The 282,252-nt window shown below is 51.4% G+C and overlaps 2 protein-coding genes across 4 annotated transcripts; both read left to right on the plus strand.

Moving 5' to 3' along the window:
- The first annotated feature begins 66,920 nt into the window (after positions 1 to 66,920).
- COL5A1 (collagen type V alpha 1 chain) lies at positions 66,921 to 198,034 on the plus strand. Of its 2 annotated transcripts, none has more exons than XM_062641076.1 (66): positions 66,921 to 67,232; positions 94,107 to 94,274; positions 100,252 to 100,465; positions 101,073 to 101,235; positions 124,070 to 124,201; positions 126,105 to 126,251; positions 126,370 to 126,618; positions 130,309 to 130,461; positions 130,753 to 130,809; positions 134,689 to 134,730; positions 134,918 to 134,980; positions 140,650 to 140,724; positions 142,225 to 142,317; positions 144,108 to 144,164; positions 144,304 to 144,357; positions 144,962 to 145,015; positions 145,814 to 145,867; positions 146,710 to 146,763; positions 147,662 to 147,715; positions 149,119 to 149,163; positions 151,422 to 151,475; positions 152,670 to 152,714; positions 153,322 to 153,375; positions 153,961 to 154,005; positions 154,793 to 154,846; positions 155,612 to 155,656; positions 157,187 to 157,240; positions 159,170 to 159,214; positions 160,297 to 160,350; positions 160,450 to 160,557; positions 161,157 to 161,210; positions 162,760 to 162,813; positions 166,967 to 167,011; positions 167,306 to 167,359; positions 168,243 to 168,287; positions 168,873 to 168,926; positions 169,493 to 169,546; positions 172,862 to 172,915; positions 174,379 to 174,486; positions 174,668 to 174,757; positions 174,849 to 174,902; positions 175,532 to 175,639; positions 177,167 to 177,274; positions 177,768 to 177,821; positions 178,432 to 178,485; positions 178,684 to 178,791; positions 178,881 to 178,934; positions 179,025 to 179,132; positions 179,217 to 179,270; positions 179,653 to 179,760; positions 181,088 to 181,141; positions 181,508 to 181,561; positions 181,992 to 182,045; positions 182,474 to 182,527; positions 183,190 to 183,297; positions 183,727 to 183,780; positions 183,879 to 183,932; positions 184,129 to 184,236; positions 184,708 to 184,761; positions 185,389 to 185,424; positions 186,188 to 186,241; positions 186,606 to 186,864; positions 187,281 to 187,393; positions 189,412 to 189,480; positions 192,751 to 192,984; positions 195,078 to 198,034. In XM_062641076.1, the coding sequence occupies exons 1-66, from the start codon at positions 67,133 to 67,135 to the stop codon at positions 195,222 to 195,224; spliced, it is 5,514 nt and encodes a 1,837-aa protein (XP_062497060.1). In that variant the 5' UTR covers positions 66,921 to 67,132; the 3' UTR covers positions 195,225 to 198,034. The 2 variants fall into 2 exon arrangements, with proteins under 2 accessions (XP_062497060.1, XP_062497061.1); XM_062641077.1 differs by lacking the exon at positions 189,412 to 189,480 and adding an exon at positions 189,535 to 189,603.
- Positions 198,035 to 243,520: 45,486 nt separating this feature from the next.
- OLFM1 (olfactomedin 1) lies at positions 243,521 to 273,269 on the plus strand. Of its 2 annotated transcripts, none has more exons than XM_062641469.1 (6): positions 243,521 to 244,058; positions 255,134 to 255,283; positions 260,472 to 260,627; positions 263,054 to 263,273; positions 268,348 to 268,454; positions 271,518 to 273,269. In XM_062641469.1, the coding sequence occupies exons 1-6, from the start codon at positions 243,993 to 243,995 to the stop codon at positions 272,190 to 272,192; spliced, it is 1,374 nt and encodes a 457-aa protein (XP_062497453.1). In that variant the 5' UTR covers positions 243,521 to 243,992; the 3' UTR covers positions 272,193 to 273,269. The 2 variants fall into 2 exon arrangements, with proteins under 2 accessions (XP_062497453.1, XP_062497452.1); XM_062641468.1 differs by lacking the exon at positions 243,521 to 244,058 and adding an exon at positions 252,952 to 253,385.
- The last annotated feature ends 8,983 nt before the right edge of the window (positions 273,270 to 282,252 follow it).

A 282,252-nucleotide genomic window follows, 5' to 3' on the forward strand; every position in this document is an offset into this window, starting at 1 on the left:
CCGTCACTGTAGATTCAAACCATGTTGGATGATGTCAGTGGGAAAATATGAAGGGCCTACTGGCTGCTTGGAAATAGGAGAGGGAAAGATCAGTCTCTGGTGTTTTATTTAACATCGGAGTCAGAAGAAGGCACCGTCCAGATGGGCTTTTTCTTTGTGGCTTTCCTGGGGTTGGTTGGGCCTGGCCGCTCCCTTGGGAGGGGGGAAATTCCTCCTGTGTCTACCCAAAGGATGTGCTGCCCTGTGCTGCAGTCTGCTCCTACCACGAGCCCTGAAAACGCTGGGGCAGTGCTGGGGCTGGATTCCCCCAGTGAAGGGGACAAGCAGGAGCTGTCGATCCCGCTTTAGCAACCACGGGGACTCCTGTTTGCAGGCAGCTTCCAGCCAACCTGCCCATTGCCACCGGCTCCTTGTGGGAGGTTTGGATGTGGAGTCTCCGCGCAGAGCCTCTTGAAAAGATCAAGGCGTTGCTGTCAGATTTCATGAAGCTTCCGTTTGGAAAAGCAGGATGCTGCCGGAGAGCTGGGCCTTGAGCTGACAGGGGTCAAACTGCCGGAAAACAGGCTTGGGAGTAATGAAAAAATCCCTCCCTCCCGTTCCCGTGGGAAGAAATCAGGTGTGCAGATGGGGAGGGGAGATCCCGTGCCAAGAGATGCTCAGAGCACCACTGCTGATGCAGGGGGAGCTGGAGGCTGAGCAGGGGCGTCAGATAAATGTGTGAGGGGTTTCTTCACTGGGGGTAAAGCAGCAATGTGAGTTCCTCACGTGGTTCTTTTCCTGTTTGAGGAACAGCTCCGGATCCCAGCGTGTCTGACCCAGGAGCTGACGCGAGGACGTGTCGGAGCCTCACCCTCACCGACATGAGCTGGATCCGGATTTCCTGGAGCTGTGGCTTTGAGGGACCCAGCTCTGGGCTCACAGGGCTCCTCTTGGTCTTTTGAGCGGCACCTCAATGGGGGGGATTGCCCAGGCTGCTCCCAGGGATGTGCCTTGCTCTGTGCTCTCAGGGTGAGCACCCAGTTAGATGTGATCCATGAACACCCAGTTAGATGTGATCCATGAGCACCCAGTTAGATGTGATCCATGAACACCCAGTTAGATGTGATCCATGAACACCCAGTTAGATGTGATCCAGGAACACCCAGTTAGATGTGATCTATGAACACCCAGTTAGATGTGATCCATGAACACCCAGTTAGATGTGATCCATGAACACCCAGTTAGATGTGATCCATGAACACCCAGTTAGATGTGATCCATGAGCACCCAGTTAGATGTGATCCATGAGCACCCAGTTAGATGCGATCCATGAGCACCCAGTTAGATGTGATCCACGAGCACCCAGTTAGATGTGAGCACCCAGTTAGATGTGATCCACGAGCACCCAGTTAGATGTGATCCATGAGCACCCAGTTAGATGTGATCCATGAACACCCAGTTAGATGTGATCCATGAGCACCCAGTTAGATGTGATCCAGGAACACTCAGATGTGATCCATGAACACCCAGTTAGATGTGATCTATGAACACCCTGTTAGATGTGATCCATGAGCACCCAGTTAGATGTGATCCATGAACACCCAGTTAGATGTGATCCATGAGCACCCAGTTAGATGTGATCCAGGAACACTCAGATGTGATCCATGAACACCCAGTTAGATGTGATCTATGAACACCCAGTTAGATGTGATCCATGAGCACCCAGTTAGATGTGATCCATGAACACCCAGTTAGATGTGATCCATGAGCACCCAGTTAGATGTGATCCACGAGCACCCAGTTAGATGTGATCCATGAACACCCAGTTAGATGTGATCCATGAGCACCCAGTTAGATGTGATCCATGAACACCCAGTTAGATGTGATCCATGAGCACCCAGTTAGATGTGATCCATGAGCACCCAGTTAGATGTGATCCACGAGCACCCAGTTAGATGTGATCCAGGAACACTCAGTTACATGCAACCCACGCAGGCAGCGCACACCTCAGCTGTCCTGTGCACATCTGATTTCATCAGCCTGACCTTTTCAGGCTGTTAACAATGTCCATGGCATTGAGCCCTTTACAAGAGTTTTCAGCAGTGACATTAAAGAGCATCTCCTGATGATCTGGAGATGCAGGTTAGACCTTTTGCTAACACACCACAAACACCCTGCACACGGTGTCCTCAGCATCCTGAAAGGCTTTGGAATCCTGAAATCCTTCAGGGGCGGCAGGGGTGCAGATGTGAATTGCAAGGGTTTCTCCTGTTCAAATGTCCTTTGTGTCACAGAGACACAGCCCTGGAAAGATATGTAGGGACCTGGGCTGCAGCAGTTTCCATCAGCTGGGTGTTCAACAGGAGGTACCCAGCCCCCTCTAACCTTCTTCAACACCCGCCTTTGCTTTCCTATTCACCACATGAAGAAAATATTATTCCTTCACTGCTACTCTTTACGCAGGCTGCTGCCCTGTGCTCACGTTACAGCTCCAGCCTCACTGTCTGAAGCCAAGACTAATCCTAAATCATGAATGGGTATGAAGCAGGCAGTGTGATGGCGAGGGCACCGCTCCACACGGCTCACCCCCCTGAGGACACCGAGGAGCCGGGGCAGGGCTGGGAGCTGGAGCTGCTGCTCCCCATCAGCCACATCCCCACCGCTGCCTCCGTGCTGCTACTGCCTCTTCCTCTTCCTCCTCCTCCGTCCACTCCCAGCAGCATCTCCTCCTGGACAGGAGCCCCAGCAGAGCACCCATGGGTGCCTTGCAGCTGAGGGCATTTGGCTCAGAAAGTGTTTAAAGCATCAAATTCCTCTTTTTAACCCAATTAAAATGTTCATTGGAGGACTTCAGCGCTGAGATTACAGCAATTAATCCACTGCCGTCCCCAGGCACATCTTGCTCAACTTGCTCAGGAGAAGTATTCCAGTTTCTATCTAACCCCACAACTTCAGCTGTCCATTTGGTGGCTGGGAACTGAGCCTAGACATGAAATAATGAACTAAAACCCTTCGATGCATTGACCAAAGAAAACAAGCTGTCAACTAGAAATATTCCCTTGCTTCTTTCTGAGGCTCACCAAATCTCCATCCCATCTGTAGGTATCATTATGTCAGGAAGGCAGCCTAAGTAACTCAGCGTGCGATTGTCAGCGGCAGCATGTGAGACTGTTTGTAGAGCATAAATCAGTCTAGGAAATGAAAAGTGCTGTCTCCTTTGCCCCAGGTTTGCTCAGCATTTCGTACCTCTGTGGGGAGGTTTTGGCAGTTTAAACCCAAGTCCCACATTTGTTGTTAGGGCTTTAATTATGTTCAGTCATCTCTTTGCCATCCGCATTAGGCCCTAACATCCCCCTCTCCTGAGCTCCAGCCACCCCAGCAGAGGCAGTGACTCCACTTTAGCATGAAAACACTGATGGAAAGGTGGAGACTCCCCAGGTTTGCCTGCCCTCAGCTCTTGGCTCAGCCTGGAGAACGGAAGGAGCCGCAGTGGTTCCAGTGCTCCTTTCACCATGGCCGTGCTGAGGTTCCTGCCTCCACAGCGGCAGTGGATGTGCTGGAGGATGATAGAGCAACCTGGGCACTGACTTCTGAAGGTTGGTTTTGAAAGGGCAGCTTTGTGCAGAGCAGCCCCCAAACTCAGGGTCTCTGGAGGGGCCTGGGCTCTGCTCCCAAGGAACAAGGGATGGGACAAGAGGGAACGGCCTCAGGCTGCACCAGGGCAGGTTTAGATGGAGCTGAGGAACAATTCCTGCCCCAGAGGGTGCTCAGGCATTGGAACAGGCTGCCCAGGGCAGGGCTGCAGGCACCGTCCCTGCAAGGGTTCACACAGCGTGGAGCCAAGGCCTCAGGGCCATGGGGCAGTGGTGGCCTTGGCAGTGCTGCGAATGGTGGAACTTGATGTTCTTAAAGGTCTTTTCCAACCTGGCTGATTCTGTGATCCTATGACCTGAAGCCCTCAGGAGCTCAGTCATGTTGTCCTCCGGCACTTCCAGCTGGTGCCATCAATGCCCAGTCTCAAACAGAGAGGAATTTTGTAATTAGCCTTTAATCCTGTTTAAGGATGATCTGAAACACCCAGCCCCGTACTGAGCCCTGCTCTAAGTGAAAGGACAAGAGCCTGTCTCCATTCTCCTTCTGGGGAGGAAATGTGTGAGGTTGTCCAATATCTGACACGGAATCTCCATCCACATGGATCTTGCAGTGGAGTTTGCCAGAGGAAGAGGGGCCATTTCATTCAGGCCAGTTCCTTCTTTTCTTTGCAAACAGCCTCTCCTCACTGTTTGGCACCAGGCACAGCGTGCAGTATCCAAATCCATGGAGGGCTGCAGGGAGCCCATGGGCATTCTATGAACAAAACTCCACTCTAGGGTGGAAAGCAGGGGTAAAGCATCACATCCAAAAAGACCCATGAGCCCATTCTCTGCATCACCCATTCCCTGCATCACCCATTCCCTGCATCGCTCATTCCAACCTCGGGAGCCGCATAAAGGAGCCTCAGGGGGATCCCAAGGAGCTGAGCTGGAGGGGCAGGGGAATGAATAGAGCTTCTGTTCCGTGCAGAGCGTTGGGTTTCGGCTCGGGAGGGGTCTGGTCTGCAGCAGCAGGAGAGGCCCTGGTTTACAAAACAAATAAACCACTGTGGCTTTCAGCACGAGGAATCTGTTATTGTGAAGGGTCCGGGGTAACACCACCTGATGGCACACTGCATTTTGAAAGGGCGGTTAACGAACGGGAGCTGAGGCGGAGAGGGGGAAATCCAGTTCTCCTAAAGCTGCTTTGATTTGAACTTCCTTAACCCAAGCTAAGGCTCAGCGTGTTTCCCTGTCTCTGGGGACAGGGGTGAAGGTGGCCACAGCTTGTGTCCAAAACCAGGCAGCCCCTCTGCAAGGGTGCTGCCATCCCAGCACTGCTCATCCTGTCCCATGGGATGGGCATCACCCCAAAGCCTCCAGTCACCTTTCTGCTGGCCTCAGAGGCAGGAGCCTGGTGTGAGGACACGGGGGTGCACCCAAGGGTGTTCCTCTGCATCTGCTTTGGGGTCAGACCCTCAGAGGGAGAAAGAACCCGATTGTTTTCTCTGGCGGCTCCTTCGGAGGGCTGACAGAGCCGTGCCCGCCCCTTCCCTGTTTACACGACATCGTTCCAGCCCTGCCGGCGGTGCTCGGAGCAGGCCCTTTTGTTCGCACTGATTTAATCTTCCCATCCTCAAACCCCTGTAAACACTTTTAAGCCCGAGGCTGAGCTGGATGCCTCAGCTCCCCCACGCGTGGCACTTGCCCGGTGGTGCTGTGTGCAAATCCCAGCTGGACCATTCTGTATCCAGAGGCAATTCGTGTCTGAGATCCCTGGGAACAAAGTATAAGGGAAAGCAGGATGTGATGCTCACAGTGACAAGTTCCTAAGGCGTTGGAGTGACTGAGGAGCGGGGATTTCCCTTCAAGCAGCCTTTCCTAGGAGCTTTCCTGCGGTGTTTGCAGTAGAAACATCAGGTCAGCCCTTAACCAGGAGCAGCAGCAAGCTTTGGTTTTCTAACCTCCAATGCCCAGACCCACCAAGCTTCGTGCATCAGCTCCGATTTTTGCCATTTCCCAGCTCATCCCAGCAGCACTTCGCATTAGGGTGATGTCTCCATATATGCTCGGTGGAGCCCTTGCGAGGCTCTCACCGGGGCTGCCTGGGATGGGTGGCAGCCTTGTCTGTGGCCCGGGATGTCCCTCTGAGGGGTCCCATCACAAGCATCACATCAGGGTTCTCGTCTCATTGCTGGCTTTTGGGATGCAGACAGCAGATGGCAATGGAGAGCTGGGAGGCACAGAGGGGGTAACCAGCAGTGAGGGTCAGGCTCCTGTTGCTGATAAAGAGGATCCGTGCTGTGGGAAAAAAAAAAAGTAGTTTTGGAAAGAGGGAGGGAGAACTGAAGAGCAAAACCTCCCTCCAGCCTTGAAACGCCCTTAGTGTCCCTGCTGACCCCTGCCTGCCCGCGTCCTGCAAACAACAGGGCAAAGCTGGGCTTATCTCCAGCCCAGTTTGTCAACCCCGTCCCAGTGTGCTGCAGGATGCTGAGGAAAGCAGGATGCTGTGGGAGCCATCTGCCCCATCCAGACCTGGGTGTGAGACATCCCAGGCAGAACTCCAGCAACTGCAACTGTGTGGGGCACACAGTCCTGGATAGAGAGTGACTGGGAGGAGGCGGATGCAGGCAGCATCCCAGCATGAGTGGGAAAGGCACCAGGCATCCGCGGTAGCAACCAGGGGGACCACTGCCTGTGGGCACCGACACCAGCGGGTTTACAGACTGTAGCCAAGGTTGTGGTATCTGCTTTTGGTGATGGGAGCCAGGCAGCACCCTCCTGCCCTGCTGCCCTCAGGGGTCCCTGGAGGTGCTGCTGCATCTCCTGCCTCACAACAGAACCCACCCCTGGTCCCCTCCCTGCTGCAGGCTCCGGCAGCCAGAGCCGGGAGGAAGACACTAGGTGGCAGGTTGAGGCCATGTCTGAGCCCCTGGCTGCCAGCCCAGCCCCAGAGCAGGGCGGTGTGGGATCGCTGATGGCTCGTAGGGCTGTGCTGGCCTCGGGGGCTCTGCGGGACGGGGCGGGTGCAGGATCCAGCTGCACATTTGCATGAAGCTGCTTTAGAACTCTTGCCCGCGGGGCCTTGGGCATCAGCCAGGTTTGGCAGAAGCTGGCAGGGAGGTTTGAGAGGAGGGATGACGGGGATGTAGGAGAGGCACGGCCTGAGCGCTGCGTCTGCAGCAAGCCAGGCTGGAAAGGAGAAACAGAGATTATCTCTGTGTGACCCCCGTGCCCTGCACACAGGCACTGCCTCTGCTCACCACTGCAACCCCGGTCACTTCTGAGCTGCTTAACAGAAGCTGGAAAGAGCCACACATGGGGGTTGAGGCAGGATCCGTGCTCCCAGAGCAGAGGGTGATGCACGTGAAATCCAGCCCTGTCAGTCACCATCCATCCATCCTCATGAACCAAGTTTGCTGTGCAGAGCATCCTGAGCCCTGCACAAACCAGGACAAAATGGGATTTGTGTCCCAGAAACAGCTGCTATTAAAGGGTGACTTTTCAGGAACAGCTTTGTCTTTCTCCTTCTATTAAATCTGTGCAAGCTGGAACGCCAGATTTAGTACTGCCTAGGGATCCAGCAGGGACCCACATGAGAGGCAGATAGAGGCATGCCAGGACTGCTTAAGGACAGGGACAAGAGGTAAGGCCACCCTCCAGAATGACACTCACACTTCCCAGGGTCTTGTGTGCTTGCAATGAGGTTTGTAGCTGTTTGATGCCTCCGAGGGCTGCCAGGAGCTGCAGAAAATCAGGGAGCAGAGCAGGGGCTGAGCTTTGGGTCCACGTTTGCCAGTGAATGCACGGAGCTGCCGGTGAGCTGTGCATAGCTCTTTGCTTCCTGGAGCAAAACCCTGTTAGAACAGAGAGGCGGGAGCTGTGGGATGCTGGTTCTCAGAGCCGAGCTCAGGGTAACCCTGCCCGCAGAGGGGCTGGTCAGCTCCGAGCTCTTTTTCCGCTCCTGGGATTTTGCCTCTAAAGAGCAGCCAGTGGCCGGGACACGGTTTTCTCCGGGCCAGTTTCGCACATTGGAGACGTTTCACATCAGCCGAGGCTGAACTCCTGAGCTCCCACACCCTTCCCAGGGCTGCAGCCCGGCCCCGGGGCTGGCCCTGCCTGCGGGAAAGCCAGTTCCCCTGGGATACCGGGACGTGTGTCCCCAGGGCAGCTTTTGTCACCCATGGAGCCTCGTCACTCCCGGCACTTGCGGGTTCCAAGAACCAGGTGAAGCAGCATCCAAACCATCCGGGAAAACGGCACAAGCCCGAGTGAGGGCTGCGCACACGAAGTGCGGCCGGTTCACAGGGAGCTGGGCTGTCCAGAGAGGAATATTCGTGGGGATCCGCTGGGATTTGCTCTGAAAAGGGACATCTGCTCCTGCTGCAACTGTTTTATGGGGCTACTGTGATGAGAGCTGCAGCCAAGGTGAGGAGCGGGGCTGCTCCAGTGCTGGCGCCCTGCCCCCTTGTCCCCATGTCCCCAGCACCTCCCAGCACCCTCCTTGGGTCCCCCCGATGCTCTTCATCCACAGATCCATGAGTGTTGCGGGTGCTCAGGTTCCAACTGGGGCTCGCTCCTCCTGCAGATCCGGTGCCGGTGCTGGGTGCTGGGACCGGTGCTGGTGCCGGTGCTGGTTCTGGTGCAGGCTGTCGGGAGCCCCAGCAGCCGGGGCCGTGCCTCAGCAGAAAGGAATGTTCTCCAGGGCTCATCAAGGCAGCCTGAGACGCTCGGTCCAGCTCTCATGAGTCACCTACGGCCGCACATGTGGGCTCCGAGGCAGCCAACAGCAACACGGCGTAGCCTAGCAATGGGGAGCAACCCGACAATAATAAAGCAGGGTTTAGCATAATCCCCTACAGCAAACCCGTGTAAACTAATTGTTTGAGGAGGATTTTCCAGCAGTGTCTGTGATTGTGAGGGGGGAAAGTGGAGGCAAAGCACTTGCCTGATGCAGCTTGAGGTCAGGGCTCCGCGTCTGCTGCTCTCACACCTCCTCCATCTCCTTTTCCCTCCCCATTCTCCCGCATTCATCCATCTCTATTAAAGCTTTTCTCCCTGACTCCCTTTCGGGGCTGTTCCTTGCCTCCAGTGCAGGATGCATCCCTCCACCATGGCCGAGGCAAGGGGCAGCTCCTCTGACCTGGGGAAAACGTTTCATTCTGAAATAGGGATGCTGACACAGCTATGGTCATTTATGGTGTCCTTCTGGTTAAGAAATGGGCATAATTTCTAAAGATTTAGAGTCCCCACCTGCCTTTAATGGGACTATTCTCACAGCTGTTGCCAAAGGTAGAGACTTAGAGTCAAACAATAATTACTCCCAGGAAAGAAGCACTGTTTTCTTGTCATGTTCCATTAAAGAGTTCACAGCATGAGCTAAGGAATTAATGGCCTTATTATATGGCCTTCAAACCAGATCATATTAAAGAGGAGAAGGCAGCTCTGAAGAATACAGGAGATGCTGGGGATGCCACTGCCTTGGATGATGCAGCTGCATCGGGGTGTTTAATATTTTAGCTCAGTGTTGGCTCTGTCACCAGGGATGGAGGGTGGCAAAGGGCCCTGGACCAGGAGCGGAGGCTGGGCAGGCTGGAGATGTGCCCTTCTTCCCATTGGGAATTGCTTCCCGCAGAGATGAGGTTTATTTCCCATCCTCGGTGTGTGTGGTGGCTCCATCCCGCCCTGGTTGTGGTAGGTGTTGGTGCTGCCGGGCGATGGCTGGCATCTACCCCTCTACCATGGTGGCAGATGGCAGCTGGGGAAGCAGACGCACCGCAGCCATGTGCTGGCAGCAGGAGCCTGGAACGTGTCTCATTAATGCTCGTTGTTGCTTCCCCTTGAGCAGGAGAACCTGGCAGCCTCCGTGGCTTGGAAGTACACCAACCCCCCCAGGAAAGAGAGGTTCCAGCCCTCCCAATGACTTCAGGGCTCCCTGTGGAGAGGACTCAGCATGGTTCATCCCCCAGACACCTGCAGATGCACTCCGGCACATGCATGTAGGTGCTGATTCCCGGTGGCCCAAGGGTTGCATGTTCCAACTCGCTCCCTGGCTCTGGGGGTTGAGAGACCTGCTCTGTTTTGATGAATTTGGGCAGGATGGCTCCGGTTCTCCACAGCTGCTCACAGTGCAGCTTGGCCATGCGTGACAGCAGGGAATGCCCTGCCCACAGACCCCATTTCCCTGTGCGCCCCTGTACAGACGTCCCGGTAGAGAGGTCCCACCAGCAGCAGGGCTGTGCTTACAGCAGTTCACATGGCTCAAGGAGAACAGCACAAGGCAAATGCCAGTCCAGGTCTGCCTTCGAGCCCTCAGGGTTCCACACTTCCCTAGGGCATGCTTTGTGCAGCACATCCCAGGATGTGAACTGCCAGCCTGCTGTCACACATTGATGTCAATGGGACATGTCCCATTTTGGATGGGGGACACAGACCATTACCTTTCACTTCTGAATGGACAAAGAGGCTGTAACGTTTTTAATAGCACTTCCTCTTTGGAACACCATCTAGGAGGCTCATTTTCACATGCTTTGGTCTATATTTGTTCCTTCACCTATTTCTATTTCAACACTGCTGTTACTGGAAAACTTACACAGCTTTGGAGACCAAGGGGCACTCTGCTGCTGATCCGTGTCCTGCTCCAGCCTGATGGCAATCATCTGGTTTGCATGATTTCCTAATTAAGGGGCTTGGCCTGATGGCACTTCATGGTTGCAAAACATCTCTGCACGCTTGCAGGGTACTTAGAGCATATGGCCCTCATCCAGCAAATGGAACAGTGCTCGAGGCAGTGAACTCAGCTGAGGACAGTGGGATGCCTTGGAGTGACACCAGATGTGATGGGGTAGGAAATATGTCCTTCAAAAACCAGACTGAGATGGAAGTGCTGAGCCGGCCCTTCTCACCAAGGGAATGGCACGAGGTGTAATCACTGTGGTGCTTTGCCACATTTCCAAGTGTGGCTTTTAATCCCTGCTCTGTTTCTCCAGGCACCGGTGGTGTCTTGGATTGGGTTTGATGGGGCTTTGTAGTTTTCAAAATGTCCTTTTTTTCCCTCACAGAGGGAACAGTCTCTGTCTTCCTGTTACTCCACGGAGCAGAATATTCCAATACAAAGCCAAACTGCAAGAACAAAACCAGGACTCACCATCAGCAGCCAACCTGTCTTCTTACAGCTGTAGGAGTCACCAGCTAATATTCCAACAGTTCTACTTGGGCACGGGGAAATGGAACGTTATCCAGAAACTATCTTGGATTTCTCTGGGTAGGGAAAAATACAAAGCTAATGCCCTCTTGTGGCTCCTGACGGCAGAGTGCTCGGCTGCAGGGTGGTGGCAGAGATATCCCACCTGGTTGTTGCAGGGTAGGGAGGATAAAGGGCTGTGACTCCCCTCTCCAGCATGGGAGGTTCCTGGAGTGCATTCCTTCTGCGGCGATTAGAGACCGGGATGAGGCTCGGTGAGAGCAGGGGCACACACTGCTGCAGCGGGCTCTGGCTGCTCTAAGATGTGCTGGGGGGCTTCGGGCCTCATTTAACCTGGAGTTTCCCTAAGCGAGGTTTGACCACGTCCCTTCGAGCTGCCCAAAGGACATCAGCACGCTCCTAGGTTGCATCTGACGCTCTCTGCACCTCACTTTTGCTGTCCCCTCTGTGAGAGGTGAGGGCTTTGTCCCTGTGAACACGAGCGGAGCCCCATGGACATCCACTGCCGGGGTCCCCTTCAGGGCAGTGCTCGGTGGGAAGAGCCGAGCCCTCACAAGCCGAAGGCACTGCAGCGAGCAGGAAGAGCCTTGCTGAGCTTCCCAGCAGCTCCACTCCATCCCCATCTTGTTAAGGAATTCACAGCATGTTCCCAGGCTGGGCTGACAACCAGACTCCCCTGCGTCCAGGGCCCCTCTGGCCCCTTCCTAGGTGAGTTAAGCAAGCACAAATGTCCTCCCTAAACAACAACAGAGAGGAGGCAGCTGGATGCGAACGCGCGGTTCCTGTGCGGGCTCCCTTTCAAATGAGTCATACAAGTTCCTTGGCAGGCGCCCCCGTGTATCTGACTGGGATCAGGTTAGGGGCAATGTGGATAGCTGAGGATGGAAAATATGTGTCCAATTTACTCTTCTGTCCCACTGCTGATCCCAAGGCTTGGGAACGCTCCTGTTACACACCAGCTCTGTGCACTCTGCTTTGGGCTGTTCGGGGCTTGTTCTCCTTCCCATTCCCTGCTGGAGGCTCTTCTTCCATCCTTTCCCATCTGTCCCTCTGTATTCCCCACTAGAACCCAAGGCAGAAGCATTGCCTTGCCATGCTGGTGGGTACAGAGGCAGCCACAGGGCTGGGGCAGTCCCAGAGCATCCTCCTGCCTGCTCACTGCTCAGCAGAGACCCAGCAGAGCTCTCACTTGTGCAGTGTCATGATTCCATCTCTCTGGTGCAAACCCATCGCAGCGGCTGCACTTAGAGCAGGCTGACACCAGCCGATGTGTCCTGCTCTCTAGGTCTTGCTTTAGCTTGGAAAGAGCAGCAGGGCCTGGAGGAAGCACTGTGTTCCATAGAGCAGGAGGAGCAGCTCACACATGGTGCCCAGCAGCTCTGCACACCACTTCCCTGCAGACCTCCAGCGAAGGGGGGAAGGACCAGCATAAACCTCTTGGAAAGAAATTCCCAGGGAATGGAGATGCTAAGTATTCCCTGAAATCCTGAGGGAAATGGAGCTCTTGGCAGAGAGCAGAGCCATGCTTTTTAGTCGATCTATAGGTTGAGAGAAAGAAAAGCCCCTTTAAGGAGCCTCTGCTTTCAAGGCAAGAAAACAGCACCCTGGTTTCCACAGAGCCTGGAAGCAAGGAGGGAAATCCTACCAGAAACATCCCAAGAGGCCACGAATTCCCTTCCATACCCCCTCCTCCTCCCCTTGTCCCAGCACCTCAGCTGTCAGTCCCACCCCCAGCCATCAATGACAACTGCCCATCTCTTGCATCCCACTCCCACAGCCTGCCCAGGAAGGAACTTGCACAAAGCAGGGTGGTGAAGAGCCCATTCCTCCCCTGGGCAGCCAGGACCACAGAGGGATGCCTGGGAGGCAAGGAGCGGCTCGGGCAGAGGGGAAAGGGCAGGAAAGGCTCATTGCAGCTGGCAGGACCATGCAGATGCTCACTCCGGGGGATGTTTGCAGAGCCAAGAGCTGGATGGTGGCTGCTCCTGGCTCCCAGCCCAGCGGCGTGCCCCTGCCCCACGCAGTTTGGTGGAGATGGCTCAGCCCTGCTGCTGCTGTTTGTGTAAGCACCCTGCCGGTGCTGTGTGCTGGGCTCACAGAAGGACCTTTGCCCTCTCTCAGCTCACACTTTTCCTAAGAAAATAAGTTTGGGTCTTTGCCAAAGAGACAGAAATGAAAAAACCCTTCCCTTTGAAAGTTAAAATCATCCCTTTCTGGTGCTCAAAGCTTTCCAGAGGAAAAACCTCAGATAGAAAACATCTCTACAGAAACTCAAGTAGGATTTTGACAGAAAACTCGGTGCTGCTGAAACTTCTCATGAATTAAAAAAAATGAAATAAAGCTGAAGAAGCACCTCAGCAGTGATGCTGAGCCTGTGCACGTGGCACGCTCAGCCACCACATACTCGCAGGGCTTGACTGGATGCTCAGCATCTATTTAGGGAGGGAGCCTGTCCACTTACAAGAACTGAAACAAATGCGAGGAGGAGCTGTGGCTCTGCCTGCTTTAGGACACAAGCATCTAAAGGCTGGGAAGTTCTCACAGGCAATGGGAGGTCACTGCTGGGGTAGGATGTTGGGCGATGGGGACCATCGGTTTGATCTCTGATCTGCTCAGCAATTGCGCTCATCCTAAATTCCTCACATTTCATGGTAGAAATAGTTTCAGGTTAATATTCATGTGGGGAGTGACTGGCTCCAGATTCTGTGATCTGTGGGATCAGGAGCACAGCCTCATCCCACCGGCACAGCGGAGCCAGCGCCAGGCTCTCCGCTGCACTTTGTGAGCTCTTTGGAAATCATGGAAGTCAATAAATCTTTGAAGTTATTTTGGGCTGGAACCCAGTGATGTTTAATCAGAAGCAGATGCTCGTGGAGGTCTGTCCTGGAAGGCTGGTGTGGGGACAGGCACGTGGGCTCTAGAATATAGAGAATTCTCATCACTGTCATTGTACGTTAATGTCTGTGCTTTAAAGAATATTTGATGTACTTGGATGTGTCATTGGGTGCCTGGCACCAGTGAGACAAGGGGGGCACAAAATCAACAGCACCAGCAACAGTTCTGCATTCAAAACCAGATGAGAACTGGGCTTTGATGAACCCCTCACATCCTTCCATTTACCTGGGTTAAACGTTCTCGCAGAGCCTGCTGGACTGGATGGACTCTCGGTGGCCAGCAGTGGCCTCCTCCATCCCTGGTGTCCTCAGGCTGTTTTGCCTGGGGAGCAAACACCCGGGATTTTGGGCTGCCTTTAAAGCTGCAAAACTGCCCAGAGCCCCTCTCCAGCTTTCCTGCAGCCCCTTCAGGCACTGGAGCTGCTCTCAGGTCTCCCCTTCAGGAGCCTTCTCTTCTCCAGGCTGCCCCAGCCCAGCTCCCTCAGCCTGGCTCCAGAGCAGAGCTGCTCCAGCCCTCACAGCATCTCCATGGCCTCCTCTGGCCTCGCTCCAGCAGCTCCACGTCCCTCTCGTGCTGCTGCCCCAGAGCTGCATCAGGACTGCAGGGGGTCTCCCCATCGCCTGGGCACTGTCCGCAGGAGATGGAGGAAGCGCTGGATGTGAGCAGGGTCCGGAGGGTCTGCGCCACCCAGGGTGGGATTTCCTATTTCACTGGGATGGAATTCCCTCTTTCCCAGTCGCTGACGCTCCCTTCTTCCTTCCCTACGGCTGGAATGCCCCGCGCAGCTCACACCGCCGGCCTCCTGCTCCCAGCCCTGCTGCGGGGGGGTTTGGGGCCTGTGGGCTCGGGGTCCCCCCATCCCCGTAGCCAGCTCCGAGAACCGCAGCGGCATCACTAGATGGAGCTACCGGCTGCGTTATCCCCGGCGCCGAGGGTACCGGAGCCGCTCCCGGGCACGGGGGATGCTGGGGTGGTCCCGGTGGGCCTGGGCACTGCGGCCACTCCTGTCCCCAGAGTCCTCCACCTCCCGTGGGCTCACTGAGTCACTGCAGCCATCCCTGCACCACATCCTCTGAGACCAACCCACGCAGCAGCGAGCGGGGCTTGGGGCGCTCTGTGCAGAAATTGCTTTCTCATGACTAAACATCAGCGCACAGAAAACCCAAACCACGGCCACAGAATCCCTTTAAGGTCACTGGTGACTCCCCAGCCCAGAGGAGTTTGGTCTCAGTGTCCCAGTGGGAAATGGACGCAGGGAGAGGGGTTGCTTGTCTTGGTAAGGGCTGCCACGAAACATCAGTCAGAGAGCTTCCTCCAGCGAGCTCGTGACCTGGGTGGTGGAAGAAGGCTGGGCTGGCCCCCAGCAGGACAGCTTCTGGGCTTTATGGTTATAAATCATGATTTGTTCATGGGCAGCGCCTGGTGGCAGCCAGAGGGTGAGCCACGGGGCTCACACTGACACAGGCTGATGGGGAAGCTTCAGATCAGCTCCGGTTTGTGCGAGTCCTTTCCTGGGCAGGCTGGGGCACAGGAACCTTCCTGCAGCTCATTAAAAACCCACTCATTGAAACTCCTGTCACTGGGGATGCTTGGTTTTGCTTCATCCTCCTCCTCCTCTAGGCTTTGAGAAGTGCCAGCAACATGAAGGTGGGGTTACTGCAGGCATGCCTGGGCTCCAGCCACCCTTGTAATGTTAATAGACTGATAGAGGAGCAAATGAAGCTGGTGTAGGTAATATTAGCACTGCACACAACTGTCATGGTCAGAAATATTTCAGGCTACAACAGTAAGAAATTCTCTTCTGCAGGATCCGATTTGCCCTCGGTTACGTGAGGGCTGGGTTGGTGCTGGAGGTGGCTGCAGTTCTTTGCTAAACTCTGAGTTATCTTTTACATGAACAGGCATTAACAGACAGTTTAATTCAGCTTTTGATGACCCCATGTAAAGGAGCAAGTGTGTGGCTGGGGGGTTTGGTCTCAGCTGTCCTGTGGTGTTCACACTGGCTGGGATCACCTTTTCCACCTCTCCCTGTTTCTCAGGCAGTGTGGGGCAGGCGATGCCAGGACAGGGATGGAAAGAGCTGCATGTTGGTGGGAGGAATTGCCCCTTGCACACTGTGGCTTGCTCCATCCTGGGGCATCACCAACGGGCAGTACCAGTTGTAAATGAAACCCCTCTCTTTGACCTTTCCAGGTGTGAAAGATGCAAAGATCCCTCAACTTCCCTTTCCTTTGGTTCTTTTACAGAACACTTCAGCATTGGATGTTGAAAGATAAAAACTGTCCTTTATGGCCATCTAGCCCCTTTTTTTCCTCCTCCTGCCCTTGATAACGAGGACCAGCGTGATGGAGCACACCAGATACAGCCATTTCCTCACTGGTGCTAGTTGGGAAGGAGCAATTCCTGGAGAAATGGCAGAAATAAAGCCCAGTGTTGTCTGGGCAGAGCAGCTGCTGTGCTCCAGAGCAGAGTGAAGGAGCGGGAAGCGCAGGGAGCGCTGACCATGGGGTCACGTTGGCTCCGGACGAGCTGGGAGGGGGAAGGACGTGGGTCCAGGAGAAATTCGAGGGAAGAAGCAAGAGCCAGCAGGGATTAAATCTGTGGCTCAGCCAGGATGAGCTCAGCACCCGGCTCCCGTGCTCCCACCAGCACCAGGGATGCTCTGGACATGCTGCAGAGGGATTCTGGATGGCTTGGGGGGTTCGGTGCCCATGGGACAAGAGGTCTTGAGGTGGGGGCCATGCCCTGGTGCAGGGCCCTGGATCCGCTGACCCCCTGCTCTGTGCCCATGGACACGGGGAGTGAGTGAGAAGCTGGAGCAGCGCGAGAGAACCCAAATGTGTTTCCACTTAGCTGCTCCTCCGAGGCCAAATGATGTAACTCCACGAAGCCCTGCAGTATGTTGGCAGGAGGAGCCCGGTGACAACTCCAACTGTAAGTTCCTGAGCTAATGAGCAGGAAAGTTGAATAAAAAAAGAGAAAGAAAAAGAAAAAAAAGGCTTTTTCTTTGGCTCCACATCAGGATCCTCCCCAAGAACGTTTTCTGAGCAGGGAACCGCACACCGAAGGGAAAAATCCAGCCCCAAAGCTCCTCTCCTCTGTTCTAATGGGGCAAAGCCAGGAGGGCAGCACCAATTGGGCCAAGCATTTCAAGCCAGTGGAGCTGGGTTTGCCAGGGATGCTGGGCAAACATCCTGCTCCAGAAGCAGCTCGCTGCCACCGCATCCTCCAGCCTTTATGGAGTTAACCACAATTACTATTACTAAGGGTGGTTTTTCCTCTCTGTGTGTGTTACCAGCAAAGAATGTTTTACTACAGCTCTCCACACAGCCACCAGCCTCCAAATGGACCATGTTACACTGGAGCTAACTGTTGTGTCAGGGACCATGTGTTTCTTGTAAGATGGGCTTGAGCCACAACTGTGTAGGAAATTGTTTATCCCTCCCCCCTCTCCTTCTGCCTTCATCCTCCCACGGGCCGCATGGACAGGCTGGGACCTTGCCTGGGGATGCTGGAGGGGGTTTTACAGCCCAGGCCTGTAGCGAGGAGCGAGCTCTGAGTGAGATCAGGGTGACTTCCCCTGTCACTGGCTGGGTGATATGTGCCAGTCCTGTGGTCCCCAGGGGCACAAGCAGCTCCCTCTGGGGCTTGGGTGCCATAAAAAGTGCCCCAGCACAGGGCAGGGGCCAGCATCACTGCTGCAGGCTGGCTCAGCACCGCCGATGCCTGGGAAACGTCTGCGGGAGGGCTGGGATGGAGCACACGAAGGCAGGATGCTGATGTGCGTGTGTGCGCTTCAGAACAAAGTCTGGGCAGAGAGGATGCACCAACCCCAGGGTCACGGTGGAGGCACCACGGGCATGGACTCCCCTTTGGCCTCCACTGAGGGGGAGTCTCAGCAGATCTGGGGCTTGCTTCTCCCCTGCCTGTGCTGCAAGAGGGATGCCAGGGAAACCCGAGCCCCTGGTGCCTCCCTGTCCTTATCCATCCATCCAAAGCCATCCCCCTTCACAGAAAGACACTTTTCCTTTTTACTGCCTCTGCTCTCCTGGCCCCTGATCTGCACAACAGCATAATTGGATATAAACATCTGATTTTTTACTTTGCCTCAGTAATAGCTTGTAGCAGCCTTTTCCAACATCTATTAATACTGTGCTGTGTATTAGATCCAGACTGCAGATCCCCAAACGTGACTATCTGCAGAAGAAAATGGGGAAAGGCTGAACACAGATCAAACGCTTGCCCTCTGGTCAGTTTTAAATATGGCATAAACTGTTTCTCTGACTTTAGTGAGGGCTCTTGCTTCTAAACACCTTGGACTTCACTCCCTGCAAGATATCATAGAAGAGGCCCACCTGGCTCAGACTAATCATCTCTAAGCATCAGTATCTTGTTCCAACAAAGGCCAGCGGGACCTGGCAGAGCAATACTCCTTCTGCTGCCTTTATACAGAGCAGAGCCATAGGAGGTTGAGATCTCTGCTTTATATGGGAAAAACATGAGCACAAAGAGAGGAACTGACTCACCCAAACCCACCTGTAGCCAGGTGGGAGGTAGAAACCACTGGGTCATGGTGGTGGCTCCCTCCAGCAGTCCCAGGGTGGGATTCTGGTGGGGATGATGCTGAGGTGCTGTTTCATTGCTTTACATTCGTTCCTCGTGACACACAGAGACTTGCAGAGGTGCAGTCACTTCCTCAGACAGAAGTTGCTTTACTCTTTGGAACAGGAGGGGTTTACTCAAAGAAATGAAGATTTTTCTTCCAGATGGGCATTTTTTTTCCTGAATTGCTTTGATTTAAGCAGATCTGGGAGCTCTTCATTGCCCGTGGCCCCCCCATCTCCGACCGGCTCCCTCCAGAGGCAAAAACAAAAAGCAGCAAAAATACAGCAAAAAATAAGAGCCACATCTAATTCCTGATCCCCCCTGACACAAAGTGGGAGCAGTTCTCTAACCCCCAGCTCGTGCTCTGGCAGAGCTGCAAGGCCTGGCTGTGCTGGGGTGCAGACCACAGCAGGAACAGCACCGGGCTTGACCAGTGCCAGAGCTGGGGAAAGGGGCAGCACTTCCCATTGGGAAATGATCCTTTTCTGCCCCAGAAGAAAAACCCACCCCGCTTATAACAAAGGGACGTGTTAGCCCTGATTGTATCTCTGGGAATGGGAAAAACAGCCCGGGTTAAATCCTCCAGCTGGTTACAAGCCCTGGGAGGCGTCCCCTGCCCTTCCTTGCTAGGACACCAGCAGGGTACAGCTCCAAGCCTTCAATAGATGATGTTTCTTGCAAAAACAAACCACAAACCTGCACCCTCAGCTATATTTCTCTTCCACCACTGTCAGCGTCTGTCTGTGCTGGGGCTCTATCAGATGGTAGCAACTGCTTTTCGCATCACGCTGCTGGGGCAGAGCGATCCAACAGAGGATACCTGATGAGAAAAGGGCACTGAAGAATCTGGCTTGGAGGGGAAAACAGGGTGTGAAGCTCTGCTGGGGTTTGCTGGTCGGGTGTCAGGCTTCCTAGGGCTGCTTGAGGAGAGCAGATCCCTTTTCCTCCTCACCAGGAATGGCAAAACAGGGCCTCCCCTGGCTCTGCTTTGTTTCTTGCTGCTGGCCACTGCTCTGAATTGGGCTGGGGGAAGGAAAGAGGCTGTGCATCTCCTGATGGCTGGGATCATTGAAAAGCCTGAAGTGTACCATGGACTAGACCAGCCCTTTAGATGACAACCTGCTTTACCACCAGCCTGGGCCCCAAATTTATTGGGCTGCAGCTGGGAGTCTTTCGCTTTGATCCATCTCTGCTATTAAACAGCTTCAGATAAAGCTATAAAGCTCATTTCTAGGAAAGGAAGTCAACCAACCTAAATCTTGGATCTGAGCAGCAGTGGGGAGCTGATCTGTAAACTATCTCCTCTGCAGCTTCAAAAGCAAAGCAGCTCATTTTAACACACTGCACGGCACTTCAGCAGTGATTAAAGTACCTTAAACATGCTCCTTTTTCATCATAGACCCGTGTGCTGACAGGTTGCCAAGTACAACAAACCCAGTCAAAAGCATCCCCATGATGGATCTCATTGTCATTGCCTTGTTTCCTGGACAAGAGCATCTGTTACAAAAATAGAGCCTGAAGGAACATGCGCATCCTCATATAGAAACAAACCCTAAAAGCAAGCTGAGGAGCCATAGAGGAGACAGCCTCTGAGCTACAGACACAAAGTACCGAGGGAAGGAGACAACTGCCTGGTGAACGCTGGGAAATAATACCCTAAAATCCTCCTGAGCCCATCCATCACCCTGCCTTTGGTGATCATCTCAGCAGTAAATTCCCTTATCATCCTATTGGAATTTGACATTAATGACCTGCCTGTTATTTCAGAGGGAGATGGCCTGGAACCAGCGGGTAATTGGTAGGAAAGATTGCCGGTTATAGCAAAGACCCGATACCATCAGAGCAGTTACACTATGGGAGAGGGAGATTAGGCAGCTCTGTTTACCACAAGGGGCTTATTCATCCTGAATAAATGCTTTAGCTGCCCAGGGCCTTCCTCTCACACTCTCATTCCCCTCCAGCGGCATCTTAACATCCGCACTAACAGTGTTTTCCCCGTGGCTCTGGTAGGAAGAGCAGCACAGACGCTGCGCACCAGCAGCAGAGATGGTTGTAAAAATGACTAACAGGTTCCCCCTGAACTCCCTTTAGTTTAGGCACTTATTTCTGAGTTGTCCCAGGAAAGACCACTGTAATGTCTTAATCACTCCCACTACCCAGAAGGCTTCTGCAAACACCTCTGTCCATGAAGACAACATCCACAGAAAGCCTAGCTGGAGTCCTTCTCCACTCTTCTTTTAAACAGTGGCTTGAGATCAGTTCTGGTGTCCTCAACATAAAAAGGACATGGAACTGTTGGAACAAGCCCAGAGGAGGCCATGAGGATGATCAGGGGCTGGAGCACCTCCTGTATGAAGACAGGCTGAGGAAGTTGGGGCTGTTCAGCCTGGAGAAGAGAATCTGCGTGGAGACCTCAGAGCAGCTTCCAGTACCTGAAGGGGGCTATAGGGATGCTGGGGAGGGACTCTTCATTAGGGACTGCAGTGACAGGACAAGGGGTAACGGGTTCAAACTTAAACAGGGGAAGTTTAGATTGGATATAAGGAGGAAATTCTTTCCTGTGAGGGTGGTGAGGCACTGGAATGGGTTGCCCAGGGAGGTTGTGAATGCTCCAACCCTGGCAGTGCTCAAGGCCAGGTTGGACGAGGCCTTGGGTGAGATGGTTTAGTGTGAGGTGTCCCTGCCTGTGGCAGGGGGTTGGAACTGGGTGATCTCAAGGTCCTTTCCAACCCTAACTATTCTATGATTCTGTGAGATGGGGCTCAGAGCAGAGGTGGAGCTTGGCATTGGTAACACCTGTGATAAGAGACTGCAACAGCCCTGGAGCTGCTGGGTGCTGCCCCATCCCCTCCCTATGGCTTTAACAGGCATTGGGAATCAATTCCCATGTCTCTGGTGCTGGCACGATGAGAAGGCACAAGCAGTGAGCTATGGCCATGCCTCTCCTGGGGACAACTGAAGTGGAGACCTGGAGGTTGGATTTCTTGCCTACAGCCGCATATCAAGCTGTCAACCACCACCATGGCAGGAATCGAGCCTGTGAGCCCCATGCGTTGTGCTGCTGTGCATGGGAGGCTCTGCATGCACAGAAGCATCAGCAGAATGAATGAAATGCTGCTGTAGTGGCCACATTCCCACGTGCTCCTTGTGCTCTTCCACTTGACTCACCAATGAGGAAGCCAAGGTATTTTGTTGAGGCTGTTTTGTAAACACTGATCAATGTAATTCATAGCCAGAGCCGTGCCAGCCCACTTGCTGGATACTCCCCCGGGAATGGGTTTACTCCCTGCTTGCCCTGAGTGGATGGAGACGATGTCCTCCAGCCCCTTCCCTCTTGGCTGTGACACTGGGGCTGGGGAATGGGTGCTCACTGCTGGTCTTTGGGGTCATGCACAAGAATCAAATGTTGGTGACAGCCTGAAACAAGCTTCAATTGCTTCTTGCCTCGCATGTTGTTCCCTGCAGACAAATTGGAGATGAGCGAGTTCATAAACTGAATAATTACCATGTTCCTACAAGAAACATTTTCTTATCTTGATTTTTCCCCTTTCCCCCTCTCTCCCACCCCATCTTGGACTAATCACTTCCAGACCAGGAACCTTCAAACAGATTTGTTTGGAGGCTTGGCGTGAGCTCGTGGTAGCCGAAGCCTTCTGGCTTTCCCTACGAAAACCAGAGCCCATTTGGAGGGGAAGGAGAGCTCCAGTGCTAGTCAGACCCTAGGCATCAAGGGGGCAAGCAAGATGAGAACTAGAAAGCTGCCCAAAACACCTCTGGCCCCTTCCTGCACATCGGCAGCAGAACTGCTTTCCGTTTGGCTGGTGGTGGCTGAGCTGTAAACGCTGCCAGGAGGAACCCAGCAGCCTCCTGTGGTTTGCTCTGTGCAGGTTTGTGAGAGGCTTCCAAAACGGGCCTGGAGGCTGTCGCTCTGGTCCCAGACAGCCGTGGGCAATGGTGTGTCAGCGGTGTCCCCCCATGCGGGACAGCCTGGGGATCATCTGCACCAAGCCAGCGGTGCTCCCCCGGCGCCCCATCATGCCCGCGGTGATGGAAATGGGTGTCATGGGATGAGCTCCTTGGGAACTACAGCAGAAATGGGCTGAGGGGCTCATGAAAGCTGGAGAGAGATTCCCCAAGGAATGCTGTGGTCTGGAGTACCCAGGAGACCCACAACCCATGCACATCAGGATGTGTACATGTAGATGTCCTTCTGAATCTTGCTCTTCCTCACTTTCTTGTCCCAGAGAACACCCAAGCTGCGAGCACTCTGAGGGCGATGATGCAGCGCAAGTAATTGCTGTAGCAAGAAACAGAGAAATGAGATTTGTGCATGTTTTTTTTTTGGGAAAAATACCAAGTTTTCCTTGTCAGAAAATGAATGTGTTGGAAACCGGCTTGTAAAACTCCAGTCCTGACCCAAGCACTGGTTTGCCATGGGGCTGTCACCTCCGCTCGCTGTTCTCAGCATTCCTCAAACCCCTGTCTCCAAAACAAAAGATTCCTGTTGATATTTTATAGATGGATTTGTGGAAGAGCAAATCCTGGTCAGGTCAGCAGCTTTCCCTGGATCCAGCAGCGGGTGAGGAAGGTTTATGGAATACAGAATTATTCTCCGCTTGCTGCAGAGCTGTTCCCAAGGAGATGGGGAGCGCAGTGATAAATGGATTTCAGGAAGCCTGGGGGTTCAGCTTGGCTAAGGGAAAATTGCTGGTGTCTATCCCAACACTGCAAACCTGATTTTCTGCTTACATGCCTGATCATAAATCAGCAGTAAATGTACTTATGGTGACATGCCAAGTTTTCCCTTGGATGCTGTTCTATAGGCAAATGCTCCTTCAGCCACAGGTGATTAGAGCTGATGAAGAACCCACGGATAGAGGTGATTTGGTGGGGATCAGCAGGAGATGCTGTTTGATCGGAGCAGCCTTTTGCCCTGAGCTGCTCTGGCCACGCTGCGGAGGCAGCAGAGAGATGCCAGCAGAGACATTGACCCGGTGAGCCCGAGCAGTGGGAATCCTCTGTCTGCAAAGCTCCTCCAGTCTGTAAAAACCTCTGAAGAGGTTTTTGATTAATGTAAATTGTTTCCGCCTTTTTTTGCAGCAAATTAAAGCTTCAGTCTCTATTCACATCCCCTCGAGGCTCACGCAGCCTGAGGTTCCCTTGCTAAGAAGGACGCACGGCTCTTTCTGCTCCCTTTTAAGTAGGCCAGAAAGCATCCCAGCTTTCCCATCTGTGCTTCTGGAGGAGCAGGCGCCTGCACCCCAGTCACCAGCACACAACTGCAGCCATGGGAAGAGGCAGGCCGGGGCTCCAGGCAGGCTGCGGCGCTCCGCGGGGAGGGACTCGCTTGGAAACTGGGGCGAAAGTTGAAAGAGGATTGAATGTTGTCTGGATCGGTTCATGTGTCCCCGATTAGCAGCAGCTTCCCAGCGCATGACGTAAGGGGGGTTTAATGAGCTACTCTCGCTAAGATAAAGCACAGCCGTTCCCAGATCGCGCCCTCGATGCTGCGATAGAGACTGGTGCAGTCAAAGATGAGAACGAGATCCCACGTCACACATGGCGAGCACTAAAATCCCTTAGAGTATGGCTCTGTTTTCCTACCAATTTACTGTGGCAACCCCAGGAACTTCTGCACATCCCTGGTTTAATACCTGTATTAACTGCTACTGAGAGGGGACCCTTAAGCTCCCCAAACAGCACAATAAACGATGTCGCACAGTGGGGTAATGCACAAAAAGTGTCTATGATTGCTCTGAAAGTCCCCAGCCCAGCTGGCAAAGCCCAGTCCTGTTTAACGGCACTTTAGCACAATAAATGAAATTGAAAATCCATATTTCCCAGGTTTTCATGACAACAGTGTGAAACTGGGCCGCGGGCTGATCTCGCTCACCTCGTAATGCACAGTCCTCCCCTCTTCCACATCATTCCTTTGCTCCTAGTCATACCTCCTTGTACCATCCCACATATTTCATCTTAGTCCTCTGTGCTCACACTCTTGAAATCCTTCCAGGCTGCTATCATGTCCACTTCTCTAACTCACCTCTGCGAGCCAAGCTATACATCCAGGCTCCAACTCTTCCCCATAAACCAATCCCTCCAGGACCCTGACCATTTTGTGATATTTCCATGGGGGTTTGCTTCTCCTCTTCTAACACCAGTACATCTTACACCAGAGAAAGATAGGAATCAGGTTTCGGGGTTTTTTATAACCAGAGCCAAGGGCAAAGCTTGGGGATGCTGTACACAGTCCTCACTGAGCGGTGAAGAACCAGGGCAGGACACGTTGAGCAGATGGTGATTCTGGACTGCAGATGAGGACTAAATTACTGTGTTCAGAGCACATCTTTGATACACTTCCAGCTTTTCTCAGATGGTTCCACTCAATGTTTGGCACAGCTGATGCGAGGGGAAGGCCAGGAGAGCAATCACCCAGCATGCGCAGCCCCGCGCCGAAGGGCCCCAGCCCCGGCGGGCTCTGGTTGACATGGTCCTTCCCGATGCATCCAGTAGGACTTCTCTGACTTCTCCCACTCCTCCAGTACCAGCAGAGCTTTAATATTTACCCATAGGTGCAAAGGTGCAGCTCATGCTCTGCCCAGCCTCTGCTCCCTCCTGCCACATCACATTGCAAGCAGCTTACCTGGGTGATGTGATCCTAAGTTCAAATACTGGAGAAGATTGCTATCATGTGAGCAATTCCTCGGAGTTAAAAGACTCTCCTCCATGGGTTTTGGCTTTGGATGACCCGCACTCCTAATGCACTCTTCACTTAATTCACTCCTGCCAGTGCAAATGCTCTTATTTATGGAGTCAGTAATCACTTCCTATCAACACGCTCTGGAAATCTGCTCCTTCCACAAAACATTCCTTCAAGCAAATCCTTCCCCATGAATATTCCCAGTGCAAGCCGAGTCCGGGGCCTGCTCAGGGCATAGGAGAGGACTTTCAAAGGACTCCCACTGAGCTCCGTTGGCTCGGACCCCGAGTGAACACACATCCACACCCACAAAGCTCTGTTAGAGATGGCCTCATAGAAGCTCACAGGAACCTTTCCCGAAGTCCTTAGGAGGGTCCGTGGTTATTTCCCCATCCTTTCACTGCACTTGGAGCACAGGGTTTTACCTCTGTGGAGGAGTCTCGGGCAGCACCACAAAGCACACACCTAAGGGCTCTGCTGGTTTAAAACCCTTCCAGGGCACGGAGCTCAGTGTCTTTTTTCTCCCTTAACTTAAAAGCCAGAAAAAATATCTAGAAACGTCTGAGCAGGAGAATCAATCACGTACGAAGGAACCTTCCGGGTCCCACGAACCAGCCCGTGTTTTCAGCCTTGGCAGTTTATTCTTCCTCTTTCTGGGAGGCAGCACAGAGATGTTTTCCATTCGAGATATCCCAGGGGTCTTGCAGCTCACGCTGAGCCCTCAGAAGTAAATGAGCCACTTTTCCCAGCAGCAATCTCAGCTACAATTAAGAAATGTGATGTTGTTCCTGGTGTACCCAGCCTGGCTTTTGGTTGAAGCCATAGGAAAGCAGAGGCACGGAGTCCACACCAGAGCAGCGCCAACAAATATATAACACACACACATCTTTAGCTCGGTTTTCTGCTCCACATCTCAGCTGTTTCACAGGCCAAGTAGAGCTCTTTATCGGTGTCATTTACTCAGCTGTCAAGTGGGGTTTTTATCCTCGAGCTCCGCAGTGAGGAAATAGGAACCTACAATGAACTTGCCTCGAATTGAAACAGATATTTAACTAGAATAAACCAGCGGCTGCACTGAATAAACACTGCAGGCACTTTAGAAAGAATGCTCAGTTGACATAAGATCTGTTGGGTGAGTTCAAGAAATGTTAGATTTTATGCTGAAGTCATTAATCTTCTGGGTTAAAAAGGGATAGTGCTGAGCTCTGCACCCGGGGGCCTGGCTTGGACAGACCAGCGCAGGTTTGCTGTCTGGGGGCTGCAGAGCTGTTGGCATGGACAGGGAGACTCCTTTCCCATCACAGAGGCTGAGGAGTGGGGACTCGATCTCCACTGCTGCCTTCTGCAGCTGCTGCAGCTCACCAAAGCCTCTGGCAGAGGGTCCTGTCCACTGGCCATGTGCACCAGGGCGTTTAGTGCAGGGCTGAGTCTTTGCTGCTCAGCCCTGATGCTATCACAGATGTCTTGAAGGAGACTGAAGCTCAGGGTCTCCGGGCCAACACTATTTGTTCCACTTGGGACAGCCCCAAGTGCTTTGAGGGCCAAGGCAGCAATGGAACCAAGTAGCCTCTGGTGGGGCTGTTGCAGTGTTTGGAAACCACAGTGCCCTCGTATGACCCTGACTCTGCTCTCCTTCCCCTCTGGAGCACAGGACGGATGGAAGGGTGGATGCGGGTCTTGGCTCCTCATCCTCCCAGCAGCCGTGTTGATCCGGGCAGGCTGGAGCACGTTTGCTCCAGGCTCGCAGGTGTTGGCAGCCGCCCGCGGGCTGATCTCTGCATGGGCACCCATCCTGCTCCCTGCTCCTCTCCGACACCAACAGCCCCGGGGAACGCCTGGCCCTGTGCTGAGCTCAGCAACACCTGCCACAGCGCTGGAATCCCATTTAATGCCGTGGGAAGGGGGCTTCTCGGAACTGCCCCTGTAACAGGGGGGTTGCTGGCCCTGCAGAGCCGCAGCTCCACAGGTCACAAGGGAAGGAGCTGCTGGTTTGGGGTTTATTAAGAGAAAACTGCACTTCCTAAAGACAGGAGACCATGGCTGATCTACCCGGGGTGGATCACCCAGGCTGGCAGGACCTGGGGCCTCTGCTCAGCCAGACCTCAGAGCCAAGCGCCTTGGGAAGGTTTGGATGTGACGGCAGCTCTGCTCCATCTGCAAGCCCCATGTCTTGAGAAAGCAGAGCACGTTTCCTGGGGAGTGGGCTGATCCCAGCCAGAGGAATGCCACGTCCTCCATGGTACCTGCAGGCTGGGCTGAGCAGTGGCCCACGGGGAAGAGCTCACCCGGTAAGTCAGCCCCTGCTAAAGACTCACAGATGTTTAATATTGCTGGTCCCTGCTCCGAGGAGAGGGGGAGCGGAGCTGCGCCGAGCACTGCCATGGGTTTTCAATACATTCCATATGTTTCCTCCATAAGTCAAGATTAACCAGCGGTGCTGGTTGGAATAGGAATCAGCCGCTGGCTGTTCCGCTGCCTTTGGAGGAAGAATGAGCCCTGAGCGCAGGCTCTGACCTGACTCACAATACATCTCCATGGGGCAGGTGGAATTGTCCACGCTGCCGCCGCTCTCATGGGTGCTGTTGCTTTGCCAGCAGGACCAAACCGCCCCAGCCCCATCTGCCTGGTGGAAAACCAGGTTTGTCCTCATGCTGCTCTGCCATTCCCAGGGAAAACGTGATGTCCTTCAGGTGCCCGAGCCCCACTGCAGCCAGTCTGCAGACACAGAGGGGACCCAAGGCCCCAGCTCATGCCTCGAGCCCTCGGTCACCACACTCCCACAGCCACACACAAGGGCTGCAATTTACTTTTTCGCTATGTTTTCCCCCCAATCTCCTCACTCCAGCAGCAGCATTTCAGGGGTGTTACCTTCACCTCTCCCTTGCTCAGCTCCAGACACTGCAAAAGCCATCACTGGCAGGTCTGCAGGGAAGAGGAAAACCCAGCAACCAGGAGGGGAAGGAATTTGCTCTCTCCTGAAGGGCACCCTCGCTGTAACGATGCCAGCCAAATATGCACAGAAGTCCTCCGTAGTTGCTCTGGTAATCATTTCACATGTGTGGGACTTTTTAGGCTAAAGTATAATTACAGCTAATTGCTGTTTGATTTTGTTCCTGTTTGTATTCCCCTTAAAGGAATTGTTGGAGTCTCTGCTAAAAGACTTTCTTGCCTTTTTTCCCCTTCTTTTTCTTAAATCATGCTGGAAAAAAAGGGATCGTGTTGCAACACTCGGAGCTCATGAATGGCCATTAGCTCTCCAATGATCTTACAACAAAGAGCCGTGTGAAGCCTGAAAGAGCCTGATGTTTTTTCCCAGCACCGGGAGCTGACAGTCCTTCAGTGTGCAGAACTAAGGAGAATTTGGGAAGATCTTGGCTGTTTGTTAATGAAACCCTCTGGGCAGGAGGCTGAGGCTGGATTCGTGTGGGGAGATGGGAGGATCTGAGCTGGTCGGTGCAAGTAAGATAAAGGTGGCAGAAATCAGCTGAATCCCTGCTGTGTGCCCCCATAGGAAACTGGACGAGGGGAGCAGGGACAGGAACCCCTCTGGTGCCTGGGTTTGGAAAGTCTATGTTCTTTCCTTGTCCTGCCTTGATTTTACACGGTGCCCATCAGCCAGAGCCAGCAAAGGGGCAACTGAAGCTGGTGGGGCTCAGCGCAGGTGCAGGGGTCACTGGGAGCATCTCCTGCCATGGCTGGTACCGGTATCCTCACTGAGTGCCTTTCCTCAGCCCTGGTTTTCAACACAGGTGTCCCAGGGTGTAACTTAGAGGGAATTAAACACCAGGTGTGCTCAGGCTTTGGGGAGTTACCATGTTCTGGTGGCCTGCGGTGAGGCCAGATAACTCCCTTATCAGTTCATCTGTATATATATATATATGTGTGCCTCTGTACCATCCCTCAGAATGACTTTTGCAGGTTTTATTTTTCTATCAGAAAATTGGCTTTATGTTGAGGTGCTGAAAAGATTTGGGGAAAAGGAACAGAAAGAGTCAGTTTTCCTGTCCTGGGAGAATCCCCCATCCCTCTCCTCATTTGGAATGAAAAACTGGAACCAGGAATGATGCTAAAAGGTGAAGTATTTTTTACTACGTTCACTGAAATGCTTCAGGTTCAGTCAGCACTTGTCAAATAAAAACCACAGAGAGCATGTGCACAAAGCCCCCTTTCTGACTGAGCTCCACTGTTTGAGCAGTCATTTTCCAGAAGCTTCTCTCTTCTTCTGTTTCTCCAGGGGCTGGAGCACTTGGCAGAAGCTCGTGGACATGAGGTAGGTGATGCTTGGTGGAAAAGCTGCTGAAGGAAGGGATGGAGGGAGGCTTTGGTGATGGCTCTAGACACAACCTGGAAGAGGTGCCAGGAGAGCATCTCCCCAGCACTCCTACCTCACCGAAACACAATGCTGCCCTGGAGCAGGGAGAGGCTGTGGGTCACAAGAGCTGTAATATTCTCATTCCTGAGCATTGTATCCTTCAGAGGGGACTGAGACCACATGAAAACAGTCTTGACTGTGGTGAGCCACAAGCCACTGTTCCAGTCCCTCCTCAGCCACATGCAGAATCCAGAGCAGGGAGTGATCACAGAAAATGCAGGGTTATGTTGCTAAGGGATGGGATGGAAAGAGCTGGTGCCATCCCAGCCCTGGAAAACAGGGAGCTTGTTTGCTTTCTCTTTCTTTTCCTTCTCCCCCCCCCCCTTTATATTTGGCTCCTGCCTCTGCCCAAGAAGCCAAATTAGCTCATGGTCTGAGGCTCCAGAACTGAACATGAGCAGAAGCAAGATGACATTGGCTTGAAATAGAAGCAGAAATAGAGCTGTTTACCATCCTGTTTGACACTTGGAGGGAGCAGGAAATATTTCAGGGCATGGGCACTCACACAGCAGCTACCAAAGCACATCTGTAAGAACAACTGCTTCCTGTGGAGCAGATGTTTTGTGGCTGCTGCTTATATCCACTCCAAAATGCTATGGGTGAGGACACCACTTGCTTCCATACGGATGTCCCACCACATTCAATGGGTACTAACGAGATGATTCCCAAGGGGCTACATTGCTTTCCCTGATGGGAAGATGGGAGCCCAAATCTCAACCGGGAATCTCTCATGGATGCATAATCCTGGGAATATGAAACAGATTGAAATGCACAGAATCCCAGCTGATTGCTTTTCCCTAATTAAGAGAATTATCAGCTCCCTTTGAGCTGGTGACTGCATCTGAGAGCTGCTGCCCCTCTCGGCACCGGAGCCGGCATGGATGTGTGGTGTATTTTTAACCAGGCTCTTCTGAGCAGGATAATGATATGGTGGTGCCTCCTCCCTGCAATTCTGTAGTCAATGTGTTTGGAAGATGATCTCAGCCATGGTGCTTACATGCTAAACAGCAGGCAGAAGAAGAATGAGCTCTTGATTAAAAGATGTCTAGACAGCCTTCTGCATTTTTAGGTCCTGATTTAGAGGACTTAGGTATGGAGGGATTTACATCACTCCCCAAATCTGATCCTCTGTTTCTGATGGCGGCAGGACAGTTCTCACGGCCAGCTCTCAGTTCTACCAGCAGTCTCAGGACATTTGGTTTTTTCCCAGAGGCCCCAGAGGCTGTGGAAGAATAGCTGCTTCCTTTTCCATACAAATAGGAAATGCTCATCCCCAGTGATCCCAGAGCAAATGAGGCCCATAATGGTTGAAGCTTGGAATGGGGAGGCAACAAGACTCCTAGTAAATGCATATTTTGAGCCATCTTATGATTTTGGAAAGCTTGGGGTTGCTCTTGCAGACCTTTAAGCTTTCAATATAGCTTGAAATTCCCAGTCCTGAGTCCAGGACTGCCAGCAGTCTGCAGAGTTTCTTTACCCAGCATCCAGCAAACCCTCTGAAGGGGAGTGCTGTCGTGCAGGAACAATGGCCTCAGGGGACTTGATGTGGCAACTGAGTCTTTCCATTTGGAGATCAGCTTGCTCCAATTCAAGCCGTGCTGGCGACATCCTGGAGGTTCCAGCAAGTTTGCTGCGGGGCCACGAGCAGGACGTGGTTCCCAACAGTGTGACCAGACTCAAACCAAGGGCAATGGGAACTCGGCATGCAGGAAAGCATCAGGATCCCTGTCAGCCATGCTCCAGGTAGCTGTGACAGCACAGACCCAGCCTGGTTGGTGCACATATCCTGCACTGTGATTATCACTGGCCCTTGGCATGATTTGGAAACCAGGTTCCCTAATAGGCCTATCAGTCATCCCCTTGAGCAGAGCAAAAGTTGAGTCTGCAGTTTCCATCCGCTGACAGCCAGCCTGAGTGTTCCTATGGCTCGCACCACTCAGCCCTGTTTGGTTACGAGGGCTCGAGGCAATAGGAACCCACTGTCAGACGCAGCTTTGTTGAAGAACTCTACAGTTATTGGCCTCTCAAATGCAGGTGCAGTCGATAGCCAGGGCTAATCCTGCTGGGAAAGAGGAGCTGAAGCTCTTCAGGCTCCACTAAGGACAAGCCCAGTTATATTTGGGTGTATTTTGCAGAGAAAAAGGGCTCTGGAGTGTTTGGGTACTAAATTACTTCTGCCAAAGCCCCCTTCTCCTGCAGCAGAACTGGTTTGTGCCAGGCACAGAGCTGGGGGGGGGGTGGGGGGGTAGACCAGCCTGCTCAGCACCCAAAAAGCAGGTTTCCAAATGACCGCTTTCTCACCTGGTGAACTGAACAAAGGCAAAGGGAGACACTAACTGAGACGTAATTCAGTTTAAATGAACTCCGGAAAGGCTTGAAGGAGAAAACCAGAGCAGCTTTCTGGTCCTTGTAGAGGAGCCACGTTGCAATTTCTCCCATGACCAGCAGCATTAAAAAGGTGCCGGGACAAGAAAAGTGAGAACTCATGTGCCTTTTAAAAGCCTCTGCTCTGCTGGGCTTAATGGCTCTTTCTGTTCAAGAAATGATTCATCCTATGACTGTGTAACCAGCATCACAAAGAGGATGGCATTGCACATCTGGAATAATGCTTCCTGACAGCTCTGTGGAGGTGGTGGGACTTGAAGAAGTTAATGAGAAACATAAGCTTGCAAAAAGTGGGTGGGAAAAAGGGTTAGAGATACAGCAAAGTGGTTTGCATCCAGATTGAGGAACATTTAATGACTCAGTGTGTGCTGATTTTCGAGCTAGAGATGTTGTCAACTCCTTAAGGATTTCTCCATCCATGGGCCCATTAAGAGGGGGTTAATGCAGTTAAGATGCGAGTCACTGTTCCAGACCTTACAAGGCAGAGAAACCCCCGGAAAAAGATGCAATGGGCCCTTGTTCTGCCTGTGGATGACTAACCCCAGGAGCTCTCTAACTGCCATCCCAAGGGTATCATTCAAAACCAGCGCAGGAGCCCTCCCAGTGCCACACCATGCTAGTGCCACAGGACAAGGCTTATTTTTGGATCAGGGTCCTACTTTCGAGGGCTGTGATCCCTGCTCCCGTCCCCTGTCAGCACCCTCAGCTTCTTCTAGCCTGGGACCATCCCATTCCTTGGATGACAGCTCATTTCAAAGGCAGACGAGGCTTCCCACAGCTATTGTCCTGTGGCTGTCTGCATATTTCAGCCCTTCACTACCCTTGCTCCTAGCAAGCATCTGATCAGAAGCTCTGAGCTTCATCTGAAAGTCCACAAATGGGACTTTGAACTAAAGAAAGAGACAACCCCCCCCAGCCTTCACTGAAATACTCTTTATAAACAGATCCTTATACATCCTAAACTCAAAACCATCTGCGTTTCCAAGCCTCAGGAAATTGCAGCTCCCATCCTGGAAATAAAATTCATGTTTGTCCATAGATCACATTAATTAAACTCCATAATATGGAAAGAGGCTGGTAAAATGCTTTCCTGATGGCTGCCAGATTTGCATAGCAAATTATCGTATTACCCATTGCAATTATTATTATTACTACTATGAGTATTATTGTCATCATCTTTTCCTTCATGTCAGATGTGTTTAGAAAGATAGGGCACTTTGCTGATCAAGAGATAAATGTATTTGGTCTTATAGTGATCTGCTCATTATTTATGTGCCCCATCTCACACTGGGGAACCCCAAAGCCTTGTGCTGACTTACTGACTGTAGCATGCGATGTTAGCAAGGAGGAGATCTAAACCTGAATGATAACATCCGTCATTTATAAAAGCAAACTGACAGGCTGAGGAAGACAGCAGCTCTGTCCTCTGTGGAAGGGCTGGGTTTACATCCCCCACTTCTGCTAACCAGTGGATGGGGAAAGCCCTCGGCGATGGAGTCCACTCAGTGCCACCACTGCTGCTCCTGAGCCCTGCTCTGGCAGCTGCTGGCCGGATGGTAGGAAATGCCACATCAGAAACATTCCAGCTACTGGGGGAAACGATGTGGGGACGGGGAGAAGTGCAGACCTCAGCTGTTCTTCGTGGGGTTTGCATTCTTTCCCGCTGAGGAACGGGATGCACACGGAAAAGCATCGTGCTCTGTGTGGTCAGCGCTCCTACCAGAAACAGAGCGGTGGCACGCTGTTAAATCACCATTAACTGAGCTACCACGGGAGGGTCGGCTTGGCCTCCTCCGGCAGGACTAAAACAGCGTCCACCTGAGCCCTTGGCTGCTTGTGTGTTACTGTGGAGGGCTGGCACACCCGGAACGTGCCTCCGTGCACATCTGTCCTCCCAGACACACACCTTCCCCCAGTCCCAGGAGGCAGCCGTAGGACACGGCTTGCAAAGACATGGGTTGAACCTGTGGATTCTGAGCAGAGCCCAGGCTGTGTCAGACTTCCATACGTGCCTTCGTTCCCCCGGTGTGTCAGCCCCTCCTGAGCTGGGGAAGGCACAGCCAAAGGAAATCTGGACCCAAACGTTGGCTTCCAAACTCTGAAGCTGTCAATATTTGTGTCAAGAAACACGACAAAATTAGGACACATTTTTCACAGCCAGTTTTCTCTGCCTGGATACAGTCCGTGCCATCCAGGTATGCCAACATCGATAGCAGTTTTGTGGAGCATCTTTATGGCATTTTGTTGTGTGAATGCCAGGGGAGAAGGGCATTGCTTTATCCAGAACAGTCTGCAGGAAGACCACACAGCAAATCCTGCCTCTCATCCTCATCCAAGCTGCATCCATCAAAACGAAGCTCGGAGCAGAAGCAGCCGTGAACCTGGAGTGACCATCCTGCTGCTGGGGGAGGAGGGTTTCAGCCTCCCAGGCCCTGCTGCGGGGAAGCTGCCAGGAAACGTGGCAGTCTGGAGCCGAAACCTCCCGGCCATGAGGAGCAGCGTGTCCGGGCACTGCGATGGGGATGTGTCCTGCACGCCAGCACCACCGCGCTGACCTCCCCACACCTCCTCAGCCTGTGCAGGGACTTCAGGGCTCCCTTCAGCCCCGGCAGGCTGCACTGGCTGCCATTAACAGCCACCTCATTGTCAGCCAAGTAACCGTACACTCCATGCGCAGAATGCAGGAGATCGTGTGACAGCTTCTTCGTCTCACAAAGCAGGGGATGCTGAGGAGGCAAACGTCCCATTCCCTGGTTAAAACAGACATCACAGGCTGTGATCAGCCCTCAGGTACATGCACACAGGCAGCGGGAGAAGATCGGGCATCAAAGGGAAAACCCCATCCCTGCGAGGATATTGACATCAACAGGAGCTTTGTGAGGAGATGAGATGTAAAACCGAGCCGCAGCCGGGCTGATGGAAGTTAAAGACGCCGTTAACCCTTGAGCAGACCCGCTGCTGACACGCAGGGCAGGAGAGATGTCAGGGCTCAGGCTGCTGGTCCTTACCCAGGGCTGGGCTTTTCTCAGCCACTCAAATTCCTTGGAAAGTTGGACACGAAAGGCCACAGGCTGCTTGGAAATTGCCACTTCTCCTCAATCACTGCTACAGATGCAACATGTCAGTTTTTCTCTCACCATAATTTTTCCATTGCTTCTTAATGGAAGGAATTCTCTGTTCCAGTGATGAGGCAAGAAAAGGATGACACAGGAGAAAGAGAGCGAAGCTGCAGGAGAAGGTTTTCTGCCAGGGCTTTCAGTTTGGGATGAGATAAAAAAAGAACTAAAGGAAGCTCCCGATGGAGAATTCCTGACAGTTCGAGTGTCACAATCTCTGAGCTTTGGCCACTTCAGCCAAAAATCTCCTGGGGACACCCTGATGCATTCCCAGCACTGTGGTCTGGATGCTGGGTCTTGATTAATCCACCCTTGCAGAAACAAAGCTCAAGCTGGGAAACCAGACCCCGAATCCAGCCCCAGGAAGTCAGGAATCCAACCCCAATCCCACCGGCTCAGACACCCCAACTACAGCCCCTACCCAAAGACTGTGCCCTACTGGGACATGGACCCTCGCTGCAGCCTGAAATGCACCGTGGTCATATGTCCCCTTAGAGATGTATTTATGGACGTCATTTCCCTTGTTTACCATAAGGAATAACCAGGCGCAGGGTTTGTGTCAGGCCTGGGTTTTCTTGCATGTTTTTATCTGACAGAACAAAGGGATTTATTTCTGCAGTAAAACAACTTGCAAAGGTGCCCTGTAATTCCACCCATTGGAAGTTGTTTCGAGCTCTGCCGCAGCCCCGGAGAGCTGAAGAGGTTGCAAGTTCAGAAGGGATTTTTATCTCGCTGCCTGGAAAAGCTTCACTTTGACTTTATCCGTGGATCTCAACATGAGGTTGTTTGAATAACAGCAATCCAGAGCGGTCACCCCGCTCTGAGTTCACCCCAGGGATTGGGATGGAAGCCTGAGGACCCCTCTGCCCAGAAGAGATCCATCCCCTGGGCTCTTGCACCATGGATGAAGGTGGGAGAGGCTCACCAGACCTGTTGTCTGGCTGGGTCTGGGCATCCCCACGGCTTCGGGGGACCTGTGAAGTGAAGCCTTGATGGAACAAGCAGGATAAGACCCTGCTGAGGTCTCCCAGGCCATGGCAGGGGGACCAGGTCCCATCCCTGGCACAGACACATCCCACCAGGGCTTGGGTTTGACTCTCAATTGCTCCTTCTGTTCTGACCGTGCCAGTTGTTAACCAGCACCAGGGGGACCAGGTCCCATCCCTGTCACAGACACATCCCACCAGGGCTTGGGTTTGACTCTCAATTGCTCCTTCTGTTCTGACCCTGCCAGTTGTTAACCAGCACCAGGGGGACCAGGTCCCATCCCTGTCACAGACACATCCCACAAGGGCTTGGGTTTGACTCTCAATTGCTCCTTCTGTTCTGACCCTGCCAGTTGTTAACCAGCACCACTTGCTCAGCCTGAGCTGACCCCGCGCTACCTGGAAGCGATGAAGCAAAGAGGCCATGAAGGCAGAGGGGCTGTTATTCAGTGTGTTTAACCACTGAGCAACGCACCCATCAGCAGGGCCCTGGTGCCGTGCGGTTGGGAGGGGAAAGGCAACTGGCACCATCACTGGGAGCAGCTCAGTGCCAGCAGCTCCCGGTGCTGTGACCACAGGAGCCAAACCGCTGGTCCCCTGTCCTGCATGCACAGGTGCCTTCAGGACAGCCATAACTACCCCCTATGGCAGCAGCACTGGGACAAGGCTGATCAGCTGCAGGTTCTCCTGCAAGTTAGGTCAGAATGATCCCCATCCCCACAGTGCTGCAGACCTGGCCCTTACCAAGCACAGCAGATGGGTTCAAATTTGAATTGTGCTAAAGACAGGCCTCTGGGGACAAAATGTGTGTGTCCCTGCCAGGAGGAGCAGGCAGGATCCTGTGGATGCTCAGCTCCCAGCGGGATGGAGCAACGGGTGCATCTCCAGTCCTGCTCTGCCTTTTGGACCTGGGATCCCGGTCAGGGGGTGTATCACAAAGGTGATGACACAGGACATATGGAGCTGTGTGTTTCAACATACATTTCCATAAAGATATTTAATACATTCCCTCACACCAAGTAATGCTTTGGAAAGGATCCAGGCCTGCGAATGTTTCTATAAACACGTCATCTCTTGCTGCTCTTCTCCCTCTTTTGCTGTGAGCTGAAGGATTTGGTGTTTCCCTCCCTTGCTGTGGAAACCTTGGATGTCACTTAAGATCTTGCTGCTCCATTAAAGCAGGATCCTTCATTCGTACTCAGCTTTCAAGTCAGTGCAGTCCACGTCAGAAGAGCTGCGGACTGTAGCGTTTCATATAGTCTGTGCCTTGAGGAGATGATTTCCTAGAAATAGCCAGCTATGAAAACACTCCCGGTACATCCTGTATGTGGAGATGATTATATGCAGCCCGCACGCCCATTGGGTTGTTTTTCCTAGCTTTTTATTTGGTCCTAGAGATAGGTGACATTTTCTCACAAAGCTTTTTCAACCAGGAAATGCAGGTTCAAGGACACGACGGCGCTTTGGAAATGGGCATTGAACCTCCCTACTTCATCCTCCATAGACACCCAAAGTTACCCTGAAATAGCAAGCTGTTAGAAACAAGCGACAGGCCTGCATTCCTATCGAACCAACCAACAAATAGGTGTGATACACTGCAAATACCAGCTCTGGTAGGCTGGGATTTTTTACTTTTAAGGAGTTAACATTTTAAAGCTTGGCCTCAAACCTGGACGCTTCCTCAAAGCCAGGCAGATGTGTTCCAGTTGGGAAGGAGATGCTCCAAGCAAAGCTGGGTTGTTTTGCCACAATTTCTGGATTGCCAAAAAGGCAAATCAGCATTGGTTGTCGCAGCCTGACAGCCAAATCCACCCTTAGCTGGGGCTGAAGCTGCCACAGAAAAGAAGAAGAACTTGGAGATGGTGTGGAAAAGCTTTCCTGGAATGATGGGCAGGACCCAGCCTCTGTCCCCAGCAGCTCGGAGTTGGATCAAGATATCTCCACTTTGATTCTCAATACTAATTGGAGCTTGAGAGCTCTTTGCTTGAAGTAACAAGGATAAAACTGTGTGCCATTCCACCCCATTTCCAGGCAGCACCAGGCATGAGAACTGGGATCTGTTTAATTTATATTGTGAGAATCCCTCACTGCATAACGCCTCTGTTTGCAGATATTATTAACAGAGCTGGAGGGTCCTTCCATGTGTTCTGCTGGAAAGTAGCTGTAAATCAAACATGGTTCGGGAAGGGGATTGCGAAACCTCCATGAAATTTGACTCACAGTCTAAAAATGTGCTTGTGGAATGGAGGTTGCATCATGGAGGTGCTGCAAAGCAAACAAAGCAAACCTCATCTTCTGCAGCACATTTCCTTCCCAAGGGGTAACAGGACACTGAAAGCACATCTCCAGGAACTAGTGATGCTCCATCTCTGCTTCCACCACTGCTTCTCTTAGCAGCAAAAGAGCCATTGGAGCTGAGATCAGAGGGGTTTGATTTCAGCTCCTGAGCTCCATTTCTGCAGTGGAGGGGAATAAAAGGGAAGGGAAGGGAGAGGAGAAGCACATCTGGAGGCTGGTGCATGGCAGCTTGGCCTTCACTTCCAGCGAGCAGCGTTAGGAGAGGAAATTGCCTTGTGGATAGCTGATAGGGGTGTTTGCTCAGGGGGCAGCAGTGGGCCTGGGCAGGAGAGGAAATTCCTGAATGCCAAGCCAAATACAGGGAAAAGAATGTGGATTCCGCAAGGAAAACCATCCACTGGAGAGAGGCAGCCAGCTGCTGGGGATGGCGATGGGCACCACGGTGGTGATCGGAGGTCCTGGCTTGGGGCATGTCCTGGCATCCCATTGCAGCCCTCGTTCCCATGTGTAGCCCAGCACTGTGCTTGGAGCCGTGGGCATGGCTGGTTTGTGGGGCCAGATGCAGTGCCTTCTGGTTTGTCCCTTTTTAAAGCCATCCCGCACTATCTCCCAGCTTCTTTATGATGTGGAACCAGCAGTGAGGGGAACAAATGAAAGTAAAACACTGAAGTGTTTTACACTGTTTTCCGTGACCCTGCTCTGGCTTCTGCTTACAAAAACCCCTGGCATCCACAGTGGTCAGGTCTGTGATTGAATGACATTTTAATTTGGGGTATATTAAAGCAGCATGTTTTCCATGGAAAACCTCAGCACAGAGAGGGAAGATGAGGCTTACGAGAACCTCTTCAGCTTCAGAATTACAACGTGTGCCCCAGATGCCATCACAACATCTTTGATAGGCAGGCCGGTCGATTTAAAGAGGGCAGGAGGGTTCAGCTAATTGAAACCATTGTGTTATGATAACCAAATGTCATCTTTTGCATCTCCCATAGATGACAATGCATACAGAAAAAAGAGAAATAATAATGCTACGTCCGTTTTCAGGGAGAGATCAAAGGATCTCCTGGAAAGAAGAGCCCAGTTGTCCCTTGAAAGCATCTGGGCTGCAGACAGCCTCTGGAAAAGCCAGTTCCATTCACTCACGAGGCAGAGGAATGCTGTCTGGATGCTTTGAAAAGTGCATGGGCTGGTTGAGGGAAAGCACAGGGAGCTGTGGCCAGCTGTGGTCATCTGAGTGTCTCCTACCCTCCTCTCGCAATGGGGGCCTCTGGCTGAGCTGTGCTTTTCAGCAAGACGTTCAGCTGATGCTGTGAGCACCACTCATGCACTTGCTTTCGGCTCTTCACAAGGGTGATGTCTCCTTTCTGTACAAGTTACCACTGCTTCTGCAGCAAGGGAAGTGGCGGCGCCCGAGAACCACATGGTCTGAAGGACCCTTCCTGTGCCCCTGGAGGGATGGACCCAATTTCTCCCTCCTGAAGCTGCCAAGGTCGCTGACACAGAGCTCAGACACCCTGAGTCTCTTTCCCTGCTGTAACCACGGCACCAGCCCTTTTCCTCATCGCAGGAGAAATTACAAATAACGTGCCCATCATTAGTGTAAATTAGAGCCAGGAGATGGAGGGGAAAGGAGAGATGTGTTCCTCTTGTGCCATTTGGTCTGGCTCTGAGCTCTCCAAGGGTGCCTCTGCCCCTCGCTCATGAAGACATTTCTGAGGGGAGGGGGTGGCTTTTGCTGATTTTGAAAAGCATCTGATTGCAGCAGATGGTAAATGCATGGGCTCTGTTCTGCTGGGAGCATGCCCTGTGAATCACCTACCAGCGCTCACTGCTTCCTCCTGCATCCCCTGGCAAACCTGGGATGCAAACACTCAGGTTTGTTCGCATTTATGATGGACACATCTGCTGACAGCTCAGCTCACCAACCGGCCAGAAAGGCCGCTCTCATGCAGGGGTATTTTAAACAGCAATTAGGGTTACAGACCATGTCCTCCTCATACTCCCACAAGCAGAACTCCAGAAGAACTGGAAGCAGAGCCTGCTCAGACGTTGTTCTGAATACAGAACACACCAACAGCAACAAGACTTTATTAAACGCATAACACCGAGTGGGTAGTTTTGCTAAACATTTGTGAGATACTGGAAAATTCAGCTCCAGCCCTCATGTTTCATCAGCTGCAGTTCAATGCTTCAGTACAGATGGACAGAGCCCAGATGGCAACCTCGTCTGTGGAATGCGTCTGCTCTGGCCCATATGCTGCTCAGAAGTGAAGAGGATGCAGGGCTCGCTTTGAAGCCAGGTCTTGGGGCTCTGCGGGCGGACGGGTGCCACATGGAGCCTCAGACCTTCTCATCTGCCTGTGACCGACCTGCAGCTGGCTCTGGTGACATGGCAGGGTGCTGGCAGCCCCATCAGTGTGTGCTCATGGGGTCACATCCTATTGGGGAGCGAGGGCTGTCGCAGGGACCCGTGGACATTCAGCAAGGGACTTTGTGCTGCCGTTACTGGGACAGTGAATAAGGCAGAGGGGAGGTCATCAGGGAAAGGCATCCTTTCAGGATGGAGTTAGCAGAGTTGAAAAGCTTTGGTAGTTTGGGATGAGCACTTACTGAAGAGCAGGGAGCTTTTCTTTCTGGAGGCCATGGGAGCTGAGCAAGCGTCTTCAGCAACAGTCTCCATCAGTCTGCAGCTGAATTTTGTCTCCTCCCTGCAATGCTGCTGCTCTGCATGTAGAAATCAGCCTCCTTTGTGCTTCCACATTCCCATGACATCTCCTGGTGAAGGTGCCAGGCTTTGGATGAGTAACATTCCCCCACTGTGCATCGGTTTTATCAGCACCTGGTGAGCTAGCCAGCAGAATCAGTGTGAGAGGAGGACAGGGCTCCTCGCCACAGACCCGATTGCTAAGGCTTAGTTTTCATCCCTGAGACTGCTGTGCCTGGCTTGGCACTCCATGGCAAACTGGGGATGAGGCTCCTCTGCTTCAGCAGAGTCCCTGGATCAGAGAAAGGATGTGGGGATAACAGGATGCAAGTGAATGCCTGACAGAGACACAAATGGCTGTTGGAGAAACCATAGGAGGGGGAATAAACAGCTGTAACCGAGCTGTGTTTGCTCAGCAAGGTGTGCCATGACCTCACCTCCATTTAGCTTTGCTCCTGGGCATGGGGTGAGACTCATTTCTAACCCATGAGACCTTCTCCATCAGCACTACCTCCACTGCACCACTGCCCTTGCGGAGGGGTGAGCAGCACAGCTCGGGGGGCTCCAGCAGCCCTGTGCTGTGACTCCCAAGGACCAGACAAGACCTTCAGGAGTCCTGTGTGATGCTCGTGTTTCACAGACACATTTCTAAAGGCAGCAGATGTCAGAGAACAGCATTTGCAACTCTCTTTGGTTTAACCACTGCTCTGGGACCTTTTTGCTTATTTATTGCCTTTGAGAGCAGGAGCGTGGCATCAGCCTTCATGGAGATGCAGTTTACTGACCCCCGTTTGCATCCTTCCCATGCACTACACAACTTTTACCCCTTCCTGACCCTCTGCCATCCCCGTGGGCACTTGGATCTGGGCAGTAAGGGTAGAACTGGAACCTTCCCCCTGTTTTCACCCCCCTGCTCCCACTCCCTCCATCTCACATGGGGGCAGGCCTCTAACACAGAAGTTGAGGCATTTTTATTGCACACGCAGCTCTGTGTATCCTTTCCCTAACATTTGTTTTTCCTAGATAGACCCATGTTTATCCACAGCCATTTCTATGGTCAGAGATGTTAATTTGGCATCATACTTGGAAAGTTTTAGACATCTGATCAGGATCAGTACTGGAGCTGCTTGCCAGCTGAAGGAGAAAGAAAGGGCCAATATTAAAAGAAGCCTTAATAAACATCAGCACTGCAAATCTAAACACTTCAAAATGCTATTAAGTGTATTTAGAAAGTTCTGGTGAATCAATAAAGTGCAGAGGCGAAAGAGTCAAGCAGAGGCAGTGAAATGCGAACTCGGTGCGCCGAGGGCATTCTTAGAGCACCCTGATTGAGCCAGGCTTTCCAAAGCCACCTCTGATTTCCTACATGTAACTCACCATGTTTGCTGTGGGACCAGCCCAAAGGCCCTTAAAGTCACTGGGGTGGGCTGGAGCTTCCCCACCGGCGTTCACTGCTGCAGACACTGCAGGAGCTGCAGAGGATGCCTGCGGGAGAGCTCCAGCACAGAGCATCCCCAAGAGGTGCCACCGGCAGAGGGGTTGGCAGCTCCGGTGCAGCAGCTCCTGCCACACCAGAGGCCACGGGAAAGGAGCTGAAAGCCTCAGAGCTGGCTCTGGGGCTGCTGCAGAGCAGGCACCTGAGAAGCGGGGCTGGAAAGGGAGTCCCAGGTCTGAGCCCTCCACCCCGGCTCTCAGCGTGCCTTAGGGCAGTGGAGGCCCATGTTCACTGTGCTGCTAGAGCTTCAGGACCTGTGAGCTCCTTCTTCTCCTCTCTGCGTTTGCTTCCTGAGGCCCTGGGGGTTTGGCTGTGTTGAGCTGCAGGTGCAAAGCTCAGCGGAAGCCTGGCTGCTGAAAGCCGTGCTCTTTTCAGTGTCAGACCCAGGCTCACAGCAGCTCAACGTGCCAAAAGCACCGTGTTCTGCAGACCCCTGCGAGCGCTCCAGGGACGGGCAGAGCCCAGTGCACCCACTGGGATGGCAGAGCAGAGCCTGTGCCCCTGCGCCGAGCCCTCCCTCCAGGGCACGCATCAAAAACCTGCCCTCATCTTCCTGACGTGCTTTTCCTGCTCCCAGGGCTGAATTAGCACTAAATGAGACCAGATTCCTCTGTAATTAAGGGTCTCTGTTCCACATCGCTCTGTTACTGAAGATCCTCCTTACGTCTTGCTTCTCCTTCTCCTCCTCCAACCCCAATGCCCCCAGCTGCCTCCTTCTCTTTACATCTCCTGGTCCTACTCGCCTGGGATCCAGCTTCATGCTCTCCCTTCCTCTGTCAACAAGAGACGTGAGCACAGAGAGCTGATGCTTTTCCCCCATTGCTTCCCCTGTTCTTTGAGCTGAGGACAGAGCACATGTGTTTGATGAATGAGAAAGCAGTTTGAAACCATGTAAATAAAAATAGCAACAACCACCAAACCTAACAAAACAACATGGAAAAAGATGCTTGGGAATGGTCACAAGTACTTGCTTTCTCTTTTCCCATGAAAGTTTCATTTCTTTCCAGCCTTTCCATCCTCCACGTCTGCCAGCTACCACAGCTTGAGAAATCTCAAGAAGGGGCTGGCCCATGTGGCCCAAAGAGAAGTGAAAATCCCCTCCAGAAAGCTCATTTGCACGAGTGTGCTCCCATAGCCCTCACAGCCTGCGGCAGGGCCCAGGACTGTCTCCTCTGCTTCAGCTCCTGCATACGTGTTCCTGGCTCCCGTGGCGGCACCGCTGGGCAGCCCGTGCCAAGCTGCACGCCAGGACCTTGACCCTCCCCTGACGTTCAGGGCTGTCTCCTAGCCTGCGCCCAGCTCTTGCAGGCAGGACTGTCTGGCCAGTGGATTCTGGCCCTTCTGCATGGAAAATGCACTGTGTGGGGTGCCTCGCCAGCCGCGTCCTGGACTGCGCTTCCCAGCCTCCCCCTGCTCCTCCCTCCCTTTTCCAATGAGCTGCCTTTGCTCACATTCGCTTCACACAAGGGTCTGCAATGGGGGACCTGTGAGGTCACCCTGGTGTCCCTGGGCCAGCTGGATGACCCCCAGTTTCCCACTGCAGCACCCAGCACCCTGCTCGCACAGCAGAACTTAACGTGTGACTTTTCTCTCTCCTTCTCCTTCCTCCTTTCAACCATTTGGTTACATCTTTCCCCATGTCCCCAGTTTCAGTGCAGGGTATGGGGTGATCCTCACCCCTCACAGCAGCTGGTTCTTGCTTCCCTGCCTAAGGTCCTATTTGTGCTGGAGCTCAACACAGCAACAAAGCAGTGCTGCCTGACTCTGACTCAAATCAGTGTTACCGATCCCAAGCCTAAAGGCAGTTTATGCTGATATTAACAATGAGGCAGAAGTTCCACACCAAGGATCTGCATCAAGCTCACCGCTCAGGGCTGCAATTGAACTTCACAGCAACCTCAGCTTCACCCATTGTCACCATTTGCAGGGCTTGTGCCACCCCTTCCTCCCTCGGTACCTCTAGGATCACAGACAACATCAGTACTCCCACAGTGCTTCCCTGCACTTACTGATCAAAGGGAGATCTCTGTTTAGATGCTTCTTCCAGTTGCCCTATTAATGAGCCTTTTAATTGCTATCCTTTTGTGGTAAGTAATTGCTACAGATCCGCCTGGGAGATGCAGATGACCTGGCAGCAGGATGCTCTAGGGTACCAGAGCAGCTGAAGGCTGCTGTTAATGGCTTCTGACAGGCTGCATTAGGAGGAGCAGTAACAGCTCTGGACAGGCTGGGACCTGCCGGGACTGTGGCTTCCCCTTGGCACCATGCACCTGCCTGGTGCTAAATTCACTGACCTGGAAAGACGTTGCACATGAGTGGAGTGGTGTGAGTTGTAAAAGAGTATGTGTTCTACCTTCGTGAATGACTGCTTTAGGCAGAGGCCAGGTTACGCCACAGAAATGAGGGATATCTGCAAAGGGGATGGATGCTTTTCTCAGCAAAATTAGTTTGAAATTTTTCACTTACACAGCTCTCAGGCTCCACTTCTCCTCTCCCTTACATCAGGACATGTGAATATGGATATTACAGATGTCACTGGTCCCCCCTGCATGTTTGTGGGGGAAAATCTAGGCAAGCAATGAGCAAGCATGGCCACAGCAGCTGGCTAAATCCCCATCCTCAACAGGATCTCATCCCTTTTACTGACACAACCTCCTGCTCTACAGGTCTAACAGTCCCAGTCCTATAACAGCCACACTGCTCATGTGCTGCACTGCCTCTTGCCCTTGAAACAAGCGACTTCTGCTCACTATGAGCTGCTCAGCACCACTGGCTTAGGGTGTAATCTGTCCAAAGCAAGATTGTCCCCAGTGTGGCTGTTGTCCTGCCAAACCACGAAAGCAACAGCCTGTCCCTTCTGGGAAACAGCTGAACACAACACAGCCAAAGCTGCTTTTTGTTTGGAAAAGGAGGATGCGCCCAGAGAGGCTGCTCTGGGGAAGGACAGCCCTTGTGCTGAACAGGAGGGAGATGCTGGACTTCAGGCAGCAGATACTGGGTAAAGCTGCTCAATCATGTAAGTGGGATGAGGCTGCTGTCAAATGAGCATCAGGCTCCCAGCACTCAATACTGGCCCCTGGCAAGGCTCAGTACGGATTTTGCCCAATGGCCACATCCTTCAGTGTCCACAAAACGCACCTCCACTGAGAAGGACAGCAAGAGGAGCCTGATGGGCCCAGCTCTGTCCAGGCTGGCTCCCTTCCCAGCTCCGTGTGGGCATTCACATGCACCACTGCAGCTCCACTGGGGAAAGCTGCAGCTTAGCTGAATTCTGCACAACAAATGGGGACCTTTGTAGCCTCGCTGCTCAAAGCTCCCAGCTTTAGGGGCACACTTGCCCCAGCACCACAACCAATGTTTCCTTTGTCAATACAGTGGGTTCCACATGAATCCACATCTCACCCCTTACCCAGATGTGGCCATCAGTTCTGTTGCTGTCGCTGCCTTTTATCCTCTGCATCCCTGAGCAGAGCTCACAAGTGATGCTCTATACCAGATTTAGAAGGAAAAAAAATGTGTGCTGCAACACACAAAGGAAAAAACCTCATCTCACCCCTTGTGTTTTTCCTGGAAGCATCACTGCCCTTAGTGCATCAAAGAATCACTTCTCCCCTTTGTTTGCCTTGGCCCCTGCAGCTCGCATCGAACAGGCCAACATAAACCTGCATGCACTGAAGGAATTTTGGGCACAGCTTATTCTGTAGCGCTGGACTCAGGGTGGGAATGACTCCCAAAGGTCATTGCCTGGCTCTGTGGGTGCAAGCAGCTATGGGTGCAGCGGGTCAGTGCCCTGCAGAGGAGCAGGGAGCCAGGGGCCAGCGTCCCCCTGCATCCCAAGACTCGGCTGCACATGGAAACCTCACTCCCAGGGGCCTGCCCCACAGAAACCTCTCGGTCCTGGCAACTGAAAAACTACTGTGCTGCTGCAGAGCTGTACTGGTGTGGGTCTGCGGAACTGCAGGATTGTGGATGCGCTTGTGCAGAGGTGCCAATGCTGCCTATTTTCCAGTGGGAAATCATATACAGGGAAATGATTGTCCAAACCCTTGGTGGGAAAAGCCACGTGGTTTTCGAAGGATTTTTGTCTGAGAAGGCAATGGCTGAGGTCAGTCCTGCCCTCAGACCTGAACAGAGCTCTTCAATATTACTCTGGGAGCTATTTTCATATAAGAGGAAGGAAACTGGCCCTGCTGTGTACACTTTCCTAATGAGCTCCACAGCACTTTGTGCATCTCCGCCTTTCCTCCTCTCTGCACCCCCCTCAAACATATACAGAAAATGAAAGCTGAAAATAGGCCATTCCTTTCTGACAGTGAGTATAACTAAGCCTCAGAACAGATTCCCCGGGGATATAATGCATCCCAATTACTTGGAGGCTTTCAATCCAGGCTGGGGTGGAGATGCTGGCTTGCTCAGAGCAGGCTGCACACTACAGGTGAGTCCCCTGGGACCTGTTTGGTTTGGGGTCTCCGGACCAGCTCTCGCTGGGCTTTTGGCAGCTCTTTGGGCACCACCAGCCCGATGTAAGTGTGTGCATTTCAGATCCCCACCTTATAACAGGGAAACACCCGACCATCATCCCTGCTTCCAGTTCCGAGGACACCAGCCCTCGGACCTGCGGGCTGCCCATGGATGCCACACAGCTCCACAGGTTTCAGTGTTGCTGTCACCAGCTGTGACTCCACATCAGTTTTGCTCTCTTATTTGGTTTCTAAGCTGGTGCTTGAGCTTTTTGGCTCACAGACAGGTTTTCCCTTCCAAGATCTCTGTGTTGGAGGACTGTTTCCCTAATCCCCAATAGTTTAAGATTATCTCTAGCCAACTATTAATCAACATCAGGATCTAGCACTGTTTGCTTGTGCTCTTGCACTTGAGCACATGAAAAATCCTCTTTTTTCCCTGACGAAACACAGTTGTTAGTTTATCAATTTGCCTCTGGTTTCTTTAGCACCAGCTCCTCAGACACAGAACAGCTCCATTCCTCATTCAATACCAGGATGCCACATGGCAAAGGGATGCTTTAAGAACACCAGTAAAACAAGCAAACACCAGCACAGGAAAGGCTTAAAATAAGCTAGAAAACAACAGTAAAGCTTTTATTTTCTCCTTTCACAGTGTGGTCCTTCGAGTGCAGAAAAATGAATTGCCTTATAAACCCCTGGCACATTTGATAGGCAATCAGCTCGTGCGGTGACAGGGGTTATAGAGCAGAAGATGGATTTTTACAGCACTCTCCGTACGCCACATCTCCAAAAGCCTTTGCAGGGAAGTGAATCAGATGCCACTGACTTTCTAGGGTTGGTAGCTGGAATGGTTCCTTCCGCTCCTGTGACAGGGGACTTTGTCCCAGTCACAGAGGCTTCTGATGGGGCTTACCTCTGCTTAAGCTGCTTCTGTTGCAGCATCCCTCTGGGCTGAAATCACACTTCCCACAGCAACACACACCAGGGAAACTGATGCTGCTTTGTCGTATCTCATTTCAGGCAGCTCGTTTCCTGAAGCTGGTTGTGAACAAGGGAGGATAATGTAACACATAACTCGCCTCGAGAATGACTCTCCCATGCTGAGCCCTGCTCTGCCGCTCTCTGAGGCGCTTTGCTCAATGGGTCACAGCACGATGCCAGCCCCGGCTGGCAGCCTGCACAGAGCTGCAGCCACCGACCTGGCTGGGATTGCTCTGAGAGCTGTCACAGGGGATGGATGCTGCTCGCGAGCTGGCACCCGATGTCTGCTGAGGAGTCCCACATTATCGCTGCTGTCATCTTCCAAGCTGTGTGTTATACAGGGCAGGAAAGCTGCCAGCTTGCTCTGCAAGCCAGTAGGCATTCTTGGAGACAAAAACCTGAGCCTGGTCCCAAAGCCTTTGTTTGGGCTTTGCTTGGGTTTTATTTCCTTGAGAATTGGACGCTCCTCTCGCTCTGTCAGCTCATGAAACTGCAGCCTGGATCAGGCTGCGCCCGTTTCAAACCCAGGACCTGATCCAGAGCTCAGCAAAGCCAGGGGACCAGCTCCATTGTCACCAGATTTCCTGGATCAGGCCTGGCTGTGCTTAAACCTTCTGCTGGGGAAGCTCAACCAAGGCTGTACAAGAAACCCTGAAACCTCCCACAGCTGTCATGTAAAGCCATGAGGGGCTCCCTTTCTAAATGCACTGTTTGCTGATATAGCTCTGCCTCGTCCGTTTGCAGCCAGCATTTACCCTCACCTGAGCTACTTATTGGGCTGCTCCCCAGCTAAAATGGACAGGAATGGCATTTGCTCGCTGAAGGATGAAACAGGAATCACCGGTCGAGGACCAGCTCCGGCTGCATCCTCTGCTTCTGAACAGCAGCGTGACCTGGGCATGGTTTGCAGGGAGTGTGGCTTTCTTCTGGTGGCACCAGAGACACAAACCCCTGCTCACAAACAGAGGTTTCCTACAGCTGAGGAGCAACTGTGAGTGGCAAAGGAGCCTGGAAAGCTCCTGCCATCCTGCTGCATTGTGCAGACCTGGCTATTTACACAGGGATTGGGGGGGGGCACAGACAGGGTCACTCCACGTCTGTATTAACTGTGTGTGCTCCCTGCTCTACATCAGACCGGACACTTGGCACAACCAGGGTAGGAACAGCACCTGTTTTGTAATGGGGAAGCCTTCAGAAAGATGGGTACATGGTAGTTTTTCACACAGTGCTTTGTTCACCAGAACCTGCTGCTATTTGGGAAGTGGAGAAGCAGCAGTTCAATAGGAGAATGGCTGGAGAAAGACAAATGTTATCACTAAAGCTCTGATTAAAACCAAGGGTACCACAAGGCCCAACTATTTTCCTAACTCTTCAGCTGCACTGAAACCTTTTTGGAAGCATGGATCTTCTCCCTTCCTCTGTATGAGGGTTGCTTCTTACACTTTTAGTCACCAGTGATCAGATTCTAGCACTGTGTCTGCAAGGTAGCTTCAGGTTTTGATTTACACCATTGTAATTATTGCTGGATCAACATACATTCTCTCTTATCTCATTTATAGCCCTGGAGGGAGCAGCTGAAATGCGATTGTGGTGGCAGGAAATGACAGATGCAGGCACTAACCAGCAGGTCAGGGCTTTGATCCGGCTCTGATTGTGGCACCTGACCACTACAAATGGGATGGAGATGAAGAGAATGAACATATGGAGCTTGGCCCATAAAGTGGAGCCAGCCCAGGAGTGGAATGCTTGCAGCCTGTTTTCCCACATGCACTGGGTCCTGCTTCCCATGTGGAGGGATGGGGAGCACCTGCCCCAAACAAACCTGTGCTTAGGTACTGGGTTGCGTGTAAGGCAGGGAGAAGGCAAAGGAAGGTTGAGTGAGCAGACTCTGTGCCAAGGCTCACACTTCCCATACTTCCATGGCCCTCTATGATGGTTTCCTAACAGCAACCTAGAAAAACCAGCTGGGACTCAAGGCAAATGAAGGAAAAACCTTTGTCTGGCATCAATAACCCCGGCCTCAGTGGGCAGCTTTGTGCCAGGGGCTGCTCTGCAGCAGAGTGGGGTGGGTTTGGGATGGTTCTCACTGTGTTGGTGAGCTACACACATGGACACACAGTGAACAGGGGTGGGCCACGAACACCACAGGTCCATGCCGATGCTATCATCCTACATGTGGGCAAATGTCCATTAGGGCTGGACATAAATCATCCTGCTCCAACCATATCTCTGGTTTCTGTTGTGATCTGAGCTCTGACACCAAGGGACGTTACAGTTGTAAATAGAAGCAGAAAACTGCCCACTCAGCATCTGCTGGCTCATTACAGTGCACACATTGTTTTGTCCATTAACCTGGGCCCTGTCTGTAATCGCAGCACACATCTCCAGCTGGATGCTGATTTACGGGGCGGCCTTTCCCTGGCCCCTCGGTGCTTTTCAAGAGCTCCAAGCTGACTGCACAAAGGGGTTTTCTGGCACTGGGATGTGCAGGGAAACGGCTGAACACTGGAACACGGCACTTGGGAAGGGAAGAGAAAGGCAAAGGAACAGAAACTTCCTGAACCCGTGAAGCGGTGACACGGCAGCAGCTGCGGAGCTGCTAAGCCCCGAAACGTCTCTGTGGGATGAACTATACGTGTGATGGCAGAGAGGAAAAGGTGCCACCACTTGGAAAGCATCCCCAACCCTGCGCTCATTCACACTGTGTGGGAATGCGGGTCTGCAGGGGGAGCATCCGTGATGTGGAAATGAGGCCGGGAAGTGGCGGCTGACACCTCAGAGCACCGGTGGGAGCAGCCCTTCCCATTCCCACCAGGAGAGCTGCAGCAGCGGCTCTGCTGGCCTGCACGGGGATAACCCCATGGCACGTTCTGTCCCGCTGCCAGAGGTCAGGGCTCTGCGTGGGGTGGGCTCGAACCCCCTCCGCTTGGGGAGAACATGGGGCGGGAAGGGAAGGGAACACCTTGGAAGAGCCAAGCAGGCAAAAGCAGCAGGAGGCTGCAGCTCCCATCAGCAGGGCGCTGCCAGGTGAGCCCAATCTCAGCGGCCGAGCGCAGCAGGAGCGGTCTCTATGAAAAGCCCCCAGGAAGTCCCTCCCTGTTCGCTCTCGGAGGGGCTGCTGGGGCAGGAGCTCCAGGAAGCATCTTCCCCTGGGTCCTGCGGGGCTGCTGAGGGTCATCAGAGCGCTCTCCTCCGGGCTCCTTGGGACGCTGCTTCGAGATGCTGATCCCCAGCGGGTGCTGAAGGTGGGCGATGCTCCCCGGGAGCCCCTGGGTAAAGTGGTCCCCTCTGCTGGGGTCTGGGCAGTCCCTTGTAGGCAGAAGGCTGCAGGCAGCCCGCGTCGGGAGGGATCCCCCCGGGGTGTTGGCAAGAGGAGCGTTTTCTTCTGGTGGTTTTACATAGTCCTTGTGTGTTGACCTAAACCAAGCCGGGATGCTTTTGGTGTGCGGGCCAGGTTGGGTCCTGACGTTTCTGAGTGGTCCTTGAATATTACAGCTTGAATCAGAGCAAATCTGCTACTGGGTGATCTTGGAATGAGCAGCGTGCCCATGTACAGCTATAGAGGGAGGGATGTTAATGGGGGGGTGCTATTTGTGTATTCTCAGTATGAAAAGAGGCATTAATTTCACACACACTAAGGTGGAAGCAATGGATTTGTGTTCCAGCACCCCCCAGCAGTAGGCTGGCACGTTATTTTGCACAGAATGTAAAACATGAAGCTACAGGTTGCTCCCTGTGATATTGTGACCTGAGGGGCTGAGGATGCTCCTCGGGCTGTGCTGGCTGTTGAAGAGGTGCATTCCTGCTGGGTTTGCTTAGAGGGCACAGGCTGCTGTTAGCTGCAAAGCTTCAGCTCCTGCTCAAGTGGGATCTAATTAGGGACAAGAACTGTTCCTGTGAATGAAGAGTGGCTTTACAAATGTAGTAGTGAACTCTCCAGTGACTGCGTTGTTTTCTGCTTTGCTTAATACCAATAGGAAAGAAGCTGAAATACCTTGGTTTGTGATGTTTATTGCTCGCAGTTTATTTGGCTCACTTGAACCTGCGTTTCAAAGCCACACTGAAGTCAAGGGGTGTGAATCCACTTAAATAGAAACCAAATGACAGCTGGCTGGGATCCTTGGGAGGGGAAACCATGGAGCTGTGCTTGCTTCCCACTGTAGCTGATGGGAAAATGATTATACCTTCATCAATGGGAAAGCTCCCCTTGGCTGCTGGTGGCAGAATCTGGTTTCTCATCAGCATGTGGATACAGTGATTGTGCTCCTGAACTGGTGTGTGTGGATGTGAGTTAATGAGAACTCATCTGTAGGCTCTGCCTGAAGGCTGGTGCTTAGGTCCAGCTGCACGCTTGAGGAGGAGGCTGGGGTGCCCACAGCACTGGGGTGTTGTGCTGCAGCTGTGTGGGTGCACTTGGAGCACTGGTTTGCTGCCTTCTCCAGTGTCTCATGGTCCCAATCAGTGGGGGATTAGTTCCTGTTGTTAGCAATGACTGCCAGCTCCTCCTCCTCGGTGGTGGTGTGCTGCAGAGCTCGTGGGTGCAGGTTTCTCTCCAGTTCCTCATTAGGTGCAGGTGAGGAACACTTGTGAGCTCAAGCCGCTTGTAAATGCACATCGGGGTGCACCAGTGCCTGTCTCGGTCATAGGAGAAGCTGCTGCTCTTTAACCAGCTCAAAGCCAAAGCTCATCTCTTCTTTGCAGTCTGTAAGTCAAAGTGGCAGCAGGGAGAGGGAAGTGTGAAGACAGGCCCTGGGGTGTGTGTCCTCCCCCCAGCAAGGGATACAACAGCAGCCACTCTTCAGCCCCTGCCAGCTGAATGGAAGAACTAATCAATCTGTCTTGTTCTGCTTGTTGAATGTTCCTCCTCTGCAGGGAAGTGAGACAGTTACTTACACTTTCCAATACGCTGGGACAGTCTTTTGGCCTCAAAATGCTCCAGAATAATGAAAAAGTCTATTTACAGTAGCAAAAGCTCAGCCTGTTGCCTCCTGGGATTTACTACACTGGGGTTTCTGAGAACACTGGTTTCTGTCTCCAAAGTAAGTGCCTTGGCAGCTCTTCACTGGTGCCAGGTATTGAGTCCTTTTGATGGGACCTGGTGATTTATTGCTTCAAGATCTGGGGGAGCTTTTTTGAGGGGAGGAAGGGAAAACCCCTCGGTTCTGTTGTGATGCCGGAGTGGCAGAGCTGCTGTTGGGCTGCAGGTGTGCCTGGGGGAGCTGAGAGCTTGGCACTGGTGTCACCAGCCTAAAGGTGAAGGTCTCGACCCATTTGCAGAGGGGAAATGCAGCCTGGCTGCATGGCTGGCCAGCCTCTCTGGAGCCAGGTTTGTCCCAGCACCTCCTGGGCTGCTCTCCTTGGTTTGAATCCCCATTTTTCCCTTTCCAGCTTTGGAAGTTGTTTGATTTCCAGCCAGCCCCTCGGAGCTGGGAATGGGATGTTTTGCAGGACTGGTTGCTCCTGCAGATTACTGTTTGCAGCCCTGCACATCTGGATGTGCAAAGGTGCCGGTGCCAGGAGCAGCAGGACCCTGTGAGGTGCGTTTGTGCCATAGGGTGTGTGGGAAGCAGCCAGGAGGTGGCTGATACCTGTGCAGTACAGATGTATTAGGGATAGGTTTTGCCCAGTGTTGCCCTGTGTTTTGGGAGACGGGGGGAAATGACAGCACTGTGAGCACCACACACATCCTGTTACCTGGGACTGGCTCAATCCATCCCTTTGGAAGCTGCTGCGTTTATTACAGTTATTGTTTTGCTTTGCTGTTGTTTTGCTCTGGAGGAGTAGCAGGGGAGGTTCTGGCACTCGGTGCATACACATGCTCAGTGTAGGGCTGACCTGTGGTCTCTGCTGCCCTGCTCTGTGGGATGTCTTTATTTCCCCTGCAAACTGATGTCTGGAGCAGTGCTCTAGGGGAGGGCTGCTCTGTGGGCAGTGCTGAGGGAGCATCCCCTGCTCACCCCACACTGCCATGGCCCTGGGGGCTGTGGTACCCCCAAGCGTGGCAGCTTTCCCTGCTGTAGGTGCAGTTTTCCTGCTGCCCTGGCGTTCTGGGGGCTGCTGCTGCAGCTTTGATTCACAGAGCCCCAGGCTCCTGTTGCTGGAGGCAGTTGAGAAAACAAAAGCCCAGAAGAAATGGCAAAGGCAGCTGCGGTGGAGGGGCAGTGCTGGGAGCTGCTGTTCCAGCTCACAGCTGGGAGCTCATTTCTGTACCGTGATCCCACCTGTGGGACATCAGTCCCTGGGCTACCCAAAGGAGTTTCTCCCTTGCAGCCTATAGATCCTAGAGGAAGAGAGCTGATTTTCCACTCCTGAGAAGCCCTCTGGGCCCCAGGGGTCCCTGAACTCAGTTATTCCTGAGCTGACCAGCTCATAAATTTCACATCTCATTGCACTGGTTGCTGTTGTTTAAAACAACATCCCAGCTGCTCCCTGTGTCCATCTCTGGTCTAACAGGGGGAAAAAGGAAGGTCTGTAGGTTTTTCCATAGGCCACCTCCTCATGCATCGAGGGGCTGGTAGACTCATTAGGATGTGTTCTAGCTGCACGATGTGCTTGGCAGGAAGAAATCCCTTTCTCCTCTTGCGTCAAGAGCAAGCCATGCAATGTATGAGAAATGCAAATAGCTTGGCTAATTCTGGGAGCCAGCACTAAGGTTGTGGCCTGGATCCCACAGTGGGGCTGAGCCTTGGCGTGGGTCCCTCACGCTGTGTTGTCAGCTGGAGCTGCACTGTCAAAGCCCTGCGCAGAGCACGTAAAGCCATAGTAAGGTCATAGTAAATCCAGCTCTTAGGAGTAGGCTGATGCTGCACGGCTCTTGTTCTTGCAGGAGGTTTTCAGTTCACCCTACTGAATACCCTGAACATGTTCCTGTTTAACTCTTCCCTGGATGGAAAAGAAACGCTTCCATTGCACGCACGGGGGCACATTCAGTGGTGCTGCCTGTTCACTGGAAGCAGCGTAGCTTGAATTTCCACATGTGCATGCAGGATTCGAGCAGGCTCAGGAGAAAACTGCTCATGATGGTTTTGTCCTCTCCCTGCCCCTCTCCCTGAAGCGCAGCAATTGTCTTCCCTGCCCTCCTAATACAAAGATTTCCAGTACTAGTTCCAATTTGTGCAGGGAAATACTGAGCTGGAAAGAGAAGATTGCAGTGTAATGAGGCAAAACCATGGCAAAGGGGCAAGAGCTTCATTTATTTAAAGACCTGTGGCTCTTCAGCACTCTCTTCGTGCCAGTGCACTCATTGCCTGCCACTGTTTGAGCTGCTGGGCTAATTCTGCAGATAGCCTGCCCCTGGGGTTTTGTGCACGTGGCTCACACTTCACCCCAAGCTCTTCATTCTTTCAGTGCTGATGTGGAAGATGCTGATTGTGCCTTGCTGTCTGCAGAATCCTGGCAAAGCTCAGTTTGTGCATGAGTTGCCATCTTTGTCTGGCTTCGGGGGGATCTTCAAGTGCATTAGCTTCAGTTACACTGAACTGATGTTTTCAACACAAATGCTGATCTCGGTCCTATTCAGTGGTTCCTGTGCTGCCACATGCCAACCATCTGTAGTGAGCAGAGATGCTCAGGGTCTCTGGAGGCTGAACTGTGTATTGAAAGATGTCGGCCCTTCTGTGTTCATGGGGCTTTAGTAGGTGAGTGCCAGTGCAGGATGATAAGGAGGACACATGTACAGCTCATCAGGCTTCGTGTGTTAGATCTGTGGCACTCAAAAGTTGCAGTTGGCAGTAAATAAAGCAGCCACCAGCCAGGTTTTTGTCATGTCCCGTGGGAATAATGTGTGTGATAGAATGAGCCACGGGAAGCAACTCCAGCAAAGCGAGTCACTGCTGGGATCAGGGGCTTGCTCTTGGCCTTTCAAATGGTACCTCTGGGAGGCTGGCATCTCCTGCAAGGAGAGCGCAGAGCAGCGGCGGGGCTTGCCTGGCTTGATTTACGCAGTGAGAGGTTTTGTGTGGGGTAACGATGATACATGGACTCCAGACTGATGCTTCCAGAAATGTGTTTCCAACCTGTGTGAGGAATTTACTCCAACCATGCTGGAAGTGCAGACTCGAGGAATACAGACATTCAGAGGTATTTAGTTGTTCATTTGGGGATGCAGAAATGCTGAAGAGGCAGTGTATAGCTTCGCTGGGAAGTGATGGAACCAGCCCGTCTGTGATGCTCCTGGCATGAGGATACAGCTCAGGCACTACACAGTATGCCAGAACCCCTGAGCTTTATATGATGTGACTGAGCAGTTTTCAGTGTGAAACTGTATGTGCACCCTTCACCAGCACCCCTGTACTCCAGAATTAGCGCCAAGCTGAACCACAGCCCTTTGTACCTGAAAAGCATCACTCCTAATTCTCATTTTCACCCTGCTTTGGAGCAGACCTATGAGAAGTCGCAGGTGACAGATTTACAGGATGCTTTTCTGAGCTGCCTGTGGATGATTTTGATGCTTGCTTCCTCTGCAGCTGGCAAGTTCTGCTTCTCTGGGACTAAACCTTGTGGAAACTATATCGTTTGGCTTCCACGCTGGGAAGGAGGGGGCCAGGTTTAAATCTGTGCTCCACATCAGGTGCAGTTCCATGTCTCAAAGTATCCCACATTCGGTGCTTTTCTCACAGTTCAGCAGCCAGTGCAGGCACTGATTGTGAACCTCTGATTCACCAGAGTCAGTGGAGGAGCTGGGAAACACTTCAGGTCTCTTCCCCATGGCAGTGACTCAGTCAAAAGGCTTTTTCCTTTGGCTCTCATGGAGAGCTACCAACCCAGGCTGCTGGAAGTCCTCAGCCCGGTCCCTGCTGATGTCTCCTGGTATCTGAGCGGCTAGACTGCTTCCTGCTGCGTTGGGCGAGTCAGCAGAGGACGTGGGGAGATGCTGGTTGCAGCGCCTGCCTCTGCACAGGCCTTTCATTAGGAACTTGCAGCTTGCTGCAGAGGGGTTCACCACACAGCTACTCTGCTGCATGAAAACATCAGCTTAGAGCAGCAGCAAATGTCGTGGGTGCTTCACCAAACAGCGACCATTCTGCAAGCCACTGCTTATCAGAGGCAGGCAAGACTGCTGTGATGAGAAGTGAGGTTACTTGGGAGTTGGAGTGCCCTTGCAAATGAATGCAAGATGGAAAACGCTTTATTTTAATGATGTTCTTTGGGACTTGAGCACCTCTGCTAATTATGAAAAGCCTGTTTGCATGTAACAGATACTTGGAATAAAAGCAAGGCTGCCCCAAAACCGGTGGGACACAGCATCGTCCTAGGACAGGTTAGCATTCCTACTGAGGGCTTCATAGCCTTGTAGACTCTAAACTAATATTGGTTTCCAGCCAGTGTCTTTAAGTGCCAAGGGAAATAACCTTCTGCTGAGGCTCTGTTCCCTTCTGAGGGAAAATACAGTCCGAGAGGTGCAAGAACGTCAAAAGGGATGAGCGCTTCCATGACATGATGTCAGGGCTGCGACCTGCCAGTGCAGACTTGGCTGGCACCGTGCTGCCAGGAGCTGTCTGCTGGGTAAGCAAATGGTGTCACCCTCTCCCCAGCTCCCAAACAGCCTCCTCAGTGTGTAGGCAGCAGCCACGGGTCCTCATGGAGCAGACGTGTCCCCTTCCAACCTGAGACACAACACAAGGCTCTTTGATTCCTCCTAATTGCATTTCAGTGTTTGCAGCCCGAGCGCAGGGATTCTGCAGGAGTTCAGCACTTTTGGTTGCTGGCTTCCTCTCCTTGCTGACCTACAAATACCACTTCTCAGGGAGAGGTTTATGGGCAGCATGAAATTACCGTCTTGTAAAAGCACAAATCACGGCTATAAATAGGGGCCTGGAATATGCACAGAAACCCCAAGGGAATAGTGCCTCTGGCTTTGTCCATGCGGACAGCCCTGCCAACCCAGGTTGAGGATGACTCCGGTCCTTTGACTCCTGCAAGCTGGCCTAGTGCCAGCCAACCTTCCCCTAATCCATATCCTCGCAGGGATGGAAATAACATCTGGTCAGGCTGACAGCGGTGGGGCTTTAGAGTAACTGAGAGCGCTGAAAACTGAACCTTCTCAAGCCTTGCATGCATTTATCTTCCTTTCCAGAACATTAGCAGGCAGAGTTTGTTTTCAGTGAGTTATTTAGCAGGAAGAGGGATTAGACCTTGGGCTAGCACTGATTAACCCCTGCATGTTGAGTTGTTTAACAGCGTAATGGATTAGTCATGTTGGCTGGTGACCTTTGTCAATGGGATCCTTCATCTGAAGACTCTTCTGTCTTTTTAAATACACAGATCCTTAAAAGTTGAATCTAAATCGTCCCTCAAGTAAATACGTGGCTCAGCAGAGCACGGGATTGGGGCAATAGTCCCACAGTTTCTGATCTTAGGTTTGATATTGCATAAATCAAATCTTGGGAGCCCCATGTATGCAGCTGGCTCCTTGGCACTGCCATACACTTGATCAGTAAGGGTTTGAGGTGCTCCAGGAGAGCTGTGCATGAGCTGGAAAAGAATTGTTATGTGAATGGAAAAGAGTTCCTGGAAAAGGTCTGAATTTGCTGTGGGTCTTGGGGAAGGTGTGAAATGGGAGTCCAGCAGCAGTAAGGTTTAATGCCCCTCTACTCTGCTCTTGTGGGACCTCACCTGGAGCACTGTGTGCAGTTTTGGTGTCCTCAACATAAAAAGGACATAGAACTGTTGGCACAAGTCCAGAGGAGGCCACGAGGATGATCAGGGGCTGGAGCACCTCCTGTATGAAGACAGGCTGAGGAAGTTGGGGCTGTTCAGCCTGGAGAAGAGAAGGCTGCGTGGAGACCTCAGAGCAGCTTCCAGTACCTGAAGGGGGCTATAGGGATGCTGGGGAGGGACTCTTCATTAGGGACTGTAGTGACAGGACAAGGGGTAACGGGTTAAAGCTTAAACAGAGGAAGTTTAGACTGGATCTAAGGAAGAAATTCTTTACTGTTAGGGTGGTGAGGCACTGGAATGGGTTGCCCAGGGAGGTTGTGAATGCTCCATCCCTGGCAGTGCTCAAGGCCAGGTTGGACAAAGCCTTGGGTGAGATGGTTTAGTGTGAGGTGTCCCTGCCCATGGCAGGGGGGATGGAACTGGATGATCTTAAGGTCCTTTCCAACCCTAACTATTCTGTGATTCTATGATTCACCCTGGAAATTACATCACAGCCATGTCTGGGGACTCAATAGTTGCCTTTTTTATTTAAAGGTAGGCGTGGGGGCAGAGCTGCTGTGAGTATAAATGTGTGAATTCTCATTGCCTTTGAAGCTGTGTCCATTTAAATCAGCTGAGCGGATCTGGATAACTTACACATATTCCTGCTGGTGAAGCCAGTGACCAAGAGGGAGGAAAAACTGCTCAGTGGCACCCAACATGGTACCAAGAAAAGCATCTTAAACTGCAGGAAGGCACTGATGGGAGTTTAAGGACTGCCAGGAGCGTATAAAGGTCCCTTACATAAGGCAGCCTTGGACCCAGGAGAATGAGAGGAGGGTGTCTCCTCAGACCTTCCATCCTCAGCGGTGCCATGAGGAAGCTGTTACACTTGACTTTTCAAGTGGAATACCTTCCCGCTGCAGCCAGGAGCTCTTTCTGGGCTCACTGTGCTGCAGTACGAGTCAGGTCAGGAAGTTTGGTTGGTTTGCTAAAAAAGATACCCTAGTTCAAACAAGACTTAATTCATTGAAGCCCCATGGCCTCTGTGAAACATGAACCCCTCGGGCCCCGTGATTTATGAATACAAAGCCATGGGGAAGCCTTGCCAGAGGAAAGCAAGCTGCATGGTGGGTAAGTAAAATAAACTGGGGCAGGAAAGGGTTAAAGACACCCGAAATGTGGAAGCTGGGATGAGCTGTCAGTGCTCTGCCTTCCCAAAGGGGCTCTGCTTCTGTGGCCGGGGAGCTTGCTTAGATTTGTCTCTATGAATCTGGCTAGTTTTGAGAGGATAAATCTAAAGCAGAGGCTGTTCTGTGATGTTGTGGGAGGGCCTGACCCAGGTGAGCAGCCACCAGGGCTGGGCCCTTGGGAAGGGGCAGGACCCAGCTGAGTCTCCCAACCCTCCTGCCAGATGTGCTGCCAAATCCCTATTGTGATCACCAGCAGTAAACCAGCCCAAACACATCTGGTCCTAATGAGGACCACATGAATCCCTGGGCCAGCTTAATCTGTGCCAAATGTTAATTATGCAGATACTTATTAATGTTTGGTTGTTGTCTACATGAATTGGGTGTCTGGGGGCTTCTCTATACATCTGCAGAGCCCTAACAGGTACAGTGCTGCTTCCCAGGGTTAAACCTCGAGGCCTGACAAAGCTTTGGCTGTGATCGCACCCTGAAGTTGTCTGGTGATGCAGCAAAGCCTTTTAACCTGACAAGATCCTTAGAACCTACAGGGCAAGTGGAGGTGCTCCAAGGGATCCACCTATGGGGAGGGCGCTGCAGGCAGAAAACCTGTCTCTAGACCCACCTAGGTAGCCTGTGCTTTCTGGAAGGTACCTTCAGTTGTACTTCAAAGATAGGAAGCAGAGCAGACCATAGTCTGTCTGCCACCCACTCCCTGACATGGTTTCTTTTGAATGCCTTGGAAAAGAACACTTAGGGATGTCCTTTCTGGATGTGATCCTCAAAGGGATGTGGAATGCTGGTGGAGCGTTCCACGCTGCTGATCTTGAAGATCTAATGTGTGGCTGAAACTGCTCAGACTTCCTCAAAGGTGTCTGAAAAATGTAAAAATGAGTTCTAGAAGTGCCTAAAAGACATAAACAGGAGCTTTATGAGGGCTTAGGGTGCTGCTGGGTCTGAACTGAGCTGGGAACAAAGCCAGGCCTGGACTTCAGATATAATGAAGCAGGATGCCCTGCGAGAGGTGCTCTGCAGTCTCAGATAGCTGTAAAACCTGGTAACCGTTCCAGAAGACTGTAGGTGCTGCACGAAGGCACCGGTGCTAAAGGAATCCTCCCTCAAGCAGTGGTTGAGCATCTATTGTAGAAATAAGGTGTATGTGTGGGTGCTGCATCCTGGGACCCCCACTGAAGACTGGGAGCGGGGCTAGCAGGTGGTGGGGTGACATGGGGTAGTACATCAGTGCTTGATCTGGAGGTACAAGTACTGGGTCTCTGGTTAAGCATGTTAGTGATCTGACACCTTGCTCTGGCCCATGTCTGCGCCTTCTGCCCTGCTGTCTGGCTCTCCCCAGAGCTTCCCAACCTGGAAAACTCATCAGTGGGGGGAGAGAAGGGAGCAAGTTCCTGTGGGGACTTGTGGAAAGGTGCCGATGCGTCTGAGAAGGTGACTGACTGGAAACGCTGAACAGACAAGTCAAAATTAGTCATGTTAGCGACCACTCGGAGGCTGGATTGGATTCCTCGAGTGATTCACCCGCAGAAAGGGCTGCTTTGCCTGACATTTTCTTTCCCCTCTCTATTTAGAAAGGAGCTCAGGCTGGCTGAGCCTGAATTGCCTTTTGATAGCTGGGTGGTGCGCATAGCGTCCCTGTGTTCTCATCACTTCGAAACCACTACTTCAGCAAGGGGAAAAAGACAACAAAATGAAGGGTTTGTCACTGCAGAAGCCCTCGGTGGAATGAACCTGTAATCTTGTGAAATCAAGGGGAATCTACGGAATGTGCCATTTTTGGTACAGTTAATGCAACAAAATTATAAATGGCAATAGCTGCCTGGAAATGGTGTACGTGGTTAATAGAACTATTGAAGAAGGGAAAATGTGCTTGGTAAAATAACCTCCGGAGGCTTTAGGTTGCTCTATTCTTGTTTTTGAGGAAGGATTAGAGGATGAAAGGGCCAGAGGATGAAAGGACCATCAGCTGAGGCAATCAGAATCTGGGGCGCTTTAATCAGCTGTTAGACCTGAGTAGAATAATTCATAAATGATGCTCATTTGGGGTGTGCTGGGGCATACACAGAACATGCACGTTTTCGGGTTGTTACTGCTTACGGGGATGAAAACCCACCTGTGGTTTTATTGGCAACTTGTGTGCGTAAGACTGAGTAAAGGATGCTCCTTGGCCTGAAAAGGAGCATCCTGCATCTTGATCAGCAGGCAGGAGGTCTGCTGGGATGTCTTGTACAGGCCAGCGAAGGCAGGAAAAGGCTGTAACCTCCTTGCTCAGTGGTGGGAGCAGGAGCCCTGAGGCTTATCTGTGCTGTGACCACAATTCCTTGTGGAATTCATTCACCCAAATGTTTTCAGGATTAGTGAAAGGCACCAGTGGAAAAGATCTGTGGTCACTCAACCCACAGTCACACCAGGGCAGGATTGCTCCCAGCAGTCTATAGGTTTGTCCAGATTGATTTGGTATGACTCAAGCAATAAGATTTTCACTAGTTCCTTTGAGAGCACAAACGGATCTTCCATGGCTGAGGAGATCTCAGTGTAAGGATTATTTTTCCTGACATCCCAGTTGGAACTTTGTGTTATTTAACTTCCATCCAGTAATACCACACGTGCCCTGAACCCTGCCTGTTTGATGTTGTACCCTCACGTATGCAGAGGCAGCACCATCGCCATTAACAAAGTGGAGGTGTGCGAGAAGCAAATTGTCATCTGTTCATTTGGTTCCTGCCTATCCTCATTCATCCCTGGGGAAAACGGAAAAGCCTTCCTTGGGGATAGACTTGGAAATGAGCCCCACAGTGGTCCAGATGAAAGTGTTCCTAATGGGCATCCAAGCTCAACCCCTGAAGCCAGATGTCACTGGGTGGGTTTGGACCTGTGCATAAGCTTTGTGGCTTGGGCTCACCTTTAATCTTCAGGCATGATTATGATGAACTGGAGCTACAAAATGAGCTCTGTGGTCTGTATTCAACCAAACCTCCATTGGGGTCAGTGAGAGTTTAGTCCAAGTCACTTAGGAACTTCTTCATTCTTGACCCTGTGAAGATCACAGGGCAAGTCACAGCTCCTTGCTAATGTGCAGCCCCGTGGTTTAACACAAAGCTTTCTGCAGCACCATGGATTATCTCCCTGAAGTCTAGACAGATTATATAGGGTTTAGCCTGGGCCATTGACCGCAGATCACAGGGCGTGAGGAAATAAAAACACAGGGATGTGAAGAGGGAATGGCAGCTCCTACCAGTCTTCCAGGCTGGCACTGGGCATGGAGAGGAACCAAATGAGCAGAAGGTGATCTGAGTTCATCCTTCTCAATAGGCACCATGGTGCAATTTGTCCTTTTGCATTTAATAGATCATACGGCTCAAACACAAGGCTTGGAGTCATTAACATGAAGTGAAGAGAAGGCAACAACACTGGAAAAAGAGGAGGAGTGGAAAGTCCATTCTCTTTATGATGCTATTTCCTTTACCAAACAAACCTCTTTGACTACGAAACATTCAAACATACAAAAAACAAGCCCCACCTTGTGCTGGCTGCTCTTCCCACCATGGGCTTGTCCTGGTGCCACCTCATGGCAAAACTCAGATCCGAGTTTCCAGCAGAGCAGCTGGGATGGGGCTGTTGTGTAGAGCCTGGTCTGTGAGGCCAAAGCAGGTGCTGAAGCACAGGAGGGGTATTTCTGCTTCTGTGTGTTGTGATTTGTGTCTCTGGGAGAAAGAACGTGAACTCTTTGTGGTGTGCGTGTTCCATGTGTGGGACAAACCTGTTGAATCTCTTCACGGGTCCCTGCAGCCTAACTAGAATGTAAGAGTCTGCTCTGTGTGATGGCTTGCAGCATTGCAGCACCGGTGTTGATGTGCTGCCCGTCACCATGTTCTATAACTGCAGATTTGTGATGGCCTCTGCTCAAAACAGTGCCTTCAGAAAGGTTTTAGGGCACTGGCGAAGCTGCTGCCATGCTGCAGCTCTTCAGCAGGTGGGAATAGGTCTGAATGGTCCTGGGTGATGCAATAAATAGCACTCTGCTCAGGCTAAAAACCACACAGAGTATGGAGCTCTGTGCTTCCTCAGTGGGAAGTAGAGATTTCTCTTTCAGGTCTCTCAATCCAAGATGTCTCGACTCTAAATTCTCTTTTTTCCTTAAGCTGAATTGGAAAGTGACCGTTTCCATGGCAACGGGTGTGAGGTCACTGGGCAGGATTGTGACCTCAGCGTGAGACCGTTCACACAGCTCGAGTTCTGGGTAGGGATGTAACTGGGTTTATATGTTTGCTAGGAGTGAAGGCAGATGATGAGGTCGCAGAGGAGAATTGTCTGTTTGGATGTGTGTGCTCTTCATAAACAGCATTTGAAACAATTCCTGAGAACAGTTTTGTCTTTCCTGGTTATTTATACAACAGGTAATTCTAACGCTGAGTCTGTCCCATCAGCTGGCCATAGGGTGTAATCCTTTATCGGCAACTCCTTGGGCTGTTCTTTGATTATCCCCATGCTTACTGTTAAACTGCAGAATAACTACAGAGTAACCCCCTTTGGGGGGCTTAGGCTCAATGCTCGTGTCTGGTTTCATAGCATATGATTAAACCCCCCCAAACCCTACCGATGTATCGTAAGCTCCTTTGAAAGCTCACAAATGTCTCCTCCATCCCATAAACAGCCAGCTGGGCTCAAGATGCATGTAGTCATGAAACTACTTCTATAAACTGCTGTTCCTTAAAGATATTTGGCCATCTGCCTCCGCTGCAATGTATTCCTTTGGCTATTCACGTTACCCTGCCTGGCTGCTGGAAGGGCTTGGAGTTGGCGTCAACCAGGAGCTCGTGTAAACCCACTTGGAGCTCACACCAGCAGATGATCTAGGCCACTCTAACCCGAGGGCTGGCTCCGTGAACCTGGCGTGTGGATGCTGGAATTTTCCAGCTTACCATTACAGGCCTGTTTCCGTATTTCTCTGCTATTGTTAAGGAGGGGCCAACAGGTCTGTGCAAGCTTCTAAATCACCTGGAGAGCATCTGGGAACTCAGACCTAGAGCTCAGGAGAAGCTCCCTGAGCTGGGTTCTCAGCTGGTGCAAAGCAAAAGGTGCTGCATCTGATGGGGGTCCAGGTCTGGGTGCTCTGGCTTGATCATGGGCTTAAGAGCCCTTGAAAAATGAGTGGTGTGCGAGTGAGCTGCTCTGAGCTGCTTTTATTTCCTTGTCTGCAGTGTGTTTGATGCTTTAGGTATCCCCCTTCCCCTAGCTGTGTTCCTCTGGAAGGGTGGGGAATGTCAACCCCTTGGTGACAGCATTCAGGTGTTAGTGGGATTTTCACTTGGAGCTGGAGAAGACAAACCAGGGTTTCATTCCAAAACAATGAGCTGCTTGTATGCTCCGAGATGCCAGGCTGGGGTGAGACGATCGAGGATCCTGGTGGTTGTGTAACCGGGGCTGAAATCAGAGCCCACCTCTGTCAGTGCCCCTCAAGGGTGATTGGGCATCCACATAAGTACTGTGGATCAAGTTATCACTTTGTCATCATAATATCAAGGGTTACTGGGAAGAGGAGGGTTATTTGCAGTCCTCAGTCTGTGGTGCTTTTACCCGTCCTAGTTTCATATCCATATGCTTCATGATGATCCATATCCAGATGCTTCATGAGCCATACAAATGGGGGGGGGGAATCCCTGCCATGCAGTGTGTCTCAGCTATGGAACAGGTTCTCTGTTCCATTCCAGAGGCAGCTGTGAACCTGTGGAAGGGGCTTTTGCTGTGTATAGTGGGATATTCCCAAGCAGGAGGGAGGTGTGATGGTGATGGATATTGTCACTGCTGGGCTGTATCCCGTGGAGCTCTGCAATGGTGTTTGCAGGCTTGCACGGCTATTAGTTGCACTGGAAGAGCTTGCCCCAGGCTCCTGGATATGGAGTGTTGCTTAATTTCTCTCACCAGCCTCTAGTCATGGAATCCCAGACTAGTTTGGGTTGGGATGGGAACTTAAAGCTCATCCGGTTCCATCCCCCTGCCATGGGCAAGGACACCTTCCACTAGAGCAGGTTGCTCCGAGCCCCATCCAACCTGTCCCGTCACAGGTTGCTCATCAAAGGCAGGACCTGGGGGGCTTTCACTGAGGGCTGTGCCCAGGGTGCCACTGGCACGGTCCCCACTGCACACGTGGCAGCAGCCAGCACACGCTGCCTCCGGGCTCAGGGGCTTGCAGCCAACCTGCCTCTAACCTCCCTGGTGAAAGGCTCTTTCAGCAGAGACTCTCCTCCTGCGTGTGGCTCATCCCCTACTGCTTCCTGTTTCACCGGGCTGCTGGTGGTGGGGAAAGCATCTCCATGGGTTCGGAGGCAGAGGGGGAGATTTCCTACAGCTCCTCTCCATTAGGTAACTTCTTTGCTAGGCTACAAACTGAGTGGACTGGGAGCACTCCTTTCCCCTTGATCTGGTAGAATTTGGCCTCCTGTGCTTGTAGGTTTTGATGAGTTTGACATCAATTATACATCTAAGTAACTCTCATTCCAGAAGGTCAGGCTTATCCTGAGTGAACAGCTAAAGCTCGGAAGTCCCTTTTTGTGTGGAGTTCGTCAGACAGGGATAGGAGAAGTGACTCTGAACTCATGCCTTGCCCTCCTTGTATGTAATAAACGGGATGACCAGTGACTGCCCAGGTTCTCACAGTGACTGAAGGCGTAGACAAGCAAAGTGGAGCCCAGGGTAGGCAGACTGTGGAGTTTGGGTGATGGCAATGCTTGCTTTTCATTGGGATGATGGAAGCCTTTGAGGATCCTGCTGTGCAAGGCCTGAGGAGGGCTGGGATGCTCTCCTGTGGCCCAGGGTATTGGCATATAGGTGAAATCACTGCTCCGTGACAAATCTTTGCAACCATTGAAGTCACAGGAGGTGTGACTGTCACCTGGATGTGTGCTGGCAATGATGTTCAGGCCTTTAATGGCGCTGGTATAGCAAGTACCGATACCAGGAAGAGCCTTCAAAGTGCTTACGGGAGAGGGTTGTGTTTGGTGTTTCCACCTCTGGTCTCCAGATGACCTGAGCTTGGTTTTGAGGGTCCCCAGTGTTGTGCGACCTAGTCCTACAGCGAGGTCTGGGCTCTCTTCCGCACTTCTGCAGCCGCAGCCTCGTTCTTTGCCCACATCCTCGCCTTTTCCACGCTCCACAAGCCCTGGCGGTTGGGGGGAGCAGATTCCCGATGGAATTCCTGGGGTGGGGGGGGCCGCGCCGTTCAAACTTACCGGGGGCGGGCTGGGGGCGGCTCCTGGCCCGCTGCGCCCGCTCCCGGTTGGCTGCGCTGCTCCGGGATTGACGGGCTCCGGCCTTGGGCTTAAAAGAAGGAGAAGAAGGGAAAAAAAAAGGGGTGGGGGGGAGAGGAAGGAAAGTTTTCCTCGGCGGGAGCCGGAGCGGACGTGCGGAGCCCCCGCTGCCCTCGGCCCGCCCATGGCTCTATAAAGCGGCTGCTCTCGGGGGGGGGGCTTGTAAATAGCTGTATATTATTATTTTTATTGGTTTTCCCCCTCGAGCGGGTGCCCGGTTTCTCTGGACCATGGATACGCACACGCGGTGGAAACGGCGCAGTTGGATACGGAGGTGGTGGGTGCCCGCTGCCCTGGTGCTGCTGGGTGCCCTGTCCCTCGGCCGGGCAGGTAAGGACCATCCAAGAGCCCCCGCATCCCCGGGACAGCGGCGTTGCGGGGTCGGGGAGGGGGGGGGGCTTTGTGCGGGATAAAACGTTTGTCTGGACCCGCTGCATTCCAGAGGAAAAAAAAGAATGGAAAAAGGGAAAGAAACCCCCGAGCCTCCTTCAGCCGCCCGAGTCTCCGAATGCCATTTGTCAGGGGCCCGGAAAAGGGGGAGAAAACTTAAAGCAAAACTTTCTGCGCCTTCTGGAGCCGGGCCGCCTGTTGCCGGGCTCGGTTTTGTGGGGCAGAAGTCGGGATGTGCTCCTGGAGCCGTAGCTCTCGCTCTGTCGGCGGCTGTATCGGTATTGAGGCAGCTGGAGACCTCTCGCCTCGCCCTGTGCCTTCTCCCTGGGGAGAAGAAACTTTTAGCGCAGGAGCGAGCGGCAGCTCCAGTTCCCTGCGCGCATCGCGGGCGCAGGAGCCTGAGTCGGGCACCCCCCGGTCCTCCCCAGCCCCTGTTTGTAGGGTTTCTCTCTAAAATCGTGGCTGTTGAGCGTGGCGAGAGGAAGCTGCAGAGTGCCAGACGTGCAGCAGCCCTGCACGCGCAGCCAGGAAAAACCCTGGAATGTCTTTTTTAACCCCGCGGGAGTGGGACATCCACTTCGTTTCGTTCCACCGATGCTTTGGGTTCTGAGTACGTGGAGCTCTGCTTTCCAAATGTCTGCCTTCCCTGGTGGGCTGGAACTGCCAGGGCAGGGCAGGGCAGGGGGAGAGCCGTGGCTCTGCTGGAAAAGTTCTGAGTTTGGAGCAGCCAGCCCGCGGTGCTCCGGGGTCTCTTCAGTTTGTGCTTCAAGGGCGCAGGCTCTGAAGCACTTTGTTGGCAAAAGAGGATTTTGAAACCAGAAAAGTTTAAGCCAGTGGAGCTCTGCGGGGTAATGAGAAACAGCGAAGGGCTGAGAGTGGAGCTCTGGGATCCATCCAGCTTCTGAGCCTGAGTTCTGTGGGCTCGGGGTGGTTTTCCCCGGGAAGCCCAGTGTTTGCAGGGTGGTTTGTGTGTTACCAGGACGAATGCGTGTGGGATTCTGTGTATAGCAGCGGGATTATGAACTATTGTAATTTCTAGGTTCTTAAAATGACCTTAAGGAAGAAAAGGTGGGCGTGCGAGGAATGCTTTCATGAATGGTTTGCTCAGAGTCTCGGCACGATGGAAAATAAGCTGCTGGTTGAGGAACAAACCATTTCTAAACCATCAGAAGTTGGTGAAGTTAACGGCGGTTGGGGCTGCAGTGAGAGTTTGTTGTACAGCAGAAGTATGGGGCTGCCGGAGCAGTTTGTGATTAGGATACTGGAGCAATACTTGCCCCTCTGGAGCGCCCTTCTCGTGCAGCCACCTCATCAGGCTGCTTTGTATTAGTTGAAAACTGCGTTATCACCTCTCTCAACCATTCCAAAGGATATTTTTCCCCTTTCCTCCTGTCCATGCTGTTATTGGAATGGCTTCGGAACATCCTCACACATTCTGTCCATTGGTATAAATCCGTCAGGCAGCTTCAGCCCTGCTCCTTTTAGAAGTTACCTGGCTGCTTTGCTGAAACCTGTGGCTCCAGCTGTGAGCTGCAGGGAGCTGGTGGGAGCTGATGTTTCTGTGCAGGGCTGAAGAGCTATTGTGGGGCCGATGGGCAGCTCCAAGTAGTGACTTTTGCAGTGAAAGGCTTTGAGGTTTCCTAATGAGCCTCCTAATAGGACATCAGATAATTTGGATGAGGGAGGAGTCAGACTGGGGCTGCTGATGGCATTGACTAAGGCTCTTTATAGCTTTTTTCCCCATCTTTCCAAGTGATCTTTGATTTCAGCTCAGATTGTTTCTGTTTCAGTTTCAGTTTAGTTGGCTTCTCTGTATGGAGAAAGGTGGACCCCCTCTGTCATCTGTCATAGATCCATCAGTTGGCTACAAAGAAAGGGGAAAGACACCTTGCAGGGAGGGTTTCTAGAGGAATAACTGTCCAAGGCGACGAGCTGAGCGCCTCGGAACACTGCCCTTCCAGCTCACATTTTCCCATATTTTAGCAGATGATGTCACCCAAATCTAACCCGCAGACAAAGCTGGAATCTGCCTCTGCTTCCACAAATCCCCATAAAATTGAATCAGGTTTCTGGGTGAAAATTTTTGGAAGCAGCAGTTTCCTTTAGCGGCGAAGGAAAGTGGAATCGGGATACATGGAATGCCCTTTAAGAGAAATAAAAATGCTGGAAACTATCAAGTGTCCTGTTACCATCTGCTGCTTCTCCCCTTGGCTCTTCCCCACTCCTCCAGTGAGGTAAAGAACAGTCTGTATCTGGGCAGTCAGAAGTGTTGAATATTTTGCCAATCAGAAATGTTGGTATTGTTTTACATAAGCAATCGGATTGTGTGAGTCTGGAAGTGAGGCAGATCTGATTCCCAGTGTAAAACCCGGGTTATGCTGTCAGTGCAGTGCCAGGTTGGAACTGGATGCTGTGACTTCCAAGCCCTTGCTACCGACTGTGCGCTGTCACGGCTGGAGTTGCTGCCTCTGCTCTGCAATGCTGGAGGGTACCCCAGTAAACAAGACTGTGTTGGTGTTACTCCTACTGCTTGCAGACAAAGGGGATGCGCATCCTTACTTTAAAGGTGCTGTCCTTGCCCCTTAGATGCTGTTTTTGTTGGAGATTGACTTTTCAGGCTCATTCCTTTCAAAGGCTGAGCGCCGTGTCTGTGATGTTCAGACTAAGCTTTAATTCTCAAGTAGCTTCTCTTTTTCACGGACCTCCACATGAGAATCTTTGCCACGCTCCCAGAGCCCCAGACTCTTAATGGCCCGTGGATGTCCTGTTGCCTTCGGGAGCATGTACCTGGCTTTTTCCTCTAACACTGAAGATGTGATCTGGTCCTGGTGCTCTCTGTCTCTGGTGACTCAAAGTGGCCCTGTCTGTCCTGCAGCCTGGGTTCAGGGCACAGGCTCACAGTGTGTGTGCTCACAACTGCTCTGAGTTACAGATAGAATCCTTAAGATGAGCCCAAGTGTGGCAGCAGATGCTGAGAAGCAGAAGGTGCTGTTGTGGCATATGCCCCTCATGCAGAGGCATTTGTGTGAAGCACAAGTAAATAGAAGAGGTTTAGTTAATCTTCTGGACTTAGAAATCAATCTGTGGGAGTGCTTTAATGCTTTCCAGGAACTGCTCTTCAGCCTGAGGGGTTTCCCTCTATAGAGTAAACTGGTAATTCTTTTAACAGCTACTTTTTGTTATGCCCTGGTTCTTTGCCCTGCTCCTTGTGTTTTCCCTCTCCCCATGCTATCAGGATGCTGGGGCTGAGCCATGGTGCTGCCCTTCCTGAAGCAGGTAGAGGATGAATGTCAACCACACCATGCAAACAGGAAAGTCTACGCTTGGAAACCCTGCATGGAGCAATACTGCTGCGTGAGCAGAACCTGTAAGGGTGACGAAGGGAAGAGGGGACAGGCCAGCTGGCCACAGGGGATAGTGTGTGTGTAAAAGTGCCCAAGTGAGGTGTCACGATAATGATTCATGGGTTTATTATTCATGTGTTGGTGTGGTTGCCTGTGGATACATCTGGAGAGCAGTGGGACCTGGGAAGAGCAGGGAGCTGAGCACCAGGGGCTGTTGGCTGGCAGCAAACTGCAGCTGCAGAGCTGGACCAGGATCTTGGTCGAGCAGATGATGCAGGCAGGGGATGCTAGGCATCCAGGGGCTTCCAGAGGGTCCCATTTGGAGCCTCTTTGACCTGATGGTTGATACTTGGCTGTAGAAAAGCAAGGACCAGTCTGTGTATGCCATGGTGGAGGTGCTCCCTGTGAATTGGCTTTGAAGTGCAGCAGCCCCTAAGACAGGGGAAATCCCTGCTGCGCTGCAAGTATGAATTTGGCACTTCATCACATACGTACACACGCCCACGTGTGCTCTTGCTTCGGTTGTTCAGGAGAAGCCTGATCCTCAGGGTGCAGCTTTTGTTCTGTACACAAGTGTTTTGCAAAGAGGTTTCAAGTGTTTGGGTTCTGGGGAAAACACGGTTAAAACTCCTCAATAAAAAACCTCAGTACCCAGGTTTTGGTAACTGGAGGCTGCTGCTTGAATGAGGATTGTTTGGGCAATAAACAAGGAATTCACCACAAAACACACCTCGGACTTCCCTCAGTGGAGGAAGGCTTCCACGTCCATGCTTATACCCGGTGCAGACCTCTGCTCGTGGGTTTAAGAAAGCCCTGGCTGCTGCAGCTCGGTAACTGCTCCTGTTGAGGGTATCGTGGGAATGCTGAGGCCTTAAACAGGCTCCTGCTGGAACTGGGGCAAATTTAAGACCTGCAGGAGTTGTCCCACTGTCAGTCAGTGTCAGGGGCACGTGCACGCGGGGGTATGCTGCTTGTGGAGCTCACATTGAGCTCTCCGCTGGGTTCCCTGCACTACCTGCGTAGCTGATAGAATCCCATTGGAAGGGACCTTCAAGCTCCTCCAGCTCCAACCCCTGCCATGGGCAGGGACCCCTTCCACTGGAGCAGCTTGCTCCAAGCCCTGGAGTCCAGCCTGGCCTTGAGCACTGCCAGGGATGGGACATTGTCATTCAGCTCTCTTACTGAACCCTAACCCCAGTGCTGGGGGATGCTGGTGCCATTCTGGAGGGGTTTTAGGAGACCCCGGGCGGACACTGCCTTGTGTCGAAGGCTTTACTGTTACCAGCTGATGTGATGGGCACTGGGCTTGCAAGCAGCTCCTCTTAACAAAATAAACCTTTGTGAAACAAAGAAAAAGCCAGTGAAGAAGGAGCAAACCCAGGAGAAGCGAGACATGAAAGAATGGAAAAACTTGGTTGAAACCTAATGTTGTATGGAAAAACCTTCAGTTGGGAACATGGTATAATTAGCCACTGGGTTACTGTTGGCAAGTTGTGAGGCTCTTGAAATGGAGCTGAGCCCCGAGTGAAGTGTCCAAGTGATGTTGTGGTTTCTCTGTGGATGTGTCTGGAAAATCTTGAGAACTAAAATAAATAAATGAAGGAGCTGCACAAAAGGCATTTTTGAGGTTGGTCGCTCACAGTCCGGGCTCTTTTTGCCTCCAGAAGCCAAGAGGATTCTCAGCATCGTCTGGAAGCTGTCACAATGGTGAGATGGAACTTCTCTAAGCTGGGACAATGGCATTCATGTATCTGCAGTGGTGGAGTTATCCTGCCAGATTGTGTAATAAACTGCAGAGAAAAAGGGTGGCTTGGGGAGTGAATGGGTGGGATGAGCTGCATCAGTGCTGGTTCCTAAACTCTGCTGTGGACTTTCTCCCAGTCCTTTAGGCAAGTCTCTGTTTCCCATGCCCTGGGCCTGATCCTGTCTTCCTGTATGGAACCTGCCATTGTGGTGCTGCTTTAACACAAAGTTAGTGCTGACAATACACCACCAAGACGTGCTTTCAGGCAGTGAAGTTCCAGGAGTCTCTTTCCATCCCTGTGCCCCAGGTTATGTTCGTGGTTGTGGTCTTAGTTTTCTGCTTCTAAAATACTTTTCCTCCCTGGGATGGTGTTTTCCTTCGAGCAACACCAGTGCCTCACCCTGCAAATCCAGAAGGTTGTTTGGATTTGGGCTTGGAACTCGGACGGGTTTCTTCCAGGTGACATGATGGTGTGCAGTACAGACCGCCGTGATGGCTGTGGGGTGCTGATGTTCAGCCGTTTTGCTGATGTGGAAGCCATTCCGGTGTATTTTGTTCTGAGTGCTCTGCCCCAGGCTCTTTTCACCCCGCTGGGTTTGCTTTCGTGAAGTCTCCCATGGTTGATTCTGTGCTCCTTGTGGGGCTCAGCCCTGCTGCTCTAGATGCACTGGAGAAGGATGCGGAGGCAAAGCCTTAGTCTTGCTGTGCTCAGGGGACAGCTCGCCCTTGCTCTGGATGTCACCCAAAGGGACTCCCTGTTTTCTGCTTAGGGATGAGGGTGCAGGGTTGGGGAACCTCTTTTTCCCCTTAGGGAGCTGCAGCTTGCTGAAGACCTGGATGATCTGCCAAGCTTAAATGCAGCTAAATCTTGGCTAGCTCGGGCTGACCCTGTGCACCATCCCTGCAGGACCAAGCTGTGCCTGCAGCCAGGGAGATGCCCTTTTTGTCAGGGCATGTAAAGTAGCAAGCATCCTGGCTTGGCTTTTAAACGAACTCATTGAAGCCCTGTTCCTTCCCTGCCTTTCTGCACTCCCCTGCTGTAGCTCGCAGAGGCCGGGGGAGCCTGCAGCTGTGCAGGCAATGCTGCAAGGAGTGGCTGGGGGGAACCCGAGGAGGGCAGGGAGGTCACGGAGGGCTCTGGACCCCTGTCAGGTGCAGTCTGAGTGCCCAGATTTAGCATCTCACTTGCGTGTCAGCTGGAGTGTCTGCTTTCTGAGGGTGGGTATAGAGGAGAGAGCCGAGCCTCTTTTGCCCTGCTCTTCCTCCCTCCACCCCCTTTTTTGTTTCCAAGACAATACTTCAGTAAGAATTCCTTGCAGCTGAATTCCTGGAGGTGACACTGCCGGTTTCCCAGCATCTCTGGTATTCCTGCAGCGTTTTACGTGGTGATTCTTGGTGCTGCTCCTCCAGCTGCACCCCTCAGATATGAATTTTGTGTGGCCTTCGAGGGGGCTCGTCCTGGACGTGCTGGAATGAGACGTCTGCTCTGTGTGCTCTTGTCTGCTGCAGGGGAGAGATCTGGTCTGAGGGCTGCAGTTCACCAGCTGAATAATGAATGCATTGTTTGTATGCCCTTATTTCCAGCTTGCAGTATTAGGAGTGAATAGAAAGGTCAAGGAGATGAGTCACTGTGAATACAAGTGTCATTCTGCTCAGAAGAAATGGAAAAAAAGGTGCTTCCAAGCGAGGTGTTTCAGCTGGTGCCAAGCAGCTCCATTCCACTGTGCTTGGGGTGTCACGGGGGGAATCTCGGCTGGGATCTGCTCAAGTGCTCAAGCACCAAGGGGCTGGGGCTCCAAGGCATCCACAGCTACTGGTGGAGGCTGGGCACAGGCAGGGTGATGCTCTGAAGTGCTGGGCTCACCGCTGCTCTTTTGCAAAGCGAGGAGTTGGAGCTTGGGGGGGTGGCAAACTCCTGTTCTCAACTGCTTTGTAGGGCCAGTGGTACCCAGAAGCAGAGGCCTCCTCCAAACCAATGTGGAGACTCCCAGTGCTCAGTCAGGCTGCTCTCCTCCAACACCTAGAGCAAGGGTTGGTAGTGCTGTGAAGGTGCTGTCATGGGACAGTGTTAGTCTTGAAATGCTGGTGAGAAAGCGTGTGCACCTCGAGCAATGGGTGTCAGTGGGGTCCCAGCCCTGTTCCTGCCCCATCCTTGGGGCAGGGTGGTGGTGTGGTGTGGTGTGTGTGTGTGTGTGTGTGTGAGCCTGCCCATCCCTGCCCTGCCCACAGTCAATGCTCGGCTGTAAATTCAGCATTTTAATTTCCTGCCCCAAAGCTTCATCCAGTGCCCCCTGCCGCTGCTCCAGCCACGCTGGCAGAGCACTGCAGCGGGGATGTGCCTCGTGGGTTGCACGTGTGGAAGGGCAGTGGTGAGCTCCGGGGGGTAGTGCCAAAGGGCTGGGATGGGGACGTGGCCAGTTTTCCTTTAATAGGTACTGCTGGGGCGGTTACAGTAAAGCAGGGGTGGTGGCTGAGAGACCAGGACGCACAATCCAGTTCAGAAGTTGCTAACGCTGCTTTTAATGGGGCAGAGTTTAAGTCATGGGCTCCTGTACCTGTGGGTTTCCTTTTTCACATGGCTAAAACACCTTTCTTGGGGGTTGCCAGCATTTTGGCCAGCTGCCTTTCACTGAAGGGAAATGCCCATGATGTGTTTGAGGAGGTGATGTGCTGGGGCAGACGGCCCTGCATGCTGTGTGCCCCCTGCTTTGGTGTTTGGCAGAACTTGAGTCCTGAGAGGCAGTACCCAGAAATACTTAAATTCTTATTTCTAGCCACGGGATTCTTCTGTTCTGAAGCCACTCCTCTGGTGTAAACCAGATTCCTCCAAAAGCCAGCTAAAGCTTCCGAATCTTGCCTTAATCTCTGCCCTCAAAATACACCTTCAGTAGAAAATCAAGCCAGCTGTTTTCCTTGCCCATCTAATGAAAGATTACTTCCATAAACAGCTTCCAAGTGAATTTGCCAGTGTAGCTTTGATCCCAAAATTCAACAAATTCCACGTGATATCAAATGACTGGGAACTGGGACTCACTTGCTAATGATGCAATAGCAGGATGCTGACCAAGCGCTGCAGCTCGTGGGCATGGGAGGTCTGTGCCTGGCTTGTGTGGCAAAGGCACTGGGTCAGTGACTTTAGTGTTGGTATTAATGGGAGTTAAAGCCTTCTGCAGGCAGTTGAGGTGGTGGTGGATGTGCTGCAGGCAGGCAGGACACAGCTTCTGCAGCATGGGATGCGTGGGAGCAGCAGAGCTGCTCTGTGTTCACTGGTGCGGGACTGGGTGGGAGAAGCCGCTGCAGGCAGGAGGTGTGAGGGATGTACCCCTGGGGTTCCCCAAGCACAGCGTCTGTTCCTGACCCTGGGCTGCTCGGTGTCTGCTGTTGGAAAGCTGTGGGTTCCTTGAAGGATAAGGACTGTTTGCCTGGAGCCCCGCGGCTGCAGATGCTGTTCCCGATGAGGCTGGTGTTGTTTCACCCTCGATCCTGTTGGACGTTCTGCTTTCTGTAACAGGGAGGGCAGATCACGGAGAATCCCCTCGCTGTTCCTGTGCTCCAGAAGCAGCGTGAGTGTGGGAGGAGGAAGCGGCTTTCATCCGTGTCACTGCCTTTGGCACTCGCTGGCGAGTGCTCGCATAGGAAAACTGCTCGGAATGTTCTCTTGCCGGGGTTTGCAGGGATGGGGAGAGGCGAGGGCTCACGTCTTGTGCACGTCGGGAGAAAGTCCCTCCCTGCCGCTCTCAAACGCTTAAATTGAAACAGTCTGTCCTGCTGCAAGCGCTGGATGCTTTCCCTGCTGACCTCAGGAGCTGGGGCTGGAGGAGGAGCGAGCGGCCCCGGCGCTTGGAACAGGCTCCGGCTTGTCTTGGAGCTTCAGTCCCCGTTCCCTGCAGGATGCAAACCAGCAAAACAATAAGGGCCATATCTGCTCTGGAAACATCCATTTTCCCAGTCCTCTCTAATTAAAGAGCTATATCAGGAAGCAGCAGAGCCTTTATGCACTGGAGGCTATTGTCTTACAAGACTATGTATAGGAGAGGCAGCAGGCGCACTTATCCCTCAGTGCTGGCACTGGCAGAAGGGTTAAGTCCTCTGCAGCATTCCACCATCCCTTGCTTTTCCAGCCATAGACATTCCCACAGTAGGGTCTGACTGGAGCAGAGCTATGGCTGAGCAGGATCAACTTTTCCTTTCTCAAGGAGAAGGCAGAGCCAAGAAGCCCTGCAGGCAGCATTACCTGAGGATGCTGGATGTGGTGCTTGGTACCCAGGCTCTGAGTGGTCCCTGCTTGGGGGATTTCTGGGCACCCAAGGGAAAGCCAGGGCAGGATTGTTGGTCTGATTCTGGTGCTTACACTGAGTTTTTAATTGGCCTAGGGCCCTGGGGCAAGGCTGTCTCTGTGGATCCTACACTGCTGCAGGGCTGTGTCCACGTGGAGCTCTGGATGCAGGGCTGGGACCCGACTTCTGTGGACCTTGGGACTTTGGGCAGTGAAGTAGCACAGAATCATCGGGCCTAAATCACAGAACAGCCATTCATCTCTTCTGCCACTGCTTTGACTCGCTGCCTTCATTGCCCATAGGTCTACATTTTCTTGCAGTTTACAGAGCATTTTACAGACTAATTGGGATTCAGCCTAGGAAAATCCATTGTGATTTCTTGTGGCTGTGGGGAACAGGCTTGGATAACACTGTGCTGGTTAAGATTTTCCCCATGGAATATGAACCAGAACAAAAACTGGAGCTTGTTTTGGGTGTGGAAATATCCATGAAGAGCTTTGGGCTCCTCATTTGAAGGTACTTAAACTTTCACCCCAAGCACTTAGAGATGCTCTGAAAGGTTCAGAGTCAGAACAGCAGTTCCCAATACACTGCACATTGAGTGACCCTGCGGCTCCCTGCTCCAAAGCCTTGGCCAGACAAGCCGGGGCCCTCCCTGCCCTGGGGACGCTCATCCCAAATAGCAAGCAGCAGTGCTGCTAAAAGGAGCAGGATTCCTGCAGCCTGGAAATAGCTGAGTCTCTGCTGCCTGAGCTGGGCTGCCCAGTCTGGGGCCTGGCGCTGAGCTTTTCATGGATGAAGCTGAAACATCTGCTTTTGGGGGGGTGAAATCTGCTGCATCTTTGCTTTAGCTCATGTGGCCTCTAAGGAGCCTGGGTGGGATGTGGGACTCCATTTACCTGCCCCTGTTGTGACATCTGGGCTCGAGTTGATTGTTTTCCTTCTGATGGTGGCAAAGTGCCCAGCTTCCAGGCATCTTATAGGAAATTTTAGTCAATGAAAATAGACCTGGGAAAAGAGGGGGAGCTTCTGTGCACCTGAAGTGGGTTCTCTTATGCCACAGAGGTGCTCTAAGAAATGTATCTGGGGATCAGATCTGTTTCAACACTTTTCATTTGGGTGAGCAATGAATGACAGCGGAGAGTGTGACTGCAGGCAGGATGTCGTGCCTGTGCAATGTCAGTCAGTGCAGGATGAAGCAAGGCATGTGGAAAATTCTTCTTCTAGGAGGTAAAGCCTAGGGAGAAATCATCATGGGAGAGCTCAGGGGGTGAAATAGCCTGCTCCAGACAGGCCATGGTCCTCACTGTGCCCCTGCGAGCTCTGCTGGTGATGGATGGGCAGCCTGGGAGGAAGGGACATGTGGGGCTGACCGGCCTGAGAGCATCCTCTGTGCTGCCACACTCAGAAACGTTCTGTCATGCACGAAGCCTCCCAGAGCAAGCAGAGGGAGGGATGGATTGATGGATATGGGGCAGAGGATGCTCCATGAGGCAGATGGTAGGGCAGAGGCAGTTGTCACTGGAGAGACTGGTGCTCGACCAAGGGCTGGGTGTGAAAAGCAGAAACCTTTTTCCTTTGTACTGAGGGCTGCAGTGTGATGAGTCTGGATGTCTGCAGGAGCAGGGGTTGAGCCCAATGGCAAGAGGGAAGGGCTGGGACAGGGAGGACTCATTCTGGGTACTGCAGCTCCAGCCTTAGTGGAGCTTCTTCCTGTGGGCTGGTTGGTCCTGGTTAAACTCCTCTTTGATGCCACCAACCTTAGCAGCACTTGAACTGGGTTCACAGCTGCTTTGAATTGGTGCAGTGGTGAATTTGACTTGTGATGTTTTGTGTGAAATAATTGTTTCATTATCCACACATGTAGCAATGGACTTACAACTGGCACTTCTCTGCATGCACATCCTGATGGATTTTGACAGGAATGGGCTGGAGGAGCCAGGGTGGCACCAGAAAAGGGCAGAGTCCTTCCCAAACTCTCATGGGTTTGAGACTTGTATGCAGTCTTTTCTGGGATGTCTGCCTTGATGTCAAAGGGAATGTCTCCTCCCCTCTTGCACTGGTAAGATCTCAGCATGTTAACGAAGGGAAGAGGAACATACTGTGACCTTTGCACTTTTGTAAGGACAAAATCTGTTCTCCTGTAGTAGAAGTCTCTCATCCCTTGGAGTAATAAATGAGGGCATGTAAAATACACCCAGGTTACTTTTGAGCTATTGTGTGTACCCTCTTACAAAGTACTTCATGTCTTGCTTTAGTGATGAATATCAAGCGTGCTCTGTGTGTAAATCAATCTTCTCAAAATATCCGATAACTCCTCTTGGCATTTGCCTTGTCTCCAGACTCCCAGATATTTTCTTACTTGGCTGCTGCCACTACTCAACGCGCCTCGTGCTCATCTATATGGAGTGGTGCTGGGCTGCTGGACTTGTCTGCATGGATTGATGCCTTGATGTGTCATTTACCTTCTCTCCATATGTAAAAATACCAAGCATTACTTACACTCACGAGTGGCTGCACAGATGATTGGAAGCGTCAGCGTGCACTTTTCCAGATGGTGGGAGCATGTTCCTTCATTTATTTCAAATGTCAGACTCAGTGAAATGGATTACTCCCAGACCGAGGTGATGGAGTGAGTCTTGTCTCTGTTTCACCAGCAGTGGGGAGAAGCTGCAGGCTCTGTGGCAGCAGCAGCCCTCAGGAGCTGAAACACCACCACTAAACCATGGCTCCAAGCGCTGTAAAGATCTGGGTTTGCAGCTGGCTGGGGGAGGCTGGGTTGGGTCCTGGGAAGGAAGGAGGGATGTCTCCTGGGGGAAGAATGGCTTGAAATGGTGCGTGAAAGACTGACTGTGTCTTGGGTTTCTTCTCTGTGCATGGCACAAGTGCAGCAGACCCTGGGTAGGGTCTTGGTGTTGCCCTGCTTGTGTTTGCAGTGCAGGTATCTAGGGGCTTGTTCTGGCATCTCCCATTGCGCTCCAGTGAGCTTTATACCTACCCTTAATCTTCTGCCTTCCTACTCCATCTGCAGCAGGATGCTGTGGGGTTTTGTTTGTGCAGTGTCTTCAGTTCTCAGGCTCTTTGGGGTAGCAGTGGTGGAAGGTGGGCAGGGTTGGAGAGCAGTTGCTTTGCTCAGATGTTAGCAAAGCTCCAGGGGCGGACACGGGATTTGGGTGCCTGAGTCAGGGCAATGAAGGACTGAATTTCAGCTTAGCAGCTTCTGGGAATGGGGTTGGTGAGTCTCAGGACAGGCCTGCTGGTGGAAGCAGTAACAGAAAGTGCAGATCTCGGTTAATGTTTCGCTCCAGGGTCTGGGCATCGCGGCTCTGGGAACTCTGGAGCTCTAGGGAATCACTTGGTATTTCATGCAGAGCTGAGGCTTCACAGGAACAATAACTGTGCCTGGGGTTTAAAGTGTGTTAAAGTCCCACCCTGCATCTTGCTTCATGTAAAAAGCACGTTCTTGTAAGGGCTTTTCTAGGTAATTCCTTCTAATAGTGCTCTGCGTTTCTCGAGCACCCTTGTTCCTCTTGGCAGAGGACACCTCGCAGCAGTTATTTAAGCAGGTGGCCAGATTGCCATTTACCTGGCAAGTAGCTGTTACCAGAGAGTTTCTAACCATGCCCAGCTTGGGAATCCCTATTTTAACCCCATGGTCTCTGCTGTGAGCCCTCCCTCCCTTGTCTAGCAGACCCAGAAAAGAACCAGCCCCATCTCCTCTTGCCCTCTGTTGTTTCTCCCCTTTGTACTAAGTACAGTAACGCCCCTGAGCAACCCAGGAATCCTGTTCCCATGATCCCCATCCCTGCACAAAGGATCTCTCCCCTCCCTGCCTTCGGGGTGTTTGAGAACATGTGCCAGTGACCCTTTGCTCTGTATGAAAATAGCTCCTGCCTTTCTGTAGCTGCCTCTTATTTTTTGGTCCTTTAGTTGGACTTTATCCTGTTTGTAGCTGCTCTCTTCCCCTTGACCCTTTGCTTTACCACAGGGGGTATGTTTAGGGGAAGTTTTCCAGCTCCCTTTTCTACCTGAGCATGCCCAGCTGGGCTGGCTCACACGAGTCTTCTCTCCTTGGGTTAAGTTGGAAGGAACTTTAATTGCAAGACTCCAAACTTCCCCGCGTGTTTCCTACTTGTGTGTTGGGAGGTTCCCCTGGGATGAGGCTGCACGCTTGGAGCTGAGATTATCTTTCCATCTGCTTTTGCCCGAAGCTGGCAGCTCTTTGTGACTCCCTCCAACACTCGCTTCCGTGGGTATTTTAATACTGCTCTCATAATTGAATTCGAAATATTCTTAGTGGCATCCTCATTCATCCTGGCTCGCTGCTTTTCAGGGCTCACATCTGAGCAAAGGACCTGGTAACTCCTCATGTGCCGGGAATGGTTTCTCCTTGTGTAGAAGAATCTGTCCCTGCAGTGAGCGATCCCCTCCTGTCAGGGTCCCAGCACAGTGATGCTGACTTGCACCACAGGCGGATGTGCTCTGGTACCCTGGCGATGTACAGCGGAGCTGTTTCCCCACCTCATCAGTATCTCATTAATCAAAATCTCTTTGCTGCTGCTGATCAAAACCCCAGTCTGCACAGGCACAGACTTACCTGGGAGAACACTTCCTGCTGTTTTCAGTGGCCACCCTGGCACAGCATCCTGCAGCCCCAGTTTCTTCTGTGGTCCCCACAGAGAACAGCCCTGCAGATCCACATTCATTCCCTGCCACGGTTACTGTCTCTTCCTCCCTCTGCCTGCAGCTCCTCAGCTGGCTGTGCTGGTACCACCATGGGGGCTGCCATGTGGTGTGGATGTGGTGCAGACTGGCAACGCTTCTGAATGTGTCTTGGAGGCAGCTGCACTTCAAGAGCATCCTTGTTCACCCCTTCACATTGTAAAGGGCTCTTTCTGGTGCCTTTGCCTGTATGATCCTTTTATTTTGTACAATCCCCGACTGGTTTGGGTTAAGGGACCTTAAAGCTCCTCCAGCTCCAACCCCTGCCATGGGCAGTGACACCTTCCACTGGAGCAGCTTGCTCCAAGCCCCTGTGTCCAACCTGGCCTTGAGCACTGCCAGGGATGGGGCAGCCACCCTGGATGTATTGTTCGGGTGCAAAGATGTGCTTGGCAGAGCTGGGTTTTGTGTGCCCTTTAACCGTGGTGCTTTCTAAAGTAACAAAACCCCTTTGAGATGCCTCCAGGAAAACAGGATGACTGATGCATTATCATGGAGGGTCTGCTGAGTGCCTTGGTAGTTGGGGCAGGTTCGTGTACATGTGTCTGGAGGGGAAGTTATGATGCATTTGGGACTGAATGGCAGCAGCAGAGGATCTTCATTTCAGGCTTATAAAGCAAGTTTAATTAACATTTAATGCCAGTGCAGGTGATTCAGGGGAAGTGTATTGGCTGGTCAAGTCAGTACAGCTCAGTGTTCAGAGCTGCAGGTGCACTTCATCTCTCACTGATGCCTCTGACCTTGCTCAAGGCCCTTTATTATGCTGCTTATGATAACAGAACATAAATTTAACAGGAAATGTTGTGAGCCTTTAAAACAAAAAAAAAAGAGGGGATAATGTCAAGGTAAATGTCTGATGGTACAGACAGAAGCGATTAGAAGTGCTTAATATGTCAGGGTATTGATTTCTGTGCTCCTCTGCTCTTTTACCTGCTGCAATTTGTACCCTTTGGAACCGTGAGAACGATGTGGGCTCTGCTTGTGCTATAGTCAAAACCAGTCTATGGATAGTTCAGTGATGCTGAATGGACCATTGAAACCCAGATGGCTTCCAGGGGCTGCCCATCTTAGCGCAGGAGCTGGGTCTCACCCCTGGAGCTTGGGGCTCTGGCACTGAGGCTGGTGTTAGATCTCACTTGGGTGTCTGTGCTGTGATTGCATTGCTCAACATCATGTAAATGACTGCTGCTTGTGCTGTGTTCTTATACAAGTTTGTTTTGATTACCCACCTCTTAGGGACAGATACTGCCAGCCTTCTCACCTTACCGTGAGTAAATTGCCACTTAAGGCATTGGGGTTGTTTGACAGCAAAGTAATGTACTATTCCTCAGTGAGAACAGGGCCTGGAAGTTATCTGGGGAGAGTATGGCTGTGCCAGGCTGTGTGGAGAACCTCAGCTCTGCTCAGCAGTTTTCTTTACAAAGCTGGAGTTTGTTTCCCTGTAGAGAATTCAGTTTTGATGGAAACCTGGTTCTTTGGTGTTAGCAAAAAGCCCAGCTTTTAGCAGCCAGTGTGTCAGTGTTGCTGTTCTGCACTTCGCTGGCTTTAAATGGAGCATCTCTGTAGAGCTGTCCGGTTTCTGCCCTGGAAAATCAGAACAGTTTGGATGAACCATCACTTTACACTCTGGGTCCCCATGCGTCCTCCTTTATACTGCTGATTCCCCCGATCCATGCGCTTGGGTTTAAGGCACTGTGTGAACTAGGATCTGAAGCTTGCTGGCAACCTGGAAGGTGGAAGCCCGCACTGAAGGGGGCCAGTGTCTTGCTGAGCTTCCCTCTCCGTGACTGGAAAGGCAGAGGATATAAAGCAGTGGGAACTGCTGCTCAATGAGCAAAGGGTGAGAGCTGAGCTGCTCTGCACTGGTGTGAGGGACAGGCGTTAATCCCACGGGCTCCCTTTGCCAAGAGCATGCACGTGCCCCCCTTTAGGTCGCCCTGTTTGTTTGGTGTTTTATTCACTTTTCCAGCCTGGAAGTGAAGACTGGCCCTGTTGGAAGCAGGGAGCGGTGCTTTGAGGGGCTCAGCACCCCACTGCTGCCAGGGTCAGCCCATCCATTGCCTGCCATAGTGCTCACCCCATGGCAGTGCCAAGCAGCTCATGTGGTTGCCAAGCTCCTCTTTCAGTGTCACCTCGGTTGCTTGCAGTTAAGATGCACAAGCACAGTTTCCTGAAAGCGCTCGCAGTTTGTATGTGTTAGGGTATAAAAAGCATCATTCCAGCAGCCTGCAAATATTGCAGGCCTGACTGAGCAAAGCTGGGATTGAGCTTTTTAAACCTCCAAGCAGGTTTAGAGGTTGTGCCATGAACCAATTCCAGGCAAGTGGTAATAAGCTTGAGCTGGAATTACCCTTTCCCAGATGAGAGGATTTTGTGCTTCCAGCCTGAGAAAAGATGTCCTGGAGACAGAGCTACTGAAATACACAGCTCTTTTCTTCCCAATAGAGAAATGCAGCCCTGGTGACCACCTTAGCTGAATATTGCAGAAGGAAATCTTCAGTTGCTTCCATGCCTTAGCCGGAACTGGTAGAAAAAAAGTATTTTCATATATTTTTTTGGTGCTTTATGGGAGGTTACCTGGTATTTATTGTCTGCCTTTGCACTAGGAGGGAGCACTAATTGCTTTCTTGCTTGAGTTAAACGGGCTCGCAGCAATTGAGGCTCTCCCTGCACTGCACAGGGTCACCTTTCCATCAGGCTCCACAGGAGCATCCTGCGCAGAGGCTTGTTTGACCAAGCACCAGTGATGAGCCCAGAGGCGGCTCTGAAAAAACCTCTTGGTTGTTTCCTGCTGCCAGAAGGGTTTTCTTACTCTTCCCCTTCATCAGTATACTTGAAGCCTCACCCTAGAACTGGATTGTGCATGTATGTATTCTCAGTACAGGCCACCATAAATACCTCGGTGTGTGTTCATCTTGAAGTGGATTACACTTAGCCACATTATGTTGTGTGCTACTGTAGGACTTCATAATTGGTTTGCTTTGCTGAGCAGCCTGCATGCATTCAGGGAAAGGCTTAGTCCCAAGAGCTCATTATAAAGCAGAGAGGTGCAAGAAATGACTTGTCCAATGCCATAGGACAGTGCTGGTGTTGGAGGTGACAGAGAGCCAGGCGTGGTTCCTAGACGTAGGGAACCTCTTCCCTGTGAGGGTGCTGAGGCGCTGGCACAGGGTGCCCAGAGAAGCTGTGGCTGCCCCATCCCTGGCAGTGCTCAAGGCCAGGTTGGACACAGGGGCTTGGAGCAAGCTGCTCCAGTGGAAGGGGTCCCTGCCCGTGGCAGGGGTTGGGGCTGGATGAGCCTTAAGGTGCCTTCAACACAAACCAGGCTGGGAGCTGCTGTTACTGCCAGCAGCCCCCTAACCCTTTGCCCATCAGTGTTCCCTTTTCCCAGCACACAGCCAGGGGCAGGAGCCATCCCTCCTCCATCCCCCCGGGACCCTTTTCTGAAGGTTCCCTCTCCTGATTGCCCCAGGCGGCAGCGACAGCTCCGGTGCTGCCCATCACTCAAGTACTTCTCCTTGTCAGTACTGCGGGGAGAGCTCGCGGTGATTTTTATAACTGTCATTGGCTTCTAATTAGATGGTTGATGCCAAAGTAATAATAATAAAAGGCTCTTTATTTAAAACAAACCCATGTGAATAATTATGTAAATATTTGTCTGGGCCAGTGTTCGTTCGAGTCCTGGGAAAGCTTTTTGGATGGATACCTTGGATATTTCTTGTTAGCTTTTATAGTAGCGGATTTCAATGAGATGTTATCTTTGGGTTTGAATTCTCCACGTCAAATGGAAGGCCTGAAATGACATCTCGGATATTGGGTGCAGCTGATATTTCCAAGAACAGTGAATGGAGAAATCACATTGTAAACCGTTTAATAGGAAATATGTGAAGGAGGGGACGTAGGCGTGACCCACAGTTTGTAAAGCCAGTTCTTGTCCCTGCGTGACTTGGTCACTGCTGCAAAACACCAGTTGTGGCTGCTGTGGGTTTTGAGCAGATGAAGGCATCGCCTTACAGGAATATTGGTACGTGATGAGCAAAACCCATCATCTCCTTCACATCAGTTCCTGAAGCAGGAGGCTCCTGAGGGAGGATTTGTCTCCCATCCAGGTGGGGCGGTGCAGGGAGGAGGGGCTGGGTAATTTGCACCTCTTCGGCTCCTGATAGCTGCGTGTAATGGAGCTGCTGCTCCGGGGTAATGAGCTGGGTTTCTCCGCTAATGACCGGCGGTCAGAGATCACATGGGGCTGTCAAGGCTGAGCTGCAGGCTCTGGATGTTACCCTAATGCCACTTGATGTGCTCCGTTAACGGCACTAAACCCACTGCCACCGTTTGGTGCTGCTTGGACCGGGGGATGGGGGTGGAATCGTGTGTTTTAATGCAGAACCCCCCAGTGTGCCGTTTCTTAACGTGGGTATTAGGGAAATACACCATGTACACGTGTTTTATTTCTAATGGGACTGGAAATCGGACGGGAATGGGAGCTGGAGTGTTGTGTTTGGATGAGCTGCCTCTTGTGCATGGTTGGACTCAGCAGATTATATATCATTATAGCTGGTACGTAAAAAAAAAAACCCTCAGCTGTTCTGAAGTGAAATAATGTTAATTTCTGGGTGATGCCAACAAAGAAATCCATTTAAACACCTCACCGGGCCAGAGATCTGCTGAATAAATATGGATTAGAACTGAGAAAATCATTAGGAGCCAGTAACCCGGGGGGTGAGTTTCTCCGTGCTTGAGGCAACAGGCTCCTGGGCTGCTCTGTGGTTTCGCTGAGAACTGATGGAACTCACGGCTGTGGGTGGTTAATTCTGCATCTTCGTCCTCCTGCTCTTGCTGTGGAAGCAGGACCCGTGTTGGTGCAGACGTGGGCTGTAAACCTTGCAAAGGGAGGGGGAAAAAACAGGAAAACGAGCTTCAGAAACGGTTCCCATGAAGTCAAGCAGATCCTAACTTGAAATTCACCTTCTGGCTACGTATTTGAGGAAAACAGGATATAGATAAAGAGTAAATGGAAGAGTTCATTGATGAAAGCATTTAAGAGATTTAGTTTTGCATTTCTTTCCCTCTGTCAAAGTATGTGGCAGTGCTGGAAATGGTGTTGGGCTCTATTAGTAACCAATGAAATATTCCGAATGACTTATGCCCGGTCCCATTAACTTTACAGACCCCTAAACCCCACAGCGCCTGAAAATGGGTGTTCAGCTCCGCAGTGAGCGCCCTGGGGCATCCCGGGTGCCGCAAACCTCAGGTTCCGCTCCCTTTGCGGTGAGGAGCCAGCGCAGCGCTGCTGATTCAGCGGCCCGGCTGGCGCTGCGGGGATGCCCCGGTGGGAATGACTGTAATTATGCAGGTGCTTGTGTTAATGTGCTTAATGAGGCTCCTGGATGGGAGATCCGCTTCCAGCACGACAGCAGCGGAAGGGCTGGGCATGGCTATGGGAGGGCTGGAGGGAGGCTGTTTCTATGTATGTTCTTTCCAGACTACCTTGGTTTAGATGGCAGAAGATGCTGAGAGGGAACGTGATCTTCTGCACTGCCCTGCCTTGAGCCGTGTCTCCCTGGTTTCATCGAACGGTGATGCCCTTGTTCCCGGTTCAGTGTGAAATAGCTTTGGGTGCGAAAGGAGGGAGAAAGGTGCTGTCTGTTGTGTTGCAGAGCCCATGAGCAGTGGCTTGCAGGTGGCTGCAGCTGCAGGAGGATGCTCACACTGGCTGCAAGAGGCTTTTCTGTCGGGTCTTCATGTGTGGTTTCCCCCTGTCTGGGAGATGATCGTGTCAGCTTCTCCCTTCCTTGGGAGAGTTGTATCTTCTGCCCCGTTAAAACTGGTTACAAACCTTTAATGTGCTGCAAGATCGGGCCCTAATTAGATCTTGTTGAGCTTTAAGCGGTTCATCATTACAAAGCTCTCTGAAAATGCAAATGCTGTCCCAGTGCCACAACGTCTGGAAACAAGTGCACTCCTTAGAGCAAAGGCAAAAGGTTGAACTTTCCTTTTCCACCTTCAGATACACCTGCAGGAGCCCTGTGTTGCTGGCTTAGGTGCCAGTCCCACACTGGGAACTGAGGAAGGCAGTGTCCTGCAAGGCCCAGGCAGAAAATAATGATCACTTGTAGGAGCAGTGAATGCTGCTCTGATAAAGCTGCTGTTAGCCTGGAGTGAAGCCTGTGTCTCATTGTGTGGCTCTGACTGTGCAGCAGGGTCACAGTAGAGTGTGACAGGACCCAAAGTGATGCTGTTCAGACTGATTCCTTGGGTGCTGTTTCCAACCCTTGCTCATCCATCTCTGTGCTCCCACAAGGCTGAGGCAGTCGGGGCTCTCGCAAGGATTTTAAAGGATGCTTTTCTGAGTAAAGGGTGCAGAGACCTGGGCTGGGAGGCAGGAGGGGAGGGTGCCTGTTCATTTGCTCATAACTTGCATCTCCTTGTGGCTGGCTTCCAGAAACTGCTCCTAAACCCGAGCTCTCTGTAAGACCTCTCAGTTCATCATTCCAAAGATGGAGTCATGCTCCGTCACAGTTTCCTTCTGCAGATCTGCTGAGTGTGTGAGTTTGTAGCTTTAACAGGTTTCAGGCTCCGCTCAGCCTCAGTTGTTTAAAGGGCAAGGCACCAATGAAACTTGTGCTGGAAACCCTTCCAGAAATGTCACAGTGACCCAGAAATACTCGATCCTGATGGGTGGGGGATTGGAAAGCTCCCCTGGGCCCTGGCTGGCTGGGATGGGAGGAGTGGGCAGGGTGGCATGTGAGGCATCCCTGGCCCTGTGAGCAGGGGCAAGGACACGGCTGAAGCTGGTGATTCACCTCATTCTCCTGACCCTGCTGTCAGGAAGGGGCCCATAAAACCTCCTTGGACACTGAACGGTCGCAGTGAGCGCTGACATGGGCTGGGAGCTTGGCTTGGGCTCTGTCTTAAAAAGCTTTGTGCTCTTGAGTGGATGGGGTGGTTTGCTGCAGCGGGGAGGGGGGTGGGAGGAAGGATTTGTGCTGTGGCCCCTTCCTGGGAAGAGCTGGTGATACCCAATGCAAACCCCATCCATCCCTGTAGGGCTGCCCGTGGGCAGGGAAAGGGACCCTGCGCCTGCTTTGCACCCTCAGACCTGCCCTTCTGGGCCCCCTCTGCTGCCCTTTCCCTGCTCTGGATCTTGTTCGTTGCTTTTGACCAGGATTCGTGGGAATGGGGTCAGCAGCTCCTTGGAAAGTGCAGGACCCACCCGTGGGTGCTCTGTTCTGTGCGCTCCTGGCACCCAGCAGCGGCTGCCCCCAGCTTTCGGGTGACGATCTGAAACCCTCGATTCCTTACAGTGAATGGGCTCTTTGCTGCTGTTGCATGGGGCCGGGGCTCCCCCATCCCGAACGCTGCCTGTTCTCTGTGCTTTGTGCCTTTAACTTTCACGTGGCATTTCCAGCAGGGATTTTTTTGCGTGGTTTGATGCCGTTCTGTGGAGAGAGGACGGCTCTGTGCTGGCTCTTGGCTGCTGCCACCACGGCTTTGTTAGAGACCCAAATGATTGATTGATTTAAGAGAAAAAGATTTATGCTCCCAGGAACAAAGATGATTTGATTCTTTGAGTTTAATGTAGTCTTGCAGAGCTGCTCCAGTGTCAGTTTGGGGTTTTTCTTTCCCTTCTGGGATTATGCATACGATCTTTCGAATCCACTCTGCATAATGGTTTCCTTTGTTCACAGTTGGGACTATTTGGGCCTTTAAAACAACCCTATAAGGGGATGACATGAGTCACTGGTGAAATATTCAGCTATCTAGAGCAGTGTGAGTTGCCGCAGCTCTGTTGCAGCTATTGGAAGGAGCTGATGTGCACCAGATGAGCGTCTGACCTCTTTTGTAGCTGGCCTTTTTTGCTGTATTATGCTCCTTCCTAGGGAGCAAACTTTTATATCTTCAGTCCCGCACTTCAGATTCATCAATTCTCCTCCTTAAAATGCCTTTCCTCTTTGTCCAAATATATATTTTCATTTTATTAGGCTGCTGGGATGCTGAAGAATTTAAGGGGCTCTATTAAGTCCCTCCAAAGGATGCTTGAACAATAGCAACTGGAGCTTTACATGCTTATTTCTTAGACTGTATTTTGTCTTAGCCTCTGCCACCTTGTTTTCATCAGTTATCCAAGGGCTGCAGCTAGGTGGTGAAAATTGTTCAGAGAAGAGTAGAAATCATTGAAATTCCACAGGCAGGACCTGGAGACTCCAGGCTCTGTATAAATCCATCGCTAAGTGAAGCACCTTCCAGTTCTCATCTGTGCTTGGCTGTCTCCTATGGGTCTCAGCACAGGAGCCGTTAGCGCTTGGTATTTAATTCCTAGGATAAGCCATGATATCTGTGTCAACCTCTGGGGAGTGAGCAGCCCTGAGCACAGTGGAAGGGCATCCTTTCCTCTGCGCGCTGAACCCTGCTCACCGCAGGTCTGAGTGCGGTCCTCCCAAGGACACAGTTAGTGTTTATTCAGTGCTAAGAATAAACTTCTCTTCCCAGGAATGTGGTTTTGCTGTGCATTCAGGCGGCTCTGTAGCATCCTCCTTTCCTGCTGGAGAAGGTAATGCAGTGAGACAGGGTGGTGCGGTGCCTAATGTTGTTTGCACAGGATATATTGATATTAATGGGGGGAAACATGGCAGTAACTTCATCCTTGTCATCTGGGTGTAGGCAGAGTGCTGCCTTATGCCTCTCGCAATCTCCTCACAATGCAGATGCTGGTGATTTTCTGGTTTAAAGACAAAACAAGGAGAAAGAAGGGGATTTAAGCAGTTGGTTTATTGTGGGCAGATCAGCTGCAGTGGATTGCTTTGCTTTGGCTGGGAAAATGTTTCTTTTTCCCCCACCTTTCTGTGGGATTTAAGGTACTTTTCAAGGAGATGCTGCTCTTGAAATAATCCTTATTCACTTTATCTACTGTAATGACTTGCTGCAGGATAAGATGGAGAGTTTGTTTTATATTGTGTGTTCATATAGGGAGGCTTTGCTCCCAGGAAACCTGCATCCCTTGGATATAAATGCCAGACTGGTGGGTTCTGTATTAAATGATGAGAAAGCTGCAGAAGGCACCTGGGATGAGCTGGGAACATAAATGCTTATTCATTCCTCACCTTGTGACCTCAATTATTTAGCAATAATTGCACATAAACCATAGTATGACCAAGTGCTGTGTCATTAAGTCCTGAAGGTCTTTGGATGCCCTTTAGCTGTTATGAAACCAAATGTAGAAGAACGGTTCTCCACTGCTAAGTTTGGTGACCTATTCTTTAGACACCCACATGTCTTGGTGGTTGTATTACTACAAGGACAGGTCAGCTGTGCACCATGAATGTGTCTCGGGATGCTGGTGAGATTTTTGCTTCCATTTTGAAGGGTATTATAAGGCAAAAAGTTGAAGAAAGGGGGTATTTCTAGGGATGTGTTCAGTGAAGATGCTGAAAGCTTGTGAGTGGGACGTGTGTAATTTCAGTTTATTAAACTGCTTTGCTAAAACCTTTTCAGCTTCTGGTCCATTGAGATCTTTGGGGGCCTCCTGCCCATTTACAAAAGGCAGTTGGAAAAGCAAACCTGTTTTCAGCAGTGCACCAAGTGTGCAGCATCCTTTATGGCTCCCCTGGACAAGGGGTCTGTGGAGAGGAGGATGTAGGTGCTGCCTCACTTGAAGTATGCAAACCACTGCAGGTACAGCTCTTACCACAGCGAGGACACCAGCCTGGTTGGGAAACTGGTTTCTTGTTGACTGGTGGGTGCGTGGTCCAGGCCCATGGAGGAAGGAGCAGGTTGGACATGGTGTGGGAAAGCATCCCCTGCTTTTCTTCCTGCAAACCTTCTTGAAGGGTTGGCTTTGAGCTCTGGGGGTGTCCAGGCAAAGCTTTTCCTGAGCCGCCAAATGAATGTGGCGGAACCCTAAAGAGTTTGGGCAGGTTTCCAGATGTAAAATGGGAAGTAATGCTCAGACTTGTTCCAGGGCTCTCCACGCTGCTGGGTGCAGGCGTCTGGGGCAGCCTCTGGCCCCAGTTTGGCTATTTGGCTATTTAGGGTTTGCCTCTGTGTACTGGGTCCGTTGCCACCCTCCTCTGGCTCAGCAGGACCTGGTCCTTGGGAAGCCCTGTGCATCTCGTGAAAGAAGGATCCAGTGTAACGCTGCATAGTAATGTCATTCATGAAGAGCAAGGAAAGAAAAAAGCTTTCATAAAGCAACAGCTAATTCAGTCCTCGGATGAAGGCCAAGTTCAGTGCAAGCTTGCAAGGAATACCCTGTAGGACCTGGTTTTGGTCAGTCTGGTCTCTGTCCAGTGTGCACGGTGCTGTCGGAGCTCCTAACAGGAGCTTGCTGAGTTTAGATTTGGCTGAAAAGTCCAGGGAAATAAATAAACTGATGAGCTGGGCAGGAATCGGAGCTGCTCCTGTGGGGAGCTCATCCTTCTGGAAGGAGCTGGAGACTTTCATGCTGTTTAAGTCCTACTCCAACTGATTTCTTAGTGATGAAGAGTAACACGAGTGCTCTGTAGGGCTTCAGCTGCCTCCTCGCATCCTCTTTGGTTTCCAAGAGCAAGCAGAGATGAGGCATTCATGCACATCTGAGCAGAGGTTATTTCCTCTCCTGCTGGTTACCTGTGGGGTTTGTAGTTTGTTTGTGCAATACCCAGACTATTCTATTTCAATATCTTGCTTTGACCTAATCCATCATCCTTATGGAGGTATAGGGGATCTTCCTGTAAAATGAGGATGAATTAGTTACATGTTGTGTTTGGAGGCTCTCAGCTTGTGTTTGAATCACCCCTTACACAAGTGCTGCACCAAGGTTCTGATAATGAGGGTGGTGTTGCTCAAAGGGCTCTAAGCACAGCATGAAGTGCTGAGCCTGCTACCTGTTTGCAGCAGGTCCAGCTTCACTGAATGCCCATCACCATGCTCTGACCTCTGTGGGAGCTTTTGGCAAGCATTCTGTTCGTGTGTAGAGCTGCTGAAATCCTCTGTTTTCATGTCAACCTCCCTGTCAGTGCGCTGCACTTTAGCTATAAGATGATCACAGTGATGAGCAGCACTTAACTCATCCAGCACTGTACACTTCTCCCCTGTGAGACCCCATGACTGGCTGTGCTGACTGCCGGGGCTCCCTTGACACAGGAGATGATGCTCACGCAGGCTCTGTCCCAACAGCAGCCGCGCTTTTGGACGATGGGCTCCTCTGCAGAGGTTTCTGTTCCTGCCTTCCCGCTCTGCAGGATGGTTTATGTGCAGTGCTGTGAGCGAGGCGCAGACCCCTGCACCCTGCGTGGGGACCGGGCTGATGTCAGGACTCTGGAATTCGCATCCCCTCCCCCTTGCCTTTGCCTTTTCCCCCTCTCCTCCCTAAATCCACGTTGGAGGCAGCTTAGGAGCTGGCTCATTTGAACCTCTTGGAGCACAGGGAGGTAACTGGAAGCAGATCTGGAGCTTGGTTGTAATTTTAGTTGTTTAAATGCAGCTTGGGCTCTATGTGTGCAGATATTTCTGTGTGCAATGAAACATGATTGAAGGCGGTGGGAAGATCCAAGTGTCAAGGACAGCTTAGACAAATGTGTGTCATCCATATACTAACAGGAATGAGGGATGAGGAAGCAGCACAGCTGTGTGCTGCGCAGGCCAGGCCCTCAGCTGGTTTATCTGCAGCATTGGCTTGGATCTGCCATATGTTTGTAATCTCTCATTGAGAGCCCAGCTTCTCAGGATTGTGGAAACTTCTAAACACTGCCTAACAATGTACACGGATTTTCCATGCAAATATTAGGCTGATCTTCTTGGTAACCAAAACTTTTCATATTGTAAAAGATCTGTTCATGCTCTTTCTTTCCAGTGCCTGGGGTGTTTGTGTTCGGCGCTGATGGCCGAGCTGTAGCCCTTCCCCATGGATGGAGCCAGTCGCATGTGGCACATCCCTTGCAAATCCTCTCCGTCTTTCCTGCACTGGGAGATGTCCTTTTTGCAGCAGCAGGAATGCCACACACCTCTCTGAATGCAATTGGGCTATTTGTGATCATTCTATGAGCTGCATCCCTGCCTCGTGTTGCCTTGTCTCGCCCCGGGCAGGGTTAGATGCTGGGCTCAAATGCTGCGAGGCTCTGGGCAAGCCCATGGGCAGCAGGACCAGCCATCAGCATCAAAGCACCACGCTGGGATCCTGCTCTGCCATAACCCTCCGAGGCATGGCTCGTGGTTGACCTGTTACCCCATCAGTGTGAGCTGGTGTGTGGTTGTTTTGTGTGGTGTGTGTGACCCTCCAGGGAAGCTGGTTCAGGTGTTTGCTTCAGAACAGCTTTTTGGATCAACCAACTTAGGAAAAAGGAATGGGAATGTTTGCATCAGCATGAGGGCAACTTCTGATTTAAAGCCTTTCTCTGGGATCATGAATTTCCTGTCAATGCTTAATCTCCAGGAGGTACTTGAATAATGGAGATTGAGTGAAGACATCCAGCAAATCTAACTTCTGTAGCTGACAGTGTGCTCTCCCTTCTGCCCTAGTGCAGACAGCTGCTCCTCTCTGCACTGAATTAGCATTTCTGACCAGCAGCACAGCGTCCTGGCTTTGAAGCTGGTATTAGCAATGTATTTGCAGATGTATTGAAAACATATTTCATCTGGTTTTAGAACTGTGATGATTGATTTGTGTGATGCTGACTAATACCGATTTGGATCTGAACAAGCACCACTCCTGTTGCCTGCTAATTCTTGTTTTCTCCTTTTCTTTCTACAGCTGAACCTGCAGACCTCTTGAAGGTATTAGATTTTCATAATTTACCTGATGGTATAACAAAAACAACAGGGTTTTGCACAAGCAGAAGATCTTCAAAAGAAGCAGATGTTGCTTACAGAGTAACAAAAGATGCTCAGCTTAGTGCACCGACAAAGCAGCTGTATCCTGGTGAGTCCACGGTTTTATCTGTCATATGGAAATACCTGATGCTTTTCTCAGATTCTACAGGCACATGTAGGGCACTGCATGATTCCTTCTCTTTCCAAGTGTGCTTGGATAATCCCTTGGGAAGCAGGGAGTGATTCCACTGCAAACATTCAGCTGTCAAATAACATCCCAGTGAGCGGTTCTTTTATCATTGCACTTGCACATGGTGATGGGCTTCACGGCAGATGTGGCCAGTGCCTACATCTGTTCTTCCCATGCTAGGAAGCTTCTACTGTCTCATTATCACCGTGATGTCCAGCTGGGGAGAGAGACTTGGAAGATGCAAAAGAACGCAGACTGCATGGTGTTTGTGGCGTGCCAAGCACAGTGGGGTCTTACTCTGTGGCTGCGGTGTCTCTCGCAGCATAAATAATCACCGTGTAAAAACCAGACTGCCCCATGAGAACAGATGTCCCAAGGGAAGAAGTCTGAAGAAATGGGAGGCTCACTGGGGAAAGCCACTAAGATGCAGAAGTTCACAAAGCCATTGAAGCGTTTGGGCTGCTGCTGCTTCATTTGTCACTGAGGATGCACTGGGGTTTAATTTTTCAGCCCAATGGGCAATCAGTGCTGCAGAGTAAAATGTGCTTGTAAAAAGACCTGACACATTATAGACCCAAACTACTCACTGCCCAGAAGCTTCAGTCTTGAGCATATACTGTACAGGTACCATAAGGACCACTGCTGCATCCCTGTTTTACATGGGGGAGCGCAGGGATGCTGGCAGTAGGCATGGTTTGTGGACTTTGTAGGTCTGAGGAAAGTACCTTTGCTGAGGAAGGTTTAGCAATGAGGCAGAAAGATGCTGGGTGTAAGTGCTCTGTGAAGCAGTGATGACTTAAGCAAAGCAGACACACACACACATCTTCCTTTGGTGTGTGTGAGAGAACTAATGGTAAAAATGCATTAGCTAGATCCCTGGTAATGTGCTGTGCCACCACTTTTAATGAGCATGCTGTATCTATTAGAGCCAGCCTGTCAGTGGCCTGACCGAGGACACTGAGGCTGCACTGCTGCTGCGCTGGCATCCTCCAGCCCTGTATTTCTTTCATTGCATCTGTTATCATTAAGGTTGTTTCCAGACTTCATTATCATCCTGCTGTGACAATAAGCAGGTGAATTCTGTTTAACCTGTGGTGAGCAGGAGCATACCCTGTGTCTCGCATATGGGATGAGAGCATCTGTGCCTGTGCTGTGGGCTGGTAACCCTCCATGGCACAGTTAACCCTTAGCAAAGCAGCTGCGTGGCTTTGCCTGAAGCCCTGTTTCAGTGTCTGCAGAAGTGCAGAACAGACCCTGGATTTGTCCTTATTGCTGCCTGGGGCAGGGCACTCCCTTCTGACTATAGATGGTACCATCATGTGCTCAGCTGCACCCCTCAGCCAGGTTCTGCCCATGTTCCAGAGCATTGTGCCTGTAGATGTGTGGGATATTCATCCCAGGGATGAACATTCATTCAGGAGCCCTGCAGTGGCCCCTGCATTCATCCATCTGTCCCAAGGCAAGATCAACTCAACCTGACCAGTGCATGTCTGACCACTTTGATGTACTCTCTTTCTATGTACCTGAAAGGGCTTGAAGTTTTGGCCTAACTGGCATCTTCTGCTTCAGAAGTGCTTCAAGAAAGTGGTTCCAGTTTGGAATGTACAGCTGTAGTGGATTTGAGAGCTTTCCAGTAGTTGTCGTAGCCACTGTGAAATGTTGCCTGATCACCACTAGCAAACAGTGGTGATCCCAGGAAATAAAGACAAGGATGGAGTACTCTGATTAATGTAGTAAGGAGAGTGGATGGCACCAGCTATGACAGAGGTTAACAGAACAAGACAACGTGCGGAACTGAAGCACGGTGACAGGAGAGAACTCGGCATCGTAGGAGATTGGCTTACTGTTGTCCCACCTTACTTGCATGTCCTCATTGAGTTCTTGGTTCTGCACCTGCTGTCATCCTTGGGTGAGAACATCTGGATGGTGTTTCCTTGTGTCATCGAGCAACTTTTCAGTCATTTAATCATCTGGACAGCCATGGAGTGATGGAAGCAGCTTTGTCCCTCTCTGGAGGCTTGCAAAGGCATTGAGTCTTCTCTGCAGTTTGCTAAGGAAATGGGAAGAGTGAAGAACCCCCAGTGTTTTCCATCAGATGAACAGATGTTTGCTCAGTGCATCTCCATAGCTGGATGTGACTTCAGCTCACACCACCAAATGAATGAGAGAGGAGATAAAGATGATAAAGTAATTGCAGTGCAGCATACCAGGGGAATGTGGGTTTAGTGATTTCCTATTAACAGGCGGGTTATAGAGCACCCAAGGCAAATGCACACTGCATGAGATGGTTTGTGCTCATTAGAAGCTGGTGCTTTTCTAAGATGGCAATTTGATGGGCTTTGCATTCTGCTGCCACAGCCGGCAAAGCAAGATACATGTAAAAGTTTATCTGTTTCTACACGCTCACAAGTGTGAGGAGTCCTGCTGCGGTGCTCTTGGTCCTCGCTCCCTCAAGTTCTGCTTCCCAGCAAAAGCAGAGGCAAGAAAGGCAAAGTTGTCAGTGGCAAACAGCAAAATGTCATTTGCATTCTTCAAGCAAACTCATGCTCTCCACACTTCCTGTGGGTGTCTGCATATGCGCATGTTTAAGAGCTCAGACCTCTCTGTAACAGCTCAAGCAGCCCTCTCTGAGGAAAACAAGTCATTCTGAAGCTGAGTCTGCTCAGATGAAGGCCGGAAGTTGGTGGCACCGTTGAAGAGCTGTTTCCCCCTGAAGAGCGGCTCTGGGAATGACACCATCTCCACAACGGATCTGCTTTGTGTTTGTGTTGGGAGCTGGCTCGGCTCGTTGCTTTTGCTGACTTTTTGCTATTCAGCAGCTAAAGCTTTTCTTCCTTCGCAGCTCAGCAGCGGGGCTCGTTATTTCAGGCTGTGTCTGGCTACACCTGCAGGGTCTGGGTTAAGACGGTCCTATCTGTCCCTGTCCTGAAGAACATGAGCTGGTACAGAAGCCTTTAGTTCCTGGTCCTGGTGCTCGGGATAGCAGCAGCTCAGCCTGGCTCTGCTGGGTTGCATACTGGGGCATAGCAGGGGTGCAATGCGCTCAAGTGAAGCGCACAGCATTGATGTGCTGTGCAGGAGCTGTGTGGGGTGGAGGGGTCTGTACCCACCTTGGACCTCCTCAGCTCTTCCCAGGGCTCCACCTGCAGAACTGGGGTCTTAACCCTTCGCTGCCTTGCAGGAGGTTGCATGTGGTGAATGTGAAAGGACTTGGCCACGGGGTAGGAAAGTGATGCTGAGCTAAATCCACCATTGGAGCAGTGCTGTTCAGTGCTGTTGAGTGATGGGATGGATGTGCAGCATCTCTCAGCATGAGCTCGTTTGAAGAAATGAATTGAAGATAAGGGCTTAATCCCAGACCCAGTGTTGAGGGGTTGTCTCCATTGTCTGTATCAATTGACCCAAATCCGCTTGTATTTATTACTCTGTATTTATTAGTACTTATTAATGCTTCGTATATTTATTATGATGCATTTATTAGTATTGCTGCTGGTGTGGCTGTGTTTCCATACATCATTCAATAGCCTGGGCCACTTCTAGCTGTGACAGTGAAGCCATTGTTGTTTTGCCAGCACAGCAGAGCAGTACAGAGTAATGTCAGCTATAATTCATCCATTATGGTTATTTGGGTTGAAAAACTCGCATCGCCATGGAGACATCTTAATAGTGAAAAAAAAATTAAAAGCAGCTTTTTTAATGAGTTGGCAGCCTGTCCAGGCTGAAGGTACCATTGTGGCTTCCTAATGACATTTTGGACATGAGCTATTTTTCATAAAAGGCCCAAAACTGTAGCCTGTAATTGGAACCAGGAAGGCGTATGGTCTTGATTCAGCTCTACAGGAGGATTTGTGTACAGCAGGAGGGAGATAAAGCTCAGTGGTTCCTATGGGAGGCAGGATAATAGGATGCCTGCATTTGCCAAACATCTAGGTCTGTGTCCTAGGGGGAAATCAGGCTATAATCATGGCATTTAATTACTGGCCGTGAGTCTTCTATTCAGAGCACTGCCTTATGTTTCTTTCCAAAGGCTGCTCAACCAAGGTGAGGGATATTAACTTGGTGCAAACAGTGTGTGTCTCTGTAGGTATCCTCAGCTCTCCCCCTCTGTGTCCTCTGTTTGCACAAGCTGTTTGTAGCAGTGCTGGGTGTGATGCAGTAGAGCCTGCTCCTGCCTCCCGCTCCCTGTGCTAGGCAGGCAGATGCATTCAAACCACTGTTCATAGAAGCTAAAGCAAGTCCCAGGCAGAAGAGGAGAGGTTAAGCACTTGCTGGTTTGCTGTGGTCAACACTCCCATGGTCCTGGTCCCGTCCCTGGGTCAAAATCCCTTATGGAGCCCTGAGGTGCTACCTACAAAAAGCCTGCAGGGGTGCAGGAAGTGGATTTGAAGCTTATGGGCACGGAGCTCGACAGCTGTGGTGGTTCACATGGCTGCGTGTCTGCAGGTTGGAGCTGAGGGCTTGTGGGGTTCCCGTCCCTGCTTGCCGCTGGCTGCCACACGTCGCTGGTCCCAGCACAGCCTGTGGTGCCTGTGGCCCGGCTGCCCCACTTTACCCTGCCAGGGTTTAAGATTTCTCAAGCAGATACCCAGGGGTACAATGCAGCCCTTGTTTCTGAAAGCCTGGACCTCAAAGGCAAGATCCCCTGCAAGTCTCACGCTGTTGAAATGCAGCATCTGAGCAGGTTGTGCCCTGTGGGTCCCCTCTTCAGTCATCATTTGAGCAAGAAATCCCCTTTACTGCTCCTTCTGGTGTTTTTAAGTGTCCAGTTTGGGACGTGCACCCAGGATGTTCAGTTTGGGTTCATCTTCCCAGGCTGAATGGCAGAGAAGTCCCAAGTTAGGGGAGTTGTGTCCAGCCCTGGGTGTGATCTGTGACTCGAAAGCTGACCTGCATTTGTCTTGTGTTTCGGGGGACTGACCCTTCCTCCTGTGCAGAGCATCTGCTCTGTGCTGACAGTGCTTGCTCCATACTTGAAGCTTCCAAACCTTGCAGAAACACAGACAGGAATTGCCTGAGATCAGACAGGTTGGCTCTCCTGAGTGCAGAAAGAGCTAGGAAACACTGTCTGCTTTTTAACATGCACACAAATCCGTGTCTCCTGCTCACTGCCAGGTTTATTTCTGTTTGCAGATCTTTCTGTCTGCTCCGGTCCTGAAAGCCGAAGGCACAGACACCGTTCTCATCTGGAGCACACACAACCTGATGCAACTTCCCTGCTCCCTTAAATAAACCCCTTCAGTGTTGTGTGTGCTGAACTGGCACCGGGCTGCTTCATTTCCTCTGTCCCTCCGACATCTTGTTAATTTGGGGACCTCATGATATGTGAAACAAAGTCTTTGCCTTGTCTCCTAAAAAGCTCTAGAACACGCTAAGGGTCAAGTGCAAATAGCACAGATTTAAACCAGCAGGGTTTTTAGAGTCCCTGTTTCCTGGCGCTATGGTCTCATCCCAAAACAGCAGATCCCTTGCCATCCTTTGCTTGCAAGTTCAAAGATAGGGTGGCTTTTGGCTCTGTGAGAGATTGCAACAAGGGCTGGAAAATGGCTTTCTGCTCATAAATGAATGATGCTCAGAGATGCTCAATTCTGTGCTTGGCTTTTTAATGTGCCATTAGAGCAGGTAGCCCCTGGGGGACTCTGCTCTACACTGGTTTTGCTGGTGCAATCTACTTTGGGGTGCAGCCCATCCCAATCCTTTATCCCAACAGGCTTTGGGGGGGAAGCCTGATCTTCACCTGGCAACTAAGATGCTGCCCCATATTTTTCGGGCTGCTGATCTGCACACATCTGGAAAGATAAACCAGAGGTGTCCCCAGGGGTTATTAGGCAACAGCACTGCTTTGGTAGGGTTTAATCGTCAAAGAAACCTGACTAACCTCTTTGCTTTTCCACTCCAGCTTCCCCATTCCCAGAGGACTTCTCCATTCTAACCACTGTAAAAGCGAAGAAAGGAGGTCAGTCCTTCTTGATCTCAATTTACAATGAGCAAGGGATCCAGCAAATTGGTGTGGAGTTGGGTAGATCTCCTGTATTCCTGTATGAAGACCATACAGGAAAGCCAGGCCCAGAAGACTATCCTCTCTTTAGAGGCATTAACCTAGCAGATGGCAAGTAAGTGAAACTTTGTGCACGAAGGAAAAAGTACGTTGTCTATATGAATACCAGCATGTTGAACGTTGTGTACTCTAGGAGTCATGTATGTTTAAATGTATGTACGCACCTCTGACTACTGCCAAGTGTCCTAAGCTTGAGCTTTGAATCAACACTGCACCTGCAAGGTGACAGACACCACTCAGTGCAAATTGTCTGGCACTTATGGGGGCAGGAACAGTGACTTCTGTTGCAAAGAGCCTGAAGAAATCGGTTTGTCTTGGAAAACCCGACTGGGTCTTTTGCAGGACGTGAGGAGGGTGGAAAAGGGGAATAGCCAGGGAGTTATTGGTGGGGTTTTCCCCTCTGCTTCTTTCTGAAGCCAGAACTGGTGTGCTCCTACCAGTTCTGGAGGGATGAGAAGTGAATGGCATCGTCTGTCGATCAGCCTCTATTGCAAGTGTAATCTTTAGGGTCTCCCCGGGATGGTTTTCATGTGGTTGCAGATGGTGGCTGGCATGAAGATTTGCAGAACACCACTTCGTGAAAGCTTCGTTGTTATACCATTGTTAGCTTGTCCTTGAAAGCCCAGGGCTCTGTTTAACACATCTGGGGGCTGTTCTTCTAGGTGGCACAGAGTAGCTATCAGTGTGCAGAAGAAAAACGTCACCTTGATTTTGGACTGTAAAAAGAAGATAACTAAGTTCTTGGACAGAAGTGACCATCCCATCATTGACGTCAATGGCATCATTGTATTTGGAACAAGGATATTGGATGAGGAAGTCTTTGAGGTAAGTCATGCCAATGGACAGCTCTGGAGATGTTCCACAGAGGCGATGAGCTGGAGACTGGTTGATGGGTTATTTGCAGCTCAGTTTTGGAACTTGTATCGTGGTTTTGCATAATGGAACACTGTTGTATGTCATTTATATCTTTGTAAGCTTGTGTTTCAACTAGGGAAGTTCTTTCTGTAGCAATGATGCAAACAGTGGGCCAGATGTCCAGCTGGAGTGAGCGCCTCTGCTCTTCATGCTCTTGCTGGGGCTCAGACTAGCCCCTGCACTGGGATTTTGTGTCTCTGTAGCTCTTCAGCTCATTTAGCATGGGAAAGTTTTCCTTCATCCCTGTTAGGGTTTAGGTGGAGTTGCAGGGGTGGTAAATGGAGGCTGGGGAAAGCAGCTCCTTTGCAAGTCACAGTTCACTCCGGGGCTGTAGCAATTTGCTCTTTTCACATGCATTGTCCGTCGGTTCTTGGTTTCTTGCACCATGACGTAAGGGGTCTCTCCTCACCAGCTTGCCTGGCAGCCCTGTCACCTCCCACACAGCGACTGCCTTCAAGAATCAAACCAGCATCGTGATGGGCGGAATGCTAACCATGAGCTCCTCTCATTTAAGCAAAGAGATAGAGGATTATTTATAGCCAAGGTACATATGGCAGAAGTTCTTCCCATAGTTCAGCAACTAGTTTAATATATGCATTTCACCAGCAGTCTCGACTTCAGTGCTCTGCTGCACTTATGAGCCTTTCATGTGTATGAGAATCTTGTCTCTGATCTGTCTTGCAAGCTAGGATTTCTTCCCTGAAATCAGTGCCAGTGCATTGGAGTGTAAACCAAGACCTATTGATCTCTATCTCCTTAGTTTTATTGCATTTATGTGGAGGGAGAGCTGTATCTCCTGGGCCTCCCCAGCCCAGCAAAGGGACGGGGCGCATCTCCTAGCAGTGGATAATTGGAGCTGAAGCCAAGCCAGCTCTTGTCTGCATTTTGCTGTCACTCAGGAGGAAAGTTCCAGTCTGTTTAACAGTACCAACATCTGGGAGCTGGTCTGCTGTAAACACAGCAAGAACGCATGGACTGAAGGTTGCTGCCAAAATCCCAGTTACAGAGTTAGAGCTGAAGCTCTGAATTCTGTTAAATTAATAGATGTTCCCTGGGAAGGTTAACAATTCAAATGGGAAGTAAGAGCTGGGTTTAATGGGCAGTGGAGCGTCTGTTGCAAAGGTTGAACCTTTGGCCAAACCCATCAGTGGTTGCACGGGATGCTGTGTTTTAAGTGGAGTGCCCCTGAGGTCTGGGATGTTCCCAGGTGGGTTTTAGAGCTTACCTGGATTTTGGGCTGCTGATTCCTCTGCCAGGCCAGGGAATGCACAGTGATGGGTGTCAGTGCTCTTCCAGCGCCCATCAGCCCTTCCCGTGGGGCTGGCCACTGAGAAGTGGACAATTAGCAAGTATTTTCTCTGTCCTATAGCAAATGTTCTGATACCACACAGCATGTGTATAACCTCCCTCTCTAGTCCCGGGATCTGTCCTTTCTTCTTTTGTCACTCTTGCCAGACAAAAAGGGTTTTCAGTGCATCCACACACTAATCAAGACACCAGCAGCTTTAAACTGGGTGTAATGAATAGGTCCCATGAAGGCACTGGACTATAACCTAATTTCCTTCATAACTCAGCAACTTAATTTCCTTTGGTCCCTCCTTTCTTTCTGCAAGCCTAAGCAGAAACTGTGTAGGGAAAATCATGGCTCAGAACAATGGGAAATGGGTGTTCACTGTCCAGTGATGTATTCCTGGAAAGCTGATAATTTCTGGACTGAGTGCAGAATGATGAAATGAGGCTGCTGCTTGTGCTGGTGGCAACTGCTCTGCAAACCTCAGCTAACGTGATGCTCCCCAGGGCTTTCTGCACCCATGGATTTGGCTAGTTCTTCTGTTTGTCCCTTTTGCTGCAAATTAGCATAGCCCAGTTTGCTGGGAGCGGGGTGGAAGGCAGCACTGGGCCGGGCTGCATGGATCAGCAGGAGGTGTAAGTCGTGGGCATTCATCTCCTCGTGGCCAGGACTGAAATCCAGTAACACCCCAAAACACACGTTGGTTTGGAAGCTGCCACTCCGCAAGCTCCAGGTCCAGCTGGGGCTGCAGGAGGAGCAGCTCTGCTGTGTTTACCCCTTGAGCACCCAGATGGGGACTTCCTCACTCGTCCTCTGCTGCAGCAGGAGCCCACTGGGGAAGGTGAGAGGAGTTCCGGAGTGCTTCTCCAGCAGTGGGAGAAGGACTTCCTCCCATTACCGAGCACTTGGCTGGGGCTGTGCGGGTCTCTGTGTGGCTGCGGAGGTTTGAGAGGGGCCCAGCCTGGCGGCCAGGCTGCACAAGCGGGGTTTTGTGCTGAGCTCTTGTTCAGCGCAAGGGTACAAACGTCAGGACAGGCTCTCACACCGGGGTTGGGAAGTGGCGGTGGCTTCCAGCTGTGACTGAGGGGATGCTGTTGTGAGACTGCAAAGGGCTTTCTGCAGCCAGACTGAAAGAGGAAAGAAACAGCCCGTGGTGCAGCATAAACACTTTCCCTCTGCTTGCAGGCTGCAGCAAGCAGCACTCCTGCGGCTACAGCAGCACAGGAGGAAGTTGGATGTGAATGATCTTGGTTTTAGAGGCTTTAACCGTTTCTTTGGGCATGCTTGTTTTTTAAACCACGGCCTAGCATGGTCTCATGGTGTGGGAACAGAGGGGATGAAGTCTGGGAAAATCTCTTGCCCAGAAAGCAAAGCATCCTCTGCCTGAAACCCAGGGAGTTCTTCCAAGCCATCCTGGTGATGTGGCCCCACTCGGCAGTGATGCCCTGCAGGAGCTGCCCGCTCCAGGCCTGTGATATCCTGCAGGAATCCCTTTTCTGTGCAGGATCCCACCAGTTCTTGTGGCGATAACAAACTGAAGTGGGAGTCCTTCTCTGGCAGCAGCGTATTGATCCCGGGGCTGCCCCATCAGCCTCTGCTTGGACTGATGGGTCCCTGGGAGCCTGTGCTGCGGCAAGAGCTGAGTGAGCTGAGCCCCTGTCAGGTCAAAGCTTTGCCCTGTTCAGGGTTTACTTGGCTGTTAGGCGTACACCTCTGCTGCACATTGTACCATCAAACCTGGCTGCGGGCTATGTGGGTGCTTCGTGGGCTTTAATTTGAGAGCATCCTTGGAAGACGCTCATGCCGAGGCGCTTCTGCTCCACATGTAACTTGTTGCTGGCTTCAGGAGACAGCACTTACCTCCCTGAGCCTTCCTCCTTCTCTCAGAGCAAGCAACGTGGCTCCGATCCCATCTCTCTCCCACCCCTACCCGAAGCCTGGCGCAGTTTGTGTTTAGCCATAGCAGTGTGCAGCTTTACCCCTTTGAACACCGGCGCGGATGGTGCCTCCCCTGGGTCATGGGGCTGGTCCAGCCTGCCCCTTGCCGTGGTGGTCTGATGGAAAAGCAGCTCAGCTGGCTCTGCGCTGAGCCTGTTGTACTGGTTGAGCAGATGTGGGTTGAAGCGAAGTTCAGGCCCTGGCTCAGGAAGGTCGCTGGAGCTGCGCTTCAGCCCCAGCAGTGGCTGGTTTACAGCAGCAAACAGAGATCACGTCACACACAGCTGGAAGAGCTCTGTGCATGGGAAGTGCTGCCCAGCATCTGTGGGGTAAAAGTTCCTGTCCTGGGGCTGGATGAGGTGAACTTAACCCCTTTGCCATGGTGTTCTGAAGCATCTCGTGTAATCCCGTAGGAAGAAGTTGGGGTTCTGCAGCAGTGCGTGGCTCAGCTCTGCTCTGCTGCTCAGCATTGTTCTGCCAACCTGCGCTTCTGTGATATCCCAGTTTGTTTCCTGATCTGTTAGGAAGAGACTGTTGTGTGAGGCTGCTAAAAGCACTGCACAGCACCCGGCTGGCAGAGCTAGTGTTGGCATCATTAACGTGGGGTGTGGGCGCTGGCGTTGTCACACTGATGACAATACCCTGGCAACAAGTGGGTACATCTGATGTCAATGGTTTTTGGTGCATTTGGTAACGTTTTGCATGATTGTTCCACAAGGAGCCTGGTGTTTCGGCCCTCTGGAAGTAACACTGGTTTGCAGTAGTCTCTGGGGTAGATGAAGTTGGTTTTCCCATAAGTGGAGAAGCTCAGTGCGCGTGTATGTTGCTTTCTCAGGTTTATGTCTTTTACTGTTGGCTCCTCTGGTCTCCTTTGCCCACCTGGGTACCACAGGGGTGTCTCGTTGGTCCGGGTGGTACTGTAAAACCAGGAGCGTTCCTCTGATGCTGCCAGAGAAGGTGCAGAGCGAGAGGGGGGTGAGGACACCTGCATCCCGGCTCTGCCAGTGCAGTGGAAGGCGAGGGGCTGATGGAGGGTTTGCTGTCAGCTCGTGCCAGAGCCCATCCCGGGCTGAGATCCGCTGCGCTGCTGGATCCGGGCGGTGCTGAAAGGATGGTGCTTTTCATTTTCTCTCCTCCTTTGTGTGCCTGAAGACCACTGGTGAAATCAAGACATTGGGACTGAAGGGAAAGAGATTTGTGCTGAGGTGAGCCAGAAAGCCCAGGCAAGGCGCCAGAGGTGCTCTTAGGGCTGCTCAGTGTTTCAAGGCGCAACAAGACAAAGCAGAATAGATGCTACAGTGCTCTCAGCAGAGACATTGGGGCCGTTCAGGTGCTGTGTTGCTCTCGGGTTGAAATGCCAACTCTCTTTTCATCTTCTGCCTTGTTTACACTTAAAAACCAATTATCACTGGGGTTGATAGTCCCAGATTTCATTTCACCATCATCAGGGGTTTCTCCCTCCCTTCCCATGCTCTTGGCTGCAGCATTTCCAGCTCTGGAAAGTGCTCGTATTAAAGTTTCTCTGTGTTGTTTTGCTCTGAGGTTAAAAAATCAGATCTTTTTTGCCTTAGCAAAAGGTGTACCAATTAAAACAGGTTCCTATACGTATATGTGCATCTTAACAGTATTGTTTTAGTGTTTAAGGATGGAGACGTTTAGGAGCTTCCTTTTGCAGGTTTGCTGTTAAAATGTCAAACAGCCTCTGTCTACTGCAGTGATAGTGATGCTGCCAGCGCAGCAGGCTTTGGGGGAAAACAGATTGGTGGTAACTCAGCTCATGAGGGCAAATGAACTGCAAGAGCCTTGGGTCTGAATCCACGTCTCATTGCCATCCAGACCCTGGCTTGCCTTGGCACAGCTCTCTGCTGTTCCTGTTTATCAAGCTTTTGTTATCCTTCAAAAAGCACTTCTTTATGATTAAGGCTCTTTGCTAATGTGAATGTCTCCACCAAGATGCGCTGCAGATACATGCTCTGTGTTCTTCCTGCCTCGCAGCCTGCTGGAAGGAGCCAGTTCAGGGCTGGCTGCTGGCCCTCTTGGCCCTGCCAAATCTGATTTCACCTCTTGCGCTGTAGAGGCTTTAAGGGAGTGCAAAGAGTGGATGTTTTACACCAGCAGCATATACCATAGTGTGAGGTGATGGAAAATCAAATGTCCTGAGCCAGCATGAGGGCTCGTTACTGAAGATGTCTGCAGCTTTCCCCAGTCTCCCAATAATTCTCCATTTAGTTGCTGGTTTTCTCGTCATTTCTTCTGCTTTTGTTTTTTCAAAGGGATTCTCTTAAGCAAAATGGTGCATTGGAGACATATGGATTAAATCACAGAATGAGGCTCTTCCAGAAGAGCAATGCTGCCTAGAAAATGTCTCCAGTCACTGAAGATTATAACTCTGGATGGGTTTGCAATTAATTGTGAGGGTTTTGTGCCAGAGTCCAAGCAGTGCAGTCAGTCTAATCAAAACCCAAACGTGATATTGAGCTTCAGCTGGCAAAGCCTTGCACACGGCATCATCTTACACAGGTGCCCAGGGACATCGTCTGGTTTTAGCAGTGTCTGTACCGAGGGAGGGGCAGGACCACATCCAGAATGAGAACTGCAAACCAGCTTGTAAAGGTTCATGTGTGCTTCAGGTGCTGTCGTTTCCAGCCTGAACCGATGCTGTTTCATCTGACCTCGAGCTGTCAGGTGCCAGCAAGGCAAGTGGGAGGCTGGGTTCGGCCATCAGATGGATTGTTTGCATGCACTGCTCAAACTCTTGGTTTTCATTTAGGTTTGCTGGGTAATTGGCAGTTGAGCCATCTGGACTGCAGTCAAGCATTGTGGCTGGGTCAGGGTTGCCTGTAATGATGTAGCCTTATTAGTCATGATTACAAAATACACATATTCAATAGTCTCTATTTCGATTTTAGGGTTTTTTTTTTTGGTTCAGTGGTAAATTCCATTTCATAAACTGGAAAAGAAACTCTGCATTGGCATGTGTGGATAATCATTGCAGTTTGCTGCTAGCAAATGCCTTCAGACCTCTGATGGTGTACAGTGTGCAGGGAGATGTGCTTTCCTGTTCCAACAGACCAGAAAGAGCTTTTATTGATGTTTAAGTTAGGCAGTGCATCATTTATCTTCTAATATGGCCAAGTTAAACATCAGCCCTTTCAGTGTCATTACAAGGGCTTTTTAATCAGTGCTTCAGATGGGGAAAGGCATCCAACCCAGAGCAATTTCTTGTTGAGGGATCCCTCCTCCTGATTCTGTCAGCAAAGCAGGGTGAATGCTGAGGATATGGGGCACTGAGCAGCCCTCAAAATCCAGGATTAACCCTCTGAATGGCTGGTGAAGGACATGGTTGAGGACGTACTGGCTTTTCTCTGCCTGTGGTCACAAGAGCAGGGATGTGCCATGACTCAAAGAGGCAGTTTGGAGCCTGATGGTTGCTTTCCTTGGGAGACTCCTGCAGGATAATTGGTTTGAATGAGCTTTTGCCATTTAGAGGACACAGGCAAAGAGGCTGGGTGGGAGCTGCCAGGGGGGAGGGATGCTAAGTGATACCTTCAGGGCTTTCCATCACTGCTGTCCTGGGTTACAGCATGGAGAGGACAGGCGGGCTGTTGCACAACTTTCCCTGCTGTGGGATCCCTCCTGCAGAGTGGGGTAATCAGTTAAAACTGCTAACAAGGAAAACTGAGCGGTCTCTGGAAGGCAGAGCTTATCCCTCAAAACCATTTCCATCACCACAGGAATTATGGGGTTTGAGGGATAGAGTTCTGTCTGGTTGTTCCTGACACTCACCTGGCAGAGCTTTGCAGTTAAATGCTGGCAGGCAGCAACCCAGGCAGGCTCGTTACACATGATGGATGCTCTTAGCTCTGGTGGCATTACTCTCGCGGCTGATGGCTTCGTTGGTAGTTTGCTTCCCCCCTTGAACAGTGGGAGGAGGGGGCTTGGTTTCTTCCATGGAAACTCTGAGGTGCAGCAGGCTGAGTGCTGAGTCCAGACAGGCTGATGTAATGCTGGAAACCTGCTCCTCTCCCGTGACACAGTGCCAGGGTTTAAGGTGGCCTTGTGGACATGGATGTCTGCAGGCAGCAGGACAGGGCTTCGGGAGGGTAAGGGCAGTGCAAGGGGACCCTGAGCACGTTGGGAAGGCCCTGAAGAGCAGACCAAATGCTGCTCTCAAATGTTGGGGAAAGATGATTGTCCTCAGCTCGAGCATGGGGGAAAAGCCAAACACTCATGCTGCTGGGGAGCAGTTTCCAGCTGAACTTTACTGGCAGCATCGCTACGCAGTATGGGAAAGGGGTTATTGAGAGCAGTGAGCAGTAGTGTGCCACCGGCCCAAATCAGTGCGTTTCCTCTTCCCTGCTAATTCGGGAGTGTTGTTCCATGTGGGAGGTGACACACGGATCAGCCTTGTGTGCATTAGAGTGAATTTCTGGAACAGAAATCTGTGGCTAGAGGAAAAACCCTCTCTGTGCCCAAAACATTGATTGATTTGCATTGTTACAGCAAACTGCTGTAGGAAGTACAGGCTTGGCTGAGCCAAAGTCGTGGGAGAGGAAGAGGATGGTGAGCGCTGAGCTCTGCAGTGAGGGCGGCTCGTGTCCTTGCTTCCTCCGAGTTTAGGTCTTTGTTGCTTTTGTCCTGCTTTTACAGGACATGGCGTGAAGTCTGTCCTCTCTCTGAGCTAGGGTTTCATGCAGGCAGCCTCTTGTTGCAGCGAGGACAGAGTGAAGCCAGCATGGAAGAGACCATCCTAACGCAGAAGCCTCCCAGCTGACTTCGTGTTCAACCCATTCCCTCGTCACTGAGGCCCGAACAAATGAAACACATGTTCCGTGCGCATGGGGAGGCCTTGCCATTTTATTTCACTTCATTTTTGAGGCAGTCTGGGCTGCGTGCCAAAGCCCAGAGGAAAATCCTGGCCCGCTCCAGACATCCCCAGCGTGCAGGTGTACTCCTCACTGTGACAGAGCCGAGCGTGAGCGAATGGATATGTGCACATAAATACATCGCCCTGGGGATGGGGGCTGGAAGAGGGTATTCCTAATGAGTTGTGCAGGATGTTGGATGGGGTCTGTGTGTTGGGGTGTGTGTCTGTGTGTTTGCTATTCCCTCCAAGAACACGGAAAAAAGTCTCTAACCGTGGGCTCATTGTTCTCCACACGTAGCCACGTACTGGCTGTGGTTCAGGAGGTCAAGTCTGCTTGAACAAACAGTGCTTTGGCCACTGAAGCGAAATGTGTGGGGAGATGAGAGAATTCGTGGTGAATATTACTTTTGTGCAGTGTTCTCTGCTCTGGAATGTCTGCAGACACAGCGAGGGTTTCCTGAGGCTTTGATGCCCGGCGGAGGCAAATTTATCTGCAAATTGTATTTATCCTCTTCCTGCTTTGCTGCTCGGCATTCCAGAGCCTGAGCTGTGACGCTGAGCTACTGCCCATGGCGCTCCCACTGCGCCCGTTCCGGCTCCGCAATGAGTCCTGTTCAGGTAACCACATTTCTGGGCTGAACTTCAGCTCTGCTCCTCAGGCCATAGGATGTACAGACCCGGCTCCCTTCCTGGGGAGGAAAGAGCCCAGTTAGCTTAGCTCCGGGAGCTGCACAGGGGGCTGTGTTAAACATGAGGCTGAATGCGGAGTTTGAGGTGGGCGATGCTGCACAGAGGTTCTCTTGCAGGGATACAAGAGCCAGCTGTGCAGCTTTGAAATATAAGTGCACAAATACTTTGGAGCATGGAGTGAGAGGTGTGTGAGCATTGACAAAGGAGACGGTCCAGCTTCCTGCAGAAGGAGGGAGAATGTGTACGGACAAGAGGTGTTATGCCCAAATGTCAGCTCCTTCCTGAGCAGCGCTGGCCAGATGTGCAGCGCTGGTGGGAAACAGCCATAGGAACCTGCAGGAAAGCTCCCTGCTGGGGTGGTCCCAGCACGTGTCTCGCTCCACGCTTTGGTGATTGTCGCCGGCCAAAGGCAGGAGAATTCTTTCCCAACCAGAAATGGGTGTTAAGTTGAATGGTGAATGTGTCAGCAGAAATCCCCACGGCGAAGCGCGTAATCCCGCTTCTATCCTGAGATAGCTTTGGCAGCCAGGTCCGTTTTCCCCCCATTCCCTTTAATCCATAAAACCTGGATTCTGTATTTACCTCCTGGGGCAGGAAACGTTCCAAGTCATGATTAAAAGCCTCTGTGCACACAAACCCCTTGATCCTGAGCCACCTCGGTGTGATGGGCTGAGGACAAAACCTCGGGGTGGATCTTGGGGCTGTAGCAGTTGGGGGGGGAAGCCTGTCCATGGGGCTGAGGAAAGGGCAGCTCAGCTTGCAGCAGAATTCAGCTTTGAGGGGAGAAAACTGGAGTAAAAGCAAGGGGTTGGGGGCTTTTAGGTACCTGGGTGCTCAGAAGAGCTCCAGCTGTTGTGGGGTGGGAGCAGGAAGCCCTGAAGTGCTGCTGGAAGCAAAGAGCCACTCTTTAGTGATGGAAGTGAGCCCAGACTGGGGGAGGCTGAGGCTTTCCAAAAGGAGCCATGGGCTTTGGAGCTGTCTGAGGGCTCACCTGGGGTTTCACACTGGAGTTTGGGAAGTGTTTAGGGAGCGAGGAAGGGGAATCCACAGAGCAGCAATGTGGGGCCTCCCTGGCTGCTCCTGCCCTTGTAGCGGTGGTGTGAATTGTCTGATGGAGCTGTGAAATGCTGGCTGTTGTTTGGCCATCATAGATGGTTATGGCTGGATGTCTGATGCAGACCTTGCACTGGATTTCTTTCCCGCCCCCACCTCCTTTTCTGTACCAAGCCTCCTCAAGTCTCTCTTGAGACTTCACCTTCCCGAGGCCATCATTTTCCCTTCGCATCGCCCACCTCCATCATAGCCACGGTGGGAGCAAAGCCCCGATCTTCCTGACTCCTTGGGACCAGCACCTCCCAGGCAGACACTAGGACCCTGTTTACACAGGGCCGAGTAAAAACCGAGCAACTGCCTCCACTTTGGCTCAGCGCGGCTCCAACAGCGAGTTTGCAACTGTGCAACTTCAGCCAAGAGCTTCACTTCACTACATATTTTCCACTGTGAGAGTCCCCCTTACGGTACGCTGGCGTATCCCTCCTGGTGTGGGCGGCGCAGCCAGCAGAAGCTGATCTCCTTCCTAATTTTCCATAGATGAAAGGGAAATAAATCAACGTGAAACCGGAGCCAGGAACCGGCATCGCTCCGCGCCGAGGGGGAAGACACAAAAGAGCAGCGCTGCGCTGTGCTGTGCCGTGCCGTGCCACAGCTTGTAATGAGGGGGAATCTGTTTTTAAACTATCCCTTCTGGTTCACACGTATGTCATCGAGAAATAACTTCTATAGGGGAAAAGTCAGCCCTTTAGCTCGGTTATTAGTGGATTATTTGATTTGGAGGGAGAGAGGGAACTTGGAACGGTGCGATCAGCCCTTGGTAAAGCGGTGACATCAGGAGATGAAGCTGGATGGGGGAAATGCAGCACTAAATGAAATGGTAAAGAAAATAGGGACATTGAGTATGTGGTCAGGTCTGCATGACCACAAGAAGGAATGCAAAGGCTGGGCAGCTTTTGGCAGCCTTGCAGGCTCTAATTTGGGTTTACATGGAGATTGCACGCTCCTTCCAGGCTGTATCTCCTCTCCAAGGAAAACGCTGTGATTTCCTCATTTCATGTGAGGAATGGAGCTGGGATAACATGGCACTGCCCAGAGGAGAGCCTCAGATGTGAGCCAGGCTATGGGGCCAAGGGCACTGCGCCCTGATGCAATGGGGTGACAGCTAGGACCTGGAGAGTGGTGGCACTGGTGCAGGATAACTGGGCTGCCTGGTGCTCAAAGAACCATGGAGGTCAAGGGGAGCTGGGCTTATTCCAGGGATTCCTAATTAATGCAATGAGGAAAATGGAGAAAATCACTTTTTTGAGGCTGTTCTATGGAGCGCAGGACCCTGATGCTTCAGAAAAGCAGTGCTCTTCCGCATGCAGAAGCCGCTCATTGTTCCATCCTCTCCTCAGTCCCGCTCAGTTATTAACTGCTGGTTCAAGGCCTGGCAGATCATGATAGACAATGGCATCCATTCATCTTGTCCTATTCATTTCTCAGAGGCCTGGGCTGGGCTTTCATGTTTGTTGTTTTGTTTGCTTTTCTTCCTTTGAATTTCCATGTTGGACAGTGGAAGGTCAGGCTGACGCTCTCCTCCCACAACATGCAGGCTATGGAACTGCATGTGAGTTCTGTGGGATGCTGCCCGTGGGAGCTGTGCTGGTCCCCACACCCTGGCCTCAGGGCTCCACTTAGCACCCTGCTGGAGGGTGGTGGTGTGGGTGCAGGCTGCAGGAGCAGCACAGAGGGTGTGCGTGCAGAGGAGGGGAAAATGCTTCATTGCCTTTCACTGCAACCACTGATTTGAAGCCGAGCACTGCCTGGTTCTGGTACCTCCCCAGCCTGTCCGGCATCACTGGTTGGTGGGGGCTGAGCCCCGTTGGCATACTGGGCACTTGGGATGGTTGTCAGGGGCAGCACCACCTTGTCACACTGTTCCCTGACTTTATCCTTGCGAGAGAACTTCTTCCCCTGGCTATCACGAGGAGGTGACAGTTGCAAAGCCCGTTCCCAGGTGCCTCCTGAATTGTCCACATCCATGGAAGCTAACTTCCCTGAGTGAGTATCAAGAGATTTTCTTGGACAGTCTGATTTGCTGCTTGCAGGGGCTCAGCAGCGTAATCTGACTTGATGCTTCAATTAGGGAACGAAACCACACCGTGTGAATAGGCCTGAGCCAAATCAGCTCCTATTGGAAAGCGACTGGAAGGAGCTGCTTGAAAAACTTCTGCCGTGGGGCTCCACTCATTCCTTGGCAAACTCCTTGGAACAGACAACTGAAAGGAGAAAAGAAACCTGTGTTTAAGTTCTGGATCTATATCTGATAGCTTTGGGTTTGAATTCTGTTGCTGTGAGGTCACCCTCAGATGGTGGTATCAATATTGTGAACAGATGGTGGGTGCTTCTGTTACCTGGGAGCTCAGCAGTGCAATTCTGGGGCAGTTTTTAAGGCATTCCTTTCAATGCTGTCCTATGGATTTACACTGTTCCTGGGAGAAGCATTTGTGATTGGGAGGGGCAAAAAAGCCTAACAGTGACCATGCTATAAAAGTTGTATTTGGGTTAGATGGAAAAACGGTGACAGCAGAGTACGTGGTGATTGTGGGGGCTCTATTTTTAGGGATCAGCACTGTAATTTGTGTGCAGTGTGATGTAAATGCTGATTTCAAGTTACCAAATGAGGAGTTTGAAGCAGAAATCACAGAGTGACAAGCTGCTCTGTGGTCATAGAGGGGAAAAAATAACTCCAAGGGTTTGATCCCAGTGTGTTTGCTGGAGAGACAGTGGCAATTACAAGTCTGTTGGGCAGATGGATAAGCCACTGTCCTTAAGTAAAGGCTCATCTGAGGTTGCCTGGGTGGCAGGGACAGCCTGACCGTGGCCACCCCCTGATGACAGGTAGCACCCAAACCTCTGGGCTCTGCTGTGTCCATGATGTTCCTCAGGGAGCTGCCTAGCTGAGACCTGGGCACACTTGGGTTCCTCCTCCATTCTTCTTGGGTCTGGAAAGTTGAGGAGAAGAGGGTGTTTCCTGTGCATAGGCAGAAGAGCAACAAGAACCGCTTATTTTGTGGTGCTTCAGCTCATCTTTCTCCAGTTCCTGCGGGAATTGGGAATCTCGGAGATGCTTTGAGATTAGTCAAGTCTAGATTCCTTCTAATTTGTTTTGTGGTTGCTTTAACTTTTCTTATAGTAGGAACATTAAAGTGATGTGTTTTTATTGTGCATGCCTATAGCTCACCATATGTGAACTCATTCCGTAGCCTCCCTCAGACAATGAACTTGCACGATGCATTTCTCTTACTAAGCTGCCTGTTTCCATGACATTTATGGGAGTTTAATTATCTTGAGCCTTTTACCTCTGTCAGAAGTGATTGAAATCAGCCATATGAGGTTCAGGAGTTACTGGGATGGATGGACACACCTGTGGCTGCACAGGGATCACACATGGCTTGCTTTCGGGGGAAACCAGCCAGAAAAATGCACCGCTGTCCTACTGAATTGATTAGAGGAGAATGCTTCCTCATGTGTTAGCTTAAATCTTCAGATTTAATAACCCTCCATGTGGTTTCTGGTGCTCACGAGAGAGGTGAGTATTTAGCTGCTAGCAGTTGTAATGACAGAGGTGGCCAGAAGGCTGGGTTGGTTCTTTGGTGAAGGTGTTTCCCTCTCATGCACACAACAGCTCTCCTCCGAACGCTTCTCTCTAGGTAGGATCCTTGTTAGGGATAAACCCAGTTCAAGCTCCTTTTGCTGGCAAGGTGCAAGGACTGGTTCTGCCTGCGTGGATCCCACACCGGGAGCAGGCACAGATGAGGTCTGCAAAGGACCTACACATGGTCTGACCTTAACATCTCACAGGCTCCCCAGGAGATGGTGCAAGGGTGCCACGTCCTCCTGCCAAGCTGGCCCCGTGTGCTGAGTCTAAACCTGCTTTTCTCTCATTCCAGCTCTTCCCAGAACTGGTTTCCTATTTTTTCAGTCAAAACCGGAGAGGGGAAGCAGAGTCAGACTATTTACCATGTCCATGGGAGACTGGGAGCAGCCAAAGAAAACTGAGTCACTTTGGAAGGGTTCTCTGGAGTCAGGTTTTTTTATCTTTTTCCCTTCTTCCCCTGGAATAGAAGGCACACCTTTGCTCAGCCAGCCCTCCAAAAGAAGCCAGCAAAGGAGTTATTCCTTCCAGTCAAGCCTGCTTGGTTGCATGGTCTGGCTAGATCTCATTGCAAGGTTTCCATCCCACAGCTGTGAGAACCTCTGGTGACTCAGTCCCAGTGAGCCAAAGGGCTCCAGCTCCGGCCCCATTTGCTGTTCTTGGGAAGGTGTTACTGCAGGAGGTCTGGAAATGGTTTCTCAAGAGGAGGGTGTCAGTGGATGGTCCCCAGCCACAGCAGGCTGCTCCTTGTAGATGGACACAGTTCTTCATTCTCCAGCCCTGTGGTCCCTTTGGCACTCGTGTTCACTCACTGCAAGTGTGGGCTTCCTGCATGGCTGGGGCTGGAACTGGAGCCCTGGTGGCAGGTCCTGTGGCTTTGCATCTCCTGCAGGGAATGGAAATCCCAATAATCAAGGCTTGTGTCAGGCTTTGGCAGGGTGCGTGCCTTGTGCCAGGAGTGGAAACTAAGTCATAAAGAAGGGAGAGTCTTTCAGAAGTACCCAAATGTGGATGTTTTTCTCCATTGGAGGAGCTGGTTTGAGTTAGTGCTTAACAGCTGCACCTATAGATGCCATGCTTGAAAAGACACGTTTAAAGAGGCAGCATGGCTGTGCAAAACACAGATGCAAACACTGTGGCTTCAAAGGGGAGCTTGGAGAAGCGTGCAGATGGTGTGCAAGGGGCTGCATCCTTGTTGCTCTGCACCACGTGAGGTGAAGTGCTCTGGAAAAGCATCATGTTCCTGGGTAATAACTAAGGACTGTCTGTGTGCATGGGTGTACGGGTATGAGCCAGCTTTTGTGGGTGACCAAACATGCAGCTGCTGCTTCAGAGAGGCACTAGCTGCTCAAATGTGATGAAATCTGAGCGAGGGGTCGTGCAGCTCACCAAACCCATGCGGGTTCCATGCCTTGTTCCTCCCATGTGTTTCTGATCTGCTGGGGGGGGGCTCAGAGCATCTGCCCGGAGCACACTCAACAAAGCTTAAAACGGCTCATTTTGCAAACATCGAGAGTGACTTTACAATAGGAAAATGAAACTTGAGGGTAACGTTGTGTGTTCAGCGGCGTGGGGAGGAGGGGACTTCTTTTTTCCAGGGGGTTCTTTTCTTTCTTTCCTTTTGGCCTTTACAAACCCAAGCTCCGTGCTGTTATTTTTCCCCTCTTTGCAGAACAGCTGCAAAAACCTCTCATGTTCTTTTTGCCTCCATTACTGCAGTGCTTGGCCAGGCTGTAGAGGAGGATGAGGGACTGTAAAAGCAGCCTTTTGTCCTCCTGGTCCCTGCAGCCCCTCTCCCTATCCATCTATCCCGGCTGTGGCTGCAGAGCAGGGGACACTGCTCATCGCATCCTGCTTTCTGTGTCCAGAACTGATGGTTTCATGCCCAGAAATTCCTTGCAGATAGATTGTGGTTTGTTGAACAGACATAAATATATAAAAATAGCCGGTGGAGCTGAGTACCATGATGTTGGTTTAAGGATATCTGTGTCTCTGGGTGTTTTTAGCAGGTTTTTGTATTTGCTTTGTTTTTGAAGGTGTCTTGGCTGCCTTTTCCTTTCCTGCAACTGCTGCTGCTTGGCTGCTGCTTTGCCCTGGGCATCCCTTCCTAGCACAGAGAAAGGGTTCTGGTGTTTGTGATCCATCAAAAGAGGAATGCAGACAAATCAGCAGAGTGCTGGCCACAGGGAAGGCAAACGGTTTTAAAAGGGACCTGAGTTAGGGGAGTGGGAGCTTGAAGGGGAAGGGAAAATCAAAGCTCACAAATGCTCTGTTTTGGAGCGTGTGAGGGTGATGCCACCACGCTTGCGGCAGCTGATGGAAGGCTGCGGGTGCAGAGCTGTGGGGCGCGAGGATGAGCAGGAGCTGAGGAGTCCTTCCTCCTCGGGCCGGCTCCTGCTCCCCTGGGCACTGAACCGCAGCCGTTACTCAAAGCGCTCGTCGGCTCTGGAGCGCTCCCTGCGGAGCACGCCGGCGGTGCCTGGTGGTTTGCAGCGCCAGGCGTGGACTCAGGGGTTCGTTTGGGTTGGAAAGGACCTTTAAGATCGTGAGTCAAGGGAAAGCTGGACGCGTCCCCTGGTGCGTGCGTGGGCCGGACACTGCCTCCTGCTCTGCGCTGCCTGACCTGGGATGCTCCTGCGGGAGCCTCTCGGTGGTACTGTGGGGACAGGGGGGTTAACCCACAGCCCCATTCCTGCTCCAGTGGCAGCATTTACCTTCCTGTGAGGTAACGCACCCAACACACACAGATGTGTTTCCCCTGGTTTCTTTCGACCTTATATTTTCCCATTTGCTGGAGTAAATCCCCCTTGCTCACCAGCAGCTGTGCCTCTCGTCCTGCCCCATGAGTGCCATGGCCGGAGGAGGGATGCTGCCCTGTCCCCACAGCGGCTTTGCCAGCCCTGAAACAACCCCCCTGGAGAAGTGCATTGCTACAATAGCCTTGCTGTGATTGTTTTGTAGATTTGATGCTGTCTGTGCTCCTGCCGGCACCACCTGTTTTCTGAGCTGCCTTTTCCTTAAGGATTGTTTTTCTCTCTGCCTTGTGTCCTGTATGTTCCTGGACCTTAATTAAACACCAGGTTGCTAATTTGCCTTATCTGGGTTTTTCCACCATTTGGTAAATTTCCAGACAAAAACTGTCCTCCAAGGCCTAGGCATCAGCTTTCAGTGAGGGAAGACACATTGCTTCATGGAAGTAATGCTCATTTATGGCTTATGGTGGGAGCCACTCTGTAACATACTGTGTGATGCTAATGTTGTGCTGAGCCCTGCAGCCCCCTTCAGTGAGTCAGGGTCAAGGTTGAATCAGAAGTACAACTGCTTCAAAGCATAAAGCAGCCCTGGAGCTTTTGGGGATCTTTAAGCTGGTGGTTGGATGCCTCCTGAAAGGATGGAGGTTTCAATTGGCAAAGTGCCTGGGGATGAATCAGTGGTGGCAATGAAGGGAGCTGGTGCAGGGAGGACAGGACAGGACCGTGTGGTCCGCGTGGCAAGTCTGGAGCGAAGCTTGGGCTCTTGCCCGATCATTAAACATCCATCTGAGCTTGGTCAGGTTTTTTCATCTTGTTCCTTTTCTGTTCTCCTCCGGGCATTGCCAGTCCCTGTGTGAGAAGCTCTTGGGGCAGGACATGATGGTTGAATGGATCAGGGTGGCAGGGGGCTGAGGAATGGGTGGCTGGAGAGATGTTGTGTGGGAGCGGGGCTCTGGGCTGTCAGCAGTGATTAACGGCTTTGACAAACTCAGCCATTTGGAAAGGCAAGAAAATCTTCCCCCCGTTGGGGATTGGAAGCTGGAATGGTGGATGGGTCTGTCCATCGCCCACAGGGTGCTGCCAGGTAAATGGTCCATGCTGCTGGTGAGCACTGCGTGCTGTCCTTGGGAGTTAGCTCTGCATTGTCACTTAAACAAGGACTTTGGCGTAAGCTCCATCAAGGTGGAGGGTGCTCAGTGCTGTGCCAGTGCTGCCAGGGGAGCGTTTGCATGAGGGTGGGGTGTGATGGACACTGTGATCAGTGGGGCCAGGCGAGGGAGTAGCTGCCTGGAAATGAGCCTTGTGTTAGTGTCTCCTGCTCTGCTAATGACTTGAGTCCTTGACTGGTATTTGGGTATTGGCAGAGTGACAGCTTCTTCAGGAGAGCTTTCCAGAATTAGCAAAGCCATCTGGCTTTTGTTCTCCTCTTAGAGAATTGCTTGTCCTTTCCCTTCCAGTAACGAGTCCTTGCTAAACTGCTTGTAATTTGTATTACACTGACAGACCTACAGCGTGCTGTGGTCTCTGTGAGTGCAGAGAAAATACAGCCCCTTGCTCCAAACAACCTCTTTTCGAAGGAAGAGCCGTGGAGTGGCTGACCCGGGGATCCAGCAGTTCCAGATGGAGGAAGGATGACGTGGCATTGCCCAGCTGTGATTCCATCCCTTGGAGCAGGGCTGGGTGTTGAGAGCAGCTAGGAGTGGAGGGTGGGAGAGTTCAGGGAGGGAGAAAAGACATTAGAGGAGGGGAGTGCGCTTCCCTGCCCTGCTCCTTCAAATCCAGTGGCCAGGGCTAACAGTGAGCTGATGGATCCTTGTGTGCATCCTCCCTGGGATCATAACATAAAGGCTCAAAATTAGTGGGGAGGTTGTTTACCTTCAAGCCAAAGGGCTTATTTTCCCCTTGTTGCTGTGGTCAGGGCAAGAGCCATGTGGGTTCTCCAGATAATGCTGTAGTTTGTGTTCTGTAAGTCTAATACCAGAAATGTGAATGGCTGAGCTTTGCCTGGGGGTGCAGGAATAGACTGATGGGTGGGGAGAGCTGGGTTCCTGGGGGTACCTCCTCTCCCAGATAGATGCTGTGAGAAAGAGGAACTATTATCAGCCCTCGAGAGGTATTTCCTTGAGCTTATATTTGGTTCCAGTGAAACTTCTGTCCCTTTTGTACTTAATTAAAGCTGTTTTTTGTAAAGAGGGCTCAGAAGAGGCTCCCATCTGAGTGCTGAAAACCAGAAGGAGCCGTTTTTGTGGTAACTGGAGCCCGAGAGGGAGAGGAAATAGCAGCAGCCTCACGGCAAAGCTGCCCTGTCCGTTCCTGCAGCCCCTCTGCGCAGGATGGGGAAGCAAACATCCGGGTTGGGTTCACCCAAACCACCAAGTATTTGTAGCTGACTCATGACTGCATGTGAATCAAGGTTTTTTTGAGCCAGACCTTCAGCTGCTGCCTTCACATCCATTTTGTAGTGTAGGCTCTTTGGAAGGCCAAAGGATGCCCTTTAGGTACCTGTTGCTCTGTCTGGTGAGCACGCTGCTGTCAGGTCTGGCCAGTGTGAGGGGTTCAGAAGGCAGGGGCTGGTGGGGGTGACAAGGCTTCATCTGGCCCTGTTGCTGCCATTTGGCTTCTTTTCTGGAGCAGCTGTGTTTAAACGATGGGCTCTGGGATGATGCCAGTAGGATAAGGATGCCCCAGTGCTCTGAGTGGTTACTGTACATCTGACTTGGGGCTCACTGCAGTGGCAGAGCTGGGGCACAGGGAGCTCTGGGTCACCCCTTGCTTCTTTACTTCAGTGAAGATGTTGGGTTGAGGCAGCTCTTAGTGCAACCTGTGCAGCCAAGGAGCCTCTTGGTGTGGGGCAGCCGCTGTGTCCTGGGCAGAGCCTGTGTCCGGGGCAAGAGCTGATGACAGCCTTTATCAAGTGGGCCATCCGGGGGGCTGCCAGGCTGTCTCCCAGACAGGGATTAGGTATTTCAGAAGCTTCTGGTGGCTGGGATCCCTAAGCTTTCACTTTATCATAGAGCTGCATTGAACCTCTGCCACTCTGAAGCCATCCAGCTGGGTTCGCATTTATGGAACCAATGAGTTTCTCATAATAAAACCCAGCAACATCCCGATTGCTTCCAATAATTTGGATAGTTTTTTGGTGTGTTACAGCTGGACATCCTGGCCCTGTGGCTCCAATTTAAATGCAGGAGCTTAAAACAACACACCAAGCAGGATTTATGCTTATGGATGTTCAGAAGCTCCAAGACTTCAGGGGTGAGGCACTGAAACAACAGCCCAGTTAACTGTCAGTGCGGTGCAGTGGGAGCCCTGAAGCGTCCCGGTACTGGCGGAGCTGCCGCTGGTGCCAGATGAAGTCACTGGGATTGGCCTCGCCAGCTGTTTGTTTTGGTGAACCACAGTAATCTGTCCCCGTTACTGCAGCTGATGTCATTGGAAGTGATGTGACATTTCTGCACACATATAGAATAAGTGTTAAAAAATGCTCCCGAAGAGCTTTTCCAGCCTTGGCTGGGAGCTGGCTGGGGCCTTGAATTCAACTGCCTTGGTGGGACTTAATCTATAAAGCAAATGAATCATCAGGCATAAATGGCTTTACCATAAATGTCAGATTCTCACTGGTCCTAGCAGTGCTTACATGGGTTTGGTGGGGCATATAAAAGCCTTGGGCTTCACAGTCACTTTCATAAACGTCCTGTCCTGCCTCTTCCTTTTCATGGGAAGCTCTAAGAATAAAGATCAATATAGGATTTATCCCTTTTCTAAAAACCTAGTTATTCTGGTGGATGAAACTGGCTATTTTCAGGCAAAGACTGACCTTTTGTATGTGTGTAACTGTGCCTTCCCTCTGTGTGCTACCAAGTACCCCAGGTATATACCCAGATATACCCAACTCGTTCCTATGCCAAAGGACTTCACCCACCTGCATGGGTGCCTGGAGGATGCTGAGCGGGTGACATCTCCTTTGAAGCAGCACCAGTGTGTTACTGACTTGCTCCCTTAGGTACCTCTTTACTTGAAAATGAGTCTCAAACCCCAAAATGTCTTGGCTGGTGAAGTCTTCAAACCACTTCCTCACTGTAACTGGAAGTTCTCTCCCTTTCAAAGGCTTCATGGAAAAGCGGTTGCTGTTGCATGTGTACGCGAGAGGAGTAGTGAATGGTATCTCCGTTATCGCTGCTCCTGCTGAGAAAAGCAGATGCTGACTTGGGAAGGAGAGGGGTTGGGGTGTCCTGTGTAAGCACCACAGTGCAACAAATAGAGCCTTGAGTGAGGAAGGGTGCGGGGCCGGGGGCAGCTATCTCCTGGTGACATTTATTAGTGGCAGCACACTTGAGAGGACACAAAAGGCTCCCAGCATGGCCCGCTCTATTTAAAGTAGCTTTTTAAATCAAAGCAGTGGGGCTCTTGACAGCAGAGCTTTGTGCATCTTTTGTGGAGTTCGGAGAGTGGGGCTTTTTATTGCTGGCTAAATTAGCCCATTTTATTGTTTTGTTCTGAGGGATGAGGTCAGTTGAGTGGGAATCTTGCTAACAAGGTTTTACTCCTGTTTTTTACACTGGGTATCCGCCAGTGCTGTGCACTTGCTGGTAATGAAACAAAGATGAATAGTTTAGCACCCTGTGAGCTCTCCTCCTTCCCCCACCGTTGAGCTGCTCAGCCCATGTCTGTACCGGAGCTCAGATGCTCCCTGGGGCTCTCATCCCTGCAAAGCTGGGTCCGTTGGTTTTCCTTCTGACCTTGCATGCTTGAATGCTACTGCTGGAACAAGGAAAGGGTAGACTTTGCTGGGCAGAGTGATGGATTGGGTTTGAAAAGGAAATGGGAAAATAGTAGGCATGTTGAATGATGCTCACGGAGCGTGGTGAGCTCTGAAGGAGCTGTCTGAGGCAGCTCACGCTCTTTCCTGGCACCCCTCACATACCAAATCTGTTCAGTTACGCACTGATTTTCTCAGGTTCTTGACCCAGAACTAGGAGGGAGCTTCCCTTGTTCATTCTCTCCCCTTACTCGGCAGCAGCTGCTGGACCAGCACTGTCCTTTGGTGTGTTGAGGGAGGTTGGGGTTTGTGCCATGGCCCCAGGATACGAGCCTGTGGCTCTGGGATGTGCAGGGAATGTCTTCCCCTGTGCTCCAAGGTGCTGCCAATGCCTTGAGCAGTCAAACCCAGAGGATGCTCAGCTCCTGGTGTGCTGCAGGGAAGCAGGGTGGCATTGAGCCAGGATCTCTCCCCATGCATCGCTCAGGAGCTGCCATCAGCTGAGACTAAAAGCAAACTCAGCTTTAGCAAATTCTCTTCTGCTTAACCTTTTGCACTGTGTTTAGCCAAGGTGCCTTTCTTTGCTTTATCTGTTCCTCAAGGAAACACAGTTATAGTCCTGGTCACTCACAGGATGCAGACTATCGGCTCTCCTTGAGGTGTAAATCCAGCCTTATCAGGAAGAAAAAGCTTTCAGCCTTCCTTCCTTGCCTCTCAGAGACAAGCACCAAGTCTGCTTTTGTGGCTGTTTTATTTCAGCTTATCCCAGCAGTGCCAGACATTCCCCATAACCCGATGGAAACTGGGGAGCTTTAACCACCTAAGTGACAAGGGCATTAATGGCTTAACGTGGCTGTCAGTGAGGGGCAGGATGGTTGAAGTCCTGCGGGCAGAAATAGCAGCTGGAAGGATCTTCCCATCAATCAACTTTAAGCCAGTTGCCTTGGCCAGGTTGGGCATCCTCCAGTGGAGGCAGCTCCAAAGGGGCGGCCTGGGGTGATGCTCTGAATGCCTGTGAAGACAGGGATAAGGATAGTGATGGATGGTGTTAGAAACCCAGTAACACCCTCAGCTCCTTCAGGTCTCTGCTCAGGGCTGGGTGATGTCCTCAGGGTCACACCATGGCTATGTTCCCCACATAGGTCACGGTGTCAGGCAATGGCCAGAGCTGGCCGGGAATGGGCGATGTTCTGAGACAAAAACTTGGTGTTTTCTGTGTTCCTAATGCTGCATCCCCAGTTCTGGTGGTTACACTGAAAAGGCAAAAGCCAGAACAGTGACAGAACTGCTCTGTGAGTTTGTTAAAAAGAAAAAAGCAAAGGAAAGAATATTTTTCTCTTAAATTAGGAAGTTGAAAACCACCTTGCAGACATTCCTGCTAATTTTGTAAAGGTTACTCACAGGAAACAGTGACTAATGAGGCTAAACCCATGCTCGATTTCAAGGTAACCCATGTAGCATCTGAAGGGTGCCCAGATGTTGCGCTGGGTTGCTGCAGTAACCTGGAAATTAACGTGGTTATCTCTGGGGAAGATGCACTTGGGACGGGGCAGGAAGCGCGGTGGCTTCGCAGCTCACGGAGATAAGCGGCTGCTTGACCCCGCGCTTGGCTCGTCCCAGGTGGTGTGCCTGTGTCAGGGAGGAGGCACTGCCGAGCATCTTGCTTTTCCTTTCCCGGCGGTGTTTATCCCCTCAGCTGCGGTCTCACGCTCCATCCCTCCGTCCCCATAACGCTGCGTTTCCTTCCCTGCAGGGGGACATCCAGCAGCTCCTGATCGTGGCGGACCCGCGAGCAGCCCACGATTACTGCGAACACTACAGCCCCGACTGCGACACCGCCATCCCCGACTCCCCCCAGTCCCAGGACCCCAACCAGGATGAATATGTAAGGCTCCCGTGGGGTTTGGGGGGTGCTTCTGGGGAGCAGCATCCAGCTCCGTGGCACGGCTGCAAACACTCTGCTCCTTCCTCCCTCTGCTTCCCTGCAGCTGATCGGGTAGGGCTGAGACAGAGCTTGTTTGTGGGATGCGCAGGTTCTGGTCTTGGCTCTTGCCCTCAGGAGTTTCCTTTCTGGGATCCTCCCAGTTCCAGAGACTGAAATGAATGTTCACTTGGAGCTCAAAGCCATGTGGGAGAGACAACCTGAGCTGAGTGTGAAACACAGACCCTCCCTGGCAGGTGAACCCTGCCCGAAGCAGGCGCCTGCTTCTAGATTCCAACTTTAACTGTTGAGCTTGTAAAAAGATTTAGCAGTTCTTTTCCAGCATTCCCTGAGAACAGGTGTTAAAGGAGGGGGAAATGTTTCTGCCCGTGTGTTTGACATTTGAATTTCATTTGGCTCCAGCTCATCTGCATGAGCTGCTGTGCTCAGTATTTTTTCTACAGTTAGCCCCAGATCTTTCCTTTAAATAAAGGAAGGAAGGACTGGTACAAAATGCCCTTTTATTTCTGCTGCTCCATTAGAGAGGCCTGAGTGTGGCTGATTTCCAGAAGAGCATCACCTGAATTTTACACCCTCTTAAGAGGTCTCAGACTCAGCTCACAGCAATTGAAGGGTCTGCCATCCTCAGCTGCTTCACAGCATCTTGGCTGCTCTCTTGGTCCCACTTGCTGGTCCATGCACTCTCTTGCTTTCAGCTGGTCTCTGATCTGTGGATTCCTGCCAAATCCCCACAAATCCTGGAATGATTTGGGCTGGAAGGGACCTTAAAGCTCCTCCAGCTCCAACCCCTGCCACAGGCAGGGACCCCTTCCACTGGAGCAGCTTGCTCCAAGCCCCTGTGTCCAGCCTGGCCTTGAGCACTGCCAGGGATGGGGCAGCCACAGCTTCTCTGGGCACCCTGTGCCAGCGCCTCAGCACCCTCACAGGGAAGAGCCTCTTCCTGAAATCTTGTCTAAATCTCCCCTCTAGGAAGCTGTAATGCCAGCAGCCTGCTCTGGCTTAGCTTTGGGACCGAATGAGCGAAGCAGGGATCTGGGGAGGAGGTGATGCTCGTGGGGTGCCCAGCCCCTGGGAAGTGCTGTAACCGCTGTGCCAGCTCTGCTGGAGAAACAATAAATAAGTAAAATAAAATAGACCTGGGTATAGTCAAAATATGTGGTAGTAGGAAAAGAAAACTTCTCTTGGAGCCAGCAGCTCAACAAGGGCTGGCTTGTTTTAGGGCTGTGTTGCTCCATGTAAGAATAACTCCTCCACGCGCCGGCGTCTGCTGCCAGTGAGAGCGATGGACTGGCAAAGAAGTTTGCCATGCCTGGCTGTAACCAAGGCTCTGTTTGTGTTTCATTTTGAAGAATGACTGACGCCTTGTGGAAAACACTGAGAATATCCTGCTTCCGGAGCCCGGCGGGTGGATGGGAAGTCACACGGATACTATTAGTGCTTAGAGTGAGAACAGTATCGCGGCTTCGCAGGGCAGCTGCACAATTCCCACCTCTCTCAGTATGCCACGTGTGTGACCTGGGGGGTCCCGACAGTCCAAGGCTAAAACCAGTTAATGTTTATTGTGTTATCATGGGTGACTGAACTGCAGCAGGTTTGGGCCGTCATCTATGGTCAGAGGACCGAGGGATGAATTAGAACCTCCTCAAATCCCAGCCTTGCCACAGCAGCCCAAAGCTTTGGTGGAAGGTTTCATAGAAGCTGATGAACAAGAGGAAGGGACAGCTTTCAGTGCATGGATCTGCAACACAGTGTGGCCCTGTTGATAGGAAATAATGCCTAAAAGAGCTGGCAGGAATGCGTTTGGGTGCTGCCAGCTTATTTTCTGCTTCCCATCTTCTCTTTGCAGTACACTGACGCGGAGGGCGAGGGTGACACCTACTACTATGAGTACCCCTACTATGAAGATGTTGATGAATCTGTAAAGCCAGAAGCTCCCACCGCCAAACCCAGCGCTCCCGAGGTGGCTGCAGGAGAGAGACCCGAAACCAAGCAGGTACCAATTCAATGGCAAAGATGTGGTTCACAAATGGCACCTTTGTAGAAGGGGAGGTGGAGGATGGTGCAGAAGGTTTGCTTTTGTTTCTGATTGTGGCGTCCTGTTCCTGTGATAGGACTATCCTGCTCCCACACCATCTCCGCATGGAGGGGACCCTGACAGGCAGACCAAAGAGGATACTACAGCGGGTGATCCCCTCGTGGACGAGTACAACTATGAGACCATTAACGAGGAGTACTTCACACCTCTGCCCTACGAGGATGTCAACTACAATGAAGAAGTAGACCCGCAGGGGGGGCTGACTGAGAACGCTGTGGAAGCCGAACTCCCCACGAGCACCGTCATCACCTACAACGAGAGCGATGTAATTTCCGTGAATGCTTTTACCTTTCGCTTTGTGGTTGTGATGACTCGTGGTGTTTCAGAGCCCTGAGAGCCGCGGGGACGTGCTCACCCATGTGGTAAATCTGGCAGCGCTTTGGGCAGCTTTGGGAGAGGAAGTTTCTTGTAAAATATTTTCGCTCCAGATATTTCAGGGTGTGGAGGCAGATATTGAGGGTTTAGGGAAGGATTATTCCCCTGGAAAAATGTGCTCATGCCGACATCTGCGTTTCCCTCCGCGAAGTGCTTGTGTGACAAGAAGAAAAATGAGGGTTGCTGTTAAAATCTAAGTAGAATCATTTTATTTCAAAGCTATTAATATAAATCCTTAACATGTTGATTTGCTGGAAAACATCAGTGTTTTTCATCTTGTCATTCCCACTGAACGTCTTCAGGGGTTTAGATTGTAATGCTCAAAAAACCCATTTCAACACTGGGATCAGCCCTTGGTTTCAAACTCCTGCATCCACCAGTGAGGACCTCTGCTCTGTGCCACGTCTGCTCAAAGCGGGGAGCAGTCCAGGTCCCATGGCTGATGTACACCAAGCAGATGAATGTGGGTCTCGTCTTTAGATGAGACTTAGACAAATTGCCCTGCAGCCACGTGCTGTGTAGCTCTCTGTGTAAGGAAATAATGCTAGATGAGGCTGATTTTGCTATCCAGGAGGGGATAGCAAGGGGAGTTGACAGCAGGGTAGTGTTTCCTGGGAGGGAGGATGGGGCTTGGCAGAGTTTTGTGGTGGCTGTGGGTGGACTCAGCACCCTGAGGCTGGTGATGCAGAGGGGTCGTGTCCAGCCAGTCAGTGTGGTGGAGGAGGAGGTTGAGCCACCCAAAATGATCTACAGAGAGGAACAGAAAAGGCTGCAGGATATCAAGGAAGTGAGCGCCAACCTGGGGGAACCCATGGATGGGAAATTTTGCTGTTTCCTGACAAAGAGCCAGAAATCTTTGGCTAGGCTTGAACTTTCTAACAGAGAGGAATTAAAGATTGGATAGCGGGACCTTAGAAAAAAATTGGAAGAGGAAATAAGAGTCTGGAGGGCTGCTTTAGTAGTTAGGAAAAGGAAGTAAGAGGAGGAAAGGTCAGGTAGGGGAGCACACAGTGAAGCTTTCCTATGTGAAAGCTCAACTGTCTCTCAGCAAAGCATCTCACAGGGACAGAGTGCAACTGTTCCCCTCCTGCAGCTGCAAAGGAGGTGGCATTTGGACAGGGAAGGCTGCAGGATGGCTCCCGGGCTGGGAGCTTGCTCCGGTGAATCTCTTAGCTGAGGAGCAGAGCAAAGGGCACAGCTTGCCTGGTTGAAGGAGATTCCCATGCACTGAGGCAAAGGCTGATGCAGTGTGACATAGGGAAGAGTCCCCAGGAGGATATGGATTGCAGGTTAAAACCTCAGAGTGGGAGCTGAGGGTCCTGCCTGCAGCCAGGAGCTCCTGGGAAATGAATCCTCTAATCCAGCAGCAGACCAGGCTGCTTTATGAGCAGTATGGAAGTGGGGATGGGGATCTCCTGCAGGGAATTGCCTGCCTAATACCTGTTATTAAGAGCAGGCTTCCAGCGGGAGCTGCTGAGGGGGCTGGAGAAGGTTGTTTGCTCTTTAGAAAAGGAGAGAAAAGTCCATTAAAAATCTCACAGGTGTTTTGGCTGGTTCAGGAAGCGAAGTGCTCATGGCCATGGGTATGTGCGCTCTGATCTCACCTCCCAGGCTCCTGCCCGCAGAGCCCTGTGCTGCTGGAGTTCACCTGACCGCAGTTTGGGAAGCCTTTAATTCCTGCGATGGGAATGAAAAGGGGATTTAGCTTTGTACAAGTGAAAGCAGTGCGAGAGGTTTGAGAGGCAGGAGCAGGCGCTGAGCCCTCCTGGGCTGGGGCTTCAGCCTGGCTCATAACTCCTGCTAAATGCCGGGGAAGCAATTCCGAGATTTAGGAGGCAGCGATACTCCTGAGAACAAGAGGAGCTGGGAGCAGATAGATTCTGCTCATTGCCTGCTATTCATCAGGCAGTTTGCTTTGCTTGTCCAGATGCATATACCAGGGCTTCATATCTGCATTGCTTCTCTACAGGGAGGACTAAAAGGAGATTTAAATGAAGCTGTTACCAGCAAAGCAGAGGCACAGCGTTCTGCACGCTGATTTTTGGGCCTCCTGTCTCCTTTGCAGACTGGTTGTAGTTGTCCAACAGCACTGTTCAGGAGATGATTTTTGGGGCTTTTATTTTGGTTTTCCTCCAAAGCACCTGCAGCTCTCAGCAGGGAGAACTTTGCTCCTCCTCTGCCCCCATACTCAAGCAAATCTTCCCATGCAAATGGATTTTGAGGCCTTAATCAAAATATCATCCCGGACATTTTTGATGTTCATTTAAAGCAATGCAATCTGGAACAAGCTTGCTATATTAAATCCAGAATCTTTGTAGCGAGATAAACAGGTTTTAAGGTTTCAAAGTGCAAACCCAGATAAAAGATTGCAAACAGGATAAAAGAGAGTGTGATAGCACCCAATCCATTTGAACAGCACAGAGGAAAAGTGATGCTAACTTTTCTGAGCCTTCTGATTGAGTAATTGCCAAGCTGTGATTCCTGCAAAGACCGGTTGGTGCTTGCAAAGCTAAAGGAAGATGGGGTATCAGAGCAGTGGCTGCCTTAGCACCAGGGTTATTCTTATTCAAAACCTCTTGAATTTGGATGCAGATGCTTGTGCTCAGTGGTTCTGAGCAGCTTTGGCACCGAAACAAGGTCTGGAAATGATGGTGGCATTTAAGTGATTTTTGAATTCGTAGTAGGGAGGAGATCATTTGTCTGGGAAGCACTGGAAATAATTCAATTTATGGATCATTTTGGTCATTACCTGGATGGGAAAGAAACAAAAAAAACCCATCAGCAGCAGCACATGTTCTTCACAGTGCTGCTCGGAGCAAATGATGCCAAGAGGCAGCTGCCTGCCAGGCTGCAGAAAGCACAGGGGGATGGAGAGAAGCAAGGAAACTCTGATGCTTGTCTGGATGTCCTTGCCCAGCATCTGCTGCTGGAAGGATTCAGGAAGGATTCAGGGATTAACGCATCAGATTTGTGAAAAACCTCTGCTTCTGCTTTTTGCACAATTCCAGTCACAGTTTGGATCCCGGGATAAGCAAACAGGAGGTTTTGTAGAAGCGACCTTGGATTTTTCCACATTTCCTCCTGTAATCAGATATTCACAGCAACAGATTGAGGGTTTGGTGGGCATTTTGACTATGAGACTGGATGTTAATAATCTTAACACCAGTTAATAATCCAGCATCTCTGATATCGAGGCTGTGAGAGAGGAGGAGGGCTTGGAGTTTGAGGCTTCCATTGCCCCTTTCTTCTGGTCTTTAGGGCTTTCAGGGTGCTCCTGATGCGAGCTGGTGCTTTGTGCTCTGCTTCGTTTTCCTCACTCAGACTTTCCCTCAGTGTTATTTCAGGGATTGACAGAGGAATCCCAGGGAAAGCCAGGGTGGTTTTGACATGAAGATCCTCCCATCCTTCTTCCCTGCCCCTGGAAAACCCTTAGAGGTCCCTGGAGACTTTAAAACTCCAGAACTTTTCTTGTGCTTGTTCTTTACAGCTATTGTTGTAACACATCTTCCTCACATTGCAGACCCTGCGCCCCTTATTCCACCGTGCACAACCTGATGTGTTGCTGCTCTTTTGCTTCCAGGCTGCTCAGGGAGGAGATGACCTGGATAAAGATTTCACTGAGGAAACAATAAAAGAATATGATGGAAATTACTATGATAACTATTATGACCGAACAGTCTCTCCTGATATCGGCCCCGGCATGCCTGCCAACCAGGACACCATCTATGAGGGGGTAAGAGAGTTTATTTCCCATAGAAGGCTCAAAATGTTTGTCACCCCATCATTAATAGCATAAAGATCAGCCATGCAAAAACCAGCGAGAGCATCTCACTTGGATTCATTCCCCTGCACTGCACATGCTTTGCACGGGGTGAGGAGGTGCCTGTTTCTGTTCTACATGAGCATCAGTATCCCTTCGGGGCAGAAGTTGGTCCAGGATCTCCGGATCCTGCTCAGAGCAGTGATGCTGGTGGGGGTGATGTCCTCTCTGACTCTGGTTTTGTGTTTCCCTTGTGTGCTGCAGATCGGTGGCCCACGGGGGGAGAAGGGACAGAAAGGGGAGCCCGCGATTATCGAGCCGGTAAGGATCAAATGGTGTTTTGGTGTTAGTGTTTTCCCAAGGGAGAAGTCCAAGGTGTATATTTGGTGTGGCCTGGGGTGCTCTGGTACAGCTGGGAGGAGGATTTCCCATGGAGGAATTACTCGGTTCATTTAAACACTTTAAATGCAAAATACTGTACATTTTTCTTTTAAAAGCCTTCAAGCAGTGACTGAAATCATGAAGAAGCTCAGTCTTTCCCATGAAATCTCTTATGTACCAGAATAAACCCCGGCCTTTCAGAGGGGAAGCATCAGGCAGAGGGCAGGTCTCACATCTCTGGAGGTTTGAAGTGCCCTCAGCTCGCAGTGACCCCAACTCCCCAAGTGCTGGTGGCTGAGTCACATCCTGACCTGAATTTGCAGCTTGGGATTGGCTTTAATTGTGCCACTAATGAATTAATCTCTGTGGAAATGAAGTGGTTCTCCCAGCACACAGCTGTGGGAGAGAATGGGTTTGCTCCTGCTCCAGGGTCCCATCAGCTTTCAGAGAAATCCCATGTCATCTGGAGTGGAACCCAGCTCTCTGTGATCTGTCCTGGCCTGTTTCTGGGGTTGTTTTTCTCTCTAAAGAGCTGCCTGTGCCCTCTGCAGTCAGCAAAAACTGTGGGTGCCCAACTGAGCACCCTGTTACGTGAGGATGGAGCCACTATGGGGCCAGCTGGGGCTTGCTCACAGGAGCCCACTGGGCAGAGCAAGAGGCTTGGGGTTGATGGCCACGTGTGTGTCCCCTGTTGGGTACCAGGATGCTGAGGTGCTCCCATGGGTGCTCCTCGCAGGCTGGAGCTGGGGCTGTGGGCCCTTGCAGCCGCCTCCCCGCATGCTCCCACGCACCAGCAGCTCAATCAACCAGCAGCTCAATTAACCTCGTTTCTCTGGCACGGGCCCAGTGCAGCAGCACTTCCCATCAGTTATTTCTCTTTAATTCTTCCTCCCTTTCCTCCTCTGACCGACATTCTGCTGGGGGAGCTGGGCTGCAGCAGCAGGGCTCCACAAGCCTGAGCTGAGCATCTTGTAAAAGCTTTTCTGACCTTCCCTTCCCTCTCTTCCTTCCTGGGGCTCGCTCCCACCCTGCGGACACAAGGAGTGAGCAGTTTGCTTAGCAGAGGTGTGGGAAGGGTGGGGGGCCTCTGAACCCCAGGGAAACGATGGCAGAAACCAGCCTGCGCTGCGCAGAGCCCATCGGAGAGGCTACAGAGCCAACAAAACAGTTAAGTTTAATCATCCAGAAGGAATTTGGCTGCCTTCGCTGTTTCAAAACCCTGGAGCATGCATCGCTTGTGCCAGAGAGTAAACAAGACCGAATGCCGCCCTGTCCCTTGCCGTGCGGTCCCTCTGCAGCACAAACTCGGGTTCGCTGCGCTCTTAAGCTCTCTTTTTCCGATGGGAGCTGCAGCAGAGGGGGAAGAAGCCCAAAGGCGTTAGTGGGGTCCCGCAGGGTTTGTTCTCCGTTCCCTTCCACCCTCCTGTCCTTCAATCCTTGCTCGGTGCTGACACTTGCTGGAGGCAGCGGGGCAGCACAGCTGCAGCGTGAGGAGGGCTGAGCTGGGGGTGGATGCATGGTGGGGACCCCCCGTCCTTGAAGGCTCCAGGCTGCCTGTGCTTGGGGGGGGCCCTGGTGCTCCTGCCTGCCCCGGGCAGGGTGCGATCAGCCTTTGCACACACCTCTGTGTGCTGCAACCAGTGTCTGGGCTGTTTCTGTGATGGGAGTTGCCCTTGCGGGTAGCCCCTGGGTGCTGACCGAGTGGAAGCAATGCTCTCTTTTCCCCTGGGACAGTCCCAACTCCATGGTTTGCTTGCTCTATCCCCAAGGCATCGCCCTTGGTGGCATCCCCCCCCCAGACCAGTCCTGGTCCCCAAACCCTCCCACTTTTCCATTGCTCCTGTTGATGAGCAGTCGTATAAACAGTGGTGGTTTCTTGCCAAGGAGAATCTCCAGATGTCCCTAAAGCTTGAGCTCAACGTAAACCAACAGATAAATATGGGAGGATGCCAAGGATGTTTGCATTGCAAATCGGCTCATTAGCCCCGGCCCTTACCCCACGCTGAGGAGCGGCCCCAGGCTCTGCAGCTGGCCGTGGGAAGCAGAACCTCAGCATGCTCAGCCCATGGCATGGTCACCCAGCAGCCCACGTATGTCCTGGGGAGACCTGTGTGGGCTGTAGCCCTCCATCAGCCCAGACACAATTACTGGTGCCTGGTTTAGAGCCTGCCACAGCAAAATGTGCCATCGTTGGTGTCAACAGCGATGGACCTTGGGGGTTCCATATGGGAAAAGGTTTGCTGGGACCTCTGGGGTTCCCTGCACGATGTCTTCATCGTTTGCCTGAAAAGGAGCCAGTGCTTAGTGGATGTCCTGGGGGATGCTTTCTCCACCAGCATCTTCTCGGTAGCTTCCAACAGCAAATGGCTGACCCTTAGTGCAGGTCAGAGGAATGCTGCATAGGGTTCACCCTAATTCCCACCCAGAGGAGAGGGTCCAAGGCAGGCAGGAAAACCGCTGTCAAAATGGGCACAGGGTGAAGCCTGCGACCTGAATTCTTTCCTGGTGAAGAACGGCTGTGCAGGCGCTCCCTTCTGTGATGGCAGCAGCAGCAAATTTCCCCTCACACTTCCAAGTGAGCTGGGAGCCAGCTTTTATACGAGGTGGTGATGAGTCGCATGGACACTGGGAGAGACAGAAAACAGCACTGGCCACGCGTTAGTGGTGCAGAAACACACATCCCACCAATGGAAGCAGGGATGGTTCATGTTTTACCCCTTTTTTTTGCTCCTCTGGGCTTAGAGACTGTGGCTTTTGGGGCAGGGATGCCTGGATTTCCCTGCAGCCTTTTCAGATGGGTTCAGCTGGGCCCTCTTCTGCTGCAGTGGCTGCCACGGGGTCAGCCGAGGCTTTTAGCACCGGAGCTGAGGCCAGGAGACCGGCCAAGGGTGACCTAAGGCCAGTCCCCACACTTGTTTCCTCCTGGCTGCTCCCGTATGAACTCACTGCTCATCCGCAGGGTTTTACAGGCAGATGTCATCCCACAGGACAAGTGTCCCTGTTTGCTGCCCGTGAGCTGGGCAGTGCTGGGGTGGCTTTGGCTCACCCTGGCTGCTCCTGGGGTCACAGTCACTGGCCCAGAGGGAACAGGGTTGTGCTCACCATGGGGCTCTCCCCAGCAGGTTGTCCTGATGCTGTCAGGAAAGCATTTGCTGGGATTATGGAGAGGTTTCTTTCCTGCCTCTTACGTCTCCGTGAGGAGGGGGGGGAGAAAAAACTTGACTCTACTGAGTACGTGATAGACCTGATTTAAAGTTATGACAAAATATTTAGATTAAAAGCACTGGAATAACATTATTCTACCATTTTGCCCACACAGTGATTTCCTGGGTACACAGATAAATCACAGCATGCAGGCTGCTGGGAAAGTCATTTTAAACCCCCACTATTTGATTATTAACATGGTTTTTTTTTAAGCTGCTTGGATCTAGAAACAGCTTCTTCCTGAAAAAGATCTTTTCTCCTGCGCCAGCACCATCCAGGCTGGATGTGCCCCAGGGTTTGCCCTTTGCTGGCCATGTGCTGAGGGCGAAGGGTTGCGGTTGGGAAGGTGTGAGGGTGAGGGTGGGCTTGGGGCTGGGGCTGTTTTGCTGTGCCCTGTGTGATTTAAATAGATGGTATCTGGTTCTTCAGTGGGCAATGCCCTTTGTGCCTCTCATCCAGAGGGAGCAGAGATGCTGCAGCTCGGGGATACCCACACCCGGCAGCAGAGCTGGAATACTGCAGGGCAGAGGAGGCGTTGGGCTTTCCAGCCCTGGGGGCAGAGTGACGGTGAGGCTGTGCCTTGCTAATGGTTCTGTCTTCTCTTCCATTGCTCAGGGTATGCTGGTGGAAGGCCCCCCTGGACCCGAAGGCCCAGCAGTAAGTGTCCCTTTGTCTGCACCGCAGGGTGCTGATGTACGTGGAGGGCTCCATGTGCCACCGGCCCAGGGCTCTGTTGCTTGCAGACACCCAGCAAGGGTGCAGAGAGCTCTGGGTCCATTTCCTGGTGCAAAACTGAAGAGGAAGCTCTAAGCAGCTTATTTTTTCCCTGTCTTTTCCATGCTAGGGTCTTCCAGGACCTCCAGGACCAACTGGACCTGTGGGCTTAATGGGTGACCCTGGGGAGAGGGTGAGTACCCGTGTTTTTCTCCTCTTTGAGTCATTTTGTGTGTGCAAAGTGGGGCTGTAACTTGGGGTTTGCATCTCTGGTTTTGATACCACTTTAAATGAGTTTTGTCACTGGCAGCAACTGCTTTGTACACTGCTGCCTGCAGAAGCCTCCAGCTCTGCGATGTCTCAGCTGTTCCCAAAGCACTTTTGTGGACCAGGGCCCCGAATCCCACATTTTAGCACCATCCTTTGGTCAGAACTGCATCTTTGTTCATTATTGCTGGGTCCTCACCTGGGATCAGGGCTGATCTGCAGTTTGGGGAGCTCCTGGACTGAAGCCTGGGGTCACTGCGTGTTGCACCAGCACCATGTGAGCAGCAAAATGTGTGTTTGGGATTGCTGGACATTAAAACCCGCTCTGTGAGCTGACTCTCTGAAATGACCCTTGTACCAACACAAGCTTTTGCTTTCGTTCACCCTGTTCTAGCCTATTCCCCCTCCCTGGCAGAGACAGCCAGGCAAGCAGGTCCCTGTCTGGTACCCCATGGGACCAGGCTGCCCATCACCTCCAGCACTGCACCCAGCACAGGGATTGTGCCTTGACATCTAGTGGAACGCTCACCATAGCGCCGACGGCCTCTGGCTTTGCACAGGAGCTGAGATGGGATCATTCTTGGCTGCTGGAGCAGCTCCGTTTGGGCCCCTGGAACTAGAGGAGTGCCCTTGAGCAGTGCTGGTTTGGGTGATGAGCACCGGTGTGGGCTGCGCTGGCAGGAGCAGAGTGGTTCCTGCCCGGTGCAGCCCAGCGGAGCAGTGCGTGCTGCAGGCAGCGGAGCAGCGGTGCAGGGGCCGCACGGACCAGCAGCAGTCACTTCGCATGAGTAAATTCATTGATTTCAGCACTTTGTGAGCAAAACAAATGGAGTTTGGAGCCTGACCGCGTTCGGGTGCTTTGGTGCATCTTGATGTCGAGTGCAGCCAGATACGCTCTCAAAATAGCTTCTGGTGTTCTGCTGTTTCAGTGGGCTCCCAGCAGTGCTGACAGCAGCCTCCCCTGGAGCTGCCTGAGGCATCCCGACAGTCCCGTTAGTGAAAAAGGCAATCATGTGCCTTGCTCCGGGTGGGTTTGTGGAGGCAGGCTTGGCTGGAAGCCCGTTTTGCCAGAGTTCTTCCTGGAAAGCTCAGGAGGGAGGGGGCCGGCAGGGATGCAGATCACAGGAGGTGCTCCTCAACACGAGCTGTCCCAGCTTTTCCCTTTCCAGAAACCCAGCCGTTCCCTTTCCTGTCCCATGTACCCCGGAGCTGTTGTCCTTCCCTGGTGCTGCCCTTGCTGTCCTTCATCTCCCAGAGAGGTGGTTCTCCTCAGCAGTAAGGAAGAGATGGAAACTGCCCCTCTGCAGTTGGTGCTCTTCCAAATTATCCCCTTAGGGTGGGTTTGGAACCCATGGGACCTGAGTGCCTTCCCTGGGGCAGTCTCCTTCCTGCAGTGGAGGACAAAGCAACCAGCTGGCTCCAACCCTTCACTGTTCACCTCCCAGCCCCATGACACTGGCATTGCAAAGTACAACCACTGGGAGAAATAAAACCACTGCTGGCGTGCACTGGGAGGTGTCTGCTGTGGGTTTAAGGTGTGCTTGAGGAGACTGCTTCAGCGTTGGGATGCTCCTGTGGCAGCGGCTCTAACCTGGGCCCTGTATTTCTTTAATGAAGGCTCTTTGTCACCTTCTCGGTCCCTGGGGACTTGCCTGGAGCCTGCTGGCTCCCCCAGAGCAGTGCTGGGGAGACCCCACCTCACCTGCCCTCCTGGTGTGTGTTACTGGGTTTTGATGGAGCAGTAATAATGCTTCTTGTGGTTGTGACATGACTGCGAACGAGAGGCCCTGACTGTGCTCCATTGATCGGTGCCTGCAAGCTCAGAAAGTCAATAGGCAGCTGCAGGCTCTGCCCATGGCCAGGAGCCAGGGCCACCACTCAGTGGGGCTGGATTAACCCCTGAGACACCGCAGCACCAAGGAAGGCCTCTGCCTCCTGGGGTGTGGGACTTCAGAGAGGATGGGCAAGGTCCCAGCAGTGGCTTGCACCTTGCAGTGGTCTGGGATTAGTCAAAAGAGCTGTGTGGCTTCATCAGGCTCTTGGTGGGTCTTCATCCTGGAAGGGTCCTATGTGTTGCCTAGCTTTGTCCTTGTCTTCCCTTGATGTGCTGCTTCTGCTCCCAAGTGCTCAGTTGCCTGGCAGGGTGGATGCTGCAGGCAGGGTGGATGCTGCAGGCAGTCTGTGCTCCCGCCCTTGGTCCAGGCAGATGCAGGCGTTTGGCCAGGCTCCTGTGGAGTGGCCGTGCAAAGCCAGGCAGCAGCAGACACGTTGTCCCCGAAGATGCTGCTCCACACCCTGAAACGAGGCGTGATTTACATTCTAGCATATCCTGCTTTTTTGTGTGGCCAGAACAGAATGTAATACAGCATATTGTGCATAGAGAATTGATGAACTTGCAGAGCCAGGAGCTGCAACTGCATTAAAATACTCCTTTTCAATTACAGCAGCTCCTCTTTTAATTTGTTTATTATTAACCCTGCACATAGCTCATGAATTTACATGACACTTCAATGTGTGCGGCGTCTGATAGAAAGATTTCTTATTTGCAATCAGGCAGGTGCACTGAATTAATATACCAATAATATTCAGCTATGGTAATATTGGCCAACACTCATTTAGCTCGGTTTTATTCGTCGTGTCAGTTTGTTCGTTTATCCCACAGCGCAAAGAAGAACTTGTGGCACCGGGCAAGCTGCGGAGCACTGGTTGTGGGAGGTTTCGGAGGACTCGTCTGGGAGGAGGGCGGTTTAGGGTGCCTTGGGTTTCTCTGAGCAGTGGGAAGAAGGAAATAAGGCGCTGAGGAGACCAGCAAGCTCTGTGATGGGTGCTCTGCACTGGAATGAAGAAAGTGGAATGGGGGAAATGTGCTCCTTTTGAACGTGATGAGCTGCAGCGTTAGAGCAAACTGCAGCTCTGCACCAGCTCTGCTTCTGTGCCTGGAAATCCGGGTATCGGGGTGCTCTGGGCTTGATCAGCTTGTCCATGGGGAAGGCTGATCACAGAATGAGAGCTGTAACTTCCAAGACCATACAGTCATTGTGTCCCAAAGGATTTATTCCCCCAGCGACAGGTTTGCATCTCAGAAGTGTAATAGGATTCCTAAAATCCTCATTGAGGTTCTGAAAGGCTTGATGTGTTCAGGGTGCCCTTTTTACCACCAGTGAACACTGCTGGACCTACAAGACCCCGAATGCTGCAAGGGATTCTGTTGCAGAATCTTCTGACCAGGGCTGAAAAATAGGCTGAGAGAGACACTTAAAGCAAACACTGGCTCCCTCGGTACTGTGGGCTGCTGGGCACCCCGTCACTGCCTGCTGCCTGAGGAGCCTCAGCACTAACACTGGGGTTTCAGTGTAAACATTGCCTTGAAATACTGCATTAGTGTTTGCACTCAGCATGGCATTTTAGAGCGCTGCACCAAATGGAAGTTGAAGTCCCCATCCCTGGCTGCTATATATCAGCAAATCTCTATTTACATAATGAGTGACACAGATTTACACCAGCTGAGGGGCTGGCGTGCTGCGTTTCTGAAAGGCATTCATGAATTTCAATTTACAAAGTGCTTTATGGGGTTGATTTTCCTCCAGCCCATTGCCCCCCACTGCTCCACCCCACAAGGAAGAGACCTCGCACACCCAACGTGGAGCAAAGGGAGGTGTTTATGTATCAAAACATTGCATCGACGTTTGTCAGGCAGAGTGCGTATAGGGAGATAAATAAGCTCATTCCTGATCCATCATTTGCTGGACTTGGAGTTAAAGGAGAAGAGAGAGAGGGAACGAAGTTTATTATAGAAAATGAGTCTGGCCTAAATTATTTATTGTGCTTCTGCTCCAGCAGATGGGCCTGGCCCCTGCACCGCAGCAGCGGAGTCAAGGGCTCCGGCGTCAGCCAGGCTGAGCAAACAGCGTGAATGCAACGTCGTGAGCTTGCCCTGAAAAATGGGTACCCCGGTGTGCTGTGCAGGCTCCCTTCAACACCCAGCCTGCTGCTGGGTTTCTTTCTTTCCCTGCTAGCTCCCTGGGCAGCGCTGTTATTCTGGGCTGGTTGTGGTGCAGCCCTCGGCTCTGCCCTGTAATTGTGGTGTGGGTCCAGGCATGGGCTGGCTGGGGCAGGGTGGAGCACAGCAGCCCTTCACCCCCACCCCGGAGCTGGGCTCTAATTTAGTGCTTGGGTGTTTTGGGTCCCTTTTAAAGAGGGATGTGATGAGGGGAATGTGAAGTTGAACGTGACATAGAGGGGAGGGAAGAACAGGGAACAAGAAGATGCACCCACATCTTGGTGGAAGACAGTGGGGCAGGGATAAAACACCAGATGCTTTGGGTTGGTTGGTTGTTTAAAACTGTTCTGATTTTTAGGGATCTTGTGACATGTTTCTGTTTCCCTTATCCCTTTCCCACCTTTACCCACCTCCCTTTGCCTTGTGGGGTGAGTGTGCAGCTTCCTGGGTCAAGGCCTGGCTCTTTGGTGTCCCTGTAGATTGTCCATAGATGTCTCTGATTTGTGGCAGGGTTTGATTTTTGCTTTTATTTGGTGTCTGCAAGGGCTGGAGGGCATCAGGCAGGTCAAAGAAAGCAGGAACTGACATAGGTGCCTGTTGCTTGCCCTTCCAAGAGCTCTGCTTCCCCACAGAAGGGTTTATTATTGGTGTTTACTGACTAGGGGAGTGTCCAAGTACTCGAGCTTGAGCTGTTGGCCAGGCAGCGCTGCCTGCCTTGCCATGGACCCAGCACCAGGGTCCTCTTGGCCTCTCTGGGATGTGATGAGCTGTCTTGCCTTCAGCTCCTTGAGCTGCTGTGAAACTGTGATCAGGCATGCGCATTGAGTAGTTGGATGTCATCCTCATTGCATGTAGGCTTGTTGGATGGATGTGCAAATTTGGATTAACTTCAACTTCTTGCCAAGTACGCAACGGGGAATACAAATAATCTATGGGCTGTCTTAGGAAAATTGGCCATATTTGATTATTTATAACTCCATCAATAGATCTTTTACTGCATGCTTGTTTCTTTAGTTGAGTTAAAGAGACTCAACTGATGTTAATCAGCACAGCTCCGTGGAGATCCTCAGAGTCCTGCTGATTTACAGCCACTGACAGGATCACTCACTCCACTGTAGACAGAAGTAGCCTCATAGGACTAACAGAAAGACAGAAGAGAGAAAAATGCAATGACCCAGACGACTGAACATGTGCAGAAGTGCATTTATCTTTCCACGTTTCTATCTCACTGACCTGAGTTATGAAGTTTCATATATATTTTTAATAGGTTTTAACAGACCCAACTAAACATTGATTCCATTAACTTGGAACATTGCAGAGACTTTAATTGCTCACTCAAAAATTGCATATGGCAGACTCTGGAAATACAGAGGCCAGGATGTAACAAGAGGGAATCACTAAGGAGAATGTCTGTGTTCCAGATGGGCTTCCACAAAATCTGGCATGGCACTGGGATGACCACACACTCATCACCTGCCTGTCAAGACAGGGAGCCTTTTGTATCACGACATTAACCTTTGCAACCATGACTACTTACATATGGACATGACTAAAATGACACCATAGACGTTTATTTCTACTCTTGTTTCTTGTAGGGCCCCCCTGGTCGCCCGGGTCTCCCAGGAGCAGATGGTTTGCCAGGACCACCAGGGACAATGCTCATGCTGCCAGTAAGTACAAGCATTTAAATGAGTTGGCTTCTTGGCTTTGCTACTGCTTAGTCCCTGTTCTTGTAGAAGTCTCCCATCTCTTTTACATCAAGGGCGCATTTTCCTTGGTGGAAAAGATGGGTCCAGATGGTTGCCCTGGTAAATTTACTTTCTGGAAAGCACTGTAACTTCTTCATTGGTCAGAAGCACAGGGCAGCTAGGTCAAAACTTCCAGAAGGGATGAATAAGCTCAAGTGTTTGTGACTGGGCATGGTGCTGAAGAATAAGAGTCATAAAGAAGCAACTGAAGAGGATTCCAAGAGCAGAACCCTTCCTCCTGCCTCAAACCACTTCAAAGCAGGTGCTACAGTTGTAAGCACCTGAATGAACTGGTCTCTTCTGATGGCCTGTGCTTAATGTGCATTGAAGCCAGCAAGCACCAAGTCAGCCTTCTTGGTCCTGGGATGCTTAAAGGAATAGTTATATTCTGTGTCTGCTCTGATGGGAGAAAACCCCATGGAAACCAGCTGCTGCAAATGAGCGGTTAGGTACCAAAGGGGAAGAGTCTTTAGTGAAAAACCACAGTGCTCTTGTCCGGGCTCCAAATGGGAGGGTGATACTTGTGTAGGCTCCTGGCAGGGTGCCTGGGACAGCTTGGGCCGAGTGCTCAACATGGAGCTTAGCTGGCCATTACAATAGGTTTGTTGGTCCCTACAGTAACCAACTGTAGGCCTATAAATTGCATCTCTTTGAAGCTGCTTGCCAAGTTCCTGTGGTCGTGTACCTAGCGCCAACCAAGCGAAAGGCAGGGGTGAAATGGAGGTGAAGGAACTGTCCAAGTAGGTTCTGCAGCCCGGGGTCCTCCTTGCAAAACCCCAAATGCACATGCAGTTCAGCAGGAGAAGGGTGTGTGTCCCGGGAAGTGGGCTTGTAGCTGTTGGGGGTGGCAGAGGCAGAATTAAACACAAAACTCCTTCCCTTTCAAGTTTGGGAAAATAAACCAGTAAAGCTTGGGGTTTTAAAGTCCTTTGTACGCTGAAGGATCCTGGCTTGAACAATAGGCCAGCCTCTGCTCTTTGAAGCACACTGCCATGCTTGAGAAATACAGCCTTTGTCCTGGGGCAAAGAGGCAGCTAGAGCCAAATAACCTGGTGCAACCCCATCTCCGGGGGTCTCCCGGCCAAAAGCATCCACATGGGGAACATCAGCCCTGCGAGAGCTTTGTGTTCTGTGTTGAGGGGTGGTGTGTGAGGTCCCTACAGCCCGGAGCCCGCAGTCCCTCTCACTGCGTGTTACTCTGAGCTGGTACAGTCTGCTCTGTGGGTATGGACACGGGGATCAGTCGGGTTGTTCCTGTGAGCTGGTGACCCAAGGGCACAGTGGTCCCTTGGATGGCATGGTCTGGAAGAACAGCTCTGGTGCTGGGCTGGTCGCGGTGAGCGGTTGTTGAGGGCTCAGGCCAGGGGGAGGCTGGAGGGACAGCAACCCTGCGACCTGCTTTCTGCATCTTGTTCCCATCAGTTCCGCTTCAGCGGAGGAGGAGATGCCAGCTCTAAAGGACCTCTTGTGTCAGCCCAGGAGGCTCAAGCCCAAGCCATCCTGCAGCAGGCCAGGGTAAGTGAAGGCTGGTGGGGATGTCTCTTGCAGCAGGTGCCCGAGGAAGCGGAGGAGCAGGATAAATGTGGCAGAGATGTCTTGCACCGTCCACGGTGCTTGGGGCTCGCTTCGGCACAGGCTGTTGAGATAAGCTAAAAAGCAAATTATTTCACCCTTGAATGAAGGGTGTCCCTGCCCATGGCAGGGGGGTTGGAACTCGATGGTCTTAAAGTCCTTTCCAACCCTAACTATTCTATGAGTCTATGAACTAAAGCTCACTGGCATCTCCACCCAGCTGGGGGGCACAAGCCCCTTTTAGGTTTATAACAAGGGTTTTGGCTTAGCTGATGCCATTCTGGTTTCCATCCAACCCCTCTCTTACAAAGGAGTTTGACCTTATACACATTCAGGTAGAGTACAGAGCGCTGATGCCACCAGCCACTGCATATTCCGGTCCGTGAATGTTGCTCTGAGGATAATACCAGTGGGTTGTGTGTCTGGTGTTACCTTCTCAGTCCCAATTTTCCTAATTTCAAGCCTGCCCACAGTTTTCCATCAGCATTTTCTTTTGCTGGGAATGTGACCGGATGAGAGCTTCATGAGAAGCATCTGCTTGCTCAGGCTCTCTGGTTTTGTTCTTTGTTTTCTGCTTGTTGAAAATTGGGCCTGTAATGAAGAGCCCAAAGAGCCTCCCTCCCCTCCCTCCAAATCCTTTTTCTCTCTTTTGGTTTTGTTGGTTTTAGTTATTTGAATCGATGTTCCGTTTAACAAACAAACAAATCCCGGGCGGCTTCTGGGCTGCGGATGAAAAGTTGGATAATTCCATAAAGGAAAAAACCCATCTATTTCTTGGTTAACTTCAACCTATTGTTAGATAATTCCAGCTGAAAACCCTGATACCAAAGCAGAAAGGGAAATAAATTACTTTTGTGGGGAAGCTACAGGATATGGCAGGAATGGAAGAGGAATCCTGCAGGGGAAGGACATCTTATTTCCTGTTGGGGGGTAGTTTTTCTTGTTATCGGTGTTAATTACATTTTCAGGTTGATTTATTCCCTTTAAATTTGGGTTTCATGAGGCAGCACTCGCTGTCCCAGCTGCCTGCATTTCAGAGCATCTCCCTTTTAATGGGGTGTTGTGAAAGGATGCCACAACACGTAGCATTTGTGCAATATTTATGTCATTCCAAGTGCAGTTGCGGGTAGATTTTAATTACTGGAGTACACAGATAATTACAACTCTTTGAGTGTTCAATTGTCACGAGGGAGCGAGTTGCCTGAGTGATGCTTTAAAGTGTGGACCAGCCCCATTACCCACCATGGGGATTACTGACTTGATGCATGGTTCCATGACTCCTTAATTACGGAGCTAAAAGCCCCCGGGTGCAAATGGAATTGTTGTTCTGTTCACAGGGTATTAAGTAGTAACTAAAGCAAGGGAAAAACTCCTCCAAAACTGAACCCTCAGGATGGTAAAGAAAGAAATCCTCCTAAGCCGGACTGAGATCATATTTACCTTAAATGGTTTGTTGCCAAAAGCATGCATGTAATAGTGTCTGATGGAAAAGGGGATACGGGCTGCAGAGGCAGATTCACATCTGGTTTAGATGCAGGACCCTCACCCCTCCACGTGGCAGGGTCTGGGCCAGGGTTTGTCTGTACACACCCATGGGTGCCCCATCCCTGGCAGCGTTCAAGGCCAGGTTAAACTGGGCGAGAGCATGTGGCTGGTGGCACCGTGGTGGCTTTGTCCCGCTGCAGCAGCGAAGCAGGGGCACCAAGTGAGCAACGTTTCTCTTTGTGTTGCAGCTGGCGCTGAGAGGACCAGCAGGTCCAATGGGTCTGACGGGGCGGCCAGGCCCCATGGTAAGTGAACGGGGAAATGAGCATGAGCAGAGCCATGGGTGCTCTGCGTTACCTGCATGAATGGCTCTTTAACATGGTGTGAACCTTCCCTCTGGCTCTGCTATGGAAAAATGTAATAAATCCTGTTCTGTGTCCAAAGGGACCCCCGGGCAGCGGAGGACTAAAGGGAGAAGCAGGAGAAATGGGACCTCAGGTGAGTATGGGCATAGTGGGCAACCAGGAGATCTGGGGGAAAGGAGGGCATGAAGCCCTGCTTTAGATGCTGTTGTGAAGGAGCGAGTCAGTAACCCAGTGCCAGCTGAGCATGAGTGGGAACATCTGCTTTGCATATAAATGTATCCAAATGCAGACTGGAGACATAATTTTAAGCTAGCAGTGTAAGATTCTGCAGGTGGATGGCCTTCCCTTCCCTTCCCTTTCCTGCAGAGACATCCGTGGGGGAGTCCTGTAAGCATGAGCTGGGTTGGAGTGTGAGGAGTTTGCTGATGTTCAGGAAATTGTTCCCCCAAGCTGTAAATCCTGGAATAAAGGGAAATTCCCACTTTCTAATAGTGGGGGAAGTAATTTGTCTCCACTGCATGGAGCTGCTTGCAGGGCAAAATCTTCCTCGTGCAGTTCCTGTGCAGAGGTAGTCGGTCCTGAGCCTTCCCTCTGTATTTTGAGCCATGGGCTCTGCTTGAGGACTCCACATCCCGTTTCATAGCCCCGGTGACCCGGGCAGCCCCAGCAGCGCTGGGTCCCTCTGTCGTGCCTGTGGGTGATGATGCACTTCTTCCTCTCTCCTTGATGCCTTGCAGGGTCCACGAGGCATCCAGGGTCCTCCCGGTCCGGCAGGGAAGCCAGGCCGCAGGGTGAGTGTCCCGGGAGCTGCGCTGGCGACTGCGTGAGCTGCGTTCCCGGCTAGAAACTGTTTCTGCTGCCAAACAATTCCTGAGCACCGAGAGCGTTGCACAAGAGCAGGCTGGTGGCCAGCGGTGCCTTGTCCAGGAGCTCTCTGTGCATCTGGGCAGGCGCAGATGAGGATGGGAGTTAAGGGCTGGGTGGTGTGGGGAGAGCTGCAAGCACGCGCTCCCCGTCTTTTGTCCTTGTTTTCTTCTCCTCTGTGCTGTTGAGGTTGTAGCTGCATGAACAACGGGCTGGTTTGGACAGTGCCGAGGTCTCAGTAGTGCACAAGGAGGGTCCAGGCCCTGGGGGTGCTGGAGCTGGTATAAATGGTGCTCATCTGCTCTGCTGACATCCCCGATGCTGATTTCCATTTCACACCATCCTCTGGCTCATCGGTTTGTCAGAGGAAGGAATGAGAAAGTCTTTTGTGTGACCCACTTCTGGCTTTCCCGAGCATATTCCGATTTGTGAATGTAGTGATTATCATCTCTTCAAATGTGCTGGGAAATGAGGATTTCAAACTAAAATCAAGGACCATGTCCCAGCATCCCCTGTAGTGAAGCAGCTTTGCTGCCATGTGTCTCACACCAGGCTGAGCCCGGGATGCTCCTTCCAAACCAGACCAGCACGTTTTCCTTCCCAAGGGAAGCTGTTCCCCAGAGAGCTCTGGCTTAAATAAAGCTTCACTCGGCCGCAGAGCAGAGAGCAGATGTCCCTGGTCCTGCCCTGCCCTTTGTGTTGGACTTTGCTTTTCTCTGTTGCAGGGACGAGCTGGCAGCGACGGTGCCCGGGGAATGCCGGGACAAACAGGACCAAAGGTACCTCCATGTACTGATGTGCTCTTGGAATCCACATCTGCTCTTCAGCAGTGAGCTGAGGGACCCTTGGCAGGAGCCCACCTTGCTTGGAGGAGATGGTTGAACTGGTGCCAGGGCTCCATGTTTGAGAGGGAGAAGTTAGACGCACACCTGGAAGGCACAATAGCAATCCGTGTTTTCCTTTCATGTTTTTAATTGCTGGATCCTCTTAAGAATGAACTGTGCTCCCTTGGCTGCCGTTGGAGAGCAAATACTTTGGAGTGCCAATTATGGAAAAGAAACAGGAATGAGCAGTTGGAAATGTCCTAAAATACAACTACAACCCCCCCACCCTATTAACTGGGTGAGGAAATGGCGAAGGCATGGTGAGGAATTTTAATGCCCTGTAGTTTTATTTGAGACAAAATCCCTTCATTCAGCTGTGATCTGCTGGTGTTATCAAGCAAGGAAGAAGCTGTGCCACTGAAATTGAATGCAGAGAAAGTTTGCTCAGGGAATCGTGTATTAGAAGGTTTAAGTACTTTATTATGTAGATACTTAAAGCTGGAATAGATGGGGTTTTGATATAGAGACAGGAGACTGCAAATCATTTATCTGGTAAAGTGCTTTAATGAGCGTCGACTGCCCTCAAAGGAGGGATGCAGGGAAGAAGGGGAAGCAAAATAACAAGGAGCACTGGGAAGGAGAAGGAGATTTGCAGTGAGCAGAGGCAGAGCGATGCTCCAGGGCCTGCCAACAGGCAAGAGCTGCCCATTGCCCCGGGTGCACCTCGGCCTGTCCTCCCAGTTGTAAAGATACGCAACAGGAGGTGGAAGTGTGAACTAAACTGGTTTCTCTTTTAGGGTGACCGAGGGTTTGATGGCTTGGCTGGTTTGCCTGGTGAGAAAGGAAATAGAGTAAGTTACCTTCCACTTGTCCTCTGGCCACTGTCTGGAGTGAGCCCGTGGTTGGGGAGTGCTGGGAGGAGGACAGCTGCTGCTGGGGATGAGCCGCAGTGGTGCAACTGGGAGAGCGCAACCATGTCCCGTCAGAGCACGTGGGGTGTCAGAGCATCCCTCCCAGGTGCAGCATTCGCATCCCAGGAAGCTGCGAGATCCTTCTGGGCCTGATTGAACTTGGAAAGGCTGGGCGGTGGGGGGGAAATTGCCTTAATAAAATGCAGACTGAAAAATAAAGCAAGGGGCAAAACCTGCGTTCAGCCAGTGCGGTTGTGGATGGAAGTTGCCCAAAATTATAATGGGATTTTTCTCTTTATAATTAAACAAAAGGGGAAAAAATGCAAGAGGCTGGTTATTTTGGCAGGCTGTTCATGCCTCCCCTCCCTAGAGAACACAGCCATGGCTTTATAAAGCAAGGGAGTGTTTGAGCAGCGGAGATTGCATCATGATTACAAGCTACACGGGAAAGGGAAGATGGTGCCTTAGAGAGATGCTTAATCAGCCAGAAATGGAATAGCATGGCTTGGGTAAAGCAGTAACTGCAAAGCCTGAGCCCTGCTCCTGAAGGAGCTACTGCTCAGTTCCCAGTTCCCTGCCAAAGTGTTACCAGTAAATCCCATGAACTCTCACCCTGGAGGCCATCAGTCTGCCCATGCTGCAGCCCACACGTGGCCCGAGCAGGTACAGGGGAGCTGCTGCTTGGAGAGCACATGGAAAGGAACCGTGAGGGCACCTTCAGCACCCAGGGCAGGCAGAAAAGTCACGTCCATCACCTGGTTTATCAGTGTTCCCCAGTGTTTTCCATTGCCAGAGTGTGTCCACCTTCTCTGAGGATTTTTCTCCCTTCCCTTTATAGGGTGAGCCAGGCCCCCACGGACCCCCTGGGGCACCCGGAGAGGATGGGGAGAGGGTAAGTCTGTCTCTGGATTGGGAATCCCTTTGAATTCAGAACTGACTGCTGTAAACAAGAAGCAGATGCCACATCGGGCAGAGACGTGGCAAGAGCAGCCGGTCTCCTGCTGCTGGTCCTCGTGTCCTGGGGATGCTGCAGATGGCCATGGAGAGAGGGAGGGAGCAGGGAGGTGGGAGAGGAAGTGAAAAGGAGAATTTGTGTTTAAAGATCTGCTCAGAAAAGCCAGGTCTTCTTAAAAGAATGAAATAACAAAAGAAAAATGATCATCTTCCAGGTGAGCAAGCATCAGCTCTGATGTTCAAAGACCCAGCAGATTGCAGCAAGGCTTGGGGAATAGAAATTCCAGACTGAAGGGGAATCAAAGATTAAATTGTTCCCTTCTCCTTCCACGCTGTTTAGTCAATAGTCACAGGCCTTTAGCAAAGCTCACATTAAGTGGTTGTAGGTCTAGAAGGGCTGGTTTAAGGGGAGAGATTGCAAATGCTGAAGCAGTGCCTGCGAGGAGCTTGTGGTTTAACCAGAGGAGCGGGTATGGATTTCCCCTGCTCTAATCCCCTTCCACGATGTTTTCTCTCCACCTCTGGCTGTTTGTTTCCTCTGGAAAGCACAGATAATAACACATTCCTCGCCACGAGCTTGTGAGGAGAAATTAGCTGTGGCTGTAAATGCTTTGAAGGCGAAAAGACCAAACCCGTGTCCTGTGGGGGAAGAATGAGTGTTGGGAGAACTTTAATCCTAAAGAGCAAAACAAACCATTTGAGGTGTGTGGAGAGAAGCTCCGAGGGCAATGGCTGGAAGGAAGAGCATGGATTTGGGCAGCAGAAGAGGAGGGTTTACAAGGGCTGGCTGCTGGCATTGATTTCCTATAGGGAGCCTCAGGGTTTGGCGATTTAAAAGCAATTCGGGGAAGAGCCAGGTCATCCTCGTGAGGGATCCGTGGGGCACCAGAAGGAGATAGGGAGTGGAGGGATGAAGAGGTACCCCTTTGCTGCCTCTGCTTTATCTGAGGAGCTCTGATTTGGCTCAGTCATATTGAGGGAGCTGCTCCCATACCCGCCTGTCGTTCAGCATGGGACTGTCTTGTGGTTATTAACTCACATGCCCAGAGTTGTTTCCGCACTGCCCTTTCTGTTACCAAAATCCATCTGTATAAACCTCAACATGAATTACGACGTCTCCCTGCAGCAGTTCTAATCCTTGCTAAATTCTGCCCACGCAGGATTAGTCTCCAGGCTTACGAGGCCTGCCTTATGCACGGCTGCCCCTCTATTACTCCGGGGAAGCTGGCGTTCTGTGTGAATACTGTTTAACAAGAGCGAAACACCTGCGATGTGACTGAAATATAACTGCCTTGTTCTGTCTCTTGTGCCATTTCCCTCTGCGCCTTCGCTGCTGACCAGGGAGATGATGGAGAAGTTGGACCCAGAGGTCTACCTGGAGAACCCGTGAGTGTCTTCTCCTTTGCCTTGATGTACAGTGGCACTGCTTTGGTCAAGGTCTTGATATGGTAGCAGTGGTTTTAGTGGTTCTGTGGGACAGCTCTTGTGGTGCTGAGGTCCTCAGTGACTCCCTTTAAGTCCTGACAGGACTGAGCTTGAGGGGACTTTGAGCCCTGACTTCAGTGGGGTCAATATTCACCTCACAGTGCACGAAACTGCAGAAACCTGCAGTCTGTGGGTGCTTTGGGCCCCCCGTGCTGTGAACACCAGAGCTGCTGAGGCAGCGCGAGAGCAGGAGGGAGCTTCTTGGTACCAGTAAGGTTCAAAAGATGCAGGTGCTGTTGGACAAAAACCTCTTGACCAGCAGCATAACAAATGCTTTCAGGGAGCTTACCCCTGAAAGGAAACAGTTGGGGTGTCAATTTGAGACTCTAAAAATACATTTTTTCCCCCAGTACTATTTTTTACTTTATTGGCAATGGTAAACTCTGCTTCTGGCTGGCTGCAGATCTCTGTGTGTAGTACAGTTGTTGGGTGCTGATTTCATCCCAAATGCATTTCTTTTGTTACAAAAAGAAGGTTATCTACCATTTCCCATCACTTTTGCTTTCAGAATGGCTTATTTTGTTGTTCTGAGGCCCAGCATGGTGGCCTGGGAGTAACTGATGGGAACATTTGGACACACTTCATGTGAGAAAGGGAAGGGCTGGCATTTACGGACTCACTGGAACTAAATCATAGACAAGTTGTCTGATGAACTTCTAGGAAAGATTAATCAACTGAGCTGTCTCCTTGGCACATGTCTAAGCAATAACTTCTGGGTTATTAACTTCTTAAAAGCATTTATGTGCTCAGGTAAGACAGTAACAAAAGAGGAACTTAACTGATGGTAATGCATGCAGGGAAGGTCATGTTTATTTCAGCAATGCGAGTAAAAATATCTGCGATGGCCAAGAATGAAGGCACCAGGGGAAGCTTTTTGTCATATCTACACCCTAAATGTGCCCGTTTGCCTCTTTGCCTGCCCTCAGCCAAAAGAGGCTCTTCCCAATTTCATTGGTAACTGAAAGCAGTGGTGGGACTTCAGAACTGGTTTCTCTTCATCCTGCTCCTTTCTTTGTGATTCCCATCACTGGGTGATACAAGCAGAGTATCAGCACGGGCTGTGGCCCATGAAGGTCTCTGGTGCCAGGGGCAGATTTCCTGGTGGATGCATCCAATTTTTGCTGCGTTTTTTCCAGGATCAGAATCCCTGCAGTATCCAGGATCAGACTTTGTCTTAATGTCTCCTTTATTATCCTGTACCATTTCATTTTAATTCCTCTGTTCTTTCTGCGTCATAAAAAGAGGGACATATAATATTTGGGCAGACAGATAAAACTGCCCATCAGTCAGGAATGATTCTGCTCTGGGACAGTGAGCAAGCACCATCCTTGTAAATGTCCCGAGTTCTCCTATGGTCCCTCATTTAAGCAAGGGCCTGTGTTTAATTGTGAGCTTCCAGATTCACAGCTGAGGGCACACAGGTCCCCATCCCATTCCTTTTACTACAAATCCCCCTGAAGGCTCCAGGTAGAGGAGATGCTGGTATTTGCAAAGCTTCCTACTGAATGAAGACAAGTCCCCTGCCGTGTCTGTGCTCATTCAGTGCGATGCTCCATCCTGCCCCTTTCCCTGAAGGTGATGTGAGGTTAAAGCTGGTGAGAAAGCCAGAAATGGAAAGGAAACACCGTGATTCCGGGAGTCCTGGGTGGTTAAGGCTGAAGAACCAAATGCCTTTGGAAATGCACATTTATGCTGCAGGCTGAAAACCTTTCCAGCCTTGCTGAGTTGTACAGATGTGTCAGTGCTAAAAATTAAATGTGGGGAGAATTTGAATGCAAACCCCATTGCTCCAGTAATGGCATCGGGTCATCCTTCAGACACTCCCTGGCTGGAGTGACTTGGCTGTGAAGGGGTTTGTGTCGTTGTGTGCATTACAGGGTAACCCAGGAGTATGATTACATTAGTAATAAAATGGTGGTTTAAGCAGGTCTTCTTCTAATCCTAGGGTTAGAATGCTAGGTGTCTGTGCCTGTGTTATTTATCTTTGCAGCTCAAGGATAGGTGCATACAGGATATCTGTTACTGGTTTGTAAACCAGGAGAGCTGCTGGGACAGCGAAAGCAGCAGGGGCATTGCTGTGCCAGCCCTGGTGATGCTCATCCCACTCCAGCAGCACAGAGGGCTCCAGGATCACTAATTCCATCTGCTTCCCCCAACAGGGACCCCGAGGACTGCTGGGACCAAAGGGGCCGCCAGGACCCCCAGGGCCACCGGTGAGTTCCTGGGGCTGCTGCCCTCCTCGGGCAAAACACCCTGTTCCTGTTAGTCATCCAAGCAGATAATGCAGCTGCATAATCTCACACATCTGTGCAATGAAAAGCATGGTATTCAAAAACACGGTTAAAGCTCCAAGTCCATTTTCTCCCCCATTTTCAGTGGTGTCACGTCCATTTAAAGCAGCTCAAGATTTGGGGCACCTGAGTAAATATTAATGCCTTGCTCAGGCTGAAAGGGAAGAATGAGAGTTATTAACACAGCAGCTTTGCCATTAACTTCTGCCTGAGGGCTGGTGGGACTTTGAAGCAGTTTGTTCATATTTCGGGCAAAAGCCAAGGGAAGAATGTGCTGTTTCTTATCCAGGAGACAGTCACCTTGTCTGCTGTGCACTGCTGGGAGTACTGACACGGGTGCTCTCCCGTAAATCACTGCAGCTCGCTGGAGTCCCAGAACTTAAAAACCAAACCCCAGGCTGCTGCTGGGGCTAAAGGGGTCAGTGTGTAACGGGGAGCGTTGTAAAGCCCTTCATCCCTCCTGGGATGTGAAGGCATCTTCACGTTGAGCTCCTACCCCTGCTGAAATTTAATGAGGGTTCAGGATCTGCTCCAAGATGTACAAGCACCCTGTTACAGCCTGTATCCTGCTCAGCCCCAGAGCAAAACAGCGGCAGGGGAAGCCCCAGCAGGACATCTCCAGTGGACCATGTGCCATGTTACCCCATTAATAGATGCTCAGGACCTGTTTGACCCCAGCTGCCTTTTGGTTTGGCATAAGGCAGCACAGCCCCATTGCCTTCACCTGCTGCCTCACTGAGTGATGCATTCACATCCCAAGTGAGCTCTTTTCATAGAATCCCCGACTGGTTTGGGTTAAGGGACCTTAATGCTCCTCCAGCTCCAACCCCTGCCATGGCCAGGGACCCCTCCCACTGGAGCAGCTTGCTCCAAGCCCCTGTGTCCAACCCGGCCTTGAGCACTGCCAGGGATGGGGCTTTTCCTTTTCATTTGCTGTTCCACGCCTTGGGGGCAAATGGGCCGCTTTACCAAACACCTTTACAAAGCCGTGCCCTTTCCCCGGGTCCAAAGGGCTTCCCCATGTCTTTGTGTGTTTCTTTTTGTGACCAGTTCTCTGCTTTTGTGGTGCGCAAAACCAAGATCTGTGCTTAGTGCTGTTCCTAAATCCTTCCGCAGGGTGTGGCTGGTATGGACGGACAAACTGGTCCCAAGGGCAATGTGGTAAGTTTTCACTGCGAATTTCACAGGCAGTTGAGGTATTATATAGAGTGAAATGTAAAATGGCCTCTATTAAATTAGATTTTCTAATTGCTTTGTAGCCTGGTCTACATTCCTACCAGAGCCTGTGAAAACCACAGAGGGTATCTTCCTGCAGCAAATGGATGTTAATTTATTATAATTTCTGATGGAATTACACATTATTTCCCCATGAAAGATCAAACATTTTCATTGAGATGTGTGTTGTTCTAATGAATATCAAAATACAGTAATTTAACTGAGGAGAAAAAAAACCTTTGTGCTTCATTCTTTGTACTGATGGGATGAAATGAGCTCCCTGCACGAGAGCCAGTGCAGAGGCAGGGAGTGTTAGAGCCCTGCTCAGCTCCTTTGGGCTGCGTGTCCATGCAGAGAAGTGAGTGTGCCCTGGGATCCTTTCCCCCCTTCCTGTCCCCCTGCAGAGAGAGGTTGCTTCCCTTCCCCAGGAGCTCTCAGCTCCCAGCAGGGGTTATGGAGGGTGCTGGGATGCTGCACAGGGGCAGGAGCCGGAGGAAGCCCCAGCTCCGCTCTCACCTCTGCTGCCTTCAGCTCTGCCCTTGTCTCCTCTCAGGGTCCTCAAGGTGAGCCGGGTCCCCCAGGACAACAGGGCAACCCGGGTGCTCAGGTAAGAGGAAAACTCCTTTTCCATGGGTAGGGGAAAGGAATGATGGTTTAGAACAAGCGCCATTCCCCCACCAGAGACAGGACCAGCACTATGGAGGTTTGCTGGGAATTGGCTTCATGATGCATCGCTGGCGCAAACCCTCCCTGAAAACACTCCCAGTTTCACATCCCCTGGTTCTCACCTGGGTTTTGCTCCCGTGAGGCAAAGACAGACCCAGGTCCAGGCCATCTCTTTGGCCAAGTCACATCTTGTGGCTCATGCCTGACTCTTAGGATCTCAAGGTCCACTTGCTCTGCAGCCAGATGGGTGGCAGAGATGTCCAGGCCTTGCTGCCAGCCTTCTCCACAGCTCTCAGCAAGTCTCACCTCTTAGAGCATCCCTTTTCCATCCTGGGGCCGAGCGGTGCAGCTCCCTGGGGGAGCAGATGCATGTTATCATCTCTCACAGACATGTGGAGAATGAATGGACCTGGGGAAGTCCCCAGCCGTGTCAGGCACTAGAATCATGCTCAGCTCTGGCACTGCCAAGATGCATTTGGAAGGAATAACTTGTTCCTTAATGACCCCCTTTTTTTTCTCTTCACAGGGTCTTCCAGGTCCACAAGGCGCGATCGGTCCCCCAGGAGAGAAAGTACGTTTAAATCCTGAGCTCTGGCTTCAGACAACTGTTGCCATTGATATGTGTGTGCTGCCTCAGCTGCTCCTTTGCTCCATATGCAACATCTGTTTGCAGCCGTGCCTATGAAAGTCTAATGCCTCTCGTTCCAGACAAGAGGGACAAGAAAGCACGGTTTACCTCTAATTCATAATATTTGCATTCATTTCCCCTCTTAAGAGAAACATTTTGATGGTAAAGCACTAGGAGAGGATTGAAAATTATCTTGTTCTGTGGGCTAAATGCCTGGAAGTCTGAGCGGGATGGTAATGGGAAGAGCCCATGGGTTTGGCTCACTCAGCCAAGATCCCTCCACCTCCTCCCTGCCTGCTCCAGCTCTCTCTCTGATTTTCCACTGCTGTTGCTGCAGGGTAGCAGCACCTACCCCTGCTGGTGCTGGGCTGCAGTTATCAATAATTCTCCTGCAAGGGAGCATTATCTTGCAACTTGTCCTTGGACACGTGCAGCATTTGGTCTTTTGGCAGGACACAGCTTGATGCTTCATGCCCCGGTGTTGAGCTCCCACTGCTGCATCGTGTCTGTATGCACAAGGTGCTGGCACTAACACTGCCGCATCCTGGGGTGCTGGAACAACCCTGCCCACAGAAATAAGCAGACTCCCTACAACAGTGGCAGCTTTGCCAACAGGTTCACCTCTCTGCAGCCTTTCACAGCTAGGCAGAACAAGACCTGTGTCTGAAAAGCTGCGTCCTCCAAGGTTCTGAGGCTCTAACCATTGTGTGTGTTGGTTATTTGCTTTTAGGGGCCACTGGGCAAACCTGGTCTTCCTGGCATGCCTGGGGCTGATGGTCCTCCGGTAAGTTGTTCTCTCCTGGGTCTCTTCTTGGCACTGGGGCTGGGGGCCTGATCCTGCACCCATCCGCCCTGGGGTGCACCATGGGCTAGTGAAGCACGTGAGCCTGCAAGGCTGGGTTGAAGGGTTTGAGGTTGAGAAGCTCCGTCCCTGCTCCAAGCTTTGCTGAGCCTCGCAGTGCAGCACTCGGTACTTCTCACCATCTCTTGGGGCCTCTCTTTCCCCTCCTCCTGTTTCTCCCCCCTGTTTCAGCAGGTTGGCAGCTCACTGAGGTAGGGATGCTCTCCTGTGTGTGAGCATGTTTCTGCACAGTGCAGCACGAGCACGGGTGGTCCTCATCTTGCTCGGGGCCGCTGGGCACTGCTGCGGAACAGTGATAAGAGCAGGCTGAAATTGCATGTCAATATTGGATTCCTGCAGCTTCCTCCTAATCCTGCTTTAAGCATCATTTGCTCCTTGCTCTAGAAATCGGTCTTAATCTCTGGCCTTTAAACCTGATCTCACTTTGACACACCTCAGAGGCACCTGGATTTAAGAGTGATAAAATAGCCACATCCCATAATGCAGATGGAAAGCATGGCAAGAAAAATGACATTTCCCACCTTTGGATTGTCATTCCTTCAGAGGAATGCTGCTTGCATCAGGGAGAGCTTCCTGGAGAGCAGCGCTTCTCTTACAAATAAACCATAGCTGCCTGAGCGAGCTGTTGGCTGTGGAGCACCAGATGTGCACTAAACCCCTTTTCCTCTTGGTCTCTTTTATGAATAGGGTCACCCTGGCAAGGAAGGTCCTCCTGGAGAGAAGGGGAGTCAGGTAGGTGTCAACGTGGCCCTCATCACTGCCAAGGGGAAGGTCGCTGTGGCTGCAGGGGGACAGATGTCCACGGGGCTGCAGGGATGGCCGGGCAGCCGGGGGATGTGGGTCAGTGCCAGTGGCAAGAAACAAACCTGGTTGAGATCTGGGAGCTGAGCCCAGGTTTCATCTCTTGAGAGTCTCTGCTGGTGCTCGGGCTGGGCTTCCCTGTGCTCCTCCCGGCTTTCCTGGCAGGCAGCTCTCCATAACGCAGCAGGCATGAAAACTGAAACTGCGAAGGGACCCTTCCCTTAACCAGACACAAATAAATATCCTTCGTGCGCAGGGAATGAAGAAAATAACTCTTGTTGTGTTTCCCGGCCTCCCTTTTGCTCCCCCCCCCCCTCAAACCCCCGCTTTAACAATATATTTGAGAATACTGCCGGAGGCTGGAGGCCCTGAATTATACAGGAATTATAGAGCATCCGTCTGTCGGGAGATTGACTCCCTGCCTTCCTGCTGCGTCCCATTCAGTTGGAAAACATTGCATCTGTCTTTGATGGGAGCAGTTGGGTTTGGTGGATGCCAGCCCCAGCCGGGCTTGGGTGCTGCAGGGACCACGACCCGTGGCTGCAGCCGCTTGTCTGGCATCTCCCGGGGCTGGGAATTCAAGCATCAGCCTCTGCAGGGTACGAGGAGCCCGTGAGTGTTTGTGCTGGTGCTCCCTGTGCTGGGGGAGGTTTAGCAAACATCAGTGAGGTGATTTCGGGGTGCTGCTGGTGCTGCGGGTCTCTTCCAGCCGGCATTCCCGTAAGCTCTGGGGTGCTGTTGGACCCATGGGCTCTCAGGCTGGAAAAGCTGGTCTGTGTCAGGCTGGGAGATGTACAGGGGTCTACGTTTAGTTAGGATCTGAGCAAAATAAAAGCCAGCCAGGTTCAGTGAAGAGCATGATTCAGTTGCAGGTGTAAGCATGGCAGTGAGGGTGAGCAGGAGCGTTTTCAGGGCACGTATCAGGCACCGTGGTCTAGCACAGCTCCTGGTGTCCCTGGGGATTTGCAGCGCCAGAAGGGAGCTTTGTGAGCACCTCCTGTCCCATGTAGCTCAGGCCAAAGGACATCACCCCGAGGCTTGTGCCTCAGGCAATAACCCCTCTGTGTGATCATTATCATGGCAAGCTCTGCTGTGTTACTGCAAAACCAGCACGGTTTGGAAGAGGGGAGACAGCAGAACATGGTCTTCCTCTCTGAAAACTCTTTTCTTTAATCCAAAACACAAATCGTTGTTATCACAAGTTGTTGCTACCCTGCCTCTTCTCAGCCCCTTTTCCTGCGGTCTGGATCTTTGCCGTTGGCTCAGCCCTGTGCACTTGCTCCAGGTGATGTTCCTGTAGTGCTCTTGGTAATCTGAGCTATTTTCGGATGGCTGCTATCATTTCCATCCGGTCCAAAGCAGCCGCATGGCCAGGATATGTGCTTTGCACACAGTTTCCTTATTGCTGCACCTTCGTGTTGATTTGTGACGTTATTCTTGTTTGCCTTTCTTCCACCCCAGGGTCCACCAGGTCCTCAGGGCCCCATCGGTTACCCAGGACCCCGTGGAGTCAAGGTAAGGAGGACACAGAAGCAGTGTCCATGGCATTGCCTGTTCAACTGGAGCTCTCCAGCTCGTGCTGGACATGGACACTGATGGGGGATGCAGATGCCCTACCAGGGCACTTAGGACCACCTCAGGGTCCATCATCTTCTCCCAGGCCATGAGGATTACAAGTCCCCTGCTCTTCAATAACCCCTCCTAGCATCACTCAGTGCTTTGCAGGGATTTCTTTCATTATTCCTGAGCATGGCTCAGGCCCATTCCGGTCGTTTCCAGTTTACAACCAAAGTAAATCTCAGCCAGAATGTGAAGATTTTAACAAGGCTTGTTAATAAACCAAAGAAGCCCATTACTAAAACAAAGCAAGCTTTTCATGCTCCCGACCAAGACCCTGTTAGATGAAGCTGATGCATCTCAGCAATGTGCTCTTTCACTGGATTGAATTCCAGCCCTTTCCTTGTTCCTGCTGCAGGCAGCACTCACATGCTGATGGTAAGGCTGTGGATGTTTTTTTCCCCATTCAGCAGTGGCCGTTATGCCCATCAAGATGTATTAGTTCAGGTGCAGATGCATCCTGCATCCCAAAGGTCCAATGAATCCGCAGGAATCTGTGCTAGCAGATACAAGCACAGCTTGGGGACGGACTGTGGGTGAAGCGAAGCCTTCTTAAACCCTCTTGTATATTTTTTCAATAGCAGAGACCCATTTGCTGTTCTGCCTTCAAAATTTAAAGGGGTGTATTTAGCCAGCACAAGCTTCCATCTCATTTTTTGCAAGGTTGCAGATTGAGATGTAGTGGTGCATTAGGGAATGGTTTGCTGTTGTGTTTACCATTAAACTGGAACTGTTCCACATTAGAGTGATCTACAGGAAGTCGTGCACCAAACCCATAGTGAGTACAGACACGGTTTTGCTTCCTACAAGCAGTGTTCTATTAACTGCACAAGCCTCCAGCTCAGGAGAAATATGTGTCTCATTGGGTTTGCAGCTGTAAATAACTTGGAGCTCCCACCAGACCCTGTCCTGCTGCACAAATGTTGATATACTTTTAATTATACTTTTTCTTGACGTGCTGAAGGGAAGAACAAATTTAAACTACCCCAAGCAAAATACTGGTACCCGGAGAAAAAACAACCAAAGCTGCTTCTATTCACTGTCAGAGCTGCAGTGCCCAGTGCAGCTGGGCTGGGTACTGAAGGGTGATGTTGGCTCCCAAGAGGCAGGATGGATGGGAATGCTTGGGGATCCTGCAGGTTGGGCTGGTGGCAATAGCAGGGGGCAGATCCTGCCCACACTCAGCACCTCTGGGCTGAGCACCACGGCTGATTGCCTTGGTGAAGCTTTGGAGGGCTTCTGCGCCATGTCATAAATGCCCACACTGCTCATGTTGCCTTTGCTTTTTTCCACGGTTTGGTCCCTAAATGTGCTTTATGAAAGACAGCGCACACAGACACGAGAACCATGGCAAGAAAAGAGCTAGGCTTAACCCTTGCCGTGTCGCACACGGTGCTGCAGCACCGCACAGAGATCTCTGACAATGTGCTCAAAGTGGATTCACTTCCCAGGTGCCCGTGCACAGCTCAAGCATGGGTTTTAATTTGAATGCTTGAGTGATCTCAGCATGTAGCAAGGCATCTGTGGGAATGGGCTGTTGGAAAAGCTTTTCATAGTGCGTTTTGTCCCTGGAAACTTAACTCCTGGGCAGGGAATGGGCAGAAACCACCAACCCCACCTACCAAGTCAAGCTTGTGACTATAAGGTACTCGCTGGTTATCAGTTGGACCTCAGCAGCTGATATTTGATTAGCAATGTGTTAGGAACATCACAGTTTGCAGAGATACCATTGTCAACATCACAGGAAGCACAAATCACTGTGATTAATGATTCTTCACTCTTAAGCTTACCTATACATGTGTAACATCTTGTTTTATCTCCTGCAAGGGAGCAGATGGCGTTCGTGGATTGAAAGGCACCAAAGGTGAAAAGGTGAGTTATCACTGCATGTTTGCATTGATTTTCTGTGGCCTCTGAGCAGTTTTGCAGGCTGGTCCCTCAGGATGCTCCCCGTGACCTTTTATCCTGCACAAGAGGTTTCTCTCAGGGGAGCAGGGGCTGAGCACCCAAAGGACTGGTCTCCTCTTTGGTTTTGGAGAGGGTGCGTGCTGGGACCTGCTGTGATGTTCTGTCACATCTTGGCTTGGACCAGGGAGTGCTTGAGCTGTTTGTTGGGTCCAGCCGTCACTTATAGCTCAGGGGCAGTGTCGGGATGATTTCCCCATGACAGAATTTGGAGCTGGAGTGGAGCTGAAGAGTTTGAGGTGTGTTACAGCAGGGCAGTGGTGCAGGGGATGTGCTGGTCAGCAGAGCAGCTTGTAAACCCCAAGCCAATAAGAGAATCAGCTCAGTCTACCTCTGTGTGTCCAAGGATGCAGTTGTTTCTGCCAGGTGGTGGAGAAAAGCCTTCCTTGGTCCCATAAACAGATCCATGTTCCTTCCTTCCTGCCCGCAGCGATTTGTCAGCGCAGCACAGTTTTAGCTTAGGGAATCCTGGCAGGGACCTTCCAGACTTCAAAAGTCTTTCTGGAAACCGTGTCTTCGTTGCCTACCAGAGGTTTGCTGTAGAATGAAATACATTATTGATTTAGCTCTGCAATTAAGTCTGCTTGCCTGAAAGAAATGACTGCTGCTGTCCTGGAGGTTGCCTCAAAGCGTGCTGTAAAACATCCTCCGTGAAAACAAACCCAGCTGTACTTCAGAAGTGCTTGCTTCTCGGTGCTGGTGAAGTGGTGTCAGTCACATCGGGCCAAGTCTGTGCTCCTGACTTGCAGCCAGGATAGGATGTAGGGAATACCTGCTCTGACCCCTCTGGGACCTCCCTGTCGCACCCTGGATGGGTTTTCATGTTCATTTGTGCGCACCAAAGGCTGACAGAAGCCAATGTGATGGGCAGTGCAGGGACCCAATCTTGTCCTCCCTGGGTAGGGGCCATACAGTGAGGCTAGAGAAGCTTTTTTTGCTTTCTTTTCATCTATACACCTTGTCTGTGCTTTCACCTCTTCACTATCTAGGGTGAAGATGGCTTCCCTGGCTTCAAAGGGGATATGGGCATCAAAGGAGACCGGGTAAGTCTGTGATGGATTGCAGCCATGATGGTACTGCTGTCAGCAACCATGGGGTCTGGGACCTGTCTGCCCCATCAATGCCTGTCTTGTCACTAACAGGGGGAAATTGGGCCTCCTGGCCCCCGGGGTGAGGATGGTCCTGAAGGTCCCAAAGGTCGCTCTGGCCCCAATGGCGATCCTGGTCCTCTCGGTCCTGCTGGAGAGAAGGTGAGTCTCAACCATGGGAGTCACCCAGGGATGTTTCCCTGTAAACCCTGCTTTGCTTTGGGTGTCCTGGGTGGGTGGGGGGGCAGTGCCCAGCATGGGGAGGGGGATCTTAGGGCAGAACGATGAAGAGGAGCTGCAGGGGCTTTGTGTGAAGGGGGTAAGAGTTGTTCCACACAGAGACCAGAGGAGACCAAAGGCTGATGGTTTTACTGCAGCAGCATGACTTGAGCGTGTTGAGATATTGGTCCCTTTGGTGATATCTGCTTGGGTACAATGTCTTGAAAACAAGACCAGAGGAGAAAGATTAAAAAATTGAAATATCCTGGACTCCAGTCTGATCTCTGCGTGCATCCCATTGAAAATGAGAGCAAAACTTAACCAATAGGTCCCCAACACCTCTGTGGTGCTCACTGTGCATCAAACCCACTTGATTTACCCCAGGGAGGGCAGCGGGTGCTTGTGGTGCCCCAGCAGCTTTATTCCACCCATACCATGTGTTCTGCTCCTGACTGCTCTGCACTTGGCATCTCCCCTTTCCGCTGGTGCAGCTCCTCGCGAGGTCTCCCTTGCTCACGCTAACACTTCTGTCTGTGTTCCAGGGGAAGCTCGGCGTGCCAGGACTGCCCGGCTACCCGGGCAGGCAGGGCCCGAAGGTAACGTGGTGGGTTCGGTCTGGGGGGAGTTCGGGGGTGCGGGGAGCACAGCAGACACCGTGGTAGTGGATGGAGCCACGCTGAGGGCTCAGCCCCGCTAACGGGGCAAGGTGGGGCAGCAGCATCTCCACTGCAAGGGGTCCCTCCTTCCCGCCCGGGCAGGGCAGACTGATAGAGGGGTAAAGCCAGCTCCCAGCCCTCCGCCGGTGGAAACACCTGCAGGGCTGGCAAGGGAGTTGGAGAGGGGTTTTTGACAAGGACAGGACAATGGGGAATGGGTTCGAACTTAAACAGGGCAGATTTAGGTTAGATATTACACATCCTTCCCTGTGAGGGTGCTGAGGCGCTGGCACAGGGTGCCCAGAGAAGCTGTGGCTGCCCCATCCCTGGCAGTGCTCAAGGCCAGGTTGGACACAGGGCTTGGAGCAGGCTGCTCCAGTGGAAGGGGTCCCTGCCCGTGGCAGGGGTTGGAGCTGGAGGAGCTTTAAGTTCCCTTCCAGACCAAACCAGTCTGGGATTCTGTGAAGTCAGTGATTGCTTCTGCATGACTTCAGTCTTGTGCAAAGCAGTGGGAAGAGATGCGGTGGGACAGGGCTGCAGCATGTGAGGGGGTGCAGGACAGCGCTGGGGAGGGATATAAACAGGCTCCATATGAGCTGTCATGCTAGTAGTGCATGTGACAGTCCTTCTCCTTGCATTCTGTTTGGCATCTTCAAAGATCTGAGCTAGTGTTAAGTAATTAATCAAGGAGAAGAGCTAATGAATCAGGGTCTCCCTGAAATGAAAATAAACCTGCCACTGGCAGATCTGCACCCACCTTTACTGCACACCCACCCTCAGCTGGGCCAGCTTCAAACCTGCTCCTTAAATGAGAACTGTGAATCCCACTGCAGAGCCCGAGGCTGCAGCCCCGGTTTTGCACGCCCTGGAGGCTTTGGGAGCTCAGGTTTTCGTCAACTGCTTTATTTCAGGAATCATATTTTATTATTCATGTGCATAGCTTGAGAAAGAACCCAGCCGAGCAGGCTTGTTTAACACTGGAGCCATCATTATCTGCGAGAGGTTGCTCCCTGGTTGTGCTGCTGATGGGTTATGTTTTAATCTGCGTTTTCTCCCTGGGATGGGATTTTTTCCGTTTCTTTGCCCAATTCCTATTCCAAGAGCAGCGGCCGCAGCTCTCCGGGCCTCACGTCACAAAGGAACGAGCCAGGAGTTAATTTTTTATGTGAGACGTGGTGACTTAGGAGCTCCCAGACAAGAGCTGCCTGTTCGCAAGCGCCCGACTTGGGCCTTCGCAGGGACTCTGAGCGAGGCATGGCCTCTGCTGCTGCTGGTTTTGGATGAGATGCAGTTTCTGAGGTCATCTCGGGTCTGTCCTTGGGTTTGTTTTCACTAAAGCAGGGTTTAACTCAAGCAGCACTGGGAGCTGTGGATGGCAGCGGGCGCTCGGTGCGGGTTGTTCCAGGCCAGCGGGTGCCTGGTGTGCATGGGCAGAGCTGCCCCTGGCGCTGCCCTGAGCCACTCACTCTCTCTTTGTTCTCTTCCCAAGGGCTCCATCGGCTTCCCAGGATTTCCAGGAGCCAACGGAGAGAAGGGCACCCGGGTAAGAGCTGCTTGGCTGATCTTCTTTCCTCTCCGAAGAAAGGTCCTTGGGCAGGATGCAGGGAATGCTCTGCCGTGGGTGGCTGCTGGGCTGGTGCCCCGCTTGCTCTTACACAAAGCAGTTGCCCAAAGAGGGTCATCCCAGGACCAGCAGGAGACTCCCAGTGCTGGCTGTGGGAGAGGAGGCTGCTGGTACCACACAGTCAGTGCTGCAGACAGCAGCTTCACAATTAAACACCATAAATTTTCCCTCAAGGTATTTTAAGAGACTCCAAACCTGGATCCTTCCAGCGCCGTCAGACTTTGCTCAGGGCACAAAGAGCATTTTAATTAACAGTAATTACTGGAGATGGGTGAATCTGTTCAGCAGCAGCAGGAACCATCTTTAGCCCAACTTGAGATTCAAAATGCGTAATTGGAAGCAGTCTCACAAGTTTCTCATTTTAATGAAAGCTCTCCTAAATCCATAGACACCCTTAAAATGTGGGGGCTCCATCCTCCAGACTTGTCTGCACCTCTCACTCCCACTCCACAGACTTTGCCTCCTAGTAGGGCTTGTCTAAATGCACTGGTGGTGGTTTTCCTTCGTGGAAGACGGAAGAATTGACAAGAATTAGGGGATTCAGAGTGCAAACATGAAGTCATCTTCTGCACCAGCTCTGCTCACAACAGAGGGGGTGAGAAGAGAGAGTGGAATTAGTTTCCTTTGTACTCTCATTTAAATACAAATGACTTCTAACAGACATGTTTGATAGGAGCCCAGAAAGTGTAAATCACTCTGCACTGCATTAATAACATGCCACTGAAATTTGGTTTATATCCACCCCCCCTTTTTCCTCCCCCCTGAGTAATTTCATTTCATTCTGAACTAAAATGCAGCATCCCCATCCCTCCCTCAGCTCCGGCTGGGAGGAGGGAGCTGTGAATAAAGCAGCTGCCACAACAGCCTTGAATTCACTGTGGCTCTGTAATTACCACCCGCTTTATCAACTGTACAGCAATAAAATCCTTGGGCTGGATTTTCGGGTGGTGTAAAACGGCCTCAGCACCGCAGCGGGGCGGAGACGTGCTGCTCTGCAGCCCCCAGCAGCCGCATCCCTCTTGATCCAGCTGCTACTTCGATTCTGGTGGGATGGAGAGGCGGGTTACTGGGATGGGAAACCTGTCAGGAGCGGAGCAGGTACCAGGCTGCTGGTGGTTTATGACATAGGAGAAAACCCCAAGGGTTGGGCTGGTTGAATTCTGGCAGTGTTCAGAAGGATGAGGGACTGCGCGTGGAGCAGGAGTGCTGGCAAGGGGACCAAGGGATGATAAGAAAAGACAAAACATCAGCAGCTTGCTTGCTCCTATTCTAAGTGAGCTTTGTGCTCTTAGGAGGAGGCACTGAGGACACTTGGCTGCGCACCTGCGGGCCTCACACTTCTTCAGCCTAGGAACTGGAAAGGTCTCTTTGTATTTCAAGGTCAGAAGCTCCTGTTGTCCCACCTCAGGAGCCGAGCGGTGCCTGGGGGACCCTGTCCCGAGCTGGGCTCCGGAGCACCGTGGGGCTGGCACCAGCAGCTCCAAATCTCTGGTGGAAAGGAAGGAGATGGGAATGTGGGGAGCAATGAGGGGGTTTGTGTGTGGGGAGCAGGGACAGGCACCCCTAAGGGGGAGTGCGATCTGGCACCTCTGTCAAACAGAAACGTGTTGGTTTGGTTTATGGTAATTTGAATTATTTTTTTCTCTCCAACATGTAATTGGGCCATTTCTGCTGTTTCACACCCGCTCCAGCAGCTTTTGCTTGGTTTAGCAGTGTATTTGTATGTGGAAGAGGGGCGAGAGAGAAGATTTTCACAGACATATCTTGGTTAGGAAAGGGACAGCTTGAAGATCTTTTACAAATAGCAGAAATAGTGATGCTCAGGAACTGATTTGCTATCCTCCTTTTATTTTCCTTTCTCCTAAGTATCCAATATGAAAGAAGTGAAAAGCAATTATATACAGAACAATAGACTGAGCTGCCGTCCCACAGCGTCAAACCAAATGGAGACCATCAGCTTAATTCAAGCCTCATTGATTTAGGCTTGATAAATCAAAGAACGGTCTCTCCCTCGTAGAAATCTCCCTCTGCTTCTCCTGAGCCCGCTAAACGTTTGCTGATGTTTTTGAGCATGTCCACACACAGTCAGGAAAGAGATGCTAAGATTTGCTTCTCCAGTGACTGTGGAGTAACTCAATTTGCAGCTGAAATAAGCAAAACCCATTTGTTCCTCCTTTTACCAGTGTTACTATTGTGCTGTTAAACACAGTTATGCCCAAAATAATCTGAATCCCACGTTTCCCTTACAATCATCATGTAGGAATGGAAATAAGCTTTCCAGCTCATTGTTTCAGCAGCAAAAGCAGTCTTCCCAAGGCCTGAAGTAATAAAAAGAAAGGTGAAAACCAAAGGCAGAAGAACCCAACCGGCAGATCCTGCCCACACAGAGCAGGCACCTGAGGTCTGGTGCTGGCAGGACCCACAGCACTAAAGCTCCCTGGTCCTGAGACCTCAGCTTCTGGCTGTTCAGCTGCACAAAAGGGCTGGTGGTGTTAAAAGTGGGGGGGAAGCTGCTTGGTGGGTTAGAGAAGTGTGACCTGTTGGATATGAGGGTAGTTGAGGTGCGTGGCTGCTCAGTGCCCACAGCCAGGCTCGAGGGAGCTGCTCGGAGGTTTGCAAACCCTGATCATAAAATCAATAGTTAGACGTGAATAAGTGGCCTTATTTTTAGAGCTAATAGGCCCCTGCCATTAGGATGGGGTAATAGATCTGCTGCTCGCCCCGTCTGACAGAGCCTGGGGGGTGTGGTGGGACCGAAATACAACCATTTATTTGGGTGCCTGGGAAACAATGTGAATTTAGATGCTTTCCCTGGTATCCCGGCTTGAAAAATATAGGTCTGTGTACATTTACAGTGCTGTGTAAATTCTCTGCAGCAGCACCCGGTGCTGTGTTCATGATTAATGACAGCAATAAGCAGGGGAAGATTTTGCTTAAAAATAGAATTGAGGAAGGAGGAGAGGAGGGTTTGTGCTACCTGCGGGGACGTGGCACACGCTCCTCTCCACCTGCTCCGAGCTTAGCCTCTGGAGCGAAAGGAAATCCAACTGGAGGAGCTGAAACTGATTGCTGTAATTCATTAAAGAAGGGATGCCTGCAGGGTTTATTAAGTGGAGCCGCAGAATGAGGAGGCTTCAGCAGGACTAATTTTAGTAGCTGGAAGAAAGTTGATTGTAAAGTTTCCCAGCGCCCGTTTCATGTTCGCCTGGTTAATGAGCACAAACAGGAGCAGGTGAGATTACAAGATGATGGATTCAGGGCAGAAAGTGGAGAGTGATATTTTAAGGTTCCTTGCATAGAAAGCAAGGTTTTTTCCTCCTTTAACAGGTGACAGCAGTCGTGGACTGCAGGTCCAAGGGAAGGAGGTTAAACCTGTTGGAATTTTCTAGGTAGCTTGACATGAGCCAAAATAGTGTTTTCAGAGAGCAGGCTCTAGGCCATTAATTTTCTCTCAGGCTCAGGGTAATGGAGCTTAACGTGCTGCCAGACTGAGGACGCAGCCACCTCTGTCTTTCTTCTGTCAGACTCAATCAGAGTCCCCCATTACAGGACACTGAGCGTGTCTGTCACGTCTCGTGAGCCCGATGCTCTGTCGCTGCTGCAAAACAATGTCTTCAATTACTTGTTTAGCCCAAACTTCACAGACATGGAGAAATGCCTGTAAATATGTGGGGCAGCTTAACTGGCTGCTGTGGTGTAAAGTAACTGCTCAGAGCAGGAATCCTGCGCGGCTCCTGGCGTTCCTTAAACGCTGAACAGCACAGAGCTAGCAACACGTGTGCGCATCCGTGTGTGCATCCGTGTGTGCATCCTGCCCTGCTCCCGGCCAGGGGGAGGACCAGCCCTTCCCGTGGCAGGAGCAGGGTGAGCAGAGCTCAGTGGCAAAAGGGATGATAGCTTTTGGGGTGGCAGAGTTGAAGAGCTTTCTTGATGGCTTTTTAGAAGACCACATGGTCATCTTTGAACGTCTTTGAGGTGTTTTAAAGGACTCAGGGTGCTTTTCCTGGGGGTTTATCTGCAGCGAGCTCAGCCTGCAATATTGGCCACTAACTCCAGTTCTTCTTCATTGCAGGGGACACCTGGCAAACCAGGTCCAAGGGGGCAACGCGGTCCAACGGTAACAACCCATTTCTTCATTCCTGTGTGACTTGAAAGCTTGTTAAGGCCAGGGGAAAGTGGGATCTGATTTGTGTCCTTGCTGGGTAGGATCTGACCTACAGCACTTAAAGCTAAGCAGAGGGGATGGAGAGATCTGGGGCTGGGTCTCACCAGTGAAAGTCCCCTGGCCTCTGGAGGCAGTGATGAAGGCTCTTTGCTGCTGGTGGGATGTCTCGCTGGTGCTTGGGTGATGACAGTGTAGTGCTGTGGGTACCAAGAAGGGCTCAGATGTTGTCTTTTGTGTCTTTTCAAGGGTCCACGTGGGGAAAGAGGCCCTAGGGGAAGCACTGGGAAGCCTGGCCCAAAGGTAAGGTTTTGGAGAAGCCTGGTGGAATTGTGTCTTAAAAAGTGTTGGTATAAGAGACTGTCGAGCTCGTTGCTCTCTATTTCCCTTCTCTCCTTTCTCCATTGTACTTTGAAAGCCGAGCCCTCCTGAGCTTCTTCACCCAGCCAAATGGCTTGTAACCTAACCAAAAAGGACATGCAGGTCCTAGAAACCCATTGACCGTGTCTCAGCAAGACATCAAGCACATACACCAGTGAAGGGCCATTGCAACCAGAAGGAAGGGAGAGAACCCCCATGCTATAGGAACCTGCCAACCCACTGACACTTCCCCTCAGCCCCGGTGCTGGTGTTCAAGTAACTCTTGAACCACCACAGAGGCTTTAGGCTGTGCCATGGGCCAAGGGGCAGAAGAGGTATCCTCCTGACAGTCTGGAGGTGCGCTCAGCTCCAGACCCGGCTGCAGGCACCACTTACGTGACCATCAGTCACTGGGTGTGTGGAAGCAGAGCTTAGTGGTGAGGAGTTGTCACCACCACGCTGCTGGCTGTAAAAGTAAATGCCTGGGCTTTGTGTCAGCATGAATTCTTGATAAGTCCCTCATCCTTGCAACATTTATCTCTGGGAGTGGAGCTGGGAGGTGGTGGGAATGTCCTGACGTTATCTTCCCTGTTATCACTGATGTTCTCTTCCCTCCATTCTGATTAACCAGCGTGGGGGGAACGAGCAGTGCAGCGGGTTGTTTGTCACTGGATGCTGCTCTTGAGGCAGAATTACTGCTAGAGAGGGGCTGGGGGGCTCGGTGGGGTGTCACCGTGGGCTCGCTGCCATTTGAAGTCTTTGTGCGTAGCGGCTGCAATGGGGAGCTGTGTATTTTTAATGGTGCTCTTTTGGTTATTCACAAAAGGGCAACTCTGGTGGTGATGGCCCCCCTGGACCTCCTGGAGAAAGGGTAAGTCAAGCTGATGGGGATAAAGCAGGACTTAGTGCTCAGGCGGGTTTGCATCCTCCCAAGTGCCCTGTTAAGCAGAGAGGGATGGGCAGCTCATTGGAGCTGCAAGGAGGAGCTTGAGTAGGACGTTGGGTGTCCTGTGTAAGCATTGCTCCATTGGGAAAGGGAGAAGTCACCTGTGGGTGTTGTGCAGCCCTGGGCTGGAAGAGTTTCTCCACGTTACAGTGCCATAGGTGGAAAATACTCCAGGTGCTCTCACTTGAGCTGGGATGGGGAAGACCTGTTTTCCATAGCACTGGAAGGGAAAGGCATGAAGTGGTTGAAAGCCCTTTTCAGGTTTGCAGTGCTTTTTCCAGCTGGACAGGCCACTACTCAAACATGCCTGGTGGTTCACATCTCTCCATGCATTCTTTACCAGGGATGGCCTCATGCGGCTGCATCTCGCACTTTGGGGCATTTATTTGTGGCAGAAGGAGCTGATTTCCCATGTCTTTGAGCTCACATGCTGTTCACACAGAGCTAGTGTTTCATAGCAAAGCATTTTAGGTTCCTTCACCTTGTTTTCTGGCTTGTTTTGTTTCTCAGGGACCACCAGGGCCTCAAGGACCAACTGGATTTCCTGGACCAAAAGGCCCCCCTGTAAGTACCTCTCTTTGTAGAGCATGCAAAGAAATACATCAAGTCTTTCCCACCCGGCCGTGATCGGCTGTGCCAGCTCAGCTTCATGACGTACCCAATAAAAGGCATTACTGAGACATCAGGATAATAACCCCACGCTTTAAGATTTTAAATAGCTGAGTAAATTGCAGCTGATTATAAATGTTCATTTCCTAATGACTCAATATCGCTGGGATCTTTCATGGTTGCTCTGTTCTGCATTTTCCCTGTGTTCGGGGGGACAGCACAGCAGAGAGCCACTTCTGCCTCTGCAACATTACACACTGGTGGGGACCTCAGGACCCTTTCTGGAGTGATTTCCTTCCCTGTGATGAGCATCTCGCTCCTGCTCTGGACCTCCAAGATAAAGCTTTGCTTTGGGAGATGTGTGGGAAAGGGATGTATCTTCTAGGGTTCTAGTACCTCCATTTCGCTCTAAAACAGATGGAAACTAATGCAAGGAGGTGAGCAGGTTTGATTCAGTCCTTACGCAGTTTGACTACTGAGCACTTCGTGATGCTCCTTCTCACGCTGGTTTTCTGCTGTAGGGTCCTCCTGGGAAGGATGGATTGCCTGGTCACCCCGGACAGAGAGGAGAAACCGTAAGTAGGCAAACCCTTTGGGCAGATCATTAGTCCTGAGTCTCGTCTTGCCGGTTGGTTTCTCTAAACCCTTCTGTGCAGCTGGGGAGATGCGGCCACACGTTTGGTTTCCCTGAAGGCCTGTGTCTCTCCAGCTGCACGGGATGGTCTATGGGAAGCAGCCCTCTTCTGAGCAGGACGGCTCGGTCTAATGATGGTTTATCTGGAGGCTGTGCACCAGCTCCTCTCTGGTCCCTTCAGTAAATCATAGAGGTCAACACGTGCCTGGTGCTTGGGGAAAACGTGAGCAGAGATGTAGTGATGCTGGTGACCAGCATCGGTGGCGGTTGGGTTTCTGCCATCGTAAGTGCAAGGGGCAACTCCTCACAAGGTGGCAGATGTTGGCTGGGGTTGAGTCAGGATCGGCACCAGCATGGGCCAGCGCTTTGTGGCTCTTGTTTTCCTGCGGAGGAGGAGCTCGGGTGGTTGATCAGCCCCACATGCGGGCTTGGTACCCCAAGACTTGCTGAAGCACTTGTCCCTTTGCTCTCCCAAGGGGAGGCTGTGCCGATGCTCTTGGGAGTGCTGTGGGTGAAGTCTGTGCTTTATTTCCCACTCTGTCCTTTGGAGATGGGGAGGTTTTACATCTCTACACCAGAGACTCAGCTCTAGGGCTGTGATAGCAGAGGCTTTTTCATGTGAGACAGGCTCCATCCTTCACAAGCTTTCTAAACCCAGCTGTTAGGTCAGGGGCAGTTTTGTTTTCTCTGGAACATTCAATGAGGAGAAATAAACACTTTTCACCTCTTGATGCACCATGTGGCCAACACCAAGAACGGTTGCGCCGCAGAGGAGTTACAGACCAGTTTTGGCCATGCTTGTTGTGAGAGGAAGACAACTCCTGGCTGAGATGAGAGGTGCAAGGGTTTTGCTCTAGTTTTTCGGTCCACCCTGGTTTCTGCAGCCACTGCCTCAGCACCTAAGAGCATCCCTGCTGACGCTGCCATTTAGCCAAAGCCTCACTGAGGTTTGCTTCAGCCCCCCCAGCAATAACCCCTTGCTGTAGCCCTGGAGCAGCTCCTGGCTGCTCCTCGCGGTCATACCCATCCTGCTTTGTCCATTTTAAAAGGTTTTGTTGCACAGATGTAATCATTGTTTCTCACCAAGGGAGAACGATGAGGCATGTGGAAGGTATGATACCCTGGCTGTTGTGCGTCTGGTGGTCTGTCTCCTGCACCTTTTTTGGCTTGAAGGCTACCCTGAGCAAAAATGACCCTTCTGCCCTGTCCTCTGCATGCAGGGATCAGCGTCTTTCTGTTTGGTATTTCTGGGGATGTTTGCTTTTGTTCCCGGGCTGTTTATAATCCAGCTCACTCCCAGTCTGGGGATGTCCCTCTCCCCAGCACTGCATGCTGCATGGTAGCACATAGACTCTTTGTTCTGTGTTTATTTTACAGGAGACCCCCCCCAGTTTCCTCTACTTGGCTTTGCCTTTTCCTCCACAGCCTTTCTGAGTAAATGAGCATCAAAAGGCTTTGCACACGATGCCTTTTTTCCCCTCAGCTTATCACACAACAATTTAATTAACTCGCCTGGCATTTGCTAAGCAAGGCAATGCAAATCCTGCTCAGCGCATCACCCGAGATTTAGTTACACTCCATAAGACCGACTTTAGGGCAGTGGTTGTGGTATTTTTGAACACACAGCCCTCAGGCCAGGATTAACTTAAAAGTGAAGAGTTTTCACCTGCCACAGCCTGACTGTGACGGTTAGTCTTCCTTCCCTGAGTTATCCATAAGATCCAGGACACCTACATTCAATTGGAAGAAGCAGTAAAAACTTAACTTATGTCTGCCGTTATCAGCTTTTGGGAATAAAGTATCAGCCCCCAAGGCTGCATGAATATGGATGGAGAATGGAGAATTCAATTATCTGGGGTCTGAAAGTCCTCCCTAGTAGCTCCTTTCAGTTATTGCTTGTCCATCACAGGCAAATCCTTCCAGAAAACAAACCCTCTCTTCATCTGCCATGATGCAGGGATCACTGTCCCTGCATCCTCCTGCGTGCGGATCCAGGCAGCCAAGTCCCCTTTTTTGTCTCTCTGTTCTTTCACAGTGCATAAAGCCAAATTAAATACCATTCCCACATCAGCGGCCTCCTCAGGGCACTCTGCACTTCATGCAGGGAAACCTAGACCTGAAATCTGTGTGTCAAATACTTCCCTTTATGTTACTTTTCAGTCAGTATCAAATAGGCACGCTGAAGGATGCTGATATATTTGGCCATATAAGATTATAAAGATTGGCTCAACAAAAACCCCCATGACAGATTCTAAAGACCCTGTGCCCAAGGCTCAAACAGGATAAAGGGAAACCCCTTTCTTCAGATTCCTAGGGGAAGTCCCGCACAGCATTTGTCCATGATAAGAGTCTGAATTGTACATTCATTTCACAAAGACGTGTTGCCGTTTCCCCATCAGTGACAGAACGCTTCCTGTGATCTGCAGACAGCTAGAATAACACCGAGAAGGTTTCTTAGCGTGATACATTACCGTTGGCTTGGGATTTATCTGATCTTCTTTTGTGGCGATGAGAAAATAGCCTGTGTGCCCTAAATGCCATTTCTCAAGCTTGTCAGCGTGCTATAGTAGGAATGATAATTAATGTGCTTTTTAAAGAGTGGCTTAGGAGAGCTAAACAAGTGCCGTGGTGAGAGCTGGTTGTTGTCACTCTTCACAACGGCACTGTGAGTTCTGGAGGCCCTGCTGCTCGTCAGCCTTTGGAGAGAAACGCACGGGGAATTTCTCTCCAGAGATGATGAAGGCAATGGAGCTTCACGCAGCCCCAGGCTGGTGGGTCGGGGGCTTCAGCAGGCCTGGAGGTTGGTGCTGGAAGGGGGTCACCCTGCCTCTGAGTTCCTGCGAGCTCAGCCTAAAGCAGAGCTGAGCCTAAGCCAGCACCAGAACAGGGAGCAGCAGAAGGGAAATGGCTTTTAAGACTTGCTCAGCATGAAGAAACTCACCCTGGCTTGTCACTAGCAATTTCCTGTGCAGGGTTTATGAGCGTAGCATATATACATATGGCCAGTCCTTCAGCCAGGCCACAGTAGCTCCATCAAAACAACAGAGCTGAGCTTTGAGAATCCCTTTTCCTTCCTCTGTTTCCCCCTGTATACATGTACAAAGACAATTCTCCACCTTCTGTTGGATTTCTCACTTCCTTTGTCTTTGGTGTCCATCCATTCCCCATCAGTGTCTCACCAGAGCCAGCCTGGGACCTCGCTGGAGCACTCCTTGGCAGAGGTGTCACCTCTTTCTCTTTTACCTTTCTCTAACAGGGTTTCCAAGGCAAGACTGGCCCTCCAGGACCCCCTGGTGTTGTAGGCCCTCAGGTAAGAAACAAAGGCTCATGCTTGCTCCAGCTCGTCTTCACTGGTTTGGCACAGCAGGCTTCTGCAGCTCTGATGGTTCAGCTGGAGCTGCCAGAACCTTGGGTTTTACAGCACAGAGACCCCTCTTCCAGGGAAGGCAAAGTCACATCAAAGCACACTGGATGGCTTTGGAATTCCTGGCCAGGGTGTGAAATTACCCCAGTGGGTCCCAGCCCACCTTGTTTGGAGGCGTTAGGATGGTATTTAGACAAACACGTGTAAATAAGGTGGCTCCTGTGAACTTAATGGAGCTTTCCTGGTCTGGTGTTGGTGTAGGCTGCACACAACCAGTCTAAAAGACCTTAAGCAGCCAGAGAGGTAAATGAGATCTCCAAGGGCTGGTCAGCTGCTGGGCAGTGCAAGCATGATGCAAGAGTGCTCTTACACGTTGCTATCGAGAAATGCATCTCTGTAATGTAAAGTGCTGCCACATTCTGTCCGAGTGGGGCTGCTTTGCTTTCAGTCACAAAGGCCTCCGCGGTCTGGAATCAGTAACTGCACAACCAGAATTTGTACCCCTTAAGCCCAGGCATGCAGGGCTCCTGGACCGGTTCTGTAGGCAGTGCTAGGCTGAGGAGGACTGGCTTTGGGCTCAGTCTTTCCTGAGCTACTGGGGAAGTGGCTCTTTAAGGAGAAAGTAATTAATTTGTCCTCTTTAATGACAGCGTAAAGCCCCTGATTTGTAAATTCCCGGATTAGGGGCAATTCCCTGCCGCTGTGTCTGTCTTCTCAAGTGCAAATGAGGTTCTATGGCAATTTTATTTGGCTCTGCTGCAGGCAGTTAGTGTGATCTGTGGTTGCTGAGGATTGCAATGTTATCACTCTGCTTACACTAAGTGGCACCCTGCAGCGTGACAGGAATTCCAACCCTTGTCCCAGAGGATATCAACATGCAGGGACGCTACAGAGCGGTGCATGTGGCTTTTGTCCTCCTCCACAACAGGTCACTTGGGGACTGTGGGCACTGGGCCTTATGTTACACTTGTCACCATTAGTGCCCGAGTGCAGCGCAGAGGCAGGCGGTAATTGCTGTGTAGCACAAGCCTAATCCATTATTTATGCCCCATAGAAGGAGGAATCAGTACAATTGTGGAGAGCTTGCTAAGTTCTCATTTATAAAACCCCAAAACCTAAGTGTAACAGTTGTAGTAATAATCTCATTTATGTGAACACTTTAATTCCAGATGTTCCCAGTGCTGCTAGCCTGTCTGGTGCAATGTTACTCATTCTAAAACAAGGTCCTTTTAGATGCCAAAGGAGGCATCTCTCCGGGGATTCCTGGTGGCACTGCAGAGGACAGCTGAGGGAAGGAGCATTTTCCATCCCACTGCAACCTGAAGGACTAAATTGATAGCCCACATCTCTTCCTTCGTGGGTTGTTCTGCTGATGCCAACCGCCTTCTCCTCAATCTCTGTTTCTGCAGGGTCCAACTGGTGAGACTGGACCAATGGGCGAGCGGGGACACCCAGGTCCTCCAGGTCCCCCGGGTGAACAAGGTCTTCCTGGCCTCACTGGAAAAGAAGGGACCAAGGTAGGGGCGAGCAGCCTATGGAATTCACCCTCCTTGCAAGCTGGATGCCTGCCTGCCTCCCAGAGATGGGGAGGGATGATTCCGATAAGAAATTATGATGATGCTTCACGGTGTCTCATCACAAGCTGAGCCCAGAGAGAGGAGCCTGCAGGTCCTCAGCTCTCTCTCACTGTCATTGCAGGGGGACCCTGGTCCCGCCGGCCTCCCAGGGAAGGATGGTCCCCCTGGCTTGCGAGGCTTCCCTGGGGAGAGAGGCCTCCCCGGCCCCATTGTGAGTAGAGGATGCTCGGTCCTTCCGGAAGGAAGGATGCCTGGGGGTGCAGCCCCCACCACCCAGAGTGACTTTGTTTTCCTTCCTCCAGGGTGCTCCAGGGTTGAAAGGCAGCGAAGGTCCCCCAGGCCCCCCCGGTCCAGCAGTGAGTATCCTTGCCCTTACAGGCACCACCTAACACATTTACAAGCTTGGCAAGTAGAAACGGAGGGTTAGTCACAGCTCGGAGCTTTCGCCGTTATTTCCCTTGCACTAACCAACAACTTGCTGGGTATTGCTGTGTTCTACAAGACACGTATGTAATAGCTCAGACATCCCGTGCCATCAGCTGTGAACATACGTGACAAGCTGAGGGAGCAGCAGTGATTCAGGACATGGAGAATTTTGCTTCTAAGTCACCTCTGAAAGTTGTCTCCACTTAAGACTCGTGCTCAGTGCAGCCCTCCTACAAGAAAATAGTCATCATCCAACCCCCCCTGCTGCGCTGGCCATGAAGTTGCTCATGCTCTTGGTCCAAGGTGATAAGGAGCCCCCAGGAACTGAGCTCCTGGCACCATCCAAGGGAGAACCCAGCCCTTCCAGCGATTTTAGTTAATAAAAGATCTGCAAGATCCCTTAGGCTGGTGGAACCACACCACGTGGCAGCCACCCCATCAAATGTGCTCCCCTCCTGACAATGCATTTGCAGCATCCAACTGCTGGATTTCTTTATGTCTGTGTACAGATGAGGCTCAATGCTCCAGTTAATGCTTCCTTTCTTCCTTCTCCGAACAGGGCTCTCCTGGTGAGCGTGGTCCTGCAGGATCAGCTGGCCCGATTGGCTTACCAGGGCGACCTGGTCCCCAGGGACCTCCAGGACCTGCAGGTGAAAAGGGAGCTCCAGTAAGTACCAGTATAAAGATAAGCAGCTGTGGGTCAAACAGAAATGCGTACGGCAGGAGGCCGAGCATGGAGAGGCCTTGGGGTTGGTGTATAAAAACAGAAGGAATTCAGTTAGAAGGGAATTTTCTCATCTTGGGTGCATCAAACCACCGGATCTCAGCTGCCCCGTTTGTGGCACCCGTGCTATCAAAACTGGATGTGACCCCAGGAACTGGAACGTCTCCTGGCAGTGAAAAGGGATGAGGACTGAGCAGGTGAAGTGGCAGCTCTGTGACCTCCTAGTGGCAACCAGCCCAAGGACCTGGCTCTGGGCAGAGCAGTGAGCCAACCCCACCACTGCTTCCAAGGCTGCAATAGCAGCAGCAGTTCCCATTGAACCCAAAGCCATCCTGAGCCCTGTTCTGCCCCGGCTGAGGGGCAGCACGGTAAAGCGCTGTGGAGGTTTCAGCTCCGTTTCCGGGGATGCTGTGTTCTCATTCCCAGGCATCCCGCCCGTGGGATGCGGCTCGTGCGGAGCGTGGCTGAGCCCTGCCATATGGTCCCTCTCCGGAGCCTTCACCGTCAGCCCGCGTGAAATGCCACGTGCGCGGGAGGGAGTGGGCTGGGATGAGCCTGCTGTCCCCGGAGAGCACAGCACCGGGCCCCGGGAGGGAGGCTGGGCCTGCTCACACCCCAGGGGCTCTGCAGGGGCTGTTGTGGTGCCTCAAACACGAGCTCAGCTTTCAGACCCGGCGAAACGAGCAAACGCTGGCATCAGGTGTTCCAGACTACATGAGGACACTTACAGTGGTTGTTGTCATCAAAAGTGTTTGTCAGCCACTGCATCTCATCTTTGCCTATTATAAACCCCAGCAGCTAGTCCAGAGGCAATAATTTCCTGGTGAATCAGCTTTCTGAACATCTGTCCTGCCAAGTACCTATGTGATGTATCAGTGCATAGATGAATGGGCAATTTGTGTGGCATCTAATTACTCAAAAGAGAGCACCCAGGATTCAGATGCAATTAAATTATGTGTGAGGAAACCAAAAAATACTCACTCTTCAGTTCCTATAAAACAAACAAATGTGGTTGAAGGCTCAGGCTGAGGAACACAAGTAGATGTCCAATCAGAACCCCCCAGTAGCTGGGGTTCAGCCAAGGAGGGAGCAGGCAGGGAGTGCTGGGGCCAGAATCAGTAAAAACTGGCTTGTGGGAATATAAATTACTTGGGGTCTTGTTTGTCATCCAGAGAGAGATGGCAGAGGCTTGAGATTAAATCTGGGTATATTGCTCTGGCAGTGAAATTGCAGCTCTGATCTGGGTAGTCACCATTTAGATGTGCTTGTTCTTTCTTATCTCTCAAGATGGACATTTTGTCTTGTTGCAGACAGTGAGCACAGAGTCTGATGAAACATCAGTGAAAAACCGGTCCTTCTGTATATGTCCATGCAGTGAGGGGTCGCTAGCAGCTGAATAAAACATTAATGGGATGGAATGGGTTGGCTGGGGGAGAGCTCTGTGTGACCTGCTGCTCGTTCTGCTTCCAGGGCGAGAAGGGTCCCCAGGGGCCGGCTGGCCGGGATGGCATCCAGGGCCCCGTGGGCCTGCCGGGTCCAGCAGGTCCTGTCGGCCCCCCCGGCGAGGATGGAGACAAGGTGAGAGGAGCAGCTCCTGCTGCGAGGGTCGCTCTGGGAAGGACCTGGGTGATGTGCCCCATTGCCCCCATGCTGCCTCCGTCAGTGGGTTGGATGTGCTGCTGGCCATCACCCAAAGGGTATTTCTTGATGATGGGCAGAAACCCATCACCCCCCCCAAAGCCTGGAGCAGGCAGCCTGCCCACAGGTGCCTGGCCTTTCCCAATTAGTTACCTTCCCCCACTCACTAATTAAGCCCCTCAGGTCTGGAGGACTCTGGGATGAAGCCCCCATCACTCCAGACAAGGGCTGCAACACGGTGGTTCTCGCATTGTGTGGCAGCTACGGAACATTTTAGGGTACACCAGGAGCATCCAAATCTCTGGCTTCTTTTAGAACATTCTGGGGTGTTTCCCTGGGATCTCCGGCATGAGGGATGCAGACAAACATCTCGAATGTTGGGATATGGAAGTGGTCACCACGTGAGCTAACCGTGTCCCTTTGTACCTGGCAGGGCGAGATCGGGGAGCCCGGGCAGAAGGGCAGCAAGGGCGACAAGGGGGAGCAGGTGAGTGGGGTGGATGCTGCCCAAGCTGCTTCCCTGGAGGAGCGTGGCTCTGGCGTGTGACTTGCTGGAAACAGAAAATACCAATTTCATTCCTTTCTGTCAGCGCTTCGTCTTCTCCTTCGCTTCATCAAATACCCACACGGTGGAAAAAAGAGGGAGGACCTGAGGTGTGAGCCTGCAGCTCCCAGGAACACACTGAGATGTTTCCATGTCCCCCTGTACTGTGTAAATTGTCCTGAGCAGCTCCTGCCATTCAAGTCAGGTGTGGGGCTGTAGCCCCTTTTCTGGTTGTCTCCAGCACTCTCAGGCACCCTTTATGCACTGCTCAGAGCCAGGGGAGGATAAATGACACTCGAGTATCTAGATAGAGCTGGGTGATGTGATAGTGTTTTGCTGGAGAAAAAACGCATTCAGATGTGCCTGGTGTGCCATTGGCACCAGGGCTGAGGAATGCTGGTGTGTCTGGGGAGACCTGGCTCTGTCCCCTCCCTCTGTTTTGGGAATTAATGCACATTAAATGGAGGCTGTCTTGAAGGGCATCGCCTTTCCCAGGTGAGGTCTTTTTACTCCGAGCTCCTAATGCTGATGTTGCTCTTCTGTTTCATGACAGGGTCCACCAGGGCCTACTGGCCCACAGGGTCCGATCGGTCAGCCCGGCCCCGCTGTGAGTATTGTCCCCTGTCAGCAGAAATCCCCTTTCGAGCTATAAAATCCCTTGGGAAGCACTGCAAGGATTGGCAGTTCCTGCCTGCCGCTGCTGATGCGCAGGGCGTTACCACTGGCAGCAGAAGGAGGTGGTGGGGATGGGGCTTTGCATCTGTGTCATGTCCTTGCTAAGCTGTGCTAGATCCTTTCCTCTTAGGGTGCTGATGGAGAGCCAGGTCCCAGAGGGCAGCAAGGCCTCTTTGGTCAGAAAGGTGATGAAGGACCCCGAGGTTTCCCTGGTCCCCCTGGCCCGGTGGGCTTGCAGGTAAATTGCAGCATCAAAGGAGGGCTCAGGGTGATGAGAGCTGGGGCTCCACCTGAGGTGTTCACAGCTCAAACTCATCCCCTCCGCAGGGCTTGCCTGGACCGCCTGGTGAGAAGGGAGAAACGGGTGATGTTGGGCAAATGGTGAGATGCTTTTGTACTTCTCTGTTTGTCACCGGCACAGACGTTGCTCCAAGAAACGTGTCTTAAATCTGTCTCCCCTTTCTCTGTCAGGGCCCACCAGGCCCACCTGGACCCAGAGGTCCCTCAGGACCACCAGGAGCAGATGGTCCGCAGGGTCCTCCTGGGGGAATAGGAAATCCTGGTGCAGTAGGAGAGAAGGTAAAAAAGCATCCAGGGGAGCCTGGCTGAGGCTTTGCTGGGTCAGCAACCCCAGGTTTGCTCATCCTCTTTTCCCCTCTGCAGGGTGAGCCTGGTGAATCTGGTGAGCCTGGGCTTCCCGGCGAGGTTGGCCTCCCGGTGAGTACACTACAGGGTGGCTCTTGCTCTGATGGAGAAGAGCTTTTCTTCACGGGTGGCCCTCTGAAGAGCTGGTAAAGGGGTGTAGGAGAGGCATGGATTCAGCTGCAGGGGCTGAACCAGTGCTGTTCTTGGTCTGGGTATTGGGTGACACATCACCATGTTCCTGGGTATTTATAGTGTAACGTTTAGTCACCGAACATGGGCTACCCACGGCTGAACATCATGAGCACCATTCAGCCTTCGTGGGAAGGGACTGCTATATCATGTTCTCGTGCTCTGAGATACAAATAAAGCTTCTTTCTCAGAATTGATCCAAAGAGGAGTTAGAGATTGGCAGGTTGGTTTCCTGGAAAATAGAAACACTCTTTTTCCTTTACAGGGTCCTAAAGGTGAAAGAGGTGAAAAAGGTGAAGCAGGTCCCTCTGGTGCTGCTGGTCCACCTGGCCCCAAAGGTCCACCAGGCGATGATGGTCCCAAAGGCAGCCCTGTAAGTACACCTCCTGTCCAAGCAGTGCTCCCTTGTCTTGCCCAGCAGGGATTTCTGCATGAAAAGGTGTTTTCCAGAGATCTTTGTGGAAATCTGAAGCAGTTTACCAGCCACAGAATTGCTCCTCCAATGATACTTGATATTGATCCCCTTCTTCAGGGTGCTCGTGAGGAAAAGACCCAGCTGTACCTCATCTTCCAGCAGGACTTAGAATCATAGAATAGTTAGGGTTGGAAAGGACCTTAAGATCATCCAGTTCCACCCCCTCTGCCATGGGCAGGGACCCCTCACACTAAACCAGGTCACCCAAGGCTTTGTCCAACCTGGCCTTGAGCACTGCCAGGGATGGAGCATTCACAACCTCCCTGGGCAACCCATTCCAGTGCCTCACCACCCTAACAGGGAAGAATTTCCTCCTTAGATCCAATCTAAACTTCCTCGGTTTGAGTTTGAACCCGTTACCCCTTGTCCTGTCACTTGAATTATTGGTTCTTTTTGCAGGCTGTCAGAAAGCTCACCCCCATGGTGAGCCTGCAGTAGGTTCACTTTGCACTTGAGCTTATGTATTTCCAAGGTCCTCTGCACCAGAGCGAAGCTTCTGAAACAGCGTGGAGGAGATTTATGTGAATCTGGGAGTTGTGCGTGTAGGGCAGATCCCTGTTGATGCTGATTGCTGTAGCTGTAGTGAAGCCAGTAGAGCTATTCTGATTTATACCAGATGACAATGGTACAGTATTTATCTTGCCAGCTTCTTTGATGCTTGCCTGCTGAAGAAATTTCTGCTGTGATAAGCAGCGGAGGCAGGAAAGTCAATCATCACTGAACAGATGGGCTTTGGGGATATCACATTACTGCTTGAAGCCTATTGTCTGAGTGCTGGTCTTGGGGTTGTTTGAAGTAAACAGTAGACATTGCATGGAGAAGAATGGTGAAGTGTTTTAGTCATTAAATGCCTTGAGAGGATCTTCCTGTGATCACGTAGTAAGCAAGCATCACGCAGTAAGCAAAAGCAAAATCTCACCTGCGCATTCCCCAAAGCTGCGAGGATTTTGCTGTCATTTGTCCAATGTATTTATGAAAAACCAAATGACGCTCCCAGTGTTGCCTTTGCTTTGCCTGATGCAGAGCTCAGCTGGTGGCTGGGACAAGATGAAGTCGCTGAAGATGCGAAGATGGGATGTGATCTGGGACTGTTGGAGGGTGGAGAACTGGGGCTTTGCTCCATAGGGTGACTCCCTGTGTGGTCGCTGGGGTCACAGGCACTAGTGCTCCGCAGTGCTCCAGATGCAACCTCTCTGACATGGGGATATCCCTCTTCTCTCTGCAGGGTCCGGTTGGTTTCCCTGGTGACCCTGGTCCTCCTGGAGAGCCTGGTCCAGCTGTAAGTGTCTGTCTCACAGAAGGGCAGTTAGGTTCCTCCTCTTGGTTCAGTAAGATACAGCAGTGTGCTCTTCATTCACCATCAGCTCCTCTGGAACTTACTCTTCCCTTTACTTGGGAAAGAGTAAGGAGTTGCACCATAAGACTACTTGTCTGAGCATGCTACAACCTTTGGGGTAGTAGCTGTATGAGTGCTGCTACCCACAATATTTGACATAGGACATTTGCTGTTACCGGTGCTCTCAACAAGAGATGGGAAGGGATGGTGCTGGTGGCATGAAGAGCACTGCACACTCCTACTGCTGCTTTCCTCAGCTGTATTCATGCCCTAAATACACCTGCTTGTTTCTTTCTTCTTCCTTTTCAGGGTCAGGATGGTCCTCCTGGTGACAAAGGTGATGACGGAGAACCTGGACAGACCGTGAGTAACTGGATCGATGAGCTCTGTTCCCCATCACTCCCCATGGTTCCTGTACACAGGTCCAAGGGCATACAGCATCCGATTCCCACCAGCTTCTGCTGCGCTGGGCCCCTGGTGCCTGTCCCTGCTGCCTGTGTCAGCCTGGCCGCTGCATCCACCCAGGCTGCTGAGCAGTGCATCCCCAAAGCAAACGTTAACTTACAGGAAAACAAAACTCTTTCATTTAAACTTTGCTGTGCCTTATGGTATTTCCTGGTGGGAATGGCTAAAAGAAGAAACCACCTGCACCCCGAGGAGGTGTTGGGAGTTGTGCTGCCCACGCCTCGGCTCAGCACAAACTCCAGAGCTCAACTCGAGCTTTACACATGTGCTCCTCCTTCCCATGTCTCGTGGTGCAGTTATGGCTTGTTCTGCTTCCTTCTCCATCTAGGGTTCCCCTGGTCCCACAGGAGAGCCAGGCCCCTCCGGACCCCCAGGAAAGAGGGTAAGCTGATGGTTTAGGGGCGTTCCTCCAAGTGTATTTGTGTTGAATTTGTGAAACTAATGTTAGCAGTAGGTCTGCAGTAGATGCAAAGCAGTAGCATGTGAGATAAACAATAACTAAAAAGAATCTCATGATGCACCATCCCGACCACTGGGAATTGCTGGGAAATTGTCAACCACATCCCCTGGTTTACTGAGGTTTTAATACCCAAAAGAAAACACAAGGATGAGGTGCTCCTGCTCTTCCCGCCTTGCTGCAGAGCCCAGGGATTCATTTAGCAAGAAGCTAATTTAAAAAGCTTTTCAGAGATATTTGTCTCCATTTTGCCTTCTTCCCTGGGGCTGTAGCATCATTCTGCTAATTCCAATGGACCGTTTCAGATCTGTGGGATCTAACTGTGATTTGCATCTGTGTTGTGCTTTCTCTAGGGCCCTCCTGGTCCAGCCGGTCCTGAAGGAAGGCAAGGAGAGAAAGGAGCCAAGGTAAGAGCTGGATGGGGGTTCACTTCTACTGCCCTTTGTATGTCAAAGGGACCTCCCTCTGACAGTGCTGGTGTTTGAAAGACAGTGATTTGATTTCTCTACGTGTTACAACGAATTAGCCTGAACTGGGGGCTGTTGGCCTTCAATCTAAGCTTATGTTTCATCTCTTCACAAACTCCATGGAGATAATCAGGGCTTGCTGAGGTCACGGGGATGTTTTCCTTGTTTTGAAATCACAAAGTGCCATATTTGGCAATTCAGTGTGTTGTCAGTGAGAGGCGTGCACAGCCCTGTGTTGTTTCCCAGGGCAGAAACAGCGCTACTGGACCAGGGTTGTTTCGGTAGGGGAGGTGGGGAGGTGGAGAGGGGGATTGCAAATTACAGGCCCAGATGTTGCGGCAGCTGTGGGAGCGCTGGTGGCAGAGGATGTCCTCTGCTAGATTATATCCCAGGACCGCTCGGGGAGCTCGCAGTCTCCGAGGCTGTTCCTGCTGGAAACCAGCAGAAATGGTGGGGAGCAGCAGGAAAACGAATGTGTTGGAAGCTTTACGCGCTTTGCATGCACCGGTGTTCACTCTGGGACATCCTGGCAGCAGCCACAGTGTATTCAAGATTGCTTGATGCCCCAGTGCAAATGAAGCCATGCTGCCTCTTGCATCTAGGGTGAAGCTGGTTTGGAAGGACCTCCGGGCAAGACTGGCCCAATCGGTCCCCAGGGTGCTCCAGGGAAGCCCGGTCCTGATGGTCTTCGAGGGATTCCTGGTCCAGTTGTGAGTATTCCCAAACTGAGCAGAGTCTGAGAAAGCTGCTGGGCAGGGCTGTTCCTGGTGCTTACCATAACCTATCTGCTTGGAAGACTTCTTTCTGCCAGTGAATACAGGTTTAAATGCCTGACAGCAGATAAAACACATTTAGTGGAAATAATGCAGCAGTGAATATCACCTCCCAGCATGTTTTATTTGAGACTTGAGTCTGCTCACCCCCTCTCCATGGGTGAGGGTTTCCGGGACCTACAAGGTCCCTTTTCCAGTAGGGATCTGAGCATGAAAGGAGCATAAATCATTTTGCCTTTACCACCTGTGAGAAGGCAGGGCGAATGTTCCGTGGCACAGGGGCCACACGAGGAAAGGTGAATAATGGGAGCAATCCCAGCTGGGAGCATTGAGTAATTGTTTTGAGGGGATTGCACTGTTTTACAGGGTGAACAAGGTCTCCCGGGATCCCCTGGCCCAGATGGTCCTCCAGGCCCAATGGTATGTCCAGACCATCAAATTCTGTGTGGTTTTGACATGGGTGAATGCATTTTACATGAACTTATTCTCTCTTTCATTTCCCCCCCGGTCTCTCAAAGGGCCCACCGGGTTTGCCTGGTCTTAAAGGAGACTCTGGTCCTAAAGGAGAGAAGGTGAGAATAGCACACATGATCTCACTGCATGACCTGGCCCTCATGTCTGCCATTGTAGAGGCATCCTGCCGGTGGCAAACTCCTGTACCCTTGCTTAGATATTTGGGATGTATCCAGCAACGCCTTTGCTGGGTGGCTTTGGTGTTTGGGTACCTCAAGTGAGAGACCATTATTAACATCTGCTGCTTTCCCCTAGGGTCATCCAGGTTTAATCGGGCTTATTGGACCACCAGGAGAGCAGGGGGAAAAGGGTGACAGAGGTCTCCCAGGCCCCCAGGGCTCAGCAGGACCCAAAGGAGAGCAGGTAAGTATTCCATGAGGCCTTAATGGAACGTGCTTTTGAGCTGTGGGGTTTGCTGCTTTAAGCAGGTATGGCATAGCAGAGCTGCTCAACCTTGGCTAATTTTTGAAGAATATTTTCTATATGAATGTGGTTTATTCTACATGTGAGATGGGCATGCTCCAAATCACCCGACTTAGTGGGAAGCAGGTTCTCAAGGGTCATCTGAAAAGAGCTGAGTAGACTTGGAGGGATGGTACCATTAAATATGCATCCAGAGGACAGGTTTTTACAACTGTGTGCCAAATGAGGTGGGAGATTCCCTGGTTGTGCACATGCTTAAAAACCAGTTAAACCTCCAGGTTTGAATAGAGTCCTCCCTTCAGCTCATTCAGCTCCAGCCAGTCCTCATCAGCTGTGAGCAGGTGTCAGTTGTGTAGTTACATGCCAGCACTGGTGCATACACATCGATGCTTTTCTGCTTTTATTTTCCAGGGTATCACAGGTCCTTCCGGACCCATCGGACCTCCAGGGCCACCAGGATTACCGGTAGGTGACAAGCAATTGCCTTTGAATTCCTCAGGGGCTACGCAGTCTTTGTGGAGTCACCTTTGTGCTCCTGGATACACCCAGCAGAGCATTTCTGGCCTGGCCTGGTGTGAGGAAGTTGGTGGGGATGGCTTTGCTCAGCTCAGCCTGTTAAAAACACTTGGCTGGGTTAGGGAAGTACTGGGGGTGATAGATGAGCCAAGAGATGAGCTCAGTGCGCATGGCAGGATGGAACACAAATGTCCCTCTCCCTGGTTTTAGGGTCAGCTGTGATCACACCGTGATTTCTTGCCCTTTTTGCTCTTGGTCCATTTTTCCCTGGCTGCCCAAAGGCTGCACCTTGGGTAAGCAGCATTTGCTGGGTGCCCTCAGCACAGAGCCAGGACCAGCCCTGGGCTGTAGTAGTGACCCAGCAGCTTTTCCAGCCCCCATCCAGGCAGGAGTGTGGAGCAGTGACACAGATGGATCTGACACAAATGCATTTTGCATGTTGGCAAATAACACTGAACTCCAGTGGATGGGAAAAGTGGGGAAAGAAGTGAAAAAGAAACCACCTTGTCTCTAAGGGGAGTCTGTTGCCTTCTCTGCTAGAACTGTACTGACTCTGCTCTGCTTTTCTCCACACAGGGTCCACCTGGTCCCAAAGGTGCTAAAGGATCATCGGTGAGTATAGACATTGTTAAACGAAGAAGGCGAGGAGCAGTTATTAAGTATAACCCACGGCAGCTCCTCCCTGTCAGTGGCATTAAGGCAACTGGCCACAGATGGCCTTAGCAAGTGCAGCCTTTCCAGGAATGGTACCTGGGGAAGGTTTCTGTTGCGCTCTCTGTACCTCAGTGAACATCAGTGCGGCAGAGATCTCAAGGAGGATTCCAGTGCACAGTCCCTGGGAGAAAACCTCCTGCTGTGAGGCGGCGGGTATTAAAAATAGCCAGTGGAGCGGGAGGTGGCGAGCTGGGGAGTGCAGAACGCGGCGAGAACGAGAATGTGACAGTGAAGCAAGATTCATGTTACAGATCTCCCATGCAGGCAGCTAAAAATTCCTCTTGGGCAGCTTCCTAATCCTCCTTCCCATGCAGAATTCAGTGTTCAATTAATTTTTAGGTTTTATTCGATTTATAAACCATTGGGTTGGTTTGAAGAGTTCACGTTGCCTTGCACTGGAACAGCCTCTCTTTTCCATAGGAAGCCTCAGTGAAGTCTGACTGTTTAACCCCAATCATTTGACTGATCTCTTTTCCTTAAGCATCTTCAGAGAGAGGTGCAAGGAGACCCCTCTGATGTGCATGAAGGGCACAGAAAGAAGGGACAGGAAGACAGATTTTGCCACAGGAGACTATTAGAAGAAATAATGTTTGGGATGTGCTGGAGGTGACAAGTGCTTTTCCCTGTGTGACTCCTGTTTTTCCCGTGTTTTTCCTCCCAGGGTCCAACAGGTCCAAAGGGTGAATCGGGTCTTCCTGGGCCCCCAGGGCCTCCTGTAAGTAGAAACCATTACATGGAGCATGAAATGAGGCTCACATTTAATGGGTGTTGTAATATCAGGGGCTAGAGGATTTCTGGTCAGAGATTCAGCATATCAGGAGTCCCTGCAATGCATTGACAGCTCTTAGAGGTGCTGGGGAAGAAAGCAGGATGTGACGGGAGAAGTTACTGATGGGTAAAGAGAAGATGAATCCAATGTTCAAGTTTGGTGGCTGCGGTTTTTAGCAGTGCCATCACAGGTGTTTTACCTGTTATGTGTGTGTCTTGTGATGCTGCATCTCAGCACTGGTGACTGCTTTGGCCACCTCTTCCGTCTCCCAGTGCAATGAGCAGTGGTATCTCCTTCCCCCACAAATCAGGGTCCTCCTGGAGAAGTCATCCAGCCGCTGCCCATCCAGGCTTCCAAGAGGACCAGGCGGAACATTGACGCCAGCCAGCTGGTGGACGATGGGAATGCCGACAACTACATGGACTATGCAGATGGCATGGAGGAAATCTTCGGCTCGCTGAATTCCTTGAAACTGGAAATTGAGCAAATGAAGCATCCCTTGGGCACCCAGCATAACCCAGCACGTACCTGCAAGGATCTGCAGCTCTGCCACCCCGATTTCCCAGACGGTGGGTCCCAGGACAGGGGGGATGAGGGGAAAACGCCGTGAGTGTCCCAGCTCCATACAGTGAATAGAGGCGAGTGCAGGAAGAGAAGGAATGTGGGGGGTCCCTGGCCCTGGTGCCTCATGAGGAATGTGGCTGACAAAGAAGGAATAGATAGAGAAGTTGAATTAGATGATCGTTGCAGGTTCCTTCCTGCGTATATACTCTATTATAAGAATGGGGATATATGGTGAAAATCAGCTATTCCTATAAGGTGCCACAGTGTGATGTAGAGTCAGATCATAACCTGGTTTCCAAAAAATATATAGAAACAGTGGCCTATGCCAGAGATGAGACATTCCTGATAAGGTGGCTGCTGAATTGTCCTTCCTTCACAGTGCTGACTCTTTCTTCCCTTCTCTTCCCTCTCGTGCATCCAGGTGAATACTGGGTTGATCCCAACCAAGGATGTTCCAGGGACTCTTTCAAAGTGTACTGTAATTTCACAGCTGGTGGAGAGACTTGCATCTTCCCTGATAAGAAATCCGAAGGAGTAAGTCCATACAACTTCCCCCCTCCCATAGCATGGTGATAAGAGAGGAGTGTTTCCTAATATGAATATTCATAGACAGTCCATTTCAGGAGAACTGAACAATAGCAAGTAAGGATTAAAGATCCAGAACATTCCTTTGTTATGCAGCGTTGGTGTCTAAAATAAGTAATATGTTTATGAAGATAATTTCTTGGAGTAAGTCAGATTTAAACTGTGATTTGGGACAAGTCTTTGATGATTTCCCAGGCATAATAAATGCTAACACCTTTTTGCTTTGCTTTAGAAAGGCAGAAGTGTGTGTTGGTGCAGGAACTGTGAGCTTCATTTAACTCCTTCCCTCCTGCAGCCAGGCTGCTCTGCTCTCCGCATGCACAGGCACCGCTGATTCCTCTGCCCTTGCTGTGCCTTGAGGCAGAGCAGATAAACGTTTCTCTCCTGTCGTTTTTCCTGGTGTTTCCTATGGGCAAATGATCATCAGTGGTTGCACCTGGCCTCTGCGCTCCTGGCGCCGATGCACGAACCTGCTTGAGTCCTTTGGGTAATGATGTGCTTAGCTAGGCAGACCCTGTGCCCTGTGCTGTCCCCTAGAGCTGCTCTCCCCAGTGCCTGGGGACCAGCTCTCGCAGTGGCCGAGCAGAAGCTCCTGGGGAGCTCCCTCGGTGCCTCAGCTCTGCTGGGTTAAGGTGCAGACAAAGCTGTTCACTGAAAGCTGTTTGCTTCCCCAATTTCACCCACCAGCAGTACGGGCCAGAGCAGGACAAGTAACAGGCAACATAAATCTTCCTTGGGTTTTTGTTAGGGTTGTTTAAGCAGGAGATGGATTTCCTCTCCTTTGCACTCACTTGCCATGGCTTTCCTCTAAATCTTGACAGCTAAAACACAGAGTCTGCCCCTGATCTTGGGGCTGCTCGGGCTCCTGTGAGTGGCTCTTTGGCCTCACCACGTCCACTGTGGAGCTGCTTTTCTGAGCACTGCGATGCTGCTCAAATACAAATTGTGCTCCACTTCTGCAATACATTGTAAATAAGGAAAAGCTTCAGCCTGCTCTTTTCCCACGTAGAGGAATGAAACCAGCTACCACAGCAGCATTAAGTATTGGCTGAGTGGTTTTATTGTAAGCCACAGCAGACTTTAAGCCATACCCCCTTTCCCTCCATCCTTAACCCAGCAGAATCACACTGACTTGCTTTATGGCTCACGCACTGGCAAGGAAAGGACGATCCCAAGACACCTGTGTGTAGCTTGGCCATTGTTTTTGGAGGGATTTACAGCAGCAGTGCAGGAGCTCGTGGGAGGGTCGGGGAGCAGGGAGCAGCCACGTTCCTCCCTTGTGCTCTGACCCGAAAAGTGATTCAGCTGATTAGATGCGGCTGCCATAAAGGATGCTCCAACAGCTCATTTCTTGTCAAGGTCACCCCCTGCATTGCTCCAGGTAGTTGGACCTTCACTATGTGTGATGGTCCAGCACTGACTGTGGGGGATGCACTCTGCGTGCTGCTCCTTATTGCCACAGAAGCGCCAGAGGCAGGCGGAGGCTTTTCCTTAATCACATTCTTTGCCTTTCCCAGTCCCACAGCATCTGGATTTGGTGTTAGAGTGACAGCAGCCTTCCCCATTATCAGCAATGCTTTTCCACCCCAGCCCTCCCATGGAGATCCTTTACCACCAATACTTCCTTTTTTCCCTCCCTGTCTTTCCTTTTGTCTCTCCTGCCAACAGACTGCACTGCTGGTTCTGCATCCAAAGTATGTAGGAGGCAGACATCATTAGCCCTTAGCCAAGGAGGCTCGTGCCAGGGCACTGCTGGGCAGCACCACGCAGTTCCTCCTGCGAGAGAGGTTGCTGGCACCTTAGGGCACTGCCAATTGCTCTTGTTAGTGGTGTAGAAAGATTAAGAAAGCAGTGGAAAGGAAGCTGGACAGTCTGTAAGACGTGCACGCTCTGCTGGGGAACTGAATGGAACTTTTTAATTGATTTTTCTTCTTTCTCTCTTTCCTCCTTTGCCGTCCACAAACTAGGCTAGAATTACTTCCTGGCCAAAGGAAAACCCAGGCTCCTGGTTCAGTGAATTCAAGCGCGGTAAACTGGTAAGATGCATCTTGGTGCTTTCTGTTTTCTTTAACCCCTGTCATATTTTACAGAGTAAAATGGCTCGTTGGCCCAAAGAGCAGCCTTCCACATGGTATAGTCAATACAAGCGGGGGTCTTTGGTAAGTGGCTAACCTTGGCCCTAGTCTGAATCAGAGCACCTCATCTGCTTTGGTATGGCCAGACCTGTTGCCCTCTGCATGCCGGACTAATCCCTATCCCACGTTGCAGTACAGATGTTTAAGGTGGAATACTGAAAAAGAACTAAAGGCCAGTGGGGACACTTTTCCCATTGGCTTGACTAGAAGCCCAGGAGCAGGGCACAGCGCTAGCGTAGCCCATGCTTGCTGTACCCAGGGTGAGGTGTGAATCTATACATCTCTGCTCTGGGGCAGGCTTTCCCTAAGGTGGGTTTTGTCTCTTGCACTGGAGCTGAGCCCCGTCAGGAGCTCCCACACCACCCCCAGAGCTTGGAGACATGAAGTCATTGCTTTAAAGGACTTAAAAGGTTTAAAGGATTTCAAGCCACGTGCATTGGCCAAGCCTGATGGACAAGAGCTTGACATAGTCCCAGTTAAGGACTTTTTCAAGTCCTGTCCTAAGGTCAGGAGATGTTTGATGTCGGCCAGCAAGGCAGCGACACAGAACAGAGAAAAAGCTCTGGTGTTTTGTCCTGTAACAGGACATCCATGCTGTGGATAGACCACTCCTACAGAACCTCAGCCCTGGTCAGGGAGGTCAGAGCAGTGGCTTATGAGTGTATGCCAGGTCTGCTTAAGCCACAGCACTGTGTGGCTCTGTGGGTGTCAACTGTGTGATGCTGTGTGGGTATCAGCTCCTGTAGGATGAGCAGGATGCAGATAATGAACCCAGTCAAATGAGAGCTAGGAAAAAAGGAAATACTCAGTGGCTAAACCTGACCTGCCCTAGAAGCAGGAGCTGCTCTGTTGAACTGCACTGACCTGCTCCTGCAGGGCAGAGGTTTCTTGCAGTGCCCAAACTTCCACCTTAAAGGCAAACAACAAAGCAAACCACCGCGTTGTTTTCCTGAGCCGCGTTTTGTTGCCACTAAACACGTTCTGCTCTGGTTCTGCCCACCAGAAGGATATGGCTTCTGCAGCTTCTCTGCACTCCTGAGCAAGGCCACAAAGCCAAGGCTGCAGCCTCGTAGCTCCTTGGAGGGCAGCTACTCATAGCTTCATTACAGAGCACTCCATCAGTTAATGTTACGAGTAGCTCCATTTCTCCACCTTCTCTGCTTTTTTTCCCTGTTCAGTCTGTTTACCAGCCAAGTTAGAGGCTGAATTGCCAACCTAGACCTTAGGGCCCTTCAGTTTGTTAAACAGGAATTTCAGCGCTACTTGGAACCCTTTGTTCCATCTTTCTGTGTTGCCGTTTTCTTTCTTTTTTTTACCTCTCCTGCATTTTCTCTTTGGGAAGAAAAAGCCACCAGCACGTGGAAGACTTGCCTAGGCAAACCTGACCTGCCTAAGCCAGCCACAAAACACCTGAGCCAGAAAAGTGCAGTTTGAGTATTTACTCTGATTTCAAATACCTCTCATTCTCCCCAGTCAGTCCTTGGAACCATGAGGTTTGTAAACTGGGGAGACATTTGCCTAGATCCAGCATCGGTTGAGATCTGTGTGTAGCTGGTGAGCTGAATGAGTTTGAGTCCCCCCTGGGTGCTGTGTTGCCCATGGTACTCCACCAAGAAGGTCCCTGGTGTCTTTCCATGCAGCCTGAGCAGGGTCTCCTGGGGGGCTGAGCCCCACAGGGATCCCTGATGCTGTGGGGAAGGTTTCCACCCGGCTGCTCAGCACTGAGGGAGCGTAGATGGCTCCGTGTGAATCTCAGCGCTTGCAGGAGGCGTGCTCACCTTTCTTCTGGGATAGCTGAAGGATGAAGGGCATAGGAAATGAAACACAAAGAAAACATCTTGTTTTGATGCTTCTGCACCATCATTAATCAATGACACAGAGTTCTTGGATCTGATTTCTTACTGTTTCGCGTGGTGCAGCCAAACTGCATTAGAGGGATAGAAGGGATGCAGATGTTTTTTTTTCTGGGCTCTGCTTTCCTCCCCTGTGTGTTGCACACAATTCCCAGTGGCTCTGACAGGGCCTGCCACCCATCCTGTCCTGTTATCCTTCACAGCCGTGTGGCATCTGCCACAGGAAATACTATCACAGAGAAAACAGAAAGGGATTGATTTTGGCAAACCCGTGTTCCCATGAGCCAGCCTTATGCAGGCAGCCGATTCCCAGTGGCTCCAAAGGTGGGACAGGGCTTTGTGCAGTCTCCAGAGGCAGAGCAGGAACCAAGACCCCTCCACAAGTAGTCAGTCTCCAGACTAAGCCCTGGTTGAACTAAGAGGAGCAGGTCCTGCGGACAAGTAATGCCACGCATCCTTGGGTGCGTGCCGTGCACTTGACATCTTGTGCCCCGTCCTTCCATGTCCTGGTGGTTTTCTGCCGGCTCTCTCCTGGCATGCACGGCTCCCTCATGGTCAGTCATATTTCACTCTCAGGAGGACAGTGCAACAGTATCCTGACAACCGGTTGGTATATCTATTTATTTATATTACCTTTTAATTCACTGCTCTATTGCCTGGTTATGAATCTCTTCTACTGTTTGCAGCTCGCACAACAAGTCAATGTTTCGTGGTACCTTGACGAACACCACGCTGTCTGTGTGCCTGTATTTTTCTCCTGGTTGTTTCCAAAGACACCCACTGTCCATAGAGGACAGTAACGAGCAGCAGCTCTGGTAGCGTGTTGATGCCCAGGAAGAATGAATGGGAAATACCTCCGTGTGTGCAGGATGAAGTACCCACAGCAGTCAGAAAACAGTGTCACATAGAACAGACAGAGCCCCAGACCTTACAGAAATCTGTTCTCTCTCCTCTTCAAAAGCTGGAGAAGTATGCTCGCTATTGTCTTAAGCCTGAGATGTGTATCCCCAGATTTGCACTCTCTTGCAGCCAGGGCTGAAATCCCTCTTCATTTTTCCTCCTGCCATGAATTAATGTGATTTTTTTTTAGCTCACCACCAGACTACACCAGCAAACAGAATAAACTGCCCCTCAGTAGCCATGTCCTGCAGCAGTGTCTGTGGCATGGCAGGAGCAGGGTCTGCACCTCAGCGAGGTGGTGAGATCAAGCCCCATGCACAGGATAATACAGATGGGTGAGGCCGGTGCTCCTCAGAGCCCCCAGACTTGTTGCGTTGCCCCTCACTGCCCAGTGTTTCCCCTTCTCCACTTCCCATAGCTCTCCTACGTGGATTCAGACGGGAACCCCATTGGCGTGGTGCAGATGACCTTCCTCCGGCTCCTGAGTGCCTCGGCCCACCAGAACATCACTTACAACTGCTACCAGTCCGTGGCGTGGCACGACGCCACCACCAACAGCTATGACAAGGCCATCCGCTTCCTGGGCTCCAACGATGAGGAGATGTCCTACGACAACAACCCCTACATCCAAGCCACCCTCGACGGCTGCGCGGTACGTGGGCAGCACTGGGCGCTGCGGGAGGCATCCGTCTCCTCCCCTGCTTGTCCAGCACCTTTTGGCTCAGTGCAAGCACCTCTGCATTTCCTGTGCCTGTTGATGCAGTTGCCTGGAGGGTTGTCCCCAGCGTGAGAGACATTGAGCTTGTTCTCCCCTAATGCTGGGAATAGGTGGTTCCACTCGAGGCCAGGGGAATCATAGAATCGTTAGGGTTGGAAAGGACCTTAAGATCATCTGGTTCCAACCCCCCTGCCATGGGCAGGGACACCTCACACTAAACCATCTCACCCAAGGCTCTGTCCAGCCTGGCCTTGGACACCACCAGGGATGGAGCTGCAGCACCTCTAGGAATTGGGTTCATTTGCTTTATTGCTGGCTGTGCATAAAGGGACCTGCCTAAAACCACAGGTTGCTTGTAAAAGACCCCTTGCCTTTGCTCTCCCCCTGTTTGCTCACGAAGAGAGAGGCAAGCAGTGAGTTTCCAAAGGGGCCCAGCATCCTCCCTGTGCCTCTGCTTCCTGTTGGGTGGTTGGATGCTTGGTTTGGGATTGAGCTCTGCAAAATCTGCCCTCAGGAGCTAAAAATCTGGCAAAGCAGGTGCTGCTGGTGTTTATTTTGAGCCCCAGCGTGCTGGTGCAGAGGCACATGGGATTCTCACCCTCTGGAACTGCAGCACTTAAAGCCCACGGGACAGAAAGATTGAGATGTTTGACAGAAAAAGCCCTCCACAGAATATGAGATCAAAGTGGTTCTGTTGTGGCACATTCATGTGTTTTACTGTAGGAGCAGTGAGGAAAATCAGATTTGAATCACTTCTTTTAACACTCTGGCAGAGAGGGAAAGAGCATCCATCCATCCATCCATCCATCCCACTTCGGAAGCCATGTTGGGGAGTTTATCCTCAAGTACTTAATATCTCCTGCTAACACAATGTGTCCTCACTGGGAAGTGCCTTTCCTCTCCCTTTCCCTTCTTAAGTGTCAGGGATATTGCAGGATCACATGTTGCATGTTTTAAGGCAGAAGTGCTGGCTGAAAACCCTTTTGGTTTAAGTGATTTGACTCAGGTGCCTGGCATTCATCTCCTTAATGAGGGATATTTGCATGGAAAGACGACTGGGGCTCCTTCGAGTTTATTTGCTTGGTTGCCTCTCTCAGGCATCTTCTCTCTGCAAGAGAGGGCTGTGGAAAGGAGGTAAAACATGACTAAGAAGCTTATTGCAGCCTTGCAGAAAGAGGCCCTGCATCTCCTGTACCATCTCTGGTACCCTGGTAGATCATCCTTCCTGAACCGCAGGCAAGATACTTTAGATTGAGCCCCACCATGTGGAAAATGAAGTTGGGCTGCCTGGCACAGTGTTGTCACAGGAGTCCTGGCAGGACCACGCTAAAGGCTGATGTTCAGGCTGTTATTTGAATGTGTTATCACAGCTCATTCTGTACACAGCCTGTTCTTCTGAGGCACACAAATCAGAGGGTACGGTAGAGCCTAAAGCTGCTCTGTATCAATTTGTTTGTGCAGCTCTGTACGCCCTCAGGGGCACTGCTGCTCCTCTAATAATTATTTGTATTTCGGAACTAAGTGTATGGCTACCAGGCACGCTAAAAAGACACCATCACCTTGTGAATTCCATCAGACTTTAAATGGGATCTTTCCGGTAGCACTCGGATAATAGTCAAACTAATATATTCAAATTAAATCGCTTCTATTTGCTCAACAACCCATGTGTGTCCTCAGGGAGGCAAAACAGCTATAGCACAACCAGGCTCCTGTTCCAGCTGTGAGATGTGCTGACAGCAGAGTTAGTGTCTTTTGATGTGCATGGCAGCAGCTTCTGCTCCAGCATCTGGGCTCAGGACAGTGGGACCATTGTCAGTGGTCACCATCCTGCTTGAGAACCTCTCTGCTAGATCTGCAGGGCAAATATGTGGTTGGGTGCTGGGTTCCTCAAATTCCGCTCAGAAACGCCTATGTAAGATCATCACCGTATTCCCAGCTTGCCTGGCGAATGCTTATCCATGCAAACTTGCTGCTATTGGGTTGGAGGCATCACCAGAGCTCCTCTCTCTCCCTTTTCTCCCTATCAGGCAAAGAAGGGCTATCAGAAGACTATCCTGGAAATCAACACGCCCAAAGTAGAGCAAGTGCCTATAGTCGACATCATGTTCAATGACTTCGGAGAAGCATCACAGAAATTTGGATTCGAGGTGGGACCGGCTTGCTTCATGGGCTAAGAGCCACCTGAAAACTAGTCTCCAAATGAGCAACCTCGTAACCTCATTGCGCCATTTAATTAATTAAAAACAAGAAAAAAAAGAGAAAAAAAGAATTCCTCGTCACATGCACGTTCTGAAACTGGACAGCGATGGGTTATTTTATATCCCCGTTCCGTTTTGTTCCTCGTCCTGCCCTGGTTCCTCCGAGCCCCGCGAGGACCCAGCCCACCACACACACAGAATCTCATGACCGCCCGCCGCACGCGTGGCCCGGGGACCTGGCCGTGTGCTGCTCCCACCGCTGCTGCTCCATGGCCACCGAGCAGGCCCCACTGCCAGCAAAGGATGCTGCTGCTTCTGCTGCTTCATCATCTTCTTGCCACAAAGCAACACCAAGCCCTTGCCTGTAGATCCTTGAGGAAAAGCTTGAAACTCCAGTGTTCAGCCTGACGTGGAAATACCAGCAGTCCCGGCTGCAAACCAAACCTGCCAAAGCTCATTGGAGGCATTTTGTTGACTTCCACCAGATTGGGATCAGCTCTAACAAGTAGATGTCATGGCTACTTCCAGAAGGTTTAATATCTCCCTTGAATCACGTAATTCCATCTTTTACCAAATGACACCCCATGAATTCGATAGGGAAAAGTCATACTGGGCATCTCTCTCCCATGTATTAAAGGTGCTTATATTTTTGTATGTTTGTAAGTAAATATTTGTATTGTATATTATTTTAAATGCTGAAATGTTTCTGGCTTCAAAACATGCATGTGACCCTGTCTGGATTGAACCCAGCTCTCCTCCCACCACTGCCCAGCCAAGCATCAACTCCGGGGATGAGGACAGCTCCTGCCTCTTCCCAACCCCAACCCTGGATCTGGAGGGTCTTTGAGTTGTGCCCAGGCGTGAGCCTTGGCAGGATGAGGGCCCATGGGGTGGCAATTCCGTGTTGTAGAATGATTCCCTTCAACGTAAGGAAATCAAAGCCACATTTTAACAAGGTCTCTACAAAAACCCTGATGTAAAAGTAGGATCTGCTTTGAGTCTTTGCCTTTTTATCCACCTGCTTACCTTCACATCCGTGTTTTAAGTTAATTCTTCCTTTTTTCCTTCAGCATTCTTTAAAATAATAATGATTTAACACCCCCCCCTCCATTCTCAGTGGCAGATTGCAGTGGCAAGGGAAAACCCATTGGTCCTCTCTGAATATGAAGTGTAAAGAAAAGGAAACAAAAAGGTGCTTTTTATTTTTACATGTCTCTGTGGTGCTATCTATTTGAATGACTTTAATACAACACTGGTGATACCCTGCCATTGGCCAATCTCCCACCAGCTTTTGCTTTTTAGCTGCTTTCAACACAGACTGGAGGCTTTTGCTACAGTCTTTGATTATAAATGCATGTCCTCTCTGTACTTGTTACGTAGAAGACCCACTCATTGCTTAGTACGGTCCATGTACAAAAAGTATTAAGTGCTCACATCTTTTTTTCCTCCTTTCTCCCCAAGAATATCGCTGCCTCTCAGGCGGTGGGAGCCACACCAGATTGTACCCGCTCGCTGCATGTTTGTGGTGCTAATTTATGTAGTTGCTGGCTGTCCTGACGCGATGCTGAAGCCGGGTGGGATGCCGCCGCCGCGCTCCCAGAGTCTGCAGTTCTCTTGGTCTTCCCACGGTGGCAATGCCAGGATGGGATTTTTCTTTTCCCATGCAGCGTTTTTGGCTCTCAACCTGGTGACACCATCTTCTTTCTCCCTGTTTCTGTCCGTGCGTCTTCCCCCTGCCCGTTTTCCTCGGTTAGATCTCTCAGCTGGATAATAGATGTTGCAGGGTGCTTTTTTAATTACTTGGCCTGGAGTATTCCAGCAGCGCTTGAGCCAAAGCGGGGCTTTCACCGTAAAGGAAAAGACATCACATTTACTGTGAAGAAAAGCCTATATCTGATGTCTTCTCCCCCCTCTTTCCCAAGCAGAGAGCAGCGGTAGCCAGGGAAGGGAGGTGAAGCCGTGCTGGAGGCAGCGGCGATGCCGCGCGGTGCTTGTCGGTCTGGGAGAGCCACGTCCATCCCTCTCCCTTCTCCTGCTCTGTTCTCTTGCGTTCTTTTATCACTTGGGGGACAAAAAATACACAAGGTGCTACCCTAAACCCTGCAGACTCCGGCAGCAAAGCAGTGAAAAGGAGAATATGGTAATAATATATAGGAGAATTCAGCTTCTCAGTCACCTTGGCAACAGCCTTGTTCAGGAGCAGTGGGAAGGTCAGGAAAGGTTGCACGTTCCTCTCTGCAACAGAAAAGCCATATCTTGATGTATGTACACACGTGTGCGCCTGCCCAGGTCATGTGATTCTGTTATAAATTTTCATCAAAGGAGCTTTTTTCTTTTTATTTTTTCTTTTTATTTCATTGCTTTAAGAAAAGAAAAAAAAAACTTCCTGTCGAATTCCACAGTGTTGTAATTGTACTGAGCTCCGAACTGTTCCGATCCCCCAGACCACTTAGCTACGGTATATTGCAATAAAATTACTACTTGTATTTGCAGACCTTCTTTTTGTGTAATTTTATTTCCCTCCTGCCTTAATATATATTGACTTGAACAAATGTTGATAAGAAAAATAAAAGCCTATGGAAAAAACAAATTCTAGTACGTAAGGCCCTTTTTAAACAATAGTGTTGAATGGCTTATTGTACATTTCTCCAAAGTCCAATAAACATGTCATGAAATTTAAGTGTAATGCCCATAAGAGCTATTTTTAAATATTTTAAACCTGTGTAATAAAGGAATAAATGTAATAGTTTTTTTTTCAATAAATCAAGTTTACTGTTTCCACCGAACCCAACACGATGTGAATGTCTTCTTGAAGTTGGTTGCAGCGGGATCTCCCCACGACCCCTCTGCTCAGTGGAGCCTGAAGAGTTCATCGGAGGAGCAGTGACAGTGCTTAAAGGTAACGTATATACTGCAAGATACTAAACCCAACCCACCAGAGAGAGAATTTCCAAGCCTGGAATCTTTTCTTTCCCCTCAGTGAGAAACTCCAGTCAACTCAGTGCAACACTCCAACCTGGGCATTTCAGTGGGACCTGGACGACAAAATCAAGTGGCCACCAGCTCTCCGCCTTCTCCACGAGCACCTGAGGAGCCTTTGCTTGGTCCTGCAGCGTTTGCTCCAGATGATCTTCTCACCTCAAGATGAACTCGGGACACAAACCCTTCCTCCAGCTTCCCGGTGAGCTCCTCCACCCCCAGACGCATGCCCTGGCCCCAGAGCACTGCTGCATGGATGTGCTGGGGGAAGCAAAACCAGGGACACTCTTCCCATCCTTTCCTCCTTGCCTCCTGTGGGTTTCGCTCCATGAAAGACATGCAAGAAGATGATGGCTCCTCTGGAAACCACCATGAAAAGTCACATCATCAAAGTCACCATCAGCCACTGCTGCTGGATTTGCATCGCTCTGGTTCTCACAGGCTTCTTGCAAACAACATTTGGTTGGCACTACTGGTTTGCAGGTTCAAGAAGATGCTTGGGCCTTAGGAACATGTCCTTATTTGCAACCCTGCAGGTGCGTACAGTGCACACACACATGCACAAACCCACCCTGTGCAGAAAGCTTTGCAATGACCCAGACGTGTTGTGTGTCCCATCAACCTCTCCCTTTTATTCTTCAGCTGCAATTAGTGGTAAAACTTCACATCTAAGTGGACCCCTGAAATGCAGAGGTACCACAGCTACAGGAAGAAACTAGGGGGGGAATAACTTTAATTCCTTAGACCTGGCTAGAAAGATTTAACTTACATCCTGGTAATGCTTCGAGGTGACACTAAGCTCATCGTGCTGACTTGTGATTTGCACTCGGTCGCTGCTGGTTGCAGCAAAGACTTCAGCAATTGCCTCAGAGTCTTGCTGCTGAAAGGAGCTTTGATCTGTCATTAGGAAAAGCAGCGATTTAAGAAAGAATGTGACTGTTTGGCACTGCCAGACCCAGAAGCTGGGGCATATTTTTCACCTCTTTTCATGTAACAAAGTCAGGGATTTGGTGCTGGAGCTACAGTGCAGGAGCTCTGCCGGGTGAAGTGTGGAGGGTAATTTTGGGGAGATCCACACAGAAAGCAGCCGTGTGAGCACCCGAGATTGCTCAGTGTTGGGGTGAGAGTGGGGCTGCTCAACCCCAACTCACACGCCCTGGGCAGCAGCTGCCTCCTGTGATGTTTTCTCTAGCACAGGGTCTTGGTGAGGCTGGGAATGCTGCTTTTCTGTGTATTGAGAGCATGAAGCTTGAAGAGTTTTCCCACCCAGCTGACCCAGGCTTAAGAACGTGTGCGTTTGCTCCCTGGCTGGTTCCTAAGGTATAACATGAGTGGCTGCTTGAGTGCTCCCTGCCTGTGAATGGGAATTATCCTTTAGGTGATGCTTTAGCCCTGTTCTGGAGGAAGGGGCCGAGTCCTCCTGCTGCTGCATGTCTGTTGGCTCCCTGTCTTTTCCCTTTGAGTCCCTTGGCTGTGCTGCAGCTGGTGGAGCACCGGCTGGCCCTAAAGCCCTGTCAGGACCCCCAGCCTGGGCTGAGGGTGCTGCACACCAGTGGGGCACAGCTTAGCCATGTAAGTGCTCCTGATCTGATCCGTGCCATGCAGGGGCACACTGCGATCGCACCATTTGCTCTCTGCAAGACAGGACGGCGTTGGCTGGGATGCACCCTGCTCTGTTGTTATCTCCCAAGTGATGCTCCTCCCAGCTCCTTAAATAGGTGTTTACATGAGAGTGGTAAAAAAAAGTAAGGGCTAAACAAGAAGTGTTGGCTCTGGTTAAATTTAGAGATGAGATTCTGGGCCTCTCTCCCCTGTGGTCTGGGTGACTTTGGGTGAACAAGCCAGAAGAAAAATTGAATGGGTGTTTTATACAAAATATTTGGTTTCTTTAGTGGAACTAAAGCTCTCCTGGGGAGCAAGAAACAGCAAGATAAAGTGGGAGGCTATAATAAGAAGGGGAGAGGAATATGCATGAAGAGAATGTGTAAAGCATTGGGTAGGGGGAGGTTTTTGCAGCATACGAGCCAAGCTAGAGCTGTTTTCATTCTTCAGCTGCTTTCTGTCCAGCATCTCCCCCGCCAAGCCTGGATTGACTTGGTTTTTATTAATGTCTCAATCAAAAGGCTAGAACTGACCTGACCCACTGCTCTGGGAAGAAAACCCGGCTCCCTGTGACTGTCAGGGAGAAAGAACAAGTGAGCTGGAGATGCCTCCTGGCACTTCAGCACCACCTGAGAATTGAGCTGCAGAGTCTCCAGCCGAGGCTAATAGAGCACCAGTCAAACGTATCCCCTCTCTCTTCACACCTTGCACAGGAGCGGTGCCACTGCAGATTCACTGCTTTGCTTTCCTGCCAGCCGGGCATCCAGTAGGCAGAGAGCTCAGGGCTTGGGGTATTTGTTTAACACGGCCGATCCGAGCAGGTCAGAGCATCCCGGCCTCTGCCGGGGGGCAGTGAAGGCAGGGCAGGATGTGGCCCCGCTGAATCTGAGCTCGTCTGCCTCAGCCACCTCTCCTTCTCCACCTCCCTGCTCTGCCACGCTGCACAGTGTGAGAGCAGCAGGTGGGAAGCAATGGTTTAGCATAAATACCCATAAATTATCATGTCACAGCAGTGAGGGCTTCTGCTGCTTCTTTCCGTTCTCTTTTCTTTCCATGTGTTTTCCTTACTTTAAAGCAAGAGCAACCTTTGAAGCCAGCCTGGGCTGATGCTCTCAGTATCTGTCAGTCGCTATTCAAGCAGAGCTGCTCTCCTGCCATTACACAATGGCCCAAAACCGCAGAGCTGGAATTCTCTTCAAGGCATCCGGCTTGATCCAAGCTCTGATTTCAACCAGGAGGCACTGCTGATGCTGGAGAGTGCAGAAGTGCAGCTTCAATAGCTTGAGCGATGACATGAAAACACAACCCTTGAATACCAGTGCTGGCATTCAGTGCTTGCAGCTGAGTCCCGGGATGTGCAGCAGCTCCGTAGTGCTTCCCCTCGGGCTGGGCTCCATCTGCTCTCCAGAGGAGCAGGATCCTGTGCCACTGGGGGTTGTCTACAGCATCACCAGTCCACCAGGATCATCCTGCAAAAGCACCGAGGAGCAATCCTTTGGGTTCTTACAGCCATGGAAATGATGTATTCTGAACTCATCCCTCCCTCAGCACTTCCAGATGGAATGGTGGTCCCCGGCCTCAGCAAGGAGAGCTTCAACACCAGCATCTTCTCCGGGCACAAAACCAGCCTGCTGGATCTGGGGGTCTCACTGGGTTTTCCCCAAGTCACAGAACTGAAACCTGAGTTTGCTTTTTATCTCCAGACCAGGGGCAGTGTTGATGTGCTGTCGTTTCATTATGGCACCTCTTGCATCTTCAGTTATTCCTTGTAACTTCTCTGGCTGCAGGTTTTTCCCATCCTGGAGCACCATGGCAGCAAAGCGATTTTCTCCTGAGGCACAAACTCAATAGTTCAGGCAGACCCTGCATGTTTCTACCTTCACAGCAAACAAAACTTAGCAATTTATGCTTGTATTTAATGGGTTTTCTCAAACAGCCCAGAGCAAAAATAAACACCCCAAAGACATCAAACACATGAAAACCCTGAAGAAGAAGCTGTTTTTCTCCTTCGGAGAGAAGCCAACACACTTGTTTTGGGAGAGATGCATAACTAGGAGAGCTCTGAAGCGCTAAAATTACATCTTGTAAGGCGCAGGCTGTCACGCTCAGAGGCACCCCTGGAATCACTGCTCGACACAGCTGAACACAGAGAGCAAATGTGCCATCCCCGGGCCCTGCGCTGGGACTTCCTGTTCTCATCCTGCCTAATTATTAATATGTTAATCTGACAAGGAGATGTTCTTTGCAGCGCGTTTTCTGCACCGCTCTTGGCTTTTTTCAGATGCTCTTCAGCAAATCCCCCTGTTTTCTCCATATCCTCGGCTCAGGCAGGGCAAAGCCATGGGCCGTACTTGGGGGACCCTTCCCTGAGCACCACAGAGGGTAACCACATTGGGTGGGCACGGTGTTGGTGCTGACCGCCAGCCTGAGCTTGGGGACAGCCCCTGGTGTGGCCAAGCCACCGTCCCAGCTCTGCAAAAGGCAGGTGCTGCCCTGCAGCCCATGGCTGGGGATGGCTGCGGTTGGGCATCATCTCCTGGGGACCCCCAAGGGAAAAGATGCTCTGACTGTGCCGTTATAGGTGGAAAAACTTCCCCTGGGCAGTGAGCAGGGACCTGGACTTGGCTATGGGGCCCTCTGCCATGGGTGCCATGTACACATGTGGTGATGAGTTTGGTCTCAGTGCTGATTCCCATCCAAACATCCTCTGGGGGCTCCCAGACAGGAGCCTGGCTTGGGGAGGTGCTGGTGGGACTCAGCCTGGAGCTGCTCCTCGCTGCTACCGGCTGATGCTGAGCTGCAGGAGACAGCAGGAGCAGCCACCAGAAAGCAAATTGTCCCTCTTTCAGGCTTTCCTTTCAAGAGGCTGATCAGAGCCCCTGTTCTGAAACGGAAATCAAAAAGCTGCCAGACTTGAAGCATTAATTAAGGTACACAACAGGGAGAGAGGGAAGGAGGGGAGCACCTCTCCATGAATTATCTGCTCTAAGAGGAAGCGTTTGTGGATTCCAGATGCATATCCATCATTTCGGTGCCGAGCGAAAGGGATTGAATCAAACTGCTGAGGAAGTTCGTACACCGGCGTGGATTTCATTTTCAAACTTGTATCAGGCAAAGATTAACCTTGCTGAAGGGCGTTAGCACAGGGAGAGGTGTGAAATTAATCCCTGCTATAAATTTCTTCAGGAGGAAATGCCAAGCACTATTAAATATTTATTGTATAGAAATACCCCCCACCCCTACCCCCCCAAGCTTGCTTTCCTGCTTTGCATTCCCGTTTCTAACCCAGCCCGAGCCTGCCCAGCAGAGCAGCCCACCCGGCTCACACTGCGAGTGCAAGGTTGGGTTTATTTCCTCCTAGGTAAAGAGAAAGGTGTGAGGAATAATTCATTTGCCACCTTGATTTTTTCCTCCCTCCCCTCCAAAGATTGATACCGTTGCACGTAAAGGGGAGAAAATCAAGTTGTGCTGATCTATGACCAGATGCTATTTATTCTCATAGAGTCTCATCTGCAATTTGTTCAGCATCTCTGGAATTAAAATCCCTTGCAATCTCCCCGGCTCGCTGAAAACATGCCATTTCCCTCCCCTTCCTTCTCAGATGTCTTTTTCCTCTGATCAGGGCACGATGTTATCCACGGTGTGATTCTGCTTTACATTCAGATGTCTGTGGAAGTTTTGGACCGTAAATAATGCTCCCATGCAGCTCGGGCAGAGTGAATCTGAGGCTTTTTTTTTCCCCTTTCCTTCCTTCTTTTCCTTGTCTCTTTCTATCTTTTTTTTTCCTCAGATCTTGGAACGGGTGATAAATTAATCATTTCTTCCCCCATAGCAACCGCCAACGTACAATATGGAGCCGATTCCTTCACACCTGTGAGTTAGGCTTGGAGCTGACCCTGCAAATGGCAAGAAAAGAGCCTCTCGTGGATCCTGAGCTGCCTGCGAGGGGCGGCCCCGCCTGGCTCAGCAGCGTGGCTCACTACATTAGTCCTAGAAAGCAGCTCAAGGGGCTGCTGTCCCTCCTTGTCCCCAGCACCCAGAGCAGGCACAGCCTGGCCAGCTGAGCCCATGCCCCAGTGCATTTCTGGAGCAGATCCAGGCTGGCTTCTGCTTATTGCAGGGATGAAGGTGGTTTGCAGGGGTATTTTGTACTTGGCAGGCTGATGGGAATAGGGCTGGCAGGCACGGGTCCTGCGGGTCCTGCCCCAGCTGCCCCGAGCTGGTGAGATGGGATCGGCAAAGCTGGTTCAGTGCAAGGCTTTTCTCCTTTCCTTTGCCTTTCTGATTCAAAATAGAAAACAGCTGAGGGTGGGTGGAGATGAGCTGTCCCATTGGGTCCTCGTGGCTTGAAACCATCCGTGGCAGACTGAGTTGCCCCTTCTGTGCTCTGGATAACCACTGCCTATAACTTGGGGCTGCCAGCTAGGGAGGACAGGAGCATCTTCAGGCCACCAATTGCCAAAGGAAGTGGGTTGAGTGTCCCAGACCTAAGCTCTGGATTAGCCCCAACCCCTTCTAGGGGCTGTGACCCGATGGGACTCCAGCTGGGGGGGGATCAGGACCCCCTTAATTTGCTTGTACTAGCCTGCCCAGCCCCAGCATTGCTCCACATGCTCCTCTTGCTGCTCGGGAGCCTTCTTCCTGCTGGCCAGGGCAAGGGCTGGCAGGGATTCGCAGACTCCGTCAGGGTGCATTTCGCTGTTGTTCAGAGGATCCCTCCTTTTAATTTCCACTACAAATATCAATTTGTGACTAAAAGGGGACCCACCTGAAACGTCTGCCCTGTGGAGTCATTATCCACTTGAAAAGGCTCTCCTGGGCCTGGGCCAAGCCCTGCTCATGGCTGCCTCTCTATTTATTGTGTAAAAGCGAAGGATTTCATGTTGGTTTGTTTCTAATTTTCTAGAGAGCTAATCAGATTGGCAAGAGAGAAAGGAGCTCTCAGGAGAGGCAGCTGCTGAATAGCAGATAGCATATAAAGCTGGGTGTGTAATCCAGGCTTTACCCACAGCCTTATTAAGATCTAGATGTCTTACTGCAGGCATATATCCTGCTGGATTTCGTATCAAGTTTTGTGATTTCTCCCTTTTCCCCCCTCCCTTTTCCAACATTTTCTTTTTCCATCACATAATTTGCTGGAGGAAAGAGCCTTGTTTAGCAGCGCGCATGTTGCACTGAGCAACAGCCTCCATTTAAATGGAAATACTATCAATAACAAATGCAGCACTATCACCTCACCTGGGAAAGGGCTTAGAAACACCATTCAGAGGTAAAAACAGCCCGAGCTCCAGCCCATCGGAACAAGAACAGCCCCAGTCCTCTTGCAGAGGCAAATTGCAGGTAATAAACTGCCGGTTTGTTTGCAGCCAAGATGGTGTAAACGATGTGGGAGGAACAGGAGCTCAGGAGTCAAGCCTGGAAAATTAAGTGAAGGTGTGGAAGCAGGGAGCTCATTAGGTAGTTACTGTTATTGTTCATTGCAGCCCCGCAGGACTTCGGCAGAACATAAGAGCCAACGCAGGGACAAGGAATCAAACAGGAGCCATGGGAGCAAGAGTGAGTCCGGAGCAGATGTGAGTAGCATCCAAACCCCTTCTCACAGTGGCTGGGGAGAGGATGCTTTAAGTGACTTGGTCAAGGGCATGAGGAGCTTGAGGTAGATAAAGGGACTGACTGCATGGCTGGGGCCCAGCCCGGCACCCTGATTCTGCAGCTTTTTGTACCTGTTTTCTCCCAGATCATAGAATCCCAGAATCCCCAACTGGTTTGGGCTGGAAGGGACCTCAAAGCTCCTCCAGCTGCAACCCCTGCCACGGGCAGGGACCCCTTCCACTAGAGCAGCTTGCTCCAAGCCCCTGTGTCCAACCTGGCCTTGAACACTGCCAGGGATGGGGCAGCCACAGCTTCTCTGGGCACCCTGTGCCAGCGCCTCAGCACCCTCCCAGGGAAGAGCTTCTGCCTAAGAGCTCAGCTCAGTCTCCCCTCTGGCAGGTTAAAGCCATTCCCCTTGGCCTGTCCCTACAGGCCCTTGGCCAAAGCCCCTCTCCAGGTTTGCTGTAGCCCCCTAGGCTCTAAGGTCTCCCCATGCCTGACTGTGCTCTTCTTGGGTTGGAGATTTTTTCTGTATCATGTAACACTATGGATGCCCTACAATGTGGCCCTGATGTGATAGACGCCACATAACTAGTAACGAAAAATGAAATGGGGTTGAAATACATTTATCCCTTCCCTTGTGGGGAAGGGGGAGAAAACCTTAGACAAAATATTGACTTTTCCTTTCGTCCTTCAAAATCCCAGAAATCTTCAGAAATGGCTCTTCTCTGGATGAGAAAATCCTCCAAATGAGAAACTTTACCAGCTGTCCATATTGTTAAAAAGCCATTTTCTCCTTAAAGAGATGCTTTCAGGAAATGTTTTCAGCCAGCTGTAAGAATAAATCATTAAGTATTGCTTCCTTGGACTGATGAGATCTATAGGCACTGTGTAGATGATTTACTGAGAGGTCTGCATAAAGATGCTCTCTCTACTGCACTCAATGAAGCCGGTCTGTGCCTTCTCCCTGCTGGTGCAGAGCCCTGATGTGCTATTGATGCCAGCAGCACTGTGTCCCATTGCAGCAGGTGAGGTTTAACTTGTCAATTCATTTACTGCTGGCCAGCCCGACGGGTCCCAGTGGTCGCTGACCCTTTGGCTGTGACAGCACAGCCTGAGCTGCATCTCCCATCCATGATGGGCTCTGCTTCCCATGTGCCTCCTGCGGGGCAGGTTTCTCTTCCAGCATGGTGCACAGAGCGCAGGAGGCTCCAGCTCCCCCAGAGATGGGAAGAAGCCTCCAGTTGCTGTCCAGATTTGGGGTATAAGTGCTTTTTCCAGACCTGTCAAGTTTCCTTTATCACCGTGATGGATCCTCTGCCCATATGTTTAAATACCAACGAGATGGAGCCTTGCAGATATCTGCTCTCCGGGGATGAATAATTTTGGTTGACAGGCAATCAAGGACAGATTAGTATTTTCGTTGCCATCAACAACTCTGAGATCCTTGGTGAGAAGTTTCCATGTCCCATCTCTCTGCAGAGCTCTGTCTCATCCCAGAATTTGCTGATGCTGTTAGTGCCGTTTTCTTTTCCTCTGTCAGCTCAGTCCCGAAGTGCAAAGCTGTTTGTAAACCCCAGAAATAACACGAGCAGGGCCTTACCCCTTGTGTCATAAATCACAGCAGCAAAATGAAATTATAAGAGCTTACAAGACCCACCAGGCCAGGGCCAATGCAGAATCCATCAATCCTGTGGCGTGTCCGGAGCTTACGTTTCAGCTTAGCCCTTTACAACTGGTGTTGCATGCAGGAGGTATTTCTGAGCCTGTGGCAATGGTAGCAGGGAGGAGAACTAACACGCAATCATCTGGACTGTGTGCCTGGACTGACCCTGCTCCAGAAGAGGTTGGAGGAGCCACCTCTGTGAAACAACAGGCTTTAAGGAGCAAAGGAATTGATTTCAGCCAAAGCTATTTCTCTTCAAGACCAAGAAAGAGATGTCCTTTGCCTTAGCACCCACCCTTGGTTAGTAACTGGAGCATCTATGTGAAACACTGCATGGGAAAACTGGTTTCGTTCCCTACGTGTGGTTTCAGAGCAGGAAGGAACAGCACTTCCCGAGGAGCGTGAGAGCAGCGGAAGCTCTTTAACACCTTTAGTTCCTGTGTAGCATCTGTTGATAATTTATTTTTGGCACCTATAAGGCATTTATTATCCCTGCTGAGGCTTCACCCACTCCTGTTTGCTTGTGGAGAAATAAACCCACCAATAATAAATAAATAGCAGCAAGGAACTAAAATCAATGAATAAACAGGATCTTCTGGCAAGGGAGCTGCTCCTCGAGGGCTGCATTGCGCTGCAGATGGGATCCCAGGGATCTGGGGGGCTCTCAGCCACTAAAAGTGCTTTCGAAGGAGCTTGTTTCTTATGCTGAATACGATGAGTGCAGGGGCTGGCAGAGCAGCCCCAGGGCAGCCCTTTCCACTGAACCAAAGCAGTGCTGTGCTATTTTTCCCAGGGGGGAGGAATGGGGAAAGGTTAACGTATGATTAAAAACTCCATTAATATGCTATCCATCCCAAAACTTCTGCTGCAATCATTTCTGACTGATTACCTCTTCCCCCAGACCTTTCCCCCTGCGTGCACGGTGCTAAATGAATTCTTCATCACCTCCCTCTGCTCTCTGGGACAGTTTCCTCCAGTTGATGCTCCAGGGATGGATCCAGCACTGCAGATGAGGGCTGAGAGCACCCACCTTAGATATAAGGAAGACGTGAGGGTGCTGAGGCACTGGCACAGGCTGCCCAACGCAGTGGTGAATGCTCCATCCCTAGCAGTGTTCCAGCCCAGCTTGAACAGAGCCTTGGGTGAAGTGGGCCAGGATGAGGCATCCCTGCCTGTGGCAGGGGCTGGAAGCGGATGAGCTCTAAGGTCCTTTACGACACAAACCGTTCTGTGGTCCTCCAGCCGCCCGCAGGACTGTCCCTGCAAGGACCTGCCCCGGCTTTTCCTGGGCACCCTGAGCGGGGCAGGAGGCTCCGTGCCGCGGGTCCAGGCTGCCCCTGGCCCTCGCTGCTGGCCCATCTGTGCCCACCGAGAGCGGGACCGGCAGCGGAACGACCCCGCGCAGGAGGGGGGTCCAAGGAGCGATCTTGTGGCTGAGCTCAGATGCTGCTGACTCATTTATGCCATTGCTTTTAGGTCGCGTGTAGAGATCTATATATACACAAGCGCTGAAGCACGCTTTGCATTTCAGGAGAGGTGGGGGAAAGGGAGGAGAAGCAGGACAGAGCATTAGGGTTCTAGGCTTGAGGTTTGCTGTAGTGGCTGGTAATGAAATGGTGTCCCATAAATACCAATCGGGTTTACAGGTTTCTCACACGCTGTATCTTGTCATCGCTCCAGCTCCCGGGGCACCACCAGGAGCGTATATTGCCAGGGAAGGGGTCCCCTACTCGTCACCACAGCAGGGAAGAGAAATTAGGGCTTCTTTGTCCTCCTTTTCCTGCAACATCCCCCGTGCCTCCTCCACACCATCCCACCTCTCTCTGAGTCAGCCTTCCTCCCTGTTCATCTTCATCAACTCCCCATTGATGCACATCAGATCTTCATTGGAAGCATTTCTTAGTTCCTATGCCTTGCACTATAAATTATTCCTTCCCTCTACTATCATTTACCACTGTGACACTCCCAGATGTGGTCTTCTATACAGCAAGGCTATAGAAATGGTGTGCAATTGATTAAAAAGAGAATACATCCTTTTTGGCACAGGCATCAGGTACTGAAACTTGTTTGCAGTCTCCTCAGACCAAACACTTTCAGAAGCTGCTTCCTTCCCTGTTGAGATGAGGGGCTCCAGTTTAAGAACACCTGAAACCAGTTGCTTCACCTTTAGATAACTGGAGAAAAGAATTGAATCACGCTTTTCAATGGGAATTGCAAAAGGGATTTAGGCACCTGTAAAATCCAACCACCTGGCATCATCCTCCAGCTCCCTGTCTGCTGGTGAGCTCCAGGGCTGGGGTCAGCAGCTTCACCTGAGGAAGCTGAAATAGACTTGGGTTTGGTGGCTTTCATGCAGTCCTACTCGGGAATCGCAGGTACAAACCCCTACATCTCTGGCCAGGATGTTACCTGCCCCAACACCCCGCAGTGATCACTGACACAGTTATCGACTGTACTTTGCTGCTGTAAGAGTCTGGGAAGTGCCAGGTGGGTGTTCATAAACCAGACAGTCCCACACGTTCCCTCTGGAGCAAGATCACGGCTCCAGCGCTGCAAATCACTGCACAGAGCTGTCAGTGGGGGCTAGAAACTGCAAAGCCCTCACCTTTGATTTCTATGGTCTTTAATTAAAGACTAAACCTAGAAGGAGAAAGACCGAAACCCTTTGCAAGCTCCGTGGGTTGAGGGGTATTTCCCAAAGGTTTGGAGCGCTCAGAGAATGGGAACCTGAGATTAACTGACTAGAGGGCAGGGAGAGAGCAGCCAGGCCGCCTCTGTGTGAGTGAATTTCTTCTTCTTCTGAAGCTGAACTTTTCAGTTACAAAAATAACCTGTCTTGATTTTAAAGGGAAGACTCCACCACAGCCATTGCAGTGCTGCTGTTATTAATCTTCTCCCTTAAAAATGGAGGATTTATTCCTAATCAGGATTAAAACCCATAAAGGGCTGTTGGGAGGAGAGCCAGAGTCTTGCTGACAGGAAATTCACATCATGCACTGCATAAACCCAAAGAAATTCAGTTTTTTTTCCTTCTTTCATGGGGCCTCTTTCCAAATTAGAACGAATGAGATGATCATAAGGATGTAAGGAAAGGCTATTGGAAGAACAGTCCAAATTGGTTTAGGAATAGATCTCGGGGGGGAACACAGTTATGAAAACAAAGCCAATTAGATGGAATATGGGCTGTCTCCCCCGCTCATGCAGAAGCACACCAAGGTAGATCATTAAGCCAGTACAGAGGTAAGGATTAGTATTCCTGGCTGCAAAGCCCACAGTTTTAATTAGTCACTGGGTCTTTCTGCAGGGCCACATTATAGACAGGGCTGTGGTGACCTTTTCTTCTCTTTCTCTCCAGGTTCATTACCGCCCTGCTCATTGCCACAGAGCACACAGCTTTGTGCTTGCAGCTGCTTTACAGGCAAAGTGAACACCATGGCCATGGGTCACCCCAAAGGCACATTCAGCACAACACCCAACGTCCTTGGTTTCTACCTTCGCATGAGTGTTTCTTTCTGTGCATCCACAGCTTCTTGGAGCAGGGAGTGAGAACCAGGGATGCTAAAGGTGGACACTGCAGAGAGGTAAAGGGATGGACGTATTGATGCCTGCTGATATGCATGAATCTTTCCAAAGGCTCAACTTTGAGAGCCACTGGGACACAAGCTTTTAATGAGTGTGGATGCTCGTGGAAGTGTCCTCCCACCTGCCTGCATTCCCTCGTGCTCTGCCTGCAGGCAAACATTGATTTCTCCCTTCTCTTTTCTACTTTTCTACCACTTCCCTGTTATCTTCAGCTCCTTTTAAGAAAACTACCATGAGGAAACCTTAAGGAAGCAAAGGCACCTTTCAAGTGCCAGTAATTTCATCACCTTGTCTTGCACTGAGGAGCAGATTCCCCACGAGCTCTTTGAAATACCAACAGCAGTGATGAAAAGTTAAACCTCCTGGATGTGCTGCGGTCCATGCCTGGTGGCTGAGCTGCATCTGCCACCGCAGCAGCATCCCCGGCACCGCCTGTAGGAAACCTGAACACGCAGGAGGGAACACGCATTGACTGTGCCCAGGGCACTGGTAGGGCTCTGGGGGATGGAGGTGGGACAGAGATTCCAGGCTCAGTAAAGGGGAGAAGCTCAAGATCATTTTCTGAAGGTTTGGGGTAAAAGGGTTGGCCTGGCCAACAGCGCAGTGTGGATGAGGTGAAGCTCTTGGTGTCTGATAAAGCACAGAGGAGAAACAAGCCCCAGCTGAAGAGCTTTGCTCCTCTTGACCCAGCCAGGTTTCATACAAGGGAAAAAGCTTTTGGTCTTCTTAAGTGATGTAGTTTGACAACGGCTGTAGCTGAGGGCCTGGGGGTTCCCAGCTCTGGATCTCTCTGCTGCTCACTTGGGAATGGAGCTTAGTTTTGCCCAGGGAGCTCAGCTTTGTGCATACAGCCCAGCCAGTCCCAGCGCTGCACCCTCTGTTGTCACCTCCAGCTCTATTTCCCAGGATCCAGGGGGCAGGAGGAGCCTGCAGACAGTGCTCCTCCTCTGCACAAGCTTCCCAAAGGTGTTTGCAGGGAGGAAGCTCTCCTATCTCCAGGAGGAATTTGTTTCAAGAGCTGCATATAGATGTGCGTGTGTGTGTAGAATAACCTGCCCCTTTAGCAAACCATCAATCTCTTGGGTTTATTGATGCACAAAGATTATTTGCGTGCCTTTGGAATGAAAGGATCTGCCTCATCCCTTCTGTAATGGTGTCAGTGCCTGGACTAGGCTGGAGTAAACCAGCCGAGTGGACTTTGCCAAAGCTCTGCTGTTACACCCGGGTAAAACTCGCTTAAATGAGATCAGAATCAAATCCAAACCTGGCAGTAAATGAACTGCAGCAGCAAAAGGAAGTTTAATGGATGTGTGCTGCAGTTTAATGGATATGTACAGCTCTTGTTTTATTGCTGAGGCTTAGGAGAATAGCAACCCTTTAATTGACTTTGATAGAAGAGGGTCTCCTTAGCGCTGCAGTCTAGGGCAAAACTGATCATGACTGTAATTAAGGCACTTCCAACATGTATTAGTTCTTTCTTACTGTAACTCCTGCCTTGCAAACCTGGCTGGCTGCAGAAGGACACTGGTGTTGGCCTGCTTCCCACTTGCCATTAGAAGGAGGGGACTCCTTCACCCCCATTCTGCTTGTTCCAGCCCCAACAACCCAAGGATGCTACAGCCAGAATGCCATGGGCTTCATTCACTCGCCTTGAGCACAGTTCTCTCTGTTCCTTAGGACAATGTGCTTTGGATGCTCTCCTTTCATGCTTCCTCTGAAGAAAGCCAGGGGTACAGGGCTGTGCAACGACTGTGGAGCCGCTGCCAATGGCTACTGAAAGAAAAGCAAGGGCTCCGTTTCCTCCTGCACCACTCAGGCTGCCAGCCCCAGCCTGGGGAGTTGGATCTGCCCTGCTCAGCCCTGTGTGCAAGCAGCAATGCCAGCATCCAGCCCGGCTCATCACTCAGCCTGGGGAAGACCTGCCCAGCGAGGATGGAGCGAGCACTGCAGACAGGGGATGTGCCCTCAGCCTTTATTGGGTTTTGCTGTGCTGCAGCCTCAGAACTGTCCCCCGTGCCCCGGCTCCTCTCCCTCCCAGAGGTTTCACAGCACTTCTCCCGCAAGACGGTGACACCACCGTGGTGCCAACCACCCTTTTGCAATGGCTCCCATTGTTTCAGATGGGCACCTTCCTCCTCCCTCTGAGCAGGGAAGCTCTTCTGCTGGGGTGGGTTGCAAACACCCTGCCTTTCCCTTGGGCGTGACGCCATCCCTTTGGATTCTTTCATAACAAAGACAAAATAGAAGTGAATGCATTAATATAGGACAACTATCACTCAATTAATTCTGGTCCTGGCCCCATAACACTCTGTTTGACCTTATTCATAGTTACTTGATCCTCAGCTCTTTAATATTTCAGATGACCTTTTGGGCTGGGAAGATGCTGCTGTTTCTCACTGGCATTCCTGAGTCAACTTGTGCATCAAGTCACAGCAGTGGACCCAACCTCATTTATCATTCCATTTAAAGTGTCAGCCGAGCCAGTATTCAAATCAGTGGCCACACATGTAATCAATCTTTCATGAAACAATAATTGCACCCTCCAGTCCACAAGACCTCTGCCTTTCTTAAAGGTATATTGTGTATTAATTATTGAAAACAATTGTGTTTTACCAGCAATAAGTTATGTTTCAGCAATTGCCATCTTTCAAGAGAACTTTAACTGGGAGATTTATGACCCTCTGTTTCACTAAGGGATGGGTAAATAGCAGGCTGTGTCCCTCTTTTCCTCACCTTGGCATTTCCTGTGATTCCTTTTGCATCTGGCTGGAAGGGGAGAAGTGCAGGACCACTGGGCTGCTGGGCAATAAAGAGGTAACATTTGGAACTGAGGCGATGCTGGTGAAGAGGGGCAAAGAGCCCCTGTTCTGAGGGATGATGCTTATGGCAAAGTAAAGGAGAAGCCCCAGGGTGGGAGACCTCAGGGTTACCTGTGTCTTTGCTTTTGAAAAGCATTCATACTTGTGCTATGTACCAAGGTTGGAGAGGGTTAATCCTGAGGCACATGGGACTAAAACAGGCTCCCACCAGCTAAGCCTCCTGATTGCTTTTGCCCCATCAAAAGCCAGCAGATGCTGGGGGCTTCCTTGCAAGCTGAGGTGGGCTCAGAAGCACGGGTCTCCTTTGGAGTCAAGCGGTGGTTGTCAGCAGGTTCAGTGCTGTCAGCGTTGGAAATGGAAGAAAGCCCCATCAAGATTTAAGCCTTTCTTTTAATTGGAGCAATAGATATTTTTTAATGAACATGAACCATTTCAGTGAATTTACAGACCCCAAAGCACCCTCTGCCTGAGGAAGAATCATGAGAGAAATTTCACTGCCTGTAATGGTGCTTGGCATGGGGGGAATTGCTTAGTGATGGAGCAATGTTTTAACCGTGGAAGCAGGGCTGTGTGGTGAGTGGTGGTGTCAGTCCTGGTGTGGCCTCTGTGGATTACAGAAATAGCAGCAGGGCACTGGTCCTGCTATAGCAACAGCAAAGCTCATATTAAGACAGTTCCTATTATGACCCCTTTATTGTCTTAGTACTGTGTTATCCCATTTATGTGTTTCCTTCACCTTATTTGCAGCCTTTCAGCAGCTGTTCCAATGGATTTCTTCCTGAAATCACCATCAGCCTCGTTGGAAAATGAGATTGCGGTGGCCCAGTACCCTGGGCTGTTGCCCTGATGTCCCGCTGGAGGAGGTGAGCTGCCTGGCAGGAGAAAATGAGCACTTCTATTTCTGCAGCCGTTCTGCTGGTGGTGGAGCAAGGGAAATATGGGAACAAAGAGCCTCTGTTTGCCAGGGCTGTGACAAGGCTCGATCATGGGGAACGAGCTCTCTGGTTGTGAAGTTTCTCTCCTGTCCTTGCTGACTCTCTAGATGCTGCATTAAGAGAGCCCTTGTGTTACACAATGAAACGGTGATGGATAAAGGGACCCATTGAGCGGGTAAAGCTTTGTGCACGGTGCTGAATATGGCTTTTCTTTCTTTCCTCTCTCCCAAACTGTTTCTTCCATTCTTTCCTGCCCTTGGCTGCTTACTTCAAGGTTTCTCTGCACTGAATTGTATGAACTCTGTGTTCAATGGGTGAGATAAACCCGCAGTTGAGGCATAGCCTCAGCAGAGGCACGGCCACAGGGGAAGGGCGGTGTGAGCTCCACAGCAGCTCACACATCCCCTTCCTCTGCATCCTCCTGGGGTTCTCATTTCACCACCACCCCTCTTCTTAACAAGCCAGGATCTCCTCTCGCCCTGCCTTTGGGGCTGGTCACGGGTAAATGAATGAGCCCGGGATTTCTCTTGTTCTACCTGTGTGCTCCCGCTTGGCAGCAGTTCCCTTCTCCCGTGGGACTGTGCAGGGTGCTGAGCTTGGTCCCACAGGGATGTTTCTCATTTCAGGAAGCGATGTACTGTGGAAGAAGCAGGTTCCTGCTGCGTGCCCAGGGATCAGTGTGAGGGCAGGAGCAGGACACGGGTCTGATCCTGCCGGAGCAAGGGCTGAGCAGGTCTGGGTGCTGCTGCTGGCTGGGATTGGCAATGAGGTGCATGAGCAAAGTCTCTTGGGGTCAGGGACAAGACTGCTTTGCAGGGTGATAAATGACATAGCTTCCTGGATTGTTTGATAGTTAATTGTTTGAATCCCATCGTACTAAGGGCTGGAAAAGGCAGGAAGCTAAAAGAAGGGGAATGCCCTTTTCCGTCTGCGCACACGGAACTCAGGGATTTGGGCAAGAATTTATAGTTTTCCTCATAATTTAATACCTAAACCTATCACTTAATTAAAAGGATTTATTAAAACCCTCTGGCTCTGCCGTTTTACGATCAGCCCCTGAATGTCATGGAGAAAATTCCTCAGCTGATTTGTTTAACTGCACAGATCTCCCACCCCCCCAGCTCGGGCTGCCTCGGGGTGGGAGTAAGAAAGAAATCTATAGCCAAAAGCAGAAGAATCTCAGCAACAGATTGGTTTGCTGATTCCATCCCTTTTTCCCTTCCTCTTCCCCCATCTCTGGCCTGGCTTTCAAAGCCTTTGTTAATGAGGTGATTAATATTGATGGCAGAGCATTGAGCTGTCAGTTTGACCGCCAGAGAAAGGAGTCTGAGTCCAGTGTTTGATGAGCTGAGCCACAGGGACACCTCTGAGGAGGACATGTGGGACAGGTTCATGCTGGGATGCAAATGGCACCTGCCCTTCCTTCAGTGCGGTCTTGGGCTCGTATCGTACGAGGCCAGTGATCCTGTAAAAGCTTTGGCACTGATTGCTTTGTGAGACCCTTAAAATTGGTGAGCTCCTGGGATTTTATGGGAGAAAGGTTCCGCTTTCTGATTGTACAGCTGCAGGAGAAAGGCTTGGCAATGCTTCTAGGCCTCTTGAAACACCTGAAGGCTCAAGAAACCAGAAGCAAATGGGAACACAAAATGGGCTGTTAGTGAGCATCCTGCTTCTCCACGCTTTCTCCAGCTTCCAGGCTGGTCTGGGAAAGAGGAGCCCTGATGGGGACTCTGGAATGGGAGCACATCCAGCTGCAGCAGCCAGCTCCCTTGTCACCAGCCCTGGCCACTGTCATTTGTCTCCTAAAGAGTTATTCTCCTCCTGTTTGAACTCCTGATGAGAGGTATTGAGAACCGCTCTTCTCTAAACCCATAAATCCTCTCATAACCCAAACGGAGGGCCTGGGACTCTTATTAAAAACCTCATGAATGAGTTCAGCCCATCTCTGATGACATTGTGCCTGTAGCCTTTTAAGTCTTCCACTGTGAAATTGGGAATTTCAGTGCTGCTCTTGGCATTGCTCTCCGAGCTAAGGGCTTGTGCTGAATACAAATCAGTGCTTAAGGGCTCCATCTCTGGATCCTCACATCAGGCTTAAATGCAGTAAATCTCTGGCTGTAGCTGTCTATTAGCCCTGTTTATTAGATCTGGAAGGACTAAGGGAGAAAGAAAAGAAGAAAAAGCACACAGAGGAGATGCTTTTTCAGTTCTCTTCCTGTGCTGTGCAGTGATGGGGACTGAAGATGAAATGCTACCTTTGGGACACACTTTTGCAGTCTTCCTGTGCTAATGTTTAATTGGCTGCTCTGTGGTTACAGTGGAATAGCACCAGTGACTGACCCTTTTCTTTTTGCCTTTACCATCTCTGCTGCGGGGAGCAGCTATTCCAGTCAGCCCCAGCTTGACATAAAGGCTTGGTGTTTGGAGTAGAGTATATGAAAGTATTTGGGAAGACATTTCTTATCATTTCAATGGGGCTTTTGACCCTAAATGTTTGTGTTCCTCTTGTGCTCAGAGGCAGCAACGTTCTTTCTCTGCATCTCCTCCAGGCTGGTGATGCACAGGCAGGCACTGGTGCACACAACGTGTGTTCTGTGCCGTGTGAACCCAGTGCCTGGTTAGACCCACCCAACACAAACTGCTCCTCCTGTGATGCGGCAAGATGAGCACAGAAAAGACCCTTTCTCCCCTGCCCCTTCCCTCTGCCTCTGGTTTCAGGACACTGGAGCCCTTTCTCCCATGTATTCCCCATGAAACCCCCACCTAACCAGAGGATGCTCTCCCTCCCCAGGGCTTCGCCTTTGCAGCCCAGGCACGCTGCTCACTGCAGCCTTTTCCTCACAAATGGCCAGTTCTCCTTGGCCTCTCGGAGGGGTTTTTTCCACAGCTTTCAGCTTTCCTCCGGAGTGGGGGGTGAAGGTTGCTGGTGCAGCAGTTCATTTGCATTACAAAATGCGCGTAAGCCCTTGTCCTCGGGCTTATGAAGTGCTGTCAGAAGCCTGAATTAAAATACAGTGCCCCAAGTCCCTCTTGGTTTGTATTTAATTAAAGCCTTTCATTCATCATTTATTTCTGCATTCCATCATGTTTGGTGGTTTATGAAGAAAGAGGAAAATAAGGCTTCTGACAAAGATGCTGATAAGTGTTTTCTGAAGGCAACGGGCTCCTCTGGCGTCGCATCTCTGTGGATGATTTCTTTAACCCATACATTTTTCTAATGACACAGGCACTTTTTTATGTGCTTTTCACTAAAGGGACTCCTGCCAAGTTTACAAGAAGAGGATGATTCCTTCCCTCCTCAATGCCAGGTGCGTGCCAAAGTCTCCCTGCTGCTCCCGACACTGGCGCGCAGTGGGGTTTTGGGGGGATAGAACTGGATAGTGTTACTTCTTGGACAGAAATGAAAGCCGGTGAGGAAGAGAGAACTGCGGAGTCCCTGTGCTGGATCTGGAGCCTTTCAAGTCTGGATATGAAAGTGATGGTGGCGTGCACAAACCTTGGCTTGGCTTCTGTAGAAATCCATTCTGAAAAGGGATTTATATTTATCCTCCCATCTTCTAATTACTGAAGCACCCTCTCTCTGGGTAATTAAAGACGCACACACACCTCGCAAGAGCAGAGCTACTCTGAAAGCAGTGGAGGAGCAGCCCAGCATGCCCACTGCTGTATTTTACCCCTTGAACTTCGTCATGGCCAAAGGGCATCACTGGAGGCCGTGGCGAGCAGCTCGCTCCCATTTGTTTGCTTGGTGTCTTCCTTTAAGAAAATGCAAACAATTTTGCTGGCTGCAAAAGCGTGGGGGAGATACTTGGGTGCTCCCGAGGTGTGAAGAGCAAAACTGCTCCCTTCTGGATGTGGGGGGGGTGTCGCATCCACCCCTCGCTGCCGAGCACATCCCAGCGCTGGGGAGACATCCAGCTCTAACAAAACACTGTCCCCCCTCGGCTGGATCCTCCTTGCTTCGCACAGCCCCCATCCACCTCACTCCCCACCTGCTGTCCTCCTCTCCTCTCTGGCTCTGCCTTCCCCAGAGCCAAGGCTGGCACTCCTATTGCTCACCAGGGAAAACTGAGGATATCTGTGGCTGTCAGCAGGGAGGCGGAGGGGTTTTCATAACAACTCCCTACATGTGTTCTTGCACATGATCCGGTTTTCACACTGCCTTCAATCTGGAGCGCTGGTCTGCCCTGTCCTCCCAAGAGCTGTAGCGTGGCAATAGCATTTCAGAGCTGCCTTCAGTACATCACCAGCAGCAGACTTGCTAGAGCACTGCCCCAGCTCCCGTTCTCGCTCCCAATACGTTAGTTAAGAAGTTAAATCTGAGGTGCATATGTGCCCATCCTTCAGCTTCACAGGGTCATGCACCAGGGGTTCTGCTGGAATAAATAAAAGCCACTGCTTAAGGCATGTTGGTGCCGTTGCCTTCATTCAAACCCTTCCTGGCAGCGCTTATCAATTATTTGGGTCTACATTAGGAGGGAAAGGCGCTGTGCTGTGATACCAGATAGTGCTGGTGAACAGCCTGAAGACTGACAGCCAAACTCCCAGCTCCCCTTAACAGTGCCTGCTTTGCTGCTGGCAATGGGTAGGAATCTTTTCCTCTCCTTTGCTCTGCCTGTGTGTGGGCAGCAGAAAGGGTTTCTTATCAAGCCTCATCCAGGGCTTCTCCTCCTCCATAGTCATCACAGCTGTGTCCATTGTTAATGGCAGAATAATGGCAGTGAGGGCAAGATGGGAGGAGAGCTCTCTCCCGTGGGCACTGGGAACAGAAGATGCTCTTCCTTCTCCCTGTTTAGCCTCCTGCTGATGCTGGTCGGCTCTGCCCTGGCTCCCATTGTGCTTGTGAGAAACACAGCTGGGGAGGACAGAACAGGGGGAGGAGACTGGGAGGCTCTGGGTTCTTGTGCAGTGATAAGTTCTTTGAAAATCTGAGAGGTGTGTTAGCTCTGTGGTGTGCCTGAATACATGGGGGGTGACGAGAGGTGGGGAGAGGAAAAACCTGCGTCTTCTGGTTCTGCTTTAGTTCTTTCCCTGCTTCTGTTTGAAACCCAGGTAAAATGGTGACATGGGAAGTTCTGGATCTAGTGTGTGACATATCATAGAGTAGTTTGGGTTGGAAAAGCTCATCTAGTTCAACTATCACAGGTTGCTCAGGACCACATCCAGCCTGGCCTGGCGCATCTGCAGGGATGGGGCATCCACCTCCTCTCTGGACGTGTAATGGTCTAGTGAATAGGTCTGGAAAGGAGCTGCTGGTTCTGCAGCATTGCTTCAGAGGCAAGCACAAATCGAGAGAGAATCAACTGAAACCCGTGGCTGGTGGGAGGCCCAGCCCAGCTCTGCCCGAGCCCTGCTGCACTTGCCCGGGTTGCTAACGCTGATGACAGCCTCGAGAGAGAATCAATGGAAAAGGACCATTACTGTTATTTATGATGTGCTGTATGGGTTTGGTGGCAGGCCTGGGAGACTGAACTTCCTCCCTCTCTCTGCATATTGTCCTCCAGGGCTGGGTTGGGAAAAGCAGAGAGCTTTTATCACTGCTTGCCTGATTGTACCTGTTTGGAAGATGAATAAAGGCCACTCTTCTCCGGCGCTGGCAGCCAGGCTCCTTTCTCCAGCAAGTTTTGCCCATTTTGTTCTGACAATAAGAGCTTTAGAAGGCAGAAGCCGTGTGCTGCATTTTCGGGAATAGGCTCCTGCTCAGTAAAGCCCTGCTGTTAAGGAAGCACTTAAACCAAGGCAGACGTTTACAGGAATTTTGGAGCTGCACAATGCCGAGTGAAAACAGAGCCGAGCTTCGCTGCACAGCAGAGCCCTGCGATGGGCTGCTCTGGAGATGGGGTTACATTCATTCTGTGACTCAGTTTTGGAATACACAGGGTGCCTGCAACGCTGTTATAAAACATTCACCTTCCTGTTAACCTGTGCTCCAGTCTAACCACCCGAGAGGCACCTTTTGGGGGATGAAATCGTGTATTTCATTCACGTAGCTTTGCTTTTCCCCCCTGTTATTGCTTTTGTTTCTTTGCTCTTGGAGCATCCTTTGACTCCTCTGGTGGTATCCATCAGGGCCGGGTCTGGAAGCACATGCTGTGACGGAGGCTGGGGTGAGCCATGGGGCTCTGTGACCAGCCTTTGGTGCTGCCCATGCCAGCGCAGAGCAGGAGACCTGCTTCATTGCTAAGGCTCAGATTGATTTCTTTCTTCCTGTAGCTCATTACCCAGCAAGTCATTTTAATTAACACCATCTAATATGGCTTGAGATGTATTTTGCAAATGTCAGCACTCTCTTTTTTTTCCCTTTCCCCCTGTAGACCGAATGTGGGAAGCTGCAAGAGGACAGCACTAAATGATTTCAGTTGATTTAGCAGTGGTAAAGCAGGTCGTTAGCAAAGTGCTTTATGAAGCCATAAATGTCCTTTCCAAGTCCTTTATGGGATTCCTGGGGAAAATCTCTTTGTCACAGAGGGTTATGCATTGTGCTGCTCTTCACCTGAGGAGCAAATGGGGCAGAATAAACCTGGGGCTCTTGTGTTTGTGGAGCTGCTCCTCCTGAGAGTGATGGAATGACGGACCTCAGTGCAGTGCCCATGCCCTGTGGTACCCGTGTTCTTCTCAGCTCCTGCGTGCCAGCATGGGAATCGCCTCCCCAAGGGCACTGGGGACCCCTCAGGTGTGAGGAGGTGCCAAGGCAGGGTCAGTAATTAAAAGGAGCAAGGGCAGCTCTTACTGCATCAGCTGGGAATCAAATCAAGTGCTTGATAAAGTCACTGGCGAAGCTCTTAATGGTGTCAGTTGTGTCTGATCAAGCCCTGGGAACAGCCTGGGCCAGTCTAAGTTTTGCTTCCAGTTAAGTCCTCCTCTGTTAAGCTCTGCTGGTACAGATCACCACCAGTTTCACATGGACAGGAGGCATTTACTGTCACCTTTTAGCTCAGTTCTCAGAGCAGGAACATCAGGAAAAAAGATTTCCAGTCTGAAGCTCTGATTAACCCCTTGAACCCACTGCAAATGTGCCCCATCATTAAGGAATGGTGGAAAAAGGGTGGCAGAGAGAGATCTGGAAACTACCAGCTGTGAGTGCTCATGTATGGGAATGGGTGAGCAGCCCAGGAAAATACCCTTTCTCCTCTCATATCTCTGACAACATTGCATCTTCCTTTCTGTTGGTGTTCCAAAAGGTTTAAACTGGAGCACCTCCATTAGAAAGCTGATACACCTGGAAATGAGACAGGTCCTCCTGTAGCACCACTGTAATGTAACTGCAGATAAAAAGATGCCAAGAGCAAAGAGCTTGATGGAAGGAGGGACCACAGCCTGGGCTATTCCTTGGGGATTTATTTAGTGCAGTTTTGGAGGCAATGCGCTAAGGGATTTGCTCTTCCCAAATCTCTCTTAGAGCTGCCAGATCTATTCTGATATGTAGCAGCCAAGTTTAGTGTATGAAGTCCACATTCATAAACTACTGGGTTTGTATAAAGGATCCTCCTCCTCATTACAGCGGCTCAACAGACTGTGCTGAACCACTGAAGACTTTGGTACAACGTAGATCATGTTTAACAACATGTGCAGGGCTATATTTTCCAATACATTTCTCTCGGATACCCGGTGTGCGAGGCCTAGCCATGAAATACAGCAGGTGCTGCATTCAGCATTGCTGCCTCTCATCACCCGCAGGTACAGAATGATCTGTGATATTTAATACCTATTTAGCAGACAAGATTTAATGCAGACTTAAAGCACGAGGCCTGGTTTATTCCCCCCCCCCTTGCATTTGTACAACTCCACTGGCTTCAGTTCAGGCTTCATTAGGAACAGACTATTACATACAGCAGCCGAGGATGGATAGCTCGTGGTGAGCACTGGACTTTGCAGGCTCCCTCCTACTCCGTACCAGGGAGGCAAGCCCATAAAACCAATGCTACATCATCATTTTTTATTCATTGCCTGTAAATATAACAAAGGGCAGGCTGGATGGGGCTTGGAGCAACCTGGTTTAGTGGAAGGTGTGTGTTAACACCTACAGCTTTCTCCCTGGGGAGCCCCAGTAGCCCTTTCACCCCAGCATTCTCTAGTAAGTGTGACAAAACCTCACTATTTATGTTTCCTCCCATTCTTTAGCATTTCCCCCTCATTCCAGCAGGTGTGTTCATTTTAGGACGAGAGGCGGAGGGAAAAGAAGTGTGTCAAGCATACAAAAAGAGACTAGAAACCATACAGTGCCTATGTAGGAGAGAGGTGCTAATTTCCTTTGGGGAAAAATACTCCAGGAAAGATATAAATGGATCTTCTCTCAGTCTTACTCCATAGCAATTACTTCCACGTGGCCAGCAGACGGAGGCTGTCATGGTTTAAACCCAGTCAGGTAACTCGTTCACTCACTCCCCCCCTTCTTTCCCTCCCCCTACTCCCAGAGGGACGGAGAGGAGAATCGAAAAGAATGCAACGCCCACAGGTTGAGATAAGAGCAGTTTAGTAACTAAGGTATAACACAGATCACTACTGCTACCACCAATGATAATAATGATAAAAGAAATAACAAGGGAAGAGAATACAACACCTCACCACCAGCCGACAGATAACTCGCCCCCCCCCCAGCCCAACCAAGCACTGACCATACCTCCTCCAACCCCGCAGTCTCCCAGCCCTCCCAGCTAACTCCCAGTTACACCCTGGGCATGACGTGCTGTGGTATGGAACACCTCTTTGGCTAGCTTGGGTCAGGTGTCCTGTCCCTGCTTCCTCCCGGCTTCCCCTCCTCCCTGGCAGAGCATGAGGCTCACAAAGTCCTTGGCCAAACCAAAATATCAGTGTTATCAGCTCTGTTCCCGAGCCGAAAGCCAAAACACAGCACTGCACCAGCTACCAAGGAGGGGAAACATGCCTGCTACTGCTGAACCCAGGACAGAGGCTCATCCATTAGTATTTCAGGCTTCCAGTCAACTTGGGTTTATAACTGGTTTTAGCACTAGGAGAGCCTCGCACAGAAAGCTTTCCTTGGTGGCCTTTGTAAGGCAAGTCTGATTCCTTTGCAATAACCACGCTGAGTCCTGGCAGAGGCTGGAGTCTGCAGAACTTGTTTTTACAGCGCCTTGATGCAGGGTTCAGCTTTCACTGCTAATGTGGTGAAAGATACTGAAATACCCAGTAATGAAAGCTAATTTAACCAGATTGCTGATTCCTGCTATGCTCTTGTCAAGAATACCCACATGTAGCAGTAATTTGCTGTTGCTGAATCCTCTTCACCCACTGGAATCCTGTGAGCTCTTGGCTGACTGGGTGGGACGGGACAGTCTGTGAGCAAGAGCCACCAGCCCTTGGATGCTGGGGAGGCAGCAAGGAGGGAGCAGCAGCAGGTGAGGTTGTGCACGACGTGGCACGTCGGGAGCACAGGAACGTGTGTGCTGGTGCCCATCCTCTCCACAGGGTCTGATCCTGCTCCATCCTCCCAGTGTGGGGCTGGTCAGGAGAGCTGAGGAGGGGAGATGCCTGCGGGGACACACGCTGAGAAGAAAGGGAAACCGGAGGAATTTCCCCCTAGCATCAGCACTCAGTGAGTTGCAGGTGAGATGTGCAAATGAGATTGATTCCTCTTTCTAAAGGGACTTGGATGCGCTGAATTTATTCTTCAGCATTTCTGCAGCACTCGCATCAAGCTGCGCCGGCAGGCATGAAGCATCCTTTCACCCCTAAGCTCCAGGAAGGTCAGGTCAGGGAGTTCCTCAGTGCAAGCGCACAGCGTTCACAGCCCGTTACAGCTCGGGGGGCTGTGTCTGCCCCTCCCAAGGCTGCAGTGAGCAGTTTGCTTGGCAATGCTCTGATCCTGGGGCTGGATGCTCTGGGAAATGGGACATGGTGCTTCCCCGGCTTTGCAGGCTCCTGTTCCCTGCCCAGCCATTGCCTGTGGGAAGCTGGGTGTGATGGAGCCGAAGGGCTCAGGCAGAAGCATGGCTTGCTCTAAAAACTGTTTGCATCATTCACATTCATGGCCGGAGGTGCCAGGCGTGACAGTGACACATGGGGCAGGAGCCGGATCGGCCCCAGCCTTCCCAATGTCTGGATACGGTTTGATGCCCATGGGTAGCACCCCAAGGTGCACAGGACGCCCCGAGAGGTCCCACAAACGTCCTGGGTGGGAGGGACAGGATTAAACCACCTCCCATTGCAGAAAGCTCCTGCAGCCAAAGGCGAGCCTTAGTCAGGTGTGATGAGCCCTTAATGACTTTTAATCAGCAGGTCATTAGCACGGGGGCTGTACTAAGGGGAGGGCCTGGAAGCAGAAGGGTTTAGGTCTTTCTGTGCTTCCAGGTGAGTACAAGCATTTTGTTCCTTCCCTTTAGAGGCTATGGATGTTGCTGTAATATTGCCATTCCTTGCCTGGCATTTAGATGTGGCTGCTCTTTCTCTGAGGTTTCCGTATTCAGGCTTCAATTCCTCTCCTTGTACGCGCTGTTTCATTTCCTAGGGATCAGGGTGAGGTGGGCATCCTCCTACTAAAGGTGTTCAGAGCTGCAGGGGGGGCTCAGGGCAGAGATAAGGGGCTGACCATTGCAGCCACTCTCCTCCCTCTTCTGCACATGGGATGAGAAACCGAAACACAAACCCTGCTTTTGCCTGCATAGCCCCTGGTTTTTGTATCTTCATCTTCAATTAATGCTCTCAGCAGAGCAGCATAACTGCAGCTCAGACCTGGTGAAAACCTGGGGCAATTCCAGGTGTCCCTGTGAGGGTTTGTGGTCACCATCATCCCAGGAACTTGTTGACAGGGTTGGTTTTGACGTTGTTTTTGCCTTTGCTTTTGGAAAGAACAGTTCCCCCTGTGCAAAATCACCATCTTGACTCCTGTCACACTTCCTCCTGTTCCTTCCATCTGCTGTTTCTTGGATAGTTGGACCTGGCAGTCCTGCCTCCCTTTTGCTTCCCCTTTGCCAGCGTGCTCACATCCGTGCTGCCGTGAAGTGCTGAGCATCCTCCTGTGCTGCAGAGGAGTCTGATGCCAAGAGAAGGTACCTGCTTTCCCATCCACACACGTGTACATGTGATGGGCATCAGATGTGGTGTTTGGTTCGAGGGGTGTGCTGGGTGCTGGTGCTCAGGAGGCAGCAGAGGCTGGGTCAGGTCCTGTGCACTTCCAGCAATTGCTCCCTGCTGAGAAGCTCCTGGGAGCGAAATTCCAGCTATGGCAATGGTGAAGCTGTGCCCTGGCAGCACACAGCTCCTGGCTGCCAGGAACACCCAGCACTGGAGCGCTGCTGCTCTGAACCGGACACCGGGAAACCTTGCAATTGTGTGGAAGCATTGGGTTTAGAGAATTCTCTTTGGGTTCCTTTCTCTTTCCCTCCTGCCTTTGTTTCAGAGCCATTAGCTGGTGCATGGATCAATGTTCTTCCACCTTTGCTCTGGCACCCTAAAGGCAAGCAAGAAAAGCTTGTTTTAAAGTAAAATGTGTGATTCCCAGGTAACTACTAACCTTGAAGCTGTGGGTTTAAGAAAAACACTGAATACCTTATAGCTCGCAACTGAAACGCTGCCAGTGATCAAAGCAGCTCTGGGCACATTATTTACCCTTGAAGAAAGGAAGGTGAGGTGCAGCATAAGCATTAGGGAAAGTTCCAGCTATCAGGATGGGCATCCCAGTTATCAGGCTGGGAGGGAGGGGTGGCTGGAGCCAGGTCACAGGAGATGATGGTGGTCACGTTCTCCTGGAGCTGGTTCTCTGTACATTGGCCAGTGGAGTCCCAGTCCTGACGGGCCCGCTGATGGGAGCTCAGTAAACTGGGCTAAAACCTTCCCTCACTGGAGTCTCTGCCTCGGTGGCTGCATTGTCCTTTTCACACATTCAGCCCCTGTTGGGTTTTGCTGTAAAAACCCAAGAAAAAGCAAAAGCGGGGCCCCAAGGCCTGAGCCTGATTTAATACTAATCTCCACAAACATCCGAACTGGGGCTGGCTGTAATTAAAATGACAAACTGGGGGAGCCAGGGGGATGAATTACTGAAGGAAAACGTTACATTTCCCTACAGCTAGTTTAATTAAAAAGAGCAACGCATCAGGCAGAAGAGCCACTTCCCTGTGCCAAAGCAGGAGGGGCAGGGCTGGCCGTGGCATCCTGGTAGGACCATGTCACCCAATGGTTTTCTCTGTCATTAAACCCCATTGCCAGCTCCAGAAACCCTTCTGGCACATCCACTTGGCTGGGCTTTGCTGCCGTTTTTCCCCTTAGCTGCCCTTTGTCATTTGTATAAATTAACATCCCCCCAGGATCCAACATCTCAAATGCTGCAAAAGGAGAAACAAACGCAGGGAGTGGTGCCCGTCTCCAAGCACGGGCCTTCCAGGGCATCTGCTCTGCTCATGGGTGTGCTTTGGGCTGAAGGAGGTCGGGAGGCAGAACGTGGCCCCTGCAGCAGCTGTGGGCATGACACAGGTTGGGGGCAATGGCCTTGCCCCCATGTCCTTTTCATGTATGTGACGTTTAAGATCTGAAGGATGGAGGCAGGTCTTTAACTTTGGAAGGGAGGTGGTGGGGGTCTTCCCAGCGCTCCCCTGCTGGAGCAGTGCCTGGACAATGGGGAAGAAGTATTTAGCAATCACAGAGGAGGATTTAAAGGCAGTTTTCTTCGTTACTTGCCTTCTGTATCACCTGCTACAAGCTCAGAGCTGCCCTGGCTACATCAGGACGTTCATTGCCCAGCCCCAAAGTCACTGGGGTCTAGTTGAGCCTTTAATTTCCCTACCTGATAGAAGAGCCCTATTCCAAGGGCTTCTTTCCAAGACTATTTTGGGATTCTCTTTGGAGCAGAAGAGTGTCCCTGGATAAATAATTCTTGACCCATGGTTTGACACCTGCATTCAGCTGAACCCAGAGCATGATCTCTCTGCTCTCCAGAGATGCCGGCTCTCCTTCTCCTATTAAAAATAACACTTATATCTGGTGCTTGCTTCTTGCCCATCTGTGATCTCCCAGGATCATCTGGGCCTGCATTAAACAAGCAGAGCCCATCTTCTGATCTCCCTGGCTTTGGCAAGCAGAGCACATGTACTGTTCCTCACTAAGCCCTAGCACGCTTTGATGCTTATTGATCACCCATTTCCATCCCTCGTGGTAGCCAAAGAGCTTTGTCCAGTGCTTGGGTTAAAGGAAACCTTGGTGTGAATCCATCAGTGTGTCAGGTAGCACAGGGCTTCTCGTGCCTTTTGTACCACGCTGAAGAATTAAATCATCCTCTGAGTCAATACATGCGTGTCTGTGTGGATTACCATGCCTGCAGATAACTGTGCAACCATGGTTACAGTCTTTGAGGTGCTGGGATATTTGGGGCAGGCTGTAATTTTGGCTCGGTGGCTGTGCTTCAAAAGATGAAGGGGAATGTGCTAGAAAAGGCTCCTTTCCTCTGGGTCTTTGGGAGATGGAAAGCGTCGGGCTGTTGCAGTGGTTACAGCACAAGGAGGACCTGCAACAGCACATTCGTGCCTCAGCATAATGTGTGTGTATTTGTTACTGCTAAAACAACACCTGAGAGATGGCTTTTCCTGTTGGCCGTGGGTCATGGTGAACAATCGGCCCCCGGTGACCCACGCTGGGTCAGACAGATCGTTCCCTGCTCCGTGGCTGGGCGCTCTTCAGTCGCTGCTCCATCCATCCAGGAATGACACATAGACCTGTGGGGCCCGTTTCGCAGGGCCATGGGGCTGGTGCCTCCAGCTGATCTAGCACTGAACGGTGATGCTGAGCTGGCCGCTGAGGAAGCCAGGCTTCGGAATGGAATTAAATAATTCTTCTCACTTTCTTTGACTTGGGGAAGATCCTATTAGAGAAACAAGCCTGGATTACTGCCGGGCTGACATTTTCCCCTGAGCCTGTCTCCGGATTGGATTTAGCTCCTTTATCTCCTAATCCCCAAAGCTTTTTAATGTAGAAAGTAATGGCATCCAAAGGCAAATTTAATTTTGACAAGTGATCTGACTTTCTTTCCTTTTCTGGAGCCAGGGTTTAATCCTGTTTGCTGTCTGAAGCTGCATTATGTGGATGTATTTAAAATCTCTCAAAGAGAAAAATAAGGGAAGCTGCAAGCCTGGAAGCAAGGAATAGTTTCTTATCAAACATTTCTAAACGCTTTATTGCTGCTGGTTTCATTAACCCCTGCACCACGCTGCAGCTTGGCTCAGAGCTGCCTTTCTCTTGCTCCATTGCAAGCGTTGGAATCACTCAAGGAGTGGCAATGTCAGGTCTTCTCCAGCTCTTCTCTTTGTGTCAGCAGGCAGGGCCTGGACTGTGCCTGCAGGGAGCTGTGACCCCCTTGGGGTGGTGATGCTCTGCCACCAACACGCACCACACAGGATGCTGCCTACCGGGTATTTGGTGTTAGGCATCAAGCACTGCAAAAAAAAACCAACCCAAAGCTAACAAAGGCAAGGCAAAGGGCAGGGTAATGGAGCTTCAAAGCCACTAATCTCAGCAGAGAAAATAGAAATTTCTGTTGTTATTACATTTCTCCAGCTCCAGGTCCCAGAGAGTTTCCATCACTGCAAATCTCACCCTGTGCTGTTGTCCTGCTCTGTTCCAGCTCAGAGCTCCCTTTTTCCCTGAAAATATCAATTGCAAATAGGTCTTCTCCTCCTGAGAAAATCTGTGCTTATTGACTGGGGAGTGTTTTCACAAAAAGCCATAAGATGCAGAATGTCCCTGTCACTCTGCAGCAGCTCAGCTGATGGGTCATTGTTCCCGCACGTAAATACCTGGCTCCTGCAGAAGCAAAATGTGCAGCTTGGGGCACCGATGGCATCTCCTTATTAAATAAATAAAATGTGTATCTGTCTCATTGCAGCTTGGCTTGAAGGCACCTCAGCAAAAGAAGTGATTATGTATAAATACATACATTTGCACGTGTCAGCCTCAGAATGGGAAGAAAAGCTTGCAGCAGCACTGTGGGCCTGGCAGAGATGGAAACGGGTCGGTTCTGAGCAGCAAGGTGCAGCTTGTCAGCGGGAAGCCAAGTGAAACAAATGGGAGCTCTGCTGTGGGATCCTTGGTGCTGAAGGCAATTAGGGTAAGTCGAGTCCCATCCCGTGTGCCAGTGTGCTCCATTAGGCTTCAGACCAAGCCTGTGTGCTTGCTGTAGGAAACCAGAGCTCAAGCAGCAATAGCTGATCAAGGGGCAAAACGATAAACCACTTTCTAACCACACCTTGGCCATGCCTCTGCCTGTTTTGCCACCTCACCACCAACACGTGCTGCATAAACCTGGTATGGCCACAGAGTGGAGGGTGGTCTTGTAGGCAGGTGACTGGAAAGGCTTGTGAAAGGACACACCGCTTTGAAGCCCTCCCTGGTGCAGCTATAACTGCCTGAACCCTGATGGCCAGCCAGTATCTCCATCATGGACCAGTAAGCTCAATTTTATCATTGTTCTGCTGCTTGGTTTCTTTGGTCCCCCCAAAGAGGGGTTTGCAGATGGTGCACCCATGGTGCAGAGATGCTCTCCCCTGTGCCGGCGTAGGGACCACAAGGGCAATCACAGCCAGTGGAGCTGAAATGGGAAATAAGGCAGCTAACCCCCCGGCACCCCAATCCATCAGCTTCCCTGTAGGGTAATCTGGACCTGCCCTGCTATTAGAGCAGGGCAAATTGAGTTCACTGGGGCGGCTGCTGCTGCAGTGGATGTTTCCTCGCAGCCTCCCGGTGCAGGCAGCTCTGAACATTTGTGTCAGTAATGATGATGAGCACTGGAAATATGTCTCTTTAGGAAATAAAGATCAGATGAGCCCAAGCACCATGTAAGCTTCATTTCTTTCACAAGGCAGATTACTTGGGCATGAAATATTGTCACACTTTACCTCGTGGATGACTGATTCCAGACTTGACCTAGTGCAAGCCAGTGTAAGTAAACACATCTCCATAACGCTGGTAAATGATCTAAGCGATCTGATACTGACAACAAGGACAGAAGGGAAAAGACTGTCCCAGTGTCGCTGGATGAGATGAATGTATTTTTCTCTATGTGTTTAGCAGGGTGTTTTGAATGGGATGGTGCGGGATGCGTCTGTCAGTGCGCAGATGACGTTCATCCCTGGTGGGTGCAACGTTACCGGCTCACTCACATGCAGCGCTTTGGGATGATTCACTGTGACTCCAAGTCCCTTTTGTCACCAGTCAGCCCAACCCACAGCTTTCAGATACCAGTTCTCCAAAGCTTTTCAAGTGTATTTCAGTTCAGCAAACCCAGATCCCAGAACCAAACTGTCTCTGATGTATCAGATGTATCCATCCCTGGGGTCTAACGCAGATTCCTGCTCCATTGACTGGCCATGATGACACCCACAGCCTGGAAGGGAGCGTGGATGTTGGGTGCTGCAGGAGGGGCACAGCTGATGGTCATCAACATGACTGCAAAAGGAGCAAATGCTTCCTTTTTTGTTGACAGCATTTAAAACCTGAAATGTTTAAAGCCAGTTTTAGAAAGAACCCATTCGAGTTTACAATAGATGAGGATCACTGGGAGCTATTTATTTTTTCTCTCTTGCTTTACCACCTGATGGCCAAACACAAAGCTCCTGAAATACCATTTCCTATAGTAACCCAAGCCAAAGTGGAGGCAGGAACACCACGATGAACTTAGTAAAGATGACTTGGGAAAATGGTAACTGCAGTGACAATTCTGCCTCGTACCATCCGGGTTTGTAATTTCAGGAAAGGAACATTGAGACAAGAGGATTTCAACCCATCTACAGCAAATAAAGAGTTCTACTGGACAGTAAGTGCCAAGTGGGAATCAATTCTCTGATGAAATGGGTAGGAAATTTGTCTTGTTCCAGGTGACGTGAGCAGCAGTGAAGAGCAGAGTAATGAAACCCTGCATTCACTGCCCTTACAGCAACCGTGTAACACTGGTGCTATGTATTAGTTAAATGACGTGTCTGCTCTGGTGTGGCCCCTCCACCGGTGCCCATGAGCGGTCAGCCGCAATGCCTGGGGTGGGAAGGGTTTATCCAGCCAAGCAGGACTGAAATGGCAAACCCAGCCCCCTGCCTGCATGGCAGGGCTGTGAAACGAGAGGATGCCGGCTCTTGGGACAGATGGAGAGGAAAGAGAGACAGCCAGAGAAAAACACAGTCCCAGCCAAGCAATATGTCCGGTTACCCAGCTCCCCCCTTGCCTTTAATATTAAAGTCATACCAGTGCATCGTGTGGAACTGAGACACCTCTCTCAGGACTGAGCTTTTCTCATGTGCAGGCTGAAGGGTGATTGACAAGCCAAGAAGCATCGCTGTGTATCTGGGAGCCGGTGACAGACGGGAGAGTGTGATCCCTGCCTCCCAGCACTGCAGGGAAGCTGTGCGAAGCCGAGCATCCTGTCTCCTTCTACCTTTTTCTTCCTTTTTTTTTATAACTAAAAATATTCACATTCATATTAGCCTTCTGGAACTGCCTCTAAAGGCGTGCTGGAGTCGGGCTTTATGAATATCCACAGAGTCTCTTGGGAGCAGCAAGAGCCTCTGAAGAAGCAATATTTGGATGGGAAACTTATGTCCTGCAAGCTGGCAAGTTGCAGCACTGACACAGATTTTCGTGTAACTGCAAAGCTCCCTGTACAAAGGGTTTAAAATCCCTCCTGCCTTCCCCTCCTTCTCCCCTCCATTATTTAACAACTGGCTATGATTTACATGGTTCATTAATGCAATGGTAACAGACACGCACGTTCCCAAATAAGCCAGAAGGTTTATATTTGACCTGGGCCCTCTGTTCACTGCAGATGCCCCGGAGGATCTGAGGAGCAGTGATTTGAAGCGATTGCATTGGATAAGTACGTTTCACAGTGCAAACACAACTGGATGCAAGCATTTAATTTTTAAAACCACGGCTGTTGGAGTCCCTTTGAGGCAGCAGAGGCAGCAGTTCAGCTCCCCCCATGGACTTGGCTCTTTCCTCTCCCTGACAATACAGAAGGGAAGCAGGACCAGTTTCAAACTGGAGAGGGGTCATCGGGAGCTTGGCTGGGATTGCTCCGAATGCTCCCTTTCCCTCCATGTCCCACCTTGGATCCCAACAGAGGTCTGGGGTGTCCCTGTACCATTCACCCCCTCCGAACCCTTATGCTCCAGCAGCGAGCAGGTGAGGCTCAGGGATTATTTGCCCCCCACAGGCTGGATATTTATTGCTCCATTTGGGTTATTGTGGAGTGAGGGAAAGCAAAGGAGAGGGTGCAAAATGATGATTGCACAATAAATGGCAACATCTCTACCAATGTGCTGAGTGCCCACAAGCAGCTGCCAGTTAAATACCCACAAGGTTTGCTTTGATGAGGTGTGTGACCTTCCCCCTTCCTGCAAACGGCTTAACTCCATCAGCTCCTTGCCCTTTCCCAGACAGGTGCTGGAAATCAGGGAGCTGGAGGACAGAAAGCACAAGCCCGGGGTCAGCAGGAGGGGATGGAGGAATCCTCAAGGACCAGAGCGATTCCCGGAGCTCCCTTCCTGCTGTGGAGCCCGTCAGGCTCAGAGATGGTGATGTGATGAAAGGAAGCCTGCAAAACCCACTGGAGTAGGAGACGAGATTGCTGAACACAGGAGGGAACAAAGCAGCGAGACCGTTCCCGAATCCTCATGTGCCAAAGATTCCCCAGGGTCCCCCCTGGGACGGCTCTGAGGAAACGTTTTCATCTGTGAAGTTTATTAAAGAGGATCCCAAAAGAACCGTGAGAAGGACGGACCCTTCAGAGACATAAATAGTTCTGGTTCCACCTATTCACACCATTTCTTCACCTTTTTCACCCCAGCAATTTCAGCCCATGGAAGCCAGCCCACGGTTCTGTACATCCTACAGCCGCTCTCCCTGCTTAATCCTCCTTACACCCTCTAAGAACTCCTGTGACCTGCACAGCTCTTCCCACCTGAGCAGCTCCCATCTATTTACACACAGAAGGATGATTACAGCCTCTCTTCCTGGCTCCCTGGGCTGCAGGAAGCATCAATGGATGATTTGGCAGGCGGGAGGCTTTCCTGGGGAAAGCAGGGGAAGCAGTGCCTTGCCTCGGTGCCAGCTCCACCCCCAGGAGCTCTGGCACCATGCGACTTCGAGAGGAGGAGAGAGGTTTTGAGGATGTTACCTTGGACTTGCACAGAACAGGTTAGATGGAGGAAGACCCAAGTTAAAGGCTCCAGGGTTGCTCAAGCCCTGGCTGCCCAGGAGCACCTATAGCTGCTGCCTGGTTGTCTATGAAAGGGGACACGATTGGAGCCCGGGATGGCAAAAGGCTTCTCTGATCCAGTACCGTTACAAGGAACCAAGATGGAAAGAGTGGAGACAGCTGTCCCTGCATCCCTGCAAGCTCTCAGCAGTCCTGCAGGAGAAGGGCAGGATGCTGGTGGGTCTCCATGGGGAGCGAGCTGGGAAGTGCAGGGATTATCTGTAGCAGCTTTTGGCTCAGTCTGAAAGGAAGCACTGAAGGCATTGCAAAGGGTTAGAGCAAAGTGAAGACACTGCAGCGCTTCGCAAAACACCCCTGTGGACCTATTAATTGCGGTATTGGCCCTTCCGCCTTTTCCAGCAGGTTCCTGGAATGGGCTCGCAGCCAGCTTGGCTGTGGCTCTGTTTGTTTTCCAGCTAATGGAGCAGCAGGATCAGTTCCAGCTAACAAAGCTGCCACTCAGAGAAGCCATGTCCAGCTCCCATGGATAATTTGTAACACACACCTGGTAGACACTCCGTAGCTGCACAATTAATCCAGCCCCACGGCAGAGGAATAGGAACGCCATGCAAAAGCGGACGTGAACCATGGGAAACCCGTCACCAGAAGAGCAGTAAAAGCACATTTGCCTTTGATTGTCACTGGTGGATGGGAAAACTGCACTTGGCAATTTGGAAACGTGGCAGCACACACAAGAGCTTGGCTGGGAGCATCCCCTGTGGAACCTCTCCTGGAAGTGGCATCTGAGTGGTGCTCATCTGGCACCATGCTGCAAATGAGTTCTGCACGTGGCTGTCCAAACTGAGCCATAAGCACTTGTTACCAACCCCGTTAAGCTTTAAACAGCACTTGAGCCTTGCTCATCCGTGCAGGGTTATTTAAGACATGAGGCCTGACACACATGGTCCAGTTAGAGCAGGAACAGCCAGAAACCTGCATCCCCAGCCCTGCCTGTGAGGCAGCACAAGCCGGCTGCTCCGGTGGGAAGAACAACAGAAAAAAATCAGGAAAACCAAGAAAAGGGCAGGAGCAGGCCAAGAACAAACAAAAAATGGATTTAAAAATTCATGGGGTTTGCCTTTTCCAGTAGCTTGAGTTGGATTTCATTGGGTGCCACCTTGCTTTCACTGGGTGCTCCCTGTGAGCGCTGGGCTCTGCAGGTCAGCGCTTGCCATGCGCAGACTCTTCCCTTTTATCTTCTCGCCTCTCTCTTATTTTTAAATATGCAAATAGATCAGAGTGTTTCAGACGCCTGCCTACAAATAGATCTGAAGGGCCTGTGAGCTTCGAGAGGCTCCTGCCTTACTCGAAAACACCCAAACCCCACAAACGCACGGATGCTGCGCATCCCCTCTGCTGTGCCTCTGAGATGGACCCAGTGGGAGATCCAGTCCTGACTCCTGCCTTTGTCCTCCCAGCTTCAGCATCGTCTCCCAGCACAGGCACCAAGCTCCTACTTCACATCCTTCTCTAGGGTGGGTTCAGCTCCGTCTTGGGCAGGGTTTTGAGGAGGAAAGCGGGGTGTTGAGGAGCTGAATGAGCAGAGGGAACGTGGGTCTCCAATGTGAAAACACTGAGTGTGAGCCAGAAACCTCAGGAAATGGAACAAAAGGAAATACCAGCTGGGAAGCATGGACAGAGGGTCTGAAAATCCCTGATGGGCTCCGATTGAAGCATTCAACTGCAGTGGGTCTGCTGGAGAAACCTGAATGAAGGCACCAAGGCCCTAATTTGCCTGAGCACCCCCAGCTCAGGCCGACCTGTGGTGTACAGGTTAATAAGGCTGGCTTATGCACACTGTACCCTAAATCTAAAGGTCAGAAGGGTTGGTGGCCATCAAGATTCGATCTGCACAGATTGGGTCTTATAAACTTCATTTTAAATATTTATGAGGCTGCTTCCATAGCTGCAGGAGAATGTTGTAATAGTATTAAGAAGAAAAAAATGTTCTTCTGTATTTAAAAGCTCAGGATGAGCCATTTTCATATATTATGCATCACTAAGTGCTGTTTATGGCATCCTGCAGTGTATGTGGCAGAGATCATGGATTCTGGATGTTGGCTCTGCCATGCATTAGCCCAGCAGTGGGCACAGCCGATGGGAGGGACGAGGTCCCAGCAGCCCAGGGCAGTGGGGTCCTTGCACGGTGAGCGCGGTGGCACTGCCAGTTCTTGTCCTCTGCATCTCTGTTCCTTTGCTGGAACACCTTCCACTAGAGCAGCTTGCTCCAAGCCCCTGTGTCCAACCTGGCCTTGAGCACTGCCAGGGATGGGGCAGCCACAGCTTCTCTGGGCACCCTGTGCCAGCGCCTCAGCACCCTCACAGGGAAGAGCTTCTGCCTCAGAGCTCATCTCAGTCTCCCCTCTGGCAGGTTAAAGCCATTCCCCTTGGCCTGTCCCTGCAGGCCCTTGTCCCAAGCCCCTCTCCAGGTTCCCTGCAGCCCCTTCAGGCACTGGAGCTGCTCTCAGGTCTCCCCTTCAGGAGCCTTCTCTTCTCCAGGCTGACCCAGCCCAGCTCTCTCAGCCTGGCTCCAGAGCAGAGCTGCTCCAGCCCTCGCAGCATCTCTGTGGCTCCTCCTCTCTGTTTGTGCCAGCTGAATGGTGGGCATGGGCATGCAGTTATTCTGCTGTTTATTGTCTCATGATATTTAGCAGAGAAATGTCAGAGGAGAGCAGAGCTCCATCAACGTCAGCTGCAGGCAAACATCCCCTGGCTTTCCCAGTGCCACTGGTTCCAGGCACAGCTGCGCCCCGCTGCCTCCTGACAGAGCTCTGCTGAGTCTGGAAATCATCTGCAAACAAGAGCAGGTGGGTGGGATGCAGTCAGCAGGATCCCAGATCCCAGAGCTCTGTCCAAGCATCACCCCCTCCATGCCAGGGCTTGGGACCACCCCGATGCGACACCATCACTGCTGGTCTCTGCGGATCAAACTGGGTACCACAGGGTGAGCCAGCAGGGAGGTCAGCAAAGCTGGAATCACTTATAGGCTTTAATCAGCTTGTAATTACAGCTGAGATGAGTTTTTGTCCCTGTGTAGAGCAGCACAATTCAGCCTGAGTGGTGCCTCTTCCCAGGGGCTGCTGAGGACCAGCCTTACTGCCCTTATCTCTCTAATTTTCAGCAGTGCTCATGATCCAGGGGAAAATGCTGTGTCAGCTCGGTTTCCCAGGACTCATGAACTTGTATCATGAAGTTAATCTCCCACATAAAGTCATTTTGTGCAGTGTGAGGGGAAGCAAACTGGGTTTTTCCCTTACTGTATTGAAATCAGCCCCCAAGCTCTAAAGAAATAGGAGGGTGATGGACAAGGGAAGGGATGCGCAGCATGCACCAGCATGCATGAGCGGATGTCACAGGCCTCATTTCCTTAGGAAATCAGGTTTAAAATTAAGGCTAATCAGAGTTAAAAAACACTGCAGTTACCCTACACCAAATGATACTATAATGTACTCAGTATATTACATTCTCAATAGCAAAGCAGCATCTGCTACATAAAATGAAATGTGTGTGTCACCATATGTAGGCAGCATAATGTGGACTCAAATTAAATAAAAACATTTCAGGGTATATGGTCCAATCTGCAATCTGGGCCCTGGGAAATGCTGAGATTTACTCTAAAGTTCTTAGCAGTTGGCTAAAAAGCTGAACCCAAAACAGTGCAAACGGGGATTTTTAGCAACATAAGCTGTTGTCAGCACTTCCCTCCCTATGAGCTGAAATTACTGCTGGAAATTCAGGAATTTATCGCTTTTCCTTTTAATGATGTTTTAATTTTGGCCTTTTCTCTTTGGTTTGTTTATTTGTTTTTGTCTGAAGCTTTTTGCTTCTTTCCAGTGGTTGCAAAACATCTGAGAGCAAATTCTGCTTTCCATGTAATAGCTGCCCCCCAGAAACACCATGGAGCACACCAAAGCCCCATAAACCGGTCAGATGGCCTGGTAGCTGTGCACCAGAATTCAAATGAAAGAGGTAAACTCTGCAGAATGACTTGACTTTCACCTTTTCCAGCTATCTTTTTTTCCGGCTGAAATCTCTCCCAGGCAAGGATGCACAATTTAGTGCTATTTTAAAAGAGATCAGGCTGCAGAACTGCACCAGGCAATCTTCCCTTGAGGCTGATGGTGGTTGTTATCTTCCTTGACCCTGTTTATTGGTAGGAAAAGGGGGTATGAAGTGTGGCTTCCCTGCAAGTGTCAGAAAACCAGGAATGTGCTGGAAGTTTTGCCTGGCTTGGGGAGAAGATGAGTTTGTGATCATAAAGCATTGATCCCTGTGTGAGTTCAGGGCTGCTGGGAAGCCGGCAAGCCCCTTAGGATCTACTAATGTGGGGTCTGCTTTCTTTCTAAGAGAATATATGCAGTGTAAAAACCACTTTCCAGTGCCAGGAAGGAAGGTAATACTTGCAGAAAACTGCGCTCTTGCACCCAGTTTGCCTGGTTGGGGGGGGATCTCTTCCTCAGGTCCATGAATTATTTGGGCACTGAAAAGGCAAGGAAAGGCCTCATTCTGCTCTTTAAAAGCAGCAATTTCCAACTGTGAAGCCTGGACTGAAACATTTGATGGAGGAAAAAATACCCCTGTACCAGAAAGCAAAGGAAAACACAATGCTGCTAACGCAACTGGCTGTGCAACCATCGGGCAATGCTGGGTGCACCTGTAAAGGCTCTGGGAAGTCACCAGGACACAAAGGCAGGATACCCACATGCTGCCTGCACCAGGATGAGGGAGCCTACGATAAGTGATGGAGAGAAGACTGTAACAGGTCTGTTCCTGCCTGGGGCACTGCAGCTGACAGCAGCAGACTGTGCCTTGGGGTCATCTGGGACTCCATGGGGCAGCGGGGAAAGGACTCAGTATCTCACAGAAGTGGAACCACAAGACTGGATGCCACCAAAGCTCCCATCTCACACATCCATCCATCACCCCGTCCTCACCTCAGCCGTGCACGGATTCAGTGCAGCAAACATTACAGAATATCAACCTGGATGGGGTCTGGTTTTCCTTCCGCCATTGGCTCTGTCTTTTCCAGCTCCCTTCCTGCTATTGTCTTCCGCACCTCCCTGTGTTTCCAGCGGCTGTGCTAATTCTTCTCTCTGATGGAAGAGGCTGGTTCTTACCATTCCTCACGCACACCACTGGTTTCTGACCTGTTCTCACTTGGTCTCCCCAAAGCATTGGTGAATGAATTGAAGTCTGTCGGTGTCTGCTCCTCAGCCCCCTGCTGAGCAGGAAGGTGAGGACCTGCAGAGAATGAAAGATGTTTTCTTTCAAACAAACATGCCATGTTTTCAGATGCACACATGCAGCTCGCCTTTCATTCCTATCCCCTCTGTCCTTTGCATTCCCAGTGCTGAGGCAGCGGGTGAAAATCCATGGGAAGTGGCCTTGTCTGACTCCAAACCGCACCGCACAAGAGATGAGAGCCTCAGAGAAGGAGATAAATCAATGAAACTTGCCTGAAAGTCTCATTTCAGGGCATGGGTAGACACCAAGGCAGCTTTTCCAGTGTCACCTTTCTGGCTTGGCTAATCCATGACTTTTCCATGCCATCCTCATGACCAGTGCGCCCTGCACATCCATAGAGGCTCTCCTGCGGCTGGTGAAGGTGAGGAGGGGACCTGCCAGGAGGGGCTGAGCTGACAGAGCAGGAAGATGCTGTGGTCTGGAAGCCAGTCCCCAGGAGCAGTTATGGCATCGGGGTGCCTTTCCCCCTGGACAGGGAGCAGAGCTGAGCCCGCATCCCTGCCAGGGATGCTGCAGCAGTTGGTAATGGACCAGGAGGAAGTGTGTTAATTTAGATTTACTGTTTGGAGAACGGCACTGCCTGATCGTGGCCCACAGCCGCTTTGGACTACATGCTGTAAAAACGTGCAATAAACAGGGGTATTTTCCAAGAGTATTTCCACTTTGTAAGGGAAGAAAAAGGACATTAAGTGCCCACAGGCAGGCTGGATCAGGTTTGGTCAGGTCTCTCCACCTCTGTTAGCATCTCCTGCTAGAGCAGGCTGGTTTTCTAGGAGAGAACAGGTTTTGCTTCCATTTGGGTTGATACCAGTAAAACCAGGGGAGAAATTCACCCCCAGTATCTGTAGCTGGGATTATGAGGCAATTCCTAAGAAGAGATAAGAGGAAAAACAATTACACCGGCAGCCATGGTGGTATCCCGGCTGCCTCCATCACTGATTCTGTCTGTGTGCAATGGGCTGTTTGGGAGGATCACACAGGAATGATTTCCTCTGAGGACAGGTCGCCTGCTCCTGGAGTATCAGATGCATCAAACCTGTCACTGTGCAGTGAGTCCTGTCACACACCCTATGACAGAGACGCTCGTGCCTGGCATCTCTCCCCCTTCTGATCAAGGAATCAACAGTTTGGGTCTATTTGGCCCTTGAAGGACCTACCATCAAAGTGTCAGCTGAGCCAGCAGCCCCAGGAGGGGACAAGATGATCTCCAGGTCCTTTCCAACCCTAACTGTTCTAAGATCCATCTGGATCTTGTACAGGAGTGATGAAAAGGGGAGGAGACAGGAGGGTTTTACAAATGGCTATCCCTAAATGGGTCCAGGAAGGAGTCTCCTTGGGGTTCACGTTTGTTGGAGTTGTTGTCCAGTGTAAATCAGCTGCAATGCTCAATTTGGGTATTTATCACTGGGTAGTGATAAATTTATCACTGTGTCCTTCACCCACAGAGAGTGGAGGGGGTTTTGTGGAGGATCATGGAATCCCAGAGTGGTTTGGGTTGGAAGAGACCTTAAAATTCATCCAGTTCCAACCCAGCAGGGGGGAGCAGAGCAGGACCTTCAGCAAGTGCTTGGCTCTGTGAGGGGTTTGCAGAAAGGTGGCAGGAGAGAGGAGATTACGGAGGCAGGAGGGAGACCATCACCCTGCTCTCTTTAAATCTGGACCCTAGTAAAGGGCAGTGAGAACTAGGCTGTGTGAAGGGCCACCATCTGGCCACCATCCCTTAATTTTCCTGTGCAGGGGAAACAGTGGATGGGGTTGTGTGAGGTCCTCTCTGAATGCACTGCATCACCCAAAACCCACCCTGGGGGAAGCAGGGTCAGGCAGGAGCTCACGGGCTGCCAGGGGAGCATCAGCATCCTCAGTTGAGACCTAAAGAGGGAACCATGTGCCCATCTCCCCAGTGCACAGCAGCACCCAGCTGCCCATGTCACGGCTCTGCAGATGCCTCCAGTTCTCAGCACAGAGGAAGGGGGTCCCAAACATCGCCTGCCATCCCCTGCCTCTGTGATGTTCACACACTGAAGGCAGCCCTGCATCCCAGCAGCGGGCTGCTCTGGAGAGCAGAGCTCTGGCTTAATTCATATCTTGTCAATCAAGAAGAGAAAGCAGAAGTGTTTTGACCTCCTCTCCTGCACCACACAGCAGAGCTTCATTGAAGGCATCTCGCCTGTAATTTCTGGAGGAGTCAGGATGCATCTTCCGGAAAGGCTCTTGGCTCTGATTTAACTATGCCAAGCAATGCAGAGGGCACCGTGCCTTCAGCTGAGCTATTTCACAGTCTGATTATCTTCCCCTGAGGGAAAAACCAGGTCCTATTTCTACTCCAAACCGTGGACTCCTGCTTTGACTTCTTTTAATGAGATGAAAAACTTCCTGTGCAGAAACCTTCCCGGGGCAGCCTCCTCCAGCCCATCCCTTTGCTGGTGGAAGAGCTAGATCCTCTTTAGCTGCTCTCCATGGGCAGGTTCTCCAGCCCTTGAACCCTTTCCAAGCCGGTGGAGGTATTTTTCAAGGCCTGGATAGGACACTGTGGGAATGCAAAGATCCAGGTTGTGTTCCCAGGTTCTGCTGTGTCACACTGGCTGGTTTTTTCCCTTTTACTTCTCTGGGTTTCTGTGATTTTACATCCTGGAAATGGAGCTCTGCAGGTTTCTTTCCCGGAGGAAGGACTATACAGGGTTTCACACTCCGGAGATGAAGCTCAAGAACAAGGGTCTTGATATTAATTATAGAGGTTTTGAAAGGGGAATAAATGAGAACTCATTGCACAGCTGATGCTTTTGCCATTTACACAGGTGAAAGCCCTGACTATAGCCATGAGGCCAATGGAGCCAGATGTGTATAAAAGCAAAGCAGGGAGAAAAGCAATTCCCCTTTGGGGATGTGCTGTTGCTGACTTGGAAAAGGTGCTGTTTCAGAGCCTTATCTTGTACCACTGTGGAAATCAAATCAAAGGAGGGGCTCTTCTGTTCTGAGGTCTAGGACACCCAAACTGGAGTCACCCTCCATGGGCCCAGCAACTTAAGGTGAAGCTCATCTCATCCTTGAAAATCTCTGTGTGAAAGCAGTTCTCATTGCTGTTCTGCACCTCTTGAATCTCAGTGCTGGACTTGGCAGTGTTAGTGGTCGGGCTTGATGATCTTAAAGGTCTTTTCTAACATAAATGATTCTATTTCAAGCCCCCTGAGCTTGACGTGCCTGAGCCCTTGCATGAAGCATCCTGACCTGCATCAACCACGTTTCACAGGGTTAATGGGAACCTGCTTGGGAGGGTTTTGAAGGCACTTTCAGCAGTGCACCCAGCAGGGAAACACAACCACATGCAAGTCACTCATCCTCCCTCCTTCCCTTGGTTTGAGGGAATTTTTTGTCCCTCTCTGATCCCTGCCAGGGCTGGGTGATGCCTGTGGTAAAAATAAAACGCTAACTAAAACACCTAAGGCATCAGGGGAGTGTATGTTCAAACCCTGTCACACAATGGATGCTTTTGGCCTCATCGCACTGCTCTTGATAAAGTCAAGGGGAGCTTAATGCTTTTTAAAGGTCCTCAGCTTTTATGGGCTATAAAGCATTGACCTTAAAGGGATGTGCTGAGGGAAGTATATTAAAGAGAGCTCTATATGGGGTGGTCAGAGACGCAGTTTTCCCATGGCTGCTCTCAGAGCTGCCTCTGTCTGAGCTCTCATTGAACTGACGTGTTGATGCCCTCCCTAGAGAAGAGCTGCCTGAAGCTGCAGGATGCTGCTAAACTCACTCTCAGGAGGTCCGGAACAACCTCCCCTTGGACGTTTGCTGATGGCAGCATCCAGAAGTCTTTATCCAGTTTGTTCTCAGCTGTTTGTCCCCACTGAGCCTCAGGCACCGAGCTGCAGATTTCCTGCTTTCTGCTGAATGCTGCAATCTGTGATGCTGGGACTTGGGAAAGGCAAAGACCCCATCTTCACGCTGGGAATAACTGGTACCAGAGGACTCCAGAAGAAACCCTTTGCAATGAACAATCAAGGGGGGAAATCCTCTTGTGGGGCTCCTGCTAATGGTGGGCCTGTGGCAAGTGATTTCTGTTAAACCATTCAATAATACTAAGAGAAGATCTGCATCACATTTTCCACCTCTGGAAAAGAGGGATGATGCTGTTCACCTGCTTTGCCACATCCCGAGACTTCACACTATTCGTGAGGTCCTGGGAAAACCCTGCTTTGGGAAATACTGGAGTGTGTGGAAGAGAGAAATGGGGGCTAAAGGGTCCCCATGGACTTGGGGGGTGTCACAGCCACAGTACGGGCGGACTCTACTGCATCCCTCTGCACCAGCCGGACCTTTTACCGGGTGCTGGGAGTGGGTGCAAGGGAGGGTCCTGCAGAGCGAGGGGGTGCTCACCTTTAATTGTATGATTTAATTAAGGGCTGCCACTGCCTTCAGTTAACCGAGGGCTGAGCCTTACAGCGGGGGCTGCTCGGAGCCCTCCGCGGGGTGGGTCTGCCAAGGCGGCTTTGCTCGGGGAGTTGGTGCTTTGGCGGCGGGGGCACCCCGCAGAGCGGGGGATGCTCCGCGGGTCCATGAGCCCAGGGTGGGAGGGGGTCTCCGCAGCATCCCCCCGCTGCCGGGGCTGGTTTTCCCCCTCTCCCTCTGCCGTGGTTAGTTAAATTTCCCCCGCCTCAGTTGATGTCACATCCTGTTCCCCGGCCAGCCCCTGCTCGCAGCCAGCCCTACCAATTCCTTTATTTTTTTAAATCCCTGTCCTCTCCCCATCACCCCCCTTTTCCAGGCAAACTTTTGGCGATAGCCGCGATTATCGCCTCGTGCTCCGCCGCCTTTCTCCTCGCGAATGGTTTTCAATCAGGGGAGCCATTGAAAAACAAACAAATCATCCTTCCAGCCGGGAGCCAGCGCCGAGAGCAGCGAACCGGGATCCCAATAAATATGCAAAGTGCAGGCTCTGCTGAGCCGATTCCTTGCGCTGCTTCCCGGGGGTGCTGAGAGCCGCCTGGAAAACCGGCCGGGCTCTGGGTCTCGTTGCGTTTTGTTGCCTTCCCCCCCCGTGTTTTTCCCGGTGGGAAGCAAGCCCCGCTGCCGGCGGGAGGCGGCTCGGGCTCGCCGGCGCTGATCTGCATGCGAGCTGCCTAGGACGGGGTGCGCGCCATGCAACCGGCAAGCAAGCTCCTGACCCTCTGCCTCCTCATCCTCATGGGCACCGAACTCACCCAAGTAGGTCTCTCTCTTGCTTTTCCCACCCTTCCCCCTTCCCTCCCTATTCTCCCCAACGCCATTTTCTATTAAACCTCGACAGCACAAAAGAAAACTGGGGTGAGCACCAGCCCCCCCCCCCCCCCCCGCACTCCCCCCGCACCCCACTTTGCTCAGACCCGGGCTGGATGGGGGCAGCGGGATGGGGGGTTCAGGACACCGGACCCCGAGCCGCAGGAAGGGGCGGCCCCGGGGGGTGTTGGGGCACCCCGGGGTGAGGGGGTCCCCATTTGCTGCCCCACTTGCAGGGAAAGTTGCAGCCCCCCTCCCGCCACCGGACTCGGCAGAGTTCGGGGCTGCCTGTCCCGGGTCCCCGCAGGGACCAGCCCTGAGTGCACGGTGATGGCCCCTCCTGCCCCCTCGTCCACCCCAGCTCCTCATGTGGGGGTCGCTTTGCTGGGTTTAGGTGACATTTAAATGTCCCTTGATGTTTCACTGGTGACAGGCTGGTGGGAGAAAGGAGCATCTTATTCATCTCCCTCTCCCCCCTCCGCCTTTTCTCTTTATTACTGGATTTTGATGCTTGCCTTTGCTGTCCCAGCCCCTGCATTGAGTGAGGAGTGAGGCTGAGGAGGGGGAAAGGTGTGACACGAAAGACATCGCTTGCAAGTGGAAATAAAACTCTATTTGACTTCTTTAAGATCACTGGGGGGAGGCAGGCAGGGAGGTTGTCTTTGGTGGCTTTTTTTTCCCCAGCCACTGAGGCAAGGAAGAAAAGTAATTGCAAGAGGATGCTCTAGATTGTGGGGTTAATTGTGATGCTGCCTGGGAGCAAGAAAGAAAGAAAAAGAAGCTATAAATAGGAGGGGAATGGAGGCTTCTTAGTGTAGAAGCAATTAGCAGCTGGGCTCTCATCCTGGATGCTTTATGTAGATTATTTTTCCCTTTCTCCTGCTGACAATGCTCTCTCCTGTCAGTGCCCTAGTGCTGAAGTTTCAGCAGCTGAAGCCTTTTGGCTTTACACCCTCAGAGTATTTCTGCCGCCCCCAGGAAGAAGCGGCTGAAAGTACAGAGCTGCTTTAATTGCATGGAGAGAAGGAATGGGAAGGTTGTCGTTTGATGGGGGGGAAGCAAAGAAACGCAAGAGCTGTGTGGATGAGGAGGGGTGGGAAGGATCCAGAGCCGCAAGTGAGAGCGCAGGAGAAGCCCATTGTGTGCGGGAGGATGCGCGGGGCGTGCGCATGCGCCGCGATGGACAAAGCCCCCGGTGGCCACCAGCATGGACCCCAAAACGGGGCTCCCAGCACAGGCCATGGCAGCAGTGTGGCCAGGCAGCGTGTGGGGCTGGCCCTTGTCCCCCGGCCCCACCAGCCTCCCCTCTGCCCAGCCCCGGGGTGCACAGAGGGCCTGGGGACCAGGGTGGTTGGTACCCGCTCCCCAGGGGCTGCGCATCTCTCATCAGCTGTGATGGCCCCATCGCTCTGCTTTGGTGGGTTTTCCAAGGACACAGTTGTCACCTCCTGTGCCAAGGATGCTGTGGTGCCTGGCTGCTGCTTCCTTTGCTTGCTTATGTTTTGTGGATGCAGCACTCCCAACTTTCTGACCAACTTTAAATGGGGGTGGGTTTGAGCACTGTGCGTGGCTTTGGTGGTGACCCCCAGCCCACCCCAGGCAGTGGGAAGCCCCTGCTAAAGCCCTGCCTCTGCCGAGCTGCCTTTGCAAGGGCTGCTGACTGGTTTGCAGTGTCCAATGAAGCTTTGCTGCCTGCAGGTACCGGGTCCTGCCAGGCCCCATGCTGGCCATGCAGAGCTCTCCTTGCCTGCTGACTTGCTCGGCACTGCAGAGCCCCTTCAGAGTTTGAGCATCTCATTCCTGTAAGCACAGCTGCCAGATGCAATCCCCAAATACGCCTTTCAGCCCAGGCACCGCCCAGCTCAGTGTCTTCACATTTAATTCACGCTGGATTCACATCTCTGTCACATGTGTGGAGTCTCTCCCATCCCCTACAGAGATCCTGTGCCAGGGGAGAGAGGTTGCCGGTTTAGGCAGCTTTCCTTGATGATGCAGAAGCTATTGCCACCCCTCTCGGCAGTGACACTGGCAGGCCAGCACATGAGGCAGAAATGGGGAGAGGGATGGCTGTTAAATGGGGCTGGAGGGTGGGAATACGTGGTTCTCCTTCCAGCTGGGTGCTGGGAAAGCTCATGGAGGGAGGGGAGTTATCTCCAAGGTATTGGTGCTGCAGCATCCTCTGATGGTCCCCTGGGCAGGAGGAAGTTGCTTATGCCCGGCTGGGAGCACATAGGGGATGTGCAGAATGCACCCCCGGGGCTGGGGGGCTTAGAGACCTGGATGTAGTTTTGGCTGTGTGAAACAAGGGGAGAGCTGCCCCCACAGCCCCTTCCCACCCCATTGCAGGCCCTTGCAGAAGCCCCTGCCTGCCCCTTGATCCCCTGCCAAAGGTCTCCTAACTTGTTCTGCACCTTGCCTTGGCTCCCCACAGGTCATAACCCAAATGAGGTACTGAGGCTGGGCCGAGTGGCTGGTTTTGGGGTGCAGTGGCTGGATGGGGGTGCAGCACCCTTGCCCTGGCTGTGCATGCAGTGCTGGGCAGAATGCAAGGCTTTCTCTCCTTGTCTTCTCAGTGGGAAGCAGGGCAGGTCCCGTGGTGGCTGTGGAGGAGCGAAGCCAACTGATGCTCTCTAAGGATGCTCTTGTCACATGCAGAAGGACAGAGCTGCCAGAGAGTTTGGGCTGCTGTAGTAAAGGCAGAGGGTCCAGGATGCCATTGCTCGTCTGTCTGTCCAGCCTGTCCTTCCCCCTGCTGGCTGCTGAGCTGTTACTGGTGAAAAGCTCTTTGCGTTCCTCAAAGTTTCACGGCGCTGACATCCACTTCGCCAGTGATCGCTGCAACCACGCAGGAAGCAGCCGCTTCCTGCCGCAGGAGTCAGCGCACGTGTAGGGCTTCTGCAAGGAGGAAAACAAGCCAATTCTGCCATTGATTTTCCTGAAAGCTCCTCGGGTCCCTTTGGGGCTGTTCTCATGGGAAGGATGAGAGCTGCCAGGACATGCTGCCCTTCCCACAGCTGCCCGTGTTCTGCTGTGCTGGCTCCCGTCCACCCATGGGCACTGCCCAGTGCCCGCTTTGGTGCTGAGGCTCTTCCCTCACCTCTCAGGGATGCACATGGGAAGAAGTAGCATTAAGCTGGGAATCTGCAGCCGGTAACAGGAGGCAGCTGCCTCATCTCATAAACCAATTTGTGTCTGATTTCACTAACTTCAGCTTTAACCAATAAAAAAGAAAGGTAATTTCCGGCCCTGGGTTGTATTTATTGCTCCAGTTATCTGTCCTTGTAATCAGTATTAGCATCACTACGTAAAGTAATACAAAACTAATTACTATCTGAGTTAGACGGAGACTGTAGACTGCGTTGAGAGTGGAGGGCGCTAATTCTTGAGTTGTAAGTGTTGGCTTTGCTCTGCTGTGACGAAGCTGTGAACCAAAGGGGACAAGGCAGGGACAGGGACACCCAGAGAGCATCTCTGGGGTTTGTTGCCTGTGTTACCTTGGCCACACTCTGGGAGATGTGCATGGGCAGGGGGATACCTGAGACGTTAAGTCAGTCCCCCAGGAGGGGAAATGCACTTGGGGAAACTGAGGCACAGCCTGAGATGTGTCTGAGCATCAGCAAACCCCAGCTGTGCGGGAAGAGCACCTAAAAATCCCAGTCCTGCTTCTTTTGTGGACTGTCATTGCTTGTGACTGCCCTCCCAGAGCTGAGCCCAGGAGCCCTACTCCCAGCCCCTGGACTGGTTTGTCCTGGGGTTTGGCCCTGGGAAGGGTTCTCCCTGTTCAGGACCCAGGCCTTGGCTCCCAGCTGGGAAGCAGCATTCAAACCCATCCGAAACGCCAAAGGTCTCCTGGGAAGGTAGCGGTGGGGCAGTAGCACGGTCAGCCCTGGGCTGTGTTTCAGAGCAGGATTTCAATGTTCAGAGCAGGATTTCAATGTTCAGAGCAGGATTTCAATGTTCAGAGCAGGATTTCAATGTTCAGAGCAGGATTTCAATGTTCAGAGCAGGATTTCAGTGTAAAGGCACTTTGTGACTGGAGGTGGACGACTGACCCAGGGGGGTGCACCCAAAACATCATCATCCCTAAGCAAAGCACCCAAGTGGCAGGAAACCTGCGCTGGCTGTAGCAGGCTCTGCTCCAGCCCCCAGGCTCTGACACCATTGGCACTCGCTGTTAGAGCCCGGGTTTAATGTCATGAGCAGCTTTAGTTAAACACAGGCTTAGCGAAGGGAAGACCTGCAAAGGGGGTTGTTGTGTCCAGTGTAACACAAAGATCGTGTTCTTTCTGCTGCAGTTTCTGCTCACCATGCAGATGGCTAAAGGGAAGCTTGCACAGGGTTTGCTGCAGAGGAATAGTCCCAGTGTCTGTAGCTGGGCTCAACTTTCTGGAGCACTTTGGGCTGCCTGATCCCGAAAGGTGCAGCAGCAGGCACAGGCAGTTTCACACCACATCCCACTGGGAGCTGGCAGTGATCTGCAGCACCCTGGTCACTGTTCCCAAAGCACTTTGGGGTCTTTAATTGCCCTTTTCTTTCCTTCCTTCACTTTCCCTGCCTGTCCATCCACACCCTCCCTATGACAGGGGAAGGGTTTGCTCTGAGTTAGGACAGTGCTGAAGTGATGGGGTCCAGCTCCAGGACTGAGGCTGTGTGAGTGATGACAGCACAGGCAGTTACAGGGAAAAAGAAGGAAATCAAACCCAAACTCAGGGAAACCTGGTGTCATTCATTGTGTGGCAGCTGGGACCTGCTGAGGGACAGAAGCCCCACGGCAGATGCAGCAGCAGAATGTGCCAAGCTCCAAAGGTGATGGGGTACAAGGTGTATGTTCCTTAGTGAGGATGAGGTTGCCCATGCTGCCTGCCAGGGTGGGTGCCTCTTGTGCTCACTGCTTTTCCCAGCCCTCCTGCTCCCCATGGGCTGGTGGGGAGGGATTTGGGGTCCTTCTACCCTGCAGCTCCCCTGCCTCATGCAGCCCATGCTCCTTTGTAACAAGGACCCTGGCAGCACAGCATCATTCGAGAGGCCAGGAAGGATGTGAAGTCAGTGGAGGCAGAGAGTCCTCCAGAGGCTGGTTCAGAGCACCTCCATTAACATCAGGAGGGAGCTTTGGAGACAAGTCACTTAGTCCAAGTATCTAAGGAGATCCCTGAAGTTACGCAGCAGGGTCTTTCTGGACAGGACAGACCTTTCCTGCAGCCTCTCGCGGGTCTCCAGTGCAGAGAGGAGGTGGAAAGAGCTGGAGTATGGGCTATGCCCCGCAGCACAGCAATCCTAGGGCAGGACTGTGTGTCCTGCTGCATGATGGAGCTCTGTGCTGCCGGGACAGGAGCTGCTGGCCCCGGGAAGGTGCCTCGGTTGGTTCCTCAGCTGCACACATCCTCCTCGCCAGCGATGGGTGTCAGCTGAGATGCCTCCAGCACTTACTGAGCAGCTTGGGGCGGCAGCAGGAGTCGAGGCTGTTAAAATACGGGTGTATGTGTTCTAAAGCAGCTCCCTGCCTCCCACCGTGCGCTCAACAGGCATCCTCCCGCTGGGGTCCGTGGATCCCATCCCCGCAAAGGCTTGGGAGCAGCAGGAGCTTCCGCACCTCTTCTCTGAACCAGCCAGGAGAGGGAGACAGCGACCGGCGTGTCCTGCACACACACACGGGAGCCGGCCCTGCCTGCGAGCCCTGGCCCTGGCGGGGCTCCTTTAGGCAGGCGGCCACGTCTGGCACCGTCACCTCCAGCAGTGATGGTATTTCCACTGTAAGCAGCTACTGTGGAAGGGCTGGGTCTGTGCTGTATCCAGCCCTGCGCCTCTTTCTCTGCTCACAAAGCATGCACAGGGGCTTTGCCCCTTGCAGCCCATCCTTTGCTGGGGACCTCCTGCACGTGTAGGGAGGGCGGCTGCAGGGAGCCCATCGGACAAGAAAACCTCAGTGACAACATGGGGGGGATGTTAAAGCAACATCTTGTGCAAAACCACCAAAGTGATGAGGAGGAAGCGAGGCTCAACCGGCTCCGCAGAGCTGGTGCCAGGGCTTTGTGCAGACGTTACAATAGCCAGGTGCTCTTTGAAGGTCAGGTCCTGCTTTGCTCTCAAAGGCCCATCAGTGAATGCCATCAGGTTGAAAAGAATCACCTGAGGCTTCCTCCTGATTCCAGGAGCCTTTCTTCTGCTTCGCTAAAGCTTGAGTAAAGGCAGTGCCAGGTGTTCTGCATCGCGCTCCTGCCCTTACTGTATTTTGCTGGCTGTGTTTGTTTCATTGCCATGCTGGGCTTCCAAAACCAGGGAAGTCACTCGGGTAGGGAAGAGGTTTCCCTGTCTGCACATCACCTGCAGCAGGCTCTGACGGGACCAAGGTAATTTGCCTTTTCCTGCTTGATGCCCATGCCCTGGCAGGGACCTGTGGCTGCTGCTCCTCTCTCTGTGCCTTGCTGTGCCTGTCTGAAGAAGCTTTAATCTTAACCAAGCATTTGAAGGGCATAAGAGTGACATTGATGTTACCTGCGTGCACTGGTAGGAAATAAGACTTTTAGTTCAGGTGGAAGCCAGAGCAAGGCAAAGGAGTGCTTCTTACCCCACTGAATGCCATTTTAAATAGTAAAGTATCTGTAGGTCTAATTCCCTTTGTATGTGTTTGGAATAGACAAATATAAGGGATAAACTTTACTTACAAACTGAGTTTCAGAATGAACATTAAGGTGATTTAAGTGCAGCACTTGAGTGTGGTGTGAAATCAGAGCAGCAATCAGGCTCTCGGGTGCCACAGTGCAAGCACCTGCGAGAGCAAAAGGGGCTGAATGGGAACAGAATGGGGAGCTGAGATTTATTCTCATAGATAGAAGCCATCTGAGGCTTTTCCCTGATGACCCTGGTCCTACAGCCACAGCCTGAAACCCTTGGTGCTCATCTCCTTGGGCATGACGTGGCAGTGGTTTTGCCATGCTTGATTCCTGGGCTGGGTGAAGTTGGAAATAGTTTAGGAGCCCCAAGCAAGGCAGTGTCTGATTCAGAAGGCAGGGGTGGTTTCTTACTGATCTGACCTAGTGCCAGCACTCATATTCCACCTCATCTCTTTCTCTCCACCTGGTGGACTTGCTCACTGCACTTTCATTTCATGCTCTGCAGCATCTCCCCGGCACTCTGGAGGAACAGCCCCGCTTGGCTCTCGCTGGTCCCCATTGCCTCTGCCCAGAGCAGCAGTGCTGGGCACTGGGATGGTCCCACACCAAGGGCTGATCCCCAGCCAGGGACAAGGTCCTACTCAGGTGGGACAAGGTGGCTCAGCAGCGGTGGCATTTCAGGGCGCAGCTTCCTGCTTCCCTGCAGGGACTTGCTCCATACAGTAGCCTGGATGCTCTATGGCAAGGAAGTGCCTGTGGGTCGAGGACTGGGCATTCCCTCAGCTCCCAGCGGGACCCCCAGCCCTAAGGAGCTGTGGCATCAGCAGAGCAGCTCTGGAGGTGGCAGGTTTGTGTCTGGGCTGGTCAGAGACCAGCGGGAATGTGGTGGCTCTCATGGGTTGGCCAGGCTGGGGCTGGTGCACAGGGTGTCCTGGAGCAGGGCTGTGGTGGCTGCTCCAACACCCTGAGGCTGGTGCTGTACCAGTGGAGCAAGGGGTGTCGCTTCCATCCTCTGGAGAGGGCCAGGGGGTTGATATCATCATTGGCTTTGCAAAGGGTGTTTAAAGGTTCGGTTAGGGAAGGTTGTGGAGGGAGCTGCAGATCAGTTGCTCAGAGACTTTGGTTCTGAAGTCACCAGGACAGTTCTGCAAATGCCTTCAGGAAACCTGAGTTGTGTTCACTCCAGCTCACTGCAGACTATATATCCCAGGGCTGTACAGATGGGGTGTGCACTGTTTGCAGTGTAAGAGCCAGCAGTGGGGTTCCTCAGCAGAGTTTGCCCCACAGACACACCAGCCACAGAATCCCAGACAGGTTTGGGTTGGGAGGGACTGTAAAGCTCATCGAGTTCCAACCCCCTACCATGGGCAGGGACACCTTCTGCTAGACCAGGTTGCTCCATGCCTCTCGTGTTGTGGGCCCCAAAGCCAAGAGTTTTCTTCCAGCTCTGGGGTAGGATGTCCTGGCAGTGTTGGACACTGCCCCAGCTCTCCTGCCCGTGCAGCCCTGGCTGCTGGGAAAGGGACAGAAGTGGACAGGGTGATTTGACTGGGCTCAAGTGTGTTGGACCCTGTGTGCTGACAGAGGGCTGTTTGCAGACTGTGCTGAGGGGACAAGCGGGGATGTGGGGGATGCTCTGACGGCCCGGGGGTCCGCCTGGGTCCCACACCTTACGGGTGTGTGCGGGACCGGTGCAATCCCTGCGGCAGGGAGCGCTGCTGCCTCCGCCCCCGCTGCCTTCATCTCGCTTTCGTCCCGTGGAGCGGATCCGTCTCCGGTACAGGCGCTGCTCCGCTGCGGTCCCCGAGACTCGGGACCGCTCCCGGTGCCGGTCCCGCACCGCGCTCGGAAGCCAGCAGGGGGCGCAGCGGGGCCGCGCCGCAGCGGGGGAGCCGCCTCCGCCCCGCCCGAGCCCTTCTCCCGCTCCGCCGCCGCCTCCCGGTGCCCGCTCTCCCCACACCTTCCCCCGCACACACGGGGCTTTTCCCCTCTCCCCTCCCCTCCCCAAACCTTTCCGCCTCTCAAGTCTCTTCCTTCCCGTGCAATTCCTTCCTCCTCCCCAGTTCTTTTCTCCCCTTCCCCAAATCTCGCTCTCTCCCCCCAAGAAAAATTTCATTTCCCTCCCCCGATTCCTTCCCTGCCCCCCCTCCCATCCGCAGTCTCTCCGGCTGCCTGGGCGTTCCGAGGCGCTCCCCCCCCACCGCTCCTCCCTCTCTCCCGGTCCCCTCCCATCCCCGTCCCGCCTCCTGCAGCCGCTCGCTCCGCTCCGGCTGGGGCGCGCCCGGTGGCGGCGGGCGCAGGGAGGCGGCCCCGGCAGAAGCACCGGCAGGAGCAGCGGCAGCGGCACCGGCAGCACCATCGCCAGCGCCGGGCAGCGCCGCGGCGGGGCGGCGGCGGACGATGGGCCGGCGGCGAGCGGCGGCGGTGGCCGGGCGGGTGGCGCAGCCCGTCCCCAGCGGCATGGAGCCCGGCGCCGGTGCAGAATGAAGGGTGCCTGGCGCCCCCCCCCGCAGACATGTCTGTGCCTTTACTCAAGATTGGAGTCGTCCTCAGCACCATGGCCATGATCACCAACTGGATGTCGCAGACGCTGCCCTCCCTCGTGGGGCTCAACACCACCAAACTCACGGCGGCCACGGGCGGCACCTTGGACCGCAGCACGGGAGTAAGTGCGGGGCGCGGCGGGGGGGCTGCCCGGCGCATCCCTGCCTCCCGGAGCATCCCTGCCTCCCGGAGCATCCCTGCCTCCCGGAGCATCCCTGCTTCCCGGAGCATCCCTGCTTCCCGGAGCCGCTGCGCTCCGCCGCCCCGTTCCTGGGGATCAAATCCCTCCTTGCCCCGGTGCCCCCCCCCCCCCCGCACTCCTGGGATCTCTCAGCCGCCCCTCACCAGACCCCGCAGAACCCCTCCTGCTGCAGAGAGCAGCGTCCCGGGGAGAGGCAGCGCCCCTCGGGGTGATGGGGAGCTGGGGTGCAGAGAGGGGAGCTCCTCTCCTCGGGTTTAGCCGTCCCTAGCGCGGGGCTGGGGCGATCCGGAGCCTTCAGCCAAAGGGTTGCGAAGTTTCCTTCGTGGCCGCTTTGCAGCCGCCAGGAGCAGCGGGTGCGGGTCCCCCGGGTCCCCTCCGCGTCCCCGCCCGTCACCGGAGCCGGTCACAGGGTGAGAAAGCAGCGGCGGAGTTTCGGTGTGTTCCGGTCGTGCCGCATGTTCCCTGTGCTGCTGGAGCGCTGGTGCCGTGCCTGGTCTCGGCACTTTGGGAATGGCTGAGGAGAAAACAATCCTTGTGTCTTCCCTTAGCAGGGAAAAACGGGCGCTTTCGCCTCCAGGCTGCATGCTTGTGCCTCCTGAAAGAGCGGAGGAATTGCAGCTCTGCTGTGTCAAGTGTTTCAGGTGACGGTGCTGCCGGTTGTGAATGAAGCCGGGGTTTGGTTTTTTCCATGTCACCAAGGATTGTGAAACCCATTTATTACGTTTTTTCCTTCGCAGTTGTTTTAGCTGGAGAATCAAATTCTCTGCCTGCGTCGCTGTCCCTCTTAGTGCACATCCGACAACATGGGTGTTTCATCGCTAGGTGGTCTTTTAGGTCCCTTCCAGCCCTGACCACTGTATGATTTGCAAGGTGATTTGTAGTATGTGGAAATAGCAGAAGGAGCCTTTCCGTGCTGGTTGGCAGCACGGTGGTACCTCCACGGTGATCGGAGGTTGAATTGTGGTTAAAGAATGTGTTTTGCCAAGTGCTGTGGGATCAAAGGAAAATGAAGACCAGCACAGGGAGCACGAGGGGAGTTGGGGAACGCGTTCAGGTCTGGGCTCCCCGACTGCAGCATGTCCTGACCGCAGAGCATTCGCAGGGACGTGGTTGTCTGGTGACCATCCCCATCCCAGGAGGGTCTGCCAGAGGAGGGGGAAACGTAACTCCCGGTGTCCATTTACTCAGGAGAGCTGATTCTCCTGGTGCCGGATCCAGGAGAGCTCTGCAGCAGCTCATTGATCCCTGCTCAGCCCGGACACTGTATCCTCCCTGGTAGCTCGGGCACATCCTTTCCACAGTGTCAAGGAGAAGTGCTTTGTACCAGCGACCAGGCGGCAGTTCCCCATCCTGATGTGCTCAGTGCCCTTCAGCACACTACAGCCCTCGCTGCTTCGTGGTTTGCCTCATGTCCACGCTTCTTCCCTTGTGTTGCCTCCTTGCTCCAGCTCCTGCTCTCCTTTCATTTGTCCCCAATCCATATTTTTGCATTACAAGTGAATTTTGCCAGCTGGGCCCTCGGAGGAGCCTCCCTCCACATCCAGCACAGCTCCAGGGTCCCCCCTGCCACATCCCCCCTGCTTCCTTCACTCAGCCCCCCTTCACCTCCTGCGCCCCTGCCAGGCCTCCCCCCCATTAACTTCACCATCTTTCCCTGTGTCCATTAGGTGCTGCCTACCAACCCAGAGGAAAGCTGGCAGGTCTACAGCTCTGCCCAGGATAGCGAGGGACGGTGTATATGCACAGTGGTGGCACCTCAACAGACGATGTGCTCGCGCGATGCCAGGACAAAGCAGCTGAGACAGCTATTAGAAAAGGTAATGGTGGAGCCCTTCTGGGAAAGGTGGATGCATTGGGGTGATGCTGGGGGTAAAATCCCCAGTGAGCCGGGCTGAGCCTTGGTTTCCAGGGAAGATGGAGCGCCATGTGTGTAATGGGGAATCATCAGCTGCAGTTGGGAGGATGAATCTCTGAGTGTTTCTGAGGCACAGAGGAAAAGGGAGCGTGGCCTAAAGTCAAGTGAAAGCTGCTGGGATCAAAGCCACAATATTGAGCCGTATCGCTTTAAAAAAGCTGTAATTTACTCATTTTCCCCCATTATGTTAACACCAGCAGTTTCAGAGGCTCGGCTTCAACAGGATGAGAGAAGCTCGAATTAAAACCCCAAAGCCCGCGCGTTCCTGACCAAGCTGATATTAAAAAGGTCGAATAAAACAGTACAAGCTGTCGACATCAAACGGCACAGAAATGACAGTTAGTGGGGTTCTCCCTAATGGTGACATCCACTTGATTAGTTTTTAATAGTCTGCTGTCCAGAGAGATCAAAGAATCTCATTAAGGAAAGGTTCCCGATAACAAGAAATTTTCCAGATAATGGATTTCGTTGCAGAAATGCTGTTTCATGTGAAATGCTCTTCTCTTTAAAATATAAGTGGCCTCCTGTGCTGGATATTTAATCATCCCTCATGCCCTAACGCTGTGTTGGCATGTGCTGTGCATGACAAAGCCATCTTTATCCTGCTGCTTTGGGGAAGTTGCTGTATTAGTCACTCAAAACAATATTAAACCTACACTTAACTGATTTTCCTGCGCGATGAGGACAATAAAGGGAGGCAGGAAGCATTTAGCCCTAAATGACTTCTTTGGTATGTCAGAGGCTTCTAAAAATAATCCCACTCCCAGCTTTTCTTTCTCTAAGCAATAGCAGCAGCCTGTCCAGCAGCGCATTTAAGAGGCAGCGCGTGTTGTGTTAGCGGCTGACACAGGCACCCGAGAGCCTTTGCATTCCCAGAACCACTCATATGCATTAAACGAGCAGGGTTTGACCCAATGCCCTCAGCTAATGGGTCTACGAGACCTGGGATAACATCAGCTCCCATGTGGAGGGTATAAGTGCTCCGGGATTTTTCCCTTCTGCAGCTCTCCGGCTGCCAATGAATAAAGTGAGGGAGGAGCAGTATATTCCAAGGCATGTGTTCTGGGGGTATGGTACCTGCTTGCTAATCTGTCTGCATCTCACTCCTACGCTAACCTATATGAAAACCCCAAAATAAAGACTAGGCTCTTAGTGCCAGACATCTGATCTTGATGGAGGCTGAAATGATAATCCCTGTAGGAAAATGCAACTGCAGAGAAGAGCTTCCAGCTTCCCGGGAAGGATTTCAGACCTGAAAACTCCTTCCCTCATCTGACATCTTAACTCTAGCTTTGAGGTGGGAAAACTCGCATCTCCTGATTTCTCCCTGCCAGCAGATGAAGAAGCAGCATGTGTCAGAGAGGTAACTGGGTTTGGGTTTCCAAAGGAGAGACCTGTGGAAATAATAAGGCATTGTGTGTGTGTATCTGTGAGTACACAGACCAGTTACAGCACCTTCAGTGCAAACCTCTGCACGGAGGCTTCAGCCACTGAATGTACTTTGAGGCTCCGAGCTGCTAAGACTCCATCTAACCTCAACACTTGGGCACAGGCACATGCATAGAGCCTGCAGCTCCTGCTGCGTGCAAGTGAATCCTGAGCACCCCGCTGGGTTAAAGAGCAGGCGTTGAGTGAGGTGAGGTGAGGCAGGTCCGCTCACCACTCACAACCTGCCAGCCTGTGTTCTGACACCGAGGAGCCTGAGCTCATCTCTGGCTGGAGTGCACGGAGTCCTTCCAGCCTGGCATGTGCCAGGTGCCGAGTCCAGATCCTGGCCCGCATCCAAACCAAGACATCATCCAAATCCTGTCCATAAACAGGTTGTGTTTTACCTTCAAACAGATTTTCATACAGTTCTGGGGGCTCTGCTGTCTGTGAGGACTTCCTCCTCCGATGGTTAACCCAGTTCTGGTTTCCTGCCAATTCTTGTTCTTTGCCAGCACTGATTTCCAGATTAAACCGTTCCTTTTGTTCCTTTGGTATTCACTCCGAGGTGTATACAGGGAGGACAACAGCATCTCTTCTTAGCCTTTACTTTGCTTTCTACAGAGCTTGTAAGATGAACTTTCCATGTTGTGGTCCATCGGCTGAGCCCATCTCTCTGCTAATCCTTCACATAGACCATGAAGATCTCCCTCAAGATGCTTTGTGCTGTTGCTCCTCCAGTTTGTCCAGCTACTCAAAGCTAAGGATTCATCCCAATTCAAACCACAAAGATGGGCTTAGAACAGCCCTTTCTGAGCTGGCACGAAAGGCTGATCCACAGGGAAGCTTGGGCAGGGTTTAAACCATGGCTTTGACAATATGAACCTCACTCGGATCACCAGGCCAGTATTGCCCCTCTGTTAGCTGTTTAATTCTGAAACAACTCGGTGCCAAACATGAGCAGAACAGTGCTGGAAGCTTCATTTGTACTGGTTTCCTGTTTCAAATGCTAAAATTGCCTCCTTTCCCCAAGACAATCACAGGTATCTCTTTCACATTAGCCTGATGGAAAATGAGGTTTCATTTGTGTGTGTGCTCCACCAACAGAGGCAAAAAAGCATTTTAGCTGATGTTTGAGGATAGCAGTTAATGGCTGAACCTGGGGGAATCTGCGAGCCCGTATCGCTGGGTCTCAGCTCGTTAGAGCACTTTGTACGTGTAAGTTTAAGCTCAAACAGCCTTACTGAAATCTAATAACGTGCCAAAGTACTTTGCTGGATCAAGAGCAGAATGTGCTAATGAAGGAAAACAAGTAGATCTTCAGCTGATGAAGTCCATGTTACTGTCGGGGATCAGGAATGGTGGAGACTGACTCTGTGTAAGTCTGGCCAGGATCTTGCCTGGTTGAAAATAATATGGGCGACAAAGAGTGAGAGTCTGGAATTGGAAAACACACCCGAAATAGCACAGCAGCCTATTTTGGGTGTCTCTGTTTGGAGACATGTGAGGATGCTGTTTTCCTCTGCCGTCAGGGGAGAGGCTGACTCCTGCAGAGGTGATTCAGAGCAGAAACCTGAGTGAGATACTCTGATTCATTTCCTAGTGGAAATGTCTCTGCCTCCCCACCATCCGTGAGGCAGTGGAAGGAGCCCCCCCAGCCTGGCTTAGCCCCTGTGGGGTCAGATACCAGAAACCTTTTGCAATTTGCCCTTTAATTGGGGTTAGGCATTAGTGGAATAAATGAGATCAATTTTGTATAATCCCTGTGAGTCATTCCTATTCCAAGCCATGGGAACAGTTCTGCTGTGTAGATGCAGCTTGGCTAACAGCAGGATAGGCTGGATTACCAGAATACAAATATCTGCAGACAAGTCATGCTTGTGTAAAACTTCCCTTCTCCTGCTTCAGGGTGGAGAGAGGTCATCAAGATCCTCCCCATCCAGCCCCGGTAACTCGGCACCCAACCGTGTCTGCTGAGAGCTCCTCTACCCCAGGGCTGAGCTCAGGTTTGCTCTTTTCCTGTTCAAACCCAGAGGGTCTTGTTCTGCCCTTCCCTGCTCCTCACACCTCCCTGAGCAGGTCCTTGGTGGTAGGCAGGATGGGTACGGGTTCATCTCTGAGTGATGCGTTTGGACTTAGAGGCTGAAAATAGCTTCACCTTTGCTCAGGAGGACTGTTAGAGCCCCGGAGCAGTTATTCAGAATGTTTCCTCACTGTTGGCCTTTGCAATAGGGGTTGTCCATTCATTTTTAATAGCTCCCTGTAATAGTTTGCTTGTCGTTGTGTGTGAGCAATGGGCGTTCTGATCGCTTCGGAGATGCGGACACCAGAGTTGGCATTTGGCCTGTGCTGGTTTCAGCAAGTAGCCTCCGAGACCTGGCTGCGTGCTCGTGTCCTGCCGTCCCCTTGCTCTGTCACTGGAGGTAAGTCACAGCAGCCCAGTGGGATTTGCTGGAGGAAATACTGCACTTGCACCCTTCTTTCTCCATCCCAGCCTGCCTGCACTTGGCTTTGGTGAGGCTGGAGACAGGAGCGGATGTGGCAGCAAGGGCTATGGGATGTGTCTCAGAGCGGATCCGTAGGGATGGGGCTGGCTCATGTTCGGGTTTTGCTCAGACACCCACAGATGAAGAGCCTTGAACCAGGGTGCCTTTAACGTGAGGCCCTGACGCAGCTGCATGCTGGGGGGCCTGATTCATTCCAAACAGACGTCATCCCTGCGGATGCCTGCGGTCATGTTCCTGTGGGTAACGTGGCAGCGGTCGTGGGTTGAACCCTGTGAGGTACAAATACAGCCATCCCTGACATAAACACCTTAAATTACACTACTGTCTAATGCTAAAAGGTGCTCGAGTGCCTGCCTATGTCAGAGCTGCTTTTACCTTCTCTTAGGCTGAAAAATGAGAGAAGGGAATATCTTAATAAATGGGATGGCAGCCAGCCTCCAGAATCAGGTCAGCCCGGCTATGGTTTCCCTCCCTTCCTTACACCTTCAGCTCTCTTTCTCACGATGAGCCCAGCCAACCCTCTTGCATCATCCCTTCGGCAGGGCCAGATGGGCGCTGCAGGGATGCGGCATCGCTCGGCTAGGAAAGATGCCGACACGGCAGCACCACCCGGGCTCCAGTGGGACCACCCGGAGCAGGAGCTCCTGCAGTGCTTCCCAGCTCTGGGATGCCCTCAGCTGCAGCTGGATTTGTTTGGCAGATGCTGTATATATAAGCAGTAGGGCTGTTTGGCTAATGAAGTGTTACTAGCTGGGAGTAAAGTTTGCACTTAGGCAATCAGTGTCACTTACATACATGAAGGAACGGTAATGTGCACCTCAGCCCAAGTGTTTCTTGTAGTCAGGTGTGCTTCTGCTCAGCTGAGAGCCTCTCCTCACTTGATGGTGGGGCCATCATGAGGGATGTGTTCTAGCCTTGAGTATAACCCCTGTCTGCACATGTGATTGTTATTCTCTGAAGTATGGCAGGATAGACATTTATGAACACAATTTGCTCTGGTTTAGAGCATGGGTCATATCGATTGACTAGTAAATAATGCAGAGATGTGTTACTCTTTACGTTGATGGCTGTGTAGGAAAAGGGTTCAACATTGGTATGTGATGGGACTGCCTCGCTGTGGCGGAAGCACTTGTAACTGAGTCCTTTCTCGTTTGGCAGGTGCAAAACATGTCCCAGTCGATAGAGGTGTTGGACAGGCGGACTCAAAGAGACCTACAGTACGTGGAGAAGATGGAAAACCAGATGAGGGGACTGGAATCAAAATTCAAGCAAGTGGAAGAAAGCCACAAGCAGCACCTGGCAAGGCAGTTTAAGGTATGTCTGCTTTCAAACTGCTACCCAAGCTGTGGCCAGGGATTTAGTGGGTGCACACAGGACTGTGTCCCCATCAGCTCACGTGGCCGTTGGTCTGGTTGTACACAGTGCTGGCCATCATCCACCCATCCAGCTCCCCCCCATCCGAAGCACAGCCAGATCCAGGCTGCGGCATCGCATCCTCCATCATCTGCAATACATTTTTCTATAGGGTGAAAGCCTACATTTGTACATTCCAGACCTACAAGCCACCTGGGTGCCCAATCAGCTGTGTAGGATCTCCCTGCAGTGGGGGTCTGCAGGGAGACCCCGGGGTGGTGGAGGTCAGCGTGAGGTTGGTTCACCTTTATGGCTAGGGAGCCCTTCTCCATGCCACGTCCAGGACCCATTCCTTGGGAAGAGCCAGGACCTGGGGTTCCCTTTCCATTTCTGGCTGTCACCAAATCACCTCCCTCCACAGAGCGGTTGTAGCAGTGGGGCAACTGATCAAAATATCAACCCCAAAAGTGCCACTGTTGTAGCTGTCCTCAGGGCAAACTGCCCATCTCAAGGATGTACAAACAGCCAAGTTTGAAGTCATGGTGTTGGCAGCAGAGTCAGCACCTTCTGATGGGTTCTGTGTGTTTTATCCTGGTATCCTACAAATGAGAAGGTATCAGTGAAGCTACCATTGGGAACAGTGGTGAAACTTCCAGGAAATTGATTGGGAACAAATGCAATTGCCCAAAAGAGGCTGTTGGCAATATTTGGAATAATAAATCTCAGTAATGCTTTGGGTTAATAGACGTGAAAACCCCAAATGGAGAAGATTTCTAGTAAAATTTGGGGATGTTTTTGCTCAGGCGCCCGCTGGTCCTCACCCTGGTTTGCAGGCACTTCCCCAGCAGCTGGTGTTTTAAAGCAGATCGGGGCTTTTTTAGTTGAAATGAAAAATTCAGTTCAATACTGAAGTACCAAGAGTACATCATCAAAAACTGCGGAAAAGGTTCTTAGAACTTTTCACCAACTCCACCTCCTCCACTCCCCATCTCCGGTTATCACAGGACCCTAAATATAGCTCCGCAGTCTGGATGGAAAGACCAGCTTTCCAATTTAAGCATGAGTTCCTTTCTATTTTTTTACTTGTTCATTTTCTTCCCCCTCCATCCCCATGAGTTAAATCCTCCCCGCTGCCAGCCAGGGAGCTTGCACCAGCAAATGCAAGTACATAAGAAAGTAAATATATTCCCCAAGTGGAAAGAGCAGGAGGAGAAGCCTCATGACAGAGAGGAGGGGATGGGAAGGAAGGCCAGAGATGAGGCTGAGGAGCAATCTGTGGTCCCGTTCTGCCCCAGCTGCTTCAGCAGACAGGCACATGTCCCAGCCCTGCCCGCTGGGAGCTTGGCCACTGTGTGCAGTAGTTTGAGCAGCACCAGGTACGCTGTGTGTATCTAACACGCTTCATTAAGGGTAGGTGCATGCATATTTATGGCTACTCATTAGCTGCTGGAGCAAAGCATCCTCAACAAAATGCTGTGTAGCGTGCCTTTAAATGAGGCCTTCATTGCATTAAAAAAGATGTATAAAACCCCTCCATTTCTGCAGAGTAAATTCGATCATGGCTTTGATTTTGATGTTCCTTCTAGCATGCCGAAAACCAGTCAGGGCTTTTTGTCTAATTTGCTGCCAAAGCACCATTTGAAATAACAGCCACAGCATTTTGTTTCTGCTAATGCCAGCATTAAACTGTGAGTGGTTTGGAGCTCTCGTGTTGTTTTTTTCTCTCTCTAGTCCGTAAGAGTATGTGTCTATGAATGGCTATCTATATAAGGCAGGTTAGCGAGCTAGATCCTCAACAGTATTTCATTTTCTTGCTTACAGGGCTAACTTAAAAGCAAGTTTTTTCAATGCTGCAGTGACTGAAGAAGCAGTTCACTCCCATGTAACCATGAAAAGAGGGCCACAGAGCATTTTGCACCATGCATTGATTTTTTTGATTATTTTCCAAATTAGCACCATATCTCACTAAGGAACCTTGAACCACCCAACCGAGATCTTCCTTTGCATGCAATTGTAGATGCATTTCATGAATAGTTTGAAACCCTTGTCAATGCATATATATTTATTATTTTCTTTTATTTTTTGGAAAGAAAAAAACCGACAAAAAACAGCTCTTTGTGTATGTGATCTGAAGCATGTAACCCTAAGATGTTGCATTCTAAAAATGACAAATAAAGGCCTTTCCCAAATATTTTGGTGTTCTGCAGCCTGTTTAATATGTTCTTTCCAATACATCATTTGGACCAAACTAATAATTAAACTAGTTTAAATGATAATGATTGTGGGATATGAACATTTGCACTCACGTAGGAAGCGACCAGGTCAAGGCAGAGGGTTGCAGATTTTTGCACGCATAGCACTGAACCAAGCTTATTTTAACCTTGCAGGCAATAAAAGCGAAAATGGAGGAACTTAGGCCTTTGATACCAGTGTTGGAAGAGTACAAAGCCGATGCAAAATTGGTATTGCAGTTTAAAGAGGAGGTCCAGAATCTGACGTCAGTTCTAAACGAACTCCAGGAAGAGATTGGCGCCTATGACTACGAAGAGCTTCAGAACAGAGTGTCAAATCTTGAAGAAAGGCTTCGTGCATGCATGCAAAAATTAGGTAGGCTCAGAACAACATGGTGGCACTGGCTGAACACCATCGGTGTTAACCCACGCATCCCGTCTGGAGGCAGAGATGCTAGACTGGACATCTCCTTGGGCCTGGCTGTAAGGGATGAGCTCGTGCAGCCAGGTTTGATCCTGAACATCCTTATGCCATCGGTAACATCCATCCTGGGAGCAGTCCTGCTGGGGATTGCTCGCAGGAGCGATGCTGCTCATGGTGTAAGTGCTTCAGGATCAGGCCCTGGGCTGGGCATGTGGCGTTTTGCAGCGTTTGCATAAGCGGGCAGTGAGACGCGGTCCATGCGCTTATGCAAAGCAAACACATGCACCCGTGTGGCTTGTGCATCGATGCCCCATCTTGTTGCAAGCTGGACCTGGCACATCAGAGGTCTCATGCACCACATTGAGCAGTGTATGTGTGTGTGTGCAGGCTGTGACTCGGTTTCCCTTTTCCCTTTTGCATCTTGCAAATCCCCATTGAGAAGAGCATGGCGTAGTGGGGCGGGATGGAAATCCTCCCCATCCTTTCAGTTGCCCAGGGGAGCCCCTTCCATCAGGCCAAGTCACCAGTGATGCTAAAACATGATTCATCTGTAATCTCAGTTAGAGAGCATTAATTGGCTGAAGCCTGTTGGGTCTGTTGTGGGGAGACGCAGGCGTAGCTAATCCCAGTGTCCCACCCCAAACAGAAGTGGAGAAGGGGAAGGTGGGTGCTGCCTCCTGCAGCTGCAGAAGCCTCCCCGCTGGTCCCTGGCCCAGCTCTGACTCGATTCAATTTCTCCTCACGTTATTGAGTTTCTTGTTACACGGCTTAGATAATCTAAACACATGAGCTGCCCCGCGCTCTGTTCTGGTAGCACATACGAAATTACACTCAGGTAACTTCGTGGAAGATCAGATCTCTCCTGAGCACTATATCCTTGGCAAGGTAATGCTTTGTTTCTCTCTCATCTCTGCTGGTGGGATTGCTTTTGCTTGTTTCTAGATGCCTCCCGTGTGTTTCCATCTGATGTGCTCCTTATAAGCTGCCTCTCACTTGGAATCTGGGAGAGGGAAATGATGGTCCTGGGGAAGGCAACAGGGCTGGTGGGTGGCAGGGAAGTCCTGACATTGTCCTCAACCCGCTTGCATTTCACCCTGAAGCCTTACTGGGGACAGAAATGGTGGAGGTTGTAATGACGTGGTGCTTTCTGTGTTAGCAGTACCTGGTACCTGGAGCTTTATCATGGGGGGGCTGCACAGGCATCTCAGGAGTGACAGTCCTGCAGTGGGTAGGATAAGGAAGGATGGAGACCATGGCCAGGAGTGCCTGGTTGACCAGAGCATCCCCCCAGCAGCCCCACAGCCCTGCAAACGGCTTTTCTTGTTCCTCCCCTGCTGAAGGCAGAGGTGGGTGTGATGGGAGGAGAGGTGCCCACTCCTTGGGCACCATCTGCTGCTGCATCTGTATCCTTCAGCCCATCACTTGGAGATGAGGAGGAGCTGTGGGTGATGGGGAGAGGGAGCAGCAGGAGGAGCAGGGGGTTCAGTCTGAGCTGTAGAAGTACCTTCCCAGGGATGGTTCTTTAACAGAACCACCCTGGACCCCACAGCCCCTCTCCAGCAGCCGCGGTGCAGCTGCCCAGCCGGGGCTGATTCCAGCAGAGCCAGGGGAGCTGTGACGATCCCCCTGCAGTCGCGGGGCAGACTGTAGGAAGCAGCTCCCAAACCATTTAGGGCCTCAAAATAAATAGCGTTTGCTCTTGGACCATTAGCCCCTTCTGCTGTGGGGCATGTCCTGCCCCATTGCCTCCTCTCATCCTCCACCCAAGGCAGGAGCCCAGGGGACTGATGGGGAGCTCCTGCAGGCAACTTCCTTTTAGAAACTTTTGGGAGGGTTTGGAGTCTTTTTGAGGCTTTATTGGGCTTTTTGGCCATGGCCCTTCTTTCTCCTCTTCCCCTCTCTGTGACCATGGGTCTGGGCAGTGGTTCTCCTCTGGGGCACCGCAGCACCCCTGGGTGGTGGTGGAGATGGATGCTGAGTCTCACAAGGGTTCGCCTGGGCGGGTGATTTATTTGGTTACTAGACAGCAAACAGCACAGATTGAATTTCCAATGTTGTTTATGGCTCCGGAGTGTAAACCAGTGCAAATGGTGGTTAATTGAGTTAAATTGGGATAACAACCTCACAGACACTTGGCTGCTGCACCATGAGGCTGTTTGCTGGGGATTGCTGTTTGCTGCAAATTATCTGCTCAGCAAGGTTCACTGGTGTTTCAAGAGGAACGTTTTAGCTTAGATTTGCTCTGCACGGGCAGCAACGCTGCTCACCTGATGTATGTTCACATTCTAGAGCTCAGGGTACAGCTTGAGGTGCCCAGAACAGGATCAGGGACCTGCTGCAATAAGCATGGGATGAGGGAAAAGGATGTGTTCCCACCTGGTTCACCTCTCCCCACCCTCTGGGAAGCACCAGGGCTCAACAGTGCAGCAGCATCTTCCTTAGATGGTCCTGTTTTGCATTTTGGGCTTCCTAGGCATTATTGATGGATCAATAGTGAAAACATCTCCTGACCCCGGTGTGTGTGACTGGGATAAAGGCATGTTCAATCTGTTATTCTGTTTACACTCTTAAAGATCACTATTTATACAGGGATTTTAGTGTTTCCATTAGTGTTCTGTGGAGGAGCCGGGAGGTTGTCACTCTTTGGCTCAAGGGGGAATTCAACCTAATAGCAGGAGCTTTCCCTGGCTCCCACAGATGATCCCAGCCCACAGCCCTGGTGCAAGGATAGGACCAGGACTGGTAATAGGGGGATCCAACCTCAGATTCATGGGAAGCCTCAGCAGGGAAGGTGCTTGGCTGCAGCAGCCTGAGCAGAACCACGGAGTCCAGAAGGAGATGGTGCTGGTGTCGGTGGCTGCGTTGGTGGGTAAACTGCTGCTGAGCTGCTCAACACTGCTTGTGGGCTGGATCTGAGGAGGACCATGGAGCGGAGGTGTTGGTATCCTGGGAGGATGGAGCGCTTGTTTTAACTGGCTGGAGCAGAGCGCGTCTTCTCCTGATGGAAAATTCCTGGTGTGGCTGAGGAAGGGGCTGTGTGCCTGGAGATGCTGTGTATGCAGTGCTGGGGGCAGGCTGGCTCGGGAGGGTCACTTGGGAAGAGGCTGATTTGTGCTGTTCTCCAGGAGCAGGGACATGCAGGCCCTCACGGGCCGCAGGTCCAGGGAAACTGGCATGAGAACAAGTCCCCCATGTATGCCCCGGAAGCTCACAGGCTTTCCCTGGATCCTGGACTCGTGGATGAGCACCAGGTCATGCCGTCCCAGTTTGAGGCCTTGAAGGATGCATTTTAGACTTCCCCCCCCGGCATCCGAGTGCCTGTGGTAGATTTACACCAAGAAAGGAAACACCTTGCCCTGTGTAAGAGCATTGCTGAAGAGCTGCTGTGAATGTGCCTCCAGCTAAACACATGTGAGCTGCAGCCTCACCATTGCAGGCACCGGCTCACCCTCAGCACCGGCTGCTGCTGCTTTTTAACGTTTTGGTTTTAAATCAATGAGCTTTTATCCAACGTTTTTCTCCAGGGAAATAGAAGAGAAGAGATAAAGTAACAGCAGCGCAGGGCTGCGATAACGGCAGGCAGCGCTGAGCAGGTCTGTGATTAGAGGAAGGCTGGTCCTCTGCTAGGGGAATTGGCAAGACATTAAGCATTTATTATGGTAACCCATTGCATCCCTTTGTCAGTACCTTGCTCTCCTTTGGAGCTGGGAGGTTTTGGATGCACGAAGCAGGAGGATAAGGTCCCAAACGTCGTGTCTCAGTGAGGCCAGGGAAGCCCCCTGCTCTCCAATGGGATCTGTCTTTACCTGCCTGGTGTCTGAAGGCTGTGGGAAGACTGGTGGTCCCCATGGCCGTGTTGTGCTGGTGTATATCAACAATAGCTTCATCTATTTTATGCCTCAGGCTAAGGTGATCCCTTTGGCCACAGCTCAGAGCTGAGGGAGGTGGATGTGTCCCGTGGCTGTGATCGGGAATATAAAGGGTCAAATGAGAACAGGCTAAGGAGAAAGGCAGCAAAGAGGTACTGTGGACTGTGTGTACTGGAAGCATTCCAGGCCAGGCTAGCTGGGGCTTTAAGCAACCTGATCGGATTGAAGGTGTCCCTGCTCATTGCAGGGGTTGGAACTGGATGACCTTTAATGGTCCCTCCTAAGCCAAACCGTTCTGTGATTCACGTTGGTGATTCAGAGCAGAAGGACCTTGTCCTGAGCTGGCAGAGCTCTAACCCTGTCTCAGCAGCACCACCAGGGCTCCCACCCGCAGCCCCAGCCTTGAGCACCTGCACCGAACCCCAGGGCCGTGTGCGCTGCCGTGCCATGGCACAGCTCATCCTGCACACCCAGCACCCGGAGCAGCCACCCCATCCCACCACCCCTTCCCCTGCCCCAGCCTGCAGGAGGCTTCTCCTTCAGAAAAGGCAGGAGGCAGGAGGAGGCTGGTGCATTCCTTCGTGTCTCCGAAGTGCGCAGGCACGGTAGGGAAGGAAGAAGGTGGATGGCAGAAGCTGGTAAATGCTGTTTGCAGGGATGAGCTTTTATTGCCCATAATTTCCCACCTTTTCTTTTTCTCTCCTTTGCATAACCCGTACCAGATGCATGTTTCCAGCAGGGCACGTCTGTCTTTGTGTCACTCTATTATAGCAGAAACGAGCAGAGCATTCACTTGATTTCCCTACCTGGCTGCTCGACCCTGACTAACACCTCTCATAGAGTCATCGAATCATCTGCTGCGTGTGACGTTAGGAGCAGGGCTGCTTCAGGAAGGCTCCTGCTTGGGGCTGGGTGGTAAGGACAGCTGGTTCTTGAGAGGCATGAGACAAACAAAAGCATCCCACGGTTGCTCTTGGCCTAATTACCTCGAACTAAATAGACCCAGGGCTGCCCGTCAGAGGGGCAGAGCAGTGTGGTGTGATGATGGCCGGCTCCGGCGCCCCTCACCGGGGCTTCGGGGCTGGCTGTCAAAGACGGCCCGCCAAAGGAGCCGTGTGGTCTGACGTGGTGCTCACCAGCCTTGCCCTCTTTTTCAGCTTGTGGCAAGCTGACGGGAATAAGTGATCCCATCACAATTAAAACCTCGGGGTCCAGGTTCGGATCGTGGATGACGGACCCTCTCGCTCCCGAGGGAGAGAACAAGGTAAGACCATGACAGCTTCATCTTTGTGTTCCACCTCCAGGGATGTGGCTGAGGTCATTGAAAACTCATTACATCCAGCGCCAAAGCCCAGGTTGTGCCCTGTGAAACCTGTGGGAGGTTCTAGTCCATCTCATAGGGCTCTGCTGGCCTCTTCTGCAGCAGGATGGGGCTGAGGATCCCACAGGGAGGATGAGAACGAGGATGGGGCTGAGCAGCCCAGTGCAGTGGTCCCTTCCCAGGGCGGGTCAAACTCACTGCAGTGATGAGTGTGCATGGTCTCAGAAGTGTCACCACGAGGTCTGTGCCCCCTGTGGCAGGGAGAAATCCAGTGCTGGGTTTCTGGTCTGGGTTTGGCAGCCAGGGCTTAGCAGAGGGACCTGGTCCCTGCTGCTCTTCTGCTGCCAGCACCTCCAGTAATGTACGTGGCTGCATTTGTCCTTCATCCTCCTCCTTCATTGTTGTGAGGAATTAACAGACTGCAGCCAGAGAGAGATTTGTTTTGCATTGTTTGGGTCTTTTTTTCCATTCAGACCATTCAGTTTTGATCCCAAGGAGGTAGGAGGCCAATAACTGGCTGAAAATCAATCCAGGCTTCCCATGACTGATGGAATGGAAAATATCTCAGAGTGTTTGCTGAGGATTTGCAGGCAGCAAAACAAAACAGAAACCTCAGAGCTTGGCTGCATGGTAATTCCCCCCTGCATGCAGCATCCATCAAAAGATGAAGGCACCAACAAGGGCTGTATCAGGGCACCTATTTTGAGAGCTCTGCCCTGTGATCAGTTTTCTGTAGCTAAGGGAGGACAAGGGATGTTCTGGATGAGGGATGCTCTGGAGAAGCCACCCCGAGGGTGGCTCCGTTTGCCCATGGATGCACAGCAATGAAGCAGCAGTGACTTGAAGCATTGGGCTCTTTCTCTGAACCAGCAGCAAACTGGTTGGCACTGGTTCCCAACATGACATGCCCATATATTAGTTATTAAACCAACAAGATCCTGATCTAAAGTGGGATGGGAAGGCTTTACCCACATGTCTTGTTCAGGAGAGGGGACAGACCTGTCCCCTTCAGGCTCTGCTTGCTGCATCCCTCATCACTAGCATGATTTATACACCTGTGAAGGGAGAGTCAGGCCTGTTGCAGCTGAAGCTGGTTGAGCAAATGCTAAAGATCTTCCCATCTTCAGAGAGTTTGGTCTCAGAGCACTATTTTTAATAGGGTTTTTTTCACCCCTGACTTTCTCTGCAGGGTATTCTTGTCCTGGGAGTGGACAGGCAGTTTGCTCAGAACTGTAGCTCAGGCTTCATGAGCATCTGTGTGTATGTAATATATAAATGTGCTGGGAATCTTATTAGAAACACAATTAAGGGAACTTCACTGGCTGCCCAGCAGAGTGGGGAGGTGGGCAGGGTATCGTATCCATCTTACGTCCCCAAGCCCCAGGAGGTGGTTGATGGTTCATAGATTAATCTGTTCACGTCATGAGATCACTGAACACAACTGGGGAATGGTGATCCTGCAGGAGCAGGGTGGATGCTGAGTGCTGGGATTGACGGGTATTGGCAGGAGGGGGTTGCTCATTGCCAGCTCGTGTGATGAGATGCTGCTATCCATCAGTCCCTGCTTCTCCAAAGCTGTTGGGCCCTGCCACCTTGCAGCCCCAGCATTCTGACATGGGGTTCTGCTCTTGCCTCTCTAAAAGCCGAGCACAACGCACTGGCATGTGTAATTCTTTTAATTCCAGGTAATGAAATGGGAGCAGCAGAGGGACAATCCGTTTTCTTGGGGGTTTTATGTTATTTCCCAAGCTGGTTCAGTTGAAGGTGAGGAACGCTCCCTAGCACCACATCTTGGATCAGGAGCTCTCCCAGGCTGCAGGCACGTCTCTGCTGCGGGCTTTGGAACACCTGGGTTTTCTCTGGTGCTGTTGCAGCCACCCTCCAGCCCGCAGTGGAGGTGTGAGGATCAGAGCCCTTTGCCAGGCGTTCCTTCCCCCCTGCAGTGTTTCCAGGGGGGTAACCATGGAGGGCTCAAGTTCCCTACCAAGGTTTTGCAGACCCCACTTGGCCTTTCAAACACAGCAGCCAAAGGTCTTTACATGCACACACACAGCGTGTAAATGTCTCCTGATGTCTCTCCAAAGGGACCCCGGAGACAGCCACACCGCAGAGACAACACTATTGGCTTTTCCAATGGGTTTATTTGCAGAAGTTTGGGCTACAGCAGTACCCAAATCTGCATCCTTTAAGGCTTCCCTCTTGCTGCTTCATTTACCTTTTCTCCTGCCTAACCAGCTTTTAGGGAAAGCAGCTATCTTTATCTGTAGGCAGTAACTGCATATAGAACGTCACTCACTGAATGGATATTCTTGATACTAACTGCACAGCTTGGCCATTTGCCTCGGAATTGGTTTCATATGACAAAAGCTTTTTCTTTCAGGAGTCTAGACAGCGTCCCTAGTGAACTGGCACTTAAATGATGATCTAAAATCTCTCCCCCATCCCCTGATAGCTGGATTTTGATGGCTTTGTCTCTCATAGCGGCCTTGGTTTAAGCTTTTGAAGCAGAAGTGTATGATTTTTAAACCAATATGGACTTTGCCTGAATTTCCTTGGCAATGAGCAATTACATCCACAGCTTCTGCATGCCACATTAATGGAGTCCTGCACAGCAGCTGGGATAATTCACTGGGGGCTGCCACAATGGGGCTTGCAGGAAGCAAGAGCAGCATCAACATAATGTGCTGGGTCTAGCCAAAGATGCTAATTGCCCTCTGGAAGGATGGTGCCAGTCACGCAGCAGGTCCCAGGAAAGCTCTCATGTTATGGGGGGATACCAGCTTACCCCCGTGGAAGCTTTGCTGTTCCGTTGATTTCTTGGCTAATTTGGGGTTCCAAGAATTGGGTTTATTTCTGGGTGAAGGTGGCACTGAACAAAGGCGTTTTCCAGTGGGTTGGATGCCTTGCTCTGGGTTTTGCTCCCCACTCAGTTCTCAGGTGATGTGCAAAGGGCTCAGGTGGGTCTCTGCTGTTTTCTAACCCCTCGTGTTTCTGCTGCTCGCCCAGGTCTGGTACATGGACAGCTACCACAACAACCGCTTTGTCCGTGAATATAAATCCATGGCAGATTTCATGAATACTGACAATTTTACCTCCCACCGTCTCCCTCACCCGTGGTCAGGCACCGGTCAAGTGGTCTACAATGGCTCCATCTATTTCAATAAATACCAAAGCCACATAATTATCAGGTTTGACTTGAAAACAGAGACCATTCTCAAGACACGCAGCCTGGATTATGCCGGCTACAACAACATGTACCACTACGCCTGGGGTGGCCACTCGGACATTGACCTCATGGTGGATGAGAACGGGCTGTGGGCCGTCTACGCCACCAACCAGAACGCGGGCAACATCGTCATCAGCAAGTTGGATCCCAACACCCTGCAGAGCCTCCAGACCTGGAACACCAGCTACCCGAAACGCAGCGCCGGGGAGGCCTTCATCATCTGCGGCACGCTCTACGTCACCAACGGCTACTCGGGAGGTACCAAGGTGCACTACGCCTACCAGACCAACGCCTCCACCTACGAGTACATCGACATCCCCTTCCAAAACAAGTACTCACACATTTCCATGTTGGACTACAACCCCAAGGATCGGGCCCTCTATGCCTGGAACAACGGGCACCAAATACTTTACAATGTCACCCTCTTCCACGTCATCAGGTCTGACGAGTTGTAGTCCATCCTTCTTTAGAAACTGATTTAGAAAAGGAAACAAAAAGGAAAGAAAAGGGAGAAATGAATTTGAAAGGGAATACTAATGTGGAGAAAACACTCTTTAAATAAGTAAACATATAAACAGCTGCCAAAATTAATACCAACATCACGGAGGATTATTCAGCATCAACCCGACAGATCAGCATTACCTCTACATTTCTAGAAGTCTGGCCCTGTGTTATGGACTCACGAATAACCATGTACTTGCAGCTGGAACTGCACTTAAAGAACCACTTCAGTCTGGGTTTTGTTTTGTTTCTGTTCCGATAGCAAACCTATAGTACATACTAAAGTAAGGCAATGACTGTTGAAGGTTTATCCTTGGGAGACTCGCTCTCTTCTGTGTGTGGGTTGCATGGACATTCCCCCGTCCCGGTCAGCTGTGATGGATGTGTGATTTGTATCTCGAAGCAGAAGAAGCTGACCCGTGAGGAGCGCTCGCTGTCTGAACAAGACCTATCACAGGTTAGTTTTCTTCGCCTTCCATTGCAGCTACTGTCTCTCAACTGTGTTCTTGTCACTTAGATTAACTGTGCTGAGACCCGAAGTAGCTCATGGATCTGTGTCTTAGTAACTATTAAACACGATGGTTTAAGTATGTATTATGAACAAGTTGTTGTACCCATATTGTTTGAACTTATGTATTCAGCAAATATATTGTATAATGTATGTCTGTTATTTACCAGAGGTGGCAAAACTTTGTATGTCCAGTTTATGCAATGAATGTTGTAAATGCAATGATGTAGTTTGGATTAATAAATGATGGTTTTGTTTCTAAAAAGAAAAAAAAAGATCAGTGTTCACCCTTATACACAGATAACCAATTTCATGTTGATAATTACAGGAATATTCTCTTACTGTTATACTATCTACATAGCATTATGGTGGTTGGAAATGGCTTCTGTGGAAATCCTGTGGCATCGGGTTCCCATGGGAAGCCCTGGTTATGGAAACGTGAAGGTAATTAATTTTTTTTTAAGAGGAAAACTTTGTACTATCCACAGTTACCTAAGGAACAATAAAAATATTAGGAGGCTTCCTTGCTTTGATCATTGTCTTCTCTGTCCCAAGAGGGGTAACAGGGATTAGCGCGGGGGCTTGGGGGTAACGGTGAAGCAGTCATCCTGACTTCCTTTACACCTTGAGTTGAGTATTCATGGAATCACACAATGGTTGGGTTGGAAGGGACTTTAAGGATCATCTCGTTCCGACCCCCTCGATGGGCAGCCGCTGCCAGGAGGGCCGGCAGCGAGTTGCTGGGGCTGGGAGGATGGAGGGTTTGGCTCTGCTCTGCAGGGCTCCTGCAGCGGGATCGCCTCACGGATGCTCCTTCAAGGAGAGAAGATTCTTGTGCTGCTGCTGCCTGCTGGTGTGGGCTGCGGCTGCTGGCATTGCTCTGCTCAGCCTCTTCCCTGTGTGAGTGGGGTCGGGGGGTGACAGCTATTGGCATCAGGGCTACAACAGGAGGAAATGGTGGTGTCTGTCCTGTTCATTAGAGTTGGAGACACGGAGCCTTGGACTGCTGGGTGCCATCGAGTTGTTTTCCTTCTCAGATGCTTAGGGTGCTGCTCATCCTGAATTTGCTGCACTCTCATGCTAGCAAAACCCTCCCTTTATTTAATGCATCTAGCACAGCGATGCCTGCTCTGGTGAGCAACTGGTACTGTTGGGGCCTGAGCACTCAACATAACCACTCCTCTCGTTTCTGCCAAAGCAGGGGCCTCACAGCATTGCAGGATGCTGCAGTACAGCAGCACACACCTTGAAATGATCCTATCTATAGTTTCCCACAGCCGGATTAAACCACAATCAACAAATGAACCTCCATATGCAGATGTCTGAGCCAGTTGCACAGGTTTAAGATGCTGCCCTGTGTCATCACCACTACTCCTCTTCCTGAAATGCTGGCTGCATCCAGAATGGGGACAGCTCTCTGAGGACCCGTTTCTGCGCTACACATCGTGTTTCCAAAGCTCTGGACTGCCAGGTTTGTGGCGATTTTCAATATATAGCAGTGCTTTTCCCTCCAAGAAGCTAAAAAAGGGGGATAGAGACCCATGGTGTAATTGGCAGCAGTATTGATCTTCAATGCACAAGAGAAATCTGTTAAGCCAAAAAGCTGTAAGGCCCCTGCAGTCATTTCTATTTAATTAATGTGTTTCTTCAGTGCCAACTCATTTAAGGAGAGCACGCTGGGTTTATCAGATGTAAAGCTGGATCCAGCTACTGCTGCAGTCGATGGGACAGGCGCCGATGCCTACAGCAGGGCTGGGCTTTGCAGGCAACTGGAAGAGCCCAGCACCTCAAGCACACCGGGGTGATGCTCACACATCTTGCTGGAGTTCTGAACCAGGGCTGGTGTCAGGTACCACACACTGAATTGTTTCTTGGTGCAGATTATTGGCCCTACCCATGGAGCTGTGCTGATCGCTCTGGGCACCAGACAGTTCTTCTCTAAGACCTCTGTGGGTGTTCATGAGGATTGTCCCAGCTCATGTGTCTGGTTTTGGGGAGGTGTTTCACATGGACACGGCAGAGCATCACCTGGATGTGCCGCCAGCCCAGCCAGGCACGCTGCTACCGAAGCACTCCCTGTGCCAAATTACCCAAAGTCAGCTTTGTCATTAGGCAAGATCTGAGGACAAAAGAACACGTTTGCTTCAAAACATTGATCTGCAAAAATAAATTGAATTACAGAAAGGCAAAATAATGCTGTTTGCTTTAGGGCACTGCTACTTTTAGATTCTCATTTTCCTAGTGCAATTCATTTAAGACAAGACTCAACAGCACAAAACGTCCTTGAACACAACAAAGACAGAGAAGCTTTTCTGTAACGTGGACCCAAAGTTAATGAGATGAGAAAAGCACTTTAAGGGGTGTACCTTGCTCCTATTTGCCTGTAGTGCAATGTTCTATAAACGGATGCCATATGGTCATATACTTAATGGTATGTATTACTTTTCAAGTGGATGAGCCATTCAAAGACAAGCACATCCCAGAGGATTGCTTTCTGTAGCCTGTGATTTACCTATTTGGTCCATGAGGCAAATTTAGCCGTGGGAGTCAGCGAGTTACTTCAGCGAAGCGTCTGACCACACTTTTGTATGTGTGTTTATGTGGTGTTAATATTTTACAAGGGATTAGTTTGAAAGCACTGCAGTTGATGTTTGTGAGCTTTCTGGTTTGATGCAGGAGCCAGGCTCTGCTCCCAGCCCTATTATCCGTGCCGAGTCCCAGCTCCATAGCCGAGCTGTCGTGGAAGAACATTACCCCAGCTGAAACCAGGACCGTTTGTAAGTAGAGAGATTTGATTTTGCTGTTCCTTCATCCTTTGAGTCAGATGAACCAATGCTCTCCAGCTGGTTCACACCTGCCTTGGGATGCGCAGGGTATCAGCTGGGGCTTGTTCTCATTCTTGCAGTTCACCAAACCATGGCCCTTTTCTATCCTTTGCTCTGAGCCAGCCCCATTCCCTGGAGCCCTTGTGCCCCCCCCAGAGGACCCCTTCCCAGGTTTTGGCCATGGTGGGACATGACTACAGCGTGGCTGTGCACGGTGTCAGCTCAGACCACGGGCAAAGCAGCTCCCAGTGCCTCATCATCGTGGCGCTTTGTCATTCTCCAGCCCATGCCTATCAATGTGAGTGACTGGGGCTCACGTACAGGAGCTGAAGCTCATCTTTCCCCCCACCGGTGGCAAAGCCCATGGGAGCAGCAGTGGGCTGTGAAATGCAACCACGGTGCTTACACAGACTGTCCTGTTGAATTAAATGAAGCTTAGCACCTGGCCCAAAAGCCAGGCAGCAATCCTGGCTGTTGCTTAGCATCATCACACCAAGAGCTAAAAATGTTCCTTTCTTCCTTTGCTGTTCCTCCTGTGACCTTCATTAGTTCTGCAAGCACCGAATGCAGAGCCCATATGGAGACAGTTATCATGAAAAAATGAATCCTGGCCCCTTAATTAGCTGCTCATTATCTGAGAGCTCCATATTGGAGCATTAAACCACGGCAAAGCAATTGGTTGAGTTTCCAATTAAAACTTTTTAGGATTGGTGAGCCTTTTAACGCTTTGTGTTGACAGATCGCCTTGGACCTGCCCCAAAACGCACGTTGCCTTCACTGGGGAGGGACGGCTGGGGAGCTGGTAGCTCCTCATGTGCAAGCCCTGGGTTTGATAAAGTCATAAACCATGTCAATGAAGCTGCTCTTTTTATACCTGATACAATAGAGATGCCTCTGAATGAGTGCAGAAGGGAAAGAGTCATTAAGAGGGCAATTACATGCTGATTTCCTAATAACTCTGCTTTTACAGCACTGTAAAAACAAATGTACACATCTCTCTTTGTATTAATTTATCCTGGATGTGCTCCTACCCGAGGATGGTAGGTGCTGAGCCCCTCTGTTTCCTCAGGGGTGAATAAGGAGCTTGCAAGGCTCAGCTCCTCCCAACAGCACGCTGCAGGATTAGGCCTGTCAGGAATAAATAAAAGCCAGATGGGCACGGATTATATCCACTGTGCTGTGCAAGCTGCTAGCTGGAGAAATGCAGCTCCCAGATATGGACACAGAAGAAAAATGGGTCTCTCCCATGAAGCACGGAGCCATACAGGATCCACCTCAATGAGTCTATGGCCTGATCTACTGTAGTGGCCAAAGCCAGGAGGAGGTGGGTGGCTGATTGAGCAATTCCAAAAGGGAAGCAAAGGGGAGCAGCAATGGCTCTGCTGATCTGGAGGGGGATTTGGTTCTTAAAATGGTTCCCAAGCCTTTTGGAAGGGATGGCCACCTTCACATCACATCCAACGAGTACAAAGGAAGGATGCAGCTTATCTGCAGCACAACAGGCACGGGCTCACAAAGCTTTAACTAACCCCAAAGAGCTTCCTCCTCCTGCAAAATAGTCCCCAGGTGCACCAGGCTGTTTGAGTTCGCAGCCGTTAAGGGTATGTTGTATAATCACTGTAGGAGGACGTGTATCACCGGGGGGAGCCGACCAAGGGAAGCGGTTTGGTGCGCACAGAGCTGTGAGCAGGGATCAGTGCAGGCCATGACAAACAGCACCGTGCCAGAGAGACCTGCGCTGGCCTTTCTGATCTCAGCCTGCGCCGATGACTTGTGATACTGTGGTGCTTCTGCTCTTCGGGATGTTGTAAAGCCATGAGCTGATCTGTATTGAACATGTCATTTGTATTCCCACGCCGGTTTTTAAGCAAATCTGTCAAATAAAACCAAAAAAGACACGGAAAGAGACATGCAAAGGAGTGATTACATAAGGAATTCTCCATGGCAGTTCCAGGCACCAGGCTCTGCTGTCCTCCAAGAGGAGAAAGAGCATTGGTCTGGGATGGAAAGCAGCATCCCAGAGCGTCAGCTCTGACACCCAGGCAGGTGCTTAGGACCACCTCCAGCCACTCTGCTACTGTGGCTGTCCAGAGGATGCTGCTTCCTCCTGCCCCTCAGCATCCTCCAAGCTCTGGGGCTGCTTTGCAGCATATGAGCTCCCTCTTGCCAGATGCAGGCTGAGCTCTTTCTCACCCTCCTTATGGCTTTTTGAGCTGGCTTTTACAGACCTCACCAATTCAGCATCACTTTTCCCTGCCCTTCTGTGAGCACTTCCCCATGTTTTGCACCTTCCGAGCACCAAAAAGCGAGGTGTCTACATGCAGCTGAGCACCTGCAGCTGCAACGTGGGTCCTTCCTCAAGCACGCACACCCAGCCCCCAGCAACACAAGCAAGGGACCTCGGGGACAGGAAACAAGAATCTGCCATCTGTGGCAATTTAGCATTTACCAGCCATGTTGCACGAGGGCACTGTCACTCTGAATGAATGTTAAAACGCTTCCTGAGCAGTCTCCTTTCCCCATCACATTGGCCATGGAGTGCCATAATCAAGCAGACACAGCGGGGCTGCGAAGCGTCGCTCAGAGGGGCTGACATTCAGGCCTCCTTTGGAAGGAGGCATTCAATTAAGTTTTATTGCTGTTCTACAGTGTGAAGCCGCAAGGGTGAGCCTGGATCACTGTGCTGGGACTTTAAATTAGGAGCTGAGGAGGAACTTCCAGTGATCCTGGCCCTGGGCATAGGGCAGTCAGCTCAGCTCAGCTGCAGGAGGGAGAACACTGGTGGCATCACACACTTGGCTCTGCTTTGCAGGATGAGGAAGCAGAAGCATGGGATAACCTGGGAGCAAATGTATTCAGAGGAGGACGAAAGGCTGGATCTGGAGTGCCAAGGTGAGAACGACCCAGGGGCACAGAGTGGGATCTGGGAGCTGGGATTCCAGCGGCGCTGTGAGGAATGAGGCTCAGGTGTGCCCTGCAATCAGGTGTTAGGTGTTAGGTCAGCCTGAGGAAAAGGTGCTAGGTCAGGCCCACTGCCTCTGAGCAGAAATATTTGTGCTCTCAACCCAGCTATCCTTTTGCCCACAGTGCTCCAGAGCTGGAAGCCTTCAGCTGTCAATGCACAGGCAGCACAGCACATTGTGATGCTCAGACAGGAGCCGAGAGATGTTTCCGGACTTCCACGTTTCTTCTTTTTATCGTTTCCCCTGAAGAATCAGCACAAATCATGGATGCAGCAGGGGCCAGAGGCATTTGAGGCTTGCAGTGAATGGAACAAACCGGGGCTGTGATCCTCTACTACAGCAGAGATGGCGATGATGATACCGGGCCAGGTTTGAGTGCCTGTCTCCTTTGCTGGACACAGGTCTGGGTGCTGGCTCTCTGCAGACTTCCCACCCATCCCTGGGAAGGAAACCAGCCTCTGGAAGCACAGGCCATTCTGCAGGAGATCCTGGGTCTCTGCTGAGCATCCAGACGTACCTAACATGGTACCACTCAAGTGCAGGTGCTTGGAGCAGAGCCGCTGCGGCAGTAAGGCAGAGGATGAGCTGCTCTGAGTGAGCAGGGCTCAGTGCCCAGGTTTTAGCCAGAACATTTTCTTTCGAAAGCTCCATAAACCTGCGTTTTGCAGAGGAGAAACTGTCAGACTTTAAATTACCAGCCACAGTTGTTGTGTTAGCATAATGCCAGTGAAGAGAAGCTGCTCTGCCACTGCCAGATGTTCCTGTTCCTGCTCACTGCAGTGGTGATGAGTGTGGTGCTGCTGTGTCCCGGCTGGGAGCCAGGGCCAGGAGCCCCGGCCGGGTAAAGAGCTGTAAAACGTTCCAGCCATTGGCATGAAAACAGCTTCTGCAGCTAAACCAGACGGGATAAAACCTGTGGAAGGGCAATCGGCCCTCGCACACGATGGCTGTCAGCTCGGGGTCAGGAAGTCATTTGTCCTGGGGGTGATGGTATCTAAGGGACTGTGTTAGGCGCTGTAATGCTCTCTGCTGACAGCATGCAGCAGTCGCTGCTGTTGCTGAGCCAGGCTGCCAGGCCTGAGTCCGGTGTTGCTCTGATGTGTTTTGTATTTTGAACTGTTAAATGCAGAATTAATATTGTAATTCCCATCTATTACATCAATATCATAAGTGCTCTACTCTGTTAAACACCCACCTGGCCCGAGCCTGAGTCTGGGCTCTGCCTCCTCATGGCAGGAGCCTGAACATCAATCCAGTGGGTGCTAGTTAATTCCTTGGAAGCAGGAATGTAGGAGCAGGGCAGGGCACTCCATGAGACCACACAGCCAAGGCACTGTTGCACCCAAGGGTGTCCTTTGACAAGGAATGAGAGCTGAGTGTAAGTAGAGAGGAGAAACAGTCCAGAACTGGGGAACGTGGATCACTTCATCCCATAGCAACAAGCCCATTCAACAGGAGGAGCGTGTTCACAGCAGAGCCCTAAAAAAGGAGCTGTTAAAATAAACATTGGCATATCTCACACCTCCCTCTTCCCTGAAGGATGCTCTCTGGAAGCACATGTGGACAATCTAGGGAGGGGAAGAGAAGGAAGATCAGGATGAAGGCGAAGATTAGAGGTACCCTAATGAAGCGCTGAAATTAATCCTCTGTTGCCTTTCACTCTCTCATATGTTCAATCATTGTGGCTTCTCTGTTGTTCACTGATGAATCCAGGAGTCTCTTTCAGAGCATCTGGTCATGTTATTCCTTCACTTAATGACAGCATCAAAACCTCCCAGTGTTTTCTGGGGAGCTTATGCCCTACATACCAAGTGCCACTTCGCAAACAGGTGACAGAGTGTCGTGGCTGTGTGTGACCCCATCTCACACCCATCACTGCATCCCAAGCACCCCCAGCCTGAGCAGAAGATGCTGCTCTGGGTGCGCAGCCCCTGGTAGGCAAAGCTGGGAGCATGCATGGACCACCCTGAACCCCCACAATTTCCTGTATGCATGCAGACAGCACCACACGTGCCATCACGTTGCCTCCAGTGACTCCAGTCACACATGTGTGTGTTGGTGTCCGAGGAAAGGCCGGGATGATGTTATTTTGGAGTTAGCACCAGAGTTGCACTTGGTGCCTTTCCTCTTTCCCCTCTTTTTATTGTTGTCTTTGTATCAGAGCAGACCAGAATGTCAGCATGTCACCGTCACCACAGAGCAACTGAAGACTGGAGCCGGGGCAATGATGAGACAGTTTATCTTCCCCACACAAAGAGCACTGGATGAACCACTGGGAAATAAGAAACCTTTGATAAATCACATTGTCTCTGCTGTGGAAGTAATAACAGCGGCAGCCCCAGGTACAGGGAGAGGTTTGCTTTGAAGTGTCATGTCTGGAGCCAGGCGAGTCCCTGCTAAACCCTCCCAGCTGCTCCCATGGGCAGTGGGGTTCAGTCACTGGGCTGGGAGTTCAGGGGACATCCAGAGCCATGCAAAGGCTTGGGAAGCTCTCTTTCTACTGAATACACTCCTGGGCTGAAGCAGGGACTGTTCTCTTGGAGCTTTTACCCCGGGGAGGCATTTAACTGCTTGTAATGGAGGTGTTTGTTTGCAGAAGGCTGCTTTGCAAGGGGAGTTCAACAGGCAATGGTTGTAGTGCCAGGTTAGCCAGGCTTTTATCTCTCTCCTTTTCCTTGCTAAATCACAGTTTTTCACTGAAAATACAGATGTAAAGAAGCTTTCTTCCAAGCCCTAAACCCATCTGCATCTGGAGTAGCAAAGTCTGGCAGTAAGCTAGGCTCAATGAAGAGATGGGAGCAGACTACAACTCCCGTGAAGTGCTGAGTGATGCAGGGATGGTGGTTTGTCACCTCCATCCTCAGGCAGGACACCTTGTCCCACCAGACACTGCTGGGGATGGCACGTCCATCCCTGCCCCTCTAAGAGACCCATCTCTGCAGCCTCATGCTGCAGGTTGGACACTCCATCTTCTCTTGCATAATCACTGGGCTGAAGAAAAGCAACTCATGACAACTTCCCACTCACATGTCCAACCCCCTGCAAATGGCTTCTTGCCCTGGTGGAGCAGAATATTGTGGGACTGCCATAAATAGGTAGTAATCAAATAATGCTGCAACCCACTCCCATCTGCCAGGAAAAGAATCCTGCCCAAGTGAAAGCAAGAGAAAGCTGGGAAGAATCACCGTGTCCTGCACCGTGCCCTGGGCATCAGCACCTGCTTTGTGCTTCCCACCCATCGCGCTGCTGGAGCAGGAATAGGTGGGCAGCACCCCTCCGGAGCCAGGAGGAATTGCTGGCTGCCAATGAACGTGCTGGAGTGCAGACATCTGGCTGACAGAGTCATGCATTTTCTTTATAATGTGATATTGGCAACGTTATATGAAAACATTGATGAAAAATGAAGCCAGATTCTGGGTGTAAAACTGTCATTCAGCCTTGCATCACTCGGAACGTGACCGCGTGGGCTTCGCTTATAAAACAGCAGGGACCAGTTCTGCTGGATAAAAATCAGTGCAACAGAACTCAGTGTAGAAGTCAGGGCCCCTCTGCAGCACCAACACGTGCTGGGGGCTCTGCCCATGCTCTGTGGTGTGATATGCCACCCCAGGGTGCTGCTCAAAGGAGATGGGCCATTCACACATGGCCCTGAAGGACCCAAATGCCCCTTGGATGCACGGCATCCAGATCCATAGGGGGGCTTTGTGGGCTGGACTGG

This window comes from Pezoporus occidentalis, unplaced genomic scaffold, assembly GCF_034315485.1.
Source record: "Pezoporus occidentalis ecotype Australia unplaced genomic scaffold, CSIRO_AGI_Poc_V1 ctg68, whole genome shotgun sequence".
Classification (NCBI taxonomy): Eukaryota; Metazoa; Chordata; class Aves; order Psittaciformes; family Psittacidae; genus Pezoporus; species Pezoporus occidentalis.

Coding starts and splice junctions, on each gene's coding strand:
- OLFM1 (XM_062641468.1), top strand. CDS start 253,236: ATGTCTGTGCCTTTACTCAAGATTGGAGTCGTCCTCAGCACCATGGCC. Junction 253,386..255,133: donor CCTTGGACCGCAGCACGGGA/GTAAGTGCGGGG, acceptor TGTGTCCATTAG/GTGCTGCCTACCAACCCAGA. Junction 263,274..268,347: donor TGCATGCATGCAAAAATTAG/GTAGGCTCAGAA, acceptor CCTCTTTTTCAG/CTTGTGGCAAGCTGACGGGA.
- COL5A1 (XM_062641076.1), top strand. CDS start 67,133: ATGGATACGCACACGCGGTGGAAACGGCGCAGTTGGATACGGAGGTGG. Junction 168,288..168,872: donor CTGGACCTCCTGGAGAAAGG/GTAAGTCAAGCT, acceptor TTTGTTTCTCAG/GGACCACCAGGGCCTCAAGG. Junction 178,486..178,683: donor TCGGTCAGCCCGGCCCCGCT/GTGAGTATTGTC, acceptor CTTTCCTCTTAG/GGTGCTGATGGAGAGCCAGG.